Source organism: Phyllobates terribilis, unplaced genomic scaffold (genome assembly GCF_046119375.1).
Source record: "Phyllobates terribilis strain yellow unplaced genomic scaffold, ASM4611937v1 Scaffold_136__1_contigs__length_4911898, whole genome shotgun sequence".
Lineage (NCBI taxonomy): Eukaryota > Metazoa > Chordata > Amphibia > Anura > Dendrobatidae > Phyllobates > Phyllobates terribilis.
In genome coordinates this window covers 669,408-901,767 of record NW_027362896.1, presented here as the reverse complement: position 1 = coordinate 901,767, position 232,360 = coordinate 669,408, and the positions used below count along the sequence as shown (strand labels likewise).

General features: G+C 47.6%; 2 protein-coding genes and 1 pseudogene across 3 annotated transcripts; all 3 read left to right on the top strand.

Moving 5' to 3' along the window:
• The first annotated feature begins 17,368 nt into the window (after nt 1-17,368).
• Nucleotides 17,369-180,413, top strand: LOC141204939 (uncharacterized; annotated as a pseudogene).
• On the top strand, nt 117,312-126,110 carry LOC141204993 (oocyte zinc finger protein XlCOF29-like). Of its 2 annotated transcripts, XM_073664047.1 has the most exons (3): nt 117,312-117,378; nt 125,627-125,728; nt 125,858-126,110. In XM_073664047.1, exons 2-3 carry the CDS (start codon nt 125,651-125,653, stop codon nt 126,071-126,073), a joined length of 294 nt encoding a protein of 97 aa, XP_073520148.1. In that variant the 5' UTR covers nt 117,312-117,378; nt 125,627-125,650; the 3' UTR covers nt 126,074-126,110. The 2 variants fall into 2 exon arrangements, with proteins under 2 accessions (XP_073520148.1, XP_073520149.1); XM_073664048.1 differs by lacking the exon at nt 117,312-117,378 and having other exon boundaries at nt 125,561-125,728.
• Nucleotides 180,414-214,697: 34,284 nt separating the features above from the next.
• LOC141204987 (oocyte zinc finger protein XlCOF8.4-like) lies at nt 214,698-219,724 on the top strand. Its single transcript, XM_073664038.1, has 6 exons — nt 214,698-215,072; nt 215,202-215,381; nt 215,464-215,587; nt 215,671-215,768; nt 215,967-216,057; nt 216,592-219,724. The coding sequence occupies exons 1-6, from the start codon at nt 214,995-214,997 to the stop codon at nt 217,119-217,121; spliced, it is 1,101 nt and encodes a 366-aa protein (XP_073520139.1). The 5' UTR covers nt 214,698-214,994; the 3' UTR covers nt 217,122-219,724.
• Nucleotides 219,725-232,360: the final 12,636 nt, after the last annotated feature.

Genomic DNA, 232,360 nt, shown 5'->3' with positions numbered 1-232,360 from the left:
AGAAGCAGTATCCCCTTAGCTCGGCTCAGGAGAATGCCAGCCCAGCAAGTCCAAAAATTACTACACAGGGGAGTCCTAGTCAAAACCCAGTCCCCTTGCAACACTCCCCTGTTCCCAGTAAAGAGAAAGAGCGTGCCAGGACAACCAGCCGCATATAGAATGGTCCATGACCTCCGGTTGGTTAACAAAGCCACAGAACTTCTAACACCAGTTGTGCCCAACCCGCATACTCTCCTGTCACAGATACCTTCTAACTCTCTTTGTTTTTCAGTAGTCGATTTGGCAAATGCATTTTTCAGTGTACCATTACATCCTGACTGCCAGTACCTGTTTGCTTTCACGTTCCAGGGCAGTCAATATACAGTGCCTACAAGTAGTATTCAACCCCCTGCAGATTTAGCTGGTTTGATAAGATGCAAATAAGTTAGAGCCTTCAAACTGCAAACGAGAGTAGGTTTTATGAACAGAAGCATAAATCTTACAAACCAAAAAGTTATGTTGCTCAGTTGAATTTTATTAACTTTTAAACATAAAAGTGTGGGTCAATTATTATACAACCCCTATGTTTAATATTTTGTGGAATAACCCTTGTTTGCAATTACAGCTAATAATCGTCTTTTATAAGACTTGATCAGGCCGGCACAGGTCTGTGGAGTTATCTTGGCCCACTCCTCCATGCAGATCTTCTCCAAGTTATCTAGGTTCTTTGGGTGTCTCATGTGGACTTTATTCTTGAGCTCCTTCCACAAGTTTTCAATTGGGTTAAGGTCAGGAGACTGACTAGGCCACTCCAACACCTTGACTTTTTCCCTCTTGAACCAGGCCTTGGTTTTCTTGGCTGTGTGCTTTGGGTCGTTATCTTGTTGGAAGATGAAATTACGACCCATCTTAAGATCCTTGATGGAGGAGCGGAGGTTCTTGGCCAAAATCTCCAGGTAGGCCGTGCCATCCATCTTCCCATGGATGCGGACCAGATGGCCAGGCCCCTTGACAGAGAAACAGCCCCACAGCATGATGCTGCCACCACCATGCTTGACTGTAGGGATGGTATTCTTGGGGTCGTATGCAGTGCCATCCAGTCTCCAAACGTCACGTGTGTGGTTGGCACCAAAGATCTCGATCTTGGTCTCATCAGACCATAGAACCTTGAGCCAGTCTGTCTCAGAGTCCTCCAAGTGATCATGAGCAAACTGTAGACGAGCCTTGACATGACGCTTTGAAATTAAAGGTACCTTACGGGCTCGTCTGGAACGGAGACCATTGCGGTGGAGTACGTTACTTATGGTATTGACTGAAACCAATGTCCCCACTGCCATGAGATCTTTCCAGAGCTCCTTCCTTGTTGTCCTTGGGTTAGCCTTGACTCTTCGGACAAGCCTGGCCTCGGCACGGGAGGACACTTTCAAAGGCTGTCCAGGCCGTGGAAGGCTAATAGTAGTTTCATAAGCCTTCCACTTACGGATGATGCTCCCAACAGTGGAGACAGGTAGGCCCAACTCCTTGGAAAGGGTTTTGGACCCCTTGCCAGCCTTGTGACCCTCCACGATCTTGTCTCTGATGGCCTTGGAATGCTCCTTTGTCTTTCCCATGTTGACATGTCTGAGTGCTGTTCACAAGTTTGGGGAGGGTCTTACATAGTCAGAAAAGGCTGGCAAAAGAGATCTTTAATCCACACATGTGAAGCTCATTATTCTTGGTGCGTGAACTACTTCTTAATACTTTAGGGGGACCAAACAGAATTCTTGTGGTTTGAGGGGTTGAATAATAAATGACACTCTGAATTAACTTTTAACGTTTTAAAAAAAAAAATACAAAAACAAAAGTTGCTGCAGTGCATTTCCCACTTCCAGGCTGATCTACAGTACAAATGTCACAATGCCAAGTTAACTCCGCATGTGTCAACCAGCTAAATCTGCAGGGGGTTGAATACTACTTGTAGGCACTGTACATGGACAGTGTTGCCACAGGGTGCCCAGAATTCACCCACAATGTACACTGCAAGTCTGCAGGAAATACTGGAGGGATGGTCTGAACCACATATCATTGTTCTGCAATATGTCGATGACCTGCTCATTTGTGCCCCCTCCAGGAAACAATGTCATAACGCAACTATATCACTTATGTTGTTTCTCTATCACGCTGGCTGCAAGGCGTCGAAAGATAAGCTTCAGTTTTGTAAATCTTCAGTCACCTTTTTGGGACATTGCATTACACCAGGAGCCCGCCATTTGACAAATGCATGTAAACTAGCAGTACAGGCATTCACCGTCCCCATTAATGTTGCAGCCCTCAGAACTTTTCTTGGACTTGTTTCCTATTGCAGACAGTGGATTCATGCCATCTCTGTTTTAATGCAGCCCCTCTATGACTGTCTTACCCCAACACCTTTTGTACTAACACCAGAGGCAATAGACTGTTTTTATTCTCTCAAAAACCGTATTTTGACCGCTCCAGCTTTGGGTACACCTAATTATGAGCTCCCATTTACTCTGTACCTTCATGAACAAGCTGGACATGCAGCAGGAGTTTTAACTCAATTACATGGTGACAATCAGAGACCTGTTGCCTATTTTAGTGGCAGATTAGATGCGGTAGCCAGAGGTGCACCATCCTGTGTACGTGCTCTGCATGCTGTTGGACTATTACTCCATAAATCCGCAGACATTGTTCTTGACCACCCACTCACCGTTCTAACACCTCATGATGTCTACACTATATTGAACCAAGTGCAACCCGCTCACCTCTCAGCAGCACGTCATCTTAGGTTACAATGTGCACTGTTAATGCCTCCCAATGTTTCTTTACAGAGGTGTACTACCCTGAATCCAGCAACTTTGTTACCTCTCTCGGATCTGAAGGAGGGGTCAGGTACTGTGCTTTTTAAGGAAGATCCAAGAGAGGATATTCCTCATGATTGTGTACAAATGATGGCACAAGAAATGGCAGGTTTATCTACTGTATTTGAACATGAAATAGAAAATGCAGATTTTGAATTTTTTGTACATGGATCCCGTCATCAGGATGATTCAGGTACTTTCCATACTGGATATGCAGTTGTCTCCCTCAATGCAGTAATCAAGGCAGAACCAATGCTCCCACACCAATCGGCTCAAGAGGCCGAACTTAGGGCCCTAACCGAGGCCTGTAAATTAGCAGAAGCTAGTGTTGTTAACACTTACATGGATTCTAGGTACGCCTTCGGTATAGCGCATGATTTTGGTCCAATATGGAAATCAAGAGGTTTCCTGATGGCAGCAGGACACCCCATAAAGAATGCTGATGCGGTCCAGCAGTTAATTGATGCGCTACAATTACCCAAACAAGTAGCTTTCATAAAGGTAAGAGCACATACCAGACGCACCGACCAGGTAAGCAGAGGTAATGCGATGGCAGATGCTGCAGCAAAAACAGCAGCCTGCAAGCCGCAACAAGGGTCAACAGTACGTCAGTTAAGTGCCCCTAAAAACCCCTTTGTGTCGGAGGACATCTTATCCCAAATGCAGGCTCAGGCTCTGAAGGAGGAGGTTGAAAAGTGGTTAAAGGAAGGTGCATGCCTGAATGAAGCAAATGGGGTATGGGGGAAAGGGACACGACGATGCCTTCCAAGGGCACTGTACCCAGCAGCTGCCCAGATGCTACATGGGCCGGTACACCAATCTAAAACGGCTGTGATGAATGTGATGCAGAAACATTGGGTGGCACCAGGATTCTCCACCTGTATTGAACGACTGATAAAAGGGTGCATGATATGTGCTACACATAATCAGGGTAGAATAGTTAATTGATTATATTCAGCTGCCGAAGTCAGGATCATGGGAATATGTGTTGGTCTGTATTGATTTGTTCTCAGGATGGCCAGAGGCTTTCCCGATTGCCAAAGCCACGGCTGCGGCAACCGCAAAGACACTGCTTGCAGGGGTGGTCTGCAGGTATGGGGTACCAGAGGTAATTGAGAGTGACAGAGGTACACACTTCACGGGTGAAATAATGAATGAAGTCATGTCAGCTCTAGGAATTCAACAAGCATTCCATACCCCATATCACCCACAAAGTAGTGGTAAAGTGGAAAGACTGAATGGGACATTGAAATTAAAAATTCAGAAAGCCATGGCTGAGACAGGAAAACCATGGCCGGATTATTTACCACTTGCTCTGTTTTCAGTAAGATACACGACCAATAAAAAGACTGGACTCTCTCCATATGAGATATTGTTTGGCAACATACCCAGCCTAGGGTGTTTCTATCCGCAAGCAATAGAAATGAACAACCATGTGCTAAGTTCCTACGTGAGGGCTTTACACAAAAAGATCAAGCAAATACATGATAATGTCTTCAGTTCTCTTCCAGATCCAGATCAAGACTCTAGCAGCCATACGCTGCAACCTGGAGACTGGGTGGTTATAAAAAGACATGTGAGGAAAAGCCTAGATCCACGGTTTGACGGACCCTTTCAAGTTCTGCTGACCACAAGCACAGCCGTTAAGCTAGAAGGAAAAGAGGCCTGGATCCACGCGTCCCATTGCAAAAAGATACTAGGAGACCCAGCGGACAAAGAGTGAAGACATTGTTTATTCTTACCTGCATCCTCGCGATCACAGGTGCATGGACTACGTTAGGCACCTCAGATGGAGATGACAATAGATTCATTAAACACCATCTTGCTCTAATCGATGGACTAAAGGAGCAAAACCAGACTATTGCTAATTGTTGGATATGTACACATGCCCCTGTGACGTCCACTAGCATACCCTTTCTCGCTGTCCCAGTCTCATGGGAAGTGATAAACTTTTGGGAGAACTGCTCAGATACTTTGGCCAATAATTCCACACAGAGATTATGGAATACCACCGTTGGGATTCCTGTGGTAGGATGGACAGAATTTCCTTGGTGGCAAGGGAACCTGACAGGTCAAGTAATCCCCAGGATATATCTAGGTTTTAAAAGGAGGGGAGTGGGTACCCCAAAACAAAACAAAAATTACTGATTTTGGTAAGATACCTCAACAAGGGTTAAAAGTAAGTTTCAAGCCCACCTCAGGCACTAGTGATGCATTTAACCTTCCCTGTTGGAGAGATATCTACACACCCCTGATTGGGTGAACAATGTTTATTTTAAAAACGGGACAAGTGATACCTGTGCCGACGTGCCTGGCAATCTACAATGTAATGACAGTTCAAGTTACGAGCAGGGTGCCCCCACTTGTGGTGCGCCCGACGCAGGGTATTGTTCTCCCTTAGGTCAGCAGCCTGGATGGTGTATGATGTCTAATGTTTCCAAGTTAGTTGATTTAGTTCACTGTTTAATACTGCAACATTCAGCATTATGGGATCTTCCCTCATCCATGTATTGGGTATGTGGAGACAAGGCATTCAAGTGGCTCCCAGTAGGAGTAACAGGAACTTGTACTTTAGCCAGATTGACAACCGCAACTTATATTGTTACTCCAGACCAGCTAGATCCCTTGTCTATCCCGAAACATACACTACATAAAAGAGCCGCGGATAACAATCCTAGGCTGAATGGTAGACCCCACATAGTTCAAATGGGGGGGTAAATAAGTTTTTCAGTGCATTGTTTATATATCCTATGCTGACGCGAATGTGGGATAAATTAGTTGAGGCTACAGATTATTTGGATGATCAGATCTGGGGGATTTTAGAAGTAGTTAATGGGTCTCTTGCAGTACAAAATCAATTGATTATTGTCACAAACCAACATATCCTTGTACTAGATTATTTGACGGCGGCACAAGGAGGAATGTGCCAGGTAATGGGGCCCGCGTGTTGCCACTATATAGATAATTCTAGTGTGTTGACACTCAAACATAAATTAGAAGATGTTGTAAAATTAAGGAAGCTTTATGATGAGGCCAACCTTAAGAACCAGAATTCCTGGTGGGCAAACACCTTTTCCTTTCTGAATCCCGCCAATTGGTTTAAAGGTATCGGTGGGTGGTTGGCTGGTATAATGCAAGCTATTTTTCAGGTTTTGCTAATGTGTCTTGCGGTTTATTTGGTTTTCAAGCTTTTTCTAATGTGTATTCAGCGTTGTACTAAAAGAAAAAGAAAATATAGAGATTCATATTGATAAATGAAGGAACAAAGGACGGAATGTTATAGCAGAAGAAGAGGTCCCTCAAGTCAAAGACCCGATCTATGCTATGTAAGTCTGACGGTTACCTTAGGTCAACAACAACAGCTAAATGTTCCTTCCTTGTATCAATAGAAACGAACGTGTCCTTGCTAGTCATCAGAATGTGTCTGATTAAATGTTTCAACACAAGCATAGGCATCATGAGAACAGAAACCAGTTTTTTGTTTGCATAGCTAAATTGAATGATCGGACCATATATGGTAAATCCATTTCTGCCTCCAGGGTGTATATAAACCCTATGCTTTGTAATAAAGTTAGAGTCTGTTGACACATACTACCTGTCTTGTTCTTATTCTCTTCGGGCCTGTATACTAAAGGATAGAAGAACCAGAAAGCAGTGACGACATGACCATATCCAACCCCTTAAAGCCCTTTATTGCAAAGATAACCTTACTAATGTCAAAATGCCGCTTTTTGCTTTATAGTGTCTCTAATTGTCACTGGCAGATGACATGGCGCATCTTACCTCTATATTACTCCATCCTTTACTACTAATGTTACTTGGACCGCGAGTTCATGCCTCTTTTAATACATGAGAATATCTTGTTGGCTTTAGAAGACGTGGATTAATATTAAATTAGGTGATTTCATATGTGTTTTGCAAGTACAATCCAGATCCTTCTCTACCAGTGACTCTCCTAGTTTAACTCCCCTGAGCATATGATGACGGCAGATTATTACACCCAGGTCCTTCTCTACAAGTATCTCTCTTAATTTAATTATCCTAAACATACGATGACTGCACATTATTACAATCAATCCTTCTCTACCAGTGACTCTCCTAGTTTAACTCCACTGAGTATACGACGACAGCAGATTATTACAAACAAATCCTCATCTACAAGTGATTTCCCAACACGGTACTCAGTAGTTTTACTGTTTTAATATAATTAAAACAGGGAGAGATTTGCTTGTTTATAGTTAGTATAGATATTCCAGAACATATATACAGTATATATCCAACTGAACTAACAGTCCTTCTGAGGACTAATCCAGCTGCATATAATCAATACTAGGCAGGAGTTAGGCAGGCAGGCAGTGTATGTGGCAGACTGCAGTGCATATAGCGCATGAGGGTCCATTGAACGTCCTGTCTGCTGCTTCTGTAAAAATTACAGATATTTGTAGACATAGCCCCAGGTCTCAGGGGCCAGGGCAAATTTTTTTTTATCTTAATCCTGGTTATTTGCTTAAAAAGAAATCCAGAGTACACCATTTTTCTGCTCCATTTGCTTGTTCTCACTGCAGAATACAGCCAGATCTGTTTCATATTTCAGCATTAAAAATCCAGAAATTTGAACTGAACGTGGAAAATATTGGCCTCCTTTTCCATTCTGTTGCAGTGTGTTGGTCAAGCTATTCACACTAGGTCTCTGTGTAGAATAATATTAGTAAATTACAGGCCTGCTATTTAAAACCGTGGTTCTCTGTCAGACATATCACCTATAACAGTGTTCCAAAATCAGCCATTTCTGCCTTCCATTTCATTGCAGTGTGTTGGTCAAGCTACTCACACTAGGTCTCTGTAGAATAATATTAGTAAATTACAGGCCTGCTTTTTAAAACTGTGGTTCTCTGTCAGACATATCACCTATAACAGTGTTCCAACATCAGCCATTTCTTCCATTTTCATTTCGTTGCAGTGTTTCAGTCAAGCTATTCCCAATCGGTCTCTGTGTAGAATAATATTAGTAAATTACAGGCCTGCTATTTAAAACTGTGGTTCTTTGTCAGACATATCACATATAACTGCGCTCCAAAATCAGCCATTTCTCGTGAACGTGGAAAATATTGTCCTCCATTTAAAATGGGCAAGGTGCGTGGCAAGGGACGGGGAAGTGGACGTGATGGTGATGGTGCATTCAGAGGACGTGGCCGTGGGCAAGCTGAAATTGTGCCACAACAAACACTCACATCTTGTCGCTCGACCTTCCTGTCCCAATTACTAGGGGATCGCAGTACACCACTACTGAACCCAGAGCAGTGTCAAAAGGTTGTTGGTTGGATAGCAGATAATGCTTCCAGTCTCTTTGCCACCACCACCACCCTGTCTTCCACACGGTCAAGTCTCAGTAGCCGTGAGTCTGGACCGCATATTCCTCACCCTGAATCTCGTTCGTTCCACCATGCCGACTGCCCGGAGACAATTGATCCCATACTTGGACACTCAGAAGAGCTGTTCACTTTTCCATTTGTAGATTCAGGCCTCTTGCCCGGCCATCTTCAAGCGAGTGAAGAGGAGAACGCATGAAGTGGCCCAAATATTGGAGCAGCCATGGTCACACGAAGGCAACAGTGGGAAAGTGCAATTACTGTCACAAGAGGTGGATGATGATGATGATGAGACACAATTTCCAGAAAATCAGGAGGAGGACCAGGGTGCAGAAGTGGATGACAAGGTGGTAAATGATATAGTAACTGACCCAACCTTGCAGGGGGACATTCTGAGCATGGACCGCAGCATACGGGAAGGGAGGCGTAGCACCACAACAGGCAGGAAAAAGCAGTATTGTGGCTGCAGACAAGGCGGGAAAGCGTTCCTCATAACGCCAACACGACGGAAGTTGCCAGTACAACTGTTAGGTCTTCCCGAGTCTGGTTGCTTTTTAAAGACTCTGCAGATAACCCCAAAAAGGCCATTTGCACCACCTGCCAGGCCAGCTTCAACTAGCAGCCTGACTACCACCAGCATGATCAGGCACATGGCAGAAAAGCACCTGACTAAGTGGGCCAAACCCCAGGGTGCAGAAACAGTGGCTGCGGGTGACACCACTGCTTCTTCCGCTGTTGTGCGTGCACGCCAATCCCCCGTCCATGGCACATGCCAAGATGCCTCCCGCCATGCACGTGTCTTGCACACTTTCAACTAGCACCATCAGCAAGCAAGTCCTTGTCCCAGTGCTGTGTCCAGTTGCCCCTACCCAAGTCCTTGAAACGCAAGCACAAATACACAGCCAATGCCCCACAAGCCACACTACTAAATTCACACATTTCTCGACTGCTTGCGCTCGAAATGTTGCCTTTTTGGCTCGTGGAGATGGAAGCTTTCCGCAACCTTATGGCAGCGGCCGTTTCTTGGTACTCAGTCCCCAGCCGCCACTATTTCTCCCGGTGTGCCATTCCCGCATTACATGAGCACGTGTCCCACAACATTAGCTGTGTCCTCAACAACGCAGTTACTGGGAAAGTCAACCTAACCACGAACACATAGACAAGTGCTTGAGGGCAGGGACAGTACATCTCGCTGACGGCACACTGGGTTAATATAGTGGAAGCCTGGACCCAGTCGGACCTTGGGACGGAACACATCCTCCCGACGCCGAGGATTGCGGGCCCTGGGTCAGTCAGGGTTGCCCCCACATTCTACAGCTGCTGCACCTCCTCCTCTTCAGCCTCCATCTCCGAAATGACCACATCAGTTGCAAGCTGGAAGCAGTGCAGCACTGCTTTGGCCAAGCGGCAACAAGCTGTGCTGAAGCTAATATGCTTAGATGACAAACCGCACAAGGCTGAAGAGGTGTGGACAGCTCTGAAAGAGCAAGCAGATCTGTGGCTGACATCGCTGACCTTACAGCCAGGCATGGTTGTGTGTGACAATGGCCGGAACCTGGTGGCGGGTCTGAGGTGAGGCGAGCTCACACATGTACCATGCCTGGCCCATGTTCTTAACCTCGTGTTTCAGCGATTTCTCAAAACCTACCCGGATCTGTCGGATCTGCTTGTCAAAGTACGCTTCCTGTGTATCCATTTTAGAAAGTCAGCTACAGCTTCCGCCGCCCTTGCCATGCTTCAGCAGCGTTTGTAGCTTCCAACCCACCGACTGATCTGCGATGTCCCCACGCATTTGAACTGTAAATTGCAGATGTTGGGAAGGATTTGTGAGCAGAAGAGGGCAGTTGTTGACTACCAGCATCACAAGGCTATCGGTATTCAGGTCAGACTCCACAGATAAGACTTCAGGAGTGGACATGGATGTCAGACATTTGTACCATCCTCTAAAACTTGAGGACTCCACCAAGATGGTGAGCGGCGATGACGCCATTATTAGCATCACCATCCCGCTTCTCTGTCTTCTGAAATGCTCTCTGCTCACAATTAAAGTGGATGCATTGCAGGTAGAGCACGATGAGATGGAGCAAGGAACCATACAGGGTGATTGCACACAGTCCAGTCTCATCTCATCCCAACGTGGATTGGGTGACAATGAGGAAGAAGAGGAAGAACAGTAGTTAGTTTCCTGCGCTATAGACGGTACTACCTGCATAACTGTCATACCGTCTGTTCAGTGTGGATGGCCTGAGGACAGGGAGGAAGAGGATGAGGAGGAGAGCATGGTCAGTCGTCCTTTTGGTGAGAATACAGAAGTCTTGCCTCTTTGCAGTCTGGCACACATGGCTGAGTTTATGTTACGCTGCCTTTCCCGTAACCCTCGCGTAGTCCAAATTTTGGGTGACAGTCATTACTGGTTGGTGACACTTCTAGACCCATACTACAAGGAGTACTTTCTGTCTCTTATTCCCCTGCAGGACAGGCCTAATAAAATGGGGCAGTACGAGAAGGCCCTTGTGAGGAATTATTTAAAAAATTCCCATCTGAAAACGCTGGCGGCAGAGGTCACAGTTCGTTGGACAACCAAGGAGTACAGGCAAGAGAGACACAAATGCAATCCAGCAGAGGCAGGGGAGCACTATCAAAGTTCTGGGACAGTTTCTCAGACCCTCCCACAGGCCCTGAGGCGTGGGGTATTCTCCCAAGGAAGGAAAAGTTTCAGAAGATTCCTCTGTGCCTTATAATTATTGGGTAACCAAGCTGGACACGTGGCATGAACTGGCTCTCTCCAACTTGGAGGTCCTGGCCTGCCCTGCCACTAGCATTTTGTCAGAGCGGGTTTTTAGTGCTACTGGTGGAATTATAACCGACAGGTGCATTCACCAGTCAACTGAAAATGCTGACATGCTGACTCTTATAAAAATGAACAAGGGTTGGATTGGGCCAGACTTCTCAACACCACCGAATGATAGCAGCGTAACATAAACTCAAATACAGTGTCTTTTTTTTTGGGAGGTCTAACTCTATTCCCATGCACCTCTGTCTTCACACCCAGACATGGGTATATACTTCCTGATTTTGTCTATTTGCTCTTGTCCTCCTCCTCCGCATCATCCTCCACCAACATATCACCACCACATGTACCATATCAACATATCTACTTCTCTTGCAAGGGGCATCGGAGTTCCTTCAAATTTTTGGCAGCCATTGCTTCACTGCATACCCTATAACTGAATAGCAGACCCTCTCCTTTCTAATGGGAACATGTTGTACTCGTTACTGTGGCACAGCTGTATGTGTCTTTAAATTGTTAGTAGGGTTTTTCTAAATTTTGGCAGCCTTGGGCTCACTGCATACCCTATAACTGAATGGCAGACCCTCTCCTTTCTAATGCAAACATGTTGTTACTGTGGCCCAGCTGTATGTGTCTTTAAATTGTTAGTGGGGTTTTTCCCAAATTTTGGCAGCCCTTGCAGTCACAACATGGGCATTACCACTATAGGAGACCCACTCCTTTATAGTGGGAACATTATTTTTACTGAGACCCTCCTCTATGTCTCTTCAAAGGGGTATTAGGTTGCTTCCAAATTTTTGGCAAACCTTGCAGTCACTGCATACGGAATAACAGTATAGGAGACCCACTCATTAATAATGGGAACTACAAAGCATAGCCGACTGCTGGCCGTTTAAGAATAGTAAGGGCTGCCTGATGGCCCTATAAAAATAGTCTTCGTGACTTTCAGAGTCCCTCCATCATAAATGAAACAGGATTTGTCTGATGATGTGTCACACACCACATGGCCAGATAAGGTTTTAAAATTACATTTCCCGGTGAATGCATTTGTCTTGGTTGAAAGCAATGCAAAAGTGCAAACAAGCATGAAAAATGCTAAGTGTGAACATAGCCCAAGGTGAGGAGGAGCATTTTTGTTTTTGGTTATTTATTTTGCCTTATATACAAGTCATTACCCTGGAAAGGATGTTCCTTAACATATTTCTCAGGAAAATTCATTTTGGTTTCGTTTTTGGATGCTTTATTGTGAGTCTGTAAAAGTGGCGTAATACCTCTGACAAGGTTGTTGACAGCAGTGACCTGGGAGTCAGAAATTCTTCCAGGGTTCTTCCCCATGCTGTTCCCATGTCATTTGAGCACTGTTCCCATCGATTTGGGCAATTTTTAGGCCCTTTGCAGACCGCTGGGGGGAGCCGCCGGAAAAATGCTCGAGTTTCCCATAGACTTACACTAGGCTCGTTACTCAGTCTGAGCGCTTGAGCATTCCAATTTGCTCAACTCGAACAATGAGTACCCGAGCATTATAGTGCTCGCTCATCACTAGTGGAAAGGGCTTGGATATGAGGTTTGAAGGAGAGATTAGAGTCAAGGGTTACCCCGAGGCAGTGAGCTTGCAGGACTAGGAAGAGTGGGTAGCCATTGACTTTGATAGATAGGTCAGGTGGGGGGGTTGAGTGAGATGGTGGAAAGATGATGAATTTGGATTTATCCATATTAAGTTTTAGGAATCTAGCAGAGAAGAAAGATGAAATAGCCGACAGACATTATGGGATTCTGGTTAGTAAGGAGTTGATATCAGGTCCAGAGAGGTAGATCTGTGATGAACCTTGTAGTTCCCTTCACCAAGCTTCTCCACCACCTCATAGGGATCTTGCCATTTGGCCAAGAACTTACGTTCTACTGTGGGAATTAGTACGAGGACTCAGTCCCTCTTCCTGGCTGAGCAGTTGTAGACCCTAGATTGAGCCTCTTGTGCATGGACGAGATGTCCATTTATGATGAGCTTCAACTTCACAATCCTCTCCTGCATTTGGGTGACATGCTCGATGACGCTCCGGTGGGGCATGACTTCGGCTTCCCAGGAATCCTTCGCTATGTCAAGGAGACCCCTTGGATGTCGGCCATATAGAAGTTCAAATGGAGAGGAATCCAGTTTAGGCTTGTGGAACCTACTGGATAGAAAACAACAGATACGGGAGGAGATAGTCCCAGTCTTGACCGTCCTTCTCTATGACCTTCTTAAGCATACTCTTCAATGTTTTATTTAACCTTTCAACAAGGCCGTCCATCTGGGATGGTACACGGATGTATTCAGTTGTGTAATTTGCAGGGCCTCATCACCTTACTCATAAAGGCTGGATCTCCCCCGGTAATCCGGTCCAGGAAAAAACGTGTACCAACTCGCTATACTTTTCACAGAGGAGTTTCTCAGGGGAACCGCTTCAGGGCACCACGTAGCATAGTCAAAGATGACTAATATGTATTTATGCCCACAAGCAGATTTAACGTGGGGATGGACAAAGTCCATGGCAATTCCCTCAAGGTGTGTCAGCTCCAGTAAGGGGAAAAATAGGAGAGCAGGGCAGGCCAGGCAGGTGCTGGTAGTGGGGGACTCAATAATTAGGGGAACAGATAGGGCAATCTCTCACAAAGACTGGGATCGTCGAATAGTGTGCTGCCTACCTGTTGCTCAAGTCCGGCACATCGCTGATCGGGTTGACAGATTACTGGGAGGGGCTGGTGAGGACCCAGCAGTCATGGTGCACATTGGCACAAATGACAAAGTTAGAGGTAGATGGAAGGTCCTTAAAGATGATTTCAGGGAATTAGGCTGCAAGCTTAAAGCAAGGACCTCCAAGGTGGTATTCTCTGAAATACTGCCTGAACCATGTGCCACGCCAGAGAGGAAAGGGGAGATTAGGGAGAAAAATAAGTGGCTCAGTAATTGGGGTAGGAAGGAGGGGTTTGGATTCCTGGAGAACTGGGCCGACTTCTTCAAAAATCCTGAGCATTTCTGCATCGTGGGCACATAGCCTTAGGGTTATTTACTTTGGTATAACGAAGGCTTAGGGGTGATCTTATTACTATTGTAATGTAGCGCCTTGCTTGGCATTACTGTATGGTCCAGGGTATGTTTTGGCCGACCAGGTAACTCCCCCTCAGCTGACTGGTCACATGACTGTGACATCACACAGGTCCTTTTGCACACAGAAGGTCTGAACACATGACTGTGACATCAGCTAAGGTCCTGTCTGTGTATGTATGTGTGCTACAGGATATATAAACCCTGGTAGTCTTGAGACAGAGTGAAAGGCATGAGGCCTGTAGCCGTGTGGGACACCGTTAGCATGAAGCCTGGCAGCCTGAAAGGTCGAGGCTGGATCCTGTGTGTAGATGCCAGTGGCATTGGAGGGAAAGCCGGCTTGGAATGCAAGAGTCCTGGAAAGCGAAGTCTGGATGTGTGTGTGTGAAACATTCCAGTAACCTTTGAGGGAATGAGGGCTAGAGACCCCCCCATCTGGGAAGCTGCAAAGCCACAGTGGTGGCAAACCAAACGGACTTAAGCAGCCAAAACCCGTCAAAGGTAAAAACACTGCTTAATGTGGCCATTTATGCTATTACCTCGCTGAAGGCTGTAACTGGAGCCAAGTGGGCCTGTCTGCCACTTGAGGCTAGTGGATATTATATGTACATGCCGGTGATATACTAAGTTGGACTGTGTGATAAGCAGTTTATGATAAACAATAAACTGCAGCATTGAGAAAACTGGAAAGACATTGCATTTGTGCCTTAATTGTCCCGGTACAGCGAGTGTCCCCCAGTATGATGACTAGCGCTGCCTTACACTATGTACAAGTATATGAGGGGACAGTACAAAGACCTTTCTACTGATCTTTTTACTCTGAGGCCAGAGACGGGGACAAGGAGGCATCTTCTACGTCTGGAGGAAAGAAGGTTTAATCATAATCACAGACGCGGATTCTTTACTGTAAGAGCAGTGAGACTATGGATCTCTCTGCCGCATGATGTTGTAATGAGGGATTCACTACTAAAATTTAAGACATGTGAATGGACCATGTTCATCATCCTCCGTCTACATGGTCATGGTACCAACAATTGCTCTACTATTTCCTCTCTGACCTTAGTAACCCTGTACAATAAGTCCCCACTCAACATAAAATAGGGAAACTTGGTGTCAGCCCCTGGCTCTTGCACTATACCATTTAAGACGGTTACATTATTGAATTCCTCCTTTAGAGTTAGCTCCCAATCCTGGGCAGACCCAACATTTTAGCCGGTCACCCCTAAAATCTGATATGTTAGCCCCAAGGGTCACTACCTCGTCATCCCCCACAAGGACATAGAAGGGAAACCTGTCAGACTCTGAGTATGGTGACAGTTCTTTAGGGGCGACCCATCTCTTAATCGAGCACTGTCGCCCTCCCCCAAAAGTCCCAAAACAAACAAGTCCTGACCTATAATAATGGGATGCAGTAAGTCCTAGACCATGCCAATCTCATGGGACTCAGTATCTGGGTGCATTTCAATGTCCACTCTGGCCACTGGATAGTCTTTAGCATCCTCGAGAAAGCAATTGACGTCAACCTTCTTCCCAGGGATAAGCTGGAGAGGAAATGTGGCCCTCACGAGGGTCACCAAACTTCCTGAGCCTAGCAGTCCAGCCACTTGCCGACCATTCTCCATTACAGGACAAGCTTGTGGCCCCTTGTTGTGTGGAAAGTTTGCACTGCAATCTGGATACACATAGTATGAACAGTGGCGACCCAGGCTACAGTCCATCTGCTCGGAGGTCAGGGGACTACAGGGGGCTATATGGCCTGGGCTTGACATTTCCAGCATATAATATTGCCAGCTGGGACCTTTGGCATAACCTGCACTGAGCCTTTCAACCTTGGACACCCCACCCCTTTTTGGGTCTCCGCCCCCTGTTGGGACCCCCAGTGTGGAGTAGGTTGCCTCCCCAAGGAACCATCGATCCCCTGATATCTATTGAACAGTCTAACCAGGTTATCGGCATTCCGGGGATCACCCTAGGCAACCCAAGTCTGTATTGGCCTCGGAAAGGAGTGCACAAACCGGTACATTACCACTCGCTCTACCATCTGCGCAGGGGTAGAGGACTTTGCCTGCAACCATTTTTGGACGTGGTTCAGCAAATCAAACATTTGGTAGCGAGGGGGTTTCTCACTGTGATATGCCCAGCGGTGGACCCGTTGTTCCCTGACATTGTCACTCTCAAGCTCATCTTTTAAGGCTAAGTCATAGTAGGCCTTCCATAGTAGCTCCCCCGTTAAGTATGGCACCAGCACTTCCGCCCATTGCTCTGGCTACAGTTTCTCCCTCTCGGCGACCCTTTCAAAAATGGTCAAAAAGAACTGTATGTCATCACCCTTGGTCATTTTCTGCAGGGCTCTCCTTACTGCCTTCTGGATGGAGACATCATCAGCTGACCTTGGAGTCGAAGCTGCCATCATGCCACGAACCTCTGTTGCATAAGCAGCTTATTTGTCTTCTGTTGCGCCAGCTGTTGTCGGTACTGCTGCTACAGCTGAGCTTGTACCAGATGTTTCACTAGGTTCTCCATGCTATCTGATGTTATTTGCTAGCTTATGGCCGCCTTCACCCAGGGCATGCAGTACCTTTGTAGTGGTCACACGTGTTCCCTGGGAACGCTGCCCGCACTTCTAACACCAATTGTGGGAATGCTACTCACTTTGGTGCATGGTGAAGTAACACGGGAACTGTTTCCATTTATATGTCCTTCTTGGGTTATTGGTTCTTCATAAACCACATCACAAGCATAGGAGAATAAACGGCCTTTCAATGGAGGCAAAACAAAGTAAACAGTTGCAACAATGGCACTTTAGAGACAGTCCAGTTTGGAGATGACACACAGGAGGCCTTCTTACCTCCACACACACAGACCATGTGTCAAAACAAACAGACTCCATTTTACCCTATGGACCACACCCAGGGGTGGGTATGTGGGAAGCCAGACCCCTCTATCTCTCAGGCTGCCCCTAAAACCCTGGTACAAAAGCACAAAACAAGCCTCTTAGTACTATGTGCACTAGAGCAATACTCCTCGTACACACGCGGCTCCGCTCCGTACACACGCGGCTCTGCTCCGTACACCTCGTACACACACGGCTCCGCTCCGTACACCTCGCACACACGCGGCTCTGCTCCGTACGCCTCGTACACACGCGGCTCTGCTACATCCACACTGTAAACCCCTCCTGACCCCACACATAAACTTCAGCTCATCCAGCACCATGACAACCAGCACAGCAGAGTCCTGCATCCACTGAGGCCCCTGATCATGTGACCCCTGACTCCTCCCCTCCTGTGACCTCATCACAGGTCCTGTGCGCACAGAGCAGCCATATGTGTGGTGGCGGCTCTGCAGGTGGAGGTCGGCCTAATAACAGACGGAGTCCTGTGACCTCACTATAACACCCGTCTCCGGCCTTAGAGCAGAGCGCCCCCGCCTGACAGGACTTTGGGGTATTATCTGCTGTTTTAGGTCACTTCTTCTAACTGTTTCCACCTGAAGGGGTTAAAAGAAGCTGAAAAAACTGAACGTGTGAACAGCGAGTTGTTCATCATTATCTTCCATCTTCTAGAAAATTTAACCTTAGTGGATGGAGAAGGACAAGAAGAAGATGGCGGAGAGGATATTCCACCTCACCCTAGAGATCCTCTTCCGGCTTACTGGAGAGGTGAGAGATTCTGATGACGTCACATTACATCATTCTTATCTATGGGAATAACAGATGGACAGAACTGGAGAGGTGAGGACTCTGGAAATGTCTGGAGGGAGATTTATTAATGTGTCTCTCCATAACCAGGATTACACAGTAGTGAAGAAGACCTCTAGTGGGCGCTGTCAGGACCCTGTGTCTGAGGGATGGGGAAGACCCCTGAGCCCAATCACGGGGCCTCCACCTCACCCCCTGATACATGAGGACATCAATGACCAGAAGATCCTAGAACTCACCTACAAGATGATTGAGCTGCTGACTGGAGAGGTGACACTGCTGGGAATGCTGGGACATTATACAGTAACGCTATGAAGGGATCGGGGGGATGACGGTATCATTGTATGTGTCAGGTTCCTATAAGGTGTCAGGATGTCGGCGTCTATTTCTCCATGGAGGAGTGGGAGTATTTAGAAGGACATAAAGATCTGTACAAGGACGTCATGATGGAGGTTCCCCAGCCCCTCACATCACCAGGTAATAGAGAGGACTAAATACACACGGCCTATAATTATCTGTATGTAAACAATGAATTCAGTCCCTGTATGTGTTTCCTCCAGATCTATCCAGTAAGAGGACAACACCAGAGAGATGTCCCCGTCCTCTTCTTCCACAGGACTGTAAACAAGAAGATCCCAATGTTCCTCAGGATCATCAGGTAGATGGAGAGAAGGTGTCATGAGATCTCCTCTATGATGTGTAGACGGCTGTGAAGGTCTTGTGCTCAGTCTTGTTTTATCCACCAGTATTATATGTTTTATACTTGTGTAATGAGAACGGTGGAGATGGCAGGATTAGAGCTGACCATAGATGTGACTTCTCATCTGTCTGTGACTTTTACAATATTTGTTTCAGGGTGAAGATCTGACCCATATTAATACTACAGAGACATATGTGAGGGGTGATGAGCGGTGTAAAGAGGAGATTCCTACATATGACCACCCAGGTGAGTAGTGACCACTAAATGCAGAGAAGTCACAGATCCTGTGGTCATTATATTATGAGTTTGATCACACAAGTAATTGACGTGCATTTTACTTGCAGATAGATTTGATGCATAACAAAAAAACCACCTTTTTTTACACCTTTTTTGATTAACGCATTTTGGCAGCAAAGGTTCATTGATGAAATGGGATTTTATTTGCTGCAGAAAGGCACCATGTCTCCAATTGTAATGTAGTTGTGAGTTGCCAGATTACAGCTGAATGTCAAGAAGAGAGCTCGGTCCCACACAGAAGTCAGGCAGGTGGACATCTAAGTGGGAGCCAAAACCAGGTGAGGAACAATCAGAGAAAAGGTATGGTAGAAACAAGTCACCAATTCTGCATTTATCACCCACTCCTGGTTTTGGCTCCCACTCCTGAGAAAAAATACTGACCAAATACTGATAGTGGGGCCGTGGCCTAGGCTGGAGAAGCAAGGCAAGGTCAATATCTAGCAGCAGTACACGTCCGAGAAGGACAGTCAAGTGAGAAACCAAACCGTTTTGAGGTCAACAATAAGTATGTAGGCAGATCAGGAAAGGGTTTAGAAGTAGGGTCCGGTAACTATCTAGTCAAAACCAGGTAACAGCTTAACTAAAAATTGCTAATAACAGCTTTGTTACTTTGGCACATACACAATGAACTAAGTGACCCTGTGAATTTAGCGCAGCATCTCCACCTGCGCTACCATGGACTATGTTGCGAAGGCTGATTAGAAAAGTGACAGTGCAGGAGCATGCCAATACAAGAACATTACATTTTTATTTTTTTTTGCGTTGTTCCAATACACACAAAGGAAATAAACATGTGTTATTGCAATAATTTCCTGGGAGAAACACTTCATTTTCTGGAACAATTTCAAGAGTGCCAACACTTTGGGCCATGACTGTTGTGGTAGATCAGCTCACTCAGCTTCACATGGAGATAGACACCGGAACGCTGTCTCTTTAAAACTTTCAGTGGTTTATTCAAGCACAGCATAAACCAATGTGAAGTCCATCAAAATAAACACAGCCCTTGTGGCATAACTGGAAAACAAAAGAAAATGTATTGCATAGGCCTACGGGGATCCACCCACTCAGGGTTAGCACAACACCCAGTTAAGCTTAGCAACATACGAGGGCCTCTCCAGATACACTGAACAACACATGGTTCAACAGGCTAGCTATTTATATCCCAGACCACATCCTGGGGTGAAGATATGGTAAACGACCTCCCACCCACTCTATGGTCGTTCACAAAAATCCTAGCACTTTAAAATGGCCGATTAACCCTTCTCAACACATAGTGTGCTGGAGAAAAACTTCTAGGTTTCAAATCACTGAAGCTAATAGCCTCAGTGAAAGATACCTTCCCTCCAGTACTTTGCCAGTGACTTCATCACTAATCCCCCCACCCCCCTTTTCCCAAAGCCGAGGGTTTTGGTACCTTTAGTCACCAAACAGGGAAGTCTGGACAGGGCATCTTCATTACCGTGTAGCTTCCCGGGCCTGTGCTCCACATGAAAACTAAAGTCCTGGAGGGCTAGAAACCACCTAGCCACCCAGGCATTTTTCCCCTTTCTTTCCCTCATCCATCTCAGGGGCGCATGATCTGACTTTAGCCTGAACTTCCAGCTTAACAGGTAATACCTCAGAGTGTCAATTGCCCATTTGATGGCCAGGCACTCTTTTCCCACAATGGCTTAGTTTTTCTCACTTACAAAAAGTTTTCTGCTTTAGTACAGGATGGGATATTCCTCCCCGTTTATTTATTGGGACATCACGGCTCCTAACCCGACATCTGAGGCGTTCTTCTGGAAAACAAATTCCTTACTGAAGTCAGGTGCGATCAAGACCAGCTTCTTACACAGGGTTAGCTTCAATTCTTGGAACGCCATTGACTTCTTCGTGCCCTTAAGAAGGTTGATCAGGGGTGCGGCTTTCATGGTGAAATTCGGCATAAATCACCGATAGTATCTCCCAATTCTGAGAAACACCCCACCTGTTTTATGACCAGTTACAGTCAATTCTGGATTGCCTCTACTTTATTTACTTGTGGTTTGATTTCGCCCCTTCCGACTATGTAGCCCAAGTATTTCACCTTTTCTTTTCGTATGGCGCACTTCTTTTGGTTTATAGTAAACCAAACCTCAGCGCATCCAGTACCGATTGGACCTTCTGCAGGTGACTTTCCTAATCCGGGCTGAAGATCACAATGTTATCCAGATAAGCTGCAGCGTACTTTTTATGAGCGGCTAGGACCTAGTCCATGGCCCTCTGGAAGAGAGCTGGGGCTCCCTGCAGACTCAACGGTATCCTGGTGTACTAAAAGCACCCGTCAGGTGTATAGAAGGCCGTCTTCTCCTTGGCACTTAAGGACAGGAGAATTTGGCAGTACCCTTTTGTTAGATCCAGGGTGGTGATGTATCTGGCTGGTCCTAGCCTTTCAATGAGTCCATCCACGCAGGGCATGGGATACGTGTCAAACTTGGAAACCTCCTTTAGCTTCCTGTAATCATTGCAAAAGCAACACTCTCAATCAGCTTTCAGCACTAGGACAATAGGGCTGGACAAGCCACTCTTTGATTCCTCTGACGCCAAGGCTTAACATTTTCATCACCTCCTTCGAGATCAACTTGCGGCAGGCTTTGGGAATCCAATATGGTTTTAGATTCACCCGCACATGCGGTTCCATAAGGGTTTCATGCTCCACAACTTGCGTACATTCTGGCAACCCTGAAAACAGGTTTCGGTTCTGCGGAATCATTTCTTAGCACTGCTGTTTCTGGGCCAGTGACAGTGTCTCTGACACTATGACATCCTCGACCTTCGCTTCAGGATTGGCCCCCAGACGCATAACTTCCATCAGTTCCCTGTCTCGCCACAGTTTGAGCAGGTTAATATGGTATACCTGGTATGGCTTTCTTTTCCCTGGTTGGTGGACCTTGGTTTTGACGTCACTCAACTTTTCAACCACCTCGTATAGCCCATGTCGCTTGGCCAGGAACTTACTTTCCACCGTGGGGATCAACACCAACACCCGGTCTCCAAGGCTAAATTGTCTGTCTCGCTGACCGATTGTAGACCCTTGCTTGGGCCTCTTGGGATTGAAGGAGGCTCTCCCTCACAATCAGCATCACCTTCGCAATCCGGTCCTTCGTTTGGGCCACATGCTTGATAACGCTCTTGTGGAGTGTTACCTCGGCTTCCCAGGTCTCCTTTGCAATTTCCATTAGTCCCAAGGGTGCCGTCCGTATAGCGGCTCAAACGATGAGAACCTCGTAGAGGCCTGGGGAACTTCCCTAATTGAGAATAGCAGGTAGATAAGTAGGCAATCTCAGTCCCAGACATCCTTCTCCACGACCTTCTTAAGCATGGACTTTAGGGTTTTATTGAACCTCTCCACCAGTCCGTCCATCTTCGGATGGTACACGGATGTCCTGAGTTGTGTTACGTAGTCTGGAGAGTCTTACACAACTCCCTCATCACATAAAAGGAGTTCCTTGGTCTGTCAGGATCTCCTTTGGCAAGCCTTTCCAGGAGAAAATATGTACTAGCTCTTGAGCTATACTCCTGGCAGAGGAGTTTCTCAGTGGTACTGCCTCCGGCTACCGTGTTGCATAGTCCATCACCACTAGGATGTATTAGTGCCCCCTGGCGGACTTAGCCAGGGGCACGACAAGGTCCATGGCAATTCGGTCAAATGGACCTCCATAATGGGCAATGGCACTAGGAGGCTGCGGAAGTGGGATACTTGTTCAGTTAGCTGACAGGTAGGGCAGGATCGGCAGAAATTAACAATGTCTCGGTGACATCCAGGCCAGTAGAACCTCTGCAGGAACAGCTCTTGAATTTTTTCTACTCCCAGATGCCCACCCAAGATATGAGAATGAGCCTGTCACATTATCGAATGCACCTTTCAATGTAAGATTCTGCATTTGAGCAGTACCAAAATTCCCCCTAGAAATACCAAACTCGGGAATCTAGGCCTCTTGGGTCACTGTCTTGTCCTCGTCACCAGCAGGGACACACAGGGAGAACTCATCTGCCTCCGACTGCGATGGGGAGTCATCATGGTGGAACTGGCTCCTGTCTGAGTCACTTGGTACCCCTGCTTTCCGCCATAAGTCCCAGAACAGGCTAAAGTTCCACCCTATTAATACCGGGTTTAGCAGATCCTTAACCACCCCGACCTCATGGGACTCAGGCCCACAGTTAGTTTTTATAGTCACTCTGGCAACGGGGTAGTCCTTGGCGTCCCATGATTACAATGGATTCCCACGTGTTTTCCGGGGATTAATTGCTGGGGAAGTGTGGCCCTTGCCAGGGTCACCAAACTCTTTGAGTCCAAGAGTCCCGACACCAGTACCCCATTTATTGCCTGTGGTCCCTCACTGGGCTGATAGTTCACAGTGCATGTGGGATAGGCATTGTACAAACAGCACCTCCCTAGGCTTCAGTCCATCTGCTCGGAGGACATAGAGTAACGGGTGGCTATCTGTCTGGGACCGTGACATCTCCAGCAGAGCAAGTCTTTCCCAGGATCCTTTGGCCAACCCCTCAGTAACCCCTTGGGAACTTGGACTCCCCCCAGTTGTGGCTCTACCACCCCTCTTTTGAGATTCAGGCTCTTTCGGGGGTACCCCAGTATGGGGATGCAACATTTCCCGGCTTCCTTAGGGACCTCTCGACCACCTGGTACCTCTCCACTTAGCCAACCAAGTCGTCCACATTCCCGGGGTCTCCCTTGTCAACCCAGGTCTGCACCGGCCTAGGAGGAGAGTGAACAATTCTGTCCATGACGACCCGCTTGACCATCTGGGCTGGAGTGAAGGACTCCGGCTGCAGCCATTTCTGTACAAGATGCAGTAGATCAAACATTTGGGAGCAAGGGGTTTTATCACCATAATATGCCCAGTTGTGGACCCTTTGTGCTCTGACCAACAGGGTCACTCCAGTGCGTGCCATAATTGAAACATTTTTAATTTGGCATACTCCTGTGCATCCTGTAATGCCAGGTCATAATAAGCCTTTTGGGGCTCGCCAGTTAGCTAGGGGGCCAGCATCTCCACCCACTGCTCCGGTGGCAGCTTTTCACACTCTGCTACCCTTTCAAAAACAGTCAAAAATGTCTCCACATCATTCCCTGGGTTCATCTTTTCCATGGCTCGTCTTACCGCTTGCCGGATGTATGAGTCATCACCTGGTCTTGGGGGAGGGGCCGCTGGCCTCCCACAAATGATCTCTGCGAGGAGTTCCATCTACCGCATAAGCACCTCCTGTTTCTGTCGCTGCTGCTGTTGGAGCTTTTGCACCAACAGTTTGTTTCCTGTTGTGCCAACTGCTTCTGTTGATTTACTTGCTGTAACTGTTGATGCTACTGTTGTTGGACCTGGACCAGGTGCTTGATAAGCTCCTCCATGCGGTCTGTCATCGTTTCCTGGCTTATAGCCGCCTTTACCCAGGACATGCGGTTTTGTCCACAGCCGTTACATGTGTTCCTGGAACGTTGCCCACATTCGAAACACCACCTGTGGTAGATCGGCTCACTCATCTGCACATGGAGGTAGACACAGGAATGCTGTCTCTTTAAAACTTTCAGTGATTTGTTCAAGAATAGCATAAACCAATGTAAAGTCTATCAAAACAAATACTGCCCTTCTGGCATGATGGGAAAACAAAATAAAGTATATAGCACAGTCAATACGCTCAAGGTTAGCAAAAACACCCAGTTAAGTTTAGCAACACACTAGTGCCTCCCTGGAGTTGGCCTCTTCAGACACACTGAACAGCTAATGATTCCAAATGCTAATTATTTATATCCCAGACCACACCCTGGGGTGGAGATATGGTGAATGACCTCCCACCTGCTATTTAGTCACAAAAAACCCCAGCCCTCTAAAATGGCAGATTAACCCCTCTCAACACATAGTGTGCTGGAGAAAAGCTTCTAGGTTTCAAATCACTGACACTAATAGCCTCATTGAAACATATCTCCCCTCCAGTACTTTGTCAGTGACTTTGTCACACTGTATATAGATAAATGTGAGACAATATAGAGATTAAAAATACACTTTATTAATCACAATTGAAATCATATAAAAACACAAAAAGCCATTCAAGAGGGATAAATGTAATCACAAGACAATGGAATGGGGCATCTGGATAAGTCCTAAGGATAAAGCCTTAAAGAGGTATTCCCATCTTCAAAATCCTATCCCAAAATATAGTAGGTGTAATAATAGAAATATTAGAAATGTAGTATAGTTCTCCTGATTCTCAATGTCGCTTACCCCATGTGCACAGTATTGCAGTAACTTAGTTGCTAGTGGTAGTAACCATGGATACCTAAGCTACTGCAATGGCCTGCAAATGGGGTAAGCAACATCAGAAGAACTATACTACATTTCCAATTGGAGATATTTGCTTATATTATTTTTATTACACCTACTACATATTGTTATAGTTTCTCGGAGATGTGAATACCCCATCTTACCTGTTTTTATGACGTGTATTTTTATCTGTTGCTGTAGATTGTAATGTAATAAAGCTTATTTTTGATCCTCCCTTTATTTTCTTGAACGTTTCTGCCTGTATGTATTATGTTCGTCGATGGCACGTTAGGGATTCAGTACCATGGGATTTGTGCACAGGTGGCTCACCACTGTCTTAGGTCATAGTTTCATTATACTTTGATTTGTATAGAGAAATGTTATAAAATATAAGGCATTGATATTGAAAAATAATATAATCAGATTTATTCTTGGCAGATGACTGTGATGTCAAACCAGATACCCATGAAAAGCGTGCCATTATTCCAGCTATACCTCCAGCCCTTCAGAGCAAAAATCAATCATCTGAGCCTTCTCAGTCCGTCATCTACTTGGATTCATCACAGACTGTTAAGCAAAATGAAAGCCAGAGAAGGGATGTCGAACATCAAATAATTCCCACAGAGAAGAAACCATTTTCCTGTTCAGAATGTGGGAAATGTTTTGAACATAAATCTAAATTGCTTACACATCAGAGAATTCACACAGGAGAAAAGCCGTTTTCATGTTCAGAATGTGGGAAATGTTTTAACCGTAAGTCAAATTTACATACACATTACAGAAGTCACACAGGGGAGAAGCCATATTCATGTTCAGAATGTGGGAAATGTTTTATCCAGAGACCAGGTCTTCTTAAACATCAACGAATTCACACAGGAGAGAAGCCATATTCATGTTCAGAATGTGGGAAATGTTTCAACCAGAAATCACATTTCATTATGCATCAGCGAATTCACACAGGGGAGAAGCCATTTTCTTGTTCAGAATGTGGGAAATGTTTTTACCATACGTCAAATTTGCTTACACATTACAGAAGTCACACAGGGGAGAGGCCATATTCGTGTTCAGAATGTGGGAAATGTTTTATCCAGAAACCAGATCTTCGTAAACATCAAAGAATTCACACAGGAGAGAAGCCATATTCATGTCCGGAATGTGGGAAATGTTTTATCTACAAATCAGATCTTCTTAAACATCAAAGAACTCACACTGGAGAGAAACCATATTCATGTCTAGAATGTGGGAAATGTTATGGTTGGAAGTCAAAACTTGTTGCACATCAGAGAACTCATACAGGGAAGAAACCATTTTAATGTTCAGAATGTGTGAAACATTATGTTCGGGAATCATATCTTCTTCACTATCTAAAAATTCATGTAGGGTGTCAGAGACAACACCGGGAAGATCACACAATATCCCACTGCTGCCACCAATTTGTCAGGGAACGACAGGGACGACACCGGGGAGATCAAACAATATACCACCGCTGTCGTCACGTTGTCAGGATTGAGCAGGGATTTCGCGAGCGCACGACCCCGATAACTCACTACGTAGGTATCGGCAAGCACCCAGTGAGCGTATGGCGTACACACCTCCGGATCCCAACACATAGAATATGTGTATGCGCCCAGTACGGTCACTGCCAGCTTCACGATAACCCACTTATTATCATTCGCTGCCACCACCAACCGAGTTTGAAATATAATACAGGCCTGGTCGGACGCCTGTGTTCTGGTAGCAGGGTAGCATATGGCTTCGGGGGAGGTAACGATTACAGAGCAAAAGAAACAAGACATTTTTATAAGAAATCCAAAAGGGAGGCAGTGTTTATGAAAAATAAACACGATTTTACAAATGGAGACAATACAATACATATGCAGTTACACAAAATAATAAGGATTAAAGAAGATTTAATATATCATCATAGAGATGATTCAGTATAGCTGTGGGGTCACCCCACTTATTGACTTGACCGTTATCGAACGGGATCTGTTGCTTATAGTCTCTGTACCCACTGGCAATGAATCCTGATCCATCCTGATCCATCCTCAGTGGGGTCTTTTATGCCGAAGGGGGGGGCCGGCTCACACACCCCCTGTGTTGACATCATGTGGGCTGAGCTCCAGCCTTCGCATTTTTATTAAAATCGCTAACTTCTGGGATAACTTATTGCTCGTTGATAGCAGAAGCTTGCAAACGACGCCATAATTTCCATTATGAATTTGCCTTTCCACACATGATATAGTTGCGGTCTGCTATTTTGTTACTTTTGCGTTACCGCTCCCCGGAGGGGCTCACAGCTACTGAAAAATAAGCATATTGTTCCTTGGCTGACCCTGTCACTAAAAAATATAGGTCCCGTTATTATGGGAGGTATAGAACTTTAGATATTCCATATTCCGTGTGTGCGCCGGCCCGGCTAAAGATTTCTGTTGAATTCCCTTTAAAGCTCTGGGAATACAACCTTCTCACCTAGATGTAGAGTTATCGCTAGCCTGTGTTAATTGGGTTTGGTAGCACCCTTTGTGCAAGCATTTATCTACAAGCTATTTCTCCTGTGTGGGCTTAATTTGCATGGGGACAGCTGCGTGGAGTGCCAGCTCCTCTCCTATGCCAAATACTATAGAGAACGGGAGGATGAAGAGGGGTCTGGGAGGGAGAAATTCTTAATATTTTCTTAATATTTTTCTGACATAGGGATATAGCAATTACCTTATTTATTAAAATAATTTTATTGGCAAATTTTACAAGGGAAAAAAAAATCCAACAGTTACAGTTAAATTAAAGTCAAAGTTTTAGAAGAGAAAGAGAAATTATTTTCAGCACTAAATGATGATTAAGAAATAAAGATGAGCAAATTTTCCATTAGTTCATGTCATGAAAACCACTACCGCTGCCACCAGTTTGTCACAAACTCCACTCAATCACAACACGCATTCCTCGGATGTATCCGCAAAGGGGGACTCTGCTTCCACTCATTCGTTCACTCATCTATGGCAATGGGCCAACAGTGCGCTAAGCGCACCCCCCCAGATGGGCCACACATGCACACCACCCTTTACGCTGCTGTAAGGGTGTGACAGAGACGGCCCCTGAAGACAACAATTGTAGTGTGAATGCTAACATGCGGCTGTATTGTGTTTTTATGGTGTAATGTAAAATGCATAGTGTTATAGGTGCTGATACTGCTGTGTGGGTACTGTATTGGTGATGCATAAGGTAACTTGGTACACTCAGCTCAGGGGTAGGGAAAGTGAAGAACATAGTTTAGGACTTAGCTAGTGATAGATAAGAACATTAGAGCAGATAGGCGGTGATGGGCCTAATAGTGTGCAAGATATAGGTATAGGTTAGGATACAGTTAAATGTTTGCGACCAGCCCAGCATTAGAGGGGGTGGGTCAAGCAAAAAGGGGAATTACTTCCTGGTTTAGTTAGAGAAAGTGTGAGGTTCGTGTCAAGTTGAGGTTCAAGCTGCAGTGGGCTGGGGGCACGAAGTTGTTCTGGCAGCATGAGGCCATACCAAATTTTCTGCCAAAATTCCTGTAACATATAGGGCCTATGGCCCGAACTAGGCACTGAGAAGTGTGCCTTAATCCTTTCCATACATAGGAAGCCGGACTGGGAAATGTGAGAGGGAAATAATGTAACAGATCTCGGGAGTGCTGTGGAGCCAGATGGGAAATCTCTGGGGCTAACAGGAGGATCAAGCGTAGGGTAGTCTGAGCTGAACGTAAGAAAAAGCTTGAAATGTATTATGTTGATGTAACTGGAGGGTGCTGTTCCCGAAACTGCGTGTTATAGACTGTTGTATCTGAACTGTCCAGTAAAGTTGTACTTGTTATAATGAACCGGTTGTCCCCTGATGTGTGTGCGGCTGATCTTGGACCTTAGAATGTGGATACAGCGAAGGCCTCTGGCCTACATCTGATCGCAAAGCAAACTTCACAGCACACTACATATGGACTGGGACACTGTTTGTGAGGTGCCAGGGCGTGGAGAAGCCGTAGCTTGCCCACAGCTATTGCCCTGGGCACCATACACTTCCACCACCAATCGCCATTTTACAACACCAGAAAGATGCCTTTACTGAGAAAGACACTGGTACACATGCACATCCAGCTTTCCCAAGCTCCTGAACAGTTCACTGCTTGCACTCTGGCTACCAGGTAACACAACCAAGCTATTTTCTCTCCCCGAGATCGTGGGTACGTTAAAGAAACGAAAAACAAACTTACTAAATGTTCAGTTTATTATCCAAAAGAAGCACAATGCTTAAAAAAGTTACAAATCGAGCAATAACAAAAAGTCATACCTAAAACAGTCAAAAAAAGAATGAATAAACCTTACATGACTGGACCATGAGATTTATTTGCGGGGAAGATGCCACTGAAAGTTGTGATATTGAAGGACCATACGCATGTGGTTCTTCGGGATCTGACCTTGATATACGGTAGAAGAGATATTATAATGGGTCTCATCAGACCCCTCACTCCCCCTTTGTCTGAGATAAGAAGGAGACGGCTTATAATATTTGATTCTAAGCCAGTTTTAGTCCTCATTTCTGATGTGGGTCATATTTTTCCCAAGGAACATTCCATAGAAGCAATATGGCCGTCATCTATACATACCACACGTGAAAATTATCTATTCATAATTCATTTGATTAGTTAACAAATGAAAATACTCCAAACTCTCCAATTTCCTGGAAAAGCTGTGTATGACACTCTAAGGTTTCCCGGGACCATATCCAACCCTTTAACACAAATAGCAAAAAGCTGCATTTTGACATTACTAAGGCTATTTGCGCTACAGCCTCTCTAATTGTCACTGGCAGATGACATGGCGAGTGTTACCTCTATATTACCCCATCCATTACTAATAATATTACTGGGACTGTCTGTGGTGTTTAAAGTGGCATCTTATTATAAACTGATACCCAGAACTGAACTATATATCAGAGATAAGGCTACACTAACACTTTGTAATGTAGTAGTGTTACACTCCTGTCTCGCGAGTTCATTCCTCTTAATACATGAGAATATCTTGCTGGCTTTAGAAGACCTGGATTAATATTGAATGCTGTGATTTAGTGAGTGTTTTGCAAGTACAATCCAGATCCTTTTCTACCAGTGACTCTCCTAGTGTTACGATACTGGCATAGTACTGCTAGAAACTAGTGGCTGAAGCATCACAAGCAGGCACAGCAACTGTTAGTAGAAGTTCTTGGAGATAGCAAGGAGTTGCAGAAAACAATCCATAGATGAATTAGAACAGTCTGGGTAAGACTGTTCAGGAGCTGGAGCCTGAAACTAGGCTAACAGCTAGACACAATACTCAAGCAATGAGTGAGAGATCCGTGCGGCTTTAAATAGGCCCGAACGGGAAACAAGATGGATTTCATAGATTCAGAATCCGCCATCTTGGTAAAGGGCAATTGCAGAACACAAAAGCAGCCTCCAGTGGTAAGGAGTGAAACTGCAGTACAATTATAAAAGAACAATAGCGGCCACTAGTGGTAAAACTGTAGAAAGTCAACAGAAATCCTGACATTAGTCCCCCTTTCAACAGCGGCCTCCGGATGATGCTTGTCTTGATATATGTGGGTATTTTTTGTGAAACTCTTTAAGCAGTCGAGGAACACTGAAATTTTCAACAGATTCCTAGGAGTTATCTTCAGGGCCGTACCTTTGCCGCTCTATTAAGTACTGCAGCTTGTTTCTGAATATTCTGAAATTCAGAATTTTCAATGGTGTAATGTTCTTGCCCATCCACTTCAATAGGATCAGGAAGCAGACGACGCCCTGGAAAAGGATTTGGAACAAATGGCTTCAGTAAATAGACATGGAACACTGGATGTATCTTCATTGTTCTGGGAAGTTGAAGGCGGAAAGCTACTGAGCTAAATTGTCCAATTATTTGGACCACTAAATTTTTAACCCAGTTTTGGTGAGGGCATATGGAGTTTCAAATTCTTGGTGGAAAGCCAAACTTCATCACCCACTTGGAAGCTTGGAGAAGGTCTGCGAGATCTATCTGCTGTTTCCTAATATTTCTCCTTAGCAATTCTTAAAGTGTCTTTTAGTATTTCCAGATTCTGTTGCAGGGATTGTATTCTGTCAGTGACAGTAGGGATAGGCGTTTCTCTTGGAAAATTTAGGAAGGATACTTGGATGGTACCCAGAATTTGCGAAGATCGGTGTTTCTTTGGTCGAAGCATTTTGCGACTTGTATGAAAATTCTGCCATAGGAAGCAAATCTACCCAGTCATCCTGGAGATGACAAATGTAGCATCTGAGATATTGCTCTAAGGTTTGGCTTGTGCGTTCAGTCTGACCATTAGATTGGGGATGGAATTCAGAAGATAAACTGACATCAATGTCCAATGCTGCACAAAAATTCTTCCAGAAACTAGATGTATATTGTGTTCCACGATCAGAGACTACTTCGTCTGGAACCCCGTGAAGACTAAACACATATTGAATTATAAGATCAGCAGTCTCTTTAGCAGATGGTAAACCAGAGCAGGACATAAATGTGCTGCTTTGGTGAGTCGGTCCACCACTACTAGGATTGAACTCTTTCCTTTTGAAACTGGTAATTCCACAATAAAGTCCATAGGTGTAGAGCCCCAAGGACAAAATGACGTTTTCAGAGGCTGCAATAATCCCATTGGTGATATGCGGGAGTTTTATACATGGCACAGGTGCTACAGGAAGATACATATTGTTTAACACCTTTTTGGCAATTGGACCACCAAAAGAAACAAGAAAGAAGTTCTTGTGTTTTTTCAATTCCTTTGTGTCCTGCTAACTTGGAGTCATGGATTAGTTTTAATACTTTAAGTCTCACAGTTTCTGGAACATAGATGCAATGTTTATGACTCCATACTTTATTTTGAAAGGTAAGAGATATATCATCTGGTGGATGTAGAAGAATTGAGTCTGTTTCATGTGTTATTCCCGAATATATCTTCCAGCGAGTCTTTGGAGAAGATCCTAAATAAAGCATCAGCCTTACCTTACGGGAGCCAGGTCTGTAAAAGATAACAAAGTTGAGCTCCATCAAGCCCGGCGGGGGGGGACAAACATTTGGCAGACCTGATAAATTCAAGGTTACGATGGTCAGTTAGAACAACAATTTGTTGAGCTGCTCCTTCTAGATAACAACTTTGCATGACGAACTCTGTCCAGCAACTCCGGGATCAAAGGCAGAAAGTAATGATTCTTTACAGTAATTTTATTCAATTCTGTGTAATCAACGCAGAGTCTTAAGGAACCGTCTTTCTTTTTGACAAAAAATATAGGCGTACCTACTGGTGATGAAGATGGACGAATAAACCCTTTAGCTACATTTTCATCGATGTATTCCTTGAGTGTTTTTAATTCCTGCTCTGCTAGTGGGTAAATGCTTCCAAAGGGTGTTGCTGCTCCAGGCAATAGATCAATTGGACAATCATACGGCCGATGAGAAGGGAGTTTATCTGCATTTTTCTTATCACCTCCATCAACAAATTCCTTACAAAATAGATGGTAGTTTAGACAGGGGCGGACACAGACTGTAGTGGGCCCCTGTGCAAGAATTTTTTGGGGCCCCCCCCGCCCTTCATAGGGGGCATGAAGGCCCCCCCCCCCCCCCCCCGTGCATCTCTGATTCCCCCCACTCCAAGTTAATTAATTGTATTAAAAAAAAAATAAAACTTGTTATACTTACCCCCAGGGCCGGCTCCAGGTTTTTGTGGGCCCTGGGCGACAAGAGTTTCAGTGGGCCCCTTTAACACATACCATGATTCATGATGCACAGATACCGCAGATAAATATATATATATAGTACAAGGCCAAGGATTTCACTTACTACATTACATGAGCGATATCTATTGTAAATTCTACAATAGCTCAGAAACCGGCGAATCCTCACATTGCACAGTGCAGACCGGACAGTATAGTCCTCCATACAGTATTATGGGCAACATATAATGCTCCATACAGGATACTGACCCCCTTATAATGCTCCATACAGGATACTCGACCCCATATAACACTACATACAGGATACTGGTCCCCATATAACACTGCATACAGAATACTGGTCCCCATATAATGCTCCATACAGGATACTGGTCCCCATATAATGCTCCATACAGGATACTGGTCCCCATATAACACTGCATACAGAATACTGGCCCCCATATAACGCTCCATACAGGATACTGTCCCCCATATAACACTCCATACAGAATATTGGCCCCCATGTAATGCTCCATGCAGGCTGTTCCCCGCTTATAATGCCCCATGCAGGATGACACCCCCCTTTTAATGCCCTATGCAGGATGTCACCTCTACCCCCCCATAAAATGCCCCATGCAGGATGTCACCTCTCCCCCCCATATAATGCCCCTTGCAGGATGTCACTTCCCCCCTTTTCAATGCAGTATGTCAGACCACCCCCTCCCTTATAATGCCCCATGCAGGAGGTCACACCCCCCCCTCCATATAATGCCCCATGCAGTATGTAACACACCCACCCTCCTTATAATGTCCCATGCAGGATGTCAATTCCCCCCTCCCCCTCTTATAATGCCCCATGCAGGATGTCACACTCCTCCCCACCCCCATATAATACCCCATGCAGGATGTCAATTCCCCCCTCCCCCTCTTATAATGCCCCATGCAGGATGTCACCCCCGCCATATAATGCCCCATGCAGGATGTCACTACCCCCATATAATGCCCCATGCAGGATGTCACCCCCCCCATATAACGCCCCATGCAGGATGTCACCCCACCCTTACAATGCCCCATGCAGGATGTCACTTCCCCCCTTATAATGCCCCATGCAGTATGTCACACACCCCCATATAATGCCCCATGCAGTATGTCACACACCCCCATATAATGCCCCATGCAGGATGTCACGCCCACTCTCCCCCCACCATATAATGCCCCATGCCCCCATACATAAAAAAAAAAAAAATCAAATACTCACCTCACTTCTCACCTGATGCTGATCCGGACTCCAGCATCGCCCGCGTCTTTCCGCTGTGACGGCTCAGGAGAGATCGCGCACGGTGTATCACCGCGCCCTCTGACCTGAGATGTCACAGTCAGAGGATGCGGAAGACGCTGCGGAGGCACGGGGAGGGGTAAGTATTGTGCCGGCGCCGTCACATGACCGGAGATGTCCCTGCGCTCAGCATGGGGCCAGGGGCTCATGCTGAGTGCAGGGACATCTCCGGTCATGTGACGGCGGGGGGTCCTGAGGGGTGGCCCCATGAGGAGACGCACAAGAGGGGGGCCCCAACGGGGCTACGAGGGGGCCCCAACAGCCCGGGCCCCATGCTGGAGTCAGGACAGTCATGCCCTGATGGCGGCCCTGCTGGAGTCTGGAGGGGCCCCCTCTCCCTCGGGGGCCCCCGTTCAATGAACCGGCTGCACGGGCGGTAGGTCCGCCCCTGAGTTTAGAAGATTGTTCAGGATCCTTTATTTGGTGAAGCCTGTGGGGAGTGTACAGTAGATGGTAAAAATCACTTCTTTGGTTCCCCAATTGATTGTGGGATTTTGAGTCTGAAGCCATGGCAACCCCAGAATTATTGTAAAATGTGGAGATGAGATTAGTAGGAAAGATAAAACCTCATGGTGATTAGGTTCCATAACTATCTCTAAGGGTTCAGTCTCTCGATTCACTGGTTTCGAATTTAGTGGAGATCCATCAACAGTTTCCATGATAATAGATGAAAGTCTGTTTTGAATTTTCACCCCATGTTCCTTTGCGAAAGAGATGTCCATAAAATTTCTGCTTGCGCCTGAATCAACTAGGGTAGAGGTAGAAATCCATTGAGAATCAACTTGAAACTTGATAGAAATGCAGCAATGAGAGTCCCTATTTTTGTTATTAATGTTGAGTGCAATAGAGGAAATTGAATGGATGACAGCATTCACTGGAAGCGCTGGTTCAGACAAGACTGATTCTTCCGCTACAACTGCCACTGTTTTACACATATATTTCCGTTCTAGAACATGCATTACTAGTTTTGTATCGGGCAAGTGCCCTAAATTCAAGCTAAGCAACTCATAACATTATAGCAGAAAAAAGAGGAGGACATTGAGTTTAGCGATAAAAAACATAATTTTTATCAATTCAATTTCTTAAAAAACTTGCATACATAATTTAACATACAGTTTAAGATGTAAAGATGGGTACCCAGTGAAGGCTGAAGCGCCCAGGCGCACAACACGTACACAGGCCGTAGAGATCAGCTGCATTAATAGGACAAAAATGGAGCAGTACTTATAGCAGGCACGTTTGCAGAGGAAAAAAAAAAGGGAGGGGAGGATTTAACATATATTGGTAGTCCATACAATATTACATGCAGAGGTCCATATAATAATCTCCCCAAAGAGTTCATAAAGTGCAGGTGTCTTGCGCAAAGAAAAATGAATAATAATAGTAGTAATCCATTCAATATTCCATGCAAAAACTCTATGCAATAGATTACCCAGTAGATTGTATAATCACAGTCCCTGCAGTAATGTGCCACTAATGACAGGTGAGGTACCTATACATGGGAGCCCCAGTAAAGAATGTATTAGTGTAATAGTGGGGAAGGATGTAGCCTTCCCTAGGCACTGAAGTAGTTAAGGAAAATGTTCCCTTAGTAAATCCTCTCTGAACAGTGGTAGGCCAAGCTAAGGGGTTAGCTTCAGTGGTCCAGTCAGTAGAGTAGAGGGGGAACTTAGTGCCCGGATCAAGCCTTGAGTGATATACAGCTTGTTCCTGGCATAATTCATTGTGGGCTGCAGTACCTGTAAACAGCCACAAGATGCCACTGTCCTGGGTGCAGATGTCAGGTTGAGTCTGCTAGCAGTGTTACAGACAGGGATGAGTTAATGCTGTGTGATGACAGCTCACTGAGGGTGGGCACATTAGGAAAATCTCTGTTTAGTTTCCAGAATCAGGAAGTGATTCTTCAGTACCAGTTGGGACAGCAAATTGTTCAGACAGCCTGACTATAGTGGCTGCTAGGGTAGACGGGAGCTCTGTACCCTCAGACAGTGGGATCCCAGGGTGCAAGTCTCCCCACACAAGAGCACGAGTCCTGTTGGCCTGACGGAGAAACTCATCAAACAAAGTGAGGACACGGGGCACTTCTAGTCTGCAGGAAGCAGAGGAAGATAAATAGGACTCCAGGCTAAGATGTGGGGGAGAGATATCGGATCCAGGTCACTGTCAGTACAGAAGAGTCTCTTGGGGCCAGAGATTAGGGTCACAGAGATGCTTCGCTTAAAGAGGGAACCAGGGCTGAAGGAGTTACCAGCACCTGTGAGAGAGATGATATCCTGTCGGGCCTTATCCATTATATCTGCCTGTAAATATTGTACATATTCCTCTTCCCCAAGTAAAGTCCAAGTTCTGGTTAAGAACCTCGTGTCCTCTGAAATTATTGCTGCCCTGGTCCCAGAAGAAAAATGCCTGGAAACGGCCGCGATCGGATGGCTTGAAGTAAGTGAAGAGCACCACATACACAGCCACACTTCAGAGGGAGGACACGTACTGTCTGTAGGGTGCCATAGCGAGAGGGGGCTACAGCTCGCCCACGACTACCTCGCTGGGGCACCTTACATTAGTAAGGCATGCCATAAAAGCATGAATATAAGAGGAGCTCCCCCCAAAAGTAGAGAGTCAGAGAAACAGTCAGAAACAATGCATACCCATGTCTGTGAAGCCCACACCAGGTCGTCAGCCTAGCCCCGAACGCGCGCTTTCGCCGTATGGCTTCCTCAGGGGTTCGTGGTTATCAACATATTTCATCCTGGGTTTTAAGCTGCAAGGACCGTGCCCCATGTGCTCCTGCTGGACCAATGGTGGTGTAGTGGGCGGCGCATGTGCCCTCGCTGCGGTCACACCCCGCGGCAGCCACGCCCCCCCGTCAATCACTCAAGCAGTCACATGGTCCGGCTGGCCCCTAGTACGGACCACGGAGTGCAGGAGTGAGTGAAGACAGGGAGAGGCATATCGCAGGACGCGGCCAGAGAGAGCACATGCGCACCAAACACAGCAGGTACATCTATGTCACAGTAGTTATAGGCTGAAAGAACAGCTGTGTCCTATGACAATAATTATATGCACAACAATGGCAAGAAAAGGGGCCCACCATCCCTCCACAGATACATATACTCATTTCCATTAGCATAGATAAGAGAGAGGGAAAAGTCCCTTTCAAATAGGATATCCGTGCACAGAATTGACTGATCCACATAGGGAAGCATACAGAATATTACAATATAAAGTGCAGAGTGCAATAAATAAAAGCAATAAAGGCATGTGGATGGATAGATGTTCATAATGTATACAGGGTATGAAGAGTTCACATAATATAATCAATAATTATGATAAACATACAGATCTCAGGTCATATCTGGTTCATACACATAATTGCTGAAAATAAAGAAAAAGTCCATCCAATTACTCTTAATGGGCACAGTCCTTTAACTAATATAGTGCAGAGAAGAACGCAGCACAACTGGACCGGGGTGCACGAGTAGGATCCAAGACCGTGAAGGCATGCGATATCCACCGCTAATGCCGGTCATTAGCGGTGGATATCGCATGCCTTCACACCTACTCTTATCAGCGCTCAGGTTCCCTACTAGGAACACAGCGTCTCTCATTCCTTCCTTTTTTTTCCCCTTCCTCCTCTCCACACTCATACACTGATGAAGGTCCAACAACCGGATCGAAACGTTAATGTGGACTGCTCTAAATAAAATCAGTAAAATTCCATTGGTGTGCCGAGATTTTACTATTGATATTACTTTAACTAATATAGACCAATAGTCATCGGTCCTAGACGAGTACAGTCCTCCAAATGCATGGGCAAAGATTATGTCAGGGAGACGAGTAGACAAAAAGGGGAGGGGATTCATGCAAAACCCAATTCCTTACGAGCTGTTAGATGTTATCTTAAAAAGTGAAAAAAATTCTCAAAATGAGTCAATGCAATAAATAAATTAAAACAAATAAAAAGGATTAAAAATTACAACCCGTGATTAGAGAAGAAGGGGAGAGACAGGGACACGCATATCTATAAGAATGAGGCAAAGCCCATTACTTCATTAAGGCCTTGTGGTACCATTTTTCCCAGGAGTGTGATCCACCGGCATTCCTTTTGTGCCAAGAGGCGACCGTGGATTGCGGTCAGGGATAACCGCAGATGTAAATGTGCAGCACTGAATAATATAACTCCCCACGGGAGGAGTGTGGCCCCAGGGCAGTATAGATGGATGATTCCGACCGCAATAGCCAGGAAACGGAGGCCTCTTAAACAGTTCAGGGTCTTTATTAGAACAGGTGAGACGACCCAAAACCAGTCCCGGCTAGGAGGACAAGGGGGAAGCCCTCCTGGTCAGGGTGAGGGGGTAGGCCTACCGTGCTCTCTGCGCTCTTTCTGGCTATTTCCCTCCTCGTGGTGTAATAGCCCACGTTCCTGAGCTCGGCGTGTCTTCTCGCCCGTATGGCTTGCAACTTGGGTCCCTTTCTACTCTTGGCCTGGTGCAGCTTTGCTGGTCCCTTCTGCTGTGGCGGAACCTCCGGGCTTCTTAGGCCAAGGGACATACAATCCCCTGTGGTCTGGTTATTTGCTGTAGGACTTGGAATCCTAACAGCCTCGGACACCACAGTCCGGTAGTTCAGTTTCTCTCTAAGCCAGGACAGGCTCACGTGCCCTTCCGTCCCTGGCTCGTGGCTCCTCTACTGCCACACGACCTCCTCAGCTTCAGCTAAACTGGCTCTCCCTTCTCTGGGACGCCTCTCACTTCAGAGACAGGTCGTCCAGTTCTCCCTAACCCTGCCCTCAGTTCCAGTTTTTATAGGGGCAGCCTGCTCCCCCTACTGGCCTGGGACAGGAGGTGCTGCATGCTAATGGTTCCTGACCAGAGAACCTCCCTCCTGCTCTCAGACACAGCTTTATTAAACATTTGTGGCATCCAGGCCAGGGTGACACAATTATACAATCTACTGGGTAATCTATTGCATAGAGTTTTTGCATGGAATATTGAATGGATTACTACTATTATTATTCATTTTTCTTTGCACAAGACACCTGCACTTTATGAACTCTTTGGGGAGATTATTATATGGACCTCTGCACGTAATATTGTATGGACTACCAATAAATGTTAAATCCTCCCCTCCTCTCCCTTTTTTTTTTTCTCTGCAAACGTGCCTGCTATAAGTACTGCTCCATTTTTGTCCTATTAATGCAGCTGATCTCTGAACATACAATGATTGCACATTATTACACCCAGATCCTTTTATACAAGTGACTCTCCTAGTTTAATTCTCCTGAATATTCAATGATTGCACATTATTACAATAAGATCCTCATCTACAAGTGATTTTCCAACACGGGACTCAGTAGTTTTAGGTTACGTTCACACATGTTGGGTTTTTCAGCATCACAAATTTGCAGCAAAAAACCTAATCTCTGGCAGGAAATCAGCTGCGTTAAAAATGCAGGTTTTGTTGCTTTTTTTATGTGTTTTTGTGCGTTTTTTCAGTATTTTTATCACTGTCCTTCTGTCTCTATTTATGTATGTAGATAAAGTTCTGTGAAAAAAAAGACTCCTTTATATTTTACAATCAAAAACGCAGAAAAAACGCTGATGCAAATTTTGGTGCGTTTTTTTCAGTGTTTTTTCACCACCCATTACTTCCTATGGGTGAAAAAAACGCTAAAATAAGTGACATGCTCTATTTTCCAAAAACCCAAAAAAGGCACAAAATACGCAACAAAAATAAACCATGATGTGTAACACAGAGAATTCTGGTTTCTCATAGACCTTTCTGGTGCTGCAAAACGCAGCTGAAAATTTGCATAAAAATCTGTCGCAAAAAGCGCTGAAAAATGCAACATGTTTGATCATAGCCTTTTTTATGATCTTAGTGTTTATGAGCTTAGAGTGACAAAGAATATAATAGCTTACCAAAAAGGGATGACCATTTCCCGAGGCTAAGAGAGTAGATTTCTAGCCTCAATGGCCACAACGAGGAGTGATCGGATACAATTCATAGTAAATAGTCCACTGCAGAACTAGTCGTATTTGTTGGTAGATCAAAAGATATAGTCCCACCTGGTGAGGGTTCACCTATAGGCCGAGTGACAAAAAGTTTACATCTTTACCATCAAAGAAAATGAATTAAATGTTAGGGGTCATGATTCCTCCACGCAGTGTGTCATGGGCACAGTGAGTGACAACTCAGTCATCCAATTGGGTGCAGGGGCGTGCTGAGCTGTCAGTACTTTGTCAGCTCAGTCATCCAATCAGGAGACTAGGAGGTGCTGGGCTTTTTGCAGGTTTTTCCTGTTGCTAATTAATTCCTTGCTACTTTGCCCAGCTCAGATCTCTGCCAATCGTAGCACTTGTTCAGTGGTCCGGTTTGCCTGATTTTCTGTGTTCATTGATCTATTGCTGCCTAACTTTGGACCTAGTTATGACCATCCGTTTGCTAAACCCCTTTGTTCTGATCCGCTATTCCCCTGGTAATTTGACTTCGGACTGTGACCTGACTTTGCCTTTATCTTTTCCCTTTTGCTTATGACGTGCTCTCTTAATGTCTGACTCTGGAATGTTTGACTATCCTATCTCATGGCTTGTCCATGAATGGTGACAAGCTTTACAGTACGATTGGCAGTATACTTTTTTTTGTCCTGCCATCAATGGATCCAGTTTGTACTTTCTGATCAGTTGGCGAATCTGTCCCAGATGGTCTGAGATCTGGCCAGGGAGCACCAGAAGCTAGAATCCTTACAGTCCCAGCTGCAGAGTCAGTTTTCTAGTACCATGGATGCTTCTCTAAGCTCTCCGCTACCGACTGTAGTTATGACTTCTGTACCCTCTGATGTGCAGTTAATCTTTCCCGAACCAATAGTTGCACTTCCGGATACATTTTCGCGGGAGAAAGATTAGTTTAGAGTTTTCAGGGAGAGTTGCAGATTGTTTTTTTTACCTTGTGACCCTGGTGTTCAGGATTTGAGAGTCAACGGGTGGGAATAATTATGTCCCTGCTGTGAGGGGCCCCCAGACTTTGTCTTGTCCCCACAAGCAAAAGAATAATGTTCTGTTGACGCCTTTTGGATGATCTAGGACGAACCTGATAAAGTAATGGTCGCAAAGGCAGAGATTATAAACCTGACACAGGGGGGCCGCACTGCTGAGGACTATAGTTTCAAGTTCTGGCAATGGTCGTCTGAAGTGCTGTGGAACGATGCAGCTCTCAGGTGGCAGGAAGTGGAAGTGGAAAGGGCTTGGATATGTGGTTTGAAGGAGAGATTAGAGTCCAGGGTTACCATGAGGCAGAGAGCTTGTGGGAGTGGAGAGAGTGGGCGGCCATTGACTTTGATGGATAGGTCAGATGGGGGGATTGAGTGAGATGGAGGAAAAATGATGAATTCTGTTTTGTCCATGTTAAGTTTTAGAAATTTTTCCAAATGAAATTCAAAATGTACTTTTATCTAAAGACCACACCTTGCTCAGTGGTCCAACAGTCCAGGTCTTTTTCTCCTTGGCCCAGGTAAGACGCTTCTGGCGTCTATTGGTCATGAGTGGCTTGACACAAGGAATACGACACTTGTAGCCCATGTCCTGGATACGTCTGTGTGTGGTGGCTCTTGAAGCAATGACTCCAGCAGCAGTCCACTCCTTGTGAATCTCCACCAAATTTTTGAATGGCCTTTTCTTAACGATCCTTTCAAGGCTGCGGTTATCCCGGTTGCTTGTGCACCTTTTTCTAACACACTTTTTCCTTCCACTCAACTTTCCATTAATATGCTTGGATACAGCACTCTGTGAACAGCCAGCTTCTTTAGCAACGACCTTTTGTGGCTTACCCTCCTTGTGGAGTGTGTCAATGACTGCCTTCTGGACATCTGTCAAGTCAGCAGTCTTCCCCATGATTGTGGAGCCTACTGAAACGGACTAAGGGACCTTTTGTAAGCCATAATAATCAACATTAACAGAAATAAATACTTGAAATAGATCACTCTGTTTGTAATGACTCTATATAATATATGAGTTTCACTTTTTGTATTGAAGAACTGAAATAAATTAACTTTTTGATGATATTCTAATTCAGTGAGCAGCACCTCGGCTACAGCAGGTACTCACTGATGGTGAAAGGAACCTTCTTATTACTCCTTCAATCTCTGTACTCTGGACGTTTAGAAATTAGCTAATGTAGATCTTTTTCTGGAACAGGAACATGCCATCCTTAGAACTTTTGTGGCTAATCACACTTTCTCTAGCTTGTGGCTAGCTCCAAACCAGCATTGCTTCTTATCGCTTTAGTAGTTATTCATCAACTGCTTAACAATCAGGAACTAGTTTCCTATGTGCCCATGTAACTCATCCCCACGTGGGCTCGCACTAACTGTTAACCCTGTCCTATGATAACTACTGCTGCAGAACAGTGTATGTAAAATTACAAGACACATAGAACAGCAAGTCAATACACTAGTATATGAAAAGTTCTCAAAGAGGGTGTTTGGACGACTTCTCCACTTTTACAGAAGCAATGTCAATATCAGGCAGTATATTGCTATTCAAAGCAACCGCGTATAATGTTACACATGTGTAAGTGTTTAATTGGTGCACCATTGCACCAAGCTTAAAATGTTATTCAGGCTTGTGTTGCATTTAAAGGGCGTTGTCAGTAGGATCAACATTCCTAAACTGTCTATATGGGCATGCAGGTCATAAAAAATGTAATAAAATGAAACCTTGATATCTGCGATCCGATGTCTTACTCCAGAGAAATCAAACTTTTTCTTAATATGTTAGTGAGCTGTTAGATCTATGGGCCGGACTGAGATCTCCCCGAGAATCTGTCTCTAGAGCTAATTTTAAATTAAAGGGGGAGTCACCAATGTGATACATGCATAGGCGGATTATAATGAGGGCAGTCTGGGCTACCGCCCGGGGCCCGGGCCTCCAGGGGGCCCATGGCCAGATTATCACGTTTTCGGCAGAGGGGGACCGCACTGTGCCTTAGACGCCGCCCGGCCGCATCAGAGAGACAGACACGCCCCCTGCACGCTGTGTGCTGCGTCTCCAGAGCTGATGTCACACAGCGGCGCCTGGAGCTCATCAGCCTGCCGGAGAGGAGCATCAGCCTGCCGGAGAGGAGCATCAGTCTGCCAGAGAGGAACATCAGCCTGCCGGAGAGGAGCTCGTGCAGCAGACCTCAGTGGATGGCGGTAAATATGAGGATTGAGGAGGGGGCTGCAGGACGCTGCTCTCCTCCTGATGAGTTCACACAGATCCCTTAGTGTCAGGTCTGCAGACGCTCTGCTGGGGCTCTGTGTGACTTATTGCCGGAGTCTGACCTTTGCTGAAGATCAGGTCACTCTGGGTCATTGGCTCAAGCATCACCAGATCTACAAGAAAATTCAGAGTCCTCCAATAAATCACACTGAGCCCCAGCAGAGACGACAGACATCGCATACAGGATCCCACACTGACTGATCAACCCTGAACCTACAGGACATCACATACTATACTGTTCCATATATGATATGTGAGGTTCTGTAGGCAGGTCCAGGTGTGATCAGTACAGTGTATATCCCTGTACAAAAAATGTCATCCAGTATACAGATTAGTGTATGGTATACTGTGGTACAGACATCAGATGGGATATAACAATGTGTATAGTATATAACATCTGATGTCTGTATCACAGTATATCATACTAGCTATTGAACCCATTCTACGCCCGGGTGGCAAGCTTTTTTATTGGTATATGCTCCTCCATCCTGGTCCCCCATCCTGGTATATACTCCCCCATCCTGGTATATACTAACCCATCCTGGTCCATGCCCCCCTCCCCATCATGGTCCCCCATCCTCGTATATACTCCTCCATCCTGGTATATACTACCCCATCCTGGCCCATGGACCCCCCTTATCCTGGTCCCCCATCCTGGTATATGCTCCCCAAGCCTGCTCCCCCATCCTGGTATATACTCCTCCATCCTAGTATATGCTTCCCTATCCTGGTATATACTCCCCCATTCTGGTCCATGCTTCCCCCCCATCCTGGTATATGCCCCCCCATCCTAGTCACCCATCCTGATATGTACTCCCCCATCCATAAATAAATTTAAAAAAAAAGACTCCTACTTGCTTTTCCACCTCTCCACTGCAGCGCATCGCCTGCATTATTTCACTAAAATTGCGCCAGAATCGGCACCCGCGCATAGCACGATATCCGTTTTCATTTTAATGAATACAATTGTGCAGAGTGTATTCAACAAAATGGCGCCAGAATACGCGCATGCGCGTGCCACGCTGTCCATTTTGTTGAAGACACTGTGCATATTTGTCTTCATTAAAATGCCGCTGAAAATCGCGCTATGTGCAGGCGCCGATTTTGGCGCCATACTCTTCCTCGGCCTCCCGAGAGATGACCGGACCAAACAAGTGTTTATGGTGCTGGAGATCGCGGTATACGGTCAGTGCTTATGCATACCGCGATCTCCGGCTCCACACTCCTCATCCCTGTCTGGGATGTGGATGTGTCTTTCTGTCTGCGGCCAGACTGCGCAGGTATTGCACTGGCGCAGTCTATAGAGGCTTCGGACAGAAGGACACTTCCCTGATTATACTATAGCAGATACCAGTCATGTATTGTCATATAGACTGTACAGGGCCGTACCTAGGGGAATCGGAGGGTGCACGTGACCTGGGTACATTCGTCAGGGGGGCGTCTTCGGGCCACCTCATGCGGTGGTCAGAGGTGTCTCCCAGGCAGCTGCATTTTGCATTCGACCATTCTCTGAGCTGGCTGTGGAACTGACAGTCGATCAGAGTAGGGAGCTATGTACGGGCTCATACTGTATATAGGGAGCTATGTGGGGGCTCATACTGTATAAAGGGAGCTATGTGCGGGCACTTATTGTATATAGGGAGCTATGTGTGGGCTCTTATTGTATATAGAGAGCTATGTGTGGGCTCTTATTGTATACAGGGAGCTATGTGCCGGCTCCTATTGTATATAGGGAGCTATGTGGGGGCTCATACTGTATAAAGGGAGCTATGTGCGGGCACTTATTGTATATAGGGAGCTATGTGTGGGCTCTTATTGTATATAGAGAGCTATGTGTGGGCTCTTATTGTATACAGGGAGCTATGTGCCGGCTCCTATTGTATATAGGGAGCTATATGCGGGCTCTTACTGTATATAGTGAGCTATGTGGGGGCTCTTACTGTATATAGGGAGCTATGTGGGGGCTCTTATTGTATACAGGGAGCTATGTGCCGGCTCCTATTGTATATAGGGAGCTATATGCGGGCTCTTACTGTATATAGTGAGCTATGTGGGGGCTCTTATTGTATATAGGGAGCTATGTGGGGGCTCTTATTGTATACAGGGAGCTATGTGCCGGCTCCTATTGTATATAGGGAGCTATATGCGGGCTCTTACTGTATATAGTGAGCTATGTGGGGGCTCTTACTGTATATAGGGAGCTATGTGGGGGCTCATACTGTATAAAGGGAGCTATGTGCGGGCACTTATTGTATATAGGGAGCTATGTGCCGTCTCCTATTGTATATAGGGAGCTATGTGCAGGCTCTTATTGTATATAGGGAGCTATGTGCGGGCTCTTACTGTATATAGGGAGCTATGTACGGGCTCTTACTGTATATAGGGAGCTATGTTGGAGCTCTTACTGTATATAGGGAGCTATGTACGGGCTCTTATTGTATATAGGGAGCTATGTGCGGGCTCTTACTGTATATAGGAAGCTATGTACGGGCTCTTACTGTATATAGGGAGCTATGTTGGAGCTCTTACTGTATATAGGGAGCTATGTGGGGGCTCTTACTGTATATAGGGAGCTATGTACGGGCTCTTATTGTATACAGGGAGCTATGTGCCGGCTCCTATTGTATATAGGGAGCTATATGCGGGCTCTTACTGTATATAGTGAGCTATGTGGGGGCTCTTACTGTATATAGGGAGCTATGTGGGGGCTCTTACTGTATAAAGGGAGCTATGTGCGGGCTCCTATTGTATATAGGGAGCTATGTGTGGGCTCTTACTGTATATAGGGAGCTAAGTATGGGCTCTTACTGTATATAGGGAGCTATGTGGGGGCTCATACTGTATAAAGGGAGCTATATGTGGGCACTTACTGTATATAGGGAGCTATGTGCGGGCTCTTACTGTATATAGGGAGCTATGTACGGGCTCATATTGTATATAGGGAGCTATGTGGGGGCTCATACTGTATCTAGGAGGCTATGTGAGGGCCTATACTGTATCTAGGGGGCTATGTGGGGGCTCATACTGTATCTAGGAGGCTATGTGGGGGCTCATACTGTATGTAGGTGGCAGTTTGGGGGCTCATACTGTGTGTAGGGGGCTGTGTGTTGGCTCATACTGTATGTATGGGGCTGTGTAGGGGCTCATACTGTATCTAGGGAGCTATATGGGGGCTCATACAGTATATAGGGGGATGTCAGCATACTTAAAACTGCTCAATATTAAGTTATACAATTAATATTATTTTTTATTATTTTGTTAATGTTATTAATATGGAGCAGAATTAATTTCAGCCTATTGGTTTGGCTTCCACAACAGTCACGGTCTCTCATGTGGCCCCTTGGGAAAAATAATCTCCCACCGCTGCTCTATTATGTATAGCGCTATGTTATGTATAGGGCTGTGTACATAATGGAAAAAAATTTTTCCGTCTACAGATGTGATCAAAGCATCTGTGTGTTACTCACATGACCTATCACATGATCTATCAAAGGGGATCATGTAACATGTCACGAGATACATCAGGTGCCCGGGGGGGGCCCACACCTTCTAAATTGCCCGGGGCCCTGGCTACTCTTTGTTATGCACACGCCCGGACTGACTGGCGTGTGCGTGTTTAGTGATCCCACTGGACCATGAACCGGAGAGTGCCTGGAGGGTCGTAACTAAGTATCTGCCCGATCCGACCTAGGTCGCATGACGGCATACGACGCCAGTGCACCAGGGAGGAACCGAGCAGAGGGACCAGGTGCTACTCCAGGTCAGACCCCGGACACGGCTGTTGACCCACACCGGGGAATACAGGAACAGGCAGGTTCAGCTGGCACACTGACTGGTGGGTATAGGCAGGCACGACTGGTATGCAGGCAGGCGGGTATGCAGGCAGGGGGGTACAGGAAAGCACGGCTAGAGTGCAGACAGGGAGGCACTAGCAGGTTGGAGCACAGACGGGATAAGGTCCAATACAGACTGGGACTCAGGAACAGAACCGCAGATGCGGTAGACAAACAGAGCAGAGCGAGGCCGCCGGAGCGGTGAGCAAGAGCAGAGCGGGGCGAGACCGCCGGAGCGGTGAGCAAGAGCAAAGCAGGGCGAGGCCGCCAGAGCAGTGAGCAAGAGCAGAGCAAGACCGCCTGGAGCGGTGAGCAAAGGCAGAGCAGAGCGAGGCCGCCTGTAGCGGTGAGCAAAGGCAGAGCAGAGCGAGACCGCCTGGAGCGGTGAGCAAAGGCAGAGCAGAGCGAGACCGCCTGGAGCGGTGAGCAAAGGCAGAGCAGAGTGAGGCCGCCTGGAGCGGTGAGCAAAGGCACAGCAGAGCGAGACCGCCTGGAGCGGTGAGCAAAGGCAGAGCAGAGCGAGACTGCCTGGAGCGGTGAGCAAAGGCAGAGCAGGCAGAAACCGCGGGAGCAGTGAGCAAGGCAGAGCAGGCAAGAACCGCCGGAGCGGTGAGCAAGGCAGAGCAGGCAAGAACCGCCGGAGCGGAGAGCAAGGCAGAACAGGCAAGAACCGCCGGAGCGGCGAACAAGGCAGAGCGGGCAGAAACCGCTGGAGCGGCGAACAAGGCAGAGCGGGCAGAAACCGCCGGAGCGGCGAGCAAGGCAGAGCAGGTAAGAACCGCCGGAGCGGTGAGCAAGGCAGAGTGGGCAAGAACCGCCGGAGCGGCGAACAAGGCAGAGCGGGCAGAAACCGCCGGAGCGGCGAACAAGGCAGAACGGACAGAAACCGCCGGAGCGGCGAACAAGGCAGAGCGGGCAGAAACTGCCGGAGCGGCGATCAAGGCAGAGCAGAGGGGATAGGGCTCTGTTCACACGGAACAGACTGGAAGGGAAAGGCAGAACCAGATACACACAAGATACTTGCAATGAAGTAGCGAGTGAACTCTAAACTCACAAACGGAAGTACAGCGACAACGAGTAGGAGTTAGGAGCAGGTTCAGACTCTGCAGAAAAAGGGAAGGTACGGACTGTGACAAGTGTCACTGGTTTTATATGTGAGGGGAGGTATGTGTCACTCAGGATGCTCTCCTGTGTGAACTAAGACCTACTTTATTTTTCTGCCAGCGTGTTATATGCTGGTAGGCTTACTCTGTTAAAGGGTGTGCGGTTTTATGGGAATGGCAAAGAGGGCGGGACGCCATTCCCCCTACCTCCCCTCAGGGTGTGGCTGAGCAATATGTAAAAGCTCAGTCCCTTTTTTTTTCTCTGGAGTGTGGTCTGGAGAGGGAAGTCTCCAGACCGTATTGTGAAAGCTGCAGAGCTTTTCACATGGACTTTAGCAGTGCAGTTTATGCTACCGAGAGCGGGCGGAACCCGCTCATCTATGGACTGAGTTATACTTTGTTTTGTTTTTTTTCCGTTTAACCCAGAGGGGTCATGTTTGTTTTCCTGTGAAACCTGCATGAGTTTATGGCTGATAATAAACCAGCAGAAAGGACACCTGAGAACGTGTGTCCTGAGTCTGCCTCCAGGAGAGCCGAGCGAGTCGTCTTGCCACAGTTGGTGTGAGAGTGCGTGCAGGATTCCAGGAACACGTGTACCTGCTACAAAGACCGGTGGATGTCCTGGGTGAAGGCCGCCAGCCAGCCAGGGAAGTCCAGCAGCATGGAGGAGCTCGTTAAGCACCTGGTCCAGGCCCAGCAGAGCATGCAGCAGCAACACCTGCAGGCCCAGCAGAGCATGCAGCAGCAGCACCAGGAGAGTATGCAGCAGGCCCAGCGGAGCATGCAGCAGCAGCACCAGGAGAGTATGCAGCAGGCCCAGCGAAGCATGCAGCAGCAGCACCAGGAGACGACCAAACTGTTGCTTCAGCAGATCCAGTTGCAGCAAAAGTCACAACAGCAACACCAGCAGGAGGCGCAGCAGCAGATACAGCTTTTGGCGGACGCCATCCAGAGCAGGGCAGCCGCCCCACCCCCAGGGCCGACTGATGATTCTCACGTCAGGAAGGCGGTAAGGCGGGCCATGCAGAAGATGACCCCTGGGGATGATGTAGAAGCATTTCTGACTGTTTTTGAGAGGGTGGCTGATCGTGAGAGACTTCCTCCAGCACAGTGGGCAGAGGTTCTGGCGCCATATTTATCGGGTGAACCCCAGAAGGCGTATTTTGACTTGGCGCTGCAAGATCCTAAGGAATATGCCAAACTAAAGACAGAGATCTTAGCACGTCTAGGAGTAAATATGGCGGTAAGAGCCCAGCGAGTTCATCACTGGGCGTATGCTAGCAACAAACCCCCTCGCTCGCAGATGTTTGACCTCCTGCATCTTGTTCAGAAGTGGCTACAACCGGAGTCCTCCACTCCGGCCCAGATGGTTGAGCGGGTGGTGATTGACAGGTTCATGCATTCCCTTCCCAAGCCAGTACAGACCTGGGTTGCCCAGGGTGATCCCCAGAACGCAGATGACTTCATCGGCCTGGTAGAGAGGTACCAGGTAGTCGAGAGATCTCTTGGGAAACCGGATGCAGTCACTTCTCCCTACTGGGATACCCAAAAGGGGGCAGGTTCACCACGGAAGGGGTCTAGAGCCACCACTGGGGGACGTCCCACTCCTACTGAAGGTGCCTTTAGAACTGTTGGTAAAGACATAGTTTGCTGGCGGTGTCACAACCATGGACATGTAGCCGCCAGGTGTCAAATATCCCCTGAGCCCATGGACTGCAGCCTTGGCAGACGAGTCTCCTATTATGCCTATCCAGCCTGTAGCGTGGACTGTCAACCCGGCGAGGGCCCGCAGGCGTGTGCAGTGTCCATTAATGGAGTAAAAGTGCTTGGGCTGTTGGACTCCGGGAGTCTGGTGACCTTGATCAGAGCATCCCTTCCCCACCAGTTGATCCCTTCCAAAACCCTGGGCGTTCGGTGCATCCATGGTGACGCCAAGGACTATCCCGTGGCCACAGTAACAGTGGGGACAGACTGTGGTGCCCAGTCCCATGAAGTCAGGGTAGTAAAGGACCTAATACATCCCGTCATATTGGGCCGCGATTTTTCCTTATTCTGGGACTTGTGGGGGAAGGGAACTGGACTAAGTAGTATGGGGAAAAGCCAGGTCCTTGAAGAAGAACCCCCGATGAAGTCTCAGATGGAGGAGTTCCCACTGTGCGTCCTTGTCGGTGATGAGGGTGAGACGGTGACCGAAGAGGCCGACCTCCCTGCATTAGATATGTCCAAAGAGAACTTTGGGACTGCTCAAGTTCGAGACCTGACCTTAAAAGGGGCGTTCGACCAGGTTACTGTATGTAATGGGGTTGCCCAAGAGCCGGGGGCCGACACCAGATTCCCCCACTTTGCAGTGCAGGGGGAGTTGCTATATCGGGTGGCCAAACTGAGGGGCGGTGAGATAGTGGAACAGCTGTTAGTACCGGGGCCATACAGACGGCGGGTGCTAAATATGGCCCATTCACATGTTCTGGGGGGACACCTAGGGGTCGAGAAAACTCAGGAGAGGAATTGAGAAGGTTTTATTGGCCAGGGTGTTATCGAGAAGTTCAAAACTGTTGTAGGTCCTGCCCCACCTGCCAAATAACCGCTCCCTCCTCCCACTTCCGTAGCCCCTTAGTCCCACTACCTGTGATAGAGGTTCCCTTTGAGAGGATTGCCATGGACCTCGTGGGCCCCTTAGTTAAATCAGCTCGGGGCCACCAATATATCCTGGTCATCATGGACTATGCGACTCGGTATCCGGAAGCGGTTCCCCTAAGGAACATGTCCAGTAAAAGTATAGCCCGAGAGCTGGTCCATATTTTTGCTCGGACAGGTCTACCAAAAGAGATTCTGACAGACCAAGGAACCCCCTTCATGAGCAAGGTGATGAAGGAGCTTTGCAGAGTCCTTCAGATAACTCAGCTTCGGACCTCGGTTTATCATCCACAGACGTACGGCCTAGTGGAACGCTTCAACAAGACCTTAAAGGCGATGCTCAAGAAGGTCGTTGAAAAGGATAGGCGAGACTGGGACTACCTGCTCCCATTTCTGCTTTTCTCGGTCAGAGAAGTTCCTCAAGCCTCCACTGGCTTCTCTCCATTTGAGCTCCTATATGGGCGGCATCCAAGAGGTCTCCTAGACATCGCCAAGGAAACTTGGGAGGCTGAAGTCACACCACATCGGAGTATCATTGAACATGTCGCCCAGTTACAGGAGAGAATGTCAAAGGTGATGCCCATCGTGAAGGAACATCTCCTCCAGGCGCAGGAAGCCCAGGCGAGGGTCTATAACCGGTCGGCAAGACTAAGACAGTTCCAGCCCGGGGACCGTGTTTTGGTGCTGATCCCTACCATCGAGAGCAAGTTCCTCGCCAAGTGGCAAGGTCCATACGAGGTGGTGGAGAAAGTCAGCGAGGTTAATTATAAAGTCCACCAGCCTGGCCGAAGAAAGCCTCATCAAATATATCATGTAAATTTGCTCAAGCCGTGGCGGGACCGTGAACCTGTGGAAACTCCTTGCCTGGGAGCCGCACCAGAAGGCAAGGTGGAGGAGGTCACTATTGCAGAGACTCTATCATCGGCCCAGAAGCAACAGTGTCGAGAATTACTACAGTGGAATCGGGAGCTGTTCTCAGAGTTGCCGGGGCATACTCAAGTGGTAGAGCATGATGTGCTGACAGAGCCGCATGAACGAGTGAATCTGAAGCCGTATCGGATTCCGGAAGCACGCCGGGAGGTGATCTCGGCCGAGGTGAAGAGGATGTTAGACCTCGGAGTAATAGAGGAGTCAAAGAGTGGGTGGTCGAGCCCAATCGTCCTCGTGCCGAAATCCAATGGAGAGTGGAGGTTTTGTAATGACTACCACCGGCTGAATGAGGTATCCAAGTGTGACGCGTACCCGATGCCCCGCGTCGACGAACTCATCGAGAGGCTTGGACCGGCGAGGTACATCACCACTCTCGACCTGACGAAGGGCTACTGGCAGATCCCCATGTCCCATATGGCTAAGGAGAAGACGGCTTTCTCAACACCTGATGGGTGTTTTCAATACACGCGGATGCCGTTCGGACTACAGGGGGCCCCAGCCACTTTCCAGAGGGCTATGGATCGGATCCTAGCCCCACATAAGAAGTATGCCTACCTCGACGACATTGTGGTCTTTAGCCCAGACTGGGCTAGTCACCTACCTAAACTACAGGCCGTTCTGGACGCGCTAAGGAAGGCAGGATTTACCATAAATCCAAGAAAGTGTGCCATCGGGAACGAGGAGGCCAAGTACCTGGGCTATGTTGTTGGGAGAGGCGAAATAAAGCCGCAAATCAAGAAAGTGGAGGCAATTCAAACCTGGCAGCAACCACTCTCGAAGAAGCAGGTGAGAGCATTCCTAGGAATGGTAGGATACTACCGGCGGTTTATCCCGAATTTCGCCATGATTGCCGCGCCACTAACGGCTCTTCTAAAAGGCACCAAATCAACTATGGTGAAATGGACGGAAGAAACGGAGACCGCGTTTCAACAGTTGAAGCTAACATTGTGCAAGCAGCCGGTCCTGGTCGCGCGACTTCAAGAAAGAATTTGTGGTCCAGACGGACACTTCAGAGGTTGGTCTAGGGGCTGTACTCTCCCAAGAGATAAATGGGGAAGAACATCCCATTCTCTATCTAAGCCGAAAGCTGTCCTCCTGCGAGAAGAAATACGCCATAGTAGAGAAAGAGTGTTTAGCCATAAAATGGGCCGTGGATACACTGAAATATTACCTACTAGGCCGAAAGTTTAGATTAGTATCAGACCATGCCCCGTTGAGATGGTTGAGGGAGAAGAGGGGTAAAAATGCCAGGGTAACTAGATGGTTCCTAGGACTTCAAGAGTTTAACTTTCACGTGGAGCATAGGCCCGTGAAGTTTCATGGGAATGCAGATGCCCTCTCTAGGATTCCCTGCCTGGTGTCAGAAGGTGCCCAAACCCCCGGCTTTGGGCAGAGGGGGGGAATATGTGACAGTGTCACTGGTTTTATATGTGAGGGGAGGTATGTGTCACTCAGGATGCTCTCCTGTGTGAACTAAGACCTACTTTATTTTTCTGCCAGCGTGTTATATGCTGGTAGGCTTACTCTGTTAAAGGGTGTGCGGTTTTATGGGAATGGCAAAGAGGGCGGGACGCCATTCCCCCTACCTCCCCTCAGGGTGTGGCTGAGCAATGTGTAAAAGCTCAGTCCCTTTTTTTTTCTCTGGAGTGCGGTCTGGAGAGGGAAGTCTCCAGACAGTATTGTGGAAGCTGCAGAGCTTTTCACATGGACTTTAGCAGTGCAGTTTATGCTACCGAGAGCGGGCGGAACCCGCTCATCTATGGACTGAGTTATACTTTGTTTTGTTTTTTTTCCATTTAACCCAGAGGGGTCATGTTTGTTTTCCTGTGAAACCTGCATGAGTTTATGACTGATAATAAACCAGCAGAAAGGAAACCTGAGAAAGTGTGTCCTGAGTCTGCCTCCAGGAGAGCCGAGCGAGTCGTCTTGCCACAGGACATAGAGAAAAACAGGAAACAGGTTAGGAGACAGTTCAGACAGGAACTGTTACTGCAACAAATACAGGAACGAGCCAAGGTAAAGCCAAGTGCTGGTTCAGACAACGCAGGAGAAAGGGAAGGTACAGACATAGAGAGAAACAGGAAGCAGGTTAGGAGACAGTTCAGACAGGAACTGTTACTGCAACAAAATAAAGGAACGAGCCAAGGTAAAGCCAAGTGCTGGTTCAGACAATGCAGAAGAAAGGGAAGGTACGGACATAGAGAAAAACAGGAAGCAGGTTAGGAGACAGTTCAGATAGGAACTGTTACTGCAACAAATACAGGAACGAGCCAAGGTAAAGCCAAGTGCTGGTTCAGACAATGCAGGAGAAAGGGAAGGTACGGACATAGAGAAAAACAGGAAGCAGGTTAGGAGACAGTTCAGACAGGAACTGTTACTGCAGCGAGATACAGGAGTGAGTCTGGGTATGCGGCCCCCAGAGGGCGGGACGAACAGGCTAGGAGCGTGTTCAGACGGGCCTGGAAATACAGCCTCCAGGAAGGCAGACAGGCAGGCAAGAAAACACAGAATAGGACCTGGCACATTCAGAGTGAAAGAGCACACTGAATGAACATGTTGCTCAGGCACCAGCTTCCAGGTGAAGCTGGTTTAAATATCCAGTGACGGACAGCAATAGGCTGAGGACGCATTAGGGGTGTGCCCACAGCAGCTACAAGAAGCAGGAAGAGATCGGGCGCCGCCCTTAAGCAGCCAGAACAGAGGCAAGCAGACAGCATGGAAAGAAGCCAGGCTAGCAGACTGGACTGGTGATCAAGTTTGCGATCTTGCATAGTGGGGGATGGAGCACTATGCAAGAATGCCACTAGGTATGTTACACTCTTAATCCACCCCTGGAGACATGTAAGCAAGGAGAGCAAACTGTCAGTCGTTACATGTGTCACACTGGTGAAAGGGAGCGCTGGGCTTGGTGCTCTGGACCACAACTCAATTCTCTTTGCCCTAAAACCCTTCTTCTAAACTCATTTGTCATACGGGAGTCCTTGTTATCTCCCCGTCCATGGAACCAGATACAGCTGCACACATAACAGAAGACTTCAGGTCCGATTTAAAAGGTTCAGCTTCGCTGTGCAATTTGGATACATGTGGTTGCGGTACATAGAATGAGACAGAGTCCCCTCCGGTTGATGTTTCCTTTGCCCAGTGGACTATCAGTCCTTTGCTCCATTCTGCCCGACCTGTCCCCACCTCAACAGCTTCTGTTAGTAACAGGGGCTTTCTTTCTGGCATTACAGCTTTCCTGAGGACCACCATCTTTCCCTCTCACTGTGACCCGGCTGGCCTCTTCCTCACAGAGAAGACAGAGACATGGAATCTGATACCTCTTCTGGGCCCTAGGCCCAAAACCGACCCAGGATCTGCACAAAACTTCAGATGTGTCCTCATACTGTTTTGGAGACTTGTAACTGACAAGACACCTCACTGCTGCTGCATCCACTGATCTTGAACCTGTCACAACTGTCTGGGACTTCCTGTCCTCGAACTCCTCACTAGGAAGTACTTCCCCGTTTTATCTGATCTACCCCCTCCCAAAATGTGGGAGCTTTTAACTATCTCTTACTCAAACTGTATATTCCTATGCCATAACGTATGGCACAGTCCTTGTTAAGGGTAGCCACCCGCTTCAGGAACAAAAGAACCCCAAGGTTTAGCTTTCCTTAACATGAATACCACAGCTCCAGAGCTTCCACGTTCAGGCCCTCCCTACCCAAATGTTCTGAAAGGCTGTGATTTTATCCTCTGAGTTCTTCCCTTTCTACATGTGTTTAATCACCCTAGCACTAAGATGGCTGATTAACCCCTTTCTATACTTCGTGTGCTGGGACACTTTTTCTATATTTATATCACTGGAGCTAACAATCTTAGTGTTACGCATCGTCTCTCCAGTACTTTGCCAGTGACCTTGTCACAACGTTAATAACTGGTGATGTAAAAAAAGAACGATGCCCAACAGATTTTTTTGTGGATGAAAACTGGATTATTTTTTATATGCTTGTGTGAACCCTGCCTAAAAGTCATAGGGGGCAACATAGGAGATGCTGCTAGAGACAAAATACTTGTAAACAACAGAAGGTTCTGCTGCCTGACTGAGCGCAGAAGCCCACTGCATTACCAAAGCTTTAAACTGATGAAATCAAGTGAGATTTTGAAATCCCTCAGATATGCAAAACAAGCACATAGAAAAAGGCGTGACAAACAGTGGCAGCCATCTTTGAAAATCCAGTATACCTGCTCAGTCTGGAGATAACACACAGGGGGCCTTCTTACCTCCACACACACAGACCATGTGTCAAACAGACTACATTTTACCCTGTGAACCACCTAACGTATGTGGGCAGCCAGACCTGCCCATCTCTCAGGCTGCCCATAAAAGCTGGCCCAGATGCACAAAACAAGTCTCTTAGTACTAAGTGCACTAGGGCAATACTCCAGGTTTACATGACAGAGGACAACCACCTCTGTGATACATACCTCCCATCAACTATGTCTGGTAGCCACTCTGCCTAAACCTGTGGGGCTTGGCACCTTCTACTTCTAGACATGGGATTCTCGAGAGGGCATCGGCATTACCATGCAGCTTCCCAGGTCTATGTTCAGTGGAAACTGAAACCCTGCAGGGCTAGAAACCAGCGGGTAACTCATGCATTTTCCCCTTTTTCTCCCTCATCTGCCTGGGTGGAGCATGGTCTGATATTAATTTAAATTTTCGCCCTAACAGATAGTATCGTAATGTGTCCACCCTCCACTTTTGGCCAAGCATTCCTTTTCTATAGCTCACATGTTGATAGCTTTCTACTCAGGTAGAGCACAGCGTGCTCCTCCCATGTATCACCTGAGAAAGGATGGCTTCTAAACCAACTTCTGAGGTGTCTGTCTGGAGTACAAACTCCTTCATAAAGTCCGGGGCAACCAGAACCGGTTGCTTACACAAAGCTACTTTCAGTTCTTGAAAGGCTCTCTCCGCCTCCGCAGTCTATTTGGCCATAGCTGATTTCATCCCCTTAAGGAGGTCGGTCAGGAAAGCGGCCGTCATGGCAAAGTTTGGGAGAAATCTCCTATAGTACCCCACGATTCAATGGAAGGCTCTAAGTTGCTTCATGAGAGTGGTCTTGGCCAGTTTTGGATTGCATCCACTTTACTGATCTGGGGTTTGAGCTCGCCTCCACCTACTAGAAATCCTAGGCACATTTTTTCAGATTTATAGGAAACCTCGCCTTCCTGAAGGCATCTTTTGCAGATGACTTCCCCCAATCTGTGCTGAAGACTACAATATCGTCTAAGTATGCCGCAGCATAATTCTTATGGGGTGCGAAGATCCGGTCCATGGCCTTCTGGAAGGTGATCGGGCTCCCTGCAGACCAAATAGCATCCACACATATTGGAAGAATCCATCAGGCATAGAAAAAGCAGTCTTCTCCTTGGCTTCTTGTGACATGGGGATTTGCCAATATCCCATTGTTAAATCCAAGGTGGTTATATACCTTACTGGCCCAAGTTTCTCGATCAGCTCATTGACACGCGGTATCGGATATACATCGAACTTGGAGACTTCATTCGCCATCAGGTTTTGGAACCTGGACCACCGGCTCTAGAATTCCTCAATGACTCAGAGATTCAGCATACTCTTTACTTCCTTGGAGATCAGCTCTCACCGGGCCTCGGGAATTCAATAGGGCTTCAAGTTCACCCGCACATAGAATTCCATCAGAATCCCGTGTTCTATGGCCTCTGTACACCCCAGCAAATCTGAGAACAGGTCTCTATTCTGCTGCAACAACTCCCAAAACTGCTGTCTTTGGGTCTTCGACAGCATCTTTGCAATTCTGACTCCATTAACATCTGCTTTCGGCTTGACCAGCAAACACAGATTTTCAACAGGCTCCCTGTCTTGCCATGGCTTGATAAGATTGATGTGGTACACTTGGTACAGTTTTTGTCTTTCTGGTTGATGACCCTTGTAGTTCACTTCACCAAGCTTCTCTACCACATCATAGGGGCCTTGCCATTTGGCCAAGAACTTACTCTCCACTGTGGGAATTAGTACAAGAACTCCCTGGGGCTGAACTGACTCACCATGGCTGACGGGTTGTAGACCCTAGCTTGAGCCTCTTGTGCCTGCAGATGTCCTTTTACGATGGGCATCACCTTCACAATCCTCTCCTGAATTTGGTTGACGTGTTTGATGATGCTCTGGTGGGGCATGACTTCAGCTTCCCAGGTTTCCTTCACTATATCAAGGAAACCCTGAGGATGTCAGCCATACAGAAGTTCAAACGGAGAGAAACTGGTAGATGCTTGTGGAACCTCACGGATAGAAAACAACAGATACGGTAGGAGACAGTCCAAGTCTCAACCGTCCTTCTCTATGATCATCTTACGCATACTCTTCAAAGTTTTATTGAACCCTTCCACAAGGTCGTCTGTCTGGGGATGGTACATGTACGTCTTCAGTAGTGTAATTTGCAAGGCATTACACAGTTCCCTCATCACCTTACGCATAAAGGAGGTTCCTTGGTCGGTCAGGATGTCCCTCGGTAATACTGTTCGGAAAAAATCGTGTACTAACTAGCGGGCTATACTTTTCGCAGAGGAGTTTCTCTGGGGAACCGCTTCAGGGTATCGCGTAGCATAGTCAAGGATGGCCTATATATATTAATGCACACGAGCAAATTTAACCAGGGTCTAACCAAGTCCATGGCAATTCACTCAAACAGCACTTCTATGATGGGTAATGGCACGCACGAGGGGACTTCGAAAGTGAGAGGAGGAGGCAGTTATTTGGCAGGTGGGACAGAACCTTCAATACGTTAAGATTTTCTGGTGACATCCATTCCAATAGAACCTTCGCATAACCCGTTCTTGAGTTTTGTCCACACCCAGAAGACCAACCAAGACATGTGAATGGGCCATGTCCAACACCCTCCATCTATAGGGTCCTGGTACCAACAATTGCTCCACTATTTCCTCTCTGACCTTAGTAACCTGGTACAATAAGTCCCCACTCAACATAAAATAGGGAAACCTGGTGTCAGCCCCTGGCTCCTGTGCTATACCTTTTATGATGGTTACATTATTGAACGCCTCCATTAGAGATAGGTCCCTATGTTGGGTGTACCCAAAATTTTCGCTGGTCACCTAAGGAATGTCGAACTCAGGGGACACTATCTCCTCATCTCCCACAAGGACACAAAACAGAAAGCCATTAGACTCTGAGTGTGGGGACACTTTTTTATGGGAGACCCATCTGTTATCTGAGCAAACAAGCACTGTCCCCCTCCCCCACAAGTCCCAAAACCAACAAAAGTCCCAGCCTATGATGATGGGGTGCAAAAAGTCCTAAACCACGCCGACCTTGTGGGACTTGGGCTGTTTCAATGTCTACTCTGGCCACTGGATAGTCTTTAGCATCCCAGTGAATGCAATGGATGCCAACCTTCTTCCCAAGGATAAGCTGGGGAGGAAGTGTGGCTCTCACAAGGGTCACCAAACTCCCTGAGTCTAGCAGTCCAGTCACTTGATGACTATTCATCTTTACGGGACAAACTTTTGGCCTCTCGCTGGGTGGACAGTTCACACAAGCTTGTGGCCCCTCGGTGGATGGACAGTTCACACTGCAGGCTGGGTACGTATCGTATGAACAGCTGCTCGGAGGTCAAGGGACAACGGGCGGCTATATGGCCTTGGCTGTGACATTTCCAGCATATAATATCGCCAGCTGGGACCTTCGGCATACTCTTCCCTGCCCCTTTGACGCCCCACTCCTTTTTGGGCCTCCGTTCCTTGTTGAGACCCCAGTATGGAGTGGGTTGCCTCCCCAATGAACCCTTGACCCCCTAATACCTTTTGACTAGTCTGACCAGGTCATCAGCGTTCCGAGCTCACCCTGGGCAACCCAAGTCTGTATTGGCCTTGGAATGGAGTGCACGAACCGGTCCATTACCACTCACTCTAGCATCTGTCATGTATCAAACAGACTCCATTTTACCTTGTGAATCACACCCAAGGGTGAGATATGTGGGCAGCCAGACCCACCCATCTTTCAGGCTGCCTGTAAAAGCTGGCCTAGATGCACAAAACAAGCCTCTTAGTACTATATGCACTAGAGCATTACTCCAGGTTTACATCACAGAGGACAACCTCATCTGTGATACATACTTCCCATCAACTATGTGTCTGGAAGCCACCTTACATCATCGAAGACCGAACAAGAAGTTAATGGCTGAAATACATGCACACATGTATACAGCTATAGTGAGGTAAATGAAGGTGCATAGAAACTGACAGCTTCCTTCATGCAAATACACTCCCAACATCATTCATCTAAGTGACCCAGAACTCGCTCTATTCGCACACCTTGTACACGCGTGGCTCCGCTTCGTACACCTCGTACACACACGGCTCCGCTCCGTACACCTCATACACACCCGGCTCCACTCCGTACACCTCGTACACACGCGGCTCCGCTCCGTACACCTCGTACACACTCTGCTACATCCACACTGTAAACGCCTCCTGACCCCACACATAAACTTCAGCTCATCCAGCACCATGACAACCAGCACAGCAGAGTCCTGCATCCACTGAGGCCCCTGATCATGTGACCCCTGACTCCTCCCCTTCTGTGACCTCATCACAGGTCCTGTGGGCACAGAGCAGCCATATATGTGGTGGCGGCTCTGCAGGTGGAGGTCGGTGCCGTCTCCATTACTCTCTAGCAGGATTCGGCTTCGGTCTCTTGGACGTCATCTTCTTCTCGTCTTCTTCATGTAGTGAAGGCTCCTCCAGACGTCTCCGGCAGCCGCTCCCTGGATCACGCGCAGCACATTGAGGCCATTAGTGAACGATCCTTTTCCTTTTCTTGTTAATGTGAAGAAACGAGTTTGTTGTGAAATCGCCCAGAAGTGAGAATCTCCCTAATAACAGACGGAGTCCTGTGACCTCACTATAACCCCCTTCTCCGGCCTCAGAGCAGAGCGCCCCCGCCTGACAGGACTTTGGGGTCTTATCTGCTGTTTCAGGTCGCTTCTTCTAACTGTTTCCACCTGAAGGGGTTAAAAGAAGCTGAAAAAACTGAACGTGTGAACAGCGAGTTGTTTTTACATCATTATCTTCCATCTTCTAGAAAATTTACCTTAAACCTTAGTGGATGGAGAAGGACAAGGAGAAGATGGCGGAGAGGATATTCCACCTCACCCTAGAGATCCTCTTCCGGCTTACTGGAGAGGTGAGAGATTCTGATGACGTCACATTACATCATTCTTATCTATGGGAATAACAGATGGACAGAACTGGAGAGGTGAGGACTCTGGAAATGTCTGGAGGGAGATTTATTAATGTGTCTCTCCATAACCAGGATTACACAGTAGTGAAGAAGACCTCTAGTGGGCGCTGTCAGGACCCTGTGTCTGAGGGATGGGGAAGACCCCTGAGCCCAATCACGGGGCCTCCACCTCACCCCCTGATACATGAGGACATCAATGACCAGAAGATCCTAGAACTCACCTACAAGATGATTGAGCTGCTGACTGGAGAGGTGACACTGCTGGGAATGCTGGGACATTATACAGTAACGCTATGAAGGGATCGGGGGGATGACGGTATCATTGTATGTGTCAGGTTCCTATAAGGTGTCAGGATGTCGTCGTCTATTTCTCCATGGAGGAGTGGGAGTATTTAGAAGGACACAAAGATCTGTACAAGGACGTCATGATGGAGGTTCCCCAGCCCCTCACATCACCAGGTAATAGACAGGACTAAATACACACGGCCTATAATTATCTGTATGTAAAGAATGAATTCAGTCCCTGTATGTGTTTCCTCCAGATCTATCCAGTAAGAGGACAACACCAGAGAGATGTCCCCGTCCTCTTCTTCCACAGGACTGTAAACAAGAAGACCCCAGTGTTCCTCAGGATCATCAGGTAGATGGAGAGAAGGTGTCATGAGATCTCCCCTATGATGTGTAGACGGCTGTGAAGGTCTTGTGCTCAGTCTTGTTTTATCCACCAGTATTGTATGTTTTATACTTGTGTAATGAGAACGGTGGAGATGGCAGGATTAGAGCTGATCATAGATGGGACTTCTCCATCTGTCTGTGACTTTTACAATATTTGTTTCAGGGTGAAGATCTGACCCATATTAATACTACAGAGACATATGTGAGGGGTGATGAGCGGTGTAAAGAGGAGATTCCTACATATGACCACCCAGGTGAGTACTGACCACTAAATGCAGAGAAGTCACAGATCCTGTGGTCATTATATTATGAGTTTGATCACACAAGTAATTGACGTGCATTTTACTTGCAGATAGATTTGATGCGTAATAAAAAAAAGCTTTTTTTTTACACCTTTTTTGATTAACGCGTTTTGGTAGCAAAGTTTCAATGCTGAAATGGAATTTTATTTGCTGCAGAAAGGCTCCATGTCTCCAATTGTAATGTAGTTGTGAGCAGGGGCGTACATAGGAATCATGGGTCCCCATAGCAGAAGTTTTAATTGGGTCCCCCACCACACCCTAAGAAAATGTAAATGATTGTCGGGGTCACAGAAGAGCAGATCTCACAACTTTCCAGCCTTTACATAGTAATTCTTACTCCTGCTGAAGTCCTAGATTCCTCTTTCATTGCCCCCATAAAGTATGATGCCAATAAAAGTGCCCCCCAAACACAGTATGATACCCCCATGGTGAATTCCTCCACATTCACAGTATAAGGACCCTACTGTACCCCACCTCAACTCCCAAGGCAAAGTATGGTGACCCCAATACAGTATGATCCCCCAACTGTGACCCCCTAGAGCTAGAGAGGATGGTAGGTAATAAGGGAGGGTGTTAGACATAATAAAAGATGAATCTATATAACGAAGGACGGAGCTATACATAATAAGTGAGTACACTATATACTAAGGGAGTATGCTATACATAATACCGCTACATTCCTGTATCTATGTGCTGTGTCGGTGTGCTGCCCTGTTTTACAGATGCATTGAGCATGACCTATTCTGATTCTCAAGATCAGATGAGATCAGAATAGGACATTCTCTGACCCTCACAGATCTCATTCTCAGAACCGTGATTTTCATGGATGCGTGAATGGATCTATAAAACTCTACGAGTCTGTGGACCATCCGATAAAAAAATCTGGCAGTATACGGACATTTCACACAAATGTGAGAATGCAGCCTAAAGGATTTTACAGATAACATTATCACTCCAAGTCGCACAGTGCAGATCAGGGCCGGCTCCAGGTTTTTCTGGGCCCCGGGCGAAAGAGTCTCAGTGGCCCCTTTAACACATACCACGATTCATGATGCAGAGATACGGCGGAGAAATATATATATATATAGTACAATGCAAAGATTTCACTTCTTACATTACATGAGTGATATCTATTGTAAATTCCACAATAGCTCAGAAACCGGTGAATCGCTCCACACAGAATAGTGGCCCCCATATAAGGCTCCATACGGAATACTGACCCCCATATAAGGCTCCATGCGGAATACTGACCCCCATATAAGGTTCCATGCGGAATACTGACCCGCATATAAGGCTCCATGCGGAATACTGGCCCCCATATAAGGCTCCATACGGAATACTGGCCCCCATATAAGGCTCCATACGGAATACTGGCCCCCATATAAGGCTCCATACGGAATACTGGCCCCCATATAAGGCTCCATACGGAATACTGACCCCCATATAAGGCTCCATGCGGAATACTGACCCCCATATAAGGTTCCATGCGGAATACTGACCCCCATATAAGGCTCCATGCGGAATACTGGCCCCCATATAAGGCTCCATACGGAATACTGGCCCCCATATAAGGCTCCATACGGAATACTGGCCCCCATACGGAATACTGGCCCCCATATAAGGCTCCATACGGAATACTGGCCCTCATATAAGGCTCCATACGGAATACTGGCCCCCATATAAGGCTCCATACGGAATACTGGCCCCCATACGGAATACTGGCCCCCATATAACGCTCCATACAGGATACCGGTCCCCATATAATGCCCCATACAGGCTGTCCCCCCTTATAATGCTCCATGCAGGCTGTTACCCCCCACATAATGCCCCATACAGGCTGCCCCCCCCCCTTTATAATGCCCCATGCAGGCTGTTCCCCACCTTATAATGCCCCATGCAGGCTGTCACCCCTCCTCTTTATAATGCCCCATGCAGGATGTCACCCCTCCTCTTTATAATGCCCCATGCAGGATGTCCCCCCCCCCTCTTTATAATGCCCCATGCAGGCTGTTCCCCACCTTATAATGCCCCATGCAGGCTGTCACCCCTCCTCTTTATAATGCCCCATGCAGGATGTCCCCCCCTCTCTTTATAATGCCCCATGCAGGATGTCCCCCCCTCTCTTTATAATGCTCCATGGAGGATGCCCCCCCCTCTCTTTATAATGCTCCATGCAGGATGCCCCCCGCCCTTCTCTTTATACTGCCCCATGCCTCCATACATTAAAAAAAAAAAAATCAAATACTCACCTCCCTTCTCCTCACCTTCTACCTGCTGCCCGCTGCCCGCTGCTCGGGTCCGAACTCCAGCGTTGTCGGCGTCTTCCCTCTCAGCGCTCCCTGTGACGGCTCAGGGGAGGGCGCGGTGTAAAGACGTCACCGCGCCCTCTGACCTGAGACGTCACAGGGAGCGCAGAGCAGGAAGACAGCTGATCTGCGGAGGCACGGGGAGAGGTAAGTATCCGCCTGCCGGGGCCCTGAGCAAGCGGCGGAGAAGGGCGGGCGATGACACCGCTCTCCTCCGCCCATAGCCCAGCGGGGTGCGCGACCGCCAGTGGGCCCCTCTGCCTGCTCAGGGCCCCGGCATTTGCCCGGGTGCGCCGGGTGCTGACGCCGGCCCTGGTGCAGATACAGAATAATATTTACATCCGGGTACTTACCGCTGATGTCTCATCTGATCAGAGTCGGTTTCTGCTGTTTCTTCTCCATCTGGTCAGACCTTCATGTCCACATCTCCCAGCCACGACTCATCTTGTCATGATGATCTCCAGCCTAGAAAATAACAAGGTCACATATATTGTATATATACATGTGTCTCCCCCGCACTGCACCCCGGAATACACATATGTACCCCCCCCATTAATATACTATTAGCCACTTAGTAATCAAAATATAAAGTGATAAGCAGCACTGTGCCCCCCATTAACTATAATCTCCACCGGCCAATAATATAAATTATTCAGTCTTTGTTACTCTCCCCAATTAACTGTAAGGCTATGTGTACACGGAAAATATACAAGCACCCCCGTCATTGCTCTGTCCCAGCACCTCCCGTCATTGCTCTGTCCCAGCAACCCCCGTCATTGCTCTGTCCCAGCAACCCCCGTCATTGCTCTGTCCCAGCAACCCCCGTCATTGCTCTGTCCCAGCAACCCCCGTCATTGCTCTGTCCCAGCAACCCCCGTCATTGCTCTGTCCCAGCAACCCCCGTCATTGCTCTGTCCCAGCAACCCCCGTCATTGCTCTGTCCCAGCAACCCCCGTCATTGCTCTGTCCCAGCAACCCCCGTCATTGCTCTGTCCCAGCAACCCCCGTCATTGCTCTGTCCCAGCAACCCCCGTCATTGCTCTGTCCCAGCAACCCCGTCATTGCTCTGTCCCAGCAACCCCCGTCATTGCTCTGTCCCAGCAACCCCCGTCATTGCTCTGTCCCAGCAACCCCCGTCATTGCTCTGTCCCAGCAACCCCCGTCATTGCTCTGTCCCAGCAACCCCCGTCATTGCTCTGTCCCAGCAACCCCCGTCATTGCTCTGTCCCAGCAACCCCCGTCATTGCTCTGTCCCAGCAACCCCCGTCATTGCTCTGTCCCAGCAACCCCCGTCATTGCTCTGTCCCAGCAACCCCCGTCATTGCTGTCTCCCAGCACCTCCCGTCATTGCTGTCTCCCAGCACCTCCCGTCATTGCTGTCTCCCAGCACCTCCCGTCATTGCTGTCTCCCAGCAACCCCCGTCTTTGCTGTGTCCCAGCAACCCCCGTCTTTGCTGTGTCCCAGCAACCCCCGTCTTTGCTGTGTCCCAGCAACCCCCGTCATTGCTGTCTCCCAGCAACCCCCGTCATTGCTGTCTCCCAGCAACCCCCATCATTGCTGTCTCCCAGCAACCCCTGTCATTGCTCTCCCCAGCCCCACCATCCCCATATTTGCTTTCCCCAGCCCCATCACTGCTTTCTCCAGCCCCACCATCCCCATCATTGCTCTCCCCAGCCCCATCATTGCTCTCCCCAGCCCTACCATCCCCATAATTGCTCTCCCCAGCCCCACCATGCACATCATTGTTCTCCCCAGCCCCACCATCCCCATCATTGCTCTCACCCATCTCCCCTCCCCAGCGTTTCAGTTAAAATAAAAAAAAACAAAAAAACAACACTTACCTCTCTGCCCGTTCCCCCGCAGGCTGCAGCTTCCTTGTTGTCTGCAACTTCCTCCCTCACACAGGCCCGCACTGCATGATAACGTCATCAAGCAGCGCGGGCCTATGTGAGGGAGGAAGCGGCAGGCAGGAAGCAGAGGACGGATCTCTGCTGCTCTGCTGCCATTCTCTCCTGTCAGCAGTGGAGCTGCAGGGAGAAGCTGCATCGGCGGGACCCCCCGATAAGTACGCCCCTGGACTGTAATGGTACCCCCTGGGCTCGCGTGCCCCATAGCAGTCATGTGGCCTGCTGCCATTAGCGGTACGCCACTGGTTGTGAGTTACCAGATTACAGCTGAATGTCAAGAAGAGAGCCGGGTCACACACAGAAGTCAGGCAGGTGGACATCTAAGCTGGAGAAGCCAAGGTCAATATCTAGCAGCAGTACACGTCCCGGAAGGGCAGTCAAGTGAGAAGCCAAACCGTTCTGTGGCAACAAGAAGTATGTAGGCAGATCAGGAAAGGGTTTAGAAGTAGGGTCAGGTAATAATCTGGTCAAAGTCCAGTTTTGATTCTCCATTGAACATTTCACTAGAAAAGATCAGTGACATGCACGGTAAAAATTGAGCAAATGACAAAGCTGGTTCAAAGAAGTGGAGAATTGAAAAGCACCTGGTGGCTTTATATCACAATCTATTAGTCCCTATTTTAGTGTCTACTGTTAACATCCCCATCTATAATATAACCGTCTAAGCGTCCCTATTTCTGAAGCCTCTATAGACTGCGCATGCGCGACGCGCAGTCTGGCTCCAAACAGAAGAACGTATCCAGCCGTTACAGGTAAGAGGAGTGTATGGTGCCAGACATCACGGTATGTGTAGACACTGAACGCATACCGCGATCTCCGGTGCCATACTTACATACTTACCTGACCGGGAGGAGCGTTGCCGCGGCGCCTCTCTTCTTGCCGGAGACCGGGGGCGGAGTGGAGGCGTCGGAATCGGCGCATGCGCATAGCGCTATCCAACGCCATTTTACTGAAGACACATTTGCAGTGTGTCTTTAGCAAAATGGCGCCAGACAGCGCGGTGCTCCAGCGCCGCACTCCTCCCCCGACCTCCGGCAGAACAGGACACAGCAGCGCTGGAGCACAGGGAAGAAAGGTGAGTATAAGTGTTTATTTTTTTTGTATGTGTGCAGCGTGAAAGGGATGAGGGGGCCACACATACCAGAATTGAGGGATGAGGGGCCACACATACCAGGATTGGGGGATGAGGGGGCCACACATACCTGGATTGGGGGATGAGGGGTACCATACCAGGATTGGGGGATGAGGGGTAACATATTAACAGGATTGAGGGATGAGGGGGCCACACATACCTGGATTGGGAGATGAGGGGTACCATACATAACAGGATTGGGAGATGAGGGGATTGAGGGATGAGGGGTAACATACATAACAGGATTGGGAGATGAGGGGATTGAGGGATGAGGGGTAACATGCATAACAGGATTGGGAGATGAGGGGATTGAGGGATGAGGGGTAACATGCATAACAGGATTGGGAGATGAGGGGTAACATACATGACAGGATTGGGGGATGAGGGGTAACATACATAACAGGATTGGGAGATGAGGGGTAACATACATGACAGGATTGGGGGATGAGGGGTAACATACATAACAGGATTGGGGGATGAGGGGGCCACACATACCAGGATTTCGGGATGAAGAGACCATGCATACCAGGATTGGGGGGATGAGGGGGACCATGCATACCAGGATTGGGGATGAGGGGGACCTTACATACCAGGATTGGGGGATGAGGAGTACCATTCATACTATAGGATTGGGGGATGAGGAGTACCATACATACTAGGATTGGGGGATGAGGGGACCATGCATACCAGGATTGGGGGATGAGGGGGCCACGTATACCAGGATTGGGGGATGAGGGGTACCATACATACCAGGATTGGGGATGAAGGGTACCATGCATACCAGGATTGGGGATGAGGGGTACCATGCATACCAGGATTGGGGATGAGGGGTACCATGCATACCAGGATTGGGGATGAGGGGTACCATGCATACCAGGATTGGGGATGAGGGGTACCATGCATACCAGGATTGGGGATGAGGGGACCATGCATACCAGGATGGGGATGAGGGGCACCATGCATACCAGGATTGGGGATGAGGGGTACCATGCATACCAGGATTGAGGGTGAGGGGTACCATGCATACCAGGATTGGGGGATAACGGGTACCATGCATACCAGGATAGGGATCTGGGGGGGCCATGCATACCAGGATTCGGATGAGGGGCCATGCATACCAGGATAGGGATGTGGGGTACCATGCATACCAGGATTGAGATTGAGGGATGCCATGCGTACCAGGATTGAGGGTGAGGGGTTCCATGCGTACCAGGATTGGGGGTGAGGGGTGCCATGCGTACCAGGATTGGGGGTGAGGGGTGCCTTGCGTACCAGGATTGGGGGTGAGGAGTGCCATGCGTACCAGGATTGGGGGTTAGGGGTATCATGCATACCAGGATAGGGATCTGGGGGGGCCATGCATACCAGGATTTGGATGAGGGGCCATGCATACCAGGATAGGAATGAGGGGTACCATGCATACCAGGATTGAGGGTGAGGGGTGCCATGCGTAACCAGGATTGGGGGATGAGGGGTGCCATGCATACCAGGATAGGGATGAGGGGTGCCATGCATACCAGGATTGAGGGTGAGGGGTGCCATGCATACCAGGATAGGGATGAGGGGTGCCATGCATACCAGGATAGGGATGAAGGGTGCCATGCCTACCAGGATGAGGGGTACCATACATACCAGGATAGGGATGAAGGGTGCCATCCATACCAGGATAGGGATGAGGGGTGCCATGCATACCAGGATAGGGATGAAGGGTGCCATGCATACCAGGATAGGGATGAAGGGTGCCATGCATACCAGGATGGGGATGAGGGGTGCCATGCATACCAGGATTGGGGGTGAGGGGTGCCATGCATACCAGGATAGGGATGAGGGGACCATGCATACCAGGATGGGGATGAGGGGTACCATGCATACCAGGATTGGGGATGAGGGGTACCATGCATACCAGGATTGAGGGTGAGGGGTACCATGCATACCAGGATTGGGGATGAGGGGTGCCATGCATACCAGGATTGAGGGTGAGGGGTACCATGCATACCAGGATTGGGGATGAGGGGTGCCATGCATACCAGGATTGGGGATGAGGGGTGCCATGCATACCAGGATTGGGGATGAGGGGTGCCATGCATACCAGGATTGAGGGGTGAGGGGTACCATGCATACCAGGATTGGGGGATAACGGGTACCATGCATACCAGGATAGGGATGTGGGGTACCATGCATACCAGGATTGAGATTGAGGGGTGCCATGCATACCAGGATTGAGATTGAGCGGTGCCATGCGTACCAGGATTGGGGGTGAGGGGTTCCATGCGTACCAGGATTGGGGGTGAGGGGTTCCATGCTTACCAGGATTGGGGGTGAGGGGTGCCATGCGTACCAGGATTGGGGGTGAGGGGTGCCATGCGTACCAGGATTGGGGGTGAGGGGTGCCATGCGTACCAGGATTGGGGGTGAGGGGTACCATGCATACCAGGATTGGGGGTGAGGGGTGCCATGCATACCAGGATAGGGATCTGGGGGGCCATGCATACCAGGATTTGGATGAGGGGCCATGCATACCAGGATAGGAATGAGGGGTACCATGCATACCAGAATTGAGGGTGAGGGGTGCCATGAGTAACCAGGATTGGGGGATGAGGGGTGCCATGCATACCAGGATAGGGATGAGGGGTGCCATGCATACCAGGATTGAGGGTGAGGGGTGCCATGCATACCAGGATAGGGATGAGGGGTGCCATGCATACCAGGATAGGGATGAAGGGTGCCATGCATACCAGGATGAGGGGTACCATACATACCAGGATAGGGATGAGGGGTGCCATGCATACCAGGATAGGGATGAAGGGTGCCATCCATACCAGGATAGGGATGAGGGGTGCCATGCATACCAGGATAGGGATGAGGGGTGCCATACATACCAGGATAGGGATGGGGGGTGCCATGCATACCAGGATAGGGATGAAGGGTGCCATGCATACCAGGATAGGGATGAAGGGTGCCATGCATGCCATGATGGGGATGAGGGGTGCCATGCATACCAGGATTGGGGGTGAGGGGTGCCATGCATACCAGGATTGGGGATGAGGGGTGCCATGCATACCAGGATTGAGGGGTGAGGGGTACCATGCATACCAGGATTGGGGGATAACTGGTACCATGCATACCAGGATAGGGATCTGGGGGGGCCATGCATACCAGGATTCGGATGAGGGGCCATGCATACCAGGATTCGGATGAGGGGTACCATGCATACCAGGATTGAGATTGAGGGATGCCATGCGTACCAGGATTGAGATTGAGGGGTGCCATGCGTACCAGGATTGAGATTGAGGGGTGCCATGCGTACCAGGATTGGGGGTGAGGGGTGCCATGCGTACCAGGATTGGGGGTGAGGGGTGCCTTGCGTACCAGGATTGGGGGTGAGGGGTGCCATGCGTACCAGGATTGGGGGTGAGGGGTATCATGCATACCAGGATAGGGATCTGGGGGGGCCATGCATACCAGGATTTGGATGAGGGGCCATGCATACCAGGATAGGAATGAGGGGTACCATGCATACCAGGATTGAGGGTGAGGGGTGCCATGCGTAACCAGGATTGGGGGATGAGGGGTGCCATGCATACCAGGATAGGGATGAGGGGTGCCATGCATACCAGGATTGAGGGTGAGGGGTGCCATGCATACCAGGATAGGGATGAGGGGTGCCATGCATACCAGGATAGGGATGAAGGGTACCATGCATACCAGGATGAGGGGTACCATACATACCAGGATAGGGATGAGGGGTGCCATGCATACCAGGATAGGGATGAGGGGTGCCATACATACCAGGATAGGGATGAAGGGTGCCATCCATACCAGGATAGGGATGAGGGGTGCCATACATACCAGGATAGGGATGGGGGGTGCCATGCATACCAGGATAGGGATGAAGGGTGCCATGCATACCAGGATAGGGATGAAGGGTGCCATGCATACCAGGATGGGGATGAGGGGTGCCATGCATACCAGGATTGGGGGTGAGGGGTGCCATGCATACCAGGATAGGGATGAGGGGACCATGCATACCAGGATTGGGGATGAGGGGTACCATGCATACCAGGATTGAGGGTGAGGGGTACCATGCATACCAGGATTGGGGATGAGGGGTGCCATGCATACCAGGATTGGGGATTAGGGGTGCCATGCATACCAGGATTGGGGATGAGGGGTGCCATGCATACCAGGATTGAGGGGTGAGGGGTACCATGCATACCAGGATTGGGGGATAACGGGTACCATGCATACCAGGATAGGGATGTGGGGTACCATGCATACCAGGATTGAGATTGAGGGGTGCCATGCGTACCAGGATTGAGATTGAGGGGTGCCATGCGTACCAGGATTGAGGGTGAGGGGTTCCATGCATACCAGGATTGGGGGTGAGGGGTTCCATGCGTACCAGGATTGGGGGTGAGGGGTGCCATGCGTACCAGGATTGGGGGTGAGGGGTGCCATGCATACCAGGATTGGGGGTGAGCGGTGCCATGCGTACCAGGATTGGGGGTGAGGGGTACCATGCATACCAGGATTGGGGGTGAGGGGTGCCATGCATACCAGGATAGGGATCTGAGGGGGCCATGCATACCAGGATTTGGATGAGGGGCCATGCATACCAGGATAGGAATGAGGGGTACCATGCATACCAGGATTGAGGGTGAGGGGTGCCATGAGTAACCAGGATTGGGGGATGAGGGGTGCCATGCATACCAGGATAGGGATGAGGGGTGCCATGCATACCAGGATTGAGGGTGAGGGGTGCCATGCATACCAGGATAGGGATGAGGGGTGCCATGCATACCAGGATAGGGATGAAGGGTGCCATGCATACCAGGATGAGGGGTACCATACATACCAGGATAGGGATGAGGGGTGCCATGCATACCAGGATAGGGATGAAGGGTGCCATGCATACCAGGATAGGGATGAGGGGTGCCATACATACCAGGATAGGGATGGGGGGTGCCATGCATACCAGGATAGGGATGAAGGGTGCCATGCATACCAGGATGGGGATGAGGGGTGCCATGCATACCAGGATTGGGGGTGAGGGGTGCCATGCATACCAGGATAGGGATGAGGGGTGCCATGCATACCAGGATGGGGATGAGGGGTGCCATGCATACCAGGATTGGGGGTGAGGGGTGCCATGCATACCAGGATAGGGATGGGGGCAGCACAAATACCAGGATGGAGGCAGCACATACCAGCATGGGAGACCATATACCAATAAAAATGCTCGCCACCCGGGCGTAGAGCGGGCTCAGTAGCTAGTCTTATATAATGCATACAGTCATGGCCGAAAGTGTATTTTAGCAGGGTGCCAACAATGTCGTCTGGCCTATTTTTGGAGTTTATTTTCTCTTTTTATTTTTGTGTTGTTCCAATACCCACAAAGGAAATAAACCTGTGTATAACAAAACAGGAGAAATACTTCATTTTCTGGAACAATTTCAAGGGCGCCAACACTTTCGGCCATGACTGTATATAGAGAAATGTGAGACAATATAGAGATTAAAAATATAATTTATTAGATCGCAATTAAAAACACATAAAAATACAAAAAGTCATTTAAGAGGGATAAACGTAATCACAAAAAGAAATGAAATAGGGCATCTGGATGAACCCTGGATAAGTCCTAAGCATACAGCCTTAAAGGGGTAATCCCATCTCCAAAATCCTATCCCAAAATATAGTCGGGGTGATAATAATAATAATAGCAAATACCTCCAATTAGAAATGTGGTATAGTTCTCCTGATTCTCTATGTCGCTTACCCCATGTGCAGAGCATTGCAGTAGCTTAGGTATCCCTGGTTATCACCACTGGCAACTGACTGTCACTATATGAGTGGTAGTAACCATAGATACCTAAGCTACTACAATGCCCTGCACATGGGGTAAGCGACATAGCGCATCAGAAGAACTATACTATATTTCTAATTGGAGATATTTGCTTATATTATTATGTCTTGAGTCATAGTTTCATTACACTTCGATTTGTATAGAGAAATGTTATAAAATATAAGGCATTGATATTGAAAAATAATAAAATCAGATTTATTCTTGGCAGATGACTGTGGTGTCAAACCAGATACCTATGAAAAGCGTGCCATTATTCCAGCTATACCTCCAGCCCTTCAGAGCAAAAATCAATCATCTGAGCCTTTTCAATCCGTCATCTATTTGGATTCATCACAGACTGTTAAGCAAAATGAAAGCCAGAGAAAGGATTTCGAACATCAAATAATTCCCACAGAGAAGAAACCATTTTCATGTTCAGAATGTGGGAAATGTTTTAAACATAAATCTAAATTGCTGACACATCAGAGAATTCACACAGGAGAAAAGCCGTTTTCATGTTCAGAATGTGGGAAATGTTTTAGGCAGAAATCACATTTCCTTATGCATCAGAAAATTCACACGGGGGAGAAGCCATATTCATGTTCAGAATGTGGGAAATGTTTTAGGCAGAAATCAGATCTTCTTAAACATCAGAGAATTCACACAGGACAGAAGCCTTTTTCATGTCCAGAATGCGAGAAATGTTTTAACCACAAATCAGATCTTTTTAAACATCAGAGAACTCACACAGGGGAGAAGCCTTTTTACTGTTCAGAATGTGGGAAATGTTTTACCCAGAAATGGATTCTTGTTGTACATCAAAGAACTCACACAGGAGAGAAGCCATATTCATGTTCAGAATGTGGGAAATGTTATAGTTTGAATTCAAAACTTGTTACACATCAGAGAACTCATACAGGGGAGAAACCATTTTTATGTTCAGAATGTGGGAAACGTTATTCCCGGGAATCATATCTTCTTCATCATCTAAAAACTCATGTAGGGATATAGCAATTTTCTATAGTTCCATTTACAAATTAAAGTCACAGTTTTAGAAGAGAAAGGAAAACAATTTTCAGCACTAAATGATGATTAGGAAACAGAGATGAGCGAATCTTCCATTAGTCTCGTGTCATGAAAACCACTAACGCTGCCACCAATCCTGGACCTAAGGTCGTGGGAACAGCAGAGGCCTCTGGCCTACAAGTGATTGCAAAGCAAACTTCACAGCACACTACATATGGACTTGGACACTGCTTGTTTGGGAGGTGCCAGGGCGTGGAGAAGCAGCAGATTGCCGACGGCTACTGCCTTGGGCACCATACACTGCCACCATTTTACAACGCCATCAAGATGCCTTTACTGGGCAACACACTGGTACACATTCATACCCAGCATTCCCAAGCTCCCGAACAGTTCACTACTTGCAATCTGGCTACCAGGTAACACAACCAAGCTATTTTCTCTCCCGAGACGATGGATACTTTAAAGCAACAAAAAAACAAATTTATTAAATGTTAAATTTAATATCCAAAAGAAGCACAGTGCTTAAAAAAGTTACAAATCAAGCAATAACAAAAAGTCATACGTAAAACAGTCAAAAAGAATAAATAAACCTTACATGACTGGACCATGAGATTTATTTGCTGGGAAGATACCACTGAAAAGGTTGTTGTACTGAACGTATGTGGTTCTTCTGTATCTGACCTTGATATACGGTAAAAGAGATGTTATAAAGGTTCTCGTCAGACTCCTCACTCCCCCTTCCACTGAGGTAAGAGGGAGACTGTGTAACGGGACGGGTGGTGGAACCACTGTGCCGTGGTGCGAGGATTGCTTGGAGGGGAAACCACTGAATAGCCTCCAGACCATCTGGCCGAGGCCACTTTAGAACGGTAGACACCTTTTCGGGATCCATTTTCAAGCCAGTCTCCGAGATTATGTACCCTAGAAATGGAACAGAAGTCTGCTCAAAAATGCACTTTTTGAATTTGGAATACAGACTGCTCTTCCTAAGTCACTGCAGAACCTGGCTAACATCTCAACGGTGTGAGAGCAGTTCAGGAGAAAACACCAGGATATCGTCCAGGAACACTACTAGACACGCGTAGAGAAGGTCCCGGTAGATGTCATTCACCAGCTCTTGAAAGACTGCTGGTGCGTTGCAGAGTCCAAACGGCATTACACGATACTCATAGTGACCATCCCGAGTATTGAATGCTGTCTTCCATTCATCTCTCTGGTGAATTCGGATCAGATTGTACGCCCCTCGAAGGTCGAGTTTAGTGAAGACTCTAGAGCCTTTAAGGCGATCGCACAGCTCGGAGATGAGAGGCAAAGGGTACTTATTCTTTATAGTTATTTGATTCAGTCCCCAATAGTCGATACAGGACTGAATAAAACCGTCCTTGACGAAGAAGAATCCTGCACTAGCTGGAGAGGTGGATTTCTGGATAAATCATTAGACAGTCTAAAGAAAGCATGGAGAAAAGGGAATAGGGCAGTTGAAAAAAATTTGTCTCAGAAAACGGGAATCAGTTAGGCATTTCGGATTGGAAAATGGCTTGGATGAAGTTTGGAGAAGCGACTGAGTTCATTTGAACAATAAAGGGATTGACATAGGGTCATCAGCATTGTGGAGAGGCATTGAACGGGTGAATTTTATAAAAGGAAGGGGGGTCTCAAGTACTTAAGGTGTAAAGTACTCTCGTGGTGGCGTGCGTAGGATCCTTGAACATGGCTGTAAATTGGTATGGGAGTGTCCACAGGACATGGATCTCTCGGTTATATGTGTGGTATTGGGGTCTGGTGAATTGCGGGACTTACGACAAAGGAATGCAGAGTCCCGGGTGTGGCAGTTTCAAACCATTGCGGGACTTAAGACAAAGGAATGCCGAGTCCTGGGTGTGGCGGTTTCAAACCGTTTTGAACCCCCCGGGTTTGGGGGGTTCGTGGTGCAACCGAGCTCGTAGTCCGTGGCTGGGAGCAAGTGGATCACCAGACCCTTCTTAGATTCAAGGACCTTACAGTGTGTTTATGTATATATATACAACACGTTTATTATTGCGTTAATAAAGGCTACTGCGCCAATTACATCCAAGCCATGGTGTCTGTCGTAATTGGGGGAGGGGGGAGGGTTAGAAGTAAGATGGGTAGGGGCCAACTCACCTGGAATTGACGATACTAACGTCAAGAAAAGGCTGGAGCAATGGCCTAGGCCAAAAGGGTTGGAAGCCGGCATGACAGGCCACCGGGTGAGTGGCCTGGTCTTTCTTCCCATCTTCAGGACACGACACAAGTCCCACCCACCCTCCCTAGTGATTGGTAGATCTCACATGTCACAGTGGCAATTGCCTATGACGGGCAGCTCAACCAGAGTACGAAAAATGCTTTGCTTTGTATTAGCCATTTGTGTACACTATGGCTTAAAAAAAAAAAAACTGTGCCAAGCCTGAAATCGTTATGATAAGCACCCTTCTAGGCCCAGGGGAAGGGCAGTCTATCAGCCATGGTTCCATGGAGGTTTCCACCACATGGGGTTTTTCCTCTCTTGAGCGCTGTAGGACGACTCCTTGTGAGTCGGAGGTGTGCCCGGGCTGCTCCTAGTGGGCAGGCTTGCGTAGATTCCTTGAACATGGTTATAAATTGGTATGGGAGTGTCCATAGGACATAGATCCCTCAGTTATATGTGTGGTATTGGGGTCTGGTGAATTGCGGGACTTACGACAAAGGAACGTTGAGTCCCGGGTGTTGGGGTTTCAAACCGTTTTGACCCCCCGGGTTTGGGAAGTTCGTGGGGCTCCTGAGCTGTTAGTGTGTGGCTGAAAACAAGTGGAGTTGTGTCATTGGGATCACCAGACCCTTCTTAGATTCAAGGACCTTACCGCATCTTTATGTATGTATGTATTGTAATGCAGCGGCATTACTATAATGGTCCAGGGTGTGTTTTGGCTGACCGTGTACCTCCCCCTCAGGTGACAGATCACATGACTGTGACATCAGCACAGGTCCTATTTGCACTGGAAGACATATAAACCCTGGTAGTTTTGAAACAGGTGTGTGAAAAGGCGTGAGGCCTGATCCCTGTGTCTGGGACACCATTAGCCTGGTGAGGCAAGAGGCTAGATCCCTGTGTTTGGGACGCTAGTAGCCCTGGAAGGCACGTGGCTTGCAGACCACGGCTGGGGAGCCTTAAAGTTACAGCTGTGGCAGAACGGAGCTGAGAGAAGCAGCTAAGACCCGGCAAAGGTAAAAATGGTTCTTTATATGGACATTGATGCTGTACCTTGCTGAACTCTGTATCTGAAACCAAGCGGGCATAGCTGCCACTGAAAGGCTCTAGGATATTATGTGTGTAACATTCCTGCGAGCCACTGAGATGGACTATGTTATAAGCAGTTTATGACGTGTAATAAACTGCTGGACTTTAGTTTACTGGAAAACGTGGCTTGTGTGCTTTAATTGACCCGGTGAAGTGAGTGCCCCCCAACATGATCAATATCGCTACCTCACAGTATATATATTTATATTTATATATATATATATATATATATATATATATATATATATATATATAACACTGTTTGCCTGATTTTCTGTGCTCTCTTCATGGATCTATTGCTGCCTGACTTTGGACCTAGTTCTGACCATCAACTCCTTTGCTTTGATCCTCTATTCTCCTGGTATTTTGACTTCAGACCATAACCTGGCTTTGCTTTTATCTTTTCCCTTTTGCTTATGACATGCTTTCTGGATATCTGACCCCAGAACATTTGACTATCCTGCCGCACGGCTTGTCCATGAACGGTAACTAGTGTTACAGTATGCTTGGCATTATACTTTTTTTCCTGCCACCAATGGATCTAGTTCGTACTCTCCTGGCCAGATGGCGAATCTGACCCAGATGGTCCAGAATCTGGGCAAGAGCACCAGAAGCTAGAATCCTCACAGTCCCGGCAGCAGGGTTAGTTTTTTAGTACCATGGGTGCTTCCCAAAGCTATTTGCTACTGACCGTAGTTATGACTTCTGTACCCTCTGACATGCAGCAGTTGATCTGTCCCGAACTAATGGTGGCACTTCCGGATACATTTTCGGGGGAGAAAAACCAGTTTAGGATTTTCAGGGAGAGTTACAGATTGTTTTTTTACCTTACAACCCTGGTCTTCAGGGGATGAGAGTCACTGGGTGGGAATAATTGTCCGCTGGAGGTGCTTGAGCATTTTCTTTGTCCCCACAAGCAACACAACAATGTTCTGTTGACGCCTTTTTGACGCCTTAGGGATGATCTATGATGAACCTGATGTGGTGCAGGGCTCAGAGGCGGAGATCATGAACCAGAAACGGGGGCCGCACTGCTGAGGACTATAGTTCCCAGTTCCGCAATAGTCTTTTGAAGTGCTGGGGAATGATACAGCTCTCAGGTGCCAGTTCCACAGAGGTCTTTCTGATACACTTAAGGACGCTCTGGCTCTGCATACTCCACCCTGCTCCTTGGGGGGGGCCATGACCCATGCCATTCGTATGGATCGAAGAATTTGGGAGAGATGTGGTGAGCGACAGAGGGTTTCGGTCATTCCTCCAGAGTCCATCCACTTACCTGAGGTGGAACCTACGGAGGTTGGAGCTTCCATCTCTCCTGCCGTTGAGAGGAGATGTCGGCGTGTTCTCAGACTCCAACTTTATTGTGGTCGCACTGGACATTTCCCTTAGAACTGTGTAGCAAGCCCGCAAGCAAGCAGGCCAAAAGAGCTGACAGGAAACGTCTAAGTCTGGGTGATTGTTGAAGAGGTCACCCAGTCTTCCAGGTACCCTTTTACTCCTCAAACAAGATACTGTCAAACATAGAGCTACTTTTTAAAAACCAATGGTGATATGTGTTAGCTTTAATTAACTGTGGATCTGCTGCTAATTTCATTGATTCTGGACTGGTTCGGAAATTAGGGTTAGGGGCAGTTAGGTTGGAAAGACCTATTCAAATTTTTGCTATTGCCAAGACACCATTACTTTGGAATTTTCTCCATTTGGTTATGGTGGAGTTCACACTGATCGTGGGAACGCTTCACTCTGAGTCCATCTCCTGCTATGTGTTGGATAATTTACATGCTGGGTTAGTATTGGAGTTTCCATAGTTATGTATTCACAATCCTGTTATTAATTGATGTTGGAAGGATATTGTTAAATGGAGCCTCAATTGTTATAAGAAATGTCTTAGCTCTGTACAAATTTGCTCCGCTAGTCTGGAAGGTCTGCCGGGGTACCTGAATGATTTCGGAGATGTGGCGGAGGCGGAGATACTACCACCACATCGTTCTTAATGATTGTAGAATTGATTTGGCATTAATGCCAAGTTACCTAAAGCTTGCCTGTATAATTTTTTCGGTACCTTAATGTAACGGGTCTGGGAGGCGGAACCTCTGAGCTACTATACAAGGGGGCGGTCCTTGTAAGGGAGCGGGTGGCGACCAGGGTAGACGGGCAGGCAGTCACAGCAGGTGACTGGGACAGTCTCTGAATGAACGGACAGGAGGTCACGGCAAGTGACCGGAGCAGTCTCTGGATGAACGGGCAGGAGGTCACGGCAAGTGACCGGGGCAGTCTCTGGATGAACGGGCAGGAGGTCACGGCAAGTGACCGGGGCAGTCTCTGGATGAACGGGCAGGAGGTCACGGCAAGTGACCGGGGCAGTCTCTGGGTAAAGGATTGGTACGACCTGTGGCGGCAGATGATAGACGTGAGCTCCCAGGTGAGCAGGCGAGAGTCTCTGGACAGGCGGGTGGTCACAGCACGTGACGGCAGAGCCTCCTGGTAGGCTAGCAGACAGGCAGCAGATGAGCGCTCCCAGGTGAGCGGGCAAGCTGGTCCTTAGACAGACTGACAGGAGTTGGAAGGCAGACCGTCGGACCTCAGGCAAGCAGGCAGGTAGAAGATGTGCGCTCCCAGGTGAGCGGGCAGGCTGGTCCTTAGACTGACAGAAGTTGGAAGGCAGACCGTCGGACCTCAGGCTAGCAGGCAGGTAGCAGGATATCAGGCAGGAATTAGACAGCAGACTGGCAGGAATCTGGCAGGTATCTGGCAGGTAACTGGCAACGGGACCTGAGGGCTGAAGCAGAGTAGTGAACAGTGCTACAACATTGCTCGGGCACCTCCATTTTGGAGGAGGTGCCTTTTATATGGGAGGTCCTCCGGCAATTGGCCGGGGACTCCTTAGGACGGCGCGCGCGGTCCCTTTAAGAGAGGGGGAGCGCGCGCGCGCGCCCTAAGCGCACTGCCGGGGAAGGAGCGCGTGCCGGAAGCAGCGGGGAGAGAAGCGCTGGAGGACGCCGCGCCAGGAGCGGGGAGGTGAGAGGGACGGCGTCTCTGCCTAGAACGGGGCAGAGACGCCGATGCTACAGTACCCCCCCCTTTAGGCCCCCTCTTTTTTTGGTCAGAAAGAAATTTCTCAAGGAGAAGCGGGGCGTTGATGTTCTCCCTGGGTTCCCAAGTTCTCTCCTCAGGACCAAACCCCTTCCAATCTACCAGAAAAAAGGTTTTTCCTCTTACCCTCTTGGAGGCCAGAATACTCTCTACCTCAAAGATGTCATCAGCGGAAACCGGAGCAGGAGGGGCACCTGGATTTTTGGAAAAAAAGTTAAAGACAACGGGTTTGAGGAGAGATACGTGGAAGGAGTTGGGGATCCGTAGGGTGGCCGGGAGTTTTAATTTGTAGGCCACAGGGTTAATTTGCCTGAGGACTTCGAAGGGGCCGATGAATCGAGGACCCAACTTGTAGGAGGGTACTTTGAGCCGCACATGTTTGGATGAGAGCCAAACCTTGTCTCCCGGACGGAATTGGGGCGGATCCAGACGTCTCTTATCAGCATATCTCTTCATCCGCTCAGAGGAGAGAAGAAGAGCGGACCTGGTGCTCTCCCAAATAGTAGAAAATTCGCTGACAAGAGACTCCGCAGCAGGGTTGTCCACAGAAACGGAGACAGGAAGTGGAATCCGGGGATGTTGGCCACCGACTATAAAGAACGGGGATTTGGAAGAGGACTCGCTCTCATGGTTGTTATAAGAGAACTCGGCCCATGGTAGGAGATCCACCCAGTCCGAGTGGTGAGCATCAACGAAGTGCCGGAGGTAGCTGGACAAGATCTGATTGATCCGCTCCACTTGACCATTGGACTGAGGGTGGTAAGCGGAGGAGAAATCCAGGGTAATGTCCAGCAGCTTACATGTGGCTCTCCAGAAGCGAGAGGTGAACTGAACCCCACGATCCGACACGATGTGGAGGGGCAGACCATGGAGACGGAAGATGTGGCGGATAAAGTCTTTAGCCAGCTCGGGTGCAGACGGAAGACCAGGCAGGGGAATGAAGTGGGCCATCTTAGAAAAACGGTCAGCGACAACCCAAATAACAGTACAACCGGCAGAAACTGGAAGGTCGGTGATAAAGTCCATAGCGATGTGTTGCCAAGGAGCAGCAGGTACGGGAAGGGGCAGGAGATGGCCGGCAGGTAGATGTCGGGGAACTTTGTTACGGGCACAGGATGAACAGGCCGCGACGAAGTCTACCACGTCCTTACGCAGGGTAGGCCACCAGTAATGCCGGGTAATAAGTTGGAAGGTCTTCTTTTGGCCAGCATGGCCAGCTAGTTTAGAAGAATGTCCCCAGCGAAGAACCCTCTCCCGATCTGGCACAGCTACGAACGTCTTACCGGATGGAAGACGAGTCAGATCCAAGGGGGCCACATTCATCACCTTGGAGGAGTCGATGATGTGCGTAGGTTCCTCCTCTTGATCGGAGGACAGGAAGGACCGGGACAAGGCATCAGCTTTGACGTTCTTGTCCGCCGGACGGAAATGAAGAATGAAGTCGAAGCGGGCAAAAAACAACGACCACCGGGCCTGGCGAGGATTGAGTCTCTGGGCATTTTGGAGATATGCCAGGTTTTTGTGATCCGTGTAGATAATTACCGGGTAGAGAGCCCCTTCAAGCAGATAGCGCCACTCTCCCAGTGCCAATTTGATGGCTAGCAATTCCCGGTCTCCTATGGAGTAGTTGCGCTCCGACGAGGAGAAGATTTTGGAGAAGAAGCCGCACGTTACCATTCTCCCGGTAGAAGACTTCTGGGTGAGCACCGCTCCGGCTCCGGAGGAGGAGGCATCAACCTCCAGGTAGAATTGTTTATTACAGTCCGGACGGTGCAGGACGGGAGCAGAGGCGAAGGCTTTCTTTAGGGAAAGGAAGGCCTCCTCGGCTTCAGGCGACCATGTCCTGGGGTTAGCCCCCTTACGGGTAAGTGCAGATATGGGAGCAGTCCGAGACGAGAAGTGTGGGATGAAAAGACGATAATAATTAGCGAAGCCCAGGAATCGCTGTATCGCCTTCAAACCTTCAGGACGAGGCCATTTTAGAACGGAAGAGAGCTTCTCGGGATCCATTTGCAGACCTGTTTGGGAGATGACATAGCCCAAGAACGGAAGGGAGGTCTGATCGAAGAGGCACTTCTCGTATTTGGAGTAAAGGTGGTTCTGCCGAAGCCTAAGCAGGACCTGACGAACATCCCTCCGGTGTGTGGGGAGATCCGGAGAGAAGACCAAGATATCGTCCAGGTATACCACTACGCAGGAGTACAGGAGGTCACGGAAGATGTCGTTGACTAGTTCCTGAAAGACCGCGGGAGCATTACAGAGACCGAAGGGCATCACAAGGTACTCGTAGTGACCGTCCCGGGTATTGAATGCCGTCTTCCACTCGTCTCCTTGACGGATACGGACCAGATTATACGCTCCTCGTAGATCCAGCTTGGAGAAGATCCTGGCGCCCTTGAGACGGTTAAACAATTCGGAGATGAGTGGCAGGGGATATTTGTTTTTTACCGTGATGAGATTGAGTCCTCTGTAGTCAATACAGGGACGTAGCGAGCCGTCTTTCTTTTTGACAAAGAAGAATCCGGCTCCAGCCGGGGAGGTAGATTTTCGGATAAATCCCCTAGCCAGATTCTCTTCAATGTACTCAGACATGGCTCGAGTCTCGGCTGCAGACAACGGATAGATACGCCCACGGGGAGGAGTGGTGCCAGGTACCAGGTCGATCGGGCAATCGTATGGCCTATGGGGTGGCAACGTCTCAGCTTCCTTCTTACCGAAGACGTCCGCATAGGGCCAGTAGGGAGCCGGGAGACCAGGTAAGTTAGCTGGAGTAGGCTGAGGGCGAAGTGGACGGACCGGGACCAGGCAGGTCCTATGGCAGTCAGGACCCCATCGGAGTACTTCACCGGACCGCCAGTTCAATACGGGTTCATGTGTCTGGAGCCAAGGTAGACCTAGCAACAGGGAGTGAGAAAGTCCGGACAGCACATGGAATGAGATCTCCTCAGAGTGCAGCATTCCCACCTGCAGGGTTATGGGTTCGGTGACGAGCAGGATGGTCTCCGAGAGAAGTCTTCCATCCACGAAGGCGACTGACAATGGTTCAGCCAGGGACTTGGTGGGAATATGGTATCTCTCTACCAGAGACTGGGAGATGAGGTTTCCAGCAGCTCCAGAATCCAGATGGGCGAGTTCAAAGAGACGGTTTTCTCCCCAAGCAATAGAGACCGGTAAGGTCAGAGACGGAGAGGGCTTACTTTTGTCTAGGACGACCTCTCCGAGTGGTCCTAGACACTGGCGTTTCCCGGCTTTTCCGGGCAGGAACGGATGAAGTGCTTCATACTGCCACAATAGAAACAGCTTCCCTCAGCTCGGCGAGATTCTTGGCGAGAACCGACCATCTTGGTCTGGTCGACCTGCATAGGCTCAGGAGAGTGTAGCTGAGGAGAGACGGAGGGAGTGACGGGTTTCTGAAAAGAAGGAACTAGACGTGGAAACCTCCTCTCATGGGTGACCTCTTTGGCACGCTCCTGGAACCGCAGGTCAATCCGGGTGGCAAGAGTTATTAGGTCATCGAGAGTGGTAGGAATGTCCCGACCAGCAAGTTCATCTTTAATACGGCCGGACAGACCCTCCCAGAAGACGGAAACCAGAGCGTCATTATCCCAGGCCAGCTCCGAGGCAAGGGTACGGAACCGTATGGCATATTGGCCCACGGTGAGACTTCCCTGACGGAGGCGTAGCAGAGATGATGCGGATGAGGTCTTCCGTCCGGGTTCGTCGAAGACTTTCCGGAAAGCCGTGAGAAAGGCAGGCAAGTCGGACACCAGGGGGTCTCCTCTCTCCCATAGAGGATTTAGCCAGGCCAGGGCCTCTCCGGTGAGATGGGACATGATGAAGGCAATTTTGGCCCGGTCGGAGTTAAACTGGTGAGACAGGAGTTCAAAGTGCAGGGTGCACTGATTTATGAAGCCCCGAGCCTGGGCGGAGTCGCCTCCGAAACGAGGAGGTACAGAAAGCCGGGGTCCGGGGTAGGATACCATGTTATTAGTGGGCACTGGAGCTGCCGGATTGCGAGTCATGGCACTGGCGGTGGTTGCAGGCAGAGCAGTCAGAGTGTCCAGGCGAGAATTGACATTCCGCAGGTGACCCAGGATGGACTCCTGTTGGGACCTCTGACGGGACAGTTCATGACACAGGTCCGAGAGCGAGGGAGCTTGGGTGCCACCGGGTTCCATGGCCCGAGCAAACTGTAACGGGTCTGGGAGGCGGAACCTCTGAGCTACTATACAAGGGGGCGGTCCTTGTAAGGGAGCGGGTGGCGACCAGGGTAGACGGGCAGGCAGTCACAGCAGGTGACTGGGACAGTCTCTGAATGAACGGACAGGAGGTCACGGCAAGTGACCGGAGCAGTCTCTGGATGAACGGGCAGGAGGTCACGGCAAGTGACCGGGGCAGTCTCTGGATGAACGGGCAGGAGGTCACGGCAAGTGACCGGGGCAGTCTCTGGATGAACGGGCAGGAGGTCACGGCAAGTGACCGGGGCAGTCTCTGGGTAAAGGATTGGTACGACCTGTGGCGGCAGATGATAGACGTGAGCTCCCAGGTGAGCAGGCGAGAGTCTCTGGATAATCGGGTGGTCACAGCATGTGACGGCGGAGCCTCCAGGAAGACCAACAGACAGGTAGCAGATGAGCGCTCCCAGGTGAGCGGGCAGGAGTCTCTGGACAGGCGGGTGGTCACAGCACGTGACGGCAGAGCCTCCTGGTAGGCTAGCAGACAGGCAGCAGATGAGCGCTCCCAGGTGAGCGGGCAAGCTGGTCCTTAGACAGACTGACAGGAGTTGGAAGGCAGACCGTCGGACCTCAGGCAAGCAGGCAGGTAGAAGATGTGCGCTCCCAGGTGAGCGGGCAGGCTGGTCCTTAGACAGACTGACAGAAGTTGGAAGGCAGACCGTCGGACCTCAGGCTAGCAGGCAGGTAGCAGGATATCAGGCAGGAATTAGACAGCAGACTGGCAGGAATCTGGCAGGTATCTGGCAGGTAACTGGCAACGGGACCTGAGGGCTGAAGCAGAGTAGTGAACAGTGCTACAACATTGCTCGGGCACCTCCATTTTGGAGGAGGTGCCTTTTATATGGGAGGTCCTCCGGCAATTGGCCGGGGACTCCTTAGGACGGCGCGCGCGGTCCCTTTAAGAGAGGGGGAGCGCGCGCGCCCTAAGCACACTGCCGGGGAAGGAGCGCGTGCCGGAAGCAGTGGGGAGAGAAGTGCTGGAGGACGCCGCGCCAGGAGCGGGGAGGTGAGAGGGACGGCGTCTCTGCCTAGAACGGGGCAGAGACGCCGATGCTACACTTAACATACTGCCATGAGAGAATATGTAAATTAAAGTTTACGAAAGGGTCATAGTCATCCTTCCTCCCCTGTAACTGCTGGATTTTTCATTGCTAATAAGAAAGATGGTGGCCTCTGTTTTTGCCTCGATTTCCGGCTAAAAAATGATGGCTAAAAATACCTACCCACTTCCACTCTTCCCTGACCTATATAATCAGCTTATGAGGGCTAAGTGGTTGTCTAGGGTGACCCATCCGGGAGGGTGATGAATGGAAGATGGCATTTTTAACATTCAAAGGCCTTTTTGACGATCTTGTCATACCTTCTGGGTTAACCTATGCGCCAGCAGTATTTAAAATATTTTATGAACGATATCTTTTCTGATATTATTGGAAGGTTTATTGTGGTATAAATTGAAGATATTCTAATTTTTTTGTCCATTTTGTTTTACGAAAGCTTAGAGAGAATTCTTTATTTGTTAAATTTGGAAATATGTACCTTTTCTGTCCAAGAGATATCATTCCTGGGGTTCATTGTTGCGGCTGAAATTTTTAAGATAGATACTGGAAAGGTGCACAACATGATTGATTGGATTCAACCTCCTGACCTTAAGGCGCTACAATAGTTTTATAGGTTTTGCCAATTATGGCAGAAAATTTATTGGGGGTTTTTCACAGATTGTTAAACCTTTCACCGACCTCACATGCAAGGTGGCAGATCTTAAGTGTTGGTCGCCGGATGCTATTGGGACATTTGACAAATTGATCTCCGATCTCCAGGAACCGTTCATTGTGGAGGTGGATGCTTCAGAGATCAGAGTAGGGGCTATATAATGTCAAGGTTCCAAAACTTTGATTAACTTGCGACCATGAGCTTTTTTCTCTAGGAAACTTGTGTCTGCTGAGAGAAATTTTGATGTTGGGAATCGCCAGCTACTTGCGGTTAAATTAGCTTTTAATTAGCTTGAAATTTAATTTAATTAGCTTGAAGGATGGAGGCATTTTTGGAAGCGGGCAATTCATCAAGTCACGGTGGTGACTGATCATAAACATTTTGCCTATATTGAATCAACTAAATGGTCAACCCCCTAGACAGGCCAGATGATCCTTTTTCTTTTCTAGATTTAATTTTTGTATCACGGTCACGCCAGGATCTAAGGTTGTGAAGGCTGACGCTTTATCATGCAGCCTTGATTCAGTTTTTTTCCCCGGAACCTCCATCCTCCGTTGTTCATCAGGGTATGTGGTGTCTATGGTATCCTCGGAGTTGGATGCGGAGATCTGGCAACCCAGCCGTTGGCCCGGCAACCCAGCCTTTGGCCCCTTCTGCTACTCTTAAGTTCAAAATTATTTGTGCTATTCTAAGATTACGTCTATTGCAGGAGTTTTTATGAGACTGTGGGGACCCCCAACCAAACCCAGACGCTCTGCCCCCCTTTCCTGGACATTACAATAATGTAACTCTTACAACTGGATGGGTGAGGATCGGTCACAGCTTTATTAATTCTTTATACTCATTCCATTAGAAAGGCATTTTATTTCTAAAATAATTCAGCTTGTTGCAGCATGCCCTGTGTCTCCACACCGGCAAGTTGGCCAACAAGTGTAACTCTCCAACATGTCCTTTCTATTTCTAGGCCGCTGTGACTTGAAGAGTGTATGATTGTCCTTTTTTGCCATCTTCACACCAGGGAGGGTGGGTGGGACGTTCGACTCCGGGACCAACAGAGAAAGGAAGGAAGGTGGGATGCCTCGGTGTTTATGTATCCATGGGACGGCTTGTGGCAGCCGTCCCTTCCACTTAATTGGACCCTTCGGGGACTTCAGAATCACTGGTCAGTAAGGGGCAGCGAAGGGGGATCACCAATTGCTACGGCCCGGGGAGGGGCCACCACAGTCAGTGACTCCTTCCTTATTTAGTATAGAATCTACCATACTGTGGGGACCCCCAACCAAATCCCAACGCTCAGCCCCCCTACTGCCCCCCTTTCCTGGACATTACAATAATGTCACTCTTAAAACTGGATGGGTGAGGATCGGTCACAGCTTTATTAATTCTTTATACTCATTCCATTAGAAAGGCATTTTATTTCCAAATTAATTCAGCTTGTTGCAGCATGCCCTGTGTCTCCACACTGGCAAGTTGGCCAACAAATGTAACTCTCCAAAATGTACTTTCTATTTCCGGGCCACGGAGGATCCTGCGTACTCGTATGCAGGACTCTGACCCCCACCCATCATCATTAACGCTTGTTCCACTCCGTCCCGGAGTCCTGACAGGAATATGTCCAGTCCAATATCTGTTAAGTGAACACCGTCGGGCCGTATGAGGCCTGCTTTATCTCCTTCCAGTTCTCGGTGTCTTATCACTACGCCACCTCTTTAACAAATTTTGCCATCCGAATATTTATTACCCGCCTTGTCCGTTCGATGGCCGTGATGTCTCGAGCACCTCGCCATATCGCTCTCTGCACAATCTCAGACGATACTATAGATAGTTTGGTGAAAAATTCTGCGAAGCGCTCAGTGTCTAGTTTCATTATTGCCATTAGTTATGTGCTCTTGTAGTGACCTAGGTCATTTCCCTCGGCGTGTATAACTAATATGACCGGACCTCTTGCCTCTCTACCTATCTCAATTACCTTTTGTAGTACCTGTGGCCATCGCAGGCCTCTAATACCTCTCCAGTTGAAATATGTTATGAAACCCTAATTTCCTCCTGCCAGGGCGGACTTTCGCCCTTTTTTCTACCAGTATATGTACGAGTGGCCTATGAACCACATTGTTGGCTTAGCGTCACCTGTAAAAGAAACAAACCACGTTAGGATAACAAGTCCGGTCTTATGTATCTCGCAAAACACGCGGATTGCCATCTCCCTATCCTCTGCACTTCCGTTTCTGACAGTCCTGCTCTTGCTGCATCCGTGGCTGCGCCTATGCGAAATGAGTGTGTCCCGTAATCTTTAGGGTGGTACCCTGCGGATGTTAGGCATTTATTAAATATAGATTGGAACTGGTATCTAGATAATGGAGTTCCGTCAATGTGTGATAGGAAGAAATTACTTTGTGGCCTGATGGCTGTATATGTTTTTACTATTATTACCGGACACAGTGTACCGTTAGTGGGTTGTAAAAGCACCCAAGTGCCCCTGCCCGCTGGATCCGTTTTCGATTTGCGTATGTGTAGGTGTATAGCATTATTGGCTATGACTATGTCCTGGTGTAATAAGCCTCCACTGGTGGTAATTTTGGATCCAGGGACTAATTCGTTTATGCGTAGCGCCCCGAAGAAGGCGATCGCAAATGCAGTAGACAGTAGTGTCGCTTCAAATTGTGAGTGTCATGTTAATGGTGTTAGGGATATGATTCGGGAAAGCAATTTTAATGATACGGGACGTTTGCAATCCTGACTTGGCTGACCCCTTTTCCAGCCTTTTATGGATTGTCTGATGATGAATCTCTTTGTCACATCTCCCCAATTCAGTAGTTGGAAGTGAAATGCTACTCCGGTCAGACACCGCTGCGCTGACGCCCCTGATATGCCCCTCATCACTAGCTGGTGGAGAAATTCTATGGTGACTTGTAACCTGGCTTGTTCACATTGGTCAACCCGTCTGCCTGCTACTAGTCGTGTCCACAGTTCCCATGCCTTACCGTATGCTTGCCATGTCGACGGGGTGACTGACGCTCTGATTAATGGCATCAGCTGTTCGCCACTATATCCCATAGGGAGGGTGGACAACTGGTGCCCGATGGGTGGGAGTTGGGGAGGAGCTCTCTGATAACCTGCCAATTGAATTGTGATAAAGCGTTAGCAGCAGCGTTAGACGCCTCAGCATCGTGGCTTGCGCGGACCCATATATTGTGTTTTAGGAACAGGAATGCTAGCCGGCGTAGTAGGCCTAGCACTGGGAGAGACGATGATGCCAACTTATTTACGCAGTGCGCTAGGCTGGTGTTTTTTGTTATGAAGCGTATATTTTTGTTCGCCGGGTGCGTGTCCCATATTTCTATTGCTACCACTATTGGGAAGAGTTCCAGAAGTGTCTGTTTTTTTGTTAACCATTGTTCAGACCAATACGGAGGCCATAAGCCTGTGCACCACTGGTTATCTAGTATCGCTGCATATCCGCCCGCTTCTGCCGCCCCGGTGAATAATCTTAGTTCAGTGTTGGACTGTTCTGCTGACATAAATAACGTGTGACCATTGAATGATTGTAAGAAGTTTTTCCACACCTCTAAGTCCGCCCGAAGCTGCCTGGTGATTCTGATTCTATGACTCGGTTTTAATGCACGTTTTGTTGCAAGGGATAAACGACGAGAAAAAAACCTTCCAACTGGCTTCACCCGGCTCGCGAACACGAGGAGGCCTAGTAACACTTGCATCTGTTGTAGTGTTACTTTCCGTACCGCGCAAAATCCCTCAATCAGGTGTAATGTTTTTTCTATTTTTTCCGTTGAGAGGCGGAACAACCTTGCTGTGGTGTCGATTTCGATGCCTAAGAACGATAGCTTTGTTGTGGGGCCTATGGTTTTTGTAGGGCATAATGGGACTCCGAACCGTCGAGAGATGTTTGTGAATTCGTTAAGTAATGATTGGCATTGATTTGAGTCTTTGGGTCCGACGAATAGGAAGTCATCTAGGTAATGTGTGAAGGACCTATTGCCGGTTTCGTACCTCAACACCCATTCTAGGAAGGAACTGAATAGTTCGAAGTAATAACAAGATATTGAACAACCCATTGGGAGGCAAGTGTCGTAGAAGTATTCATTGTCCACTTGGCATCCCAGCAGGTGGTAGCAATTTGGGTGCACCGGTAGTAGGCGAAAGGCGGATTCTATGTCTGATTTAGCGAGCAGCGCTCCGGGCCCCGCATCGCGTACTAACATTACTGCTCTGTCGAACGACGCGTAGGAGACCGAGGCGTCTTCAGACGAAATACCGTCATTTATAGACTCTCCTTTTGGGTAAGATAAATGATGGATAAGCCGGAATGAACCTGGCTCTTGGGGATTATTCCCAGAGGGGAAACTCTTAGGTTACTGAATGGTGGTGTTGGGAAAGGGCCCGCCACTCTGCCTAGAGCTAATTCTTTTTGTATTTTTTGCCTAAGTATTTCAGGGTGCTCTTTTGCAGATTTAAGGTTATTTGCAAAGGTGGGCGATTTATTAAGTTTGAAAGGGATGAAAAAACCGTATGTGAAACCAAAACGTAACTGCCCCGCTGCGCCTTTCTTAGGATATTGGTCTAGCCAGGGGCCCATCGCGTTTACGCTCACCGGGGTCCCTGGATTCTGACTGTGGGAGTTTAATTGATAATTTGCTTGCGGGATGAGAACATCTTGCCGCGGGGTGGGCTCCCCCGCAGGCTGAGCATTCATGTTTGTATCTGCATAAGGCGTAGAAACGACAGTGTCCCTCATTGTACTGCCAGCAGGCCCCTGGTCTACGCACGACCACTGAATTTTGGCCTGCTGTTGCCGGTTGTCCAGTAGCCATTGTTGGAAAGGGATGGTGTTTCTGTGACAGCATTATTCGCAACCATACGTCTGTAGCTTTTACCCCCCAGCCTAGCTGTGGTTGCAGGGCCAACCACCTCCGGAACTCTTCATCATAGCGCCACCATGCTGAACCGCCGTGGGCTTTGTATAAGTTATACACCGTATCCTGGTATATGAATAGTTCCGAGCGGCATTCCGGATGCTTTTGGCCCATGATGCAACCCAGCACAGAAAACGGCTGTAACCAGTTACTCATTGTCTTTGCGACCTTTTGTCTGTTTCTGTCGAATGGTCTGTCAGCTATCCTTCTCTCTTTGTCTATAGTATGTTGGTCAGCGGTTACTAGTGACCAAATGTCGATGTAGTCATTATTCCATATTTTAATTCTGGTTTCCTCGTCTATGTGTGAGCCTAATGGGCTAATCCTGCAAAAGAATGCGTCCTTGTGTACGCTGGCTAATGGTGGAGTTGTTTTAGTAGAATTATGTATTGCGCCTGGTGGCGCGGATAGTTGTTCGACTATGGCCTTAAGGGCCGCTATTAAGTTGCTGTTACTATTTCCCATTTCAGTTATACTTATATTGCACTCACCCATTTCTGCGGCTGGAGGAGGGACTCCGATGTGTGGAGGGACTCCGACACCAGTCTCGCTCGGGGTGAGCTGCGTGCCTCTGCTCGCAGACCTGCGTGAAATCGTTGCATCGTGCAAGCTGTAAGCTCTGGAGGGTGCCATTGTATCATTTCTGTCTCCCGGAGGACGGGATCGGTGCAAGCGGCTGTTGGGGCTCAACAATGCGCCCGACTTCTCTGATGCGGAGGATGGTGAGTACCACCTTGAGGACCGCGACCTGTGACCCCTCCTGTGGGATGCCGATCTCCGATTTGCTTGTGACGACCGCTTCCTTCGCCGGTGACTCGTGTGCGATGATGTAGATCTGTCGTCGGAGGAACTACAGCGAGTTCGCCTGGAGCAAGTACGCCTGGAGTCTCTGTGTCCCTGAGGGTGTATGTGGGGTTCTGCGCAGTATATATGTGTCCCGCCGGGATGTGGCGGTGCTATTTGTGGCCAGCTGGAGGGCGATGCTATAGCGGTGTCAGGCGCGTGCGTCGTTGCGCAATTATAGGGGTATTTGGAGGAGGCGAGGATGGGCGCTGAAGTGTTAAAGCTCCGCATAGTGTCCATCAGGGGGGTATTGACCTTGTGACTGGGCGCTGGATGGGCTGCGGTGATTACAGGGGCAGCCATGTCCCCTGGATGTGTAGTGTCACGTGTTCTGTTTTGGGAACTTATTCTTTTAATTTTAATAGGGGCTTTTCTGCGGGGGGGGGGTTTCGGGGGGAGGCAGAACATAGCCCCCGACAGAGGATTCCTGTCTGGAGCTCTGCTCTGCCACAGCCCCTGCTGTGTGTTGAGGGGGAGGTGACTGATAAATGTGTGGCCTGCAACTTCTTCTGTGTGGCTGCGGGGTGCTGTGCCTAAAGCGCTCTGGAGGGCGGGTGTGCCTGCTGGACCTCCGCTCTCCAGGGCGCCCCTCGGCAGGATGCGGGACGGGAGTGTTTAGGGGGGTGGGGAATGACAGGCTCTGTGCTGTTTCCAGCACCGGCAGCAGGCAGGAGACCTGAATCCACTCTGTGCCCGCCGCCGACACAGAAGACAGCCCGCACTCATTTATTAGTGCAGCGGAGCCCTGCGCCCGCTGTGAGTGCGGCGCAGGATCCACCACCGCACCAGCCCGCAGCCTCCTGCTCTGCCCCGTGGGGCGGGCAGGCGCCCCGCACATGCGCATCGAGCGCTTCCTGCTTTTCAGCTCCGCCTCCCCCAGCATGCCTCTCCAGCCCAGTAGAGTCGCGCGCCTGCTCCCCCGCGCGACCGCAGAGAGGAACCCCCCAACCCCACGCCAGCACACCCGCCGCCCCGCCTCGGACGCCCGCTCTCCCGCCCCGGCGTGCGCACGATGAGCCGCCGCAGCCGACCGCCGTCCAGCACCGGGGGGCGCCCGCCAACCCGCCCCACACTCCCACAGGGAGTGTGGCATGATGAGAGGCCTGCAGCTGTGCGTCTGCGCCGGCCGGGCGAGAATGAAGGACAGGGCCAGACAGCGGCAAAAGTGCAGCCCCCTGTCCCAGGCGATCCGACCGCAGCACGTTGAGTGGGGGCCTTCCAGAGGGAACTTGAACCCGATGAAGTGGGCCCAAGGGGTGAGGGGATTGGGGGATATGATGTTCCCATAAGGGGTTGAGGGCCAGTGGCAGGGTTATCTGGGGAGTTAAAGCTGGGGCCAGGGGAATGAGCACTGAGCCCCGACATGAGGGCCTGTAACCAGCGCTCGCCCCCTTGTGCAAACCCAGCCCGGAGGGCCTCAGCAATCTGACCTGATCCTGAATTGTCCATAGCTACGTTCGACTCCGGGACCAGCAAAGAAAGGAAGTAATGTGGGATGTCCCGGTGTTTATGTATCCATGGGACGGCTTGTAGCAGCCGTCCCTTTCGCTTCATTGGACCCTTCTGGGGGCTTCAGGATCACTGGTCAGTAAGGGGCAGTAAAGGGGGGGTCACCAATCGCCACGGCCCGGGGAGGGGCCACCACAGTCAGTGACTCCTTCCTTATTTAGTATGGAGTCTACCAAAACTTTATGTACATGCATAAATAGAGACAGAAGGACAGTGAAAAAACACTAAAAAAATGCAGCAAGACCTTCGTTTTTGACGCAGCTGATTTCCTGCCAGATATTAGGTTTTGCTGCAGATTTATGAGCTGAAAAACCCAACATGTATGCACATAGCCTTACAGAAGCAATGTCAATATCATGTGGTATATTGCGATACAAAGAAACAGAATCTAATGTTACACACGTGTAAGTGGTGCACCATTGCACCGAGCTTAAAATGTTATTCAGGTATTGAGGCTTGTGGCTCCTTTAAAAGGACCTGTCATTATGATGAACCCGCCTCTAAGCTGTCTATATGGGCAAGTAAGTCATAGAAAGATGAATACAATTGAACTTTGATATCCGCGATCCGATGTCTTATTCCAGAGAAATCCACGTTTTTCTTAATATGTTAATGAGCTGTTTAGATCTATGGGCTGGACCGAGATCTCCCCTAGAATCTGTCTCCAGAGCTTATTTTAAATTAAAGGAGTCACCAGTGTGAGACATGTAGAGGAGGAGAGTCGACTGTCACATGTAGCTCCGCTCCGTACACCTCGTACACACACGGCTCCGCTCTGTACACCTCGTTCACGCACGGCTCCGCTCCATACACCTCGTACACACGCGGCTCCGCTCCGTACACCTCGTACACGCGCGGCTCTGCTCCGTACACCTCGTACACACGCGGCTCTGCTACATCCACACTGTAAACCCCTCCTGACCCCACACATAAACTTCAGCTCATCCAGCACTATGACAACCAGCACAGCAGAGTCCTGCATCCACCGAGGCCCCTGATCATGTGACCCCTGACTCCTCCCCTCCTGTGACCTCACCACAGGTCCTGTGGGCACAGAGCAGCCATATATGTGGTGGCCTCTCTGCAGGTGGAGGTATGTGGTGGCGGCTCTGCAGGTGGAGGTGTGTGGTGGCGGCTCTGCAGGTGGAGGTATGTGGTGGCGGCTCTGCAGGTGGAGGTATGTGGTGGCGGCTCTGCAGGTGGAGGTGTGTGGAGGCGGCTCTGCAGGTGGAGGTGTGTGGTGGCGGCTCTGCAGGTGGAGGTGTGTGGTGGCGGCTCTGCAGGTGGAGGTGTGGTGGCGGCTCTGCAGGTGGAGGTGTGTGGTGGCGGCTCTGCAGGTGGAGGTGTGTGGTGGCGGCTCTGCAGGTGGAGGTATGTGGTGGCGGCTCTGCAGGTGGAGGTATGTGGTGGCGGCTCTGCAGGTGGAGGTATGTGGTGGCGGCTCTGCAGGTGGAGGTATGTGGTGGCGGCTCTGCAGGTGGAGGTATGTGGTGGAGGTATGTGGTGGCGGCTCTGCAGGTGGAGGTATGTGGTGGCGGCTCTGCAGGTGGAGGTATGTGGAGGCGGCCCTGCTGGTGGAGGTATGTGGAGGCGGCTCTGCAGGTGGAGGTGTGTGGAGGCGGCTCTGCAGGTGGAGGTGTGTGGAGGCGGCTCTGCAGGTGGAGGTCGGTGCCGTCTCCATTACTCTCTAGCAGGATTCGGCTTCGGTCTCTTGGACGTCATCTTCTTCTCGTCTTCTTCATGTAGTGAAGGCTCCTCCAGACGTCTCCAGCAGCCGCTCCCTGGATCACACGCAGCACATTGAGGCCATTAGTGAACGATCCTTTTCCTTTTCTCGTTAATGTGAAGAAATGAGTTTGTTGTGAAATCGCCCAGAAGTGAGAATCTCCCTAATAACAGACGGAGTCCTGTGACCTCACTATAACACCCGTCTCCAGCCTCAGAGCAAAGCGCCCCCGCCTGAAAGGACTTTGGGGTCTTATCTGCTGTTTCAGGTCACTTCTTATAACTGTTTTAAGTTAAAGAAAGTGAACGTGTGAACAGCGAGTTGTTCATCATTATCTTCCATCTTCTAGAAAATTTACCTTAAACCTTAGTGGATGGAGAAGGACAAGAAGATGATGGCGGAGAGGATATTCCACCTCACCCTAGAGATCATCTTCCGGCTTACTGGAGAGGTGAGAGATTCTGATGACGTCACATTACATCATTCTTATCTATGGGAATAACAGATGGACAGAACTGGAGAGGTGAGGACTCTGGAAATGTCTGGAGGGAGATTTATTAATGTGTCTCTCCATAACCAGGATTACACAGTAGTGAAGAAGACCTCTAGTGAGCGCTGTAAGGACCCTGTGTCTGAGGGATGGGGAAGACCCCTGAGCCCAATCATGGGACCTCCACCTCACCCCCTGATACATGAGGACATCAATGACCAGAAGATCCTAGAACTCGCCTACAAGATGATTGAGCTGCTGACTGGAGAGGTGATACTGCTGGGAATGCTGGGACATTATACAGTAATGCTATTGTGGCGCCCCTGAGGGTTCAGTCACCACAGAGGTACTGCATCTCACCCAGAGGTGTGGTATCTCACTCTCAGGTAAGAAGGGAGTACTGCCCGGGACCCTAACACCTGCATCCAACACTACACTACTCCAGACCAGCAGAAGGGGCAAGATGCGCTGCTCCTCTGCTGAGCCCTGTCGCTGTCTGGAGTGGGGGGAACCAAAGTAGGGGGAACCATGTAGTGGGTGTGGGTGGAGGAAGAAGTTCAAGGGAGCTCAGTAAGAAGTGATATAAAAAGGGGTGGAACCATCTAGAAGGGTTCCAGTCTGAGGAGAGAGTCAGAGGAAGAGTTGGAAGCAGGAGCTCTGCTCAGGGGAAGCGCGGGCCTGAGTGAGGAGGCCCAGGAGAAAGAGAGGAGGAAGCAACGGGAGCAGAGAGAAGGCTCCAGGAGTGAAGAAAGGATCCCAAGGGTACGGGCAGTGCTGGAGGCCACCCATACGCCCGAGTCTACCTGGCGGTGGAGGGATCGGGTTGCAGAGGGGACCGGCCCCTAACTAGTGAGAATTACAATATTCAACTAGGTAACTGGAGGGTGCAGCATTTCAAATGCTGCAGCCTAAACACCACATCTATTTCACCGAGAAGGTTGCCATAGAGGGGCCAGGGGACAGAGAAGACGTCGCCCGACAAGGCCCGTGGCGATTAGATTGGAACACTGGGTGTGAGGTGCAGGGAGACGGCCAGAAGGAACACACAGAAGGGGGTCCCGTTATGTACTCCGGAGGTACCTGAGGGTTTGCTGAACCCCTCCCTGAGTAAGCACAGGACGACGTGGGAAGTTATGATCTGCAGTTGTAACCAGGAGCAAAGTGAGAACTGTGAGTAAATCCAGAAGGCTGCACCCCACAGTCTCTGTGAATTAATACTGCTGCGCCATCATCCCCTGCACTACACCGCACAGCAACATCTATAACATCACCATTTCCTGCCCTGGAGCTAAGCTCTGCCTGTGGAGAGCACTATCATCGGGTCCAGAGGTTCTGCACCGCAGCGGCAGCTCCATATAGCCGCATACCACAGGTGGCGTCACGAACATTATATAAAAACTATAAATCCCCTTTCTCAAATTCCCCTTTTATTGACCGCCCTGGGTCATGGACCGGGTCACCGCCACTGTGACATCTCCCCTAGCAACGACCGGCCCGGCTACCGAGTACCCTACGGCCCAGGGGGCACGTCACTATGAAGAGATCGGGAGATGACGGTATCATTGTATGTGTCAGGTTCCTATAAGGTGTCGGGATGTCGCAGTCTATTTCTCCATGGAGGAGTGGGAGTATTTAGAAGGACACAAAGATCTGTACAAGGACGTCATGATGGAGGTTCCCCAGCCCCTCACATCACCAGGTAATAGACAGGACTAAATACACACGGCCTATAATTATCTGTATGTAAAGAATGAATTCAGTCCCTGTATGTGTTTCCTCCAGATCTATCCAGTAAGAGGACAACACCAGAGAGATGTCCCCGTCCTCTTCTTCCACAGGACTGTAAACAAGAAGACCCCAGTGTTCCTCTGGATCATCAGGTAGATGGAGAGAAGGTGTCATGAGATCTCCCCTATGATGTGTAGACGGCTGTGAAGGTCTTGTGTTCAGTCTTGTTTTATCCACCAGTATTATATGTTTTCTACTTGTGTAATGAGAACGGTGGAGATGGCAGGATTAGAGCTGATCATAGATGGGACTTCTCCATCTGTCTGTGACTTTTACAATATTTGTTTCAGGGTGAAGATCTGACCCATATTAATACTACAGAGACATATGTGAGGGGTGATGAGCGGTGTAAAGAGGAGATTCCTACATATGACCACCCAGGTAAGTAGTGACCACTAGATACAGAGAAGTCACAGATCCTGTGGTCATTATATTATGAGTTTGATCACACAAGTAATTGACGTGCATTTTACTTGCAGATAGATTTGATGCATAACAAAAAAAACACCTTTTTTATATACATTTTTTGATTAACGCATTTTGGCAGCAAAGTTTCATTGCTGAAATGAAATTTTATTTGCTGCAGAAAGGCACCACGTCTCCAATTGTAATGTAGTTGTGAGTTGCCAGATTACAGCTGAATGTCAAGAATAGAGCCGGGTCACATACAGAAGTCAGACAGGTGGACATCTAAGATGGAGAAGCGAAGGTCAATATCTAGCAGCAGTACACGTCCCGGAAGAGCAGTCAAGTGAGAAGCCAAACCGTTCTGAGGTCAACAAGAAGTATGTAGGCAGATCAGGAAAGGGTTGAGAAGTAGGGTCAGGTAATAATCTGGTCAAAGCCCAGTTTTGATTCTCCATTGAACATTTCACTAGAAAAGATCAGTGACATGCACGGTAAAACATGAGCCGACTACAAAGCTGGTTCAAAGAAGTGGAGAATTGAAAAGCACCTGGTGGCTTTATATCGCAATCGATTAGTCCCTACTTTAGTGTCTACTGTTAACATCACCTTCTTATATAATACATACAGTCATGGCAGAAAGTGTATTTTGGCAACAAGGTGCCAACAATTTTGTTTTGCCTATTTTTGTAGTTTTTTCTCTCTTTTTTAAATGTGAGACAATATAGAGATTAAAAATACACCTTAATAGATCACATTTGAAAACACATAAAAATACAAAAAGTCATTTAAGAGGGATAAATGTAATCACAAAAGACAATGGAATGAGGCATCTGGATGAGTCCTGGATAAGTCCTAAGCATACAGCCTTAAAGGGGTATTCCCATCTCCAAAATCCTATCCCAAAATATAGTAGGTGTGATGATAATAATAATAGGAAATACCTCCAGTTAGAAGTGTGGTGGGGGTGTGTGGCCACGAACCCGATGTGAGAGGACGAGTAGTTCGGGAGCTCCTGGCAAGCACAGCTTCTCTACGGCATATATATAATTTATATTGCCAAATCACTCAGCCTAATAGGACCCCGTAGACACAAGACCCCAGGGTGTGACTTGGTACCGTGAGCACTGGATGCCTTTCTTCAAAAAGACTGTTACGGAGCTTCAACGCCATCTTGGACACCATCAGAAACTACCGCGGACCTTCATGTAACTCGTGATGGTGAGGGGAAGAGGGGAGACCCTCTGAAGTCCTCTTCTACAGTAAGGGAGTTGCGGCAAGGATTGGCAGCTGAAGTGAGTCGTGGGAGAGCAGTGCGGTCCGGTGCTTCCTGGGAGGTGAGGTCTGCGTCACAATCCAGGAGAATCTCAGAGCCTTCGGAGACATGCAACATGACAGGGGATGGCATGTGAGTCTGCAGTGCAGCCCTTGCTCCCACCAAAGGAACAGAGATTTCCCTATGAAAAATCTCAGGGGTACTGGGAGCTATGAGGGACCTGGGGCCCCACTGCTAATCCGGATGGGGGTGGCTGGTTTTCCTCCCCTCCACAATCAGAAGATGAGGCAGATGCACAGGGCTTCTCTGACCACATTCCACCATGAAAGAAATATTTACAACATCTGCCCTCTAAAAATGATTTTAAAAACTGTGACAAAGTGACTGGCAGAATTCTGGAGGGGAGATATGTTTCACTGAGGCTGTTAACTTCAGTGCTGTGAAACATGGAAGTTTCTACTGCAGAGAGGTTAAACATCCATTTACAAAGGGCATGTTGTATAGGTGGATGGCTGCAGTGTGAGCGTGAGGCCATCCACCATATCTCCACCCCAAGGTGTGGTCTGGGCTTTAAATAGCCAGCCTTTTCACTCAGGTGGTGTTCAGTGTGTGGAAACTAGCTCCTGAAAGAGAGGAACTGGTGTTTGTGTGCTAGACTAGACCATGTGCTATTTCTGAACCTGAGTGACCAGACCCCGGCCGAAGTAAGGACTGTTCTATACCTTTTTTGTTTTTGTTTCCTGTTATGCCAGAAAGGCTATATTTATGTTTTGCACTTGTCCGTGGTTTATGCTGCTTCTTATAATAAACCACCAAGTTGTTTAAAGAGACAGTGTCCTGTATCTCCAAGTGCAGCAGAGCTAGAGACTCTACCACAAGTGGTGCGAGAGTGTGTGCAAGATTCCAGGAACACATGTACCTGCCACAGAGAGCGGTGGATGTCCTGGGTAAAGGCCGTCAGACACCAGAAAATGTCCGGCAGCATGGAGGGCGTAATAAAACACCTGGTCCTGACGCAGCAGCAGGAGACAAACAGGCTGTTGCTATAGCAGATACGTCAACAGCATCTGATGCAGCTTTTGGCGACCACCATCCAGGGCCGACAGACCACCCCACTTCCAGGTCCGGTTGATGACTCCCATGTCCGGAAAGCGGTAAGACGTGCGATGCAAAAAATGACTCCAGGTGACGATATAGATGCCTTTCTGACAGTTTTATGAAAGGATCACCGAGAGGGAGAAACTTCCGCCAGAACAATGGGCAAGTGCTGGCGCTATACCTGACGAGGAAACCCCAGAAGGCATATTATGATTTGGCCTTGCAAGATGCCAAAGAGTATGCCAAATTAAAAACTGAAATTTTGGCACGCTTGGGGGTAACTATGTCTGTCAGGGTACAGCGGGTCCACCGCTGGGCGTATCACCACAAGAAACCCCCTTGGTCCCAAATGTTTGACCTGTTGAACCTGGTCCAAAAATGGATGCAGCCAGAGTCCTCTAACCTGGCGCAGATGGTAGAGCGAGTGGTGATGGACCGATTTGTGCATTCCCTGCCAAGGCCAATAGAGACTTGGGTTGCCCAGAGTGATCTCCGGAACGCTAATGAACTGGTTAGTTTGGTCGAGAGGTATCAGGGGGCCGAGGGTTCCTTGGGAAAGCAGCCCACTCCATACTGGGGAACTCCCCAGGGGGCGAAGGCCTAAAAAGGGGTAGAGCATCCAAGGTCCAAAGGGGTGGGGGAGCTAATGCCCAAGGTCCCTGCGGGTGATGATATATGCTGGAGATGTCACGGCCCAGGCCATGTAGCTGCCCCCTGACCACAGAACAGATGGACTGCAGCCTGGGACGCCGCTGTTCCTTCTATGCCTAACCCGCCTGCAGTGTGGACTATCAGCCCGGTGAGGGGCCACAGTCATGTCCCGTGCCCATTAATGGGGTACTGGTGGCAGGAATCTTGGACTCAGGGATTTTGGTGACTCTAATAAGGGCCACGCTCCCACATCAGTTGATCCCCGGGAAAACGTGGGTGAACTGTGCATTCACGGGGACGCCAAGGATTATCCTATTGTTAGAGTTATTATACAAACTAACTGTGGGGCTGAGTCCCATGAGGTTGGGGTGGTTAAAGACACCCCAATAATAGGGCGGGACTTCAGCCTGTTCTGGGACTTGTGGTAGAAAGCGGGGGTACCAAGTGTCTCGAACAGGAGCTTGTTACACCATGATGCATCACAGTAAGAGGCAGATTAGTTCCCCCCCTGTGTGTCCTTGCTGGTGACAAGGACGAGACGGTGACCCCAGAGGCCGAGATTCTGGATTTGGGGGTGTCTGGGGGAAATTTTGGCAAATGCAGGATCTTACCTTGAAGAATGCATTTGATAGTGTATCTGTAATCAATGGGGTTGCTGAAGAGTTGGGGGTTGACACCAGGTTCCCATATTTTACACTCAATGGGGAACTTCTTTACCGGATCACTAAGCCAAAAGGGGATAGAGCAGTTGATGGTGCCGGGTTCCTACAGGAGTAAGGTATTAGACCTGGCCCATTCTCATATCTTGGGTGGGCATCTAGCGGTAGACAAAACTTGGGAGCGGGTCCTGCAGAGGTTCTACTGGCCTGAATGTCACCTAGAAATTGTGAACTACTGCCAGTCCTGCCCTGCCCAGATGGACCACGGAATGCCTTTTATGTCTAAGGTGATGAGGTAGTTGTGTAAGTCTCTCCAGATTACACAACTCCAGACGTTTGTATACCATCTGCAGATGGCCGGCGTGTTGGAGAAATTCAACAAGAACTTGAAGTCTATGCTGAAGAAGGTCGTAGAGAAGGATGGGCGAAACTGGGATTGCCTATTGCCATACCTGCTTTTCTAAATTAGGAAGTTCCCCAGAGCTCTACGGGATTCTCACCGTTTGAGCTGCTACATGGACGGCACCCTCAGGGATTTCTGGACATAGCGAAGGAGACCAGGTCACTCACCCTACGGGCTGATGTCAAGGCCACTAAGAGAATAGTTTTAAGGGTGAGAATTTTTGGAGAGAGAGCCTGCAGGGGTTCAAATGGGTCAATAGTGAGCGCATTTAAAACCAAATTCAGGTCCCAGGGAGGAATTCTGCAAGTCTGAACTAGTCTAGATCTGGTGCAGGATTTAATGAATCTAGACACCCACCTGTTCCCTGCTAGGTTGCAATTATAGAGCGCTCCAGAGCCGATACCTGAACTTGAGTGTTCCTGTGGCCAACCCCAGGTCATGTCCTTTCTGCAAGAACTCCAGGACATCATTAATTGGAGGTTTATCCGATAATGGGGCATCTATAAAATTTAGGAACTTCCCCCAAATTCTGCTATAAATTTTAGTTGTTATGGGCTTCCTACTATCCAGTAGGGTAGAAACAAGGCCTGGTGAGAACCCGTTATTACTCAGTAATGCCCTCTCAAATTCCACACTGCAAGATGGAATCCTTTGGCCTGCTTGTGCAATACCGCCCCCTGGTTGAGAAGGTCTGACCTTTCTGGCAGGACACAGGGATCTGAAACCGACATTAGACGAAGCAGGGGGAACCAAGGTCTTTTTGGCCAAAAAGGGGCTATTAGAATTTTCCTCACAACTGTTGGGGGAAAGGCATAGGCCTTTCTGAACTTCCAAGGAACCTGAAGGGCGTCTACAGCATAGGGATTCTCTGTTGGGTCTAGTGAACAGAATTTCTCCACCTTTCTGTTTGCCCTGGTGGCGAACAAATCTATGTCCGGTGGCCCCCATAGTTGGATACTCTGCTGGAAGACTACCGAGTTTAGGGCCCACTCCCCTTGTCTTAAGGTGTTGCAACTCAGAAAATCTTCCTTTGAATTCTCCACCCCCCTTATGTGTAGAACGCTGAGGGATGGAGGATGCTGTAATGCTAGCTGCAGGATCCTGTTTGCCACTACCATCAGGGAGCGCGATCTTGTTCCTCCCTGGTGATTTATGTAAGCCACTGTTGTCCAATTGTCTTACCTGACCTGGACATGGTGACCCTGAATGTGGGAAAGGAAGCCTATCAGGGATTTCTCCAATTCCTAAAGCTCTTTTAAGTTCGATGATGCCTCTCGTAACATGCCCAGTGTCCCTGAACTGAGAGATCCGCTAGATGACCCCCCCCCCCCCCCCAGCCGGAACCGCTCGCATCGGTTGTAATTATATGGTCTACTGGTCTGGACCACTGCGTGCCTGAGGTCAGATTTCCTCTGTTTGTCCCCCAAGAGAGGGAGTCTATAGTTTCAAAGGAAAGAGAGAGTCTTCTTTCTAAACGCCCGTTGAAGGATCTCTGCACCGACAGGACCTCCCACTGAAGAAGCATCATATGACCTTGGACCCATTTGACTGCTAGGAGACAGGACTTCATGGAGCCCAGTAGGGACATTGCTTCTCTCAAGGACATCACCAGAGACTCTGTAGCCTTTGTGACCAAATTGATTACTTTGCAAACCTTGTCTTCTGGGAGGAAGCAGGCTTGGAGATTAGTATTTAGGGTTAGGCCCAGAAAGATTTGAGTCCTTGAGGGGGTTAGTTTTGATTTTTGAGAATTTATCAACCATCCCAGCCGTTGTCAAACCGACGTGACCTCTAGCAGTTGAGTGGAACAGTGGTCTTCTGATCTCCCTATCACCAAAAAGTCATCTAAATAGGGAATGATCACTATGTTTTTGATTAGTAGAAAAGCTGTCACCTCTGCCATCAGCTTTGTAAACCCTATCGGAGCTATCGAGAGACCGAAAGGTAGGGCAGTGAATTGGAAATGTCTCAGTTCCCCATGTATAAAAAGGGCTACCCTTAGGTACTTTTGGTAGGCTGGATGGATTAGGACGTGATAATAGGCATCCTTTAGATTGATTATTGCCATTAAGCAATTGTGGTGCAGGAGTTTTACTGCCAAGTTCACTGATTGCATTTTGAACGTCTGGTTTTCTACCAGTTGGTTTAGACTCTTGAGGTTGATAATGGTCCTTAAGAACCCATTTGTTTTTGTTTTTTTATCACAAATAGGGGGGGAATAAAATCCCCTTTCCCTTTCTGACTCGAACTTCATGAAGGACCCGCTTCCTCACTAAATCTAATATTTCTGACTCCAAGGCCAACTGTTCCTCCACGGACTTCCTCCTGTGGGTGACCACAAAGGTTCTGCACAGAATCTGACCGAAGCGTATCTTCAGGCCATCCCTCACCCAGGGATTTGATGTAATGGCTTCCCAAGCTGGAATAAAATGGGATAGCCTTCCACCGACTTCTAGCCTGGCGTCATTTCGAAGAATTTTTAGTCGCGGAGGATAACCCGACTCCTTCTTAGATCTGGAATCCCATCTCTTTCTGTCTCCTGGAGGACAACCCCAGTTAAATTTCTTCCTCCAAAAGTAAGACCTCTTTGTGTCCCCTGTGAACCCTGGGAAACCTCTCTTCCTATTGCCAGCTTTCTCCAAAAGCTCGTCCAGCTTTTGGCCGAACAGGAGTTTGCCGTCACATGGGTGGGAACATAATTTATGTTTTGACTGCAGGTCTCCTCGGCAACCCTTGAGCCACAAGGCCCGTCTGGCAGCATTAGACAGGTTTGCTGACCTGGCTGAGATTTTAACTGAATCCGCTGAAGTGTCAGCAAGGAAGGCTGACGCTGCCTGCATTAGACGTAGATTGGAGAGGATTTTATCTCTAGGGGTCTTTTTAACTTTGAGCTGGTCTTCTAATTGTTGTAGCCATACCATGAGTGACCTCGCAACACAGGTGCCCGCTACCGCTTGCTTAAGGCCCCCTGCTGCTGCATCCCATGTGTGACAGAAGAAAGTCTGCTTTTTTATCCAGAAGGATGCCCGAATCTTCCAGGGGTAGAGACGATTTTTTAGATGATCGGGCAACCGATCCGTCGACCTTGGGGATCTTATCCCAAGATTCAGAGTCCTTATCCTCGAAGGGGTATCTCCTCTTTGAGGAAGAAGGTAATGCCCCCGATTTCTCGGGCTTCCTCCATTCCGGGTCTATAAGTGCCTGAATTCTAGGGTTCACCGCAAAAGTGCATCTTTTTTTTTTCCTCCAGGCCCGCAAACATAATGTCTTCAAGGGATCTGGCTGCTTTCTCTTCTCTTAACCCCTTAGTTGATCTAACCTCTCTGACCAGTCTGTCCGTACCCTCAATAGGGAAGCAGGGTCTACCATTATCCGACGAGGACAAGGATGATGAATCACTGAGCCACTTATCCACTGACTGGGAAGATGAATCATAGTCGGAGGAGACATCCTTATGGGATCTCTTCTTCCCTTTAAGAAATCCCTTCAGGGAGCCCTGTACCTCTGCACGGACTATGGACCTCAGATTAAATGCAAAATCTGGCGTACTCTCCGCAATGGTTCTATTAATACAGCCTGAACAAAGCTGTTTCTGCCAATCTACAGAAAGGGGAAATTGGCATAAGGCACATGTCCTGCGCTTCTATCTGGTGCTACTCTTCTTAGGCTCCTAAGGGATGAAGCACATAATAACTTCCCATTAATACTAAGTGACATTCACGAAGATCACTCACCCCTGAAGTCACTGAAGGGTACCAGATTTGGAGGCTGTGGCGGGATATGAGATGAATCCCTTCTGGATGGCACAGAAACGTCCGACACCTTACTTCTCCGGCTGCCGCTATGGTTGCTTGAGCGGCTGTCTGTATGAGAGGCGTCAAACTGCTTCTTCCGCTGGTGTTGCTGAGATCAGCTGCTGCTGATTCTGACTGTCTTGGTCTGCCATGGCTACCGAGACTGTGTGGCTGGAGCATAAGCAGCGCTGACTAGACTTCCCCCACTTTAAATAAGGGCACATCCTGAACCTCCTCTGGTTCAAGTGCCCTTCCCCCTCCTGACACCCGCCTCCGAGGCTTCAAAAATCGTCTGGCAAGCGCTTACAGGGCGCCACCATGTTGGATCCGGGCGCCGCCCCCTGACACGCCTCTCCCAGCGTGAACCGCGCCGTGACGTCTGGGCCCGCGTCACGCCCGGAAGACGCCGCTCCACGTGTGCGGCCAGCAAGGAGCCTGCAGCAGGGGGAGGGTGTCGCAGTGGTCTGGGGGAGCCGGAGCCCTCCTCACCGCTTTCGCCCTCTCAGACACGGCCCCAAAGAGCTGTGGATGGAGCTTCTGGAGCCTGGAACCCGGTGCACAGGCCGGAGCCTGCTCTTCCACACCGGAACAGACCCAGGTAAGCTGACAACAGGTTCCTGTCCTTGGTGGGGTGGATCCCTCTCTCAAGGTGTGCTGTCATGGGTGATGGGAAAAAGTATTACTTGTTTGTTCGTCTATACTATGCACTTACTCGTTTGTACTTCCCTATTTTGTTAAATTGGATTTATAAAATATTTTATAATCTTTAAAAAAAAGTTTAAAAAAAAGAAATGTCGCTTACCCCATGTGCAGAGCGCATTGCAGTAGCTTGAATATCCCTGGTTATGACCACTAGCAACTGACTACATGAGGGGTAGTCACCATGGATACCTAAGCTACTACAATACCCTGCACATGGGGTAAGCAACATAGCGAATCAGAAGAACTATACTACATTACTATTTGGAGATATTTGCTAATATTATTATTATACCTACTACATATTGGGATAGTTTCTCAAAGATGGGAATACCCCCTTTATGTCTGTATACTTAGGACTTATCCAGGGCTTATCCAGATGTGAATGGTGTATATTTTTATCCGTTGCTGTAGATTGTAATGTAATAAAGCTTATTTTTAATCCTCCCTTTATTACCTCAAACTTTTCTGCGTATATGTATTATGTTCGTCGATGGTACGTTAGGGGTTCAGTACCATGGGATTTGTGCACAGGTGACTCACTACTGTCTTGGGTCATAGTTTCATTACACTTCGATTTGTATAGAGAAATGTTATAAAATATAAGGCATTGATATTGAAAAATAATAAAATCAGATTTATTCTTGGCAGATGACTGTGGTGTCAAACCAGATACCCATGAAAAGCGTGCCATTATTCCAGCTATACCTCCAGCCCTTCAGAGCAAAAATCAATCATCTGAGCCTTTTCAATCCGTCATCTACTTGGATTCATCACAGACTGTTAAGCAAAATGAAAGCCAGAGAAGGGATGTCGAACATCAAATAATTCCCACAGGGAAGAAACCATTTTCCTGTTCAGAATGTGGGAAATGTTTTCAATATAAATCTAAATTGCTGACACATCAGAGAAGTCACACAGGAGAAAAGCCATTTTCATGTTCAGAATGTGGGAAATGTTTTAATCAGAAAACACATTTCCTTACACATCAGAAGATTCACACAGGGGAGAAGCCATTTTCATGTTCAGAATGTGGGAAATGTTTTAGGCAGAAACCAGATCTTCATAAACATCAAAGAATTCACACAGGAGAGAAGCCATATTCATGTCCAGAATGTGGGAAATGTTTTAACCAGAAATCTGATGTTGTTAGGCACCAGAGAACCCACACTGGGGAGAAGCCTTTTTCCTGTTCAGAATGTGGGAAACGTTTGTTGACAAAATCATCACTTCTTCGTCACCAGAGAACTCACACAGGGGAGAAGCCTTTTTCCTGTTCAGAATGTGGGAAATGTTTTATCCATCAATGGATTCTTGTTATACACCAAAGAACTCACACGGGGGAGAAGCCTTTTTCATGTTCAGAATGTGCGAAATGTTTTAGGCAGAAATCAGATCTTCTTAAACATCAGAGAATTCACACAGGGGAGAAGCCATATTCATGTACAGAATGCAGGAAATATTTTTACCACAAATCAGATCTTCTTAAACATCAGAGAACTCACACAGGAGAGAAGCCGTATTCATGTCCAGAATGTGGGAAATGTTTTAGTTTGAATTCAATACTTGTTGCACATCAGAGAACTCATACAGGGGAGAAACCATTTTAATGTTCTGAATGTGGGAAATGTTATTCTCAGGAATCATATCTTCTTCATCATCTAAAAACTCATGTAGGATATATAGCAATTTCCTTGTTTATTAAAACAATTTTACTGGCAAATTTGCAAGAAATAAAATCCAACAGTTACAGTCAAATTAAAGTCACAGTTTTAGAAGCGAAAGAGAAACAACTTTCAGCACTAAATGATGATTAGGAAATAGAGATGAGCGAATTTTCCATTAGTCCGTGTCATGTAAACCACTAACGCTGCCACCAATCCTGGACCTAAGGGCGTGGATACAGCGGAAGCCTCTGGCCTACAAGTGATTGCAAAGCAAACTTCACAGCACACTACATATGGACCGGGACACTGCTTGTTTGTGAGGTGCCAGGGGGTGGAGAACCAGCATTTTCCCACGACTACCACCCTGGGCACCATACACTGTCACCAGTCGCCATTTTACAATGCCAGCAAGACGGCTTTACTGGGCAACACATTGGTTAACATGCACATCCAGCTTTCCCAAGCTCCTGAGCAGTTCACTACTTGCACTCTGGCTACCTGGTAACAAAACCAAGTTATTTTTTCTCTCCCCGAGATCGTGGGTTTGTTAAAGCAACGAAAAACAAACATATTAAATGTTAGATTTAATATCCAAAAGAAGCACAATGCTTAAAAAAGTTACAAATCAACCAATAACAAAAAGTCATACATAAAACAAACAGTCAAATAAAAAAAAATGAATAAACCTTACATGACTGGACCATGAGATTTCTTTGCGGGGAAGTTGACACCGAAAAAGTTGTGGTGCTGAACGAGCATACACATGTGGTTCTTCGGGATCTAACTTTGATATATGGTAGAAGAGATTATTATTATTTATTATTATAGCGCCATTTATTCCATGGCGCTTTACATGTGAAAAGGGGTATACATAGCAAAAACAATTACAATAATCTTGAACACAATGTGACAGCGACTGGTACAGGAGGCACGAGAACCCTGCCCGCGAGGGCTCACAATCTACAAGGGATGGGTGAGGATACAGTAGGTGAGGGTAGAGCTTGTCATACAGCAGTATGGTGGAGCGGTGGTTACTGCAGGTTGTAGGCTTGTCGGAAGAGATGTTTTATAAAGGGTCTCATCAGACCCTTCACTACCCTTTCTGCTGAGGTAAGAGGGAGACGGCTTATAATATTTGATTCTAATTCAGTTTTAGTCCTCATTTCTGATGTGGGTCATATTTTTCCCACGGAACGTTCCATAGAAACAATATGGCCGTCATCTATACATACCACACATGAAAATGATCTATTCATAATTCAGGGAGACATTGCGCTCCTGTGGATTCTCAGTTACAAAAATTTAGCAATTTTACCCACAGATGTGAATCTGCTCCCCCATCATGGATATATCCATGGATTCTGTAAAACTAGAATTATAATATAGAAAACCTTAAAATATTGTTCTACATTGTCCTAGCTGTACAGTACAGACAGACTGACTGCACAAGATGAAAGCCCCAGCCCATCTGCTGGTCCAAATAGTTATCAAACAGTGACAGCTACCTGTTCATTACTCTGAGAAAAACCAAAGACAAGCAAAATACACGAATAACTGGAAGTAAATGGATAAATCGCACAGTGCAAAAAAATATGATAAATAATAAAGGGTATTTAGTTAACATAATTTTGATCAAAATAATGTAAAAGCTATCCCGCCACGTCACGGCAACCCTTATGGGACAGTCCTAACTCTAATATTAAAACCTTACCAGTTGTCAAGTGACATACATATGGCGGGATAGCTTTTACATTATTTTGATCAAAATTATGTTAACTAAATACCCTTTATTATTTATCATATTTTTTTGCACTGTGCGATTTATCCATTTACTTCCAGTTACTTGGGTATTTTGCTTGTCTGTCTAGTGGTCTTATGTGAACATGCATTTACATTTTGCATGCACATCAATTTTTTTTTCAGTTCAGACTCCCAGGTTTTTTCTTTGTAGTTTAGTGTGCTTAAGTGCATATAAGGGTGTGGCCGCCCTTTGTCTGAGCTGAAAGGTTCATTCTGCCTCTCAGGTCTATGCTTCTATTAGGGGTTCAGTCTCTCTGCCCTTATCCATATGTATGTGATTTGACAACTGGTAAGGTTTTAATATTAGAGTTAGGACTGTCCCATAAGAGTTATCGTGACGTGGAGGGATGGCTTTTACATTATTTTGATCAAAATTATGTTAACTAAATACCCTTTATTATTTATCATATTTTTTTGCACTGTGCGATTTATCCATTTACTTCCAGTTATTTGAGTATTTTGCTTGTCTTTGGTTTTTCTCTGTCTAGTGGCCTTATGTGAACATGCATTTACATTTTGCATGCACATCAATTTACGTTTTTGTTCATTACTCTGTATACAGACTCCATGTTTGCTATCCATCAGATAACCTGCTTTAATTACTTATTCACAGCCCTGGAGGGGTGTAGGCAGTGATAAGATGCCCTGAGCCTTTGATCTGCATAACTCCATATATGACAGTCCAAATCAACCCCAAAAAAGGTTTTCTAACCAATCGATTAGTTAAAAAATGAAAATACTCCAAACTCTCCATTTCCCTGGAAAAGACGTGTATCACACTCTAAGGTTTCCTAGGACTATATCCAGCCCTTTAATTCAAAGATAGCCTAAGTAATGTCAAAATGCCGCTTTTTGCTATTTGCGCTACAGCCTCTAATTGTCACTGGCAGATGACATGGCGCGTCTTACCTCTATATTACCCCATCCTTTACTACTAATATTACTGGGACTGTCTGTGGTGTTTAAAGTGACACCTTATTATAAACTGATACCCAGAACTGAACTATATATTCGAGATAAGGCTACACTAACACTTTGTAATGTAGTAGTGTTGCGCTCCTGTCCCACGAGTTCATGCCTCTTTTAATACATGAGAATATCTTGCTGGCTTTAGAAGACATGGATTAATATTGAATGCTGTGATTTAGTATGTGTTTTGCAAGTACAGTCCAGCTCCTTATCTACCAGTGACTCCTAGTTTAAGTCCCCTGAACATACGATGAAAGAAGATTATTACACCCAGGTCCTTCTCTACCAGTGACTCTCCTAGTTTAAATCTCCTGAACATACGATGACTGCACATTCTTACAATCAGATACTCATCTACAAGTGATTTTTCAACACGGGACTCAGTAGTTTTACTGTTTTAATATAATTAATAATTAAGTTTAATAGTGGATCCAGCACTGAACCTTGGGGTACACCATTCATACCCAAGGCCCACTCACATCACCAATTATTTATATAAGGGCTCATTCAGACGTCCGTGCAAATCTGCTATAAATCAGACCGCAATGCATGGACTTGCCGCGACTCTCTTGAATCAAGCTATACAGTCTCGTAGAAATACATGAAACTGTCTTGCTCAGGTCAGAGACCGGTGGCCAGTCCGAGCATTAGTGGTCCAATCTTGAATCGATGTGCACAGACGTCTGAATGAGTCTTAACTAACTGGATACAATCTTTAAGACAGTTTTATATCAAATTTAAAAAAATGTTCAGAACCTGGTAACTTGAATATACTTACTAGACATCCAGTGTGGGCAATGTCAAACATTTTTCCTAAAATGGATGTTAAGTTTACTGGTCTATAATTACCCGAAGAATAAATACAGTCCTTGTTCAAAATGTAAGATGCTTAATATGTAACGTAACACAAATCTTAAGTTTGATTATTAACCCTATTTCTGAAAGTGGGTATATTAGCCTTGCGCTAGTCCCTTGGGACTGTACAGGTCAGTACAGTCTTAACATTCTGTACAGGTGCACAGCAGTAACCGAACTGAATAGGTGCATTCCTTCTGGTCCAAGGACATTGTTCTAACTCACATTTTGTTATTTAGCTTGGACTGTGTCTACACTCAGCTATTGAAATATATAATTTCATGTATTTAAAGCTATTGCTTTGCCTTCAGACTCTCAGGACCGCAAAATACGAGCCATTTTTTGTTTTTGAAATTACTCTACAGCTACAGGTGCATCTCACTAAATTAGAATATCATCAAAAAGTTAATTTATTTCAGTTTTTCAATACAAGTGAAACTCCTATATTATATAGAGTCATTACAGACAGAGAGATCTATTTCACGTGTTTATTTCTGTTATTGTTGATGATTATGGCTTACAGCCAATGAAAACACAAAAGTCATTATCTCAGCATTATCTAATCCCATAGAAAACTTATGGAGGGAGTTGAAGCTCCGAGTTGCCAAGCGACAGCCTCAAAATCAAAATGATTTAGAGATGATCTGCAAAGAGGAGTGGACCAAAACTCCTCCTGACATGTGCGCAAACCTCATCAACTACACAAAACGTCTGACTGCTGTGCTTGCCAACAAGGGTTTTACCACCAAGCATTGTGTTTTTTGCCAGAGGGATGAAATACTTATTTCTCACTGCAAAATGCAAAAAAAAATTATCGAATTTATACAATGTGATTTTCTTGATTTTTTGGGGGAGATATTCTATCTCTCAATGTTAAAATTAACCTACCCTTAAAATTATAGACTGTTCATGTCATATATATATTTATATTATAAATATTTATATTTGTGAGACAGTGAGGGAAATCCTAAGCAAATATATGCAAAATATAAGTAAGTGTGGACTTACTCAAGCTATTTGACCAAGTTAGATTTAAGAAAACTTGACGTGGGCATTTATTTTTGGAGAGGTCTATAGGATTGGTAGTGGGATGAACCTCTCCCTCCAGTTTTGGGAGTAGCCCATGTCCACCAAACCCATTTAAACTTTCAGTTGAGCTTAGAGTGTGTCATTGTTTGGTCGGCAGCTTAAAAGCAGGAGCTCTCTGAAGTACAGGTCTGTGTGAGGCTGAACACAGGCCAGAGCCAGAGGAAAGAAAGCCACTGACGCACCCACGAGAGATATGGTGGTATGTAATATATAGACTCCTTTTAATATGTATATTACCATCCCTTAAAACACAGTGCCCTTTCGTGTTATGTACAGCACAGTCCCTTACATATCAGATTATATAGCACCCTGTTTTTTATTACATACTGTCTTTTGTTAGATATATCAGGCAGTGACTGCTGATGGAGCATGGGAAAGCTTCTTTTCTGATGGAGGAGCTGATGGACTGGTCTTCTGTTCACCGGCTGCTTCAGCAGTCATTTTATATCTAACAAGAGACGACAATGTAATAAAAGAGGGCATTGTGAATAACAAAAATACGCTATGTAAGGGACAGCACTGTACATAACAGCAGAGGAAACTATATAATAAGGGACGGCACCATATATAACTTGAGAGGATGTTACGTAATAAGGGATGGTGTTATGCATAAGAAAAGAGGAAACTATGTAACTAAGGAAGGCGCTATACATAATAAGTGAGTACACTATATAATAAGAGACTGTGCTATACATAATAAGGCTACATTCCTGTATGAGTGTGTAGTGTCGGTGTGCTGTCCTGTTTTACAGATGTATTGAGCATGTCCTATTCTGATCCTCAAAATCGCATCACAATAGGACATTCTCTGACCCTCACAGATATTATTCTCAGATCTTTGATTTTCACGGATGTGTGAATGGACCCAGAAAACTCTACGAGTCCGTGTGGCAGCACATGGACATTTCACACAAATGTGAGAATGCAGCCTAAGGGATTTTACAGATCACATTATCACTCCAAGTCACACAGTGCAGATACAGAATAATATTTACATCCAGGAACTTACCGCTGACGTCTCATCTGTTTAGAGCAGGGGTGGGCAATTAATTTTCCCGAAGGGCCACATGAGAGACTGTGACTGTTGTGGAGGGCCGAACCAATAGGCGCTGAAATTAATTCTGCTCAATATTGATATCAATATATTAATGATGATAATTATTATATTAATATTCATTTAATATGCGGAATGAGTGTGTCCTGTAATCTTTGGGGTGGTTCCCTGCCGTTGTTCGGCATTGTCAGGGTTTGTAAGGAATTCGCGCACACACAATCCCGATTACTCAGTACGTAGCTATCGGATATATGGAACTTCATATATTCCATATTTCATGTCGGTGCCGGACAGACTGAAGATTACCGTTAAAGGGAGATGATAATTTGGCCCAGAGGCGGGGATTTAGCTCCATAATAAGCATAAAGGTGTGGGGGGGGTTGCTTAGCTTCCCCTGGACGCCAAGCCTCTGGAGAAGAAGCTTTATAAAAGAAGATTTCTCTGGAATCAGACCACTGCTATGGCCATACGGGTAAGTATAGATTTACTTTTCTATCACCTGTATGGCCATAGCAGAGGTCTGATATCGCCCAGGAGGGTGACAGATTCCCTTTAGGCTATGTGCCCACGATGCAGAAATGCTCAGGATTTTTTCATGCGGATTGTACATGTGTTTTTTCCTGCCAGGGACATGCGGATGTCAAGTGCTTTCCAAGCGATTTTAGCATCACTTGGAAAGTGCTTGACAACTTGGTCACACTATATAAATCCATCCAACCAGCATGGATTTATATAGTGTGACCCGAGAGAATGGTAAAAAATAAAAAAATAAACCTATACTTACCTTCCGGTGGCCCCTGCAGTCTTGCTGCGCTCCTGTGCTGGCTGCCGGCAGATCGCGGTGCCCTGTACTGAAGGACCTGCCGTCACATGACTGACGTCACCACAGGTCCTACAGTCCTTCGCGATCTGCCCGAAGGTGAATATAATCTTTATTTTTTATTTTATTCTTTTTTTTACAGGTTCTATGGTACCTGGGTGTGGAGAAGAGTCTCCTCTCCTCCACACCCAGGTACCATCCGCACATTAGAACGCATGGAAGGCGCATCTGCAGATGCAGTGATGAGCTTTTCATTCGTTCTAATGCAAGTCAATGGCGGTGAAAACGCAGCGCTTCCGCAAAATTAATGGACATGCTGCGGATTTTTGAGCGCTGCATAAACGCTGCGGAAAAATCCGCAGCATGGGCACTGACATTGCGGCTTGTCATTGGGGACCATGGGGGATGGATTACCAAGCGTTTACGCTGCAGAAATTCCGCAGCATAAACGCTTGGAAAACGCATAGTGGGCACACAGCCTTAAGGACAGGGATTTTGCAAATGAGGGTGACCCTGCTATTGTGTGGGGTGTGACAGAGTTCCTTTGAAGCCACAGAGCTGTATCCTCTGTCTTTCAATCTCTCGCCCATCTGCTCAAAGGTGTCCATTTATCCCAGGTTGATGCTAAGAGGAACTGCATTCGTATGTTAATTAGAATGGGGTATTGAGCTGCTTGTACTGCTATTAGCATACAGACAGTTTCATAGATTGTCAGCTCTGCTACTCTGACAAAAAGTATGGAGGAGGGGGGGTGAGGGGTTTCAGTTGGAGAGAGAGATCCTTAATATTTTTATGACAGGCATTTATTAAATATTGATTGGAACTGGTACCTCGTTAGTGGAGAGCCGTCGAGGTGGGATATGAAAAAACTGCCTTGTGGTCTAATGGCTAGATATGTTTTGACTAGTTTGACCGGACAAACTGCCCCATTTGTAGGGTGCAATAGCACCCAGGTGCCCCTGCCGGATGGATCTACTTTGGATTTGCATATGCGTAAAAATATAACGTTATTGGCTATGACTAAGTCTTCGTGGATTAACCCTCCGCTGGAAATGTTCTTAGATCAAGGGACTAATTTGCTTATGCGTAGCGCCCCAAAGAAGGCGATCTCAAAGGCGACAGACAGGAGTGTCGCTTCAAATTGGGAGTGGCATGTTACTGACGCTAGGGATAAGATGTGGGTAAACAAGCTTAGCGAAATGGGCGTCTACATTCCTTGCTTGGCTGAGCCCTTTCCACCCATTTAATACTTGTCTGATGTTAAATCTTTTTATCACGCCTCCCCAATTCAGTAGTTGGAAATGAAATGCCCCTCCGGCCAGCCACTGCTGCGCCAGCGCCCCTGATATGCCTCTATTCACTAGCTGGTGAAGAAACTGCATGGTGACTTTTAATCTGACTTGGTCACACTGGTCAACTTGTCTGCCTGCTTCTAATCGTATCCACGCTTCCCATGCCTTACATGCTTACCATATCGACGGCACGACTGAAGGTCCGCTCCGCTCCATACACCTCGTACACACACGTGGCTCCGCTCCGTACGCCTCGTACACGTGGCTCCGCTCCGTACACCTCATACACACACGGCTCCGCTCCCCGTACGCCTCGTACACGCGCGGCTCCGCCCCGTACACCTCGTACACACACGGCTCCGCTCCGTACACCTCGTACACACGCGGCTCCGCTCCGTACACCTCGTACACACACGGCTCCGCTCCGTACACCTCGTACACACGCGGCTCCGCTCCGTACACCTCGTACACACGCGCGGCTCTGCTCCGTACACCTCGTACACGCGCGGCTCTGCTCCGTACACCTCGTACACACGCGGCTCCGCTCCGTACACCTCGTACACACACGGCTCCGCTCCGTACACCTCGTACACACGCGCGGCTCTGCTCCGTACGCCTCGTACACACACGCGGCTCCGCTCCGTACACCTCGTACACACACTGCTCTGCTACATCCACACTGTAAACCCCTCCTGACCCCACACATAAACTTCAGCTCATCCAGCACCATGACAACCAGCACAGCAGAGTCCTGCATCCACTGAGGCCCCTGATCATGTGACCCCTGACTCCTCCCCTCCTGTGACCTCATCACAGCTCCTGTGCGCACAGAGCAGCCATATATGTGGTGGCGGCTCTGGAGGTGGAGGTATGTGGAGACCCCATTACTGGGCGCAGGGGGCATTAACCCCTTCAGCACGGAGACTCTTTTGGGGTCTTGTGTTGCCCCTTTATACGAATCATAAGGTTTTTGTTCTGTTTCCTGTAATAGATACATACGACCCAACTATGGAGACAGGAAGGGAGGAAACGTATTGTTCTCATAGTACAGGACCCCTTTACTGCCCCCACAGTGTAATGCCCCCATTATGCCCCTTATGCAGGATGTATGATGCCCCCACACAGTGTAATGCCCCCATTATGCCCCTTATGCAGGATGTATGATGCCCCCACACAGTGTAATGCCCCCATTATGCCCCTTATGCAGGATGTATGATGCCCCCACACAGTGTAATGCCCCCATTATGCCCCTTATGCAGGATGTATGATGCCCCCACACAGTGTAATGCCCCCATTATGCCCCTTATACAGGATGTATGATGCCCCCACACAGTGTAATGCCCCCATTATGCCCCTTATGCAGGATGTATGATGCCCCCACACAGTGTAATGCCCCCATTATGCCCCTTATGCAGGATGTATGATGCCCCCCACACAGTGTAATGCCCCCATTATGCCCCTTATACAGTATGTATGATGCCCCCACACAGTGTAATGCCCCCATTATTCCCCTTATGCAGGATGTTTGATGCCCCCACACAGTGTAATTCCCCCACTATGCCCCTTATGCAGGATGTATGATGCCCCCCACACAGTGTAATGCCCCCATTATGCCCCTTATGCAGTATGTATGATGCCCCCACACAGTGTAATGCCCCCATTATTCCCCTTATGCAGGATGTATGATGCCCCCACACAGTGTAATGCCCCCATTATGCCCCTTATGCAGGATGTATGATGCCCCCACACAGTGTAATGCCCCCATTATGCCGCTTATACTGTATGTATGATGCCCCCCACAGTGTAATGCCCCCATTATGCCCCTTATGCAGGATGTATGATGCCCCCCACAGTGTAATGCCCCCATTATGCCCCTTATGCAGTATGTATGATGCCCCCACAGTGTAATGCCCCCATTATGCCCCTTATGCAGGATGTATGATGCCCCCCACACAGTGTAATGCCCCCATTATGCCCCTTATGCAGGATGTATGATGACCCCATAGTGTAATGCCCCCATTATGCCCCTTATGCAGGATGTATGATGCCCCCACACAGTGTAATGCCCCCATTATGCCCCTTATGCAGGATGTATGATGCCCCCCACACAGTGTAATGCCCCCATTATGCCCCTTATGCAGTATGTATGATGCCCCCGCACAGTGTAATGCCCCCATTATTCCCCTTATGCAGGATGTTTGATGCCCCCACACAGTGTAATTCCCCCATTATGCCCCTTATGCAGGATGTATGATGCCCCCCACACAGTGTAATGCCCCCATTATGCCCCTTATGCAGTATGTATGATGCCCCCACACAGTGTAATGCCCCCATTATTCCCCTTATGCAGGATGTATGATGCCCCCACACAGTGTAATGCCCCCATTATGCCCCTTATGCAGGATGTATGATGCCCCCACACAGTGTAATGCCCCCATTATGCCGCTTATACTGTATGTATGATGCCCCCCACAGTGTAATGCCCCCATTATGCCCCTTATGCAGGATGTATGATGCCCCCCACAGTGTAATGCCCCCTTATGCCCCTTATGCAGTATGTATGATGCCCCCACAGTGTAATGCCCCCATTATGCCCCTTATGCAGGATGTATGATGCCCCCCACACAGTGTAATGCCCCCATTATGCCCCTTATGCAGGATGTATGATGACCCCATAGTGTAATGCCCCCATTATGCCCCTTATGCAGGATGTATGATGCCCCCACACAATGTAATGCCCCCATTATGCCCCTTATGCAGGATGTATGATGCCCCCACAGTGTAATGCCCCCATTATGCCCCTTATGCAGGATGTATGATGCCCCCCACAGTGTAATGCCCCCATGATGCCCCCTACAGTGTAGTGCCCCCATTATGCCCCTTATGCAGGATGTATGATGCCCCCCACACAGTGTAATGCCCCCATTATGCCCCTTATGCAGGATGTATGATGCCCCCCACACAGTGTAATGCCCCCATTATGCCCCTTAAGCAGGATGTATGATGCCCCCACACAGTGTAATGCCCCCATTATGCCCCTTATGCAGGATGTATGATGCCCCCACACAGTGTAATGCCCCCATTATGCCCCTTATGCAGGATGTATGATGCCTCCACACAGTAATGCCCCCATTATGCCCCTTATGCAGGATGTATGATGCCCCCATTATGCCCCTTATGCAGGATGTATGATGCTCCCCACACAGTGTAATGCCCCCATTATGCCCCTTATGCAGGATGTATGATGCCCCACACAGTGTAATGCCCCCACACAGTGTAATGCCCCCATTATGCCCCTTATGCAGGATGTATGATGCCCCCCACACAGTGTAATGCCCCCATTATGCCCCTTATGCAGGATGTATGATGCCCCCACACAGTGTTATGCCCCCATTATGCCCCTTATGCAGGATGTATGATGCCCTCACACAGTGTAATGCCCCCATTATGCCCCTTATGCAGTATGTATGATGCCCCCCACACAGTGTAATGCCCCTTATGCAGGATGTATGATTCCCCCACTCAGTGTAATGCCCCCATTATGCCCCTTATGCAGGATGTATGATGCCCCCCACACAGTGTAATGCCCCCATTATGCCCCTTATGCAGGATGTATGATGCCCCCATACAGTGTAATGCCCCCATTATGCCCCTTATGCAGGATGTATGATACCCCCCACACAGTGTAATGCCCCCATTATGCCCCTTATGCAGTATGTATGATTCCCCCACAGTGTAATGCCCCCATTATGCCCCTTATGCAGGATGTATGATGCCCCCCACAGTGTAATGCCCCATTATGCCCCTTATGCAGGATGTATGATGCCCCCACACAGTGTAATGCCCCCATTATGCCCCTTATGCAGGATGTATGATGCCCCCCACAGTGTAATGCCCCATTATGCCCCTTATGCAGGATGTATGATGCCCCCACACAGTGTAATGCCCCCGTTATGCCCTTTATGCAGGATGTATGATGCCCCCACACTGTGTAATGCCCCCGTTATGCCCCTTATACAGGATCTATGATGCCCCCACACAGTGTAATGCCCCCATTATGCCCCTTATACAGGATGTATGATGCCCCCACACAGTGTAATGCCCCCATTATGCCACTTATACTGTATGTATGATGCCCCCCACAGTGTAATGCCCCCATTATGCCCCTTATGCAGGATGTATGATGCCCCCACAGTGTACTGCCCCCATTATGCCCCTTATGCAGGATGTATGATGCCCCCCACACAGTGTAATGCCCCCATTATGCCCCTTATGCAGGATGTATGATGCCCCCACACAGTGTAATGCCCCCATACAGTGTAATGCCCCCATTATGCCCCTTATGCAGGATGTATGATGCCCCCATTATGCCCCTTATGCAGGATGTATGATGCCCCCACACAGTGTTATGCCCCCATTATGCCCCTTATGCAGGATGTATGATGCCCTCACACAGTGTAATGCCCCCATTATGCCCCTTATGCAGTATGTATGATGCCCCCCACACAGTGTAATGCCCCTTATGCAGGATGTATGATTCCCCCACTCAGTGTAATGCCCCCATTATGCCCCTTATGCAGTTTGTATGATGCCCCCCACACAGTGTAATGCCCCCATTATGCAGGATGTATGATTCCCCCACTCAGTGTAATGCCCCCATTATGCCCCTTATGCAGGATGTATGATGCCCCCCACACAGTGTAATGCCCCCATTATGCCCCTTATGCAGGATGTATGATGCCCCCATACAGTGTAATGCCCCCATTATGCCCCTTATGCAGGATGTATGATGCCCCCCACACAGTGTAATGCCCCCATTATGCCCCTTATGCAGTATGTATGATTCCCCCACAGTGTAATGCCCCCATTATGCCCCTTATGCAGGATGTATGATGCCCCCCACAGTGTAATGCCCCCATTATGCCCCTTATGCAGGATGTATGATGCCCCCACACAGTGTAATGCCCCCATTATGCCCCTTATGTAGGATGTATGATGCCCCCCACAGTGTAATGCCCCATTATGCCCCTTATGCAGGATGTATGATGCCCCCACACAGTGTAATGCCCCCGTTATGCCCCTTATGCAGGATGTATGATGCCCCCACACTGTGTAATGCCCCCATTATGCCCCTTATACAGGATCTATGATGCCCCCACACAGTGTAATGCCCCCATTATGCCCCTTATACAGGATGTATGATGCCCCCACACAGTGTAATACCCCCATTATGCCCCTTATGCAGTATGTATGATGCCCCCCACAGTGTAATGCCCCCATTATGCCCCTTATGCAGTATGTATGATGCCCCCACAGTGTAATGCCCCCATTATGCCCCTTATGCAGGATGTATGATACCCCCCACACAGTGTAATGCCCCCATTATGCCACTTATACTGTATGTATGATGCCCCCCACAGTGTAATGCCCCCATTATGCCCCTTATGCAGGATGTATGATGCCCCCATTATGCCCCTTATGCAGGATGTATGATGCCCCCCACACAGTGTAATGCCCCCATTATGCCCCTTATGCAGGATGTATGATGCCCCCACACAGTGTAATGCCCCCATACAGTGTAATGCCCCCATTATGCCCCTTATGCAGGATGTATAATGCCCCCCACACAGTGTAATGCCCCCATTATGCCCCTTATGCAGGATGTATGATGCCCCCACACAGTGTAATGCCCCCATTATGCCCCTTATGCAGGATGTATGATGCCCCCACACAGTGTAATGCCCCCATTATGCCCCTTATGCAGGATGTATGATGCCCTCACACAGTGTAATGCCCCCATTATGCCCCTTATGCAGTATGTATGATGCCCCCCACACAGTGTAATGCCCCTTATGCAGGATGTATGATTCCCCCACTCAGTGTAATGCCCCCATTATGCCCCTTATGCAGTATGTATGATGCCCCCCACACAGTGTAATGCCCCCATTATGCCCCTTATGCAGGATGTATGATGCCCCCATACAGTGTAATGCCCCCATTATGCCCCTTATGCAGGATGTATGATGCCCCCCACACAGTGTAATGCCCCCATTATGCCCCTTATGCAGTATGTATGATTCCCCCACAGTGTAATGCCCCCATTATGCCCCTTATGCAGGATGTATGATGCCCCCACACAGTGTAATGCCCCCATTATGCCCCTTATGCAGGATGTATGATGCCCCCCACAGTGTAATGCCCCATTATGCCCCTTATGCAGGATGTATGATGCCCCCACACAGTGTAATGCCCCTTATGCAGGATGTATGATGCCCCTTTATGCCCCTTATACAGGATCTATGATGCCCCCACACAGTGTAATGCCCCCATTATGCCCCTTATACAGGATGTATGATGCCCCCACACAGTGTAATACCCCCATTATGCCCCTTATGCAGTATGTATGATGCCCCCACACAGTGTAATACCCCCATTATGCCCCTTATGCAGTATGTATGATGCTCCCACACAGTGTAATGCTCCCATTATGCCCCTTATGCAGGATGTATAATAACCCCCACACAGTGTAATGCCCCCATTATGCCCCTTATGCAGTATGTATGATGCCCCCACACAGTGTAATGCCCCCATTATGCCCCTTATGCAGTATGTATGATGCCCCCACACAGTGTAATGCCCCCATTATGCCCCTTATGCAGGATGTATGATGCCCCCACAGTGTAATGCCCCCATTATGCCCCTTATGCAGGATGTATGATGCCCCCCACACTGTAATGCCCCCATTATCCCCTTATGCAGTATGTATGATGCCCCCACACAGTGTAATGCCCCCATTATTCCCCTTATGCAGAATGTATGATGCCCCCACACAGTGTAATGCCCCCATTATGCCCCTTATGCAGGATGTATGATGCCCCCACACAGTGTAATGCCCCCATTATGCCCCTTATGCAGGATGTATGATGCCCCCACACAGTGTAATGCCCCCATTATTCCCCTTATGCTGGATGTATGATGCCCCCACACAGTGTAATGCCCCCATTATGCCCCTTATGCAGGATGTATGATGCCTCCACACAGTAATGCCCCCATTATGCCCCTTATGCAGGATGTATGATGCCCCCCACACAGTGTAATGCCCCCATTATGCCCCTTATGCAGGATGTATGATGCCCCCCACACAGTGTAATGCCCCCATTATGCCCCTTATGCAGGATGTATGATGCCCCCACACAGTGTAATGCCCCCATTATGCCCCTTATGCAGGATGTATGATGCCCCCACACAGTGTAATGCCCCTATTATGCCCCTTATGCAGTATGTATGATGCCCCCCACACAGTGTAATGCCCCTTATGCAGGATGTATGATTCCCCCACTCAGTGTAATGCCCCCATTATGCCCCTTATGCAGTATGTATGATGCCCCCCACACAGTGTAATGCCCCCATTATGCAGGATGTATGATTCCCCCACTCAGTGTAATGCCCCCATTATGCCCCTTATGCAGGATGTATGATGCCCCCCACACAGTGTAATGCCCCCATTATGCCCCTTATGCAGGATGTATGATGCCCCCATTATGCCCCTTATTCAGGATGTATGATGCCCCCCACACAGTGTAATGCCCCCATTATGCCCCTTATGCAGGATGTATGATGCCTCCACACAGTGTAATGCCCCTTATGCAGGATGTATGATGCACCCCACACAGTGTAATGCCCCTTATGCAGTATGTATGATGCCCCCCACAGTGTAATGCCCCCATTATACCCCTTATACAGTATGTATGATGCCCCCACTCAGTGTAATGCCCCCATTAGTGTAATGAGCGTCACTTCCGGACATGCCCACTAGGGGACAGACATTATCGGACCTCTAGCTCATGAGAAGTAGCCCAGGCGCAGTACATTATTGTAGACAGACTCCATTCTATATATCCTATGACAATTCACCTCTAGGAATGGGAATGGGTCTCCTAGTCGGGGAGGGATTTTGTAAGAAGTGGGACATTTATACATGGACACCTGGCTATTAGGCACACTATGCTGAACATCATGGATTATCACCTTGTATTAAGCCTCCTGATGAAGCTAGTTGTAGATAATTGCGCTATTTACGCCGCTTTGTAATAAAGGGAGAAATTGGGGAGTGATGCTCCTCCTTGTCGTCTATGATAAAATAAGATTCGTTGGGATATCCTGGGGCTTTTTTTTTGCCATACAAATTTTTAGAGATTTGTGAATGTGCTGTATGTCTGAAAAAATTTTGCTCGGCATTGTGATAGGTAGAGATCTCAAGAGGTATAGAAAACGTGGTTACGGTAATAGATTTAAAGTTTACCTGCATCTGAGGACGCAAGTTCAGATCGCTAGGGCCTGGTGAGCAGAGGGGGAGCCCCGTTGGGGATTCTCTGCTCACCGGGTCCCATACACCAGTAAGGGCCGTAATGTCCTGATGGTGGCCCTGCACACATGGCTAAGCTCCGTACACAAGCGGCTCCGCTCCCTACACCTCGTACACAAGCGGCTCCGCTCCGTACACCTCAAGCTCACATGGCTCCGCCCCGTACACCACCTACACACGCGGCTCTGCTCCGTACACCTCGTACACACGCGGCTCTGCTCCGTACACCTCGTACACACGCGGCTCTGCTCCGTACACCTCGTACACACGCGGCTCTGCTCCGTACACCTCGTACACACGCGGCTCTGCTCCGTACACCTCGTACACACGCGGCTCTGCTCCGTACACCTCGTACACACGCGGCTCTGCTCCGTACACTTCGTACACACGCGGCTCTGCTCCGTACACCTCGTACACGCGCGGCTCTGCTCCGTACACCTCGTACACGCGCGGCTCTGCTCCGTACACCTCGTACACACGCGGCTCTGCTCCGTACACCTCGTACACACACGGCTCTGCTACATCCACACTGTAAACCCCTCCTGACCCCACACATAAACTTCAGCTCATCCAGCACCATGACAACCAGCACAGCAGAGTCCTGCATCCACTGAGGCCCCTGATCATGTGACCCCTGACTCCTCCCCTCCTGTGACCTCATCACAGCTCCTGTGCGCACAGAGCAGCCATCTTCCTTCCATTTAGGATCCTGTAGATTCAGTCGTTCTCATCATTATCTTCCATCTTCTAGAAAATTTACCTTAAACCTTAGTGGATGGAGAAGGAGAAGAAGAAGATGGCGGAGAGGATATTACACCTCACCCTAGAGATCATCTTCCGGCTTACTGGAGAGGTGAGAGATTCTGATGACGTCACATTACATCATTCTTATCTATGGGAATAACAGATGGACAGAACTGGAGAGGTGAGGACTCTGGAAATGTCTGGAGGGAGATTTATTAATGTGTCTCTCCATAACCAGGATTACACAGTAGTGAAGAAGACCTCTAGTGGGCGCTGTCAGGACCCTGTGTCTGAGGGATGGGGAAGACCCCTGAGCCCAATCACAGGACCTCCACCTCACCCCCTGATACATGAGGACATCAATGACCAGAAGATCCTAGAACTCACCTACAAGATGATTGAGCTGCTGACTGGAGAGGTGACACTGCTGGGACATTATACAGTAACGCTATGAAGGGATCGGGGGGATGACGGTATCATTGTATGTGTCAGGTTCCTATAAGATGTCAGGATGTCGCTGTCTATTTCTCCATGGAGGAGTGGGAGTATTTAGAAGAACACAAAGATCTGTACAAGGACGTCATGATGGAGGTTCCCCAGCCCCTCACATCACCAGGTAATAGACAGGACTAAATACACACGGCCTATAATTATCTGTATGTAAAGAATGAATTCAGCCCCTGTATGTGTTTCCTCCAGATCTATCCAGTAAGAGGACAACACCAGAGAGATGTCCCCGTCCTCTTCTTCCACAGGCCTGTAAACAAGAAGACCCCAATGTTCCTCTGGATCATCAGGTAGATGGAGAGAAGGTGTCATGAGATCTCCCCTATGATGTGTAGACGGCTGTGAAGGTCTTGTGCTCAGTCTTGTTTTATCCTCCAGTATTATATGTTTTATACTTGTGTAATGAGAACGGTGGAGATGGTAGGATTAGAGCTGACCATAGATGGGACTTCTCCATCTGTCTGTGACTTTTATAATATTTGTTTCAGGGTGAAGATCTGACCCATATTAATACTACAGAAACATATGTGAGGGGTGATGAGCGGTGTAAAGAGGAGATTCCTACATATGACCACCCAGGTAAGTAGTGACCACTAGATACAGAGAAGTCACAGATCCTGTGGTCATTATATTATGAGTTTGATCACACAATTAATTGGAGAATTGAAAAGCACCTGGTGGCTTTATATCACAATCTGTTAGTCCCTACTTTAGCGTCTGCTGTTAACATCACCGTCTTATATAATACATACAGTCTTGGCAGAAAGTGGATTTTGGCAACAAGGTGCCAACAATTTTGTCTGGCCTATTTTTGGACTTTTTTTTCTCTCTTTTTATTTTTGTGTTGTTCCAGTACCCAGAACAGAAATAAGCGAGTGTATAACAAAACAGGAGAAATACTTCATTTTCTGGAATCATTTCAAGGGCGCCAACACTTTTGGCTATGATTGTATATGGAGAAATGTGAGACAATATAGAGATTAAAAATACAATTTATTAGATCGCAATTGAAAACACATAAAAATACATAAAAGCCATTTTTGCCATTTCGTCACAAAAAGACAATGGAATGGGTTATCTGGATAAGTCCTAAACATACAGCCTTAAAGGGGCATTCCCATCTCCAAAATGCTACCCCAAAATATAGTAGGTGTAATAATAATAAGAGCAGATACCTCCAATTAGAAATGTGGTATAGTTCTCCTGATTCTTTGTCACTTACCCCATGCGCAGGGCATTGCAGTAGCTTAGGTATCCATAGTTCTGACCACTAGCAACTAACTCTCACTATGTGAGCGGTAGTAACCATGGATACCTAATCTACTGCAATGTTCTGAACATGGGGTAAGTGACATAGCGAATCAGAAGAACTATACTACATTTCTAATTGGAGATATTTGCTAAAATTATTTTTATTACACCTACTACATATTGTTAGTTTCTTGGAAATGGAAATACCCCATCTTACATGTTTTTATGGCGTGTATTTTTATTTATTGCTGTACATTGTAATGTAATAAAGCTTATTTTTAATCCTCTCTTTATTTTTTTGAACGTTTCTGCCTGTATGTATTATGTTCGTCGATGGTACGTTAGGGGTTCAGTACCATGGGATTTGTGAACAGATGACTCACCACTGTCTTGGGTCATAGTTTCATAACACTTCGATTTGTATAGAGAAATGTTATAAAATATAAGGCATTGATATTGAAAAATAATAAAATCAGATTTATTCTTGGCAGATGACTGTGGTGTCAAACCAGATACCCATGAAAAGCGTGCCATTATTCCAGCTATACCTCCAGCCCTTCAGAGCAAAAATCAATCATCTGAGCCTTTTCAATCCGTCACCTATTTGGATTCATCACAGACTGTTAAGCAAAATGAAAGCCAGAGAAGGGATGGCGAACATCAGAGAATTCCCACAGGGAAGAAACCATTTTCCTGTTCAGAATGTGGGAAATGTTTCGAATATAAATCTAAATTCCTTAGACATCAGGGAATTCACACAAGAGAAAAGCCATTTTCATGTTCAGAATGTGGGAAATGTTTTATATATAAATCTAAATTGCTCTCACATCAGAAAATTCACACAGGAGAAAAGCCGTTTTCTTGTTCAGAATGTGGGAAATGTTTCAGCCATAAGTCAAATTTACATACACATTACAGAAGTCACACAGGGGAGAAACCATATTCATGTTCAGAATGTGGGAAATGTTTTACACAGAAATCAACTCTTGCTACACATGAGAGAATTCACACAGGGGAGAATCCTTTTTCATGTTCAGAATGTGGGAAATGTTTTAAACAGAAGTCAAATTTGCATTACAGAAGTCACACAAGGGAGAAGCCATATCCATGTCCAGAATATGGGAAATGTTTTATCCAGAGACAAGACCTTCTTAAACATCAAAGAATTCACACAGGGGAGAAGCCATATTCATGTCCAGAATGTGGGAAATGTTTCAACCAGAAATCACATTTCCTTATGCATCAACGAATTCACACAGGAGAGAAGCCATAATTATGTCCAAAATGCGGGAAATGTTTTAACCTCAAATCAGATCTTCTTAAACATCAGAGAACTCACACAGGAGAGAAGCCATATTCATGTCCAGAATGTGGGAAATGTTATAGTTTGAATTCAAAACTTGTTGCACATCAGAGAACTCATACAGGGGAGAAACCATTCTAATGTTCAGATTGTGAGAAACGTTATTCCCAGGAATCATAATTTCCTTGTTTATTAAAATTATTTTATTCGCAAATTTTACAAGAAAAAAAAATCCAAGTTACAGTCAAATTAACCCCTTCACCCTGAAAACTGTTTTCACCTTCCTGACCAGGCCATTTTTTTCAATTCTGACCACTGTCACTTTATGAGGTAAGAACTCTAAAACACTTCAACTGATTTCACTGATTCTGAGATTGTTTTTTCGTGACATATTGTACTTCATGATTATGGTAAAAAAAAATTTCGATATGACTTGCGTTTATTTGTGAAAAAAACGGAAATTTGGTGAAAATTTTACATTTTTTAATTTTTATGCCCTCAAATAAGGGAGATATGTCACACAAAATAGTTAATAAATAACATTTCCCACATGTCTACTTTACATCAGCACAATTTTGTAAACAAATTTTTTTTTTATTACAAAGTTAGAAGGGTTAAAAGTTGACCAGTGCGTTCTCATTTTTACAACAAAATTTACAAAATCATTTTTTTTTAGGGACCACATCATATTTGAAGTGAATTTGAGGGGTCTATATGACAGAAAATACCCAAAAGTGACACCATACTAAAAACTGCACCCCTCAAGATGCTCAAAACTACATTCAAGAAGTTTATTAACCCTTCAGGTGCTTCACAGAAATTAATAGAATGTGGAAGGAAAAAATGAACATTTTACTTTTTAGTCACAAAAATGATCTTGTTGCCCCAAATTTGTTATTTTTATTAGGGTAACAGGAGAAAATGGACACCAAAAGTTGTGTAATTTCTCGTGAGTGCGCTGATACCTCATATGTGGGGTAAAACCACTGTTTGGGCGCACGGCAGGGCTCAGAAGGGAAGAGGCACCATTTGACGTTTTGAACGCAAAATTGGCTGGAATTGAGAGCGGACGCCATGTCGCGTTTGGAGAGCCCCTGATGTGCCTAAACAGTGGAAACCCCCCACAAGTGGACCCCATTTTGGAAACTAGACCCTTCAATGAACTTATCTAGATGTGTAGTGAGCACTTTGAACCCCCAGGTGCTTCACAGAAGTTTATAAAGTAGAGCAGTGAGAAAGAAAACACATTTTTTCCACAAAAATGATTTTTTTGCCCAATTTTTTTTATTTTGACAAGGGTAACCAAAGGATGTTGTGCAATTTCTTATGAATATGCTGATACCCCATATGTGGAGGAAAACCACTATTTGGGCATACGGCAGGACTCGAAAGTGAAAAAGTGACGTTTTGGAATGCAGACTTTCATGGAATGGTCTGCAGGCGTTTTGTCAAGTTTGGAGAGTCCCTGATGTGCCTAAACAGTATAAATCCCACAATTGATCCCATTTTGTAAATTAGACACCCCCCCCAAGGAACTTATCCAAATGTGTGGTGAGCACCTTAACCCCCCAGGTGCTTCACAGAAAATTATAATGTTGAGTTGTGAAAATAAAAAAAAATATTTTTTCCACAAAAATGATCTTTACACCCCAATTTCTTTATTTTCACAAGGGTAACAGGAGAAAATGGACACCAAAAGTTGTTATGCAATTTGTCCTTAATATGCTGATACCCCATAAGTGGAGGAAAATCACTATTTGGGCACACGGCAGGGCTCGAAAGGGAAGGAGTGACGTTTTGAAATTCAGACTTTGATGGAATAGTCTGCGGGCGTTTTGTCAAGTTTGGAGAGCCCCTGATGTGCCAAAACAGTGGAAATCCCCCACAAGTGACCCTATTTGGAAACTACACCCCTCAAGGAATTTATCTAGAGGCATAGTTTTATAGTAGTGATTATAATGTTTTTGCTTTTACTGGTGTATGAATTAATAATGCGGTGTTATGTGTGAATTGTGCGGAGTGCATCAGATTATAAAGGTGTGTTGTGTGAACAGGGTAAAAACAAGTTTTATTAATTTGTGGACTTGTGGTAGGCTTTGAAGCAATTCTTAATGCAAAGGCCAGGTTTCTCAGGGCAGGTTTCACAATGGTAAATTGTGTCTTTTCGGATTCCCATTTTGGAGCATTCTCTGCACCGTTTTTGTGTTCTTCCCTTCCTCGCAGTTTGGGGAACCTCTCCTGGAAAATGCTGACCTAGGACAATTCGGGCACTATCACTTTCAGAAGTACTGGGACCCTCAACTTCCTGAGTGCCAAACATTAGGGTCTTGATGACTACCTCCTGAAACTGAAGGAAGGTCCCTGTATTGCCCGCCGTTCCAAACAGCACAAAAGCATTGTACAGTGCCATCTGTACAATGTGCACGGCTAATTGTTTGTACCATACTTTTCGCGTGGCACTGTATGGTTGTTGTACCTCGGACAGTGACAAGGAGCTGTTGTCACGGTGTATGGTGGTCAAGATAAGGTCATTCCTCTTGTCCTTATACTTGACCACCAACTTGTTATTGCAGTATTGGGCTCTGCTTTCACCCCTTCCCAGCGGTTGCACGGTACCGCATGCAACTGTACCTCCGACAGAGAGGGTCTTGAAGAGCGGGATGCTGGTGTAAAAGTTATCAATGTAGAGGTGATAACCCTTATCCAGCAGTGGGTGCAGAAATTCCCACACAATTTTCCCACTCACCCCCAGGACAGGAGGGCGTTTTATTCCGTACCTGGCCCTCTTACTGGGCAGGTATTGTCGGAATTTTAGTCTCCCTTTAAAATGAACCAGAGATTCATCTATAGAGATGTCCCTTTGGGGGTTTTACGCCTCAGCAAATTTTCTGCTGAAGTGTTCAACTACTGGCTGAATTTTATATAGACGATCAAAGTTAGGATCATCTCGGGGAGGACACATATGTGCGGGGGTGAAATGTACGGGGGCAAAACATCCTGGGGACGAAATGTGCAGGAGCGAAATGTACCCAGGGGCGAACTGCTGGGGGCGAAACATCCAATTCCTAGAATACCGGTGTGCTGTAGAGTATATCAGTACTCCACTATTGCTGAAGCTCTGTTTTTTTGATTATGCCCATATGTAGCACAATGCCCCAAAATGTCATCTCTGCTGCATTTACAGGGGTCTATCTGACGTTGGGTTTTGGGTGAAAAATTGATGGGGCACAAATTTGTCTGAGCCACCATAACATTTATTATTTCCTCGCTAAAAAAGAATTTGAAGAAGTCAATTTCAGTGAGGCCTGTAACCTCAAATTGGATTCCGGAGTTGCCGATGAAATCCGGAATTACAGGCTGATAATTTTCGGGGAGTGCAGTCAGTCCATATGGGATCAATTGCTGTAGGGGTTTCCTGCGTCCTAGGACGCCTTGCTGGGGGTCCTTCCTCACTAGATGAAGAGGAATAGAGGAACGTGGGAACTTCCTCGCAGCCTAAAAGTAGAGGGAGAAAAAGTAAAACCTTAGAAGAAACACTTAAAAGAAAAATAGATGCAAAAAGAAGTTTGTCTAAAAAAAATTACAGTGACGTTCACTACACTAATGCCCTACCTATAAATTTACCCCGCGCTAACTATTCTTTTTTTTTTTTGCAAAAGAAAAACAGACATCACCAACACTGCAACGTACACTCCCCCAATGCTCTTACTACAAATTTACTCAACGCAAATAATTCATTTTTTTGCAAAAGAAAAATGGACGTCACCATGCGCTGTGACGTCCGCTACTCTAATACACTACCTTGCTACCTATAGAACTAAAAAAAAAACAGACGTCACTTACACTGTGACGTCTGCTACTCTAACTAAAAAAAAGAAAAAGTCCCTTGGCGCAGACTCTGATCAGCAGCGATACTGATCAGAGCGCTGCGGCCACGGGAAGAGCACGGATGCTCAGCGCAGGACGCCGCGTGCAAAAAATTCAATTGGGAGTGGGGAGAGGAAGGGACTGGAACAGGGATTGGGGAACTGCCTCTGCTGTGATCAGAGTCAGCAGCACAGGAGATCTGAGAACAAAGCTCAGATCACACAGGACACAGCGGGAGCAGGAAGCTCCTCAGCACAACACTGGATCGCAGGGGGGGATCGCACTGGCCACCAATGATTCTCTATCCCAGGTACACAGAGGGGGTCTCACAACCGTTCTGCACGCCAACACTGAGGTAAAGATGGCGTGCAGAGCAGTGAACGCTATTTTAGATTAACCCCTATGGCGCTCATTGGTCAGAAACTATTGTTCAGCCAATCAGCGCCATAGGGGTTAATCAGGAAAGGTGATGTCGCGATCACCCCACCCATTTTGACGACTGTGATTGATGCTGTGTCACACAGTGTGGAAGTGAGGTTCAAAGGACCCCAACCCTTTGCTTATCCCTTGCCAAATTAACTTATTCAAGTGTATACGTGAAGCTTTGATATCGGACAGACAGAGTCAGATACTGAACTTCTCTTGAAGAGAAATGGCGCAGGAAAGATGTGTTTATTATTCCAGCATAACATATATATGTTCAGTATGGAGGAAGGTCCCAATAGGGTGTCGCCCTGAGGCAATTGAGCAATCACAGTGGTCTCTGGCCCATGGTATAGATAAGTCTCATTATGTTGTCCTATGGGGTTAAGTGTTTCCTCCCCAGATATTCTCCTCATTCGTCAGGATATTCTCTTGGGAGGTGTCATGTTGAATCCTTTGTCTCGTCTCCTTCTTGTAAACAATTTGAAAGTTCACTTCTATAACTAATTCCAACTAATCCTTTCAGGGTATATATATATATATAGTGACACACGAGTACAGATATCTGATATATATATATCAAGGTTTTCATAATATATATTAAAGTGAGGGTATATGATAACCAATATAAGAAATATATGCAAAACAAGATTGATAACATATAACAGAATATAAGTATAGATATTTCGCATACATCAGAGTTTCATATAATGTTTTTTAGTAGATTTTAGAATCTTATCTTTAACAGTCCCCCCTAAAAACATTTTTGAAACCCTTCATCAGACCCCCTCTCTGCTTAGCACTTGTAGAAACACATAGCAAAGATTTCACACAAAAGAATCTAGAGGTTACATTTAATAATATAAATTCTAGATATAAGTAAATGAATACTGCTTTCACCGCTCCCTTCTCCTCTGGCAGTGGGTGAACGCTCCAGCCGAAGTGCAGACACACAGACCCGCCCACGTACTTCTCCGCCCCTAGTGGGAGGAGCCAGCCGAGGCCGGATTCCCCAGACCAGCCTGTCCGCTACACTGCCGGATGGACACCAACACACAAACCACGACAAACAAGGGAACTATACAGATGCCACAATCAAGTGTTAAGGCCCCTTCACACATAACGAGATCGCCAGCGAAATCGCTACTGCGTGACGGGGCCTTTAGACTTATTACTTAAGACTTGACTGTTTAATCTGGATTGTTGTCAAAATTCTTCTGTCCAGTTATTAGTTTCCTCATCAGTCATTACCATTATAGGTTCCACAGTTTTTTGTATTAGTTTCCGTATACAAGGAACAACACAACATGCCATCATCGCTAGTATAATCATTATTACAAGAATCGCCATCCCCACCTGAACTAACCTGCCAGCCACTCATCCATGAGAAATACTGGTCCCATGGATCCTTGATCCCTGAATTTTCTTTAAATTCTTCTGATAAACTAGTAAGTTTCTTTAGAGCAATTGTTACTTTGCCTGTAGGGCCAACATTATCTGGAATATAGGTATAACAAGAGTCCCCGAACATCTTACATACGCCCCCTTCTTTCCTGAGTAATTGCTACCTGAGACTCGAGATTCTGAACGCTCACAAAAACAATGCAGTAAAGGATATACAGTCTCATGGCTGTGCTGGTGCTGGGGTCCGCTTGCAATGTGAAGCGTGGATCCAAGTGGCCTTCCCTTCGACTTTGACTGATGTAGGTGTCACCAAGAGCACTTGGAATGGGCCCTCGTATCTGAGAGGACTTCCGGACGTGCTTCTTAACGACCACCCAGTCTCCAGGTTTGATTGAGTGAGTATGCTCGTCACTGTCAGGATCTGGGATGGAAGACAAGACTGCAGCGTGTGTTATTACAAGTTCTTTGGACAATTGTATTACATAGTTAACAATAGTATCACTACCTGCAACCATCTCTTGGGGGAAATACCCTCCCAACCTTGGGGCTCCTCCAAACAAAATCTCATAAGGAGTCAGTTTGTGTTGGCCTGTCAGGGTGTTTCTGATTGAGTACAGGGCAATGGGAAGACCGTCTGGCCAGGGAATTTGTGTCTCCTGATTAATCTGTAACAATTTGGACTTTAAAGTACCATTCAGTCTCTCAACCTTCCCACTACTTTTGGGATTGTAAGGCGTATGAAGACCTAAGCTAGTTCCTACCATACTCCACAGATCCCTGTAGAGTTGGGCCGTGAATGCTGGTCCCTGGTCACTTTCTACTACTTCTGGTACCCCAAACCTACACACAATCTCTGTCATCAGTTTCTTAGCTGTGGTGCGGGCTGTCATGTTAGTGACTGGGTAGGCCTCAGGCCAGCCTGAAAACATATCCACTATTACCAGAACATATTCATATTTCCCTACTTTGGGCATCTGAATATGGTCAACTTGGATTCTCTGAAATGGGTACAGTGGTTTTGCCAGATGTTTTGGTGGTCTTCTCTGTTTTTCCTGGATTGCAAGTTGCACAGATCAAGCAGGCTTTTGTGTATCGCAGAATGGGTGTTGATATTCCAGGTGCCAAGTATAATTTGTTTATCTTTTGGAACATCTGATCTTTTCCCAAGTGTGTGACTCCATGAGCCCATGAGATTGCCGCTGGATATAGTGTTCGTGGAAGGCATACTCTTGGACCTAACATCCATAGGCCATACTTGTCCTGCTTGGCTCCCGACTTCTTCCACTCTTCTTTTTCTTCTGCTCCAGCTTCTGCCTGATGTTTGTATAGTAAGGTCCATGGTGGTGTTATATGTTCATTCTCATTCTGATCTTGGATTTGTCTCTGACTTCTTGTCATAACCATTGTTTCGGCTGGGATTTGTTGTTCCTGCCGTGCCACTTCTGCTGTCTCTTTCCCTGGGCACCACTGAAGGGCCGCGTCCTTGGCTGCTTCATCCTCATAATGATTACCCAGGGCTTCTTCTGTATCCAAGAGTCTGTGTGCTCAGACTTTGATTACAGCTACTTCTTCTGGCAACTTCAATGCCTCCAAAAGGTCTTTTACGAGATCTGCGTGTTTGATGGGTGTCCCGGTGGCTGTAAGAAATCCTCTGTTCTTCCACAGTTATAGATATTAATCTTCTTGCCCTCCCCTGCCTTGCAAGCCTCTGTGAGTGCAACTAGCTCCGCCTCCTGAGCTGACATGGACGGGGGCAATGGGCCTACCGAGACAGGCTGGTCCATCGTGACTACTGCGTAGCCCGTGTGGCATCTTCCTGTTTTATCAGCAAGCCTAGAGCCATCCATCCACATCTGGAGGTCTGGATTGGGGAGGGGCTCTTCTTGGATCTTCAAATTATGTTGTGCTTCTGACATCATCTGTTCAATGCAATCATGCTCAAGAAGATCTTCTATGTTCGGGCCGTCTGGGTCAAAATCATGTGGCCTGAGATTAACGGGAGGAGAATTGTCCACATCTTCCCCCCTGGAAAGAGGCAGCAGATTGGCAGGGTTGAGTACTGTACATCTGTGGAGAGTGATGTTCTCAGGAAGCAAAAGGGAACACTCAAGATGGACATGTCTTTGCGCAGATAGGAATCTTGGCTGTGTCTGAGCAAGGATAGCCTTGAGGTCATGAGGAGCCATAACGCGGGTTTCATGTCCGAGGATCACATCAGCCGTCTTATCAAGAAGCAAGTGTGCAGACTGAACAGCTCTGAGACATGAGGGACGGCTCTAGCAACAGGATCAAACCTTGCTGAGTAGTAGGCAACGGGTCTCATGCTGCCTCCATGTTTCTGGGCGAGAACTCCAGAGGCATGTCCCTTAACTTCGTATACAAACAGGTAGAAGGGCTTGGTATAAACAGGTATGCCCAAGGCTGGGGCAGATACGATGGCTTCTTTTAGCTTCTCAAAGGAGTCATACATCTGGCTGGGTATGTTATGACCATAGGTGATAAGATTACCTTCTCTTAGGACATCATGGGATAATCTTCTTCATCTGTAGTTAACATGGCAGTGACTGCTTTCTTCTGCTTTAATAGACACAAGAGAGGACAAATCTTGCCCCGTAGCTGAGTATGTCTTCTGAATAGCGAAAACTGCATGGTAGAAAGGCATGAGTTGTTTCTCTGGGTCTGGCAATTGGTTGCAGAGTGTCATGGCCTGAGTCGGTATGAATTTTACATACATGATCTGTTCTGGTTTGCCAAGAGCAGGTGGTGGCGTGATAGGCTTAAGGGTTAAATTAGATGGTGGTCTAGGTAGGCCTGGCAGCAACTTTTCTTCATCCACATCATTTTTAATGGTACTGGTGTGATGGGAGTCACATTTGTTTGACAAGCATCTTTCATTGCCCTTGCAGTGTCAGTCTGTTTACTGACTAGGCGTATCTCGGTTAAATGGCAAGAAGGCTTAGAGGCCTCTTCTATCATTGTCTGCACTAGCTCCCTTGCACATGCTCTGACTGGGTATCCAAAGATACCGGAGCTAATTAAAGGAAGTGCTATAGTCTTAATGCAAGCAGTCTTGTTTGCAATGTCTAATGCTGCGTGTACAGTCTGGCATAAGAGCCGTGCACTATTATCTGGATAGGAAGGGTCATAGATGGACCCCACTGCATAAATAATAGTGTTACAGGGTAAATCGCCTGATTCTGTAACTGTGACCATTGCTGGCTGGAAAGGACCATGTCGTCGTACAATATTATCACTTTCCCTTTGAATACTGTCTCCCCCTGCCATAACAATATCTCTAGCCAGGCCACCCCTGTGCTACAGGTGGCTATTGGTAGCATTCATTATAGCATCCACCTGCTGAGTGACCATGTTCCCTACACCCACAGAGATTAGTACCCCAGCCCCTGTCTGTCCCTGGGTAATCATTTTTCTCAAAAATAGGATTCCAGTCCTCTGGGGGGGCCTGACACAAAGCTACCATTATCCACATGTTGATATGATGGGGCAACAGATGGAGCCCCTTCACCTAACTGAGGGACAGGTGATGTAAGAGCTGGGAACATTGGTGTCGGATGTGGGGGAGATGCTGAGGTAGATTGCTGAGGTGGGGTGTAATATTGTCCTTGCATAGTCACAACCGGATATATAGAAACTGGTGGCGAAACTAATTGGGCATTAGGCTTTGGAATATCTGTCGTCTCATTGTTATCAGGCCCTCCGGGTGGAGTAAGATGGCCACCACAGGAAGTACCTTTGGGTGGGACTTCCTTTGAGTCATGCATTCCAAAGGTGGGAGGGCACCTGGGTGGTGTGTCTGTCCGGGAGCAGTCAAGAGAAGGCGCTGTGGCTACAAAGTCAGTGGGGAGGGGGGATGGTCTATGAACTCCACAATGTAAACCATTGTCCCCAGAGTCTAAAGTTTGCACATCACTCCTAGAACATGTCCACCCCTTGAGGCCATTATAAGGTGGTGGCTCAACAGTTTTCAAAGCAACATTAAAAACATGGCGCTTAACATACATGTAATATACATCATCATTATCATCTGTTCTCTCTTGCGCAGATAATAAACCTGTTTCCTCTAGTTTACCCCTTTTTTTTTTTTTTTTTTTTTTAAAGCTATTTTCCACAGCCCCCACTGAAAGTCTTCCCCTCCTATTCATTCCTACAATGTCCATTAACTGTTTAACCCTAGCAACATACTTAACCCCTTCCCTGTTGGCCGGCCACCAGTGTGTGAGCCGTATAGCTGTTATTCGACACCAACTTTCTTTGTGAACAGTCTCAAGAATTTCTGCATGGCTGACGAATTTTAACACAATACAAACAGAAAGACGGACCAGACAAAGTGAATTCTTGTGTCAGTATGACTCAATGAAACAGAATAATCTCCTTATAATAACCGCAGATACCAGCTGGCCAGCCTGGCTTCTATACCCCCCCTCGTGCGTTCTATCTTCCAAGAACAGGACGTTTTCTAGTGAGCGATACAGAACTTTTAACCTTTTTTTTTCCTTCACATCATCCCCCCTACGTTCTCTCAAGAACAGGAGGTATATGGAGATGCAATGTGAGATTACACCCAGGAGAATACTCTGTTCACAAGCCACACACGACAGCCCATCCACTAAGTCAGTCTCAAACACAAACAAATTAGAATAAGCAAAGGTTACAGTGGATTGGAATGTGAGTGGGTTTCGATAACACCAGCAGGGTCACACCTACCCCCACTTAAGGATTACCACAACAGACCGACTCATGCCCTCTGCTAATCTATGAACGACTGGAAACACAAGCAAGTCTGTAATTACAGTGTAATTAGCTAGACTTACCGTGTAAGGGGGGTGATCAGGCCCATCCAGTCATCCACGATCCACAGCTGGACACCTTCATTCGGTCTGCCCTGGTGTGGTGCCCGTGTGGTGCCCCACGTTGGTTGCGCCAATTGTGGAAGTGAGGTTCAAAGGACCCCAACCCTTTGCTTATCCCTTGCCAAATTAACTTATTCAAGTGTATACGTGGAGCTTTGATATCGGACAGACAGAGTCAGATACTGAACTTCTCTTGAAGAGAAATGGCGCAGGAAAGATGTGTTTATTATTCCAGCATAACATATATATGTTCAGTATGGAGGAAGGTCCCAATAGGGTGTCGCTCTGAGGCAATTGAGCAATCACAGTAGTCTCTGGCCCATGGTATAGATAAGTCTCATTATGTTGTCCTATGGGGTTAAGTGTTTCCTCCCCAGATATTCTCCTCATTCGTCAGGATATTCTCTTGGGAGGTGTCATGTTGAATCCTTTGTCTCGTCTCCTTCTTGGAAACAATTTGAAAGTTCACTTCTATAACTAATTCCAACTAATCATTTCGGGGTGTATATATATATATATAGTGACACACGAGTACAGATATCTGATATATATATATATCAAGGTTTTCATAATATATATTAAAGTGAGGGTATATATGACTAAATGATAACCAATATAAGAAATATATGCAAAACAAGATTGATAACATATAACAGAATATAAGTATAGATATTTAGTATACATCAGAGTTTCATATAATGTTTTTTAGTAGATTTTAGAATCTTATCTTTAACAACAGCACTGATCACAACAAGTCATGTGGGTTTTTTGTTTTTTTTTTAAACTTTATTGAAACATTGCTGCAATTGGCTGTTCAGAATTGACCAGCCAATCACAGCGATCGCCGACGCAGGGGGAGCGGTACAGACGCCCGGGGCGACGTGCAGGGATGGCCAGCTGTCAGAGACAGCAGCCATCTAAACCAGGTCACCGCGCAATGCAGCACGGAGACCGGAAATAGCAGCGCCGTACATGTACTGCTCTTTGCGGGAACGCGGCTCCCGCAGAGCAGTACATGTACGGCGCATGCCGGGAATGGGTTAAAGTCACAGTTTTAGAAGATAAAGAGAAACAATTTTCAGCACCAAATGATGATTAAGAAATAGAGATGAGCACATTTTTCATTAGTTCATGTTATGAAAACCACTAACGCTGCCACCAATTTGTCAAACACCACTCAAATCACAACACACGTTCCTTGGATGCAGCCGCAAAGGTGGACTCCGCTTCCCACTCACTTGTCCACTCATCTATCCTCGCTTCTTCTCGGCCTACAACCTGCAACAGTGACCCCATTCCTTCACATCTCCTGCAGTCCCTCTCACCGGTGGTCACCACTCACCTGACTAAAATATTTAACCTCTCTCTTTCGTCAGGTATCTTTCCCTCATCATTTAAACATGCCATCATAACCCCTTTACTTAAAAAGCCATCCCTGGACCAGAACTGCACTGCTAACTATAGACCTGTCTCTAATCTTCCCTTCATCTCTAAACTCCTGGAACGCTTGGTCCACTCCCGTCTAATCCGCTATCTCTCAGATAACTCTCTCCTCGACCCTCTACAATCTGGTTTCCGCTCCTTACACTCCACTGAAACTGCCCTCACTAAAGTCTCTAACGATCTACTAACAGCCAAATCCAAAGGTCACTGCTCCCTGCTGATTCTCCTGGATCTCTCTGCAGCATTTGACACTGTGGATCACCAGCTCCTCCTCACTATGCTCCGCTCTATAGGCCTCAAGGAAACCGTTCTCTCCTGGTTCTCCTCCTACCTCTCTGACCGCTCCTTCACTGTATCTTTTGCCGGCTCCTCTTCCCCTCCTCATCCCCTTACTATCGGGGTTCCTCAGGGCTCAGTCCTAGGCCCCCTCCTCTTCTCTCTATACACTGCCCCTATTGGACAAACAATCAGCAGATTTGGGTTCCAGTATCATCTCTATGCTGACGACACCCAACTATACACTTCTTCCCCTGACATCACCCCTACCCTAATACAAAACACCAAGGATTGTTTATCTGCTGTGTCTAGCATCATGTCCTCCCTCTATCTCAAATTGAATCTCTCCAAAACTGAACTTCTTGTGTTTCCCCCCTCTAGTAACCTAACTCTACCTAATATCAAAATTACCTTGGAGGGGTCAACCATAACTCCCAAGCAGCATGCCCGCTGCCTTGGGGTCATATTCGACACTAACCTTTCCTTTACTCCCTATATCCGATCACTCACTCGCTCTTGTCACCTGCATCTTAAAAACATCTCCAGAATCCGACCTTTTCTCACTTTGGAAACTGCTAAAACTCTTACTGTCGCTCTTATTCACTCTCGTCTGGACTACTGCAACTCTCTTCTGATCGGTCTCCCTCTTACCAAAATTTCCCCTCTCCAATCTGTCCTGAATGCGGCAGCCAGGGTCGTATTTATGTCCAGCCGCTTCACCGATGCCTCCACCTTGTGCCAGTCATTACACTGGTTACCCATTCACTACAGGGTCCAATATAAACTCATTGCTCTCACCCACAAAGCTCTCTACAGTTCTGCACCACCTTATATCTCCTCTCTCATCTCAGTCTATCGTCCTACACGTGCCCTCCGTTCCACAAATGACCTAAGGCTAACATCCCCCATAATCCGAACCTCACACCTCCGTCTCCAAGACTTCTCTCGTGCTGCACCAGTTCTCTGGAATGCTCTACCCCAGACGATCCGATTGATGCCTAGCCCCGATGTCTTCAAGCGCGCTTTAAAAACCCATCTCTTTAAACAAGCCTACCACCTCAACTACTCAGTAAACTAACTTTCCCCTGTTCCCTCCTAAATACTATTCAGAATCTGCACCCTACTGTTCATCTGTTTCTACACCCTCCATGCACTCGATAACTGCACTCGGTAATTGAGTATTGCACTTTAACATACAGGCTGATGACCGGATCATACAGCTTTATATGATAATCCCGACTTATTATAATTGCCAGACCTGAAATAACAAGCACTTTCCACCTATTGTGTCCCCCCATTTCCATGTAGATTGTAAGCTTGCGAGCAGGGACCTCACTCCTGATGTAACTGTTAAACTGTCTCACCTTGTATTGAATTTATTGTTTGTACATGTCCCCGCTTAATTGTAAAGTGCTGCGGAATATGTTGGCGCTATATAAATAAAAATTATTATTATAAAAAATTATTATTATCTATCGCAATAGGCCAACATTGAGCAAAGCGCACTCCCCAGATCGTCCACACCACCATTTACACTGCTGTAAGAGTGTGACAGAGACTGCCGATGAAGACAACAATTGTAGTGTGAATACTAACATGCGGCTGTATTGTGTTTTTATGGTGTAATGTAAAATGCATAGAGTGTTATAGGTGCTGATACTGCTGTGTGGGTACTGTGTTGGTAATGCTTAAGGTAACCTGGTACACTCAGCTCAGGGGTAGGGAAAGTGAAGAACATAGTTTAGGACTTTGCTAGTGATAGATAAAAACATTAGGGCAGATAGGCAGTGGTGGGCCTAGTAGGGTGCAAGATGTAGGTATAGGTTAGGATACAGTGATATGTTTGGGCCAGCCCAGCATTGGAGGGGGTGGGTCAAGCAAAAAGGGGAGTCACTTCCTGGTTTAGTTAGATTGAGAAAGTGTGAGGTTCGTGTCAAGTTGAGGTTCAAGCTGCAGAGGGCTGGGGGCACATGGAGTCAATATCGTTCTGGAAGCATGAGCCGGACCAAATTTTATGGGGAAATTCCTGTAACCTACGGCCCAAACTCGGCACTGAGAAGTGTGCCATAATCCCTTCCATACATAGGAAGACGGACTGGGAAATACAAGAGGGCAATGTAACATCTCAGGAGTGCTGTGGTGCCACACGGGAAATCCCTGGGGGTAATAAGAGGATCAAGTGTAGGCATGTTTCGAGCTGAATGTAAGCAAAAGCTTGAAATGTGTTATGTTGAAGGAACTGGAGGGTGCTGTGCTCGAAACTGCGTGTTATAGACTGTTGTATCTGAACTGCTCAGTAAAGTTGAACTTGTTATAATGAACCAGTTGTCTCCTGATGTGTACGCAGCTGATCCTGGACCGAAGGACGTGGATACAGCGGAAGGATCTGGCCTACATGTGATTGCAAAGCAAACTTCACAGCACACTACATATGGACTGGGACACTGTTTGTGAGGTGCCATGGCTTGGAGAAGCTGTAGCTTGCCCACATGTACCGCCCTGGGCACCATACACTTCCACCACTCACCATTTTACAACACCAGGACTGTGGGGACCCCAACCAAACCCTGACGCATGCTTAGGCCCTCTACCACCCCCTTTCCCTTGCCAATTGTAGCGTCGGCGTCCCTGCTTCCTGCTAGGCAGGGACGCCGTTCCCCTCACCTCTCCGCTCCGTGCCCGGCGTCTTCCTCCCGCTCTGCTGGCAGCGCGCGCTGCTTCCCGGCCACTGTGCTTAGGGCGCGCGCGCGCTCCACCTCTCTTAAAGGGGCCGCGCGCGCCATCCTAAGGAGTCCCCGGCCAATGGCCGGAGGACCTGACCATATATAAGGCACCTCCTCCAAAATGGAGGTGCCCGAGCAATGTTGTTGCATAGCCTATCACTCTGCTTCAGCCCTCAGGTCCCGTTACCAGTTACCTGCCAGTTACCTGTCAGATTCCTGCTTGATACCTGCCTGATGCTTGTCTATCTGCTTACATTCCTGCGGTCCGACAGTCTGTCTACCAGCCCTGCCAGTCTGTCTATGGATCTGGGAGCGCTCACCTGCTACCTGCCTGCTAGCCTACCTGGAGGCTCCGCCGTCACGTGCCGTGACCACCTGCTTGTCCAGAGACTCTTGCCCGCTCACCTGGGAGCGCTCACCTGCTACCTGTCTGCTAGCCTACCTGGAGGCTCTGCCGTCACGTGTCGTGACCACCTGCCTGTCCAGAGACTCTTGCCCGCTCACCTGGGAGCGTCCACCTGTTACCCACCTGCTAGCCTACCTGGAGGCTCTGCTGTCACGTGTCGTGACCACCTGCCTGTCCAGAGACTCTTACCCGCTCACCTGGGAGCGCTCATCTTCTACCTGCCTGCTAGCCTACCTGGAGGCTTAGCCGTCACTTGCTGTGACCACCTGCCTGTCCAGAGACTCTTGCACGCTCACCTGGGAGCGTCCACCTGCTACCTGCCTGCTAGCCTACCTGGAGGCTTAGCCGTCACTTGCTGTGACCACCCGCCTGTCCAGAGACTCTTGCCCGCTCACCTGGGAGCGTCTGCCTGCTAGCCTACCTGGAGGCTTAGCCGTCACTTGCCGTGACCACCCGCCTGTCAAGAGACTGTCCCCGTCACTTGCCGTGACCTCCTGCCCTTCTACCCAGAGACTGTCCCCGTCACTAGCAGTGACTACCTGCCCATCTTCCCTGGGAGCCACCCGCTTCCTTACAAGGACTGCCCCTTTGTATAGTTGCTCAGAGGTTCCACCTCCCAGACCCGTTACAGTTTGCTCGGGCCATGGAACCCGGTGGCACCCAAGCTCCCTCGCTCTCGGACCTATGTCATAAACTGTCCCGTCAGAGGTCCCACAGGAGTCCATCCTGAGCCACCTGCGAAGTGTCAACTCTCGCCTGGACACTCTGACTGCTCCACCAGCAACCACCGCTAGTGTCATGACTCGCAACCCGGCAGCGCCGCTGCCCACCAATACCATGGCATCCTGCCCCGGACCCCGGCTTTCTGCACCTCCTCGCTTCGGAAGCGACCCCGCTCAAGCTCGGGGCTTCATAAACCAGTGCACCCTGCATTTTGAACTCCTGTCCCACCAGTTTATCTCCGACCGGGCCAAAGTGGCATTCATCATGTCCCATCTCACTGGGGAGGCACTGGCATGGCTTAACCCTCTGTGGGAGAGAGGAGACCCCCTGGTGTCCAACCTGCCAGCCTTTCTCACGGCTTTCCGGAAAGTCTTCGACGAACCAGGACGGAAGACCTCATCCGCATCATCTCTGCTACGCCTCCGTCAAGGAAATCTCACTGTGGGCCAATATGCCATACGGTTCCGTACCCTCGCTTCAGAGTTGGCCTGGTGTCTGTCTTTTGGGAGGGTCTGTCCGGCCGTATTAAAGATGAACTCGCCGGTCGGGACATTCCTACCACTCTCGACGACTTAATAACACTTGCCACCCGGATTGACATCCGGTTCCAGGAGCGCGCCACAGAGGTCACCCGTGAGAGGAGGTTTCCACGTCTAGCTCCTACCTTCCAGAAACCCGTCACTTCTCCCGTTACTCCCCAGGCGCACTCACCCGAGCCTATGCAGGTCGACCAGACCAAGATGGTCAAAACCCGTCAAGAGTTACGCCGAGCCGAGGGGAGCTGCTTCTACTGTGGCAGTAAGGAGCACCGGATCCGTTCCTGCCCGGAGAGGTCGGGAAACGCCTGTGTCTAGGATCGCTCAGAGAGGTCGTCCTAGACAAGAGTAAACCCTCTCCATCTCTGTTGCTGTCGGTTTCTATCATCTACGGGGAGAACCGTTATTTTGAACTAGCCCAACTTGACTCTGGAGCTGCCGGAAATCTCATTTCTCAGTCCCTGGTAGAGAAATACCGCATTCCCACCAAACCTCTGGCTGTACCCTTGTCTGTCGCTGCCGTGGATGGAGGCCTCTTACCACGTCCCATCCAACTCATCACCGAATCCATTACTCTGCAGGTGGGAATGCTGCACTCTGAGAGCATCTTCTTTCATGTTCTGCCTGGACTCTCTCACGCCCTCTTGCTAGGCCTACCTTGGCTTCAGATTGGCAGACCGGAGAAGTCCTTCGCTGGGGACAGGACTGCCATAAGACTTGTTTAGTTCCCGTCCATCCTGTCCGTCCTTCTCCTACCCCTGCCAATCTACCTGGTCTTCCGGTTCCCTATTGGTCTTATGCGGACGTCTTTAATAAAAAGGAGGCAGAGACATTACCCCCTCATAGACCATACGACTGCCCAATCGACCTGATACCCGGCGCTACTCCTCCCCGTGGGCGTATTTACCCTTTGTCCGCTGCTGAGACCTGGTCCATGTCTGAATATATTGAGGAGAATCTGGCCCGGGGATTTATCCGGAAATCTACCTCCCCGGCGGGAGCAGGCTTCTTCTTCGTCAAAAAGAAGGACGGCTCACTCCGTCCCTGTATAGACTATAGAGGCCTTAACCAGATCATGGTGAAAAATAAATACCCCCTTCCGCTCATTCCGGAATTATTTGACCGTCTGAGGGGGGCTAGAATCTTCACCAAGCTGGATCTCCGTGGGGCGTATAACCTGGTCCGTATCCATCAGGGGGATGAATGGAAGACGGCATTCAACACCCGGGACGGCCACTATGAATACCTTGTAATGCCCTTCGGTCTCTGTAACGCTCCCGCCGTCTTTCAAGAGTTGGTCAATGACATCTTCCAGGACCTTCTCTACTCCTGCGTAGTGGTGTACCTGAACGACATCTTGGTCTTCTCTCCGGATCTTCTCACTCACCGGAGGGATGTTCGTCAGGTCCTGCTCAGGGTCAGGCAGAACCACCTCTACGCTAAATATGAGAAGTGCCTCTTTGAGCAGACCTCGCTTCCGTTTTTGGGCTACATTATCTCTCAGACCGGCCTACGAATGGATCCTGAGAAACTGTCTGCCATCCAGAAGTGGCCCCGACTAGAGGGGTTGAAGGCTATTCAGAGGTTCCTGGGCTTCGCCAACTACTACCGCCTCTTTATACCGCACTTCTCTTCCCGGACTGCCCCAATCTCTGCGCTCACCCGTAAGGGCACTAATCCCAGAGAATGGCCGCCCGAAGCAGAGGAAGCCTTTCTTTCCTTAAAACAGGCTTTCTCTACCGCCCCGATGCTGCATCGTCCGGACGGCAACAAACAATTCTTCCTGGAAGTTGACGCCTCCTCCTCTGGAGCCGGAGCGGTACTTACCCAAAAGTCGCCTTCCGGAAGAATGGTAACTTGCGGCTTCTTCTCCAAAATCTTCTCCCCTTCTGAGCGCAATTATTCTATAGGAGACCGAGAGTTATTGGCCATTAAGCTGGCTCTGGAGGAGTGGCGTTACCTGCTCGAGAGGGCTCTTCACCCGGTAATAATTTACACGGACCACAAGAACTTGGCTTACCTCCAGAGCACCCAGAGACTTAACACGCGCCAAGCCTGGTGGTCCTTGTTTTTTGCCCGCTTTGATTTCGTTCTTCATTTTCGCCCGGCAGACAAAAACATCAAAGCTGACGCCTTGTCCCGATCCTTCCTGGTGTCTGATCTAGAGGAGGAACCAAAGCACATCATTGATCCCGCCAGAGTAATGCAGGTGGCCCCCGTGAATCTAAATCGTCTCCCTCCTGGTAAGACGTTCGTAACAGTACCTGATCGGTAGAAGGTCCTACACTGGGGTCACTCATCTAAGCTAGCTGGCCACGCTGGTCAGAAAAAGACCCTCCAGCTTATTACCCGGCATTACTGGTGGCCTACCCTGCACAAGGACGTAATAGACTTTGTTTCAGCCTGTGTGTCCTGCGCCCGCAACAAGATTCCGAGACACCTGCCGGCCGATCGCCTCCTTCCTCTTCCAGTACCTGCTGCCCCGTGGCAGCATATAGCTATGGACTTTATAACGGACCTCCCTGTCTCTGCCGGTTGTACGGTCATTTGGGTGGTCGCTGACCGCTTTTCCAAGATGGCTCACTTCATTCCACTGCCAGGCCTCCCGTCTGCACCCGAGCTGGCTAAAGACTTTATTCGCCACATCTTCCGTCTCCATGGCCTGCCCCACCACATCGTGTCGGATCGTGGGGTTCAGTTCACCTCACGCTTCTGGAGAGCCACATGTAAGCTGCTAGACGTCACCCTGGACTTCTCCTCCGCTTACCACCCACAGTCCAATGGTCAAGTGGAGAGGATCAATCAGATCCTGACCAGTTACCTCTGGCACTTCGTTAATGCCCACCATTCGGACTGGGTGGATCTCCTACCATGGGCCGAATTCTCTTACAATAATCACGAGAGCGAATCCTCCTCCAAATCCCCGTTTTTTGTAGTCTTCGGTCAGCATCCTCGGATCCCGTTTCCCGTCTCCACCTCGGTGGACAATCCGGCTGCGGAATCTCTCGTTAGCGAATTTTCCTCCATTTGGGAGAGTACCCGATCCGCACTCCTTCAGTCGTCCGAGCGGATGAAAAAACACGCTGACAAAAAACGCCTGGATCCTCCACAATTCTGTCCTGGAGATAAAGTCTGGCTCTCGTCCAAGTATGTCCGGCTCAAGGTTCCTTCTTACAAGTTAGGGCCTCGGTTCATCGGCCCACTGGAAGTTATCAAACAAATCAACCCGGTGGCCTATAAATTGAAACTCCCGGCCAACTTGCACATCCCTAACTCCTTCCATGTATCTCTCCTCAAACCCGTGGTACTTAACTCTTTTTCCAAGTCTACAGGTACACCTCCTGCTCCGGTTTCCGCTGAAAACGAGTTCGAGGTAGAGAACATTCTAGCCACCAAAAGGGTAAGAGGAAAGACCTTTTTTCTAGTAGGTCCCGTTACCAGTTACCTGCCAGTTACCTGTCAGATTCCTGCTTGATACCTGCCTGATACTTGTCTATCTGCTTACATTCCTGCGGTCCGACAGTCTGCCTACCATCCCTGCCAGTCTGTCTATGGATCTGTCTGCTCGCTCACCTGGGAGCGCTCACCTGCTACCTGCCTGCTAGCCTACCTGGAGGCTCCGCCGTCACGTGCCGTGACCACCTGCTTGTCCAGAGACTCTTGCCCGCTCACCTGGGAGCGCTCACCTGCTACCTGTCTGCTAGCCTACCTGGAGGCTCTGCCGTCACCTGTCGGGACCACCTGCCTGTCCAGAGACTCTTGCCCGCTCACCTGGGAGCGTCCACCTGCTACCCGCCTGCTAGCCTACCTGGAGGCTCCGCCGTCACGTGCCGTGACCACCTGCTTGTCCAGAGACTCTTGCCCGCTCACCTGGGAGCGTCCACCTGCTACCCGCCTGCTAGCCTACCTGGAGGCTCTGCCGTCACGTGTCGTGACCACCTGCCTGTCCAGAGACTCTTACCCGCTCACCTGGGAGCACTCATCTGCTACCTGCCTGCTAGCCTACCTGGAGGCTTAGCCGTCACTTGCCGTGACCACCCGCCTGTCAAGAGACTGTCCCCGTCACTTGCCGTGACCTCCTGCCCTTCTACCCAGAGATTGTCCCCGTCACTTGCCGTGACCTCCTGCCCTTCTACCCAGAGACTGTCCCCGTCACTTGCCGTGACCTCCTGCCCTTCTACCCAGAGACTGTCCCCGTCACTAGCCGTGACTACCTGCCCGTCTTCCCTGGGAGCCACCCGCTTCCTTACAAGGACTGCCCCTTTGTATAGTTGCTCAGAGGTTCCACCTCCCAGACCCGTTACACCAATAATATACCAGATACAACTTGATGGTTTAGGATCGGTCACAGCTTTATTAAATTATCCATTTATTTCATTAGAAAGGCATTATAACTTCTCAAACCAGCTCATTGCCAAATGACCTGTTTCTTGTCACAGGCAAGTCAGCCAACAAGCGGAACTCTCCAACATGTCCATTCTTTATTTCCAGGCCACGGAGGATCCTGCATACCTGTATGCAGGACTCCGACCCCCACCCATCTCGTTTAGTGCTTGCTCGACTCCGTCCTGGAGTCCTGACAAGAATATGTCTAGACCATTGTCTGTGAGGTGCACTCTATCGGGCCTTAGAAGGTTTGCGTTGTCCCCTTCCAGTTGGCGGTGCCGTATCACTATTCCGCTTCTGATCCTGATGAATTTTGACATCCGTGTGTTGATTGTCCGCCTCGTTCGTTCAATGGCCGCGCCGTCTCGTGCACCTAACCACACCACTCTTGGCACAATCTCGGACCACACTATTTTCAGTTTGGGGAAAAATGCTCAGAACCGCTCCCTATCTAATTTCATCATTGTGATCAATTCTGCTCTCTTTTGATGGCAGAAGTTGTTTTCCCCCGGTGTGCATGATCAGGATGACCAGACCTCTTTCCTCTCTCCTCATGTCGACCACCTCCAGGATTACCTGTGGCCACCGCAGGCCTCTTATACCTATTCAATTGAATTTTGTTTCCCAAAACCCCAAATCCCTCCCGCCTGGGCAGCCTTTTGCCCATTGTTCTGTCCAGTATATAAATTAATGACTTACTACCCAAATTGTTGGCTTTGTGTCAACTGGGAAAAAACAAACCGGGTTAGATTAACAAGTCAGGTCTTATGTATCTTGCGAAACACGTGGATCGCCAACGCCCTATTCCTGAACTTCTGTTTCTGGCAATCCTGCTTTTGCTGCTTCCGTGGCTGCACCTATGTGGAATGAGTGTGTCCCGTAATTTTTGGGGTGGTTCCCTGCCATTGTTAGGCATTTATTAAATAATGATTGGAACTGGTACCTCGTTAGTGGAGAGCCGTCGAGGTGCCATAGGAAGAAACTACCTTGTGGCCTTATAGCTAGATATGTTTTGACTATTTTAAACCAGACACACTGCCCCGTTTGTGGGGTGTAACAGCACCCAAGTGCCTTTGCCGGATTGGATTTTGCGTATGCGTAATCGTATAACGTTATTGTTAGTGGCTATGACTACGTCTTCGTGTAATAAGCCTCCACTGGTGCTGTTTTTGGATCGGAGGACTAATTTGCCTATACGTAGCGCCCCGAAGAAGGCGATCGCAAAGGCGAAAGACAGGAGTGTCGCTTCAAATTGGGAGTGGCATGTTACTGACGTTAGGGATACGATGTGGGTAAGCAATCTTAATGACACGGTACATCCACACTCCTTGCTTGGCTGAGCCCTTTTCCACCCTTTTAAGGCTTGTATGATGATGAATGTTTTTGTCACTTCTCCCCAATTCAGTAGTAAGAAATGAAATGCCACTCGGGCCAGCCACTGCTGTGCCAACGCCCCTGATATGCCTCTCTTCACTAGCGGGTGGAGAAATTTCTATGGTGACTTCTAATCATTGGTCGACGCGTCTGCCAGCCACTAATTGTGTCCACTCTTCCCATGCTTTACCGTATGCTTGCCACGTCGACGGCGCAACTGACGCTAGGATTAGTGACATCAGTTGTTGGCCACTAGATCCCAGAGGGAAGGGGGCAGAGGGAGCCTGGCGGATGGGCGTTGGGGAGGCGCTCTCTGAAAACTCGCCAATTAAATTGTGATAATGCGTTAGCAGTAGCGTTATCCCCTTCCGTGCCGTCGCTAGTGCGGACCCATATATTGTGGATTAAATCTTAACAAAGGTGTTCACACCCCCATAGGGACAACTCTTATTCAATACCATATTGCCCACAAGGGACAACTAAACCCAACTTTAGGGACGTGCTAAAACTTGACTTTTATTCATTAATTGTTAAAATAAATGGTGCAAAAATTTGGTTTAAAAACACACTAGAGTGTCAGTGTTCCTTCTATCGTATTTTGCTTATACACATTCACCACCACATGTCTCACAACTAGAGATTCCTGTAATGCACACGCCCGGGCTGAGCGGCGTGTGCGTGTGATTCCACTGGACCGTGCCGGGGGTGAATGCCTGGAGGGGCGTAACTAAGTATCCACCCGATCCGACCAGGGTCGCACGACGGCATACGACGCCAGTGCACCAAGGAGGAACCGAGCAGAGGGACCAGGTGCTACTCCAGGACAGACCCCGGACACGGCTGTTGACCCACACAGGGGAATACAGGAACAGACTGGTTAGGCTGGCACACAGACTGGTGGGTATAGGCAGGCAAGGCGGGTATGCAGGCAGGCGGGTATGCAGGCAGGCGGGTATGCAGGCAGGCGGGTAAGCAGGCAGGCGGGTAAGCAGGTTAGTAAGGCTAGAGTGCAGACAGGGAGGCACTAGCAGGTAGGAACACAGGCGGGATAGGACCCAGTACACACTTTGACTCAGGAACAGAACCACAGGTGTGGTGGACAAACACAGCCGAGTGAGGCTGCCCAGGGCAGTGAGCAAGGAGTCAGAGCAGAGTGAGACCGCCGGAGCGGTGAGCAAGGAGTCAGAGCAGAGCGAGACCGCCGAAGCAGTGAGCAAGGAGTCAGAGCAGAGCGAGACCGCCGGAGCGGTGAGCAAGGAGTCAGAGCAGAGCGAGACCGCCGGAGCGGTGAGCAAGGAGTCAGAGCAGAGCGAGACCGCCGGAGCGGTGAGCAAGGAGTCAGAGCAGAGCGAGACCGCCGGAGCGGTGAGCAAGGAGTCAGAGCAGAGCGAGACCGCCGGAGCGGTGAGCAAGGAGTCAGAGCAGAGCGAGACCGCCGGAGCGGTGAGCAAGGAGTCAGAGCAGAGCGAGACCGCCGGAGCGGTGAGCAAGGAGTCAGAGCAGAGCGAGACCGCCGGAGCGGTGAGCAAGGAGTCAGAGCAGAGCGAGACCGCCGGAGCGGTGAGCAAGGAGTCAGAGCAGAGCGAGACCGCCGGAGCGGTGAGCAAGGAGTCAGAGCAGAGCGAGACCGCTGGAGCGGTGAGCAAGGAGTCAGAGCAGAGCGAGACCGCCGGAGCGGTGACCAAGGAGTCAGAGCAGAGCGAGACCGCCGGAGCGGTGAGCAAGGAGTCAGAGCAAAGCGAGACCGCCGGAGCGGTGAGCAAGGAGTCAGAGCAGAGCGAGACCGCCGGAGCGGTGAGCAAGGCAAGAGCAGAGCGGAAACCGCAGGAGCGGTAAGCAAGGCAAGGGGATAGGACTCTGTTCACAAAGAACAGACGGGAAAAGAAAGGCAGAACCAGAAGCACACAAGGTACTTACAAAGAAGTAGCGAGTGCACACTAAACTCACAACAGAGGTACAGAGACAACGAGAAGGAGTTTAGGAGCAGGATCAGACTCTGCAGGAAGACACAGGAAACAGACAAAGAGGGAAAAGTGAGACAGGACTCAGTTCAGATGGGAACAGACACCACGATATTTAGGAACACAAACAGGACTCAGTTCACAAGGGAACAGACACCACGATGTTAGGAACAGACAGGCAGACGAACAGGCAAGAAGCGTGTTCACACAGGTCCCGGAAATACAGCCTCCGGGAAAGGCAGAAAGACAGCTGGCAAGAAAGCACAGACAGGACACAGTTCACACACAGGAACTGCAACCAGTCAGTGACCAGAAGCCAACTGACAAGACACAATGCTCAGGCGCCATATGGAGGAAGAAGGTGGTATAAATACCCTAAGATGGACAGCAATAGGCTGAAGATGCAACGGGCGTGTCCGCAGCAGCTACAAGAAACAGGAAGTTCAGCGGGCGTCGCCCTATGCAGCCAAAGTAGAGCAGAGCAGAGCACAAGGAAAGAAGCCAGACCAGGAAGCTGGGCGGGAGATGAAGTTTGCGATCTTGCATGATGAGAGATGGAACACCATGCAAGAACGCCGCCAGGTATGCTACAGTACCCCCCCCCTTACGCCCCCTCTTCTTCAGGCCTGCAAGGATCTTCCGCAGGGAATTTGGGGGCCAATCCCTCTCTTCAAGGAGATTACTTCTATTGTCCACAGGAGGAGACAAAACTGGTCTCATAATCTGGATGGCTAGGATGCGACTTCCCATCCAGCCATCTTCAGCAACAGATGAAACGGGTGAAGTACCAGAAACAGCACACAGAAAAGTCTCTCTACATTTATTTTTAGGCAGCACCCCAAAAAGTTCAGGAGACAACTGGAGGTCCTCCGCCGGGTTGGAGGGGTGCAGAGACTCGGGGATAGCCTCTGCTTCGGGGTACATCTTGTCAAGCTCACAGGATGAAATGGGCAAAGTATCAGGTACAAGGTGTAGAGAAGTCACTGCCTCTTTGTTATGTGGTGGTACCCCGGAGGATTCAGGAAACAACTGGGGGTCCTCCGCCAGGTTGGAGGGGTGCCGAGACTCGAGGGTAACCTCTGCTTCGGAGTACACTAGGTCAGACTCACTGGAAGAAGCGCGCGAGGTATCAGGTACCGAGTAAAGGAGAGTCTCTGTCCATTCGCTATCAGGTAGCACCCCGAAGGGTTCAGGAGACGACTGGAGGTCCTCCGCCTGGTCGGAGGGGTGTAGAGACTCGGGGGTAACATCTGCTTCGGAGTACACTAAGTTGGACTCACTGGACGAAGCGAGCGAGGTATCAGGTACAGAGAATAGGAGAGTCTCTGTCCTTTCGCTACCAGGTAGCACCCCGAAGGGTTCTGGAGACAACTGGAGGTCCTCCGCCTGGTCTGAGGAGTGTAGAGACTCGGGAGTAACTACCACTTTGAGGCACCCATTGTCAGGCCCACAGGACTGAACAGACGAAGTATCGGGTACCGGGTGTAGGGAAGTCTCTCTCCAATTGTCATCGAGTGGTATCCCGGAGGATTCAGGAGGCAACAGGGGGTCCTCCGCCAGGTAGTAGAGGTGTACAGACTCAGAGGTAATCACAGCTTCGGAGCATCCTTGGACATGCACACTGGTTAAAGTGGGTGTAGTATCTGATGCCAGGTGCAGGAAGCTCTCCTGTGTGGACTCTGGATGGGTAGCAGTCTCTTCTGGCAGGAGAACTGGTGCACCACCCACGCACATCACCCGCTGGGGCTTCTCCGGGATACAGGGAGATGAAGCTTCAGTAGGGACTTCAAGGTAGGGGTCAGGAGGTCTCAGGGAGGACAGACCCTGGCGTGACGGCTTGCCTCTACGTCTAGCACGTCTGGACTGCCTCTTGAGGTTGGGAGAAGTATTCCGGAGAGTGTAGTCATCCTGAGTGGATTCTGGGCAAGCAACAGTCTTTTTGGGCAGGAGAACTTGTGCGCTACCTATGCACATTACCCGTCGGGGCTGCTCCGGGATACAGGGAAGTGAAGCTTCAGCAGGGGCTTCAGGGTTAGGATCATCGAAAGCCAAAAGGAAGGCCACCAGGAAGGCCTGTAGGTCAAGAACGATAGGATCCTGTGCTTCCCATAGGGGGTTGATCCATTCCAAGGCATCACCCGCTAGGTTGGACATTATAAATCCCACCTTAACCCGATCGGAAGAATAAGCATTGGCATAGAACCGGAACTGCAGCAAGCATTGCCACACAAACGCACGGCATTGTTTTGGATCCCTGTAGTACCGTGGTGGATCCGCGGGAGCAGGTGCAGCTTCAGCAGGGACTCCAGGATTGGGGTCATCGAAGACCATTAGGAAAGCCACCAGGAAGGCCTGCAGGTCAAGGACGATAGGATCCCAAGCTTCCCATAGGGGGGTGACCCACTTCAAGGCATCACCCGCTAGGTAGTCAATTATAAATGCCACTTTAGACCAATCAGAAGGAAAAGAAAGAGGGTAGAACTTGAAGTGTAGCATGCATTGCTCCACAAATGTACGACTTTGTTTTGGATCCCCATAGTACTGGGGCGGATCCGCAGGAACGGGTGCAGAAAGCTCCATCTGGACGGGTGCGTAATTCGCCTGGAACTCAGCTAGAGAAAAAAAATATATATTTATTTATTTTTAATGCATGTATTCGCTGGAAAACACCTCAGAGAGCGAAGGCCGTGGGGCTCAACGGGAACCATGGCCTGAGCATGCTGTAATGCACACGCCCGGGCTGAGCGGCGTGTGCGTGTGATTCCACTGGACCGTGCCGGGGAGTGAATGCCTGGAGGGGCGTAACTAAGTATCCACCCGATCCGACCAGGGTCGCACGACGGCATACGACGCCAGTGCACCAAGGAGGAACCGAGCAGAGGGACCAGGTGCTACTCCAGGACAGACCCCGGACACGGCTGTTGACCCACACAGGGGAATACAGGAACAGACTAGTTAGGCTGGCACACAGACTGGTGGGTATAGGCAGGCAAGGCAGGTATGCAGGCAGGCGGGTATGCAGGCAGGCGGGTAAGCAGGCAGGCGGGTAAGCAGGCAAGTAAGGCTAGAGTGCAGACAGGGAGGCACTAGCAGGTAGGAACACAGGCGGGATAGGACCCAGTACACACTTTGACTCAGGAACAGAACCACAGGTGTGGTGGACAAACACAGCCGAGTGAGACTGCCCAGGGCAGTGAGCAAGGAGTCAGAGCAGAGCGAGACCGCCGGAGCGGTGAGCAAGGAGTCAGAGCAGAGCGAGACCGCCGGAGCGGTGAGCAAGGAGTCAGAGCAGAGCGAGACCGCCGGAGCGGTGAGCAAGGAGTCAGAGCAGAGCGAGACCGCCGGAGCGGTGAGCAAGGAGTCAGAGCAGAGCGAGACCGCCGGAGCGGTGAGCAAGGAGTCAGAGCAGAGCGAGACCGCCGGAGCGGTGAGCAAGGATTCAGAGCAGAGCGAGACCGCCGGAGCGGTGAGCAAGGAGTCAGAGCAGAGCGAGACCGCCGGAGCGGTGAGCAAAGTGTCAGAGCAGAGCGAGACCGCCGGAGCGGTGAGCAAGGAGTCAGAGCAGAGCGAGACCGCCGGAGCGGTGAGCAAGGAGTCAGAGCAGAGCGAGACCGCCGGAGCGGTGAGCAAGGAGTCAGAGCAGAGCGAGACCGCCGGAGCGGTGAGCAAGGAGTCAGAGCAGAGCGAGACCGCCGGAGCGGTGAGCAAGGAGTCAGAGCAGAGCGAGACCGCCGGAGCGGTGAGCAAGGAGTCAGAGCAGAGCGAGACCGCCAGAGCGGTGAGCAAGGCAAGAGCAGAGCGGAAACCGCAGGAGCGGTAAGCAAGGCAAGGGGATAGGACTCTGTTCACAAAGAACAGACGGGAAAAGAAAGGCAGAACCAAAAGCACACAAGGTACTTACAAAGAAGTAACGAGTGCACACTAAACTCACAACAGAGGTACAGAGACAACGAGAAGGAGTTTAGGAGCAGGATCAGACTCTGCAGGAAGACACAGGAAACAGACAAAGAGGGAAAAGGGAGACAGGACTCAGTTCAGATGGGAACAGACACCACGATATTTAGGAACACAAACAGGACTCAGTTCACAAGGGAACAGACACCACGATGTTAGGAACAGACAGGCAGACGAACAGGCAAGAAGCGTGTTCACACAGGTCCCGGAAATACAGCCTCCGGGAAAGGCAGAAAGACAGCTGGCAAGAAAGCACAGACAGGACACAGTTCACACACAGGAACTGCAACCATAAGGCAGGAAGCAAGATAGGACCTGGCACGTCAGTGACCAGAAGCCAACTGACAAGACACAATGCTCAGGCGCCATCTTGAGGAAGAGGGTGGTATAAATACCCAAAGATGGACAGCAATAGGCTGAAGATGCAACAGGGGCGTGTCCGCAGCAGCTACAAGAAACAGGAAGTTCAGCGGGCGTCGCCCTATGCAGCCAAAGTAGAGCAGAGCAGAGCACAAGGAAAGAAGCCAGACCAGGAAGCTGGGCGGGAGATGAAGTTTGCGATCTTGCATGATGAGAGATGGAACACCATGCAAGAACGCCGCCAGGTATGCTACAATTCCCTAATTCATTTCTCATTATACCTAGGATTCATAGTCTCTACTACACTCTATTGAGACACTGGTCCTATCACTCACTGACACTTTTAGTGCTTATTAAAACAAAGACAACATAGCCACCCCAACTAGTTTCGCCACAAGGGCTTCCTCAGGGGGCTGGGGCTATACTGAGTGCAAAACCACAATACTGACCTTTTTAAAGGCTCTGCTCCAATACCATCAGACAGGCAAAAGCCAATCATATCATAATATCTCTCAACCAATCTGATAAGAGGGTCATATGTCAGAGTGTCCCATTGTCCAATCCCCATCACTATCTATATCTCCCACATCTCTTTATTTTCCACAGGCCTACCGATCACCGCCGCGTCAGACGCCATATCCTCACGTACCTACATCGCGGCATATCATAGGTTCTGCACGTACCAATCCTCGGTGGTCCTACGCAGCGTCATATTGTTTATCTCCATCGTCATTTGCTGGCCGCGATAGCCAATCGCGATCAGCCATAACACGCTTCCTCATAGGGCGGCGTCAAATGACACGGCTCCATTCATAGACCTATTCACTACGAGCGCTGTCATCACTGCGCATGCGCTCTGTATACTCTTTGTAACTTTGTCCGTGGAGCGTTTCCAGAGACACTGCACATGTCAGCACCTACGGCATAGACATAAAGGAGCTAACACTCAATCTCCTTCTCAAATTAATATCAAGGCCATCATTAAACTATTCTTTTTAATTATGTTTTAGAAAAAACTATTTCTCAGCCAAGATATAAGAAAAAAAGTGTGGGGGTGGGGGTGGGGGTGGGGGAACCATACTATTTTCAATATATATACCTATAGTTAGAAGGCAGATGCCAGTCGGTAAACAAGCTCCGTAATTAATACTTTCCAAGTCAACGAGTAGGCTCTTCTTAACGTATCATTTATATATCTAACCCCATTAAGTTGTACTGTATCACAGAAAAGCGATATAACTGAACCCCTCATTTAGGCCCTTGGGTTTAAGTGAATTTAGTTTATAGATCCACCTTGCTTCCTCCCTCAATGAAAGTTGACCCAGATTCCCTTTTCTGGGACCCAATTCCACTTTACGTATACCTATCAATGTTAGATCCAGGGGGTTTATCTGCATGTTGACTTCTCATATGTCTTGAGAGAGGGGTATCCTTAGCTGTATTTATAGAGCTTAGATGTTTGGAGATCCTTCTCCTAAATTCCTGAATTGTCTTTCCCACATACAATTTTGGGCATGGGCATCTAGCTGCGTATACGACTCCCTTAGACTTGCAATCTATATGGTCTTTTATGTAGTATTCACGTCGGTCCCCTGGTTTAATAAATGCTGTACTTCGCACCAAATACCTACAGAAGGAACGGCCACCACATGGGCCAGAACCAACCCTAGATGTACATTTACTCTTCAAGGGTTTAAGCTCTCCATCTCGACTAAAGTGGTTGAGATGATCTCTCAGGTTTTTACCCTTACGAAAGGTGATCTCCGGACGTTCACCAACAATCTCCCTCAAATCTGGATCTGCCAGAAGAAGCGGCCAGTAATTCTGCATGATCTTATATACAGCACTTGCCTGCTCGTCATAAGTCCCGATACAACATACCCTGTTGTTTTGTGGTTTAGATGTACAGTACAGAACAAAAGTTTGGACACACCTTCTCATTTAAAGATTTTTCTGTATTTTCATGACTATGAAAATTGTACATTCACACTGAAGGCATCAAAACTATGAATTAACACATGTGGAATTATATACTTAACAAAAAAGTGTGAAACAACTGAAAATATGTCTTATATTCTAGGTTCTTCAAAGTAGCCATCTTTTGCTTTGATGACTGCTTTGCACACTCTTGGCATTCTCTTGATGAGCTTCAAGAGGTAGTCACCGGAAATGGTCTTCCAACAATCTTGAAGGAGTTCCCAGAGAGGTCTATTAAAGGCCTTATGAAGAACCTGTTTAGGGTATCCTCTTGCTGTAAATCTACTGAATAGATTTCTACTCTCTTTTAAAAATAGAGACTCATCAGAGCAATTACGTCTGGCATGCAAGTACTGGCCTACTGGTATGCCAGCTTTCAATGCTCTTGGATGCCAACTTTCCCAGTGAAGGAGATTATTGGTGGAGGTCGGTTTCTGATAAATATCAGTATGAACACAGCCCATATCATCAATCTGAATTTTTAGGTCCAGAAAATTGATTTGTTTTAAACCAATTTCATATGTAAAAAAAATTCTGATTTGGTTATTATTCAAAATGGAAACAAAATCCAGAAAAATGTTTGTATCACCATCCCACAAAATTAGAACATCATCAATAAACCTTCCCCACAATAAAATGACTGATATAGAAAGTCAAATTCTCATTGAAAACATGCTGATCCTCACACCACCCCAAAAATTTATTTGCAAACGTAGGCGCACATGTCGTGCCCATTGCAGTACCTTTTGTTTGATAATAAAAAATTATCAAATACAAAATAATTATGTGTCAACACAAACCTCAAACGTGACAAAATAAATTGATTATGTGGTACAAATTGCCTACTTTTCATATTCAAAAAATATGTTATTGCCTTAATTCCCAGCTCATGATCGATATTGCTATATAGGGCTTCAACGTCCAAACTTGTCAATATGGTGGTATCAGAAACATTAATACTTCTCAGTTTCGAGACTAGATCTTTGTCATCTTTTATTCATGATACTAAAGTATTGCGAACTATGTTGAGAAAGGCGTTTAGAAGATGGATTGGTCACAGAGGACGAGTTTGAAATTCTTTAAAACCCACAATCAATGATTGCAATGTTTTACGCGCTCCCCAAAGTACACAAGAATATTACCCCTATCCCCGGTCGACCTTTAGTGTCTAGAAATAACAATTTGACAGAAGGCACTAGTAGGTATATAGATGAGATATTGGCATCATTTGTGCATACTTTGCCATCTTTTATTCGTGATACTAAAGATCTAGCCTCGAAACTAAGAGGTATTAATGTCTCTGATACCACCATATTGACAAGTTTGGACGTTGAAGCCCTTTATAGCAATATCGATCATGAGCTGGGAATTAAGGCGATAGTATATCCATATCCCAATGGACGAATCCCGCAAAAGAATGCGTCCTTATGCACACCGGCTAATGGTGGTGTAATTTTTGTAGTATTATTTGCCGTGCCTGGTGGCGCGGATAGTCGGTCCACTGGGGCCTTAAGGGTCGTTATCAAGTAGGTGTTGCTATTTCCCGTTATGTCGCACTCACCCGTGCCTGCGGCTTGAGGAGGGGTTGGAGGCCTTTACTGGGCAACACACTGGGACATATGCACGTCCAGCTTTCCCAAGCTCCTGAGCAGTTCACTACTGGCACTCTGGCTACCTGGTAACACAACCAAGCTATTTTCTCTCTCGAGATTGTGGGTACGTTAAAACAACAAAAAACAGACATATTAAATGTTAGATTTAATATCCAAAAGAAGCACAATGCTTAAAAAGTTACAAATCGAACAATAACAAAAAGTCATACATAAAACAAACAGTCTAATAAAAAGAATGAATAAACCTTACATGACTGGACCATGAGATTTCTTTGCGGGGAAGATGCCACCGAAAAGGTTGTGGTACTGAACGACCATACGCATGTGGTTCTTCTTGACCTGACCTTGATATACGGTAGAAGAGATATTATAATGGGTCTCATCAGACCCCTCACTCCCCCTTCGTCTGAGGTAAGAGGGAGACGGCTTATAATATTTGATTCTAATCCAGTTTTAGTCCTCATTTCTGATGTGGGTCATATTTTTCCAAAGGAACATTCCATAGAAACAATATGGCCGTCATCTATGCATACCACACATGAAAATTATCAATTCACAATTCGGGGAGATATTGCACTCCTGTGGATTGCCAGTTAACAAAACTTTTTCAATATTACCCAAAGGTGCGAATCTGCTCCCCGATCATGGATATATCCATGGATTCTGTAAAACTAAAATTATAATACAAAAAAACTTAAAATATTGTTCTACATTGTCCCAGCTGGGCAGTACAGAGTGACTGCACAAGATGAAAGCACCAGTCCCTGCGTTTAATACCCATGTGCCAGTGGAGGCCTATAGTGACACATCTGCTGGCCCAAATAGTTATCCAACAGTGACAGCTACCTGTTCATTACTCAGTATACAGACTCCATGTCTGCTCTCCATCAGATAACCTGCTTCAATTACCTGTTCACAGTGGGGGTGGAAGACAGTGATCAGATGCTCCCAGGCTTTGAGCTACATAACTCCATATATGACATTCCAAATCAGCCAATAAAATTGTTTTTGATTAGTTAACAATTGAAAATACTCCAAATTCTCCATGGAAAAGCCATGTATGACACTCTAAGGTTTCCCAGGACTATATCCAATGCTTTAACACAAATAGCAAAAAGCTGCATTTTGACATTACTCAGGCTATTTGCGTTACAGCCTAATTGTCACTGGCAGATGACATGGCGCGTGTTACCTCTATATTACTCAATCCATTACTACTAATATTACTGGGACTGTCTGTGGTATTTAAAGTGGCATCTTATTATAAACTGATATCCAGAACTGAATTGGATATCAGAGATAAGACTACACTAACACTTTGTAATGTGGTAGTGTTACGCTCCTGTCCCGCGAGTTCATGCCTCTTTTAATACATGAGAATATCTTGCTGGTTTTGGAAGACGCTGATTAATATTGAATGCTGTGATTTAGTATGTGATTTCCAAGTACAATCCAGATCCTTCTCTACCAGTGACTTTCCTAGTGCATAAGCAGGAACCGCAAGCGGTGGTAGAAGTTCTTGGAGATAGCAAGGAGTTGTAGGATACAATCCGTAGATGAAGATAATGCCAAGCAATCCATCTGCTCTCCGGCAGGATGTCTCTCATTCTCCTTCCTCATTCTGTCTGAATCTCTGTCCCAAGACTGACTCTGTCTCCAGAAGCATGTGTCCTTTCTGCTTCTCTGCGCTCAAGTCTGACTCCTACAAAAACACGTCCCTTCTTCTTCTCTGGGCTCAGCCCCCTAAATGGCAGAACTGCTCTCACCCTCCTCCCACAAAGCTAAGTGTGCATTAGTGGAGGTATCTTTCTCAGGTCGACAACATCACCTGGGTCTACATGTGAGACTCCCTGTGGTGAAGGCTCCGCCGGAACTTCTTTCAACACTTACACAATGGGCCTAGACGATTTTTGAACATTGGTTAGAGGATCCTGATATACTAACACAACACTAACACAACAGCGTCTTCACTATTCGAGTCCTTCAACATCTGCTTCTGCCTTGACCACCAAACACGGAGTTTCAACGGGCTCCCTATCTTGCCACAGCTTGATAAGATTGACTTGACTTGGTACGGTTTTCATCTTCCTGGTTGATGAACCTTGTAGTTCACTTCACCAAGCTTTTGCACAACCTCATAGGTACCTTGCCATTTGGCCAAGAAATTACTCTCCACTGTGGGAACTAGTACAAGGACCCGGTCCCCAGGGCTGAACTGCCTCAGCCTGGCTGACCAGTTGTAGACCCCGGATTGTGCCTCTTGTGCCTGGATGAGATGTCCTTTTATGATGGGCATCACCTTCACAATCTTCTCCTGCAATTGGGTAACGTGCTCAATGACGATCCGATGGGGCGTTACTTCGGCTTCCCAGGTTTCCTTCACTATATCAAGGAGACCCCGAGGATGTCGGCCATACAGAAGTTCTATTGGAGAGAATCCGGTAAAGACTTGTGGAACCTCCTGGATAGAAAACAACAGAGATGGTGGAGACAGTCCCAGTCTCGACCGTCCTTCTCTATGACCTTCTTAAGCATACTCTTCTATCTTTTATTGAACCTTTCCACAAGGCCGTCCATCTGGGGATGGTACACTGATGTTTTCAGTTGTGTAATTTGCAGGGCCTTACACAGGTGCCCCATCACCTTGCTCATAAAGGGTGTTCCTTGGTCGGTCAGGATCTCCCTCGGTAATCTGGTCCAGGAAAAAACGTGTACAAACTTGTGGGCTATACTTTTCACAGAGCAGTTTCTCAAGGAAACCTCTTCAGGGTACCACGTAGCATAGTCAAGGATGACCAATATGTATTGATGCCCATGAGTAAGTTTAACCAGGGGACTGACCAGGCATGGCAGTTCGCTCAAATGGCGCTTCTACGATAGGTAATGGCATGAGGGGACTTTGAAAGTGAGAGGAGGGGCGGTTATCTAGCAGGTGGGACAGGACCTGCAATACTTTAAGATTTCCCGGTGACATCTGGCCCAATAAAACCTCCACATAACTCGTTCTAGAGTTTTGTCCACTCCCATATGGCCACCCAAGACATGTGAATGGACCATGTCCATCATCCTCCGCCTACATGGTCATGGTACCAACAATTGCTCCACTATTTCCTCTCTGACCTTAGTAACCAAGTACAATAAAATAGGGAACCCTGGTGTCGGTCCCTGGCTCTTGTGCTATACCATTTATGACTGTTATATTATTGAACGCCTCCTTTAGAGTTAGGTCACTATATTGGGTGAACCCAAGGTTTTCGCCGGTCACCCCTAACTCAGGAATGTCGGCCTTAGGGGACACTACCTTCTCATATTCCGCAAGGACACAGAAGGGAAACCCGTCAGACTCTGAGAGTGGTGACACTTCTTTAGGGGCGACACATCTCTTAACCGAGACACAAGTCCGAAAACAATCAACAGTCCCGGACTGTGATAATGGAGTGCAATAAGTAATACACCACGCCGACCTTGTGGGACTCAGTACCTTGGGCTGTTTCAATGTCCACTCTGGCCACTGGATAGTCTTTAGCATCATCATGAATGCAACAGACACCAACTTTCTTACCAGCAATCAGCTGGAGAGGAAGTTTGGCCCTCACAAGGGTCACCAAACTCCCTTAATCTAGTCGACTATTCACCTTTACGAGACAAGCTTATGGCCCCTCACTGTGTGGAAAGTTCACACTGCAGGCCAGATAGGTATAGTCTGAACAGCAGCGACCCAGGCTACAGTTCATCTGCTTGGAGGTCAGAGGACAACGGGGGCTATATGACCTAGGCCGTGACATTTCCACCATATAATATCACCAGCTGGGACTTCCGCATAACCTCCTCCGCCTCTTTGGATCTCGGACATTGTTAGAAAAATTAACACTTCTTTACTTTAGGTAAGGGCACGGTGAAGATAGAAGAAAAGCAATCTTGAGTTGTGTGGATAAAACAAAAGCTTATTTAATGTTCATTCAAAAGTTATTACAAAAATGGAAAAGAAATAGTTCATAGCACACAAAAAGAAGTATCAGGTCAAAAAGAGATAGGAAACAATTATAAGTTCTTACGTATCCAGTCTTAGAAGCATGAGATGATCCGTGGTGGAGATTCTCAAGGTATGAGATATCTCCCTCTTCATACAACGGTCTCTGCTTATATACCATCTTGCCCCATAGACATACATTGAAGATTATTTTTACAGTTTCATAACCCAATACGGCGACTTGCTGATATATTAGTAGCTTCTCCATATTAAGGCAAACCTAGTAATGGAATATGTATTTTGACTACGTGCACAGTTACCTCATGTTGGCATATTTTAAACATATGGGTAATGACCTTTAAAAGGATCATTAGTTATCTCCAAATAACCCATATTGACAAGGGCCCTATAGGTTTGACGTACAGAACAGGTGTCTCTGCCAAGATCTTCAAAATAACCCCTGTCTTTCTCTGAAAATATTTAAAACTAAACATGTTTCGAACCAAAGCTTCAAAGTTTCTTATTATGTATTTTTTTTATCATAAGAGATTAATATTTTACAGACATCCCATACCATTTTGGGCCTCCACCCTCTGTTGGGACAGCCAGTATGGAGAGGGTTGACTACCCAAGGAATCTTCGACCCCCTGATACCTTTTGAAAACTCTGATCAGGTCATCGACGTTCCGGGGATCAACCTGGCAACGCAAGTCTGTATTGGCCTCGGAAAGGAGTGCACCAGCCGGTACATTACTATTAGCTCTACCATCTGCGCAGAAGTAGAGGTCTTTGGCTGCAACCATTTTTGGACCAAATGCGGCACATCAAGCATTTGGCAGCGAGGCGGTTTGTCACGGTGATACGCCCAGCAGTGGATCCATTGTCTCCCCCAAGTGCGCAAATAATTCAATTTTATATATTCCTTGGCGTCTTGTAAGGCCAAGTCATAGTAAGCCTTCTGGAGCCCCCCATTAAGTATAACACCAGTACTTTCCCCCATTGCTCTGGCGGGAGTTTCTCCCTCTCGGAGAAAAAATGGTCAAAAAGGCCTCTATGTCGTCATCCTTGGTCATTTTCTGCAGGACTCTCCTTACCGCCTTCCGGATGGAAAAATCATCAGCTGACCTTGGAGTCGAAGCCGCCTCCATGCCACGAACTGCCTCTGCGAGTAAATCAAACTTCTTATTTGTCTCCTGTTGCGTCAGATGTTGTTGGTACTGCTGCTGCAGCTGAGCTTGAACCAGGTGTTTAATCAGGTCCTACATGCTGTCTGAAGTTGCTCCCTGGCTTATGGCCACCTTCACCCAGGACATGCAGTACCTCTGTAGCAGTCACATGTGTTTCCTGGGAATGCTGCCCGCACTTCTAACACCAATTGTGGGAATGCTACTCACTTGATTGCATGGTGAGGTAACACAGGAATGGTTTCCATTTAAATGTCCATGCTGGTATATTGGTGCTTCATAAACCATGCCACAAGCAAAGGAAAATAAACGGCCTTAACACACAGGAGGCCTTCTTATCTCCACACACACAGACCATGTGTCAAACACACAGACTACATTTTACCTTGTGAATCACACCCAAGGGTGAGATATGTGGGCAGCCAGACCCCACCATCTCTCAGGCTGCCCGCAAAACCTGGCCCAGACACAAAAAAACAAGTATCTTAGTACTATGTGCACTACAGCAATACTCCAGGTTTACATCACAGAGGACAACCACCTCTGTGATACATACCTCCCATCAACTATGTGTCCGGAAGCCACATCAAATCATCTTAGACCAAACAAGGAGTTAATGGCTGATACACACGCACACACGTATACAGCCTGTGACAAAGTCACTGGTAGTGTGTCAGAAGGGAGGTATGTTTCGCTGAGACTCTTAGCCTCAGTGATGTGAAAACATGCAAGTTCTCCTACACAAGTAGGTGCAGAGAGAGTTAATAGAACCACATTTACAAGGGAATGTTTTCAGTGGATAACGAAGTGCAGGGAGGGACGTTATCCACCATCCATCCAATCAGGAGAGGGTCTGGGCTTTAAATAGCCAGCCCTCACACTCAGGTGTGTTCAGTACCTGGGGAAAGTTTGCTCCAGGAAGGAGCTAGCATGGGGGTGTGCTGCACCTGTGCAGGCCTAACTGTGTGTGGCCAGACCTTGGCTGAGATACGGAGTGTGCTGCAAGTTTTGTATTTTGTTTTCTCTTTAGCCGAATAGGCTGTGTTTTCTTTATGGACTCCGGGGTAGTTTATGACTGCTAAATAAGCTAACTCGAAAATTTAAAAAGACAGTATCCCGTGTTTTACGTCCGCATACAACCGAGCTTGTTGCTATCCTGCAAGCCATAGTGAGGTAAATGAAGGTGCATAGAAACTGACAGCTTTCTTCATGCACATACACTCCCATCATCATTCATCTTAGTGACCAGAACTCTCTCTATTCAGAGGGTGCAGATAGATAAATCGGGATATATTGATCAGAAGCTTCACGGTCAAGGTGAAGAGACAAAAGCCCCTCAGTCTTGATTTCTAGGACATTTACTTCTTTGTGGATTAATAAAAAGAATGTGTGATTGCTCATTTTTGTCTTTCAGCAGTTGATGGACATCAGCCCCTTGTGTATGAGCTCCTGGATGTCAGGAGACTTAGGAGAACAGTCAGAAGCTCCAAACATGGAGTCTGTCAGCTTCTCCATCTGTGGGCGATCCAGTGTCCTTCACCGTAAATCTCCTGTTTAAGACGGGCCCAAAAGATGTCACTAGGGTTAGGTCGGGTGAGGAGGGAGCGCGCGACTCCGCTAAACCCACACAAAGCTCCTCTCCTTACACATCATATACACACACTGCTCTGCTCCGTACACATGCGGCTCTGCTCCGTACACCTCGTACACGTGCGGCTCCGCTCCGTACACCTCGTACACGCGCGGCTCCGCTCCGTACACCTCTTACACACGCGGCTCCGCTCCGTACACCTCGTACACGCGCTGCTCCGCTCCGTACACCTCGTACACACGCGGCTCCGCTCCGTACACCTCGTACACACGCGGCTCCGCTCCGTACACCTCGTACACACGCGGCTGCGCTCCGTACACCTCGTACACACGCGGCTGCGCTCCGTAAACCTCGTACACGCGCGGCTCCGCTCCGTACACCTCGTACACGCGCGGCTCTGCTCCGTACACCTCGTACACACGCGGCTCCGCTCCGTACACCTCGTACACACGCGGCTCCGCTCCGTACACCTCGTATACACACGGCTCCGCTCCGTTCACCTCGTACACACGCGGCTCTGCTCCTTACACCTCGTACACACGCGGCTCCGCTCCGTACACCTCGTACACACGCGGCTGCGCTCCGTACACCTCGTACACACGCGGCTCCGCTCCGTACACCTCGTACACACGCGGCTCTGCTCCGTACACCTCGTACACACGCGGCTCTGCTACATCCACACTGTAAACCCCTCCTGACCCCACACATAAACTTCAGCTCATCCAGCACCATGACAACCAGCACAGCAGAGTCCTGCATCCACTGAGGCCCCTGATCATGTGACCCCTGACTCCTCCCCTCCTGTGACCTCATCACAGGTCCTGTGCACACAGAGCAGCCATATATGTGGTGGCGGCTCTGCAGGTGGAGGTCGGTGCCGTCTCCATTACTCTCTAGCAGGATTCGGCTTCGGTCTCTTGGACGTCATCTTCTTCTCGTCTTCTTCATGTAGTGAAGGCTCCTCCAGACGTCTCCGGCAGCCGCTCCCTGGATCACGCGCAGCACATTGAGGCCATTAGTGAACGATCCTTTTCCTTTTCTCGTTAATGTGAAGAAATGAGTTTGTTGTGAAATCGCCCAGAAGTGAGAATCTCCCTAATAACAGACGGAGTCCTGTGACCTCACTATAACACCCGTCTCCGGCCGCAGAGCAGAGCGCCCCCCCCCCCCCCGACAGGACTTTGGGGTCTTATATGCTGTTTCCGGACACTTCTTCTAAATTTTAGAAACCTGAAGGGGTTAAAAGAAGTTAAAGAAACTGAAAGTGTGAACAGCGAGTTGTTTTTACATCATTATCTTCCATCTTCTAGAAAATTTACCTTAAACCTTAGTGGATGGAGAAGGACAAGAAGAAGATGGCGGAGAGGATATTCCACCTCACCCTAGAGATCCTCTTCCGGATTACTGGAGAGGTGAGAGATTCTGATGACGTCACATTACATCATTCTTATCTATGGGAATAACAGATGGACAGAACTGGAGAGGTGAGGACTCTGGAAATGTCTGTAGTGAGATTTATTAATGTGTCTCTCCATAACCAGGATTACACAGTAGTGAAGAAGACCTCTAGTGAGCGCTGTCAGGACCCTGTGTCTGAGGGATGGGGAAGACCCCTGAGCCCAATCACGGGACCTCCACCTCACCCCCTGATACATGAGGACATCAATGACCAGAAGATCCTAGAACTCACCTACAAGATGATTGAGCTGCTGACTGGAGAGGTGACACTGCTGGGAATGCTGGGACATTATACAGTAACGTTATGAAGGGATCGGGGGGATGACGGTATCATTGTATGTGTCAGGTTCCTATAAGGTGTCAGGATGTCGCCGTCTATTTCTCCATGGAGGAGTGGGAGTATTTAGAAGAACACAAAGATCTGTACAAGGACGTCACAATGGAGGTTCCTCAGCCCCTCACATCACCAGGTAATAGACAGGACTAAATACACACGGCCTATAATTATCTGTATGTAAAGAATGAATTTAGTCCCTGTATGTGTTTCCTCCAGATCTATCCAGTAAGAGGACAACACCAGAGAGATGTCCCCGTCCTCTTCTTCCACAGGACTGTAAACAAGAAGACCCCAATGTTCCTCAGGATCATCAGGTAGATGGAGAGAAGGTGTCATGAGATCTCCCCTATGATGTGTAGACGGCTGTGAAGGTCTTGTGCTCAGTCTTGTTTTATCCACCAGTATTATATGTTTTACTAGATGGTGGACTGATTCTAACACATCGGGTATTCTAGAATAGGTATGCGGCCGACCGGACGCAATCAGCAGAGCGGTATTTAAATTTGGCGCCAAAATCGCTGATTGGTCGAGGCCGGCAACCGCGACCAATTAGCAAAGCGGTGTTAAAATTTTGCGCCTATATCGCAGATTGGTCATGGCCGGCGGTCGCGACTAATTAGCAGAGCGGGGTTTAAATTTGGCGGCAATAATGGTGATTTGTCACGGCCGCAACTAATCAGCAGAGCGGTGTTTAAATTTGTCGCCAATAATGCTGGTTATTCGTGACCGGTAACCGCGACCAATGACCAGAGCGGTGTTTAAATATGGCGCCAATATCGCTGATTGGTTGCGGCCGGCCACCACGACCAATCAGCATAGCGGTGTTTAAATTTGCTGCCAATATCGCTGATTGGTCACGGCCGGTGGTTGCGACTAATCAGCAGAGTGGTGTTTAAATTTGGCGCCAATATTGCTGATAGGTCGCGGCCGGCCACCGCGACCAATCAGAGCGGAGTTTACATTTGGCGCCAAAATCGCTGTTTTGTCGCGCCCGGCGGTCGCGACCAATCAGCAGAGCGGGGTTTAAATTTTGTGCCAATACTGCTGATTGTTCGCGGCCGGCGACCGCGACCAATCAGCAGAGCGTTGTTTAAATTTGGCACCAAAATCGCTGATTGGTCGTGGTGGCCGGCCGCGGCCAATCAGCAGAGCGGCGTTTAAATTTGCCGCCCATCTCGCTGATTGGTCGCGGTGGCCGGCCGCGACCAATCAGTGTCGTATTAGTGTGGGCCCGTGAGCGGCGCTGCTTGTGCGGCTCCGTATTAGCGAGGATTGGGGAGCGGCGCTGCCTGTGCGGCTCCTTCTGCTGCGAGAAGCCGGGAGATGAGCGGCTGCTCGCAGCAAAAGCATCCCGACCGGCGGCGCCGCTCCCCGGTCCTCCGTTTACACTTGCTGTCGGGAGATCAGCGGGCCAAGCTGCTGATCTTCCGACGTTAGCCGCATGGAGGTCAGCGGCGCCGGTCGGGGTAGTTGTGCTGCTAGCGCCGCTCATCTCCCCCACTGCAGTGTCGCTGACCTCCGTCCGCCAGATGATCCGCTAACGGCCGCCATCTTTTTTCAGAAATCCCGCGGCGCTGATTGGCCACTGCCGGACCAATGAGCAACGCAGGATTTCCAGGACAGACAGACAGACAGACAGACGGGATAAGGCAATTATATAGTAGATACTTGTGTAATGAGAACGGTGGAGATGGCAGGATTAGAGTTGATCATAGATGAGACTTCTCCATCTGTCTGTGACTTTTATCATATTTGTTTCAGGGTGAAGATCTGACCCATATTAATACTACAGAGACATATGTGAGGGGTGATGAGCGGTGTAAAGAGGAGATTCCTACATATGACCACCCAGGTGAGTAGTGACCAGTAGATACAGAGTTTGATCACACAAGTAATTGACGTGCATTTTACTTGCAGATAGATTTGATGCATAACAAAAAAATCTTCTTTTTTTTTCACCTTTTTTGATTAACGCATTTTGGCAGCAGTTTCATTGGTTAAATGGAATTTTATTTGCTGCAGAAAGGCACCATGTCTCCAATTGTAATGTAGTTGTGAGTTGCCAGATTACAGCTGAATGTCAAGAAGAGAGCCGGGTCACACACAGAAGTCAGGCAGGTGGACATCTAAGGCCACGGCCCCACTATCCGTATTTGGTCAGTATTCGGTCACTATTTTTTCACTCCTGCGAAAAAATACTGACCAAATACTGATAGTGGGGCTGTGGTCTAAGCTGGAGAAGCCAAGGTCAATATCTAGCAGCAGTACACTTCCCGGAAGAGCAGTCAAGTGAGAAGCCAAACCGTTTTGTGGTCAACAATAAGTATGTAGGCAGATCTGGAAAGAGATTTAGAAGTAGGGTCCGGTAATCTAGTCAAAACCAGGTAACAGCTTAACTAAAAATTGCTAATAACAGCTTTGTTAATTTGGCACATACACAATGAACTAAGTGACCCTCTGGATTTAGTGCTGCATCTCCACCAGCGGTACCATGGTGTTATGATCTGCAACAAGTACTACAGAAAGATAGGGGAAAGCTGTCCCTACAGTAAGAGTAAGCTGAATCCCTACGATGTAGCGGGCTGCCTGATCCTTGCGAACAGACCCGCCTTAGTCCTCGGCTAGTCTGAACGAAGACCTATAGCATAAAGGGAAGGGGTCCCTAAAAGAACTAAGGACTGGAACAAAAATGGGACACCTCCTGAACAGAGAAAGTTGTTTCAGAACACAAAAGGATAAAGTGACAAAAAGGTACTAGAGGTCCCAGAAGGACCAATCGAACTGACAGAGATAGACACAGAAGCACCTGGCTAGCAAAGCAGTCAAACAACACTGAAGTCCAGCACAGCCAAAAGGGCGGAGCTGGAATATAAAGGCAGATGATCACCTGCCCGCAAAACACAAGATGGAAAAAACAAACAGGAGGGTTCTAACACATGGACTATGTTGCGAAAGCTGGTTAGAAAAGTGACATTGCAGGAGCATGCCAATATAAGAGCATTACATGGTTAGACATGTCTTATATAATACATATAGTTATGGCCGAAAGTATATTTTGGCAAGGTGCTAACAATTTTTTATCTTTTTTTTGCTTTGTTCCAATACACACATTGTAAATAAACATGTGTATAACAGAACATGTGAAATTGCTATAATTTTCTGGGAGAAACACTTCATTTTCTGTAACAGTTTCAAGGGTGCCAACACTTTCGGCCATGACTGTTGTGGTAGATCAGCTCACTCAGCTCTACACTGAGGTAGACACAGGAACACTGTCTCTTTAAAACTTTCAGTGGATCCGCCCGCTCAGGGTTAGCAAAACACCCAGTTCAGTTTAGCAACACAGGAGCGCCTCTCCAGAGACTGAACAACACATGATTCAACAGACTGGCTATTTATATCGTGTCAGGAATTCACAGGATCCCGATTACTCACAGAGACTACCCACTGTGATCTCTTGAGCAAACAGCTCTCTGCTGCGCCCCATCATCCGGACAATTGCACGATTGGCTGACAATCAACATAAGAGGCTGCAGGCCGTTCTCACTAAGTAGTTATCAGCAAGCTAGGAGTGAGCATACGGCATGCACACCACCTTCCAACTCATGGAATATGTGTATATGCCCTCGTACTATCAGTGATAGCCTCACAATAACCCAATTTATATTACTCGCTGCCACCACCGATCAGTTTTAAAATATAATACAGGCATGACCGGACGCCTGCTTTCTGGTAGCGTATGGCTTTGGGGGGAGGGAACGATTACAGAGCAAAAGAAACAGAACTATTACATTTTTTATTTAATCCAAAAGGGAGGCAGTGTTTATGAAAAATATACAAAAGGGTTTACAAAAGGAGACATTTACAGTACAGAATATACAGTTTCACAAAATAAATGGGATTAAAGAAGAACTTACTATACAGATCGCAGAGCCGATTCAGTTTAGCTGGAGGAGAGGCGCTCCAATTGATTTGACCCTTATCGAACGGGAACCCTTGCTTATAGAATATATACCCCCCGGCAATGAGTATGGACCCATCTTCAGCTGGGTCTTTTATGCCGAAGGGTGGACCTACCCACCCCCTCCCCCCTGTGATGACCTCACGTGGGCGGGGCTCCACCCTTCATGTTTTTTTTTTAAAAGCCATCATTTCTGCGATAACTCTTCGCTAGTTGATAGAAGAAGCTCGCAAGTTATACCTTATTTTTTATTACGAATTTACCTTTCTTTAGAGACCACACATGGCATAGCTGCGGTCTGTTATTGTTGTACTTTTGCATTATAGCTCACCAGAAGGGTTCACAGATCCGGAAAAATGTGTATTGTTCCTTAGCTGACACTGCCTCTAAAAATATGTGTCTCATTATTATCGGAAGTATAGAACTTCCGATATTCCATATTTCATCTTGGTGCCGGCAAGACTGCAGATTGAACATATGTGCAAATGGGGATGCCCTGGTGGTGAAAGAGAATTCTTTTGAAGCTAGGAGCTGCATCCTCCTCACACAGGTGTGTATTCATCACAGGCCTCTGCTACTAGGGACTACATTCATATGTTAACTGCCTGGACAATTGCGTTTGCCACCTCTCGTGTGTGTGCTGCAATTTACATGGAGAGCTTCTTTTACTCTGACAGTTGGTCGGTAAGGGAGGGGGGAAGATGGGCTTGGGGAGAGAGATTCTTAATATTTTCTATGACATATCCCAGACCACACCCTGGGGTGGAGATATGGTGAACGACCTCCCACCCACCCTATGGTGGTTCACAAAATACCCAGCTTTTTAAAATTGGCAATTAACCCCTCTCAACACATGGTGTGCTGGAGAAAAACTTCTAGGTTTCAAATCACTGAAGCTAATAGCCTCAGTGAAAGATACCTCTCCTCCAGTACTTTGTCACCAATTCACCTTAATCTCCTCTGCCCAAAGCCAGGGGTTTTGTCACCTTCAGTCACCAAACAGGGAAGTCTGGACAGGGCATCTGCATTACTGTGTAGCTGTCACGGGTGTGTCAGATGTGACAGACAGTCGCCCTGCAGTTGGTTGCAGGAGATCTCTTCATTTGGCATTACAGACACATTTTTAGAAGCTGTCTCACTCTAGGATCCAGCGGCTACCTCCCTCCTGCGTTAATTAACACGCTGACCTTTCAGTTTGCTATAGGTCGGCGCTGGTGATATTCATGTGTTTCCTGTGATGGCTTGGTGCTATTGCAGTCTGCTTACTTCCTCCCTGGTGCTGTGAGGATGTGTTATAATCTCTCTAAAGTCAGCTCAAGCTAAGTTACTTCTCCTATGTCTGTCTCCCCTTGCTGTCTTTAGTTGTTAGTGGGGACTGACTAGCGCTCATCCCCCTTTTCCCTAATCAGGGCCTAGCTTTAGGGAGATACAAGGTTTTAGGTTCCTGATCGGTGATTGGTGAGAAACCAATATAGGGATGGTAGGAAAGACAAGGTGATATCAGATCAGCCTAGAAGGTCTCCATCCCCTCTTTCCTTAGTGTCTGGGCTTCCTTCCCCTTATTCCTTCGTGTACACTTAGTCTTTCCCACACCTTGCATGACAGTAGCTTCCCGAGCCTGTGCTCCACATGAAAACTAAAGTCCTGGAGGGTTAGAAACCACCTAGTCACCTGGGCATTCTTCTCCTTTCTTTCCCTCATCCATCTCAGGGGCGCATGATCTGACAATAGCCTGAATGTCTGGCCTAACAGGTAATGGCTCAGGATGTCAATTGCCCATTTGATGGCCAGGCACTCATTTCCCACGATGGTGTAGTTTTTCTCACAGGCAAAAAGTTTTCTGCTTGAGTACAGGATGGGATGTTCCTCCCTGTTAACTTCTTGGGACATCACAGCTCCCAACCTGACCTCTGAGGCGTCCGTCTGGACCACAAATTCCTTACTGAAGTCTGGTGCGATCAAGACCAGCAGCTTACACAGGGTGAGCTTCAATTCTTGGAACGCCATCTCTGCTTTAGAAGACCATTTGACCATCGACTTCTTCGTGCTTTTAAGAAGGTCTGTGAGGGGTGCGGCTATCATTGTGAAATTCTGGATAAATCGACGATGGTATCCCACAATTCCAAGAAACGCCCACACCTGTTTTTTGGAGACCAGTTGCGGCCAATTCAGGATTGCCTCTACCTTATTTACTTGTGGCTTGATTTCGCCCCTTCCAACTATATAGCCCAAGTATTTTGCCTCTTTTTTTCCTATGGCGCACTTCTTTGGGTTTATAGTAAACCCTGCCTTCCTCAGCGTATCCAGTACCGCTTCAACCTTCTGCAGGTGACTTTCCCAATCCAGACTGAAGATCACAATGTTGTCCAAAGAAGCTGCGGCATACTTTTTGTGAGTGGCTAGGACCTAGTCTATAGCCCTCTGGAAGGTAGCTGGGGTTCCCTGCATACAGAATGGCATCCTGGTGTACTGAAAGCACCCGTCAGAAGTAAGGCCGTCTTCTCCTTGGCACTTGGGGACAGGAGAATTTGCTAGTACCCTTTCGTTAGATCCAGGGTGGTGATGTATCTGGCTGGTTCTAGCCTCTCAATGAGCTCATCCATGCGGGGCAACGGATACGTGTACTTGGAAACCTCATTTAGCTTCCTGTAATCATTTCAAAAGCATCACTCGTCATCTGGCTTCGGCACTAGGATAACCCCTCAGTAACCTCTTAGGACCTCGGACTCTCCCCATTTGTGACTTTACCCTCTTCTGAGATTCGGGCTCTTTCGGGGTACCCCAGTATGGGGATGCAACACCGCCCAGCTTCCTTAGGGACCTCTCGATCACCTGGTACCTCTCCACTAAGCCCACCAGGTTGTCCGCATTCCGGGTGTCTCCCTGGACAACCCAGGTCTGCACCGGCCTAGGAAGGGAGTGAACAAATCTGTCCATGACAACCTGCTCGACGACCTGGGCTGGAGTGGAGGACTCCGGCTGCAGCCATTTCTGTACAAGATGCAGTAGATCGAACATTTGGGAGCAAGGGAGTTTATCACCATAATACGCCCTGTTTTGAACCCTTTGTGCTCTGATCCACAGTCACTCCAGCACTTCAATTTGGCATACTCCTGTGCATCCTGTAATGCCAGGCCATAATAAGCCTTATGGGGCTCACCAGTTAGCTGGGGCGCCAGCACCTCCACTCACTGCTCCTGTGGCAGCTTCTCATGCTCTGCTACCCATTCAAAAACAGTCAAAAATGCCTCCCCTGGGGTCATTTTTCCATGGCTCGTCTTACTGCTTTCCAGATGTACGAGTCATTACCTGGACTTGGGGAGGGTCTGCTGGCCTCCCACAAATGGCCTCTGCGAGGAGTTCCATCTGCCGCATAAGCACCTCCTGTTGCTGTCGCTGCTGCTGTTGGAGCTGCTGTACCAACAGTTTGTTTCCTGTTGTGCCAACTGCTGCTGTTGATTTACTTGCTGTTGCTGTTGATGCTGCTGTTGTTGGACCTGGTGTTTGATAAGCTCCTCCGTGCTGTCTGTTGCCATTTTCTGATTTATGGCCGCCTTTACCCAGGACATACGGTTTGTCCACAGCCGCCACACGTGTTCCTGGATCATTGCCTGCATTCGAACGCCGCCTGTGGTAGATCAGTTTACTCAGCTGCACACTGAGGTAGACAAAGGAACTCTGTCTCCTTTAAAACTTTCAGTGGTTTATTCAAGCATGGCATAAACCAATGTAAAGTCTAACGGGAAAGCAAAATAAAATATATAGCACAGTCTATATGTCTGCAGGGATCCGACCACTCAGGGTTTACAAACACACCCTGTTCTGTTTAGCATCAGATGAGTGCCTCTCTGGAGTTAGCTTCTCCAGACACCCTGAACAGCTAAATATTCCAAAGGATGGTTATATCCCAGACCACACCCTGAGGTGGAGATATGGTGAATGACACAGTGTGCTGGAGAAAAACTTCTAGGTTTCAAATCACTTAAGCTAATAGCCTCAGTGAAACATATCTCTCCTCCAGTACTTTGTTAGTGACTTTGTCACACTGTATGTAGAGAGGTGTGAAACAATATAGAGATTAAAAAAACACTTTATTAGATTCCAATTGAAAACACATAAAAATACAAAAAGCCATTGAAGAGGGATAAATATAATCACAAAAAGACAATGGAATGGGGCACCTGGATGAGCCCTGGATAAGTCCTAAGCATACAGCCTTGAAGGGGTATTCCCATCTCCAAAATCCTATCCCAAAATATAGTAGGAAGAATAATAATGATAATAATAATAATTATACTTTGATTTGTATAGAAGTATTTATAGAGAAATGTTATAAAATATAAGGCATTGATATTGAAAAATAATAAAATCACTTGTATTCTTGGCAGATGACTGTGGTGTCAAACCAGATACCCATGAAAAGCGTGCCATTATTCCAGCTATACCTCCAGCCCTTCAGTCATCTGAGCCTTTTCAATCCGTCATCTATTTGGATTCATCACAGACTGTTAAGCAAAATGAAAGCCAGAGAAGGGATGTCGAACATCAAATAATGTCCACAGAGAAGAAACCATTTTCCTGTTCAGAATGTGGGAAATGTTTTAACCATAAGTCAAATTTACTTATACATTACAGAAGTCACACAGGGGAGAAACCATATTCATGTCCAGAATGTGGAAAATGTTTCAAGCACAAATCACATTTCCGTGGTCATCAGCGAATTCACACAGGAGAGAAGCCATTTTCATGTTCAGAATGTGGGAAATGTTTTAACCATAAGTCAAATTTGCTTACACATTACAGAATTCACACAGGGGAGAAGCCATATTCATGTTCAGAATGTGGGAAATGTTTTATCCAGAAACCAGATCTTCTTAAACATCAGAGAACTCACACAGGAGAGAAGCCATATTCATGTTCAGAATGTGGGAAATGTTTTAGGCAGAAATCATATTTCCTTATACATCAGCGAATTCACACAGGAGAGAAACCATATTCATGTTCAGAATGTGGGAAATGTTATAATTTGAATTCAAAACTTGTTGCACATCAGAGAACTCATACAGGGGAGAAACCATTTTTATGTTCAGAATGTGGGAAATGTTTTACACAGAAATCAGATCTTTTTAAACATCAGAGAATTCACACAGAGGTGAAGCCATATTTATGTCCAGAATGCGGAAAAGGTTTTAACCACAAATCAGATCTTTTTAAACATCAAAAAATTCACACTGGAGAGAAGCCATATTCATGTTCAGAATGTGGGAAACGTTATTCTCGGAAATCATATCTTCTTCATCATCTAAAAACTCATGTAGGGATATAGTAATTTCCTTGTTTATTAAAATCATTTCATTGGCAAATTTTACAAAAAAAAAATCCAACAGTTACAGTGAGATTAAAGTCACAGTTTTAGAAGAGAAAGAGAAACCATTTTCAGCACTAAATGATTATTATGAAATAGAGATGAGCGAATTTTCCATTAGTCTGTGTCATGAAAACCACTACTGCTGCCACCAGTTTGTGACAAACTCCACTCAATCACAACACACATTCCTTGGATGCGCCCGAAAAGGGGGACTCCGCTTCCCACTTACTCGTCCACTCATGTATCGCATGGGGCCAACAGTGAGCTAAGCGCACCATACAGATGGTCCACACATCTATGCCATCCTTTATGCTGCTTTAAGGGTGTGACAGAGACTGCCTCTGAAGACCACAATTGTATTGTGAATACTAATATGCGGTTGCATTGTGTTTTTATGGTGTAATGTAAAATGCATAGAGTGTTATAGGTGCAGATACTGCTGTGTGGGTACTGTATTGGTAATGCTTAAAGTAACCTGGTACACTCAGCTAAGGGGTAGGGAAAGTGAAGAACATAGTTTAGGGCTTAGTTATTGATAGATAAGAGCATTAGAGCAGATAGGCGGTGGTGGGACTAATAGTGTGCAGTATATAGGTATAGGTTAGGATACAGTTAAATGTTTGGGACCAGACCAGCATTAGAGGGGGTGAGTCAAGCAAAAATGGAAATCACTTCCTGGTTTAGTTAGAGAAAGTGTGAGGTTCATGTTAAGTTAAGGTTCAAGCTGCAGTGAGCTGGGGGCACGTGGAGTTGATATCTTTCTGGCAGCAGGAGGTCGTACCAAATTTCCTACGGAAATTCCTGCAACGTATGGGGCCTACGGCCCGAAATAGGCACTGAGAGGTGTACCTTAATCCATTCTATACAGAGGAAGCCGGAGGGGGAAATGTAACGGATCTCAGGAGTGCTGTGGTGCCGGATGGGAAATCTCTGGGGCTAACAGGAGGATCAAGTAGGGATAGTCCGAGCTGAACGTAAGCTAGAGCTTGAAATGTACTATGTTGATGGAACTGGAAAGTGCTGTGCCCGAAACTGCGTGTTATAGACTGTTGTATCTGAGCTGTCCTGTAAAATTGACCTTATTATAACAAACCAGTTGTCCCCTGATGTGTGTGCAGCTGATCCTGGACCTAAGGACGTGGATACAGCGGAGGCCTCTGGCCTACATGTGATTGCAAAGCAAACTTCACAGCACACTACATATGGACTGGGACACTGTTTGTTTGTGAGGTGCCAGGGCGTCGAGAAGCAGCAGCTTGCCCACGGCTACCGCCGTATGAACCATGCACTGCCACCACTAGCTGTTTTACAACGCCAGCAAGACACATTTACTGGGCAACACAGTGGTACACATTCATACCCAGCTTTCCCAAGCTCCTGAACAGTTCACTACTTGCCCTCTGGCTACCTGGTAACACAACCAAGCTATTTTCTCTCCCCAAGATCGTGGGTACTTAATGCAACTAAAAGCAAACTTATTAAATGTTAGATTTGTTATCCAAATGAAACACAGTGCATAAAAAAGTTATAAGTCGAGCAATAAAAAAAGTCATTGTGAAGTCTTCCATGGGCTTAATACCACTCAGACAACACAGGGTGAGGGTAAAACAGTTTGGCAATACTTTATTGAACCACCAAACAGGCAAATACCCAAGATGGTACAACATTACACAGTCCTCATCCGCTGGCCCGCCTGGGATAGAACAGCTGCGACTACCTCAACCAGTGGCCCCACGCTTCTGGCGGGCCCCCACAGAGAGAAGGTAGTGGCATGCTTAGGAAGCTAGCAGTCCATAGAGGTACAAGGCCAGAAGACCTCAGGGTCCCACCATGGCCTCCCCAAGAGTTTCCATGGGGCCAGATGACTGGCTGATCCCAATCTGGCTTCTCCGAATGTCTCCATGGGTTCCAGGCGACCAGGGGGAAACCCCAAACAACATATCCATGGGGCCAGGTGACTTTATCGTCCCAACCTGGTCTCCCCAAATGTATCCATGGGCTCTCTGATGGCCAGTGGAGCAGATCCGCATCTTTCCAGTGAGGGCCATATACCCTTAGGTGGAATCATGTAGAATCCAAATCTGTGCCTCTTTGGATGGAGCCACCATGCTATCCATCTACTGTCCTGAAGGATGCCTCTCATTTTCCTTGTAAAGTCTTTCTGATTCTGCTTGCAGCGCTACAGACATCCCTGATTATATTTACCTCTGTGTAAGATCATCATTCACAGATCGGGGGGAAAGGTGCAGTGCTAAGGTCTCATTGTTTGAGCATTTAATGAATTTATGCAGTTTGTCCTACTGTTTTGTGAGTCAACAAGCCACAGGGTCCACACAATGGTTAATCCACATATTTAGCAAACATTCATTGTTCTACGCTGAGTCATTATCTTCCTTGACCGGCCATAGAAATACACATACATTTACAAATCAACACAAAAATAATAGTGTTTTTCTCTTGGATTAACAAATCAAAACGTCTGGCTGATTAAGATTATAAGCTGTATCGTCACAGTCGTACATAAAACAAACAGTCAAATACAAAGAATTAATAAACCTTACATGACTGGACCATGAGATTTCCTTGCGGGGAAGATGCCTCCATAAAGGTTGTGGTACTGAACGACCATACGCATGTGGTTCTTCTGGAACTGACCTTGATATACGGTAGAAGGATGTTATAAAGGGTTTCATCAGATTCTTCACTCCACCTTCCAGTGAGGGAGACGGCTTATAAGATTTGATTCTAATCCAGTTTTAGCCCTCATTTCTGATGTGGGTCATATTTTTCCCAAGGAACGTTCCATAGAAACAATGTGGCCATCATCTATACATACCACATATGAGAATTATATATCCACAATTCAGGGAGATATTGTGCTCCTGTGAATTGCCAGTTACAAAAACTTTTGCAGTTTTTCCCACTGATGCAAATCTGCTCCCCGATCATGGATATATCCATGGATTCTGTAAAACTAGAATTATAATACAAAAAAACCTTAAAATATTGTTCTACATTGTTCCAGCTGGGCAGTACAGACAGAGTGACTGCACAAGATGAAAGCCCCAGCCCCTACGTTTAATACCCATGTGCCAGTATAGCCATACAGGGACACATCTGCTGGCCCAAATAGTTATCCAACAGTGACAGCTACCTGTTCATTACTCTGTATACAGACTTCATATCTAGTGATGAGCGAGCATGCTCGCTACTGCTCGGTACTCGCCCGAGCATCTGACTGCTCGAGATGCTCGGCGCTCACCGAGTATTTCCGGGGTTGCTTGGCGGGAGCTCGGGTCCCCTCCCTGCATGTTTGTTGCTCTTCAGAGCGCCAATCAACATGCAGAGATTGTCTGCCACACACTGTAATGCCACAGCCATGTTGGTTGTGGCATTACAGTGATTGGCTGGCTGCACAGCGTCATCAGGTCTATATCAGACCTGGCGCCGCCATGCTCGTCACAGTCACTCCGGAATCAGGCAGTGTAGAGAGAGCTGCTGCTGAGCTAAGGAGAGATTTGCTTGTTTCTAGTTAGTGTACGTATACCAGACTATGTCAGAGACACATATCCATCTCAACTAACAGTCCTTCTGAGGACTAATCCATCTGCAGAGATATCAGTGCTAGGCAGGCAGTGTATAAAGCAGACTGCAGTGCACATAGCAAGAGGGTCCATTCCAGTTCTGTCTGCTGCTGGTGCTTTTACAGATATTTGTAGAAATAGGAAATAGCCCCAGGTATCAGGGGCCAGGAATATTTTTTTTTAATCTTAATTATCTTGATTATTTGCTTAAAAAGCAATCCAGAGAACACCGTTTTTCTGCGCCATTTGCTTGTTGGCACTGCAGAATACAGCCAGGTCCTTTCCATATTACAGCGCTAAAAATCCAGCTATTTAAAACTGTGGTTTCTCCGTCACACAGATTACATATAACTTTGCTCCAAATTCAGCCATTTGTAGTGAGCGTGGAAGATATTGTCCTCCATTTAAAATGGGCAAGGCACGTGACAAGGGACGGGGAACTGGACGTGATGGTGATGGTGCATGCAGAGGCAAGCTGAAATTTTGCCACAACAAACACCCACATCTCGGTCGATGTTCCTGTCCCAATTAATAGGGGACCGCAGAACACTACTATTGAACACAGAGCAGTGTGAAAAGGTTGTTGGTTGGATAGCGGATAATGCTTTCAGTCACTTAGCCACCACCACCACCACCCTGTCTTCAACACGGTCAAGTCTCAGTAGCCGTGAATCTGGACTGCATATTCCTCACCCTGATCCTCCTTCCTCCCACCATGCCGAGTGCCCATAGACAACTGATCCCACACTTGGACACTCTGAAGAGCTGTTCACTTTTCCATTTATAGATTAGGGCCTCTTGCCCGGTCCACTTGAAGCGGGGCAAGAGGAGATCGCATGTAGTGATGCCCAAATATTGAGCAGCCACGGTCATACAAAGGCGACGGTGGGAAAGTGTCACAAGAGATGGACGATGATGAGACACAATTGCCAGAAAGTCAGGAGGAGGACCAGGGTGCGGAAGTGGAAGACTAGGTGGTGGTTGATATTGTAACTGACCCAACCTGGCAGGAGAACAGCAGCACACAGGGGGAGGGAGGCAGAGCATCCCAACAGGCAGGAAGAAGCAGTGTGGTGGCCGCTGACAGAAGGTGGGCAACGGTTACCCGTAACATCAACACAACGAAGTTGCCAGTACAACTGTTAGGTCTTCCCGAGTCTGGTTGTTTTTTAAAGACTCTACCGATAACCCCAAAAAGGCCATTTGCACCACCTGCCAGGCCAGCATCAGCAGGGGTAGCGAAACTACCAGCCTGACCACCACCAGCATGATCAGGCACATGGCAGCAAAGCACCCGACTTTGTGGGCCGAACCCCAGAAACAGTGTCTGCGGATGACACCACTGCTTCTTCCGCTGTTGTGCGTGCAAGCCAATCCCCTGTCCATAGTACATGCGAAGATGTCTCCTGCACTGCACCTGTCGTTGCACACTCTCAACTAGCACCATCAGCAAGCACGTCCTTGTCCCAGCACAGCGTTCAGTTGTCCATACCCCAGTTCTTGGAACGCAAGCGCAAATACGCAGCCAATGCCCCACAGGCCACACTACTAAATTCCCACATTTCGTGACTGCTTGTGCTCGAAATGTTGCCTTTTAGGCTCATGGACACGGAAGTTATCCACAACCTGATGGTGGCGGCCGTCCCTCAGTACTCGGTCCCCAGCCGCCACTATTTCTCCCAGTGTGCCGTCCCTGCATTACACAAGCATGTGTCCCACAACATTAGCCGTGCCCTCAACAATGCAGTTACAGGGAAAGTTCACCTAACCACGGACACGTGGACAAGTGCTTGTGGGCAGGGACGGTACATCTCGCTGATGGCACACTGGGTTAACACTTTTTTTTTGGAAGTGCATTGAGGTGAAGGGTACATTGCTGGAAAAGGAAAAAAAAAAAAAAAAAAAACTCTTTAAATCTCTTAGTTTGCGAGTGTGAACGAGCTGCGTGTGTCCGGAGCGTAAGTGCGAACGAAAGTAAGTGTGTGACTTGTTTTTCAGTGACTTTGGATTCAGGGAGTTTGGAAGGGAGGACTTAGGACTGAATTGCTGACTGTATTTCATCTTTCTTTACTTTACTTTTTACTTAATTAATCCACCTGACCTACTTATCTGATTCCCCCGTCCATACTTGATACTTAATTGATCCCCCGTCCATACTTTACTGATCCCCCGCCGATATCTAATTGATACACTTGCACATCCCTAATTGATCCCCGTCCATACACCTATATATAAATAATTGTGTTTTGTACTTGTATATATATATACTGACTGTATCCCCATATTTAGAATGACGTCCATTGTGGCCGGAGCCGTGCAGTGTACATCTTGCGCAATGTATGCATTCCGTGAGCAACCGCTCGAGGATCCATACTGCTGCGAGAGATGTGAGCATATCGTGCACTTGGAAGCCCAAATTCTGGATCTAAGTGCTCAGATAGCGGTACTGAGGAGCATCGACAACATGGAACGGAGTTTGCTGCTCACCGAGCAGACACTCAATGGGTCAATACTGGGGGTGGAGCATAGAGGGGAAGTGCAGGCTGAATAGGCAGGGAGCTGTATAACAGTTAGGAGGGATAGAGGGAAGAAGTATAGGAAGGCTGGTTCAGAACCGGCATTATTGGAGCACGACAGATCCTCTGACCGCCGGGGGAGTGTATGCTCCAGTAATGAGGGGGAGGGGGGAAGTGTAGGGCAGGCAAGACAGGTTCTGGTAGTGGGTGACTCTATTATTAGGGGGACAGACAGGGCAATCTGTCACAAAGACCGGGATCGCCGAACGGTGTGCTGCCTCCCTGGCGCTCGAGTCCGGCACATCGCGGATCGGGTTGACAGGTTACTGGGTGGGGCTGGCGAAGACCCAGCGGTCATGGTCCACATCGGCACCAATGACAAAGTGAGTGGTAGATGGAGGGTCCTTAAAAATGATTTCAGGGACCTAGGTAGGAAGCTTAGGGCAAGGACCTCCAAGGTAGTTTTCTCAGAAATACTACCAATCCCGCGAGCCACACAGGAGCGCCAACGGGAAGTTAGGGAGGTGAATAAGTGGCTAAAGAGTTGGTGCAAGGCAGAAGGGTTTGGGTTCATGGAGAACTGGGCCGACTTCGCGGTCGGCTACAGGCTCTACCGTAGGGACGGGCTGCACCTCAATGGGGAGGGTGCAGCGGTGCTGGGGAAGAAGATGGCTAATAGGTTGGAGGAGTTTTTAAACTAGAGACGGGGGGGGGAAACCAAGGATATAGGTGGGATGTGAGGCAAGCAAGGGGGAAGGGGAGAAGTGAATATAATGAGGGTGGAGAGGGGGGTGGGGATAGTACAGTTAGATCGTTAGAGAAGAATAGGATGCTAAATAACCCCAAAGTTTTATCTTGCATGCTGACCAACGCAAGAAGCCTGACCAATAAGGCGGATGAGCTGCAGGCGCTTATATCGGAGGAGAGGTATGACATCGTAGGTATAACAGAGACTTGGCTAGACGATAGCTACGACTGGGCGGTAAATTTATTAGATTATAGTTTATTTAGAAGGGACCGGAAACAGGGGAAAGGCGGAGGAGTCTGCTTATATGTAAAGTCATGTCTAAAACCCAGACTAAGGGAAGATATAGGGGAGGGAGAAGAGGGGGTCGAGTCCATGTGGGTAGAGATAGAGGGGGCAAAAAATAAGAATAAAATATTACTGGGGGTCTGCTATAAGCCACCCAATATAACAGAGGAGAATGAGAATCTGCTATTAGGACAAATAGACAAAGTAGCAAAACATAATGAGGTGATTGTAATGGGGGATTTCAACTACCCGGATATTGACTGGGAAACAGAAACCTGTAGATCTCAGAAAGGAAAAAGGTTCTTGACAAATATTAAGGATAATTATCTCTCCCAACTAGTGCAGGAACCAACGAGAGGGACGGCCGTGTTGGACTTAATATTGACTAATAGGCCTGATAGAATAACTGAGGTACAGATAGGGGGGCACCTAGGTAATAGCGACCATAATATTATCGACTTCAAAATGCCCTTCAGTAGGGTTATCAATAAGGGAACAACAAAAACATTAAACTTTAGGAGGGCGAAGTTTGATCAGCTGAAAGAAAGCCTTCAACTTATTGACTGGGACAAAGTTCTTAATCAAAGGAAATACGAATAGTAAATGGGAAACCTTCAAAAGAATTCTGAATACTCAGTGCGAGAGGTATATACCGTATGGGAATAAAAGGGCCAGAAATAAGAGGAAACCAATATGGTTGAATAAGAACGTAAAAGGGGCGTTAAATAGCAAAAAAGAGGCATTCAAGAGATTAAAACAGGAAAACAGTAAGGAGGCACTAATGTGTTACAAGGAAAAAACGAGAACCTGTAAAAAACAAATAAAAATAGCGAAGGAGGAAACAGAGAGACGTATTGCTAGGGAAAGTAGATCAAATCCCAAACTGTTCTTTACGTATATAAATAGTAAAAGGATTAAATCGGATAATATTGGACCGATAAAAAGTGATGAAGGCAAAATCATAGAGAAAGATGAGGATAAAGCTAATCTATTAAATAATTTTTTTTCGACAACTTTCACAAAGGAAATCGAACTAACAGGAGAAATGAGAAGTGACAAGCTTAATCCTCCACTAAGTATGACTAATCTAACCCAAGTTGAGGTACAGAAACTCCTCAGTAACATTAAAATAAACAAATCACCAGGACCTGATGGCATACACTCACGGGTACTAAGGGAACTAAGTAATGTGATAGACAGACTGTTATATCTTATATTTAAGGACTCTGTTGAGACTGGGTCTGTGCCACTTGATTGGCGACAGGCGAATGTAGTGCCAATATTCAAAAAGGGAGCAAAAAGTGACGCCGGAAACTATCGGCCGGTGAGTCTGACGTCCGTTGTGGGCAAAATTTTTGAAAGCTTCATTAAAGAGGCAATTACGGAGCATCTTGATGCTAATAATCTTTTAATCCCGAACCAACATGGATTCATGAGGAATCGCTCCTGCCAAACAAACCTGATTGACTTCTACGAGGAGGTTAGCTCTCGATTAGATCAGGGGGAACCAGTGGATGTCGTGTATCTCGACTTCTCAAAAGCGTTCGATAGCGTGCCACATAATAGGTTGGTATACAAAATGAGAATGATGGGGCTGGGGGAAAATGTCTGCAAGTGGGTAGCTAACTGGCTAAAGGATAGAAGGCAGAGGGTAGTTATAAATGGAATATACTCAGATTGGGTAAGCGTCACTAGTGGGGTACCACAGGGGTCTGTACTAGGCCCAATGTTATTTAATATCTTTATTAACGACATAGTCAACGGGATAAATAGTAAAATATCAATATTTGCAGATGACACAAAGTTATGTAAAACAATTAATACAAAAGAGGATAGTGAAGACCTACAGAGGGATTTGGATAAGCTGGGTAGGTGGAGCATTAAATGGCAAATGAGGTTTAACGAGGAGAAATGTAAGGTCATACATATGGGAAGGAAAAATGGAAGTCACCAGTACTCACTGAATGGGAAATCATTGGGGAATTCAGAGATGGAGAAGGACTTGGGCATCTTGATTGATAGCAAACTAAATTGGAGTGCCCAAAGTCAGGCCGCTGCTGTAAGGGCAAACAGGGTAATGGGATGTATCAGAAGAGGTATAGCTGCAAAGGAGGAGAACATTGTTCTTCCACTGTACAAAGCACTGGTCAGACCACACTTGGAATACTGTGCTCAGTTATGGGCCCCAATATATAGAAAGGATATAAATGAGCTTGAAAAGGTACAAAGGAGGGCAACAAAATTAATAAGGGGAATGGAGGGACTGCAATACCCAGAGAGGTTGGCAAAACTAGGACTATTCAGCCTGGAAAAGAGAAGGTTGAGGGGGGACATAATAAATGTGTACAAATATGTTAGGGGACAGTATAGAGATCTTGCCCGGGATTTGTTCAAAAGGAGGGATATTACGGTAGCAAGAGGGCACTCACTAAGACTGGAAGAGAAAAGGTTTCAGCACCAGCATAGGAAGGGGTTCTTTACGGTAAGAGCAGTGAGAATATGGAATTCACTGAGTGAGGAGACGGTAATGTCAGATTCACTACACCAGTTCAAGCGGGGACTGGATGCATTTCTAGATACCAGGCAGATTTCAGCATATACTTAAAAATAAAATAAAATAGTAGGTTGATACAGGGATTTATTCTGACTGCTGGTTTCAGAGTCGGGAGGGAATTTTTCCTCAGGTGAAGATTGGCCAAATCATTTGGGGTTTTTGCCCTCCTCTGGATCAACTTTAGCAATTACAGAACTAACAGGTCGAACTTGATGGACGCAAGTCTTTATTCGGCTTTACAAACTATGTTACTATGTTAAGTGGAAGCCTGGACCCAGTCGGACCTTGGAACGGAGCACATCCTCCCGACGCCGAGGATTGCGGGCCCTAGGTCAATCAGGGTTGCTCCCACAGTCTACAGCTCCTGCACCTCATCCTCCTCAGCCTCCTCCTCCTCTTCAGCCTCCATCTCTGAAATGACTACATCAGTCACAAGCTGGAAGCACTGCAGCACTTCTCAGCCAAGCAGAAACAGGCTGTGCTGAAGCTAATATGCTTAGGTGACAAACCACACAATGCTGAAGAGTTGTGGACAGCTCTGAAAGAGCAGGTAGATCTGTGGCTGACTTCTGAACCTACAGCCAGGCATGGTCGTGTGTGACAATGGCCGGAACCTGGTGGCGGCTCTGAGGTGAGGTGAGCTCACACATGCATGTACCATGCCTGGCCCATGCTCTTAACCTCGTGGTTCAGCGGTTTCTCAAAACCTACCCGACGATTCCGGATCTGCTTGTTAAAGCACGCCGTCTGTGTACCCATTTTAGAAAGTCACATACAGCTTCCGCCGCCCTGGCCGTGCTTCAGCAGCGTTGGCAGCTTCCGGCTCACCGACTGGTGTGATGTCCCCACGCATTGGAACTCTACACTGCAGATGTTGGGAAGGATTTGTGAGCAGAAGAGGGCAGTTGTTGACTACCAGCATCAACAAGGGCGTCGGTATTCAGTTGAGATTCCACACATAAGACCTCAGGAGTGGACATGGAAGTCAGACATCTGTACCATCCTCCAAAACTTTGAGGAGTCCACCAAGATGGTGAGCGGTGATGACGCCATAAATAGCATCACCATCCTGCTTATCGGTCTTCTGAAACTCTTTCTGCTCACAATAAAAGAGGATGCATTGCAGGTGGAGCATGATGAGATGGAGCAAGGAACCATACAGGGTGATTACTCACAGCCCAGCCTCATCTCATCCCAATGTGGATTGGGTGACAAGTCTGAGGTCCATAGCACTCTGAAAGAGGTTTTCATCCAGGATATCTCTGTACTTGGCCGCATTCATGTTTCCTTCAATTGCAACCAGGTTTTCCACACTTCTAAATCCGCCCGTAGCTGCCTGTTAATTCTGATTCTATGACTCTTTTAATGCCCCTTTTGTTGGGAGCGCTAAGTGACCAGAAAAAGACCCTGCCGACTGGCAAACACGAGGAGCCCTAGTAACACTTGCATCTGCTGTAGTGTTACTTTCCATACTGCACAAAATCCCTCGATCGGGTGTAATATTTTTTGCATTTTTTCTGATGGGAGGTGGAACAACCTTGCCGTGGTGTCAATTTTGATGCCTAAGAATGACAGCTTTGTTGTGGAGCCTACGGTTTTTGTTGGGCAGAGTGGGACTCCGAACTGTTGCAAGATGTTTTTAAATTCGTTCAGTAGTGATTGGCATTGGTTTGCGTTTTTGGGTCTGACGAATAGAAAGTCATCTAGGTAATGTGTGACGGACCTATTGCCGATTTCGTACCTCAGCACCCATTCCACGTAGGAACTGAATAGCTCGAAGTAAGAGCAGGATATTGAACAACCCATTGGGAGGCAAGTGTCGTAGAAGTAGTCGTTGTCCTCTTGGCATCCCAACAGGTGGTAGCAATCTGGGTGTAACGGTAGTAGGCAAAAGGTAGATTCTGTGTTTGATTTTGGAAGCAGCGCTCCTGGCGCATACTAACTCTGTCACTGCTCTGTCAAAGGATGCGTAGGAGACCGAGGCATCTTCCGACGAAATTCCGTCATTCATGGACTCTCTTTCGGGGTATGACAGATGGTGGATAAGACGGAATGAACCTGGCTCTTTTTTGGGGATTATTCCCAATGGGGAAACTCTTAGGTTACTGAAAGGTGGATTTGGGAAGAGGCCCGCTATTCTGCCTAGAACTACTTCTTTTTGGATTTTATTTCTAAGTATTTCAGGAACTCTCTTGCTGATTTTAGGTTATTTGAAAAGGTGGGCAATTTATTGAGCTTGAGTGAGATACAAAAAAAACGTGTGTGAAGCCAAAACGTAACTGCCCCGCCGCGTCTTTTTTAGGATATCAGTCTTGCCAGGAGCCCATCGCGTTTATGCTCACTGGAGACCTTGGATTCTGACTGTGAGAGTATAATTGATACTTTGCTTGCTGGGCGAAATCATCTTGCCGCGGGGTGGGCTCCCCCGCAGGCTGAGCATTCATGCTTGTATCTGCATAAGCCGAAGAAGTGACAATGTCCCTCGTTATACTGCCAGCAGGCCCCTGGTCTACGTACGACCACTGAATTTTGGCCTGCTGTTGTCGGTTGTCCAGTAGCCGCTGTTGGAAAGGGATGGTGTTTTTGTGACAGCATCAGTCGCAGCCAAGCATTGGTTGCTTTTACCACCCAGCCCAGCTGTGGTTGCAGGGCCAACCGCCTCCGGAACTCTTCGTCATAGCACCACCATGCTGAACCGCCGTGTGCTTTGTACGAGTTATACATCGTATCTTGGTATATGAATAGTTCCGAACAGCGTTCCGGATGTTTTTGGCCCATAATGCTACCCAGCATAGAGAACGCTAGCAAACAATAGCTCACTGTCTTGGCGACCTTTTGCCTATGCTTTTCGAACAGTCTGTCAGCTACCCCTCTCTTTTTGTCAATAGCAAGCTGGTCAGCGGATACTAGTGACCATATGTCGATGTACTCATTGTTCCATATTTTTGTTTTGGTTTCCTCATCTAGGTGTGATCCCAATGGATGAATCCCGCAAAAGAATGCGTCCTTATGCACACCGGCTAATGGTGGTGTCATTTTGGTAGTATTATTTGCCGTGCCTGGTGGCACGGATAGTCGGTCCACTGGGGCCTTATGGGTCATTATCAAGTAGGTGTTGCTATTTCCCGTTCCCGTTATGTTGCACTTACCCGTGCCTGCGGCTTGAGGAGGTGTTGGAGGCCTTTACTGGGCAACACACTGGTACACATGCACGTCCAGCTTTCCCAAGCTCCTGAGCAGTTCACTACTTGCACTCTGGCTACCTGGTAACACAACCAAGATATTTTCTCTCTCCGAGATCGTGGGTTCGTTAAAGAAACGAAAAACAAACATATTAAATGTTAGATTTAATATCCAAAAGAAGCACAATGCTTAAAAAAGTTACAAATCAAGCAAAAACAATAAGTCATACATAAAAGAAAGAGTCAAATAAAAAGAATAAATAAACCTTACATGACTGGACCATGAGATTTCTTTGCGGGGAAGATGCCACCGAAAAGGTTGTGGTACTGAACGACCATACGCTTGTGGTTCTTCGGGATCTGACCTTGATATACGGTAGAAGAGATGTTATAATGGGTCTCATCAGACCCTTCACTCCCCCTTTGTCTGAGGTAAGAAGGAGACGGCTTATAAGATTTGATTCTAATCCAGTTTTAGTCCTCATTTCTGATGTGGGTCATATTTTTCCCAAGGAACATTCCATAGAAACAATATGGCCGTCATCTATACATATCACACATGACATTTATCTATTCATAATTCGGGGAGATATTGCGCTCCTGTGGATTGCCAGTTACCAAAACTTTTTCAATTTTACCCAAAGGTGCCAATCTGCTCCCCGATCATGGATATATCCATGGATTCTGTAAAACTAGAATTATAATACAAAAAAACTTAAAATATTGTTCTACATTCTCCCAGCTGGGCAGTACAGACAGAGTGACTGCACAAGATGAAAGCCCCAGTCCCTGCGTTTAATACCCATGTGCCAGTGGAGCCATACAGGGACACATCTGATGGTCCAAATAGTTATCCAACAGTGACAGCTACCTGTTCATTACTCTGTATGCAGACTCCATGTCTGCTCTCCATCAGATAACCTGCGTCAATTACCTGTTAACAGCGGGGGTGGAAGGCAGTGATCAGATGCTCCCAGCCTTTGATCTACATAACTCCATATATGACAGTCCAAATCAGCCAAAAAATTTGTTTTCTACCTAATTAGTTAACCCCTTTCTGACGTATGACCTAATAGTACGTCATGGTGACCTGGGCCGATTGGACCAATGACCTATTATTAGGTCATATGGCGATCGCGCCCGCACACAAGCAGTGCGGGACGATCGCCGCCGGGTGTCAGCTGATAGTCACAGCTGACACCCGGTGCTATGTGCTGGGAGCGGTACCGCACCGCTCCCGGCACATTAACCCCCTCAATGCTGCGATCGAAGTCGATTGCAGCATTGCGGGGGCAAGGAGAGGTGGTCGCAATACTCACCTCCTCTCCCGACCTCCAGCGGTATCTGCCGTGGCTTCCCGGATGTTGCCATGATGACCCGATGTCGTCATGACAACATCCGGGTCACCAGACAGCAGGAAGATATTTTGGTCATGCGCAGTGCATGACCAAAATATCTTCTGCATCTGCAGCACTGACAGCCTGTATAGCACAAGGATGGTGCTGCATTCCTGTGCTATACAGGCGATCAGAATAAAAAAAGTGAAAATAAAAAAAAAAAAAAATAATCCACCAAAAATAAAAATATAATGTACCCATCAATAAATATTATTTTGAAAAAAAAAGCAATAAAAGTACACATATTTGGTATCGCCGCATCCGGAATGACCTGACCTATAAAACTGTCCCACTAGTTAACCCCTTTAGTGAACACGGTACAAAAAATAAATAAAAAACGAAGCAAAAAACAATGCTTTATCATCATACCGCCAAACAAAAAATGGAATAACACGCGATCAAAAAGACGAATATAAATAAAAATGGTACCGCTGAAAACGTCTTGTCCCGCAAAAAACAAGCCGACACACAGCTCCATCAGCCAAAAAATAAAAAAGTTATAGCTCTCAATATAAAGCGATGCAAAAAAAAATATTTTTTTCTATAAAATAGCTTTTATTGTGTAAAAGCGCCAAAACATAGAAAAACAATATAAATGTGGAACCGCTGTAAACGTACTGACCCGAAGAATAAAGCTGCCTTATCAATTTTACCACACGCAGAACGGCATAAAAAAAAAACATAAAAACAATTCTGGAATTGCTGTTTTTTGTTTATTCTGCCTCCCAAAAATCGGAATAGAAAGCGATCAAAAAATGTCAAGTGCCTGAAAATGGTACCAATAAAAACGTCAACTCATCCCGCAAAAAACAAGCTGTCACATGACTCTGTCGGCCAAAATATGGAAAAATTATAGCTCTCAAAATATGGCGATGCAAAAACTAGATTTTACAAAAAATGCGTATTTTAGTGTGAGACAGCTGTCAGTCATAAAAATCCGATAGGATTCTGGTATCGCTGTAATCGCACCGACCCGAAGAATAAAGTTGTCTAATCACTTATACCGCACGAGGAACGGCATAAAAAATAAACGCTGGGGTTGGGGTTGGGCTAAGGTTAGCGTAGGGGTTGGGCTAGGGTTAGGGTTAGGGTCGGCATTTTTTTCAAAAGTAAAAAAAAAAAAAGATGACGATATGGCGACTAGTGTTGAGCACAAGTGCTCGCTACTTGAGTTTGCATCGGGTGCTCGGGTATGCACTGAGTATCGCGGTTGCTCGAGTCTCTGCCCCATATGCTTCGTGGCCAAAAAAACCTTGCGGGAATTAACTGTCATGCACGAGCGATCCACGCATGTTTTTTTTTTGGGTGTCTAATAACCATGAAACATGCGAGCACGCGCGATACATGGTGCATACCCGAGTACCTGATGCAAACTCAAGTAGCGAGCACTTGCGCTCAAGACTAATGACAACTTATTCAATATGATGACCTAATGTTATCAAATTCTAAGCAATGTGAACTGAGGTCTAAGATGGTACACATGCAAGAAATAAGAGCATGTTCACACTAGCAAAAAGATACAAAACCTACAAAAGACAAAAATTATATCACATACCCTACCATCATTATATATAAATGTAAAGCAAAGTTGCATATGAAATATAGGGAACTTAGTGAACTATTTTTGATCAAAAAAAGTATACAAGCCGTCCCACCAGCGACAAGGTGACCCTAAATTGGGACAGTACCTACACTGTCTATATTAAAAACCTTACTGTATATCAAAGTTGAAGTAATGTATATAAAAGGGTAGACAAATGGGACCGGGTCCCAATATCAGACCACCTAAGCCCATGGTAAGCTACATATATACTAACCAGCTCAACAAGGGGGATGCCACACCCCTAATTTGCACAGAATGCAAACAAGACAAAAAACCAAGCAATGTGAACTGAGGTCTAAGATGGTACACATGCAAGAAATAAGAGCATGTTCACACTAGCAAAAAGATACAAAACCTACAAAAGACAAAAAATATATCACATACCCTACCATCATTATATATAAATGTAAAGCAAAGTTGCATAATAAATATAGGGTACTTAGTGAACTATTTTTGATCAAAAAAAGTATACAAGCCGTCCCACCAGCGGCAAGGTGACCCTAAATTGGGACGGTACCTACACTGTCTATATTAAAAACCTTACTGTATATCAAAGTTGAAGTAATGTATATAAAAGGGTAGACAAATAGGACCGGGTCCCAATATCACACCACCTAAGCCCGTGGTAAGCTACATATAGACTGACCAGCTCAACAAGGGGGATGCCACACCCCTAATTTGCACAGAATGCAAACAAGACAAAAAAACAAGAAATGTGAACTGAGGTCTAAGATGGTACACATGCAAGAAATAAGAGCATGTTCACACTAGCAAAAAGATACAAAACCTACAAAAGACAAAAAATATATCTCATACCCTACCATCATTATATATAAATGTAAAGCAAAGTTGCATAATAAATATAGGGTACTTAGTGAACTATTTTTGATCAAAAAAAGTATACAAGCCGTCCCACCAGCGACACATTCTGTGTCGTACCTCTGGGTTCAAAATATTCACTATACCCCTTGATAAAATCCTTGAGGGGTGTAATTTCCAAAATCGGGTCACTTGTGGGGGGTTTCCACTACTTAGGCACATCAGGGGCTCTCCAAACGCGACATGGCGTCCGCTCTCGATTCCAGCCAATTTTGCGTTCAAAAAGTCACACAGTGCTCTTTCCCTTCTGAACTCTGCTGTGCACCCAAACACTATATTTTCCCGACATATGGGGTATTGGCGTACTCAGGAGAAATTGCACAACAGTTTTTGTGGTCCATTTTCTCCTCTTACCCCTGTGAAAATAAAAAAAATGGGGCTAAAACATAATTTTTGTGGAAAAAGTTTGATTTTTTTATTTTCACGGCTCCATGTTATAAACTTCTGTAAAGCACTTGGGGGTTCAGGGTGCTCACCACACATCTAGATAAGTTCGCTGAGGGGTCTAGTTTCCAAAATGGTGTCACTTGTGGGGGGTTTCCACTGTTTATGAACATCAGGGGCACATTCGCTAAGTATTCAAGCAAATTTTACATTCAAAAAGTCAAATGGCGCTCCTTCCCTTCCGAACCCTGCCGCGCGCCCAAACAGTGGTTTTCCCCCACATATGGGGTATCAGCTCTCTCAGGAGAAATTGCACAACAAACTGCATGGTGCAATTTCTTCTGTTACCCTTATGAAAATGCAAAATTGGGGGCTGAAAAACATTTTTGTGGGAAAAATGTGAAAATTTTATTTTTATGACTCAATGTTCTAAACTTCTGTGATGCACCTAGGGGTCAAAGGTGCTCACCACACATCTAGATAAGTTCCCTGAGGGGTCTAGTTTCCAAAATGGTGTCACTTGTGGGGGATTTCCACTGTTTAGGCACATCAGGGGCTCTCCAAACGCAACATGGCATCCACTAATTATTCAAGCAAATTTTACATTCAAAATGTCAAATGGCGCTCCTTCCCTTCCGAACCCTGCTGTGCGCCCAAACAGTGTTTTTTCCCCACGTATGGGGTATCTGCGTGCTCAGGGGAAATTGCACAACAAATTTTGCAGTCCATTTTTTCCTGTTACCCCTGCGAAAATAAAAAAAATTGGGTCTAAAGTAACATTTTTGTGAAAAAAGTTAAATGTTAATTTTTTTCTTCCACATTCCAAAAATTCCTGTGAAGCACCTGAAGCGTTCATAAAGTTCTTGAATGTGGTTTTGAGCACCTTGAGGGGTGCAGTTTTTAGAATGGTGTCACTTTTGGGTATTTTATGTCATAAAAACCCCTCAAAGTGACTTCAAATGTGATGTGGTCCCTAAAAAAATGGTTTTGTAAATTTTGTTGGAAAAATGAGAAATCTCTGGTCATCTTTTAACCTTTATAGCTCCATAACCAAAAAAAAATTTGGTTCCAAAATTGTGCTGATGTAAAGTAGACATGTGGGAAATGTTAATTATTAACTCTTTTGTGTGACATATCTCTCTGATTTAAGGGCATAAAAATTAAAATTTTGAAAATTGCTAAATTTTCAACATTTTTGCCAAATTTCCGTTTTTTTTCACAAATAAACGCAAGTGATATCGAAGAAATTTTACCACAATCATGAAGTACAATATGTCACAAAAAAACAATCTCAGAATCAGGGGGATCCGTTGAAGCGTTCCAGAGTAATTACCTCATAAAGTGACAGTGGTCAGAATTGTAAAAATTGGCCTGGTCACTAACGTGCAAACCACCCTCGGGGGTAAAGGGGTAATTGAAAATACTCCAAACTCTCCATGGAAAAGCCATGTATGACACTCTAAGGTTTCCCAGGACTATATCAAACCCTTTAATGCAAATAGCAAAAAGCTGCATTTTGACATTACTAAGGATATTTGCGTTACAGCCTCTTTAATTGTCACTGGCAGATGACATGGCGCTTGTTACCTCTATATTACCCCATCCATTACTACTAATATTACTGGGACTGTCTGTGGTGTTTAGAGTGACACCTTATTATAAACTGATACCCAGACCTGAACTGCATACCCGAGATAAGGCTACACTAACACTTTGTAATGTAGTAGTGTTACGCTCCTGTCCCGCGAGTTCATGCCTCTTTTAATACATGAGAATATCTTGCTGGTTTTGGAAGACGCTGATTAATATTGAATGCTGTGATTTGGTATGTGATTTCCAAGTACAATCCAGATCCTTCTCTACCAGTGACTCTCCTAGTGTTACGATACTGCTGGAAGCCAGTGGCCGAAGGAGCACAAGCAGGAACCGCAAGCTGTAGTAGAAGTCCTTGGAGATAGCAAGGAGTTGTAGGATACAATCCGTAGATGAAGATAATGCCAAGCAATCCATCTGCTCTCCGGCAGGATGTCTCTCATTCTCCTTCCAAAGTCTGTCTGAATCTCTGTCTCCAGAAGCATGTGTCCTTTCTGCTTATCTGCGCTCAAGTCTGACTCCTACAAAAACACAGGTCCCTTCTACTTCTCTGGGCTCAGCCCCCTGAATGGCAGAACTGCTCTCACCCTCCTCCCACAAATCTAAGTGTGCATTAGTGGAGGTATCTTTCTCAGGTCGACCACATCACCTGGGTCTACATGTGAGACTCCCTGTGGTGAAGGCTCCACCGGAACTTCTTTCAACACTTACTGTACACAATGGGCCTAGATGATTTTTGAACAATGGTTAGAGGATCCTGATATACTAATGAGATTAGTGGAATTCTGAACACTTTACAAGTTAAATTAGTGTACATGAACTGAGGAGCAAGCAGAACATTAATAACACACAGCCAGCAATCTCTAATAAAGCACAATAAGGTATTTCTCTTGGATTAAGAAATCTAATCGTCTGGCTTATTAAGATTTTACTCTGTATCGTCACAACAGCATCTTCACTATTGCGACTCCTTCAACATCTGCTTCTGCCTTGACCACCAAACACGGAGTTTCAACGGGCTCCCTATCTTGCCACAGCTTGAAAAGATTGACGTGGTATCCTTGGTACGGTTTTCATCTTCCTGGCTGATGAACCTTGTGGCTCACTTCACCAAGCTTTGCACAACCTCATAGGGACAACCTCATAGGGACCTTGCCATTTGGCCAAGAAATTACTCTCCACTGTGGGAACTAGTACAAGGACTCTGTCCCCAGGGCTGAACTGCCTCAGCCTGGCTGACCAGTTGTAGACCCTAGATTGAGCCTCTTGTACCTGGACGAGATGTCCTTTTATGATGGGCATCACCTTCACAATCTTCTCCTGCAATTGGGTAACTATTGCCCAGGAGAGAATTGAATAACTTTTCATGACCTAATAAAGTTACTGTTTTTAGAAGATTTGTTCAGCTGGATTCTCCCTGGTTTCCTGATTTATCTTTCCAGTTGCACTGCTGGTTCCGTGCTGCAATCTCCTAAGTGGGTGAGCTGATATCCATTTTTGTTTTTCCTTTTGCCACACTCAGAGTCTGACGGGTTATGCGGAGGTTTTATTGGCCCGGATGTCACCGGGAAATCTTAAAGTATTGCAGGTCCTGTCCCACTGCTAGATAACCGCCCCTCCTCTCACTTTGAATGTCCCCTCACGCCACTATCCATCATAGATGTGCCATTTGAGCGAACTGCCATGCCTTATTGGTCCACTGGTTAAACTTACTCGTGGGCATCAATACATATTGGTCATCCTTGACTATGCTGCGCGGTACCCTGAAGAGGTTTCCCTGAGAAACTCCTCTGTGAAAAGAAGTTGGTACACGTTTTTTCCCGGACCAGATTACCGAGGGAGATCCTGACCGACCAAGGAACATCCTTTATGAGTAAGGTGATGAGGCAACTGTGTAAGGCCCTGCAAATTACACAACTGAAAACATCAGTGTACCATCCCCAGATGGACGGCCTTGTGGAAAGGTTCAATAAAAGATAGAAGAGTATGCTTAAGAAGGTCATAGAGAAGGACGGTCGAGACTGGGACTGTCTCCACCATATCTGTTGTTTTCTATCCAGGAGGTTCCACAAGCCTCTACTGGATTCTCTCCATTAGAACTTCTGTATGGCCGACATCCTCGGAGTCTCCTTGATATAGTGAAGGAAACCTGGGAAGCCGAAGTAATGCCCCACCGGATCGTCATGGCGCCCGTACACGTATGGCTGCAGATGCTGCAGAGCCCACACGATCGCCAGGCATTCCTTCTCCACCGTAGAGTAGGCCACTTCCCTCGGCAGAAGTTTCCGACTGAGGTATTGAACAGGGTGCTCTTGACCTGCTGAGTCAGGTTGGCTCAGCACCGCACCGAGTCCATAGGTGCTGGCGTCAGTCTGTACTACAAGCGGCCGGGAGTCGTCGTACGCCTGGAGTACAGGGGTTGCCACCAGGGCAGCTTTCAAGGCCTGGAAGGAGCGCTCGCAGTCCGCTGTCCAGTTGACAGCTTGCGGCAGCTTCTTCTTGGTGAGGTCTGTCAGGGGCTTGGCCAGGGCACTATAGTCCTGTACGAACTTCCTATAGTATCTGGCCGTACCCAAGAAAGACATCACCTGTTTCTTGGTCCTTGGGGTGGGCCAGGTCGTGATTGCATCCACCTTCCCGGGTTCTGGTCTCAGTTTCCCCCCACCAACCCGGTGTCCCAGGTATTGGACCTCGGTCATGCCCATCTGACACTTTCCCGGCTTGATGGTCAAGCCTGCCCGGTGGATCCGCCCCAGCACCTCTGACAGGTGCCGAAGGTGTTCCTCCCAAGTGGGGCTGAAGACGGCAATGTCATCCAGGTACGTAGCTGCGAACCCTTCGCACCCTGACAGCAAGGTGTTGACCATCCGCTGGAAAGTGGCGGGGGCATTCTTCATGCCAAATGGCATGACGGTGGGCTCATACAGCCCAAAAGGAGTGATAAAGGCTGATTTATCCTGTGCCTCTGGGGACAGGGGAATCTGCCAGTATCCTCGGCTCAAGTCCATGATGGTCAAGTACTGAGCCTTGCCCAACCGGTCAAGCAGGTCGTCGATGCGCGGCATGGGGAACGCGTCATCGGCGGTAATGGCATTGAGCCCCCTGTAATCCACACAGAACCGGGTCATCCGGTCCTTTTTGGGTACAAGGACTACAGGTGAGGCCCATGCGCTGGTGGACGGGCGGATCACCCCCAGCTCCAACATCTCGGCAATCTCCTTCCGCATTTGCTCCTGTACCTGCAAGGAGACGCGATATGCCGTTCGCCGGATAGGGGCGTGATTCCCCGTGTCCACTCGGTGGACTGCCAGCTTTTTCCGCCCGGGCTTTCCCGAGAGGAGGCCAGGGAAAGGGCGCATGACCTCCTTCAGCTAGGACTGTTGGTCCCCAGAAAGAAGGATGTTCATGGGGGCATCCTTCATGGATCCTCCCGCACGGGCATGTGCGAGCAGATCCATGAAGTCCTCCTCCTCCCCTTCCTCCGGCAGACTGCACACCGGAAAGGCACAGGCTTCCCTGTCATGATGCGCTTTCATCATGTTGACATGGAAGACCTTCTGCTTGTTCCGGACCAGGTCAATTGTGACCAGGTAATTGACCTTGCTGAGCTGCTGATGCACGTCATAAGGACCTCCCATCTTGCCTGAAGCTTGTCCTGGGGCACAGGGACTAGGACCCATACTTTCTGCCCTTCCTGGTATGTCCTCTCTCGAGCATTCTGGTCATACCAGCGCTTCTGCTCTGCCTGGGCCTGGACCATGTTGTCATGCACCAGCTGTATCAGAGCCTGCATTCTGTCACGGAATCGCAAGACAAATTCCACAACTGAAATGCCCGGGGTGGCTGCTTCTTCCTCCCAGGATTCCCTCATGAGAGCGAGGGGTCCCCGTACCCGTCTTCCATACAGGAGCTCGAAGGGGGAGAACCCCGTCGAGGCTTGAGGCACTTCCCGGTAAGCAAACAACAGATGTGGGAGGTGTCGCTCCCGGTCGTGTCCCTGGGACTCGACCAATATTCGGATCATCTGTTTCAACGTGCCATTGAACCGTTCACACAGGCTATTAGTCTGTGGGTGATACGGGCTGGACAACAGATGTTGCACCCCTGTTTGCTTACACAGGCTCTGCATCAAGTCAGACATGAACTGGGTCCCTCGGTCCGTGAGCATCTCCTGGGGGAAACCAACACGGGTGAAGATTTCCAGCAGGGCTTTGGCCACTACGTCTGCCCGGATGGAGGACAGCGCGACAGCTTCTGGGTACCTAGTAGCGTAGTCTACTACCATTAGTATGTAGCGTTTCCCGGAGCTGCTGGGAATGGGCAGCGGCCCAATGAGGTCCACAGCAATCCGCTGGAAAGGCTCACCTATTATGGGCAGAGGTATCAATGGGGCTTTAGGGCCTGGCCCCGCCTTCCCCATCCTCTGACAGGTGACACACGAATGGCAGTAGGCAGCTACTGCTGTCCCCATCTTAGGCCTATAAAACAAGTGGGCTAGCCGAGCATTGGTCATAGCGACCCATAGGTGACCAGCCATCGGGATCTCATGCGCGAGCCGTAACAACTCAGCCCGGTAAGGCTGAGGTACCACTAGGTGCCTCTCGCCGCGCCAACCTTCCTGTCCATCTGTGGGCAGTGTTTCCCTATACAGCCTCCCTTGGTCCCAGAACAAGCGGTCCTTGTCTGTCTCCAAGGGGGGCTTACCTGTGCGTTCCTTCAAGGCTTCCAGGCTGCTGTCAGCTTGGACAGCCGCCTGGAACTCCTGGCTGGAGCCCGCTAACAGGGACCTGAAGGCCGCACCCTCGCCGGAACCCTCAGGGAACGGCGCTGGAGGGTTAACACCAGTGGGCCCAGTCCCAGACCCAGGTGATGGGGTGGAGGAGTCAGGGTGCAAAGCGGCCTCGGCCTACTGAGCCCTCCTGCTGCGGGTGACCACAGCAATGCTGTGTCTAACTCCATATCAACATGGATTCATGAGGGATCGCTCCTGCCAAACAAACCTGATCGCCTTCTACGAGGAGGTGAGCTCACAGCTGGACCGGGGAGAGTCAGTGGATGTTGTATACCTTGTATACCTTGTATACCTTGACTTCTCCAAAGCGTTTTATACCGTGCCACACAAAAGGTTGGTATATAAAATGAGAATGCTTGGTCTGGGGGATAATGTGTGCAAGTGGGTAAATAGCTGGCTGAGTGATAGAAAGCAGAGGGTGGTTATCAATGGAGTAAGCTCAGGGTGTGTCAGGGTTACTAGCGGGGTGCCTCAAGGGTCTGTCTTGGGCCCTATATTATTTAATATATTTATGAATGATCTAGTGGAAGGGTTGCATAGTAAAATAGCAATATTTGCAGATAATACTAAACTTTGTAAAGTAGTTAATACAGATGAGGATAGGGCACAGCTACAGGAGGATTTAGATAAATTGGGGAGTTGGGCCAAAAAATGGCAAATGGGGTTCAATGCCGATAAATGTAAGGTCATGCACATGGGAAAGAAAAACAGCAGTCACCCATACATATTAAATGGGAAACCGTTGGGGAAATCTGACATGGAGAAGGACCTGGGCGTCTTGGTTAATAGCAAATTAAATTGGAGTGCCCAGTGTCAGGCAGCAGCTGCGAAGGCAAATAGCGTCATGGCATGCATCAGAAGAGGAATAGGGGCATATGATGAGAACATTGTTCTTCCTCTGTATAAAGCGCTGGTAAGGCCGCACTTAGAATATTGTGCACAGTTCTGGGCTCCGGTGCTCAGGAAAGACATATTGGAGCTAGAGAGGGTACAAAGGAGGGCGACTAAGGTAATAAAGGGAATGGAGGGACTAGAATACCCAGAGAGGTTGTCAAAATTAGGCCTATTTACGTTGGAAAAGAGAAGGCTTAGGGGAGACCTCATAAACATGTATAAATACATCAGGGGGCAGTACAGAGATCTCTCCCATGACCTGTTTATACCAAGGATGGTGACAAAGACGAGGGGGCACACTATGCGTCTGGAGGAAAGGAGGTTCCTGCACCAGCATAGAAGGGGATTCTTTATGGTCAGAGCCGTGAGACTCTGGAACTCTCTGGGAGAGGAAGTGGTGATGTCCAACTCACTTAATGAGTTCAAGAGAGGCCTGGACGCCTTTCTTGAGAACAATAAAATTACATCTTATGCTTAGTGAAAGTTAATTAATCCAGGGATTTAATCTGACTGCCAGATTGGTGTCGGGAAGTGAATTTTTCCTCAATGATGTAAATTGGCCTATACCGCATGGGTTTTTGTTGCCTTCCCCTGGATCAACGCTGCGGAATAGCTGCAGTGCACAAGAAATAGTCTGAACTGGATGGACGCTTGTCTTTTTTCGGCCTTATAAACTATGTAACTATTATAATGCCCGGGGTCTCCTCAGGGAGTCCCGGTCCCCTTCCCTCACCTGGATGGGTTGTGGGGTCACTGTGGGGTTCACTAGGTTTTGAGCTGCTGGAGGAGTTGCCCCCACCAGCTCCTCAGCCAAGCCAGAGAGTTCATTAGCACGACAATGAATTACATTAGCTTTCTCACTGAAAAGTTCAGAGCTGGACATGTCAGCTGAGAGAGCCGGAAGGGGGCTAAATCCCCCCCAGCTGCACTCCTGTCACTACAAGGATCAGCATGTATGGTACCACAAAGTATAATATCACAGATACATTACCACGGGGCAGGGGGGTTGCTCTCTTCCCATACTGAGAAGTGAGAGGCCCCAAGTCTGTCCCCAACAAGACATTAGCAGGGAGACGAGATGTAACCCCGACCTCTACCAGCCCCTTGTCCACACCCCAATCCAGATGCACACAAGCCATGGGTAGAGTTATCTTCTCCGTACCAACCCCGCTGACGGTCAGCATCTTTCCAGGGATGATACTCTCTGGGGGTACCAGTTCAGGCTGTACTAGGGTCACATCGGCCCCCGTGTCCCTTAGTCTCGTAACCACTTTATTTCCCACAGTCACTTGCTGGAGATTGTCATTGGGCCTGACCCCACCCCTCCCCACCACATAAACTGTTGGACCCGCTGCTGGGGTTTGGGAAGTAGGGGGGTTCCTCTTCCGGCTAGGGCAGTTCGCCCTGTAATGTCCCGGCTGATTGCAGGCGTGACATCGAGGGGGTCCTCCCTGGGGCTTGGAAGGGGGAACAATGGGGCCCATAGGTTTTCGGGCGGGGGTAGTCTCAAGGGGAACTGCAGGGTTACCCGCAACAGGATTGGTCTTACCCCCCCTCCAGCAGGTGCTGACGGGTCTCCGCGACGTCCGGTTGGTGACGTACTCATCCGCTAGCTCCGCAGCAGTTCTGGCATCTTGGGGTTTCCGGTCCAGGACATATTGTTGCACTTCCTCTGAGCAAAGGTTTAAGAATTGCTCCTTGAGGAACAGATCCAAGGTTGCTTCGTCGGGATTGTCTATCTCTCCCTCTGCCCATCTGTGAAGCTGGACACTCATCTGGAGCAGAGTCTCTAGGTGGCTCTCGGTCGGTCGTTTCCTCAGTCTGCGGAATTTCACTCTGTACACCTCAGGCGTGAGATGGTACCTCAGGATCAGCGCAGCTTTAATGAGGTCATAGTCCTGGTGCTGGGCTGCAGGGAGAGACGAGAAAGCGTCCAGGGCTCTCCCACTTAGCCTGGTGGACAGGGTGCGTGCCCAGTCTGCCTTGGGTACCTGGTACTGGAGACACACCTGTTCAAACCCTTTCAGGAAAAGGTCCAGGTCTCCGTCCGATTCCAGGACAGGCAGATCCTCTGCGCGCAGCTTAGCTTTTGGGGCTGCTGGAGTCTGTGCTGTTTGAGCCAGTGGGTCCTGCCGGCTCCGTAGCTGGGCTAACTGTAGCTGGTACTGCCTCTCCTCCTTTCTTTCCTGGGCATCTCGCTCAGCTTGCCACATGTGGAGCACGGCCTGGCCCTGCTCCTGCTCCTGCTGTAAATCTCTCAGAGCCTGGAGGTAGGCCTGCATAAGAGCGTCCAGGGCCGGGTTACTGGCCCCTCCAGCTATAGCTGTGGATTGCATAACAGAATGTCCAGGATTTTCGTGGGTGTCGGGGGCACTTCCACCCCCCTCTGACACCCCAGTCTGGTCAGCGACTGGCACCACACTGCCACCTTCCATCGGCTCAGCGTCCCCTCTGGTAGCACTCATCTGGGAACCTTTTCTTCTGAGGCAGTATGCGATCCACCGGAGACCATAGCCAAATAAAACATAGGACAGAAAACGAAGAGGGGGAAGGGTACAGTATCGCACACATGCTTTCACTGTATACTATGTCTGATCTACTAACTAGCACCGAGCTCAGTTCACAGATATCCAAATCCCACCGGCTGCCACCAATTGTCACAAACCGATCGGAGCCACGTGCCCCTGATCCTTCCTCTCAACTTCCGTGAGTTCCGGGTTTAGGATAATGTGAAGCGAGCTTATAAATTTTATATATTTATTTACTCAAAAGAGCGATGCTAGGTACAATATATACAAGCGGTTACAAGATACAGTGCCTACAAGTAGTATTCAACCCCCTGCAGATTTAGCTGGTTGACACATGCGGAATTAACTTGGCATTGTGACATTTGTACTGTAGATCAGCCTGGAAGTGGGAAATGCACTGCAGCAAATTTTTTTTTTTTTTTTAAAAAACGTAAAAAGTTAATTCAGAGTGTCATTTATTATTCAACCCCTCAAACCACAAGAATTCTGTTTGGTCCCCCTAAAGTATTAAGAAGTAGTTCAGGCACCAAGAATAATGAGCTTCACATGTGTGGATTAAAGATCTCTTTTGCCAGCCTTTTCTGACTATTTAAGACCCTCCCCAAACTTGTGAACAGCACTCAGACATGGTCAACATGGGAAAGACAAAGGAGCATTCCAAGGCCATCAGAGACAAGATCGTGGAGGGTCACAAGGCTGGCAAGGGGTACAAAACCCTTTCCAAGGAGTTGGGCCTACCTGTCTCCACTGTTGGGAGCATCATCCGTAAGTGGAAGGCTTATGGAACTACTGTTAGCCTTCCACGGCCTGGACAGCCTTTGAAAGTGTCCTCCCGTGCCGAGGCCAGGCTTGTCCGAAGAGTCAAGGCTAACCCAAGGACAACAAGGAAGGAGCTCCGGGAAGATCTCATGGCAGTGGGGACATTGGTTTCAGTCAATACCATAAGTAACGTACTCCACCGCAATGGTCTCCGTTCCAGACGAGCCCGTAAGGTACCTTTACTTTCAAAGCGTCATGTCAAGGCTCGTCTACAGTTTGCTCATGATCACTTGGAGGACTCTGAGACAGACTGGTTCAAGGTTCTATGGTCTGATGAGACCAAGATCGAGATCTTTGGTGCCAACCACACACGTGACGTTTGGAGACTGGATGGCACTGCATACGACCCCAAGAATACCATCCCTACAGTCAAGCATGGTGGTGGCAGCATCATGCTGTGGGGCTGTTTCTCTGCCAAGGGGCCTGGCCATCTGGTCCGCATCCATGGGAAGATGGATAGCACGGCCTACCTGGAGATTTTGGCCAAGAACCTCCGCTCCTCCATCAAGGATCTTAAGATGGGTCGTAATTTCATCTTCCAACAAGACAACGACCCAAAGCACACAGCCAAGAAAACCAAGGCCTGGTTCAAGAGGGAAAAAGTCAAGGTGTTGGAGTGGCCTAGTCAGTCTCCTGACCTTAACCCAATTGAAAACTTGTGGAAGGAGCTCAAGAATAAAGTCCACATGAGACACCCAAAGAACCTAGATAACTTGGAGAAGATCTGCATGGAGGAGTGGGCCAAGATAACTCCACAGACCTGTGCCGGCCTGATCAGGTCTTATAAAAGACGATTATTAGCTGTAATTGCAAACAAGGGTTATTCCACAAAATATTAAACATAGGGGTTGTATAATAATTGACCCACACTTTTATGTTTAAAATTTAATAAAATTCAACTGAGCAACATAACTTTTTGGTTTGTAAGATTTATGCTTCTGTTCATAAATCCTACTCTCGTTTGCAGTTTGAAGGCTCTAACTTATTTGCATCTTATCAAACCAGCTAAATCTGCAGGGGGTTGAATACTACTTGTAGGCACTGTATATATATATACAGTAGTCAGACAAATACAGTAAGGAAGCAGTAATACGATACAGTAAAATTAAAAGGAATAAAAGTGAATATACCACACTTTCGTCAAAGGTCTCTGGACACGGCAGGAAGGGTGCTGTCATGGGTCCAGGGCGGTTCCTTGTGTCTTTCTGCCCATCTGTAGCGACAGGTGACCCTCAACAGAAGACTCCCCCTCTCTCACAGAGGGACACATTTATACGTAACTTGGGCAGGGCAGAAAATAGGCGATTTACATGTAATCTCCTCTTCCCTTCTATCCGACATTTCATAATCCATTTCCCAGCAATATTCTCATTGTAAGGTGCGCATGGTAATTTATCTAAACAGGAGCTTCCCCTGACTTCAGAGGTAATTCAATTAGCTATTCTTCCATACTCTTGTCAGGAATAGGCGTTTGCACTACAAAAGTATATATCCTAGCTGACCTGTATTCAATTCTCTCCTGGGCAATAGCATCCTTTTGGTAATTGCCTTTTGGAGCCAGCATAGTAACGTAATGGTAATTAAGTCATATTCTGACTGTGGGGAATACACCATTTCCCCTGGGGTCCTTTGAAGTCAGACAGACTAGCATTCCTGCTGAGACCTTCATAACTGGGAATATGAATTTCCAGTCCCTGGCCTCATCACATTACTGTTTTTAGAAGATTTGTTCAGCTGGATTCTCCGGAGGACATCAGCAAATGCGTTTCAAACTGTGAGTTCTTAATCATTGCATATGCAAACGCGTTTGCTGATGTCCTCCTAAGGCTGTTTTAATACTTTTTCATGACCTAATAAAGTTGTTGTTTTTAGAAGATTTGTTCAGCTGGATTCTCCCTGGTTTCCAGACTCTGAGTGTGGTGACACTTCTTGAGGGGCGACCCATCTCTTAACCGAGACACAAGTCCGAAAATTTTGGCACACTCGGGGGTAGCAATGACTATCAGGACACAGCGCATCTACCGCTGGACGTATCACTGCGACAAACCACTGCACTCTGTTAAATGTTAATTACGGATATTAATTTTATTGTTAATTCTGAATTCTGTGCCATACATTGCATAAGATTGCATCAGCCATCGTGCTAGGGTTTCTAGATGACATGCTCTATTTGTGTATCTTTAGTTAGTACCATAAATAGAAGAACAGCTGGTATGACCGGCTATATAATCCCATGTTAGAGACAGGGGACGGGCTCTTTCCATTTCACAGGACGAGAATCTATGTGTGAAGAAAACAGCTGCTGATGTAGGCTCAAGGAGACACGTCCTTTACCCGGACACATGGTATCATCCTGACACACGTGCTGGACACAGACAGACGCAACTTATCATTCAGGATCCCAAGAAAACTATTAAGCTAATTATGGCCAAATGGACAATCACTCTGTAATTATTTTAACTATTTTATGTAACTTCTGCAATCATTCTTTTTAATGGACAATTCAAAAATAAATCGATACTTTTTTTATTAGAATATCGTGATATTGATACTTTGATCAATTGCATCTGATAAGAAGTCCTTGATAGAAAAAATATACTGAAATAAGTATTTTTTAACACACTCCCAAATGTTTGACCTGTTGCACCTGGTGCAAAAATGTCTGTAACCAGATTCTTCTACGCCTGCACAGATCATAGAGCGAGTAGTGATGGATCGGTTCGTGCACTCCTTACCGAGGCCGGTACAGACTTGGGTTGCCTAGGGCGAGCCCCGGAAGGCCGATGAACTGGTCAGACTGGTTGACAGGTACCAGGGGGTCGAGAATTCCGTGGGAAAACAGCCCACTCCATACTGGGGGTCCCAGCCGGGGGCGGAGGCCCAAAAGAGGGTGGCACGTCCAAGGTCCAAAGAGACGGGGAAGGTGGTGCCCAAGGTCCCCTCCGGAGAGATTATTTGTTGGCGGTGTCACGGCTCAGGCCATGTAGCTACCCTCTGAACAGATGGACTGTAGCCTGGGACGTCACTGTTCCTACTATGCCTACCCCGCCTGCAGTATGGACTATCAGCCAGGTGAGGGGCCACAGTAATGTCTGGTGACTGTTAATGGGGTACTGATGGCAGGACTCCTGGACTCAGGGAGCTTGGTGACTCTCATAAGGGCCACGCTCCTACACCAGTTGATCCCCGGGAAAAATGTGGGAGTGCGGTGCATACATGGGGACACAAAGGATTACCCTATTGCCAGAGTGACAATACACACAGACTGTGGAGCTGAGTCCCATGAGGAGGGAGTGCTTAGGGACCTGCTCCACCCGGCGATAATAGGGCAGGACTTCAGTCTGTTCTGGGACTTGTGGCGGAAAGCAGGGATGCCAAGTATCTCAACCGGGAGCAGGTCACCCCATGACGCATCACAAATTACTTTCCCCTGTGTGTCCTTGCAGGGGGCGAAGACGAAGTGATGACCCCGGAAGATGAGGTTCCAGACTTTGGCTGTCTGGGGGGAACTTTGGGACTGCGCAGATGCAGGATCTCACCTTGAAATTTGCATTTGACAATGTGTCTGTGATCAATGGGGTTGCTCAGGAGCCGGGGGCTGACACCAGGTTCCAATATTTTGCACTTAATGGTGAGCTTCTTTATAGGGTCACTAACCCAAAAGGGGAATTAATAGAGCAATTGGTAGTGCCGGGACCCTATAGGCGTAGAGTGTTAGGCCTGGCCCATTCTCACATCTTGAGTGGGCATCTAGGGGTAGATAAGACTTGGGATCGGGCCCTACAAAGGTTCTACTGGCCTGGGTGTCACCGGGAGATTGTGAATTACTGCCGGTCATGTCCCACCTGTCAGCTAACGGCTCCCGTGTCCCATTTCTGGAGCCCCTAGTGCCATCTCTCATAGAGGTCCCATTTGACCATATCGCCATGGACCTTGTCGGGCCCCTGGTGAAGGCCGCCCGGGACCACCAATACATTTTGGTTATATTGGACTATGCTATGCGATATCCGGAAGTGGTATTATTAAGAAATTCCTCTGCTAGAAGTATCACCAGAGAGCTGGTACATGGAGCACGGTACATGGAGAAGGATGGGCGAGACTGGGTAAATGGGGAGGAACACCCCATTCTGTACGTGAGCAGAAAACTCTCGGCCCGCGAAAAGAATTATGCAATCGTGGAAAAGGAGTGCCTTGCCATCAAGTGGGCGATTGATACCCATAGGTACTACCTATTAGGCCGCAAATTCAGACTGGTCTCAGAGCATGCCCCCGAGATGGATGAGGGAACAGATTGGAAAAAATGTCTGGGTGACCAGGTGGTTCCTGGCCCTCCAAGACTTTAGTCTTTTGGTAGAGCACAGGCTGTCCAGACTTCCCTTTCTAGTGAGTGAAGGTGCCAAAATCCCCGGCTTTGGGAAGAGGAGGGAATATGTGACAAAGTCACTGGTAGTTTGTCAGAAGGGAGGCATGTGTCGCTGAGACTCTTAGGCTGCGTGCCCACGATGCGGATTTAATGCGTTTCTGTGGCTGCATTTCCGCCCCGAAAACGCATTAAAAAAGCATGTTAAGTTATCTGCCATGTTTCCCAATGATAATCAGCATGTGCTATGCGCATGCGCTATGCGCATGCTGCGGAACTTTCCGCTGCAGATTATCATTGCAAAAAAATTCGCAGCACGACCATTAATTCTGCGGAATCGCGGCGAAATTGACTTGCATTGGACCGCATAACATCCGCATGACTACACGTACACATGCGGATATTATGCGATTCAATGCGCGGATGGTACCCGGGTCTGGAGAAGAGGAGACTCTCCCCCAGACCCGGGTACCATAGTACCTGTAGTTAAAAAAGAATTAAAGCAAAAAAAAAACCAAACATATACTCACCTTCTGATGGCGCCCTGTCTGCTCCCAGCGGTGCTGCTGGCTCTTCGGCTGATCGCGGTGGTAAAAGGACCCTCCATGATGGAATTTAGTCATATGACAGGTCACGCGACCACTGGCCAAGACACCGGATGCACCGGAGAAGGAGACCGGGGGCCATCGGAAGGTGAGTATAATGTTTTTTTTTATTTTTCAACATTTTTAGTCTTTTTTTTTATTATTGATGCTGCATTTGAAGCATCGTAACTTGGTCACACAACATAAATCCATGCAGGTTGCATGGATTTATATAGTGTGACCAAGTTGTCATGTACTTTTCCAAGTGATGCTAAAATCGCTTGGAAAAGCGCTTGACACCCTGCATGCGAAAACGCATGTTCAAAAAGCTTCACAAACGCTGCTACCTGGCAGAAAAATCGCATGTAAAATCCACATGCGTTTTTTCTGCCAGTGAGATGCAGAAACGCTCCGCAGCATTTCTGCATCGTGGGCACTTAGCCTTAGCCTCAGTGATGTGAAAACATGCAAGTTCTCCTGCACAAGTAGGTGCAGAGAGAGTTAATAGAACCACATTTACAAGGGAATGTTTTCAATGGATAACGAAGTGCAGGGAGGGACGTTATCCACCATCCCTACAATCAGGAGAGGGTCTGGGCTTTAAATAGCCAGCCCTGATACTCAGGTGTGTTCAGTACCTAGGGAAAGTTTGCTCCAGGAAGGAGCTAGCATGGGGTGTGCTGAATCTGTGCAGACCTAACTGTGTGTGGCCAGACCTTGGTCGAGATGCGGACTGTGCTCAAGTTTTGTATTTTGTTTTGTCTCTTTAGCCGAATGGGCTGTGTTTTCTTTATGGACCCCAGGGTAGTTTATGATTGCTAAATAAACTAACCCGAAAATTTAAAGAGACAGTATCCCGTGTTTTACCTCCGCATACAGCCGAGCTTGTCGCTATCCTGCAAGCCATAGTGAGGTAAGTGAAGGTGCATAGAAACTGACAGCTTCCTTCATGCACGTACACTCACTTCATCATTCATCTTAGTGACACAGAACTCGCTCTATTTAGATGGTGCAGATAGGTAACTCGGGATATATTGATCAAAAGCTTCACGGTCAAGGTGAAGAAACAAATAAAAAACCCTCAGTCTTGATTTCTAGGATATTTACAGCTTTGTGGATTAATAAAAACAATGTGTGGTTGCTCATTTTTGTCTTTCGGCAGTTGATAGACATTAGCCCCTTGTGTATGAGCTCCTGGATGACAAGAGACTCAGGAGAATATCTCTGTGTGCAGAATTATTGTGCAACTAAATGGAAACAGTCAGTAGCTCCAAACATGGAGTCTGTCAGCTTCTCCATCTGTGGGTGACCCAGTGTCCTTCACCGTAAATCTCTTGTTTAAGACGGGCCCAAAAGTTGTCACTAGGGTTAGGTTGGGTGAGAAGGGAGTGTGGCGCCCCTGCGGGTTCAGTCGCCACAGAGGTACTGCATCTCACCCAGAGGTGTGGTATCTCACTCTCAGGTAAGGAAGGAATACTGCCCGAGACCCTAACACCTGCATCCAACACTACACTACTCCAGACCAGCAGGAGTGGCAAGATGTGTCGCTTCCCTGCTGAGCCCTTTCCCTGGCTGGAGTGGGGGGAACCAAGAGAGGGGGAACCATGTAGTGGGTGTGGGTGGAGGAAGTAAATCAGGGGAGCACTTGTAAGGGATAGTATATAGAGGGAAACCATCTTGGGTGTGTAGCCAGTCAGTCAGAGGAGGACAGTGAGAGGAGCAGGAGCTCTGCTCAGGAGGAGGACCTAGAGAGAGGCCCAGGACAGACTGAAGAAGAGAGGAGCAGGAGAAAGGCTCCGGGAACGTAGAAGGGATCCCAGGGGTACGGGCAGTGCTGGAGGTCACCTGTACGCCAAAATCTGCCAGGTGGTGGAGGGGTCAGGTCGCACAGAGGGGACCGGTCCCTAAACTAGCAGAGTTCTTTAAGCCTCAACTAGGAAACCGGATGCTGCAGTATTTCAGGTACTGCAGCCACAAGCCACATCTGTCTCACCAAGAAGGTGGCCATAGAGGACCCAGGGGACAGAGAAGACGTCGCCCGACAAGGCCCGCGGTCACTGGATTGGGACACTAGGTGTGTGGTGCAGAGAGACGGCCAGAAGGAACACACAGAAGGCGGTCCCGCTATGTACTCTCGAAGTACCTGAAGGTTGGCTGAACCCCTCCCTGAGTAAGCACAGGACGCTGTTGGAGGTTACCCTGGCCCTTGCAACTTGGAGTCTGAAAACCGTGAGTAACACCCTGAAGACTGCACCCCACCGTCTTTGTCACTACACTGCACCACGAGTGCTACTTCATAACAGCAACATCTACACTGCCCTGGAGCAAAGGTCTACCTGTGGAGAGCTGAACCAACTCTGCTGCATTAACAACAGCTCCAGAGGATCTGCTCCGCAGCGGCAGCTCCACATAGCCACATACCACAGGTGGCGTCGCGAACTGTATATAAAAACTATAAATCCCCTGTAAATATTCCCCTTTTGATTGACCGCCCTGGGTCACGGACCGGGTCACCGCCACTGTGACATCTCCCGTAGCAACGACTGGCCCGGAACTGAGTACCCCACGGCCCAGGGGGAGCGTCAGGAGCGCAGGGCTCTGCTCCACCCACACAAAGCTCCTCTCCTTACACATCATATACACACATTGCTCAGCTCCGTACACCTCGTACACATGCGGCTCCGCTCCGTACACCTCGTACACACGCGGCTCCGCTCCGTACACCTCGTACACACACGGCTCTGCTCCGTACACCTCGTACACGCGGCTCTGCTCCGTACACCTCGTACACATGCGGCTCCGCTCCGTACACCTCGTACACACGCGGCTCCGCTCCGTACACCTCGTACACACACGGCTCTGCTCCGTACACCTCGTACACGCGGCTCTGCTCCGTACACCTCGTACACACGCGGCTCTGCTCCGTACGCCTCGTACACACACGGCTCTGCTCCGTACGCCTCGTACACACGCGGCTCTGCTCCGTACACCTCGTACACACACGGCTCTGCTACATCCACACTGTAAACCCCTCCTGACCCCACACATAAACTTCAGCTCATCCAGCACCATGACAACCAGCACAGCAGAGTCCTGCATCCACTGAGGCCCCTGATCATGTGACCCCTGACTCCTCCCCTCCTGTGACCTCATCACAGGTCCTGTGGGCACAGAGCAGCCATATATGTGGTGGTGGCTCTGCAGGTGGAGGTCGGCCTAATAGCAGACGGAGTCCTGTGACCTCACTATAACACCCGTCTCTGGCCTCAGAGCGGAGCGCCCCCGCCTGACAGGACCTTGGGGTCTTATCTGCTGTTTACGGACACGTCTTCTAAATTTTAGAAACCTGAAGGGGTTAAAAGAAGTTAAAGAAACTGAATGTGTGAACAGCGAGTTGTTCATCATTATCTTCCATCTTCTAGAAAATTTACCTTAAACCTTAGTGGATGGAGAAGGACAAGAAGAAGATGGCGGAGAGGATATTCCACCTCACCCTAGAGATCCTCTTCCGGCTTACTGGAGAGGTGAGAGATTCTGATGACGTCACATTACATCATTCTTATCTATGGGAATAACAGATGGACAGAACTGGAGAGGTGAGGACTCTGGAAATGTCTGGAGGGAGATTTATTAATGTGTCTCTCCATAACCAGGATTACACAGTAGTGAAGAAGACCTCTAGTGGGCGCTGTCAGGACCCTGTGTCTGAGGGATGGGGAAGACCCCTGAGCCCAATCACAGGGCCCCCACCTCACTCCCTGATACATGAGTACATCAATGACCAGAAGATCCTAGAACTCGCCTACAAGATGATTGAGCTGCTGACTGGAGAGGTGACACTGCTGGGAATGCTGGGACATTATACAGTAACGCTATGGAGGGATCGGGGGATGACGGTATCATTGTATGTGTCAGGTTCCTATAAGGTGTCAGGATGTCGCTGCCTATTTCTCCATGGAGGAGTGGGAGTATTTAGAAGGACACAAAGATCTGTACAAGAACGTCATGATGGAGGTTCCCCAGCCCCTCACATCTCCAGGTAATAGACAGGACTAAATACACACGGCCTATAATTATCTGTATGTAAAGAATGAATTCAGTCCCTGTATGTGTTTCCTCCAGATCTATCCAGTAAGAGGACAACACCAGAGAGATGTCCCCGTCCTCTTCTTCCACAGGACTGTAAACAAGAAGACCCCAATGTTCCTCAGGATCATCAGGTAGATGGAGAGAAGGTGTCATGAGATCTCCCCTATGATGTGTAGACGGCTGTGAAGGTCTTGTGCTCAGTCTTGTTTTATCCACCAGTATTATATGTTTTATACTTGTGTAATGAGAACGGTGGAGATGGCAGGATTAGAGCCGATCATAGATGGGCCTTCTCCATCTGTCTGTGACTTTTACAATATTTGTTTCAGGGTGAAGATCTGACCCATATTAATACTGCAGAGACATATGTGAGGGGTGATGAGCAGTGTAAAGAGGAGATTCCTACATATGACCACCCAGGTGAGTACTGACCACTAAATGCAGAGAAGTCACAGATCCTGTGGTCATTATATTATGAGTTTGATCACACAAGTAATTGACGTGCATTTTACTTGCAGATAGATTTGATGCATATCAAAAAAAGCTTATTTTTTTCACCTTTTTTGATTAACGCATTTTGGTAGCAAAGTTTCAGTGGTGAAATGGGATTTTATTTGCTGCAGAAAGGCTCCATGTCTCCAATTGTAATGTAGTTGTGAGTTGCCAGATTACAGCTGAATGTCAAGAATAGAGCCGGGTCACACACAGAAGTCAGGCAGGTGGACATCTAAGATGGAGAAGCCAAGGTCAATATCTAGCAGCAGTACACGTCCCGGAAGGGCAGACAAGTGAAAAGCTAAACCGTTATGAGGTCAACAAGATGGGATTTGTGCACAGGTGGCTCACCACTGTCTTGGGTCATAGTTTCATTACACTTCGATTTGTATAGAGAAATGTTATAAAATATAAGGCATTGATATTGAAAAATAATAAAATCAGTTTTATTCTTGGCAGATGACTGTGGTGTCAAACCAGATACCCATGAAAAGCGTGCCATTATTCCAGCTATACCTCCAGCCCTTCAGAGCAAAAATCAATCATCTGAGCCTTTTCAATCCGTCATCTATTTGGATTCATCACAGACTGTTAAGCAAAATGAAAGCCAGAGAAGGGATGTCGAACATCAAATAATTCCCACAGAGAAGAAACCATTATCCTGTTCAGAATGTGGGAAATGTTTTAAATATAAATCTAAATTGCTGACACATCAGAGAATTCACACAGGAGAGAAGCCATATTCATGTTCAGAATGTGGGAAATGTTATATCCAGAGACAAGACCTTCTTAAACATCAAAGAATTCACACAGGGGGGAAGCCATATTCATGTTCAGAATGTGGGAAATGTTTTATGCAGAAAGCAGATCTTCATAAACATCAAAGAATTCACACAGGAGAGAAGCCATACTCATGTTCAGAATGTGGGAAACGTTATTCTCGGGAATCATATCTTCTTCATCATCTAAAAACTCATGTAGGGATATAGCAATTTCCTTGTTTATTAAAATAATTTTGACAAATTTTACAAGAAAAAAAAATCCAACAGTTATAGTCAAATTAAAGTCATAGTATTAGAAGAGAAACAATTTTCAGCACTAAATGTTGATTAGGATATAGAAATGAGCGAATTTTCCATTAGTCCGTGAAAACCAATACCGCTGCCACCAATCTTGGACTTAAAGACATACATACAGCGGAAGCCTCTGGCCTACAAGTGATTGCAAAGCAAACTTCACATCACACTACATATGGACCGGGACACTGCTTGTGAGGTGCCAGGGCGTGGAGAAGCAGCATTTTTCCCACGACTACCACCCTGGGCACCATACACTGCCACCAGTCGCGGTTTTACAACGACAGCAAGACGCCTTTACTGGGCAACATGCTGGTACACATGCACATCCAGCTTTCCCAAGCTCCTGAGCAGTTCACTACTTGCACTCTGGCTACCTGGTAACACAACCAAGCTATTTTCTCTCTCAAGATTGTTTTTCGTTATTTTAACATACCCACAAACATATCAAATGTTAGATTTAATATCCAAAGTAGCACAATGCTTAAAAAAAGTTACAAATCGAGCAACAACAAAAAGTCATACATAATACAAACAGTCAAATAAAAAAAATGAATAAACCTTATATGACTGGACCATGAGATTTGTTTGCGGGGAAGATGCCACCAAAAAGGTTGTGGTACTGAACGACCATACGCATGTGGTTCTTTGGGATCTGACCTTGATATACGGTAGAAGAGATGTTATAAAGGGTTTTATCAGACCCTTCACTCCCCTTTCCGCTGAGGTAAGAGGGATACGGCTTATAATATTTGATTCTAATACAGTTTTTGTCCTCATTTCTGATGTGGGTCATATTTTTCCCAAGGAACATTCCATAGAAACAATATGGCCGTCATCTATACATACCACACTTGAAAATTATTTATCATAATTCAGGGAGATATTGCACTCCTGTGGATTGCCAGTTATCAAAACTTTTGCAATTTTACCCACAGGTGCGAATCTCCTCCCCGATTATGAATATATCCATGGATTCTGTAAAACTAGAATTATAATACAAAAAACTTACAAGATGAAAGCCCCATTGTCAAGATTGAGCAGGGATTTGCGCACACGATCCCAATTACTCACTACGTAGCTATCGGCAAGTGAGCAGAAAGCGTATGGCATATACACCTCCGGATTCCAACGCATGGAATGTGTGTATACGCCCCCGTACGGTTACTGCCAACTTCACGATAGCCCAATTCTTATTATTTGCTGCCACCACCGACCCAATTTGAAATATAATACAGGCCGGGACGGACGCCTGCGTTTTGGTAGCGTATATGGCTTCGGGGAAGAGAATGATTACAGAGCAAAAGAAACAGGACTATTACATTTTATATTTAATCCAAAAGGGAGGCAGTGTTTAGGAAAAATATACAAAGATTTTACAAAAGGGGACATTCAGTACACAATATACACTTGCACAAAATAAACAGGATTAAAGAAGAAAAAACTTACTATAAAGTTCGCAGAGATGACTCAGTATTGTTGGAGGGGAGGCACCCCAGATTTGACCGTTATAGAACGTAACCCCTTGCTATTTGAAATATATACTCCCAGCAATGAGTTCTACTTCCCCTTCGGCTGTGTCTTTTATACCGAAGAAGGAGACCTGCCCACACACACCCTGGGATGACATCATGTGGGCTGGGCTCCAGCCTTCATATTTTTATTAGAATATCTGACTTTTGTGATATCTTATCGCTGGTTGATCGCAGAAGCCCGAAAGTGATATAATTTTTTCCGTTACGATTTTACCTTTAATTAGTGACCACACATGATATAGCTGTGGTCTGTTATTTTGTACTTTAGCGTTACCACTCCCCGGAGGGGAGTACAGCTATTGAAAATTATGCATATTGTTCCTGGGCTGACCCTGTCACTAAAAATATGGGCCCCATTATTATCGGACTTATGGAACTTTAGATATTCCATATTTCGTATCGGCGCTGGCCCGGCTGCAGATTCCTGTTGAATTCTTTTGAAGTCAGGAACTGTATGCTTCTCACCTAAGTGTCTAATTATCCCAGGCCTCTGCCAGGGTAAAATACACTTGCATGTTAATTGGGTTTGCCACTTTTCCTGTGTGCTGCGATTTGCATAGTTCTTCGTTAACGGACAGATGGTGGATAAGAGAAGAGGAGAATTTTCTATGACGGGAGAATTTTCAATATTCCCATGACACCCAGCCCCTGCGTTTAATACCTATGTGCAAGTGGAGGCCTACAGGGACACATCAGATGGTCCAAATAGCAATCTAACAGTGACAGCTACCTGTTCATTACTCTGTATACAAACTCCATGTCTGCTCTCTATCAGATAACCTGCTTCAACTACCTGTTCACGGCGGGTGGTGCAGGTAGTGATCAGATGCCACCAGCCTTTGATCTGTATAACTTCATATATAACAGTCCAAATCAACCCCAAAAAATTGTTGTGTTGTGTACAGAGGTTTTGTAAGTCATGTGACAAGGGAGGCTTAGCATGTTTGCCCGGCTAGTTTAAAATCCCCATGCCACAGTCATACAGCTAGGTTATGATTAAGGGGCACATATAGCCCTGAAACACGTAAACTAGTGTCCTGGGACTTTGCTGTATTAAGCCCTCCACCTCCAAAAATGTTGGCCTGTGTTTTTATACCTAAGAATTTTTTGGAATAAAGCTTTGAAACATATTGCTTTGGTGCTGGATTTCTTCACATTTATATTGGACTCTTCGGGATTGCAGCCAGGCACAAAGGGACAGGTGAGCAGGAAAAAAAACGTTTTCTTTAACACTTTGTAATGTAGTAGTGTTACGCTCCTGTCCCGGGAGTTCATGCCTCTCTTAATACATGAGAATGACTTGCTGGCTTTAGAAGACGTGGATTAATATTGAATGCTGTGATTTAGTATGTGTTTTGCAAGTACAATCCAGATCCTTCTCTACCAGTGACTCTCCTAGTTTAACTCCCCTGAACATACAATTACTGCACATTATTACACCCAGGTCCTTCTCGACAAGTGACTCTCCTAGTTTAACTCCCCTGAGCATACGATGACTGCACATTATTACACCCAGGTCCTTCTCGACAAGTGACTCTCCTAGTTTAACTCCCTTGAAAATACGATGACAGCAGATTATTACATCCAGGTCCTTCTCAACAAGTGTCTCTCCTGGTTTAAGTCTCCTGAACATACAATTACTGCACATTATTACACCCAGATCCTCATTCACAAGTGATTTTCCAACACAAGACTCAGTACTTTTACTGTTTTAATATAATTAATAAGTAATTTTAATAGTGGACCCAGCACTGGACCTTGGGGTGCACCACTCATACCCGGGGCCCACTCATAGCATCAATTATTTATATAAGGGCTCATTCAGACGTTCCTGAAAATCGGCTAGAAATCAGACTGCAATGCACGGACTGGCCGTGACCCTCTTGAATCAAGCTGTACAGTCTCATAGAAATACATGAACCTGTCTCACTCGGCTTGGAGACCCGCGGCCAGTCCATGCATTAGTGGTCCGATCTTGAACCGATGTGCAAACGGAGTTGGCACACACACACCTGCTGGGTGGACACTTAGGGGTTACAAAGACGCAAGAGCGTATCTTTAAGCGGTTCTTTTGGCCGGGGATTTACGCGGAGGTCCAAAAATACTGCGAATCCTGCCCCGAATGTCAGTTGACCACACCTACCACAAGTTTCCGTAGCCCATTGGTACCCCTACCAGTGATAGAGGTACCTTTTGAACGGATTGAATGGACTTGGTAGGGCCCATTGTAAAACCGCTCATGGCCATCAACATATCCTGGTGGTCGTCGCCTATGCCACCCGGTACCCGGAGGCTATACCGCTACGCCACACCTCGGCGAAGCTGATTGCACGGGAGCTGTTTGCCATGTTCTGTCGCCTTGGAGTACCTAAGGAGATCCTGACGGATCAAGGGACCCCTTTTATGTTCAAGGTGACCAGGGAACTGTGCAAACTGCTAAAAATTAAACAATTGCGCACCTTGGTGTACCACCCTCAAACCGACGGGCTAGTAGAACGGTTCAATAAAACCCTCAAGTCCATGATAAAAAACGTGGTTTCTTAGGATGGAAGGGATTGGGACATGTTGCTACCCTATTTGATGTTCGCTGTCTGTGAGGTACCCCAGGCTTCCACAGGGTTCTCTCCCTTTGAGTTATTGTACAGCAGACACCCTAGGGGTCTGTTGGACGTAGCCAAAGAGACGTGGGAACAAGAGACGACTCCACATAGGAGTATCATTGAACACGTGGCTAGTATACAGGACCGGATCGCGGCGGTCATGCCCATCGTGAAAGAACATCTGTTAGATGCCCAGGCAGCCCAGAGGCGCACATATAATAAAAGAGCCAAGGTCAGGTCTTTTAACAAGGGCGATCGGGTGTTAGTACTGGTACCCACAGCCGAGAGTAAGCTCATGGCCAAGTGACAAGAGCCATATGAGGTTTGAGAAAAGGTAGGGGAGGTAAATTACCAGGTGTATCAGCCCGGAAGCTGCTTTATCATGCAAACCTGCTAAAACCCTGAAAAGATCGAGAGTGTTTAGTTACAGACGTCACTCCGGGCATATCGCCAGAGAGTTCTCCACCTTCAGCCAGGGATGCATCCGGGGTAGAGGTCAGGATAAGTGATGCTCTCACTAAACAGCAGCGATGGGAGGCTCGCTCGCTGGTGCAGCAGAATACCGACGTGTTCTCAGAGCTACCGGGTAGGACTACAGTTCTCCAACATGACAGTCACCGAACCTGGGGTAAGGGTGCGAATGAGACCGTACCGGGTACCTGAAGCCCGGATGCAAGCCATCACGGCTGAGGTAAAACAAATGCTCCAGTTAAGCGTCATCAAGGAATCACGGAGTGAGTGGGCTAGGCCCATCGTACTGATTCTGAAACCAGACGGATCGTTACGCTTCTGTAACGATTTCCGGAAATTAAATGAAGTGTCGAAGTTTGACCTTTATCCAATGCCCAGGGTGGATAAGCTGATTGAGAGACTGGGACAGGCCCAGTACTTTACCACGCTCGATCTCACCAAGGGTTACTGGCAGGTACCTCTCACGAAATCGGCGAAGGAAAAGACCGCCTTCATAACTCCGGAGGGTCTATATCACTATGTGGTCTTACCTTTTGGGTTACATGGGGCCCCGGCTACATTCCAGAGGTTGGTGGACATAGTGCTCAAGCCTCATCAGGAGTACGCGTCCGCGTATCTAGATGATATTATCATCTTTAGCACCGACTGGCATACGCATCTATCCCAGGTACAAGCAGTGCTGTATTCTCTTAGAGCCGCGGGGTTAACGGCAAACCCCAAAAAATGTGCGATGGGACTAGAGGAAGCCCGATATTTGGGGTATGTGATTGGCCGAGGAATTATCAAGCCCCAAATCAATAAAGTTGAGGCCATAAAATACTGGCCTAAACCGTCAAGTACAAAGCAGGTGAGGGCGTTTCTTGGCATCCTTGGGTATTACCGCCGGTTTATAGCTAATTTTGCTGGGATAACGGCGGCCCTAACCAACCTCTTCAAAGGAAAAAAATCGGTAATGGTTCGGTGGAACCCTCAGGCAGAAGCCTTTCAGTCCATGAAGTTGGCCCTGTGTGGAGTGCCGGTCCTCATCAGCCCCAACTTCAAGGCACCCTTTATTGTACAGACAGATGCCTCAGAGGTAGGCCTAGGGGCGGTATTGTCACAAAAAGTGAATGGTGAAGAGCACCCGGTCACCTACTTGAGTAGAAAACTTGTCCCGGCAGAGAAAAACTATAGCGTGGTAGAGAAAGAGTGTTTGGCTATTAAGTGGGCCTTGGAATCACTACGTTATTATTTACTCGGGCGTCAGTTCCGCTTGGTGACAGACCACTCACCCTTGGTATGGATGAGGAATGCCAAGGAGAGGAATACGCGAGTCACCAGGTGGTTCCTGTCACTGCAAAATTTCAGTTTCTCTGTAGAACATCGCCCCGGGAAGTCACAGGGAAACGCGGATGCCCTGTCCCGGGCACCCTGTATGTTCAACCCCACAAGTTTGAACAGAGGGGGGGGGGATATGTGAGGCAGTGACCGGGATCGTATACGAGGGATGTTATATATCCCTCAGAATGTGTACAGAGACCTATTAAATCCATTGGAGTGCATTGCAGTCACAAACTCACCTGCGGCTGCAATGCAGGAATGAAGGTGAGCATTGACCTGGTCAGGCTATCTGGCTAAGGCAGATTAGTAAAACCCGGCAGGGCCTTCATTTCTTGGAGGAGTCTACAGGAAGGCAGTGGGGCGGCCTCCTCCCCCCAACCCGGGTTTTCCAGTAGCTCTTGCCACAGGTCCTTTAAAATCCCTGCAGTAAGGATTAGTGTTGTTCAGTGTTGGAACCTGCTAGGAGCACAGCAGGAAAGCTCAGCAGGATTGAGGGTGGCTGAACCCACTCCTGGGAAGGCTCTGCACCTGTCAGGCTCTGAGCGGCCCGGCGCGGCCGTTGACCACAGCAACCATTATTTATGGACTTATGTTAACCCGGCTGTGACCCGGAGGACTTTCTGTTTACCCGTGAGCTGCTGAATAAAGCTGCTTATGTTGGACTTGCTTGGGTCACTGCCTCAGTTACTGCACGGTGTGAACACCGCCGCCTTACACCCATGAGTATCTCAGTTGAGCTTTGGGTGTGTTAATGTTTGGTTTGCAGCTTGAAAGCAGGAGCTCTCTGAAGTACAGGTCTGTGTGAGGCTGAACACAGGCCAGAGCCAGAGGAAAGAAAGTCATCGACGCACCCATGAGAGATATGGTGGTGTAGTCACCCATGGCAATGGAGTGTCACGGACTGTTATGGACGATCCTGCTGCGATCCGGAGGATAACGTTTGCCTTTTTGTTGTGAGTTGCCAAAATAAAGACTTTTAAATTGGACTAAAATGGGTCACTGCCTCTTTACCGCACTGTGTGAACGCAGCTGCATTACAATATATATACATATATATATATATATATATATATATATATATATATATATATATATATATTCACACCGCTCAAAAAAATAAAGAGAACACTGAAATCCCCCATCCTAGATCTGAATGAATGAAATCTTCTCATTGAATACTTTGTTCTGTGCAAAGTTGAATGTGCTGACAGCAAAATCACACAAAAATCATCAATGGAAATCACATTTATTAACCACTGGAGGCCTGGATTTGAAGTCACCCCCAAAATCAAAGTGGAAAAACACACTACAGGCTGATCCAACTTTGATGTAATGTCCTTAAAACAAGTCAAAATGAGGCTGAGTATTGTGTGTGGCCTCCACGTGCCTGTATGACCTCCCTACAACGCCTGGGCATGCTCCTGATGAGGCTGAGTATTGTGTGTGGCCTCCACGTGTCTGTATGACCTCCCTACAACGCCTGGGCATGCTCCTGATGAGGCTGAGCATTGTGTGTGGCCTCCACGTGCCTGTATGGCCTCCCTACAACGCCTGGGCATGCTCCTGATGAGGCTGAGTATTGTGTGTGGCCTCCACGTGCCTGTATGGCCTCCCTACAACGCCTGGGCATGCTCCTGATGAGGCTGAGTATTGTGTGTGGCCTCCACGTGCCTCTATGACCTCCCTACAACGCCTGGGCATGCTCCTGATGAGGCTGAGTATTGTGTGTGGCCTCCACGTGCCTGTATGACCTCCCTACAACGCCTGGGCATGCTCCTGATGAGGTTGCGGATGGTCTCCTGTGGGATCTCCTCCCAGACCTGGCCTGTCTCCTGGTAGCGCCTCCAGCCTCTGGACACTACGCTGACAGACACAGCAAACCTTCTTGCCACAGCTCGCATTGATGTGCCATCCTGGATGAGCTGCACTACCTGAGCAACTTCTGTGGGTTGTAGAGTCGGTCTCATGCTACCACGAGTGTGAAAGCACAACCAACATTCAAAAGTGACCAAAACATCAGCCAGAAAGCATTGGTACTGAGATGTGGTCTGTGGTCCCCACCTGCAGAACCACTCCTTTATTGAGGGTGTCTTGATAATTGCCAATAATTTCCATCTATTGTCTATTCCATTTGCACAGCAGCATGTGAAATTGATTGTCAATCAGTGTTGCTTCCTAAGTGGACAGTTTGATTTCACAGAAGTTTGAATTACTTGGAGTTATATTCTGTTATTTAAGTGTTCCCTTTATTTTTTTGAGCAGTGTATATATATATATATATATATATATATATATATATATATATATATAGAGTGGTAAGGCTACTCACTCGGCTGCTTCCAGAAGTAGACACAGGAACGTTTATATCTGCAGGTTGATATAAAATGGCATAAAGCACTGCAGGTTCCACAAAATAAGCACGGCCTTGCTGGCATAATGGCAAAACAAAAAAATAAATGATAGCACAGTCCATATGCATGCGGGTTTAGGCCAAGTTGCAGCACACTTCAGCTCCTCCTGAGCTGAAGTGCCACAGTCTGGAGACTTCCTTCTCCAAACTCAAAGCAGAAAAAAAACCTCAATGCTAGAGATTTAACTCCTTTGGCTACACCCTTGAGGTGGAGATATGCTGAATGACCTCCCACCCTTCACAATGATCATTTACAAAAAAACACTCCCTTTTAAAATGGTGGTTTAATCCCCAATACATAACATGCTGGAGAAAAGTTGTAGGTTCAGTTCACTGAAGCTAGTAGCTGCAGTGAAACATATCTCCCCTCACAATAACACCAGTGACTCTGTCACATATTCCCACCTCTGACCAAAGCTGGGGGTTTGGGCACCTTCAGACACCAAACAGGAAATTCTGGAGAGGACATCAGCGTTACTGTGTAACTTCCCGGGTCTATGCTTCCCGTGAAAATTAAAGTCCTGGAGATCTAAGAACCACCTAGTCACCAGGGCCTTCTTACCCTTCTTTTCCCTCAACCATCTCAAAGGCGCATGGTCTGACACCAGTTTAAACTTCCTGCCTAGTAGGTAATATCTTAGCGTACCTACGGCCCATTTTATGGCTAAGCATTCTTTCTCTACTATAGCTTAGTTTTTCTCGCAGGAAGAGAACAGCCTGCTCTGATACAGGATGGGATGCTCTTCACCATTTATCTCTTGGGTCAGCACAGCTCCTATGCCAACTTTTGAAGCGTCTGTCTGGACCACAAATTATTTATTAACCCCTTCATGACCGGAGCATTTTCCGTTTTTGCGTTTTCGTTTTTTGCTCCCCTTCTTACCAGAGCGAGAAATTTTTTTATTCAGTCTGGCCATGTGAGGCTTATTTTTTGCAGGACAAGTTGTACTTTTAAACGCCATCCCTGGTTTTACCATATTGTGTACTGGAAAACGGTAAAAAAAATTCCAAGTGCAGTGAAATTGCAAAAAAATGCAATTCAACAGTTGTTGGTTTTTTTTTTTTTTTTTTTTTTTTTTACCAGGTTCACTGAATGCTAAAACTGACTTGCCATTATTATTCTCCAGGTCTTTATGAGTTCGTAGACACCAAACATGTATAGGTTCTTTTTTATTTAAGTGGTGAAATAAAATTCCAAAGTTTGCTAAAAAAAAAAAAAAATGGCGCCATTTTCCGATACCCGTAGCGCCTCCATTTTTTGGGATCTGGGGCCGGGTGAGAATTTATTTTTTGCACACTGGGCTGACGTTTTTATTGATACCATTTAGGGGTAGATCAGATGATTTGATTGCCCGTTATTGCATTTTACTGCAATGTTGCGGCGACCAAAAAAACGTAGTTCTGCCATTTGGAATTTTTTTCTCATTACGCCGTTTACTGATGGGATTAATTCTTTTTTATATTGATAGATCGGGAAATTCTGAAAGCGGTGATACCAAATATGTGTATGTGCGGTTTATTTTTTATTATTTTATTTTGAATGGGGCAACAGGGGAGTGATTTAAACTTTTATATTTTTTTAATATTTTAAAAACATTTTTTTTTACACTTTTTGCTTGCTTCAATAGTCTCCATAGGAAACTAGAAGCAGCGGCAGGCCGATTGCCTCTGCTACATAGAGGTGATGAGCAGATCGCCTTTATGTAGTAGAAATGCTCATGTGCTATGTGTGCCAACCACTAGGTGGCGCTCATAGCAATCTTTACATGACAACCACAGGGGTCTGCTGCAGATCCTGGGTTATCATGCCTACGCATCGGTGACCCGCAATCACATGACGGGGTCACCGATGGGCGGGGCTAATGCCGCTCTGGAAGTGTTAAATGCCGCTGTCAGAGATTGACAGTGGCATTTAACTTGTTAACAGCCGCAGGTGGATCGCGATTCCACCTGCGACTGTAGCGGGCACGTCAGCTGTATAAATCAGCTGACATGTGCCCGGTTCAGTGCGGGCTCAGCGCCGGAGCCCGCGCTGAACAGGGGGTACCGACTTGGTGCGTACTATTACGTACCACGTCGGAAAGTGGTTAAAAACTGGTGCAACATGGACTGGCTGCTTACACAGTGCCAGCTTCAGTTGTTGGAACGCCGTCTCAGTTTCAACCGTCCATTTAGCCATTGTTGATTTGGTGCCTTTCAGAAGATCTGTCAGTCGTGCACCAATCATAGCAAAATTTGTGATAACCAGCCGGTAATATCCCACAATTCCAAGAAACACTCTCACCTGCTTCTTGGAGAGCAGTTGCAGCCAGTTCTGGATTGCCTCGACCTTATTGACTTGCTTGATTTCGCTTTTCCTGACGACATAGCCTAAGGACTTGACCTCTTCCTTGCCAATGGCACATTTTTTGGGATTTATAGTAAACCCCGCCTTCTTCAGAGCATCCAGAATCACCTGTACCTTTGGCAGATGACTAGGCCAGTTTGGGTTAAAGACCACAATGTCACCAGGGTAGGCTGCGGCATACTTCTTATGTGGGGTTAAGATCCGATCCATGGACCACTGGAAGGTGGCTGGAGCCCCCTGCAGTCCGAAAGGCATTCGAGTGTATTGAAAACACCCATCAGGTGTCAAGAAAGCCATCTTTTCCTTGGCACTCTGGGACATGGGGATCTGCCATTAGCCCTTCGTCAGGTCAAGGGTGGTATTGAACCTTGCAGGTCCAAGCCTCTCAATGAGTTCATTGACGCAGGACATCGGGTATGTGTCACACTTGGATACTTCATTCACCCTGCGGTAGTCGTTACAAAATCTCCACTCTCCGTTGTGATTTGGCACGCGGACAATGGGACTCGACCATCCGCTCTTTGATTCCTCTGTCACACCAAGGTCCAGTATCCTCTTCACCTCGGTTGAGATCACCTCACAGCGGGTTTCAGGAATTCTATAGGGCTTAAAGTTTACCCTAACATGCTCTTTTGTCTGCACGTCATGCTCGACCATCTGTGTACGCCCCAGCAACTCTGAGAACTGGTCACGGTTCCGCTGCAGCAGCTCTCTACACTGTTGCTTCTGGGCCGGCGATAGTCTCTGCTATCGTGACGTTCTCCACTTTGGTATTGGGACTGGCTCCCAAACAAGGAGCCCCCAGCATTTCCCGATCTCACCACGGCTTGAGCAAGTTCACATGATATACTTGGTGCTGCTTTCTTTGGCCAGGCTGGTGGACTTTGTAGTTCACTTTGCTGAGCTTCTCCACCACCTCATACGTGCCTTGCCACTTGGCCAGGAACTTGCTCTCAACGGTGGGAATAAGCACCAGAACGTGATCCTCAAGCTGGAACTGCCTCAGCCTCGCTGATCGGTTATACACTCTTGCCTGTGCTTCCTGCGCCTGGAGAAGATGTTCCTTCACGATAGGCATCACTTTCGCCATTCTCTCCTGCAACTGGGCGATGTGTTCGATGATGCTCCGGTGGTATGTGACCTCAGCGTCCCAGGCTTACTTGGCGATATCTAGGAGTCCTCTTGGATGCCGACCATAAAGGAGCTTGGAGAGAAGCCAGTGGAGGCTTGAGAAACTTCTCTGACAGAGAAGAGCAGAAATGGAAGCAGATAGTCCCAGTCTCGCCCATCCTTCTCAATGACCTTCCTGAGCATCGGGGACTTTAAGGTCTTGTTAAAGCGCTCCACTATGCCGTCCGTCTGTGGATGGTAAATTAAGGTTCGTAGCTGGGCAATCTGAAGGACCTTACACTGCTCCTTCATCACTTTGCTTATGAAGGGGGTTCCCTGTTCTGTCAAAATCTCCTTTGGTAGACCTGTCCTGGCAAAAATATTGACCAGTTCCCGGGCTATACTTTTACTTGACGAGTTCCTTAATGGTACCGCTTAGGGGTCCCGGGTCACATAGTCCATGAACACCAGGATGTATTGGTGGCCCCGGGACGATTTAACTAAGGGACCCACAAGGTCCATGGCAATCCTCTCAAAGGGGACCTCTATCACAGGTAATGGGACCAGGGGACTAAGGAAGTGGGAGGAGGGTGCGGTTATCTGGCAGGTGGGACAGGACCTACAATAGTCTAGGATCTCCCAGTAACACCCTGGCCAATAGAACCTCCTCATTATCCTCCCCTGAGTTTTCTCCACCCCCAGGTGTCCCTCCAGAACATGTGAATGGGCCATATCTAACACCCTCTGTCGGTATGGTCCTGGAACTAACAGCTGTTCCACTATCTCACCACCCCTTAGTTTGGTCACACGATACACTAATTCCAACTGAACTGCAAAGTGTGGGAACCTGGTGTCCGCCCCTGGCTCTTGAGCAAACTCATTACAGACAGTAACATTGTCCCATGCCCCCTTTAAGGTCAAGTCCCGAACTTGAGCAGACCCAAAGTTCTCTCCGGACACCTCTAACTCAGGGAGGTTGGCCTCCTTAGTCACAGTCTCATTCTCTTCCCCGGCAAGGACACACAGGGGAACTCATCCACCTTTGACTTCAATGGGGTTTTTTCCCAAGGGATCTGGTTTTTGCCCAAGCAACTCGATACGAACCCTTTTTTCCATAAGTCCCCTTTTTCCATAAGTTCCATAAGTCCCAGTATGACGGGATGTATCAGGTCCTTGACCACCCCGAGCTCGTGGGGCTGGGCACCACAGTCTGTTCCCACAGTTACTCTGGCCACAGGGTAGTCCTTAGTGTCCTCATGTATGCAGTGAACATCCACAGTTTTGGCAGGGATCAGCTGTTGGGGAAGGGTAACACTGATTAGGGTCACCAGAGTCCAATAGTCCAAGCACCATCACCCCATTAATAGACATGGCTCACGCCTGTGGCCCCTCACCAGGTTGACCGTCCACACTACAGGCCGGATAGTCGTAATAGGAACAACGCCGGCCTAGGCTTCAGTCCATTGGTTCAGAGGACATATGGCACTGTGCGGCTTCGTGTCCAGGATTATGACGCCAACAGACTATGTCCTTAACAACAGTCTTTGCAGGGCCCTCAGCGGAATTGGGACGACCCCGGTTTGTGACTCTAGACCCCTTATGTGGTGAGCCCGCCCCACTGTGCTTACTTCTGTACGGGGAAGTGACTATGTCCGGTTTCCCAAGGGATTTCTCGACCACTTGGTACCTCTGTACTAGGCCCTCGATGTTGTCTGCGTTCCGATGGTGGCCCTGGGCAACCCAGGTCTGCACCGGCTTGGGAAGGGAATGGATGAATCTGTCCATCACCACACGCTCCACCATCTGGGCAGGAGTGGAAGCCTATGGCTGCAGCCACTTCTGGACTAGATGTCGCAAGTCAAACATCTGCGAGCGAGGATGTTTGTCACCAGCATACACCCAGTGGTGAACCCTTTGTGCTATGACAGACATAGTCACTCCTGAACGTGCCAATATCTCTGTCAGGTCATAGTAGGCCTTTTTGGGGTTCACCCGTTAAATAGGGGGCCAGCACCTCTACCCACTGCTCCGGCGGCAGCTTTTCCCGCTTTGCTACCCTTTCGCACATAGTCAAAAATGCCTCAACATCATCACCTGCGGGCATCTTTTGTATAGCTCGCCCTACCACCTTCCTGACATATAAGACATCACCTGGATCTGGGGGAGGGGCGGTTTCTCTGCTGCAGACCTCCCCTGCTAGGAGTTCCATCTGCCCTTGCTGCTGTTGGATCTGCTGCATCAGAAGTTTATTTGTCTCCTGCTGTACCTTCTGCTGCTTCCGATGCGGCTGCATGTGCTGCTGGTACTGCTGCTGCTGCTCTCGTTGCTGTTGTAGCTGCTGCAGGTGCTGCTGCCGTTCTCTGTGGCATGTTCCTGGAATATTGCACACACTCTCGCACCAACTGTGGTAAGACGACTAACTCGGATGCTTCTAGAAGTAGACACAGGAACGTTTTCTTCTGCAGGTATATTTAAAATGGCATAAAGCACAGCAGGTTCCACAAAACAAGCACGGCCTTGCTGACATAACGGCAAAACAAAAAAATAAACGATAGCACAGTCCATATGTTTGCGGGTTTCACCCGCTTAAGTTGCAGCACACTTCAGCTCCTCCTGAGCTGAAGTGCCACAGTCTGGAGACTTCCTTCTCCAAACTCAAATCAGAAAAAAAACTCAATGCTAGAGATTTAACTCCTCTGGCCACACCCTTGAGGTGGAGATATGGTGAATGACCGCCCACCCTTCACAATGATCATTCACAAAAAACACTACTTTTTGAAATGGTAGTTTAACCCCCAGCACATAACATGCTGGAGAAAAGTTGTAGGTCAGTTCACTGAAGCTAGTAGCTGCAGTGAAACATATCTCCCCACACATATAACACCAGTGACTCTGTCACAATATATATATATATATATATATATATATATATATATATATATATATATATATATACAGTGCCTACAAGTAGTATTCAACCCCCTGCAGATTTAGCTGGTTGACACATGCGGAATTAACTTGGCATTGTGACATTTGTACTGTAGATCAGCCTGGAAGTGGGAAATGCACTGCAGCAAATATTGTTTTTGTTTTTTTTTTTTTGTTTTTTTTTTTAAAACGTTAAAAGTTAATTCAGAGTGTCATTTATTATTCAACCCCTCAAACCACAAGAATTCTGTTTGGTCCCCCTAAAGTATTAAGAAGTAGTTCAGGCACCAAGAATAATGAGCTTCACATGTGTGGATTAAAGATCTCTTTTGCCAGCCTTTTCTGACTATTTAAGACCCTCCCCAAACTTGTGAACAGCACTCAGACATGGTCAACATGGGAAAGACAAAGGAGCATTCCAAGGCCATCAG

Bases quoted from the DNA above. Each gene is read 5' to 3' on its own strand.
- LOC141204993 (XM_073664047.1), top strand. From the start codon at position 125,651: ATGGAGAAGGAGAAGAAGAAGATGGCGGAGAGGATATTACACCTCACC. The intron at 125,729-125,857 runs GTGAGAGATTCT...CTCCATAACCAG, and splicing joins TCTTCCGGCTTACTGGAGAG to GATTACACAGTAGTGAAGAA.
- LOC141204987 (XM_073664038.1), top strand. From the start codon at position 214,995: ATGGAGAAGGACAAGAAGAAGATGGCGGAGAGGATATTCCACCTCACC. The intron at 215,073-215,201 runs GTGAGAGATTCT...CTCCATAACCAG, and splicing joins TCTTCCGGCTTACTGGAGAG to GATTACACAGTAGTGAAGAA. The intron at 215,382-215,463 runs GTGACACTGCTG...TGTATGTGTCAG, and splicing joins TTGAGCTGCTGACTGGAGAG to GTTCCTATAAGGTGTCAGGA.